The sequence below is a fragment of the Pristis pectinata genome, chromosome 11 (genome assembly GCF_009764475.1).
Source record: "Pristis pectinata isolate sPriPec2 chromosome 11, sPriPec2.1.pri, whole genome shotgun sequence".
NCBI classification, from domain to species: Eukaryota; Metazoa; Chordata; class Chondrichthyes; order Rhinopristiformes; family Pristidae; genus Pristis; species Pristis pectinata.
In genome coordinates this window covers 16,263,634-16,471,410 of record NC_067415.1, presented here as the reverse complement: position 1 = coordinate 16,471,410, position 207,777 = coordinate 16,263,634, and the positions used below count along the sequence as shown (strand labels likewise).

General features: G+C 39.7%; 1 protein-coding gene across 1 annotated transcript; it reads right to left on the bottom strand.

The window, feature by feature from the left end:
- Positions 1–461: 461 nt before the first annotated feature.
- On the bottom strand, positions 462–145,455 carry tmem131 (transmembrane protein 131). Its single transcript, XM_052026299.1, has 41 exons — positions 144,885–145,455; positions 115,075–115,136; positions 106,989–107,029; positions 78,606–78,674; positions 61,839–61,962; positions 58,025–58,141; positions 57,248–57,370; positions 53,622–53,702; positions 51,649–51,799; positions 51,502–51,558; positions 50,840–50,901; positions 50,640–50,748; positions 49,729–49,837; positions 45,993–46,146; positions 44,690–44,860; positions 42,522–42,632; positions 42,296–42,430; positions 36,560–36,664; positions 35,354–35,440; positions 34,914–35,066; positions 34,681–34,756; positions 34,454–34,571; positions 33,089–33,224; positions 32,847–32,956; positions 31,015–31,081; positions 29,873–30,024; positions 29,460–29,602; positions 26,894–27,080; positions 26,257–26,442; positions 24,077–24,235; positions 22,674–23,257; positions 12,511–12,680; positions 10,234–10,379; positions 10,037–10,155; positions 9,782–9,937; positions 9,269–9,428; positions 7,222–7,340; positions 6,990–7,095; positions 6,590–6,699; positions 2,914–3,077; positions 462–1,697 (listed from the first exon to the last, which is right to left on the bottom strand). Exons 1-41 carry the CDS (start codon positions 145,036–145,038, stop codon positions 1,407–1,409), a joined length of 5,634 nt encoding a protein of 1,877 aa, XP_051882259.1. The 5' UTR covers positions 145,039–145,455; the 3' UTR covers positions 462–1,406.
- Positions 145,456–207,777: the final 62,322 nt, after the last annotated feature.

The window sequence follows — 207,777 nt, the reverse complement described above, 5'->3', positions numbered from 1 at the left end:
AGAGGATAAACAGAAGTCTAATTCTGCTGTCCCACCACAAGGTGGTGGCAAAAACCAGCAAATGAGTTGAGACAATTTGTCAGCCCATAATCTGGGCTGACACTTCCCTGTGCAAGTCCCAGCTGTTTGCCAGTGTTTTACTGATTGTACTCCAACATCGCATTTCTCAGCACACAGGAATGCAAAGTTGTGGTGCTCATGGTAAGGAATGCACTTGACAGGCTGCATCAAGATAGACGTGGCACAGGGAGTTCATTGATTGAGTTTGAGCCTCTAAATGAGTTATTTTTTTTAAATATTCTTTTAAAAATTGTATTAAAGTGCTTCAATTTTTAAATTTTTTTTAATGTTTCTATTATAACCAACTAATCTGGGCGGGCTTTTGTATTTTTACATTGTTGTGTATGCGTCTTACTCCAGACCTCTGGCCCAGTGAATGACATCAATGAGGAATAACAACATTCAGTTTCTGAAAAACTTTATTTATCTCAAAAAGTACAACCCAGAGAATTGTGTTTCAATCAAAGAACACAAAGTGGGACCTCACTGCCTCCATAAACTTTGGGTCTGCGTGCTCCAACCAGAGTAAACAGCAATCAGCAGACATTGTGAAGCTCATTATGATGACGAAAGGAAAACCAAAGAAACTGTGATTACAGCTTTCTTTCTCATTATGCACTGTCATAATCTTGATGATTCCATTGCCCTCTTAAATACAAATGAAAGCCAAAATGCTGGATACATAATTATAACCTATCGCTTACCAACACATTCCCATTTCTAAAACATCCACTTTGCACCTTAAAAACAAAGGGTTCCATTAATTCTTGTCCTCACAAAAACAGCTGAACTTGCAACTTAATACTGGGAGAGAAACCTTTCTCCATTACCTTAAAAACACATCACAATGCTTTTTGGATGTAATACCAGGGATACGCATAAAATTCTTACGTCTCATTCCCTTTTATTCTTCAAACTGAAAATAAATTTAAGATGTAGTTCACTGAACATACAGGATGACCAGATATTTCAGTGATTTCTTTCTTAAACTTGAATATGTGAATGAACAAAGCCTTTCTGTCACAACTGTAACAGAAATCTCTCAAACCATAATTACTGTCTGGATTGAGGAATTGTTTATAGCGGATACGAATTATAATCATGTGGCAGGAAGCGAAAATAGTGATAAGTTATGGCTGAGAACTGGATCCTTATATCAGGAACACCTGCTTGCAAGTTTCTTTGTGCAACTACAACTTATTGCGTGCTGGAGTTGTGCAAGGGAACTTGAGAGAAGGGTTTCTGGACTCTAAGGCTCAGCTTCATCAACATTTCACTTTAAGCTGTGTCATACTGTGCTTGTAGTCGGGTTCTGTGCATCACCTACAACTGCAGACATCAGCACATTAGTTCTCATGAGGGAAGTTAGAATTATTCGACCAGGGATCAGAACTTCGCCTTCCAGGGGTGGGTCTCCAAATATTGTCGAGGTTCTTCCAGGGATCAAACATCCGCCCAAGGTCTTCTATTAGGTCAGGTGTTGGGTTTTCTCCTCCTATAAGATCAACGCTTGCCATTGAGTTGTTGCTTGCTGGAGTGTTGAAGGTCAGGCTGTTGTCTCGACAGGTGGACCAAATTGGGTTGCTGAAAGGAGTGGTGGACCAAAGGCTGTTGCTGGAGTTACCCAAAAGGATCGACTAAAGTGATGAGGAAACAAATACATTTTAAATCGTTATGGATACCAAATCAGACTGGTTACAGGAGCAAGGAAACGTTAATCCACAACTAAGAAAGAGTGCATGATAAAATACAAAAAAATGTGGAATATACAGACGAGCAGCTATTTATTATTCAGTCACAAGCAGCTGAGAAAATTCCAAGGCATCCCTAAGGTTCCAAGCTTAATATTCAGGCTCTGTGCTCCAACTTTCTTAAAGGAAGCTTGTGGTACTACAACCAGCACACCATTTCACCAGACCTTTTTCCCCTATATCCAAATGTCCACGTGAAGGCAGTGCTGACCCACTTTTTTTTTTGAAGTGGTAGTCAATGCAATTAAAATACACCCACTGTGCTGTTGGGTGGATAGATTTCAGGGTTTCACAGCAAAAGAGGAATTGTGATTTATTTCCAAGCCAGCAAGGTGTGTGACTTGGGAGTGGGGATCTTGTGGATGGTGACATTCCCCATGTGCTTGCTGCCTCATGGCGGTAGAAATCATGGTTTCAAGAGGTGCCAATGAAGCCCTGCGAAGCTCTACATTGCATCTTGGAGAGGGTACACACTGCAGCTACAGTTTGTCAATGGAGGAGGAAGTGAATATTTGAGGACAACGAGATGCCAATCGCATGGGTTGCTTTGACCAGGATGGTGTGGAGCTTCTCATACATGAGACTATACTCATTCAAGTGGAGAGTCATTCACCATGGTCCTGACTTGTGCCTTCAGCCAGCAGAAAAGTACTGAAGGGTCAAGATGCAAGTCACCTGCCAGAGGACACCCAACCTCCGGCTTGTTGTTGAGCTACCTACCACTGTACTTTTCTAGTCAACAGCAATCCCCAGGGGTAAAGAAAAGCCACAATATCATGAAGAGGTAAATAGAAGTCTCACTTGTTGGGCTCAATGAATGCTTGCCATATTGAGATTTAATTGCAGAGCCCATTCAGTCTTTTCTATGAACCTCAAACCCAATGCATAAATACAAAATACACATCTTGTTCCCCACTCTTTAGACATCAGAAGTCAATTCCCCCAAGCCACTTAATTACAAACCTTAAGTAATAATACAATGCAATTGCTCAAAAACTTCCCTTTCCTTCTGTAAATGACTTATCAGTGAAATCCAACTGGAGCTCTCACTAACACTAAACATATCAACACTTATTGTTACTTCTTGTATGGTATTACTTACTGGAGTTGAATGGGTTGGAGAGACAGTACTAGTTGGCCAGCTATTGCGAGCATCATTTGATGTATCCCAAATTGATGGAGATGGAGAACTGTAATCAGGCCAATTATGGGCAACTTCCTGATTGATAAAGGTTGCTCTTGAGAGTACATGTGAGCTGAAGACCTCTGGAATAGAACAACAATGCACATCAACCATCTCTATTATTATAATGCACAGGAGAATGGAATGAAATTAGCTTAATTGGGACTCAAGGGCTGTTAACACCAAATATACAAGCAGCATTAGCACTCCCTAGACAATCTATCACTCTAACCACTGAAATATTATCACCGCCCTTACAGAAGTCAATTCAGTACACTTGATACATTTTAAGTCATCCCAAACTTACTGCTAGAACCAAGCTGAATACATAATATGAAGGTCTCTCAACTCAAGATCAGAGTTATGGAAACTTACATGTAAACAACAGCGATACAAAGACTGCCTGCAGTACTCCTACATGTAAATCTTCCCTTCTGATGCACTAAGGAACCAAGAGTATGGACACAGTGACAAATGAAGTGATTTGCATGTGGCTCTCTAATTTACAAATATAATCTGCATTTTACATCTGATAGTCCACATCCCTTTCATAAACATCAAGTGCCTTAAAGTAAAACATATTAAAAATACATAAGGTATTTAACATAGAATGAACCATAGAACCATACAGCACAAAACAGGCCCTTCGGCCCACCATGTTGTGCCGTCCATCAAACCACCCTCACACTATCCAACCCTTTTCTCCCGCATATCCCTCTCTCTCACATTCCTCCATATGCCTATCCAACAAACCCTTGAACCTGTCCAACGTATCTGCCTCCACCACCACCCCAGGCAGTGCATTCCATGCTTGTGGAATTCCAATGCTTCTCATATGTATCTCTTAATCTAGATGCTGGTGTTTATGCTCTATAGAGCCTGTTTTTTTTATTCTGTAACATCTAATGTTATCAACTACCCAACTGTATTTGCTCTATGGTGCCATTAGGATTTTGGATGATGTCACCAGGAAAGATGAGTGCAGTAAAAAAGGATATTGTTGTCATACACAAGGACCTCAAAATTCACACTGATTGTGGTTAAACTTCCCCAGCTCAAAAGACTCGTCTACATTTGCCATCGTGTTTGTATTTGGGGTGTAGGATCATTTCCCCAAAGCGGCATGGGCACACTTTCTCATAACCTGACACTGTCATTGGGTAATATCTGGATTCAAGCATCTTGGCACTCTTCTGTCTATGAGGACACCAGACATTCAGTTTTATCACCTGGTCTGAGTAATTAGGTCAGCAGCAAAATGCAGTAACAGTGAGTAACTCTCTCTCACTGGAGTGAAAAGACAATTTATTTAATCGCACTCCAGAGACCAGAGCTCATAGAATGCATTTACAATAAAGGCATTTCCTTTATTTTATAGGCTAAAAAGAATATTTGTATGCCATATCCCACAGTGTGGTTTCTGTAATTATTCTAACATATCTTGGTCAATGCCTGGGTTTGCGAGATGGGGGAAACCACCGGATGAGGCTGTACTGATAATCCAATTGATGTTTATAGTAATACTTCAAGTGGTACCTGGAGATGTGTCCACCTTGGCACTAGATTAATTAGATGGGGCCTTAAATTGCAAACTTATTTGATCTATGCTCTCGCTGTACCATGCTCAACTCTCAGCCTAGAATCACATTCCAGAGTGAAGTATGACCCACAACCTTTTGATTCAAAATCACAAAGCACAATTAAAAGAAAAAGAAAAAAAATCCATCAGGAAATCCATTCATTTGAGATTATATAGCATATTACCCAATGACTAAAGGTTACTAATATATTTTAATCTCTCTGGAAATGAGAGATGAAGGGGCCAGGCTGCAGATGGCAAGTAGCTTTCCCACATTAAGGTAAAACAATTAATAAACATAGACCACTCAGACTAGAAGGCAGGCAAACTAGGGCATCTCCATCTAACATTATTAGTAGTTGCATTTACTTTGCATAATATTAATATCCCCTATGGCTACACTGATTCTGTAAACAATTTGCATCAGACTTGCATGCTCAAAAACACATTCTCAAAGAATATCCAGAGACAGCATTCAAATTATGGTAATTTGAGAGACTAAGCTCACTCCCTGCACTGTTTTTTCTATAGATCCCTAATGGTATGCACATGCCTCATGCACCTCTTCCCCAATCCCTTCCAAACATTTCAGCTGAACCGTTATTACTTTATGAAAAGTGAGAAGTGATCATTTGGGCTGCACATTTAATCTGGAGCCACATAGCCTGAAAATGCATTGGCAAGAATCTGGCAGCAGGTCAAAAATGCTTTCAAGACAGCATTATAATCAATCAGACCAGACAATAGGTTAAGTTGACCTACAAATGTGCCTGTCTCCAATGATATTTGAATACAAGTTGAAATTAGAACTCAAACGGCCAAGTCTTTGGAGCCACTGTCGGTGTGAAAGTAAAACAGCATAAAATAACAAAGCCCCCAAGGCTGACGGTCCATATTCCAGAGCACAGAGACACAGCAATGAATGGATGTTTGATCATCAAGAATTCCCTCAATTTTAATATTGGTTGCTGTGGATTGGAAATCACCAAACATAACCTGGTTTATCAAGGAGGCACACAAGAGAACAGGGAATTATAAAGCAATTAAGTTTGACATCAAGATTTGCAAAATGCTAGAATTCATTAGGAGTGAATTAACTGGACAGTTAGAAAAACTGTATAATAAGCAGAGGCAACATCATAGAAGGGAAGTATCTGAATATCCACAAATATTTTGAAGGTGTGACTATCAAGATGGATATGAGGAAACCAATGGATTTAGCAAATGTATTTTCGAAAAGCATTTGATAAAATGACAATTAAGGCTCCTGATATTGTGGGTTATATATTGGCAAGGATTGGGCATTGTTAAACAACAGATAACAGCAAGAACATTTCTATGGATGGGTGGAGGAGGGGTGGCAGTAGTGGGCAGGGAAAAGCGTGCATAGAGGATGCATTCTCTTCAGCAGTAGTTTGGGGCAAGACGGCTCAAATTTACATCTAGGGAAATGGCCATTTCAAATATCTCATCCGTGATAAGGATGGCAACGTGGGTTAGGTAGAAAAGGCATGACAAAGTACCTGATATTGCTGGCAGGGGAATGTATTATTTCGGGAAAAGCAATCACCCTAAATTCTATTCGTCTTATTACCCACGTGAATTCTGACAGCTATCTTTGAACCAGGGTTCCAGTGCATTTTCATACTAATGAGTGACTATTTTCAGGGGAAAATTCAAGCTGCTTTACATTAATATCTGCTGATGAGGTTTATAATGCTCTGGTAATCATCAAATACACACTGAACCACAAGCAAATTGAAATACTTGATATTTTGACATCACATAGCACTGCCATTCTACACTGAGAATGCTGGTGATATAGTAATGGGACGGTGACCTGCTATATCATAGACAAATCATCAAAAGTCACTAATGTGTATGTGCTCGTATTCATTGACCATTATTCAAGGTGGACAGTGGTAAAGGAAAAAAACACACATACATGCAGATCAGAAACATTTTTAGAATATATTACTAAGACAGTTCTAACAAACAAAAGTTTGACCATGTTACCTCCAGTAAGATTGAAAGAATTACTTGGTCCAAAAGCTGAAAACGAGTTGGGAGGAGAGAACTCAGAAGTGCTGCTGGCACTAATACTGCATGGACTCAGCAAGTTGGAGCTGAAAGGCAAGGAAGAAATGCTGAACACTTTTATTTTTGCACCATGTATTGAGGACTTTGATGAGGAGTGCTAAACAGTTAATGGCTGTCTCTAGTCATTATAGTAAAATCTGCTCAGAAATATTGCTTCACGAAATTTTGCTACACAACATTCTTATCAAAAAAATTCAGCAAGTTTTAATTTTAAGCTGCCATTTGATGCTGTAATTGAAAGAAAGGGAGGCCAAACACAGAAAACAATCTTTTTCCAGTTCAATGCAAACTTAATTAGATAGATCATATCCCTTACCCGGTGTCTGACTCATCACTGTCAAAGGAAGCAACAATGGGACAATAAGGAATGTTGCCACACGCTTCTGTTTTGTTCAAGGGTGCTTTCATTGGACCAGTGCTACCTGCAAATATATAAAAACACTGCAAACTGAATATTTAATACAGAGTTTGGGCATGCTTACAATGAAGAGATGGGCACGTTTGTTCCTTGTGTACAGCTCTAATGTTTGGTAACATGAGGTTAATACCTGGACTTTTGTCATAGCCCGCAGCCACAGCAGCAAAAGTAGGGTTGCCATTTTTCCCAGGGAGAGATGCTGATTTTGCAATTTTGGATTTACCACCATTTGTTGGTTTAATACAATCACTGCAAAAGAAAGATGGGGAAGAAGAAAAAACAATAAACATTCAGAAAATCAAGACGTTGAAAAATACAGAGCATTACACAGGTGTAAAATTAGCTGCACCCAGTTCATTCATAAACATATACAAAATATGTATTTGCATGCAGAGAAACATGCAAATTATATAACCAGCTTCATATTTCTCTGCAATTGCACAGAAAGCTACTTTGAACATGCCTAACATATTCATCAGCCCTCAACCATCCCTAGATACACTGTGGTCTATACGATTTAGTATTCCAGATTATGATACTTGAAGGTTGCCAAATTTGATCCATGTATTGTTAGCCATGAAAAATGGAAAAACTTGTTCATGATCAAGATTGCTAATACAAAGGAAGATATTTGGACAAAGTATCAGGGGTCTGGCTTTCAGGAGAGGAAAGGGAAGCAAAAGAAATTACTATTAGCTAAGCAGCTAACAAGTTCATGTGCACGTTTAAAAACCTTTTTTAAAATTGGTCAAGCTCAGCTACAGGATGGGCTAGTTGGTGACTCAAGAACAAAATACGCCATCAGCAAAATAGCACAAATGAGCTGTTGAGAAAGTCATGGAGAGAAGAAAATAATAAAAAAAGGGCAACTGTCAATTCAAATAAATACAAGGGAATATACCAGTCTCATTCCACAGTTAATGTCCTCTTCCAGCTGAAAGCACATCTGTATTCAATACTTTCAAAACTGGATTATCAGCAAGTCTAATTTAAATCTTTATTTCTGCCAGTTCTACAAAATACAAACACAGTTTAAACATGCAAGAAGTGGGTCAACTTCTAATCTAACAAGCATCTCTCAAATTAATTTAACCTTATTGCCAGAGGGTCAAAATGACCTTGTTCAGGTCCCGTGATGGACCATTTTTAGTATATATATGTTGTACATGATGTTTTATAAGATTATGAAAGACTGACTTGGAAAGTTGAGTAGACATGCCCAAGTAAATTGAAAATTAAGAATGGTGAACTGAAATTTGAGGGAAGATATTAGTGTAAGAATCTAATTCAGCATTAGGTGGGCACAATTGACTATAAAGAACACTACCAACTAGGAATGATGATGATAAAACAAATGAAGGCAAGAAAGGCAAGGAAAGATGATGCAATACATGAATAATTTCAAACAAGAAAATGGAACAGAATAAAATCCAAGAGCTGCTTAAATTTGCATTTACCAGAAAATTCTTTAATTGTGTAGAATATCAATTTTGCAAAATGCACGTGCATTGGTGAAACCAAACGCAGACTAGGTGACCATTTCGCAGAACACCTGCGCTCTGTCCGTAACCGCAATCTGCATCTCCCCGTTGCCAGTCATTTCAACTCCCCCTCCCACACTATCACAGATACATCAGTCCTTGGCCTTCTCCACTGCCAGGAGAATTCCAAGCGCAAACTGGAGGAACAGCACCTCATTTTGTGTCTTGGAACCCTGCAGCCTAATGGCATGAACATTGAATTCTCCCACTAAGTAATCCCCACACACCCCCCCCCCCCAAACCATGCCTCTTCTTTCCTCCCCTTTCCCAGCCTCTCTTTTTTTCTCCTTACTTTTGACCCCATCCCCCGGTGGATCTGCCTATCACTCTCTCTTCCCCACATCTGCCTATCACCACCTTGTGCCCATCCCGCCCCCCCCCCCCCCCCCCCCCCTTTTGTCCACCTATCACTGCTCTGCTTTTCCATCCTATATATTGGCCTTCCTCTTTTCCCATCTTCAGTCCTGAAGAAGGGTCTTGACCCGAAACATTGACTGCCTGCTTTTCTCCACGGATGCTGCCTGGCCTGCTGAGTTCCTCCAGCAAAGTGTTTAACTTCTTTTGCAAATATAGGCTCTAGGCATACAGACAAATAAAACACTCAATAGATGGACTGAAATTATGAACAGATGATACCTATTGTTGACAATGCTACTGTAACTGGGAGCACGGAAAATTAAATTGTGGGACGATCCAGGTGGAGGAGATGGAGGTCCAGGCATAGGTGAGCTTTGTCTCTTCAAGAAAACATCAGCATTAAGGGTCTGGATGGAGAGCTGCTGAAGACTATCTGAACCTTTTAAAAACAAACAATAAGCAAATCTGTAAACTTAAAACATTTCATTTATTCATTAATAAACCACAATCCAGTCTTGTTACAAAACTTCTCCTTTAAATTCCATCTACTATACAGTAGGTAGGTTTTCAATTCAAAATGAAGCTCCAGAGTACAAAGATGAGCAAGTCACTTGCTTGCAAACAAATTACACGCTCCGTGGTTTCCACATAACAACACCCTTTCCTGTGGGATGGTTGCAAAATCACTACATGTTGAAACTTGAAAATAGAGGGATCAAATGATATTTTGATGAATTAAATGTAAAAAAGCTGCGCTAGCAAAACATTGTACAACAATAATGATTGACTTACTGCTAATAGACTTGGGAACAGGTACAATGTCCCATTCAGGTGGTGGAGAATCTTTCTCTCCCTCTGAACTGCTGCTATTTCCCATTTCTTGGCCAGAACCACTTGACAGAAACTTGACCAGCGGCGATGGTCTTCCATCTACTAGTTTACCAGGCACTAGAGAGAAATATTTTTTGATAATCATTAGCTTTTGACTTCAAAAAGCACAACTTCCTAATATGCATTTATAATTTAACAAACATGTAAAACCCTTACCTCTTTTTGGCATGTTCCTTAGTTTGGGGCAATTTGTCAAGTTTGTTGATGCTATTTTGGATGGAAAGGTTTTGCGTTGTTTGTTCTCTAATGGAGTAGTATATGGCAACTCTAGTGAACTAAACACAAAAACATCCAATCAATATTTAAGAAAATATACAACTTTTGTAACTATTTACATGACAGATGGGCTTTACCTTGATTTAATGTCATTCTGGGTTTCCTTTTTGATATTTCCTAGGGATTTCTTTCCTTTACACTTCAACATCTGAAACACATCTGCATCATCTTTCTCTTTGATAGATGACACTGTTTTCCCTTTTTTCTTATCTGAATCTGGAGACTAAATATGAAAAAAAAATTAGCCATCTTTTGTCTGCAATCTTTAGTCATGAATTTTAGCACAATTAATCCATCCCCATCACACATCAAGTTATCCACCAGAATTTTCATCTCATCAGCTGAAACCAGCTGAAGATGCTTAATTGTTTGCATCAGATCAAGCGGTTCATCTTTGATCTGCTAAAATAAAGAGTGGCTATTCACCCTAATCTCCCCCTTACTGCTCTTTTACCTCAGGGTTGTTTTCCTGCACCAACCCATCATCCTGATTTCCTCAATAATTAAAAACCTATCAATCTGGCTAGAATATACTCAAAATTAAGCCTCCACAGTCTCTTGTGTAATGAACTGCAAAGATTTACTATCCTCTGGGTGCAGAAATTTCTTCTCATTGCTGTCCTGAATGACTGAGTCCTTATTGCAAGACTGTGACCCTTGGTTTTAGACACCCCAGCCAGGGGAAAACAACTTCACATCTACCCTTTCAAATCTCATAAAGGTTTTGTATGTTTCAAGGTTAAGGTACATTTGTGATAGTCAGCATAACAGTGGCCTATTCCATTTAGTATGTGATAAGTTTACTCATCTTTGCCTCAAAATGCCTATCCTTTCACCAGCACTCTTCAGTGTAAGCACATGGAATGCAACTACAATCCATTTACCTTATCCAATGGAACCACCCAAATCCCCAAACGTTTCCTCTCAACTAGAATATGAAATGCACTGTTCAGAAAGTGATTGCTAAAGTGAGGCCACTGAACATGAATTAGATTAACACTTTGCTGAAAACGAGCCACTTCATGAGCCCAAGGCGAACACCATTTGCTGCTTCACTTCACCAGCCAACCCTTTCATACCTGTGCCCTTTGCTTTCTACCAAGATTGCAGTTTGAATCTGATGTCATCATTTCAATCCCGTTCCGTCTACTTGTGTCTCAAAACCATTAATTTGAAATAGCTTCTAATTTCCATAATAGGATTACGTCTGAAATATTAGTTTATTTATTTCTGTTTGATTTGCTGAACATTTCCAGCATTTCCTAAATTTTGTTTGAGCTCCAGAATTTTCAGGATGGGCTAACGTTGACTGACATGGCATCACACAAAGAAGGATCGGGGCACATCTTGCGAGGTGGGATGAGAGTGTCAAGGGGATGGAATTTGGTCAAGGGCTTGAAGATGAAGAGTTTGGTCTCCCACAGTTGAATTCTCAAAAAAAAATGTTACTTGATGATTAAGCAGTCCGAGTTAAAAAGAGTGAGGAAGAGGCAGATCCGCGTTAAACTAGCAGATATGTGGAAGCTATCTAGTATTACCAAGAAGCAATATCTCAACAGGGAAGAGAAAGCTTCAGTATAGATCCCTGGGTAAAATCTGTGGGGTCAGGGAGGGTAGTGGTGGCATGGGGGAGAAGCAATGATTGTTTGGAATACAAAAGAGGCATAGCATTAATACATTGGTTGTGTACGGATGAGGAAGACTGAAATGTTTACAGACAATTACTAGATGTGAATTATATGAGTCATCCGTATAAAGTGTCTTGAAAGACAACAGACAGGAGTTAGGGTATAATGAATCATGGTTACAGTGAAAAAGGATTTAACTTGCAACTTTGCCAAGTCTGGTGCTGTGAGAAACTGGAAACTCAAGTGAAGGAATTCAAACTAGTAGGGTCAATCACAGCATCTGACAAATTGAATGATCTTAAAGAGGAAAGGGAGGTGGGAGATTCGTAACTTGAGATTGCAACAGTCAACAGTGATTGTAGGCAAGTAGAAACAGGCCTTTACATGATTAGGGTGATAACTGGAAAGGCTTACTGTTTTCTTCTTCTCAAAAACAATTTCAAAAGGAGGCAGAATTAACCCAAACAGAAAATGCTGTAAATACTTGGGTTGAGTAGCATCTGTGGTTACTGCCCAAGAGCATTCAGCAATTCTGATGAGGAGTCGTTTTTTTTGGGAGTTTTTTTTGATTCAGAATTAACTCAACACATCTAGATCAACCCATTTGAAATATGGACATTTAATCCCCTCTTCCACTATACACAGAGTTTCAGCAAAGATTGGGAAAAGTTAAGTTTTAATGCATTTAGAAATCACGGTCTTTTATTGAAAAAAAAGACAACCAACCTCCTTGAGGGGTGATTCAACGTCTGGATTGGACGTTTCAGTGGTGGTGGATGAGCTGTCATCATTATCAGCATCTTTTAATTCATCCTCCAGTGGTTTTCCTTTTACCCGTTTGTCTTTCTCTTCACGTTTTTTCTGTGCTTTAGTTTTGCGCTGCAATTTTACTTTCCCTGTAAATCATGGCAAGAAACAGTTCGCAATGTCAGTGGAAAATTCAAAGGGTGAAGCCACGATGTATTCGCTTGGATTAATGACAGACATGCATGGACAAAAAGATTGGGTACGTAGACTTCTGTTGCCATACTGCACTGTTGTTGCAATGCGATTCAATTCCTTGTTGTGAACCAATGTTAGATCAAACATGTGGTGCTTTTCTACAATGTGTGGTTGGGGAAAAAAAAACAGACCAAAGCAAATTACAAAGTACAATCATATTTTGATGCCTTTCTTACAGCAGTCTTCACAGTATAAACTGACCATCCTAGGCAAGAATGATGTGGGTAACACTAGAGGGATGGCAGATTTTCATTTACAAAATAGACTAAATGAAAGTTCTATAGAAGAGGAGCCAGTCTTAACACGACATACATGGAGAAACCCAAAAATTTCCATTAGCTATTTGAAAAAAAAAAGCCAAGGTCTTTCACCTCAAATTCTTTTTCCCACCTCACTAATCAAGATTGATTCAAGAATACAAGCATTGGGAGGTGAATAACTAGCTTCTGGTAAGAGATTGGTTAGTAAAATATCATTTGTTTTGTTTAATCTAGTCCTGGAGAGGCCGTAAAAATAACTAATAAGACCCTGGTAAGTCCCTCTTTACATTATCCCAAAATACAAAGATTCCTCAAAGGTCAAACATTATATACCACTAATGAAGCTGTTTTAGATAAAAAGCAAGGAATTCAGGCTTACCTACAGAATAACAGACAGGTGTAAATGTATTAAAGAAACAGAATCAAGAAAGTAGTCAAGAGCTTGTATTTATTTGTACACAGGATGTGGACATTCCTGGCAATCCCAGCATTTATTGCCCATCCTTAACTGCCCATGAAATGAAGCTGTCGTTAAGAATCAACCTCAATGGTGGGTCACATACAAGCCGGAAAATGCAAGGACAGCAACTCTCCTTTGTTAAAGGTCACGTATCAGGAGGGTTTTTAATGAGCTTCCAGTAGTTGGCTCGTTACCAGAGACTAGCTTTTTTTCCAAATTCCAGATTTATAGTGTTAAATTCCCCAGCTGCTACGTGTCCTTTGCTTTAATGCTCCAGAATTCTGGCTGCTGGTCCAGTAATTTAACCACAATGCTACTATGTTTCTTTTAATTACTTGTTACTTCAAATATTTGTATTGTTACAGGCCAACAATTCAATTTTCATTATTACAGTCACCCGATGTATTTCAGCAATTAGAGTCATACAGCACAGAAACAGAACCTTCAGCCCAACTGGTCCTTGCCAACCAAGATGCCTACTTGAGCTAGTGCCATTTGCTTGTGCTTGGTCCATATCCCTCTAAACCTTTCCATGTATCTGTCCAAATGTTTTTTAAATGACGTAATTGTACCTGCCTCTACCACTTCCTCTGGCAGCTCATTCCATATACCCACCACCCTCTGTGTGAAAAACTTGCTCCTCGGGCCCCCTTTAAATCTTTTCCTTCTCACCAGTCCCAGCATTTTCTGCATCCTCTCTAGCTTAATCACACTCTTCCTATAGTATGGCCACCTGAATGGCACACAATATTCCAGGTGTAGTCTTACCAATGTCTTGTACAGTTGTTACATGATGTCTCAGCTCTTGTATTCAATGCCCCAACTGATGAAGGCAAGCGTGCCTTATGCTGTCTTCACCACCCTGTTGCCTCTTTCAGGAACAAATGTATTTGCATCCCTGGGTGTCTTACAATACTCTGCAGGTCATTGACATTCACTGTGCAAGTCCTGCCCTGATTTAAGCTCCTAGAATGCACCACTTCACACGTCTAAGTTAAATTCCATCTACCATTCCTTGGCCCACTTTCCCAGTGATCTAGGTCCTGTTTTAATCTTGGATAACCTTCTTCACTGTCCACTATATCACCAATTTAGGCATCACTCAAACTTACTAATCATGCCACCTACATTCTCATCCGAATCGTTAATACCGATGACAAACAACAGGGCTGATGCCTTTGCGATATCACTAGTCACAGGCCTCCAATCTGAGAAACAACCCTCCACTGTCACCCCCTTATTCCTTCCATCAAGCCAATTTTGTATTCAATAGGCTAGCTCACCCTGGATCACGTCATCTCACCTTCCAGACTAGCCTATCATGTTGGACTTTGGCAAAGGCCTTGCTAAAGTCCATGTAGATAAGGTCTACTGCCTTGCCCTCATCAAACCTCTTCAAAAGAAAAACTCAAATTTATGAGACATGATTTCCCATGCACAAAGCCATGCTACCAGCCTTTATATACCTCCATTCCCCATCAGCAAGGTCTTAAAGCCCCCTGCTTCTTTCTACAATGAAGATCCAACCAGTTCCCTTCCACCTCATCCGGCTGGCTGAACTTGTTCTTACCCTGACCAACTTCTCTTTCAACTCCTCTCACTTTCTACATATCATGGGCACCCACATGGGCCCCAGCTACATCTGTCTTTTCGTTGGCCATATGAAACAGTCCCTATTCCAAACCTTCTCTGGTATCACTCCCCAACTCTTTCTGTTACATTGATGACCACATTAGTGCTGCTTCCTGCACCCGTGCAGGACTCATCAATTTTATCACCTTTGCCACCAACTTCCACCCTGCTCTTAAAATTCATGTGGACCATTTCTGATACTTCTCTTCCTTTTCTAGATCTGTCTCTGTCTCAGGAGACAAACTATCCACTGATACTTACTATAAACCCAGACTCCCACAGCTACTTAGACTACACCTCTTCCCACCCTTTCTCTTGTAAGGATGCCATTCTTTTCTCCCAGTTTCTCTGTCTCCGCCGCATCTGCTCTCATGATGAGGTTTTCATATTCCACAATATCTAACATGTCCTCCTTTTTCAGGAAGTGTGGCTTTCCTTCTGCTGTGGCTGATGGGAGTCCAATCTCATCTCCTCTATTTCTTGTACTTCTGCTCTCATCCCATCTTCCCCCCTCCAGTCAGGAGAGGTATTCCCCAGTGCTCACCTTTCGTCCTATGAGCCTCCGCATTCAGTACATCATCCTTTGTCATTTCTGCCAGCTGCAACGAGATCCCATCAGCAGCCACATCTTCTCCTCCCTACCCCCCTCCACAGGGACCACTCCCTCCATGACTGCCTGGTCCACTCAACCCTCCACACCCATCGCTCCTTTACCCCGGCCCTCTCAGTAGATGCAACACTTGTCCTTACACCACCTCCCTCACCACCATCCAGGGACCTAAACAGCCCTTCCAGGCGAGGCAAAACTTCACATGCACCTCCTCCAACTTTGTCTACTGCATTTGGTGCTTCTGATGTGGCCTCCTCTGCACTGGCAAGACCAAGCGCAGACTGGGGACCGTTTTGCAGGGCACCTATGCTCAGTCAGCAACGGCCATCCTGAGCTCCCAGTTGCAGACCATTTCAACTCCCCCTTCCGTTCCCTCACTGGCCTGCCATTCTTGGCCTTGCCTACTGCCAGGATAAAGCCAAATGCAAACTGGAGGAACACCACCTTTTATTCCTGGGTAGCCTACAACCCAATGGCATGAATAGTGAATTTTCCAATTTTAAGTAACCCCCTTTTTCCCCTCCCCCCACAACCCCTCCTGATCCTTCTCCAGTCCTCCCATTTTTGTCCCCTTTCCCACACCCCCCGGCCTATCTTTGTCCCCATCCTGCTTCCATCCACCCACAGGTTAGCCCACCCCATCTGGTTCCAACTGTCATTCACCTCTCCCCTAATGGTTCCCATTCTCACCTCCTTTACTTATCAAAGTCTAGTACTGGTAGCCCTTTGTGTTCCTGCTTATCTCCCTCCAGCAACTGTCTCCCATCTTCACATTCCCCCCCCCCCCACCCCCCCTGCTCCATCTGTTTTTTACCTCCTTTTTCCACCTCCATCTATCATTCACCTGCCACTGTCTTCCAACTCCACCGCCCGCACCTGCCTGTCATCTTATACCCCTCCTCAGTCCACCAATCACCTTGGAATCCTTTCTTGCCACTCCCCTCCTCCTCTTCACACTGGCCATCTTGCTTCTCCACTCTCAGTCCTGATGCCGAAACATTGACAATTCCTTTCTTCCCTCAGATGCTGCTTGACCTGCTGATTTCTTCCAGATTGTTTGTTGCTCCAGATTCCAGCATCTGCAGTCTCATGTTTCCAATTAGTTCTTGCCTTTCCAAATGCTGATAAATCCTGTCTCTCAGAATCCCCTCCAGTAACTTTTCCACCACTGATGTTAGTATCACCAGCCTATACTGCCCTGCCTTGTCCTTGCAGCCCTTCTTAAATAAAGGCACAACATTAGCTGCCCTCCAGTCTTCCAGTACCTCACCCCATAGCTAACAAAGATATAAAAATCTCTGCCAGGACCCCAGCAATTTCTTTCCTTGCATGCTGCAACATCCTAGAATACACTTAGTCAGGCCCCAGGGATTTACCAACCTCTATGCACTTCAAGATCACCAACAGCTCTTTCATAATGTTGATGTTTCAGGACATTACTGTTCTCTTTCCTCAACTCGCCAGCTTCCATGACCTTCTCCACAGTAAATTCAGACACAAAATATTAATTTAAGATCTTACCCATCTCCCATGGCTCTACACACAAGTCAACCACACTGATTATTAAATGGGACCCATTCTCTCCCTGACTATCCTTTTGCTCTTAATATACTTATAGAATCTTTTAGGATTCACTTTTACCTTATCTGCCAAAAATATCTCATATCCTCTTTTTGCCCTCCTGATTTCCATAAGTGTACTCCTCCATCCCTTATACTCAAGGGATTCGCTTGATCCCAGCTACCTATACCTGATATATGCCTCCTTTTACCTGACCAGACCCTCAATATCCTTTGTCAATCAGGGTTCCCACCAACCTAGAATATAACAGAAGTTACAATATTACAGCCAGCCTAGAATACTACAAAGCTTGGAAAAGAAAACAAGTTGTCTTATGAGGGAAGGCTGGACAGCCTAAACTTTTATCTATTGAATTCTGGGGGAATAAGTGGGTGAGAAGGCTTGATAGAAGTGTACAAAATCTTGAAGGTGGATGCAGACAGGATGTTTCCCTCCCTAGAATTAAGATCGAGGGCTGAATGTTCTGGTTAAAAATAAGTGGTGTAGGGAATGTGGGATTCCATTTAAGACAGGAAGTGGCATTTTTTTTCCCTCAGAGGGATATGAGTCTTTGGTACTCTTCCTCAAAGGGTGATGGTGGAAGTAGAGTGAGAGTCAAAGAATCATACAGCCCCTTTGACCCACCATCAGGCAACCACTTACACTAACCCTTTACTAATCCCACCTATATTCGATCCTCATTCCCATTAGACCCCACTCACATTCTATCACTCACCTAGACATACTAGGGGCAATTCAACATGACTAAATAACCTACTAACCCACACATCTTTGGAACATGGGAGGAAACCGAAGCACCTGGAATAAACTCAGAGGGAGAACTTGCAATTTCCAAACAGATAACTTTGAGGGTCAGGAATGTACCAGGGTCACTGGAGCTGTGAGGCAGCAGCTCTAACAGCTGTGTCAGAGCAGCCTTTGAATATATTTGAGGTAGATTCTTGATCTACAGTGGTGAAAAATTACTGGAGGCATATAGAAACGTTGAGTTCAGATTACAATCAGATCAGACAGGATCTTATTAAATGGTGGTTTGAGTGGTCTACTCCTGTTCCTTATTTGGAGGTAAAAGCCCTTTATTCCAAGTATAGAATGTATAGTTCTTGCAACTGCTGACGTTTAGCTCGACATCTTGCAATGATCGGTAAGCACTGAATGAAACTATTACACAGTCAGCCATTCATCCTGAATGCATTCCAAGTCCATAAATAAACAATTCTATGTAGCTCTCTGCAAATCCTTCTTGGCTTTTTCAACGGCTATTCCTGCCAAAATGAAAGCTACCTGTGCCCAAAATGCAAACTCACCAGTTAATTTTAAAACTGGACAAATTTTAAAACTCCAGTTCACCAGCTGCAAAAAATATACAAGGTAGGATGCACATGTGCATATCAAATGCCATCTTCTATACTGTTGATATTTAAACTAATTACCCTGTAAAATGGATCCAAGTGCATGGGTAGCAGTTGGGGGAACCCTTCTTTCAGAACTCTGATTGCTGATTCAGACCTACAGATAGTTGTTATAAGCCCTGCATAATCAGATCTAAAAGATCAAAGCGATCAAGGGCCAGAATTCACACTGTGAAGTTTGCTTTTGGATGATGGTGTCTTCTGCTGAGTTTGGATATAGTACAAGGTTCTGTGACTCACTTACATGAAGCAGATTGTGCTGTCATTATTAATTCCACATGTGATGGAAATCAGACAGAGTAGATTATGCATTTAAATCAGACAAAATAGCTTCCTTGAATAGGGTCCATAATAATTGGCAAAACCTTCAAATACAGCTATTAACTGGACAACTCATTTCCTACTGCATTCATTGGAGCTCAGTTGAAAAAATATTTTAAAAAAACCAAATTCCAGACCAAGTCAATGAAAGGAATTTCAGAGGCAGAGTGCTGACAGGACGAGAGAACATTTGCTGACTGTTATGGATTAGGTTACTATTGGTGAATGTCCCTTTACGACATAGCACAGTTTTGAGGGAGAGAGAGAGATTACAACAACAACAGGAGATAAGGGCGTGATGACGTTTTTGGAGACAGTCAGTCAGAAGAGAGAGAGAGAGAAGGAAGAGACACACCCAACACCCTGCCTGCTGGTCTCTGTATTGATGGATGAAAAACAATAACTGTGTCTGTCACTACAATCCACGTATGGATTTTTTGGAATAATCCAGTGGAGTCCACTTTGTCATTAACCTGTAGATGGAAACAGGTATTTGTGTGGACGGCCACGTCTCGAATGCCTTTCGGGGTGGCAGACACTTTGGAACAAAGGAATGGAGATGATCAGTGATTGAGGTGTCGTATGGGTTCCATCGTGGAACATCTGGATTTCGTAATTTCTATTTTCTGTCTACATATTCTCTTCAGTCAACGGTGGTTATGCAGAAGCCTTTGCTCACGTTTCACCTTACGGCTTGCTGAACTGAACTTTGAGAACTATTCCTGGACTTGAGTTTGGTTTTTGGGGTTAATATTTATGATCTAACATTTTTACTTTTATTATCATAAGTAGTTATTAATAAAATAGTTTTTTAACACTTATACATGACTCGGTGTGTTTCTTTTGTTGCTGGTACGTGACATGACCAAGATGACGTTCTGAACAATAGGTGTCCCCATTGACAGAAGGAAGCTCTTCAGTGCAAATAAATGTTTACCTGCACCATAATACTCATGCGTTTATATCGTAACACTCCATATTCCATCCTTCACGCATCCAGCTCATCAAGGAAAAGCCTAGATATTTCCTATTTTCATGACCTTGGGATAATCAAGTGGATTTTCAGTCACAAGCAGTAAACAGCTGACAAATATTCAAGTATTTGTTGACCTCACAACCTACTTAGGTTATTTTAATGCTCCACAATGGGATACAATCTCCACTTAACCCAGGCTGCTGCATTTATTAGGCAAATAGTGCTATTTGCCATCGTTATACAAGTATTTACAGAAACGCAGCATTAGCTGCATTACTATAAACCAAAGGCTTTTGTGAGATCATGGCCACGTTCAGTGGTTGATGCTGCTTCGTACATCTCTTGGAGTTGGTGCATAGACTCTACAAGGAGCAGATCTTTGTCCACTGGATGAGGCAGTTGAGGATTCTGGTAATTACTTCCCCAATGACTAGAGAAATCCTTCTGTAGTTGCTGTAACCTGATTTGTCTCCTTTCCTGAAGATGGGCATGATTATGGAGTCTGACACCTCCTGGCATATCCTCCTCTTCCCAGACTCGGGAGAGGAGTTCGCGACTTTGCCGAGTGTTAGAACTTCAGCAGGGATATCACTGGCCTCAGAGACCTTGTTCTCAATTGACATATGGGTTTCTTGGCCACATTGATCACAAGTGGTGGTGAAGCAGGACTGGTTAGTACCTTATGAAATGGAACCGTGGGAGCTTGTGTTAAGGAAAGAGTCACATTTGAGGAGTTCCTCCCAGCAGGCTTTAAGTTTACCTCCATTCTTGTTTTTTGTATATCTTTCTCCAATTCAGCTGCCTGCAGAAATACGTCTCTATTATGCATCTGCTCCACGATGGCAACCAAAGCATGATCTTAATCAGAAGGTCCACAACAAGCTTAATCTCAGTGCAGACTGGTGTTTCCAGCCCAACATTTCTTTGGAATCTTTCTCAGTGCAATGTTGCACCTTACCCCCAATAAGTTTCCTGCTGGACTCAAACATTCAGGCATAACACAATACGTAATAAAGTAGTCTGTTTGGTTAGCAGCCCATCCAACACCTCAAAACATTCTTTTCCTCCATTACTAGCACAACATAACTGCACTGTGCACTATCAACAAGATGCATCAAATCAGCTTACCAAAACTCCACCTACATCAATTGCCAAATGCTCAACCCAAGTGACAGGAATTAAGGGCACCTGCTACACAGAGCACATGACGCGACTTGGAAATTTATTACCCTCCATCAGCCCTTGGCCCAAATTATGAAACTTGAAAGCACTCTGGGAAACCTGGACTGTGGCAGTTTAAGAAACCTTCTAATCAAGTTTCAGTTGTAGCCTAGTTGGTATGAGTTGGGTTAGAAAACTGGATTGAAGTCCCACCTCAAGAAATTTGAGAACCAAAAACCAAGTCTGTCACTTACAGTATTGCACCACCAAATTGCATCATCTGCAATTGCCAATGAGATATTTAAACCATGACTACTTCCCTTTTGGATGACTGCAAAAACCTCACAGCACTATTCTTGAAGAGCAGAGAAATCATCCCCATTTCCCAGTCAACCTTTTTACTCTCCCCCGCCTCTTCCTCAGTCGAGGTGATGAAAATAGACCAGTTGGCCATGATGCAGTTGTCATTTGAGAGAGTTGTTCATGCATACATTGGCTGCCACATTTTCCATAATGAAACAGTGACTCTTCTTCAATAAGTACTTTGTTGGCTGTGAAGAATATTGGATGTGAAGAGACACTATATAAAAATGTGTTTCTTGAAGGGCATTTAGGGATGGATAATAAATGCTCGCCTTGGCAGCAATATGTACATATTCTAAATAAGTGAGGGGAGTTCATGGGCCTACCAAAACATCTATTCATTAACCTCTCACCACTCCCTCACTGCATTACTCTCATTAACTTTTACCAATGCACCATAGAAAGCATCCTATCTGGATGTATCACGGCTTGGTACAGCAACTGCTCTGCCCAGGACCGCAAGAAGCTGCAGAGAGTTGTGGACACAGCCCACCGCATCATGGATACCAGCCTCCCCTCCTTGGACTCTGTCTTTACCTCTCGTTGTCTTGGTGTAGCAGCCAGCATAATCAAAGACCCCACCCACCCGGGACATTCTCTCCTCTTCCATCAGGTAGAAGATACAGGTGCCTGAGGGCAAGTACCACCAGACTTAAGGACAGCTTCTACCCCACTGTGATAAGACTACTGAATGGTTCCCTTATACAATGAGATGGACTATGACCTCACAATCTACCTTGTTGTGACCTTGCACCTTATTGCACTGCACTTTCTCTGTAGCCGTGACACTTTACTCTGTACTACATCAATGCACTTCGTACTAACTCAATGTAACTGCACTGTGTAATGAATTGACCTGTACGATCGGTTTGTAAGACAAATTTTTCACTGTACCTCAGTACAAGTGACAATAATAAACCAATACCTCCGTCAACTGCCTCATCCATCCCTTCCAATAACGAAACTCCTCATCTTCATAATATCCCATCATTTAGACTGGGATTTTCCCTTATGCTTTTGTGAAGTCCCCTTAAACTTTTGTGAAGTCATTTTTCTATGCTATGGATACTCTACAAATGCAAATTATTATCTTCACATAATAATGCATTACCTTTATTTTTTGATGCTGGCGATGGAGGCTGTTCTGTAAAAACTTCTGGTGATGGGGATTCAGGTAGTTCACATTCTCTGTCCACTGTATCTCCAAGACCAGTGATATCAGAGTCCTCCGAGCTGTGCCTTGTGTTTGCATTTTCTGTACATGATACAACAGGAGGCGATGGATGTGACACAGTGTTCTCATTATGTTGCTCCTGTTGCTGAGGCACTGCTGGTAATTGTGGCAATGACTGAAGTTCTGCTTGTATCGGTGTCTGTTGCTGGTGTGTTTGGTGAAGCTGTCTTGATGTTTTTGACCGTCTGCTTGTCTGGCTATGGGGTGGATTTGCCTCGGGGGCAATGGTATTTGTTTTTGTAAGGGAAGCTGTGAGGGTAGATGTTCTACCAGTACTATTTGAGTTATTTGAAAAATTTTTCAATTTTGGACTTTCAAAGTCTAAAGAGTTTCTGTTGCTGTGCAACTGCGATGCAGCAGAGTATTGTTTGTGGTTGGCTACACTGGGTCTTGAAGAACCACCTCCTCCAAATACTCCTCTTGAAGAGCTGTGATTTGATTCTGATCCAAGTGCATTTAAACTGCAGGCAGCAAACAAAACTTAACATGAGAAATTATACACCTGCAGATAGGTTCAGGTGAGTAAAACAACATTTGAGCAAAGAGAAATTACTTAATATTTAATTGTACATGGAAATCTATGCAAAATGCTCATTTTTTAAAAAAACTAGATGAACAAAATATTGATAAAATACTGTATGATCAGTAATATTATTACTAAAGACTACTGTATACATGTTATTAATAGCAAGAAATCTTTTGGAGTTCAGAGAAGGACAATGAATTGCAAAAGAACCTAAAGCAGTTATAGGCATAAAGTTAACTTTAAGATTTAGGACAAAAAACACAATGCATTTAAACTTTTAATTAATATAAAATTGAAATACTTAACATGGATTTAGAAGTACAAGATAAGACTAATCAAAAATGGAATTGTCATGTGACCATGAAATACAATACGCTTAAATATACACCATTATTTTTATGTACCATAGCAATCCCCCTCAAATACACACTGATTGTTATAAATAAAAGTAGAGGCTAAACATTCACTTTGAATAAATTATCGAGAAAACTTACTTTGGATGTCTGATTTTAGCATTTACAAATGAATTTGACAAAACTGAATTAGGCAGTGCAAATTACTGAACTTCATAATACACAAATTGTGACATGGTATTTTACTGCCTACTTTAAGAGTAGATCAGCAAGAAAATAGAATTAAATAGCATATAAAAATGTAATATTTGAACTAGCAACCTGTAATCAATTCCAAAGCAGGAGAATACGTCAACAACGCCACCAGGGAACTAAAATCAGGTTAAGAACATTATACTTACTTTCCATCTGATGAAATACCAACTATTCTCCTGAGATCGAATGTCCTTCCCACATCGAAGGGAGGGTTGGACCCCTCTAAAGACAAACGTCTTTTGAAGGGCTCCCATATTCCTTGAGCTTCTAAATAAGCTGTTCCAATCACCAAAAGGAACAAAACACTGGGAACAAAAACAAAATATTTTAAATTAAATGGATTCAAGTCAACACAAAATTACTCTTTAATACTGTAAGAACTTTGGCTGCTGCTGAACATGTTTATACATTTGCTGCAACACACTGAGTTCTGTATTTTCTTCATCCAACTCAGTTTTGCACTAACCCTGCACTGATCTTGTATGCTGTATATACCATTTTTTGCACTATTTGTACTTGCAAAATTTTTTTGTCTGTGTTTATTGTACGTCCTCTGTTCTATGTATGTCCTCTGTTGTGAGAGTCTGGGGGAAAACAACATTTCGTTCCTCCATGTGTTTTTATAGCTTATGGGTGAATGACAATAAAGTATAACTTGACTTTAGCAAGTGGAAGAACTCAAAAGGAGTTATGGTGTTAGCTCTAATACCTTCCAACTATACTTGAGATGTGGATGAAAATGTAGGTGGGTTGATTAGTAAGTTTGCAGATGACACAAAAATTGAAGGCGTTGTGTATACTGAGGAAGGTTGTCAAAATATTCAGGAGGATATGAGCAATTGGAAATGATGGCAGAGAAATGGCAGATGTGATTTAATCCAAGTGTGAGGTGTCTCACTTTGGGAGGTAAAATGCAAGAGGAAAGTATACAGTAAATGGCAGGACCCTTAGGACCATTGATGTACGGAGGGATCTTGGGGCACAAGTCCATAGCTCCCCGAATGTGTAGATAGGGTGGTAAAGGCGGCATACAGCATACTTGTGTTCATCAGTCAGGGTGTTTAGTATAAAAGTTGGGAAGTCATGTTGCAGTCATATAAAACTTTGGTTAGGCCACATTTGAAGCATAGTGTAGTTCTGGTCACTACAATACAGGAAGGATGTGGAGGCTTTCAAGAGGGTACAGAAGAGATTCACCAAGATGTTGCCTGGATTGGAGAGTATTAGCTACAAGGAGAGGTTGGACTAACTTGGATTGTTTCCTGAGCACTGAAGGCTAAGGGGCGACCTCGTGGAAGTATAGAAAATTATGAGCGGATAGGTAGAGTATTCCACCCCGCCCACCCCCCCACCCCCCCCAGTGTGGAAACATCAAATACCAGAGTGCATTGCTTTAAGGTGAGAGGGGGAGAAGAATAAAGGAGATTTACGAGGCAAGTAGGTGCCAGGAGCACACTGCCAGGAGAAGTGGTGAAATCAGATACAATAGCAACTTTTAAGAGGCATTTAGACAGGAACATAAACAGGCAGTGAATGGAGGGACACAGACCACGTGCAGGATGATGGGATGTGAGACATCGTGGACCAAAGGGCCTGTTCCTGTGCCGTACTGTTCTATGTTCAATATTAATAGGAGAAGATGGGCTTATTTTAAAATTTGGGAGGGTGTATTTTCTTTAAGTTCATGATCTACTAGCTTCTCAGGATTATTTTACCATCACTTGCTAATAAATTTTTGGACCTCAAGCCCATGTTTGTCAATCATTCAGCAACCAACTAGAAAATATGTTCCTGCTAGAGGACAAACAAGATCTATTTGGTGTTTTGGTGTCTTCAACATGACAAAATAGGTGAAGAACTTTCAAATTAAATCAACCTTCTCAGAGTCCATAATTGGGTATGTATACCATAGCACTGATAATTGACTATTCAGGTTGGTGTCCTCATGGAAATAAGAGTGGCAAGACATTTTTTTGGGACACACAGCTCAATGAGCCAAATGGTTGTTTGTGCAAAGTAAGCAACAGTTGCACCCCTCCACATACTTGACACATTGCAAAGACTTGGTTCTATCGATCTGTACCTAATTCTTTGCCCTTCAGTAAGTGGGGTGGGTGTATTTGTCCGTACCTGCGGAGAAACAGTGTGCACCCTATACTGAACAAAATTAAATTCTACAGATGCAGAATTTTTCATTAGCTTTGTAAAGAGAATCAATCATGAAGGATTATAAATGCCAAAGAGCATGCTAACTACAAAGTAAATAATAGATTCTGAAAGTGTATTCAGCAACAGTTATTGGATAGCAGCATTTAATAGATGGTACCTCATTATTCCTGAGATGATCACGTACAGTCCTAGTTCCCAGTTGGGTCTAGGCAGGGCCTCTGCACATGTTGCCAACATATGATAAGGAAGGGATGCATTTAATACAAACACAAATTCGGAACCTCCTGCTGTAATGAGTTTTAATTCGCGGATAACTCTGGAGGCAGTGAAATCTGGTGTAAACCTGAAAATAAGGTATGTTCATCAGATCACTATCATAAAATTGTCACAAAACTAAATGTATTGAAGTACTGAAAGTTTAACTTTTAATGCTGTGATCAGCCTATTTGACTGCTACAATGATATCTAGAAAGTTAAGTAGTTTATTTTTCAAGTAATCAATTCTTTAATGTTATTTGACATTGAGCTAACAGTCCAACACAAGTACTTAGACAATTTTCTGATTTTTTTTGGATTGTTGTCCAGAACACTGCAAAGCTTGCTTAAGGGTTGTTATCATCTGTGTACGAATCACGGTTGGAAACCTGTCAACTTTCGAACCAATAACAAAAGCAGCCCTGTCAGTGTCTTTATTTTAGTTATATTTCTGAATTAATGCAAACAATGCCAAAAGTCATTGGATTGAACAGCATTCAAATCTTTTAAGACTAAAGTAGTGAAGCTTCAGGACTCACAATATAATAATTTCTTTAGAGGCATTTGGTTTTAGTGCAAACTCTTGACAGTTTACAACTTTGAAGCCATATCCTTCACAGATGTATCCACTGATCTCCATAGACTTGACAAAGACTGGAAGTAGTCCTGTATTTTCTACTTTAAAAATTCTCTTCAATGTGAAGTTTGGCTCTCTCATTTTCATTTCTGCAATTTAAAGAAGTATTTTCACAATATGCAAACATACAAGACTTCCTACAGTGTTCTCTTCCTTTGTTGAAGGCAGCGACTCTAGCGGAGATATAATTGCTTGGATGCCAGAAATCAATTTAATTATTCACCCAACTACTTGTGCAAGCCTAGATAGATTACAGACAGGAGGACGACACTGAACCCATTCTGTCCATGCCCATCAAAAGAGAGCCAACCATTCTGATCCTACTTTGCAACTCTTGGTCCATGGTCCTGTACATTAAGATTACCAATAGTTCCAAATTGAGCAGGATTTCATGGATTTAGGCGCAGGACACCAACCACATGCCCAATGGGAAGGCTGGAGGCTTCCAAGGGAGGAGGCAGCCAGGAATCTCCATAAAAGGAAGATGCAGTAATACAACCAAACATTCTTCAGCTCACTTAGAAGCACTCCACCACATGACGACCAGGATTACTTATGTGGAGCAAGGGGGACCAACTCTGGTTCCTCAATTAATATAGCCATATTGATCTGGATGGCTAGTCTCCAGGGTAATGGGGTCCTGATTGAGGGAGGCAGATGGCGAGGAGCAAACAGAATTCAGGTTTGGTCTGACGACGCCACAACATTGTTCATACCTCACAAAACATAAACGTGCCATCTGCCATTCATCAAACCTGGTGCTGCCAACAAGACTAGAACAATGGGATCTGAGGCCATCCATCAACTTGACGTATGCTGGCTCACTGAGCACTATGGAGAGCTCAGAAGTACAGTAGGGCCCCGGGCAGGTGGCGCAGATGAGCCAAAAGACAGCAGCCTCCTATATAACTGGGCTTCCCCTTTTCCTATCTTCTGTCCTGAACCAAAACATCGTCTGCCTGCTTTTCTCCACAGATGCTGCCTGGCCTGCTGAGTTCCTCCAGCATCATCTTGTTTTTCATCTGAAGTCCTTTGTTTCTCTAGCCATCCAAGTTATTTCTGGTTAGCAGATGTCACAAGTAGAAACACTGGCAGACTACTGGAAGTTCCTGCCCATGAGAAGAGATGGGTAAGGCCTCAGCAAACCCTACCCACAACCTGTTGCTCATTCCTAGGATACAACGTTGCCAATCCTGGTTTTATTACTTCAAGTGTACATCCATGTATGTTTTTAAAAATGTCATGGCAGCCTCAGCTGTTCATGTCCTACAGGCAGAGTTCCAGATCTCTCCACTCTATAGGAAAGAAAATCTTGTTCTTTTTTAATCTTACCAAAAATTATCTTAAACCTATGCCTCAGCAAGGATCAACTTTTCAGAATAGGTTGATCCTTGCCATCTACCATCTAGGACCTTAAATTTTTTCATCTCTCAAATTTCCCCCTCATGCTTCCTTTGTCCCAAAGATGACAAGTCCAGGCTAGCCAAACTCTTCTTATTCCCATTCCTTTAAATAGTCTTTCTATTGTCTAGTTCATTCTACATCTTTTACACCAATTTGATCTAAGTCTATTGTTATCTCATGATTTCTCCACTCAAACCCAAATCTCTACATGAAGAAACAGAAGTTTCTAACTTAAATCAAGTTTTTTTTTTAAATTCCATTCACTTTGCACATTTCAGCAAATATAAGAATACTTAATTCCAGTATTTCCTTACAACATAGAATGAAGCCAATTGGCCCATCAAATCCATGCTGGCTTTCTAGGTAATCCTATCAATCCCATTTCACCACTTAGTGATATAGTTGTAACCTTTTTGGTCTGTTTGACAATGTTAACAATACATTTAGCAAGCCTTCAAAAGGGTGTTGAAATATTTAATGTTGCACTGCCACTTGTAATCAATCTGCTCAATTCCTGTTAAAATTCTTAGTTTTTCCTGAAATCATTGCTGTAAAATTTCAAATTAACCCAAAGGCAAGTAATTTGTCACTGCTGTTAAAATTTGTGGTCTTACATTTGCAATAAATCAAGTGTTTTAGAAAAGGTTACTGTGGGGGGAAAACCCTTCAAGTTGAATTTCAAGTAGAATTGCAAAGCATGAACAAGATAGGAAGTGCTTTTTTTGGCGAGCAATTACACTCTCTTGGCCATTTTTTAATCATGAAACCTTGCCACTTATATGACAGCTGTAGTTGGTCTGTGTGTTGATTAATTGCCCCAATGCATACAAAGCAATAGCTACTGCATTCAAAGCAATTAATTTGTTCAAATGCTTTAGGAGATTCTGAGGATATCAAAGATGCTATTTAAATGCAAGCTCTTCAATAGGATGGGTTTCACCAAAGTCTCTCTGGCAACATCTCTTACAGTTCACATTTTAACATTATCCCAATTTTTTTTATTACTGCACTGTAACAAGAATATCAGCTTTCATAACAGTTTCAACAGGCAATAAATTACTTACTATCTGAACAGTCTTTGAGCAAAACTTCATTAATTTTAAAACGCAAAGAACTTCCTGGACCAGGATGCTTCCCTGCCAGCTTCAGGCTCTCTGTTGTTCCTTGACCTTGTACCACCACTGCATCCACAACTGTCAGATTGTTTCTGCACATGGTAAAGAATTAGTTAGTAAGGCAGTCATGAATTAATAATTTACTACTTATTACTAAGCCTCTTAATTAAAAAACTTTGCAGTTCAATGCCCTATAGCTCTGAGGTGTATAGATATGATCAAATTGAATTAACAAATTCATGTATTAATTAGTAGTTATTTAAAAAATAACAAGAACATTTTGGTATAAAGAAGCATTCTAAAACTACCCATGAGTACACAAGGAAACAAGCATTAGTAGTTCATACAACAAAAGAACTCACCTTATAATAATTAAGGACATCACTGTTCTGTTGTGAACTGGTGCAAACTTCACCGTCACAGCTCTTCTTTCACCAGGCTTTAAAATTACATTTAATACAGACTGCCGAGCAGAACCTTCCACAAATCCTGAAGAACTTTTAACAGAGCATGTCTGAAAACGAGAATTGGGAGGGAGTAAAGGAAAAAAAATTAATTTGCATCACAGAAAATTTTCCCCATCCTTCTTTTACATGCAAAGTCACCAAAGATTAAAATCCAAGCAAACCTCACATATTACAGCAACCATTGTTCACCTTTCACATAAACTCATGCACTAGCTATGTGCATTTTTGGCCTTAAGTTTCAGAATTCTTTTTTCTACACAGAATGTAGTTTCATATTTGAATTAGCAAACTTTTCTATACCCAGTTATCTACTGAACTGAATAAATATCAAATGGTGCAGAATTGTTAATTATTGGACGCTATGGAATATCACCAACTCAAAAGGTATCATATTAACAGATTTGAATGCAGAATAATAGCTTTGTTAATAATAATCCTACATTAGAACACAAGGATTATTCTTCTCCCCAATTTTCTCCCTATTTAACATAAACCAGGTATCAAATTTGGGATCTTCTCAATTTGAACAGCTTCCCTATCCACTTTGAACATTCAATAATCCAATTGGAAGGTCTGATTTTCTTAGTTTTAAGTCTCAATTTTCTTTACGGTAATATTTTCTCCAAATATCAAAATGCAATTCTCACTTAGTTTTAAGGGTATCATTATTTAACTGCACATTATTCTTTACAAAAATCTGTACAAAACAAATGAACAAATGTAATACAAAATCTAATTTTGTCCATCCTGCATCGAGAACTATGACCATGCAAAAGACAAAACAGTCTTGCTTATATACACCTTCTCAGAGAATCAATCACTGAAATTTGATCTTTAATATTCTCTATTAAGAACATACAATTCTTGAGGCTTTAATAGCAGTCATACGAATGAGAAAAAGCTGCATTTCACCCATTATTATACAGGTTCAGGATTTTATATCTATCAGTGTTCAATGAAATCCAAGGAGGCAACCCAATTTAATGGAAATCCAGAGCTTCAAATGTTCTTCTTTGATTAAAATTTTCTTTACTTACATGATTACTGACAATCTTAAATTCAAATGTTTTTGTATCCAGATTTGCTTGTTTGCCTAACTGAAGCCTGAAATTAAAAACAAAAATTTAAAGAAATCTAGATAATTTCTTTTGTTACATGCATCTTGGATAATTTTATCCGAATATAACAATGCATCTGACTTCTGTACAAGTTAGAATTAATCAACATATTAAATACCATCATTCAGAATTTGTATCATCTTTAAATCCAACTTAAACCCAATTGTAATTCATTAGTAGCAATGTTGTTGGCCTTTTGTGTACCAAGAGTTTGGAATTAACTAGTACTGATGCAAGAGCAGGGGAAGTTACTGCATGATTTTAAGGTATCAAACAAGAAACTGCATTCCTTGCATACTTCCAGCAATTGCCTCTTTACATTATGATGGTATGAAGTTAAAATGCCTCCTAGGTTGCTACTGAAATGTCAAACAAATTTTACTGAGAACTAAAGGTACCCTGAATTACTGTATTTTCACTTTAATGTATCAGCAATATTTAATGTTCTACTTCTCTGAAGTCATTGGCATATTCAACCATTCAAACCATTTTGCGGTAGCTGATGGATTTGCAAGGCAGCACTTAATTTACAGTTACATAATTTAGGTTTTCAGATGCTATCAGTATATAAAAAAATTTACAATTTCATCTCTCACATTCAGACACTTAAGGAAACCAATCAAATATTGACAGTAGAGCTCATGGCTCTCATAACAGTTGCTTAGGTTGAGGTCTGCCAGTCAATTGGGATTTACCTACTGCTATTGAGAAGTGTTTATCTTTGGACTTTTTCTTGGGGTCACTAAACGGTTGGGGTTAGAGTTAAGTTTGTTGTGCAATTTGAATTAAAACAAAAACAACCTGGGCAGTGGCTGATATGGTTACCATTCAAAACCCAACCATCTGCCAGAAATATAGACAGAAAAAGGTGGGAACACCCAGCAGGTGCAGCAACACCTGTGGAAAGAAAATAAAAGAGTTAACACCTCAGCCTGAAGACTGCTCATCAGAATTGGAAAAGAAAATAAGTTTGTTTTAAATTGCAGTGTATGGGAAAGGGATGGACATGACAAAGGGAATCTTTCTGACATGTTTATGCGTTGTTTATGAATCATCTGTTTGACAGATTAATGACAGTTAGATGGAGAGAAAACAAAGTGTATGTAAATACTGTAAAATGCAGGTCAAGCCATTATAGAGAACTGAAACCAAAAAGGAGAATGTTGGAAATGCCCAGCAGGTCAGGCAGTGTCTGTGAAGGGGAAAAAACTGAGTTATAATTTGAGGGAAGTATCTAATTGTCCTCATTAATCAACTAGATGATTTTGTACACAGTACTTCACCATGGCTACCCTGGACTTGGCCAAACAGATTCCCTTTGTCCTAACCATTCCTATCTGTAACTTAAATAACTTGTTTTCTCACTTTTGTAATTCTCCAAAACAGTCTCGACCTGTTCTCCTTTCCAGAGGCTGCCTGAACCACTGAGTGTTTCTAGCATTTTCTGTTTTTATTTCAGATTGCCAGCATCTGCAGTTTTTTGATTTTCAATGACTGCTGGAACGTCTGAACTAGTATTGAGTTACAAAGAACGGCATCAGATTTAATCCCTACCTAATCAACAGCTGACAGGTTACATTTAGACATACATATTTAAACATGAGAATTAGGGAGGTTAGAAGGAATACTGTCCAGGTTTAGAACAAATAGATCTGGAAAGAGCATGATGCATCGGGAAAGTGCAAACTTGTATTGGGTCCCACTGTTAAAGTATAAATACTGGGAAATAATGTTAAAATGTAAATGCATACCTTTCCATTAACACATCTGCAACAAATGAAGGGTTGGGATACAATGCTAAAGGAAGAAGTTGAGCAAATACAGGTACATCTGCTGGATTTTCTAAAATCAGTTCTTGTTCCTACAGAAAACAAATTTAAGAAAATAGTAATAATTATTTACCAGATTATCACATGACAATGAACATTTGTTTAAAGCTACACGCAACGTGATTTAAAAAAATTACTTTTATACACTTTTGATAAATACTTACTGATGTATTATTTGTGTTTGTGAGTGGGAAAGTTAAACATGTTGCATTGACCAATGATGGCCACACAAGCTCTGATGAGATTACAGCTTGAACATTTTTCTGAAGGTCTGTATCTACTTCAAAGACAGCATCCACCCTAAAAGGGAAATAAAAAAAGTCTAAAGAAAAAAAACTTCTCAGATAAATGCATAATCATTAAATACAAACATACATAAAGTCAAAGATCTAATTAAACAGTTGAATATCGTGCTCCTCTGTTTCACCAGGCTATCTAATTAATGCACACAGATTGGCTCCATTCTTATCGTTTTAATTTATAAGATCTATTAATTGATTTCTCTGTCCAAGATTTTTGATCACCTCTGCAGGGATCATTTACAGGCACATTCCCACATTTGCTGATAAGGCTAATTATCTAATTGACAGGGCCGTGGTCCATTGAGGTGAATGCTGTGACAGATGACACCCAATAAGCAGGATTAAACTGAAAAGAAGTTCCATTTGTCATTTCTTACCACAAATAAATTCTATTGAACTTCCAACCATTAAGGCACCAAATTTGCACAAATATGTTGCAAGCTAACTTCAGAGGCATTGGATAGGCATTGAACAGGCAGGCAATGAATGGATATAGACCACGTGCAGGCAGATGGGATTAGTTTGGATCTGCATCATGGCCAACATAGGCATCTTGAGCCGAAGTGCCTGTTTCCAAGCTATACTGTACTGTTCTATATTTCTATGTTCACTAGGAATGAGAAGGGTGGGATCTGAATGTTTAGAAAAACTATGCCCACAATATCAATTTGCAGGTAGAAAGTAAAACAAGCAAATTTATTAATATTCCAACAGTTACAAACTGCCTTGAACCCACTTCCTCCATCCACTTGCTTGCTATTGTGTGCACCACAACTTTCACAAAGCACCTGTCTTCAAACCTACTCCCAGCCACTGATCTGACCTTGGTCAGACACTTAATATGTTGTTCTATGGTATGCCAACATCAAGGAACAAAATTGCTTAAATCAGCTTTAAGATGACATTCAAAACTTTAGATACTAAATAATTTCACTAGAAATAAACAGTTTGACCTGTTATTACCTCCTCAGATTTGACTTACAGACCTTCATAAAATACACATTCACCCTGTAAATTACACGCTCCAGGGAAGTAGGATGATGGCATCTAAATTCATTTTTTAAATCAGGATACCAACGCAACGGAAGTTAACTAGTCTTAATTTGAAGTTCCAGAGGAGAAGATGAAAGGAAGGTGAGCTAACTTGATCTATTATAACATTAACCAATCATGCTCCTTATGAAATAATTGCACATTTTCATCACTAAAATGTTAAATAAAACTCACTTGTGCCCTGAGGTTTCTTTAAGTTCTGTCCATTTTTTGTATAAATTCTTATATAAATCCCAGTCTGCATCCCATGCATCATCTTGCATTGCGAGACTATGCTGCAATCTCAACTCCGCTAGGAAGAGGGAGAGAGATGGTAGAAAGAAAAAGAAATGCTGAATTCAGAAACTACCTGTGTTTTCCATGCACGTATTGGTGATATTAAAAGGTGAATAAATACTTACATTTAGATAAAAAAGGCAATCCCACATAACAATAATCCCCACATTGTAAGCCAGCATCAAAATAAATATTTGCTATCTGCAAAGAAAGATTAAAATATTAATAAAGCAGGCCAGTACAATTTGTTTTATCAAAGCAAATAAAAAAAATTGCAGATAATTAAGGATACATCTGTTGCATACATGTAAAATAGAAGATAATTCATGCAGGTTATAAAATGTAAAACATGACAAACCTTGGATTTCTTTTTTGATTCTAAATCATCCTTATTATTTTTCATTCTCTTGTAGTAGAATCGCACATCCTCTGTTAGAGAACGTATATTTTGCAGTTTCACCTTCTGTGAGAAGGAACTCATTATATTTAAACTATGATGAACTACCTTCCCCTGTAAAATAAAATGTGGGCTTACAATTGGGAAAGAGGAAATTGCAAAACACATTCAGTGTTACACTTTAGTGCACAAGTTGTACAACTTCCAAATTATATATACAATTGTGATGTGGGTCATATTTAGCTTTTCCTTTTGTTCCTTCCCATTCAAATGAATTGCCTAAAAGTCAGCAACTAAATTTCAATTTACTCACAAAATCAATTCTTTCACATTTAAAAAGCAGCATGAAACAACAGTAAAAATTTTCAAAATTAGAATAGCAGAGATGTGAATTATCTTACTGGAAATGAGCATGGAAGAACAATGTGCTTGGGTGAGCAAACCAATGAGCCCACAGCAATAAGTGCCCTTACTGGGATAGTTAAAATCTGTAAATAAAAGATAAAGGGATGTTAACCTTCAACAAGTGCAAATAGTCACTAAATGTAGCAATTTACTAAAATTAATCAGCACCCAAGTACAATAGGCATTTGTACATTAACCTTCTAAATTTCTTAGATCATGCTCTAAATACACAGAGAGACGACTTAGGGTGGTGAGGGTATGGGAAATAGAAATGGGGAAAATCTTGTGTACATGTAGAAGATAGAATGCAAGTTTCACAAGGCAATGGGAAACTTGTATATACATTCAAGTACAGTTTCTAGATTAGGTCAGTTTGTGTGCACAGATTCACTTGCAATCATCCACATATGATTGCACTTGATATATTGCCTTCACCACTAACCCTACTCCCAGCTAAATAAGTAAACTGCGGCACTCACTGCTGAGATTAGCATTTTCAGTTTAATTTGGCAATGTATTACAGCATGACTGTCACTGCACCCTGGCAAGAGTCCACATCTTTACAAAGGTCTGTGGAGGACTGATTTTAGTGGGTGGCATGTGATAGTGTATAGTCTTTTCTCAGAACATTGAACAAGATTTCTCAGAATCTTGTTTCTACTTGGTATGGGGAAATTTAAAACAAAATTACACTGATGTAGACAATGGGATCTAAACTGAGACAAGTGTTAGATACAAAACAATTAAAGTTAGTGTAAAAGGCTTACAATTACTTGGAACTAAGTAGCATTTACTCAAGCAATGAAACAGTTACATAGGAAAGGATAAGACAAGATACACAGAAGTGACAAAGATGGCAATGCTACAGGTTAGCTGCAGTGCAGCTTCTCAACTGCTTAGACATTGTATTCATAACCTTGAACAAGAGGGAAGCTTAAATACACCTTCACCAAATGTATTCCTGTTTGTACTTTTGTACATACATGATTGGTATCCCAGAAGATATCAGTTAACAAAGTTAATCACTAGCAATTTTACATTCGAATTTAAAATTAAGATTTGATTCATCTGAGTAGATCAGATTATCTACTTGGGTGACATAAGCAATCACCTTGATTGATATAATGGAGACAATTTACAACTTTAAACTCTACAGATGTAAAGTGTTTAAAGTACATTATCTTTGCTTTAATATACACTACCTCATAATCTGTTGTAATCTGTACAGCTCCATCATATGGTCCTTCAAGTTCTTTTGCAGTCAATTTCATTCTAAACACTGCATAATAACCTGAAGCTAGTATCACCTGCAGAGAATACACAAGATTATGTTATTGTGCATATTATAAGTAAAATTGATAAGATGTGTGTAATTTCGAAAGGCATAATTTCTAAAATCCTAATCCTCAGAGAATAGCAACTAAATAAACAATCAAGTAAACAAAGTCATTGATACCTTAAATTCAAGGGTGGAAACAATACAGCAAACAATCTTGACCCCTTCAACAGCAATTTGTTGCATTTGCTGATTTGACATTAGATACAATCTTCATTAATTCTACCTTCTATGTTGTCAGACTTTGAAAAGTATACATAAACAAATTCTTCAACAGCTTATCACCAAAACAACTCTCCACCCTTTACCTCATCTGCCTCCTTGTCTCACCTTCTCTATTTGAAACTAAACTGCCTTCTCACTTCTCCAGTTCTGACAAAAGACTCAACCTGAAACATCATCTCCGTTTCTACAAATGCCAGCTTGCTTGTTCAGTATTTACAGCATTTTCTATGTCAGATTTCCAGCATCTGCAATTTTTTGATTTTCAAGAAACAAATTGCCTTCTTTTGCATTTATATTAAATACATTTCAAAATCTACCTTCAATTATTCTCATTTATGGTTAAGTAGCTTAAAAGGATACACAACATTTCACAAAACATCACCGCTACACTACTGTGCCTGCCCTGACTTAAAAAAAATCCTGTACTCTAAAAATCATGTGACAATACACACCAAAAATTAAATGAGCACCATCTTGAATCAAGAGTACTAAACTCGCATGATTCATAAAGGTGGAAATTTGACGACAATCTCCTGGCTAAAAGCTATTTCCTGCCCCCAGGGAGGTGCTTCAACTATAAATTCAGCAAACTTCCAATCCAAATATTTGTATTTCTTCAAGATTCATTGTGGTTCTGACAAAGGGTCCCAGAACCAAAACTTTAACTGGGGCATAAACAAACTGCTGGAGGAACTCAGCGGGTCAGGCAGCATCTGTGGATGGAAATGGACAGCTGACATTTCAGGTTGGATCATGACCGTTCATCCGGATGGTCCAAATAAAAGAGTCACAATCTGAAACCTTAACTGTCTATTTCCCTTCACAGATGCTGCCTGGTCTGCTGAGTTCTTCCAGCAATTTGTTTCTTTGCTCCAGATTCCAGCATCTGCAGTCTCGTGTCTCCTGAATCTTTAACTGTTCTCCTTTCCACAGATGCTGCCTGACACAAGTGTTTCCAGAACTTTTTATTTCAGATTTCAAGCATTCACAGTTATTTGATTTTCAATCATAATGGCATATCTGAGATTATGTTGTGAAGAGATTTGTGTTTTGCATCTTCTTGCTCATCCCTCACCAACCTACTTCCCACACACCCAATCAAGATAACCACTAGGTTAAGAACACCTTCAGTACACATTCAGAAACTCTTTTCAATATTTTTAGGTCTTTTCACTAGTGCTCATGAGTTTTTGTTATAACAAACTCAGGAGGGGAGAAAACAAATGTTTTGCCATTAGAAAGGTTTCTTTGAAAACTGATTACAGAAAGGTATTAGAAACAGATGCAAAACAAAAAAGGCTACCTTCATTGGAAATATGATATCATGCGATTAAGTTTCCAAGAATACATTCAACCATGTTGGAAAACCTGCCGTGGATATATTCCCAGTAGTCAAGGTTGTCATAAAGGTCAATTTGTTGTAACTGAAACATGTTGCAGCTTGAAATTATGCTTGAGATGTGGATTTTATCAAATGTGCATATATCTTTATTCTGATACCATCCACATACAATATCCAATTAATCCACAAAGGCTAAGTAATACAGTACACCTGAAGAGCATTGATTTTACTCAGTGCTTTGGTGTTACTGAAATCAAATTTTGAAAAACCCACAGGTCACTGTGAAAGATCTCAATTCAAAAATCGAGGTCTGTATTATGTGAATTGAGATGAGTTCTAATTAAAGAATGATAGAAAAATACAGCACAGAAACAGGCACTTACAGCCAACCTTGTCCAATTTGACCATGATGCTAATTTACACTAATCCCACTTGCCCACATTAGGCCCATATCCCACTATTCCCTTTCTACCCAAGTACTGTCCAGATGCCTTTTACACATTGTAATAGTATCAGCCTCCACCACCTCTTCTGGCAGTTTTTCCCCATGTGGAAAAACTTATGCCCAAGATCACCTTTAAATTTCTCCCCTCTCACCTTAAATCCATGCCCTCTAATCTTAGACTTCTTTGCCTTGGGGGGAAAAAAAAAGATTCTCTCCCAGGTCACTGATAATTTTGTCAACCTCTATGAGATCATCCCTCAGCCTCCCACATTCCACTGAGAATGAACCCATCCTATCCAATCTCTCCTTATAACTACACATTCTGGTGAATCTCTTCTGTACTCTTTCTATTGCTACCACATCCTTCCTGTAGTATGGCAACCAGAACCGTATACAATAAGTGCAGTCCAACTAACATTTTGTACAATTGCAACATGACAACCCAACTGTTACGTATGAACGGAGCAAGAATGACAACAGTGTGGTAGAATAAATGTCTTTACTGATTCATAGTAATCAAAATACAGAAACAGAGCAACTTACAATTTAGATCCACAAGGCCCGCGGAGACCTAAATGCACGAGTCCCCGAAGTCCCGCACCAAAAGTGAAGTTGCGTGTGCCAGAGGGCATTAGTGCTCTGACAAGCGATTGGCCAGCCAGTGTGCACATGTATAGGCGCGCGCATGCGTACTGCCACATTCACACCATCGATCTGCTGCACGATTGACCAGTGCGTGCATGCACATTCACTGCGTTTTCCGTACGGTTCATCTCTCCCCCCCTATAGGAGGGAACTACAGGGAAAGAAAATAGGTTATGTGAACAGAGGAAGTGTTGAGGAGATTTTTCCACCACTATTCTGCCTGGCATCAGTCGACCGGCCTATGCACCCTCATGGACCATCGCTGGGGGTGGGGTGGAGGGGACGATGACGACTTCTCTCTCGGTGTCTTCCTGATTAGCTGATGCCGAGGTTGGTGGGCTGTGAAGGTCCTCCCCACTTGACCAAGCGTCCACTCAAATGGTTGGATACCTCGTGTGTCCCCCATTAAGCCTAGCAGAGGCTTATGATCTGCGTGGATTTCAAGAGGCCGTCCAAATATGTATAAATACAAGTACTTGATGCCCAACATAATAGCTAGAGCTTCTCGGTCAAGCTGTGAATAACTCACCTCTGCCTGAGACATTGTCCTTGAAGTGAAAGCAATAGGCATCTCTGTTTCGCAAGGCATTCAATGTAGGAGCGTGGCCCCAATTCCATACGGTGAGACATCACATTTCATGGCTATAGGCTTTTCAGGATCATAATGCACCAACATGGACGAAGAACTGAGGCAGTTTTTATTTGTTCAAATGCCTGTTGCTCAATTCTTGACTATTCCCAGTGTTTGTCCTTCTGGAGTAGTTGATAAAGGCTTTAACACTGTAGCTGACTGATTTAAAAACCAGTTGTAATGTGTGACTAGTCCCAGGAATGAGCATAACTGCATCACGTTTCGTGGATGTGGAGCCTCTTTTAAGACTTTGATTTTGGGTTCCTGTGGATGGAGACCTACTTTGTCGAATTTGAAGGTAATCGGTTGAGTTGGCCAAAAACATTCATTTCTCTTTCTTTAGAGTAAAGCTGGCTTCCTCTAACCAGAAAAGTACTGTCTAGTGTCTGAAGATGATGGGACTCTGATGTACAAGTTACTAAAATATCATCAAGATAAGCACAGACGTGAGGCATATCCTTCGCTAAATGATCAATAAGCCTTTGGAATACCCCAGGTGCAGAACTCACTCCAAATGGCAGGCGCTTGTACCGAAACAGGCCTGTGTATTGATTGTCATAACGTCCCTAGAATCTTCGTCAAGGGTGACCTGATTGTTGGCCTCCCAACAGGCATGCATACAAGCCCTTGATACATCGCAGCAGATACACATTCAGTCTTGTCGCAGGGTTTGCAGTCAGTTTGTAGTCACTGCAGATGCGCACTGATCCATCGGACTTGAGGATGGATACGATCAGAGCTGCCCACTCTGAGTACTACACCGGCTCTATCACCTCCGCTTTCTGTAAGCGGTCTATTTCTTATTCTAACTTTGGGCCCACAGCATATGACACCAAGCGGGCTTTGTAAAACTTCAGCTGGCAGTTCTCCTTAAATTTGAACTTAGCCACCAGACCGCAGTATTGACCTGAAGCCTCAGCTTGGAATACACACTGGTGCTTTCATAGTAGAACATTCAATGCAGGGTTTCACCCGATATGAGTGATGTAGGATAGCACTGATGGAATGTTTTAAATCCAGCTTCTGCCCAGCAAATTAGGCTGTTAGCCTCCCCTGACAACATGCACCGGTAAGAAGAACAGGTCTCTGTGGTGGACCACTTCTACCGTGAATACGCCCGTACGTCGATGCCATCTCCAGTGCAGCTGTGAAACACAGAGCTTGGAGGTTGTAGTTTTGGAATCCGGTGTAAAAATGATTCGCATACCAAGGTGACGGCTGACCCGGTATCCAGCTCAAATTTCATGGGCTGGTTGTCCACTGTAAGTGTAACCAAGTACAGAGGCTGGTTCTAGTTGCCCAGTTCATGGGTTTGGAAGATAGTGTCCACTTCTTCACAGTGGCCGTCTCCTTACGTGGAGCTGATGATCGAATTCTGTCGCTTTCCTGTGGCACGCTGCTTTGCGAAGCACACCTTCGAGGTGCCCTACCTTCTGACAGAACCAGCAGACAGTCTTTTGATGCTTGCAGTCGGACCACTGGACATGACTTTCACCACAGTGATGGCATCTCTGTGGAGGCGGGTGTGATTTTGACTGGAAGCTGCAGGTCTGCAAATGCTGGCAAATATTGACGTTTACAGGAGGGGGCTCATGAGACACACGAGACCTCCTGTCCGAAAAGCATGACTTGTCCTGGGACAAAGCATACTCCACAGCTCATCACAAGGCGGTATTCACCGCGTTCTCCATATGGTTTGCCACCCATACAGTTCACCAACCATTATATTCAATGCCTCAGCCTTCGAAGGCAAGCATATCAAGTGCCTTTTTCACTACCTTACCACTAATACAAGACTAATCTAGGTTAATTAGGATAAATTAGGTTAATATAATCTAATATTATTAAACTGGACTGTGGGAAAGGAATAAGGTTGTGCCAAAATAATTTGTTTACAACGTGACAATCTCAGATACACTAGATTTCCAGGGTCTGTTTACAAGAAATCCACCTTATTTGAACTGGGGTGACTGTTGAAGTTAAGGCTAAAATACCTAATAGATGCAAGTTTTCAGCTATAGTATATCTAATTTTTGTGCCAGTACTGGATGCTATGATCAAAAAAGTACCACTGCAGATGATACAGAGATCAGAATCCTTTGGATGGGCAGGCATTAACAGTTCATCTTTTATAAATATTTAGAAAAGTGTATAACATCAAACCCCTCTGGGATTATCACTTGGGAAACAAAAATTTAACTGAAATCTCAAGTAATCCTATTGGAATTATACATATACATGAAGAAGAAAGTTAGCCAGGATAAACCATTAGCATTTAAGAAATTGGTATGTAGGATCAAAAATAAAGACTTACAGAAGACTGTTCTGTCGAAGATAACTTTTCTAAATCAGCAAGGCTGGAAACTATTGTGGTTTTGTTGCCCTTCTCTACAATCAGCAGCTCAATGCTAAGGCCATCACCCACTACATACCAGGCTTTCACTGCCAGCTAAGCAGAAAAAAAAACATCAATTAGTATCATGAAATATTGCATCAGGGGTTTTACACAATTAAGTAATGTTCTAAAGAGCGCACATTACCTCAATCGGATTGCTGTTCATTATGATAAAAATAACATTCCCCTCTTCTGTGGCACTCAGAACACCGAAGTCTATGATGCGCTCCTCTAAACTTGGAGGAAGTACAAAGTACTGCAAAATTAACAAAAGAATACCATTAGAGTTACAACATGCAATTTAAAACAAATAAATCAAGGCAAATTGCATTCTATTTCAAATCAAGATTCATAAATTATATATTCCTTTAAAAAAAACTTGTTTTGCTGAACTAAACAATTCATTTAAAATTCTTAAAACACCATTGAACAAGTGGATTCTGAAGCACATTTCAAAACAATCGTCACTCCTGCTGCACAGCAATACAATAATGATAATTACAATTGCCCCCAAAGTATGTAAAGAAAGTTTCAAAGGAAGGCCAAACTAGTGTAGTCACAGGTTCACTGCGGATGTGTTTAAATGCAACTTAACTTTACACAACTAATATGATTTGAGGTACTGAATTTATAGAGTTATATAGCGTAGGAAAAAAGGCTCTTTGGCCCACCATGCTCACATTGGCCACCAAGTACTTGTCTATACTACTACTATTTCCCAGCACTTGTTCCTGCAGCTTTCTATGGCATGACATTTCAAGTGCTCATTTAATTACTTCGTAAATCTTGACAGTACCTACCTCTACCGCTCCCTTAAACCAATACCTTCAGGTTATAGACACCTATGCTAAGGGGAAAAGTTTCTCACTATCTAACCAAGTCCCGAATTTTAAATACGTCATTCTGATCATCCCTCAGCCTTCATCGCTCCAAAGAAACCAAATCCAGTCTATTACGTCTGTCCTCACAGCTAAAACATCCATCACAGCAACATACTGGCAAATCTTGGTAGCAACCCCTCCCCGCGTAATTGTATCTTTCCTACTGTGTGGCAACCAGAACTACACACAGTACTCCAGCTGTGGCTTATAGAACAATTTCTATAGTTTTACCGTAACCTACTTCTCTTATATTCTATGCTCCATTACGAAGGCAAACATCCCATTTGCATTCTCAACCCCTCTGATTAATCCCTGCCTCTCCACATGCAGATTAATTTTATTCCTTGAATTTTTTTTTCCAAGAATTTCCCTAATACTGATTTTTGACTCAAAGGCCTGGAATGACCTGGCTTATCCTTGCTGCTCTTCTTGAATAAAGGTACCACACTGATGTTCCTTCAGTCATCTGAAACCTCTTCTGTGGCCAAAGACGGTATGAAAATCTGTGTTAGAGTCCCATGTAGAGTCCTCCCTTGCCTTCCGCAGTAGCCCCAGCACACATCTCATCAGGTCCTGGGGCTTTATTTGCCTTCAAGCCTGCTAGGAAATTTAACAACTTTTTGATGGTAATTTGTTTTAGAATCCCACTGGCCCCCTCCTAAATGTTCCAACTACAATGCCCTTCTCCAAAGTGAACACATGCAAGTAGTATTCATTTAAGACCTCACTATATCCTCTAAGCATACTTTGGCCCCCTACCAGGCCTTGCTCTTTCCCTGGTTACCCTCTTACTCTCTCTATACTGAAATGTTTTGGGATTTTCCTTAATCTTGCCCTCCAGTGCCATTTCATGCCTCTTCACTCTTCTAATTACTTTAGGTACCCTCCACAATCTCGGCCCTTGTGGGGCCTCACCCATTTTCAGTTCTCCAAACCTGCCTTTTTATTTCCCTTTATCCAACTCTTGATGCTCCTTGAATTCCTTAGACTTGTTAGCCAGTTTACAACATCCGTATATGCTCAAAACAAGTGCAATACATAGAGTATACAGGAGGCATAACAATAGAGAAAGCAAAAGGAACACTGCAAAAACAGCAAAATATGTTGAAAATGTAAAACTATTATCTATTAGCTTGCGAAAGCTCACCCTAAAACTCCTTAAACATCTTTTGAACAAAACTAAATAGAAACAGAATACAAAATTAAACCTCAACTTTCAGAGTTCCATAAAAGTGTGCAAAAGTATTTTTGAAACTAATTTTCAGTTTGAATATGGCTCTTAAATTGTGCAGAACAAAAAAAAACTTAATGCAACTTAAAACCCATTTAGTGGTACATAAATGGACTCTTGCTCCTGTTTTCTGTTAACTGAACTTCATTAGAAAAATCACCATTCACGTTTTCACACTAAAATTTTCACTTGTGTACTTACATCTAAAAACCCCGTATAGGCTCGTACAGGCAGATGGAACTTTGACGCATTTGTAATGAGCAGGATGTTGCTGTCTATATGAATGGAGGAAGTGGTTGCCGTGAAAAGGAGAGAGAATATATAGAGTCCTTTGTGTGGCGGAACAGTAACTGGTGTGCTGAAGTTTATAATCTGCAACAAAAAAAGGAAAATAGGTCAGATCTTAATCATTGTATAAAATAAATGTCTTTGAATTAGACTTCATTGGCAAGGTTTCCACTATTGGTTATCCCTAATTCTCATGAAGGAGGTGCTGGTCCAAAGCCACCATCTATCACTGCAGTGCAGAAACTGAAGCAATTGTTTTGAGTTCCAAGATTATGATCAACGATAATGAACAAACACTGATACGTACCCATAGGAGGGCGAGTGACTTGGAGGAGGAATTGGAATTGATGTTCCACTTGCCTGCTACTGCATCCCTTTAGGTTGTACAGATATCAAACCTGACTGGTGCTTTTGAATAAACTTTGGCAAATTTCTGCACTGCATTCTGTAGGTGTAAAAGGTGCAGAAGGGGTGTGCTATTTTGTGAGCTATTTTGGCTGTCAAGCTTCTTGAATACTATTGGAACTGCCGTCATCCAACTTTTGTCTTGTAGATTGTAGGAAGGTGTTCTTCAGTAACTAGATAAATTACTCAATAGAGAATACCTATCCTCTGACCAGCTCACGTAGGTACAGTATTTATGCAGCTGATCCAGTTCAGTAGAGGGATTCAGTAATAGAAGTGCAATGAAAATTGAAGGGTGATGATTAGACTTTCTAATTGGAGAAAGTCATTGTCTGCATTTGTGTGGCATTAATGTTTCATGCCACCGAGTTTCAGAACATCACCCATGCACGTGTTACATGTGGTATGGATGTTCAGTATTTGAAGTTACTGTGCAATCAACAACATATGTTCATTTCCGACATAAAGGGTCATTGAAGCAGCAGCTGAAGATAGCAGATCACATCCAGCAAAAAGTCCCAAGGAACTCCTGTAGCAACCATCTGATGCTCTGATGACTGTCAAACAACCAACTTCCTTTACGCTGGTTACAAGTACTGCTCTCCTCCAACTTACTACAGCTCTTTAAAACCACATTATCACATGCTATTTGGGCATCAAGTACTATTGCTCTCTCCTCACTTAAGTTCTTTTAATTATGTCTGGATCAAGACTAATTAGGTCCAGAATTCAACAATTCACTGCTTAAAAAGAAACAGGTAACAAAACACATTCAAACACTTGATTGAATAATTAAGATAGTCATAGTTACCTTGAACATTGTCTTTGCATCCTCCGGCAAGGAAACATTGTGTATAATAATTGGAAAACTGAATGTATTTGTTAGATATATTGGCCTCTCCACTGGATCTGTAGGACTGTCCCTGATATGAAAGAGGGTTGCTGCATGGTCATATCCTAAGTACCTGTGAATCACATAAGTTTTTTTTTGTCAGCAGAATCTTGGAAGGGATTCTCAATTTATTAGGAAGTGCCCAAAACAAAAAAAAATCATCTATAGTTTAGCATTGAGTACCATAACAGTTGACAATCTGGTGCCAGATTTTTACTAAATTGTGGTTGCCATTGCCATTGCAATTTCAAGGTTTGCTACAATGATTTGGAGAGGGCAGGTGATAGCACGAAAGGAAGGAGGAGGGGTAAAGTAGCAAGTAGTGCACAGTGGGAACTCTCTTCTTCACATCAGTGTTAAGCCTCCAAGAAGAAACCTTGAAATAAGAGCTGTTTCTGTTATAAGTGATGAAGATATCGAATTGTTGCAAAGGGTTCATTCATATCTTTTAGCTCTTACTGGTTTGGACTCATTTAAGGGCCTCAGTGTATCAGGGTACAGAAACACAAACCACTTTTCGAATAATGAATTAATTTTAAAGTGCAGTCACTATTGTTATGCTAACAAAAGCACCAGTCAAATTACACACAAATTTCCACAATCAGCTTCTTTTATTCTTGGCAGCACTGGTTCAGCCATGGTTGTACAATGTTTCCGTATCCCACCCTTCTTTTAGTGTCAAAAAATTACCTGAACAGAAAAAAGGAGTTGCCATTTTAACATCCAACAATCTAGCATCCACTTCGTACTAACAAACAAGTGACAGCCCAGATTCTGTATTCAGATCCTGGAGTGGGCCATTACACATGACCAGCTGACAGGCTAGTGCTGTAACTGAGCAAAGCTATTTGCAAGTATCTTGAAAATAATAGTAGAGAGATCACTATGGAGGTGCACGTTGTGCATTTCTAGTTATAACCACTGGCTGAGGGCAGACTGATGAACATTTACATGAAAAAAGGTTAAGAGTTCTTCACTCACTAATCTTGGATAAAGGACCTCACACTGCACTTAATACAAAGAACTTTCTGGGTTGTTGGATATCTGGCAGAAGGAGATAGCATTGGTGCTGCTGGATAAAGAAAACTGCTTAATTCCCATTTTCCCACCCACTGAGGATCCAAACTGGGACTTCCTGGTCTTTGAAATGAGATACTAATGAACCTTTCCTACATCATAGATAACGAAAGAGTCAAAGTTATACAACACAGAAAGGGGCCCATCAGCCCAATTTAAGCATGTCAACTGTGATGCCTATCCACATTAATCCCATTTGCCCACATTAGGCCTGTATCCCTCTATTCCTTTCCTATTCAAGTACCTGTCCAAATGCACTTTAGATGTTGTAAATTTATTGAATAGCTGTGAACAGTTCAGGATAGATTTCAATACAACATTAACACTTTAATGAACTGTATTCATCTTTAAAACAAAACTTATGTCTTTCACAAAGCTTGCTGAACAAAGTGTGCCTGCTCCCCCAGTTCAAATTTACACATGCCCTCAGAAGCAGAACTGGCAAGACTTATGGAGAGAGGGGCAAGAAAGGAAGGTCAGATTGGACACGAGCTCATTGGAAGATCATTTTGGAAGTACAACAATAGCTAGTGCCAAAAGATTTTGATATAATAAAACCTCAAAGTATTTTACAGGAAGTTAATCAGACATAAATTGACACAGTTGAAAGTGATAAAAGGATGGCTGACCAAAAGCTTGTTCAAAGATGGGTGTTAAAGTGCAGCTAGGAGGAGGAGTGTTAGGTCAGAGGAAGAAGGAAGTTACACAGATCAAAGCATGGCTGGCAATGGTGTGGTGTAGGGTCTGTACAAAAGCCATTAGCTGGATGAACATTTTCTTGGAAGACAGGATGATGTAAGGCCTTTAAAAGGAAATGACCAAATGAAGAGAAGTAATATCAAGACACTAAGGTGTGGATAGGGAGTGCTGGACTAACAAGACTCAGGAATGAGGACACAGACAAAAGAGAATTCCAGAGGCAGAGTTAAGCAAGACATTCAAGGATTTCAGGATAAATGTGCCTTCTAATTTACTCGGCTTATCCCTTCTTCCCTCATTAAACAATACTATCTATTCTCTAGACCACTCCTGTAGCTAGGGTGGGATAGATATTTGAGAGTCTCCATTGTTTTTTTTTGATTATTAAGAGACAGCCTGGAATATTTCATCCGAAGCTGGTGATTTATCTGCTTTCAAAGGTTGTTTTTCTCCCAGGTACTCCAGTTTCCTCTCACATGCAGATTGGTAATTCCTTGCTATTGTAAATTGTCCCTAGTGCAGGTGGGTGGCAGATGAATTGACGTGGGGGTGGGTGGAGAGGGCAAAAAGAGTTGATGCTGATGTGAGGGGGAAAAATGGATTGATTAGTGAAGGTAGATGTTTGATGAGCTCTCCACGTCTACCATAAATCTTCTATTTTTGCCAGGGAGCAATGAGAATCTGGATTTGACAATTTCACTTTTTTTTCTTGGTGGGAAACATTTGTCTTGAACCTTTAAATCCCTCCCACAACTCTGACAGTGATTCACCAAGTAGTTTCCAGTCCACATTTGATAAATCACTACTTGGTAAAATTTGCCTTCCTGCAGTTTATATTTTTACTCAAGTTATGGAGCATGAAGGTTTGAAGGAAAGCATATGAACAGTAGAGGCTGAATGCAATAACAGTATAAATGAAGGCTTCAGTAGTAAATTTATGTGATGACAGTCAACTCCCAACTATTCTGCAGCAGTATTACTGGTCTGAAGATTGACCCATGCTGCCAGAAGCCAAACCCTCTGATTGCCCCCGAAAACTGCTAGGCAGCTGGAGCCTCATGCTGGCCGCCACTCTCCTGGCTGGTGGTGCTGGTGTGGCCTTCAGGGTTCCAGCTGCTGAGGCATTCACAGTTGATAAATCCAGTCACAGCACCCTGCCTTGTAACTTCAGAGAGATACATCATTTGTCCTTTTTACTTCTTCCCTTCCCAGCATCCAGGAACCTAAACAGTCCTTTCAGAAGCAGCAGCAGCAGCATTCAATGCTCACAATGTGGTCTACTCACATTGGAGAAACCAAATGTAGGTTGGCTGACTGCTTTGCAAACTGCCATTCAATCTGTCAGGGTGACCCTGAGCTTCCAGTAACTTTAATTCTATATCCCATTCTGACCACTTTGTCCTTGGCCTCCTACATTGTGCCAATGTTCAAAGCAAGCTCAAGGAACAGCTCCTCATCTTCCAGCAGAGTGTATTATCACGCCCACACTTAAAGTTAATTTCGTGGATGTGAATGTTCCTTTCAATTTGTTTCAATTTTCTGTTGTTTTTAACTTCCAGCTTTTAAGCAATTATCACCGTGACAAAATAATATTTTTAAAGATATTTCTTCTATCCTCCCTCTTCCTCTGCAGTTTAAAACCTGCTTGTCTACTCCCTTTTCCAGGTCTGATGACGACTGCTGCCCATTTTTCTCTGCTCAAATGATATTTGACCTGATGAGTGCTTCCAGCATTTTATTTATTTTGGATTTCCAGCATGGACAGGTTTTTTTTGCTCCAATTACTGGCAATTTCTTTTTTAAGTATGAATAATCCATTTTCATTTCCTTTTTAAGCTATATCAACAACTACTAACAAGAATGAAAGAGTCAGACTTACCCTTCTAACACCTCTGCTTGGTATGGAATTTCAAGTTTTGAGTAAGTTTTCTCTTTAGCTTTCACAGTTATTTTCCCAGCAAACTGCAACGTTCTTTTTGCTTTTGAAGCTGAAATTAAAATCAACACATTTTTGATATATCCATAGATGAGTTATTTTTGGTAGCAACCTTTCTGCATCCCATAGTTTGCAGTATATAGTAACTCTTAATTGAATTTGTACATTTCTAAAATTTGACCTATTCTACGCAAATCAACCACATTACCTTTAACTTCTTCAAATGTATTACATTTTGAATTATCTGTGATATGACTCAGTTTACAGACCTCTTCAAAAACACTTTACCTACAATTTATCTTCGGCAAAAACACGTGCGCTTGGGATTTCTCTCCTTCAAACGGAGAAGGAAAGAAGGGCATGAGGATTTGATATTTGATAGAAGTGTATTAAAGCATGCAAGGTACGATAGAGTGAATAGGGAGCACAGTTTCTACTTGCATTATGGTCAAAAGACCGTTTTATATCCTGCAAAGAAAAAAGTTGAACACAATTTATGATTTGGGACACTACCTGAAAAAGACAGAAAGGGAGTTTTCAAAGAGGAACTATATGCAAATGTGGAAAGGAAAAGGCTTTGGGGAAAGGGTAAGGAAGTTGGTTCCTTTAGAAGTGCCAAGTCTAAACACAATTAGCCAAGTGGTTATTTCCTATGCTGTATAATTCAGTCTTGGTAACATTCTGTTCTAATTAATGATATTTTAAATTAACAAATCTTTATCTGTATATATAACATATACATTACATAGAATTAGAGTATTTCACACTTCCGAGAAAAGTTATTGTGACAATATGTACTTTCCACACTTAATATCTAGATCCAGCTTAATTAAAATTTTAAAGAATTCACTTACCATCAAATATAATACTTGCAACTTTGGTATATTTTGTTTCTGATGCCTTCAGTGTAATTGGCTTAAAGTCTACTGTAACAGCTTCATTTGGTGAAGATGGTTTAATACTCTAAAAACCGAACCAATATAAATTAGTCACGAAGCAAAAATATAAATGAAGGCATAATTTTGTTCTGAAGTCATGGAAAGTAAAAGCTTACCGTTATTGGTACATCTTTTGCTCCTGAATTTAATAAATGAAGGTTTAAAACTTTTGGAAGATCTGCAGAGAAATGACATGATTAGGTACTTTACTGCTCCACATGTACTAGCTGAACACTGATTTAAAAATTCAACAAGTAAAGCAATTTTTTTTTCTCCCGGTGGAGACCATTCTGTGTTCAATGACCACCAGATAACAAAACTATTTGCAAATGCCTCATTTACTGTCCAAGAGATAAAATTAGTTAGCCAGAAACCATCCCACCCACCCCACAACATATTCATTGAGGGCCAGAACTTTCCTTAATAAAAAGGTTAAACTGAAATTACAGCATATCCAGAATGAGAATAAAGAGTCAGTAAAATAAAAGGTCATAACTGCATGTTGTAACCTGGAATAAACCAACTGACAGTAATGCTGAAAGAATACAAACGATAACACTTAACATTTCATTGCAAACTGGTCTGAGGATTATTCCTTCACAAGTATAAGATAATGGCAATGACTGATGAAAAAGGTAAAGTGCTGAGCAAAGTGTGTAAAACTTAGATTGAAGGACAAGGACAGATGGTGTCAGCACTGGAGTTAGAGGCAGGAATACAGAGCAAATCAAATGATCAATATTGAATTTTTAAATAGTTAACAAGTTTAGTAGCTCACCTTGAGATCGTAATGTACCAAAATCTAACATTTCTGTTGAGGAGTAAATTCCAGGTGCTGTAACAAGAATAATTTTTATTTAAATCCAATAGATTATATATTAGAAATTGAATAGAAAATACGGGAGGAAATATCCATTTGACTCGCCTGTTGTAACTTCCACTTCCACAGGTAAAATAAGGAACTCTGTATTGTCTGATGCATTTGTTTTTATTCTGATAAAAGCTGTGTGATTATCTGCTTCTCTTGAAGAAAAACTGGCTCGCATCACAGCTTTTGTTTCATAAGGTGGAATCTCCTATTGAGAGGAAACATTTTTAAATGGATAAGGAAAATCCATTACATACAAAGAATCAGATAGTAGAAAGCTAGAAATCATACTTCATTGAGATGACACCCCACCCTCACACCAGAGGCATAGCAATATGACCAAGACCTGTTTATGTTTTGAGCACGAGTATAAGATATGTTTTTGGGCTGTTATTAGATGGAGTATTGGTACGTTATTAGATGGAGTAAAATATTTTGTAACAACAATAACAGGAAAAGCTATGAGAACAAAAGATATAATAGGGGCATTTTTTCATGTTTTTGTTGGAAACAAAGGGAATTTCATTCATTTCGTGTGAAATAGCTCAAGGAATTTAATTAGATTTTAGTTACAGAAAGATGTTTTGATCCCCTCTATACTTTTTCAAAAGTCCCAGATGAATGGCATTTAACCACATACAGACTAACATACCAATGTAATTCAGTTTTAACCATCTGGCTGAAGTCAATAATACATTCCTTACTCCTGTCAAAATCAGTTCCAGAAATGCAAACTTGGTTCTAGCAATCCTGAGCAGAGCAAGATCAGCAAAGAAAAACCTTAGAAAGCTCCAGCTACCAATTTATCCTGATACATTAAAATAAAAAGAATTTCCATTTTGAGCTTTTTAAAATTTGCATAGGATAAATGAACACCAGCTTTAGACTGTTCAATCTTTAAAATGGGATTCAAATTCAAATGTGTTTTAAGTTCGTTTATGCACCAATATGCAAATGTGTTGGCCAAACCCCACCACTCAAGTGGTGACTCAATTTTTCACCTGTCAAGTTCAGCAGCCAACTTGTGAAAAGTGCCCGAACACCCAGAAGACCTCATTATAATTTTGTAGGTACAATTCTATAATTGTTCCTTAGATTTTCCTCCTTGACATTCACGCATCAACTCTGTTGCAGGATGGGTTTTGAAAAAGTGAATTTAATTACCTTTTCTTTTAAAAAAAAGCTGCTGCTGTGGAAAAAAAGCATCAGGCCTCCACAGAGCACTCTACTCAAATGACTTGCCTAAAGCTTACCAAATTGATCATCAGACAATATAATCACACCACTGGTAATTCAAAAACTTTTCCGCACCCTACATTTTCTCTACTTGCTAAAATTACTATAGCAAATTCAAGAACACAGATATTATTTTGGCATCCAAGTCACAATGAGGGCAATTCATTGACAAAAGCTCTATGGCTGCCTGGATTCCTATAAAACTTTTCTAACTTCTGAAAGAAACTGGTTGAAAAGTAGCTCCACTCATTTAATTTTAACATTTCAAATAGCCCAAAAGCAGATCCTGCTCAGTAGCCACTCATGCATTTACTTGAGTATTCTGCAGTTGTAGCAAAATAATGAGGTTTCGCCATTACATCATAAAATAGATATTAACTTCAGGTTTAAAACAGAAGTGTCAAGTGGCAGCTAATGATTCAGTGCTCCTCCACAGGCAATATGGTATTCTGCCTTCTCCAGCATAATCACAAAGTGATCTTAGACTCATTTATAAACTATTCTCAATGCTCAACAAATACACTAGCTTTAAAATTTTCATTTTGTGATTTGGAACTTGCTCAGATAACTGACTGTAAAAAGCCAAAAAGCTTGGAAGTTCCTATCCCAAGCCCTCAAAAAGCAATCATAGTAGTCTGTTTCAACTAAACGTCTGGTTCAATTAAACAATGTTGCATTGCAATAATGAAAAATAAAGTAAATGGCATTTATTTAATATTTACCACCCTATTCTAGAGGAATTAGGAAGTGCTAAACACATTAAACTTAGGAAGTGCTAAACACATTAAACTCACCCATAATTTTCTAGGACCTTCTGGTTGACCTGTTGGAAGTTCTAAGTGCAGATCTCCTCCACTTGAATACATTTCAACTACCTGGTAAAATAAAAGTCAAATCTTAGCCATTAGCAAAACTTTTAGAGAAAGGTTTGCTAAAATTGTTCACATTTCAATACCAATGATGTAATAGAAATCTGGACTGGGACCTGAATATAAACAGGAAGTCCCACACCATTTTAGTCTTGCATTGTATGGAATGCAATGACTAGTTCAACTCAGATTTTAAAAAATGCTCAGGGGATTCTGGATATATTAAATATACCTGCCATTAAACTCAATATTTCAGCAAGACAGGCACTAGCACTTCAATTTTAATTGCCAGGAGTAAACTGCACATACACAGGGCTCTATTTAACAGAAGAAATGGCATTCGATCTGCAGGTGCCAACCAGTGTAAATAATATATTGGTTAGCTGTTAAAACAGTTAACCAATGAATAAATGCATTGCCAGACTCAAAATCCAATTTAGGCACACCATGCTGTTTCCATTTTAGTACTTGCATTTTTGTGCCTCCAATCCTGAAGTTTGCAACCAGTGCAGAAAGGTTTTCACAGGGAGTAGCAGCCCTCCAGTGTCTCTTCTACTTTCCAGATGAATATGGATAATAAGTTGACTACTGAACAAGAGGAGATACAAGAGGCTAATCCAATTCTGTTTCTTTTTCCCCTCACCGCAAGGGTGCACCTCACTCAGGTTGATGGGGTGGTTAAGTCATTGAACCAGCTTTTCACTTCCTTAAGTGAATGATCCTTGTAGAAAATACAAACTTTTTTTGAAAAGAACAAATACACTCGGGATTTCATGGACTCCATTTGTAAATGCTGCACCATGCTGACACACAGTATGCTCACCCACTGGAAAAAACTTTCCCAAAATACTAAGTGCTGTCAAAAAGTATTCAAGTACAGTTGCCCTAATTTACATAGCAGACCCTATCCATTCATTTCGCCAACTCTGATTCATTCACATTATTAATTTTTGTAACTAGAACTTGGCAACAGCTACATAAACTATACCGAACTCCTGCTGGCAACCATCTGTGGTTACTTTGTGGAAACTGATGCCATTTTGTGTGGGATGTTAAGTTATAGGGCAACTTCATAAGTTGTATTGAATCTCATTCTATTTAAAATAAATATCCTGTTTTCACAAGAGAGAGAGGTTAAACTAATCTCACTGAAATAACCCGACTTCTCTACGAAAACATTTCAACTTAAATTTCTTCCCAAGTACTGTTTTGTTCGTACATAGAAATTTCTTTTAACTAATCACTTTCTGAATTCAAGGCCTACAACTTTTGAATTGTGAGTATTATTGTTATAGATAAATATATTGTAATATATGGGGGAAGATTTCAGGAAAATCAATGAGTTGAAAGTTTTTGAGTTCATAAAATTAGTTTCTTTGAACTCAATATCCGTCTATCTGTTGTAAAAACAGAAAATACTATTCAGTGGGTCTGCTGAGAGATAGAGTGGTTGTAAGCATAAGCATCAACAGCTTTCCTTGATGTGCTGTTGCTGCCTGTGTATTTACAGCAGGTTGTTTCCAATGTCCAAATTATATCTCAGTTGATAACATTAAAATTGAGTGCAAGCAAAAGAGAACAAAAAAAAATCGAGAACTGGACCCAAAGCTGTGACTTGTTGAAAAAAAAATGTATGTAGAATGCTGCCTTTGCCCATCAAACGTCAATTGCAATATTGGATAATGCAAAAGAGGCATCATGTTTACATGTAAATGCAAAGTTTGTGAAACAAAATAAAGAATTTTCAGTGGTTTTTTTTCAGGTATTTCCAGAAATAAAACCATCTGTTCACACCTTAACAACCAAGATAAAATAGCCAAACATTCAAAAGCAAGCAGCAATGAAAATGCTTTAAATAATTGAGAAATCTGTCACACTTTCACATAAGTCCTTGATAGGATTCTCCCAAAATAAAGCCACCTCAGTCACAATTGCAGTTGCACATTTCTACCAAACGATGGAGCATCATTCTCTCTAGATCATACCACAATTCAAGCAATCTCAAACTGCAAACATTCCTAGCCTTCCTCTTGAAAAGCATTTACTTCTAGATGTACTTATCCATATTTCAGTGGATGACTAATGAAACTTTTCATTTTGGAAGTGATACCATTTTCCCCAGAATGAACAATTTACTATCCTCAAAGAGGTTCTTACTGCATTTTCTCTCCTAAAATCCCTGCAAATATCCTAAATTTTGGGCTTTTCAAACACTTTGCCGTTGCGCAGATTTGACTTGCAAATTCTACTGCCCCAAGGTTATCATACATTTTTGTTCAGTTTCAATGCTTTATTTTGTTACTAGCACACTTCTTCTTAGTCTGTGAGCTCTGCTACTCATAAAACAGTTTTCTAAATTTTTAAAACTCAGTTCAAATTATTATATTTCCATGGTGGATTTCAAACACCCATTATGGTTTGTCTTATTAGCTAGGAGTTTAAATGCTAGGGAGTTGGTGCAACTTTGCCAGTCAATTTGGGACTGGTGGTATTTGACTTCACTTCAAAACAGTTGTGACATTTTTGATTTTCTCCAATTCAATACAAAGTCTTATGTTAAAAATGACCAGTAAGGGAAACACTTATTTTTTGTCTGGGTGTGTGGGTCATTGTAGAAAGGTCTGTGAATGATCATTAGTTTAGGACAAATTAACTAAAGCAAACCACTGGCCTGTTGAACGTTGACGTATTAGCATTGCTCAGAGTCATACAACACATATACAGGCCCTTCTGCCTATTGAGTACACACTGACCAGTAAGCACCCATTTACACTAATCCTACATTACTTCCATCTGATTCCCCCCTCATTTCTATCAACTCCTGCCAGATTCCAACACTCACCTACACACCAAGGGCAGTTTACAATGGCCAATTAACCTACCAATTCGCATGTCTTTGGGACGTGGGAGAAGACCAAAGCACCCAGAGGAAACCCATGCACTGCATAGACAGCACCAGAGATCAGGACTGAACCTGAGTCTGTGGAGCTCTGATGCAGCAGCTCTACTAGTTGCACCCCTGTGCCATCCTTATTGCTATTAAATTAAATAATTTACATAATCCTTGTTATTAAATTCCTTTAAAAAACTGACATAGTAAATATTTGTAATTTTAGACTACTTTATCAAATGTGGCCATTTACCACAGCTTCAAATAGCAAAATTTCAAGTAGCAAGCCACTTCTTTCAATTACTGCATAGATGCTGCTTTTTGATTTGTAACATTTTTAGCTTTGATTTGGGGGTGGGGGGGCAGGGTAGGATAAAAAAAATTAAATACAATGAAGGGTACTTTTAGGAACTAGGAATGGCTGCTTTAAATCAACATTAGAATTAAATCCTTTGTAGATTCTTCTCCCACCAAGTCACTGCTCCAAAAAATCTAATTCTTTGTGCTAAAGTCTTTGATTACAAGATTAAATATGAATTAAATATGGCTAATAATGCCTGGTCTTCCATGGAAGGCAACTTCAAGAATGGGTACTCAGATCTTCAGATCTGAATGTTAATGCAAGCACATGACCATCACATAATTTCAATAGACAACTTACTTGTAAAGGTTCACTGTGAGGGTTGTGTATATTTATTAAAGGTGAAAAACTGCTATTTACAGGAACTCTTGCTCCTATAAATGGGCGCAGACGGTAAGGATTAGGTATTCCAACACCAAACACCTGTAATAGAAGTTACAAAAGGATGATGATTTATAAAAATGTCAAAGATCAATAAATTAAAACAGACAGCCAATCAATAAATATCAAGATATGCAAACTTAGATGACCTAGCAAATTATCAAAAGACAAAATACCTCAACCATACTAGTATTTAAAAAAAATGACTGTGAAGTCCGCTGATATGTGAACAGAAATTGCCTACTCTTTCAACTTACTGAAGGGCACACCAGGGGGAGATAAAACTCGTATACAAGGGATGCCAGAAGTTAATAACTGAAATTGCCTAAAGGTCAAACTATTTTCGCTGTACCAGGCTGACACTCAACAAGTTTGAATAGAAATGTGCAAGGAAGATTTGAAAAGGTTGCAGGTTCTTGGAGTTTGAGAGTGGGGGTTGATGGGTTTGTGGAGAGTAATGGTTTGAAGGGACATAGAAAAAGGGAACCAGGAAAGTTGTAGGCAAGAACCATTGACATCAACAATATGCATCAGCAAATAATAATTAGAGTTGCCGCATCAATTATTCTGCCCTAAAAAGAGAGAAATTAATTTAGACAAACGTTCAAGTTTAAGCGTTTTAAAGCATTTTAAGACTTTAAATTCTACTTAAATTAATCAAACTATATTATTAATTAAAATTTAGGATTCTCTTACCTGGTATGTAAATACACCATGAAGTGATGTATTAATAAATAAAGTATTTTCTACATTTCCCACTACTCTCGCAAGAAACACTACGTCAAAAGATGTGTTTCCTCCTGGTGGGATTATCTGGGCAGCAAAGTAAAATAAAATGTGAATTAGCTTATACCCTGAGTAGCTATAACAGATTTTGTTGATTCATATACCTTGGACATATAATCAGTTTGGCATCAGACAAGACTGTGGTAGCCAAAATGCAGTTATAATTAGAATTTGCCATTTTGTCCGAGCTCTCGCATTATGTTTCAAAGAAACTGTGTCAATGCAGAGAAGAGTTTATGATTGGTTGGAAGTTTGAAGAAAATAATACTATTTTGCACCCTCGTTATTTCAAATATATCGGCATTGGTAAGACACCCTGAATAATGCCATCTCAGCCTTAACAGCCAGGTTATACATCATATTACTCTAATATTTCTAAACCAAGTACAAATGCCTAGAGTCAGGAGGAGGAACAAAATGCCTGCAACCAGTATAACTGGGCAATAAATACACTAGAAGTTTCTCAGATTGTAAACTGATGGAAATGAAAATCAAGCAGTTTCTATAATAAAAAATACTGTTACACAAATCCAGTTGTTTTCCTCCCCCACCACCACCCCCCCCAAATTTTAAGTGGATTAAGAACTTAGTGTTAACTGCACTGGAGGTACTGAATTCCTGAATTGATCTGCTAACATTTTTATCACCTTAGCATTGTAGACAATCTAGTTACCATCAAAACTTCAAAATACTCATTAACCACTTGAAGGATACGCTTAAATTCTTTTACAGTTCAAAATTATTCATTTTGAAGGTAACTACAACAAAAAATAAACACTACTGTAAAGAGCCTGAGCGCCTCAAATTCTTGCACAGTAAACTAAAATACATTTAGCATTTCCTCAATTCCAGTCAAAATATCATACGTAGCTGTTGAAGAAAAACAAAACAACCCTAAAAGAAATTAGCTATATATCATCACTGCCTTTTTTGTAAAGCATCTTCACCCATCTTCGATAGCATTAAACACTCAGTACTGAACAAGAATGTCAGCCAAGGTTACATGCTCAAGTTATGAAGTGGAGCTTGAACTCGTGAATCAAACTCGAGGCAAGACCTAGAACTGAGCCAAGGCTGCCATTTAATTTACAGCAGGTGAGGAACTGAGTTCAGTGACTGTAATAATCTCCAGTGTTCCCAACATTACTTGTTGAAACAGTGATTTCTATACATTCAAATGATTGCAGAAATGCTGAAGTTGCTAATAATAATTCAGCACTACTCTGCAGAGATCCATTTTGCAGTCTTCTACACTGTAATCAACAGGATTCACTGATTTGATGTGAATTTCAAAACATCTAATATCACTGTAGGAAATAAAGTACAATTTTTTTTAATATTTACTGCTTAGCAATCTCTCTGGCCTTAAGTTTTTGTGGCAAGCAATTCATTCATGAATACATTTCAAAATACAAATCGACTTTGAAGAAAAAAAGTTTATGGTATTCCTGTTTCTACTTTTGTCCACGCTATTTCTATTTCATCAAATGCAAAAGGTTACTGAAGATGTGCTTTTCCAGACCTTATCACACCCTTCACCCCCATTTGTCTGAAAACAAACTTTCTCAGTATAACAATAACTTTTAATACATTTTCAAATACAGGATTACAGCTCAGAAGTGGGCACTCTATCAAGCATATCCCTCACCACAGTAGCTCAAAACTAAATCACAACCACTTGCATTGTACAGTGCAATATTCCAAGGTTCACAGCAGAGCTAACTAAAGTTGACACAGAAAGGTATTACGGCAGATGGCTGAAATCTCAGTCTGAGGTAAATTTTAAAGAAGTTTTGAAGGTTTATTGAGTGAATTTCAAAGCTTAGGGACTTGCCACCTAAAAGTACAGTTGTAAATTCAGAGATTCTTAACAGGCCAGAATTAGAGAACAACATATCACTGAAGACGGTAGGGGATTACAGATGGAGTTGGTAGAGTAGGGTGAGGCCATGGAGGGATCTTAAAACAAAGGACAAGAATTTTAAAATGAAGGTGACTTAACCAAGAACAAATACAGGGTAGCATGCACCGAGATGTCTTGACTCAAGTTAGGTCATTGCAGAATGATACTGTACCCATGTCTAGATCAGTCTCTTCAAATATTTATCCGATGTTCTCATACCAAGACAAATGTACTGGCCTCTACTACTTTGTGATCAAGTATTGTTCTAAGTACAAAGCTATGTAACACAAAAAAAAACTTTAAAGTTAGCTGCATTAAGTCTCCACTTAACCACCTTTTGTCTCATGTTTTACTTATGATAGTAAAGACAGTTATTCGGTCCAGCAAGTCACATCACTCCTTAGGGGATCAATCCCATTAGCTCTATTCCCCCTCTCCATATTTTGCTATAGCCCTGCAATTTATTCTCTCACATAAAATTCTCTTAGATTCTTTTTGTTATTGACTTGCTCTAAGGGGTAAATTTACAGTAGCCAAATAAATTATCAGCATGTCTTTGGGACATTGGAGGAAAACCTTGGTGAGAGAGAATGTTCAAACTCCATACAGACATCAGGATTGTCAACGGAACTGTGGGGCAGCAGAATGACTAATCCACCCATTGCTCCAGTAGAAAGGGTTCCCTCAAGCCTTTCCTGACAATTATATTATTCATTCCTGGTGGAAGATATGATGTCTTCTATTTATGGTTATAATGTCCCTTGCAAAGTGGAACAATTGAAACTGTGAATGGCACTAAAACAGAGGCCATATTGTACAAATTTCTTTCTCTCTTAACTGCCTTTCTAGATGCCTCAAAATATCTTGTGGCCAAACCACCAACTTGCAAACAGTAGGAATATACAAATAGCCATATAATAATGGTCAAATGATTTCTTTTGATGACAGATGATAAAACTGGCCAGAGGGTTGGAAGAACTCAAAGCAATATATTCCAGATTGCGAAAATTTGAAGTTAGGAGATTCTAGAAATGCTCAGAGGGCTACACAGATCTGTGACAACAGTAGCAATGTAAACATTTCAAGTCAATGACATTTCATCAGAACTGTTATACCAGATGCAGCCCGACTTGAATATTTCCAGGAATGGACTAACCTTCTTATCTTACAAATGGCTTATTTCACATTTAATGCAACAAAATACTGGAAATACTCAGCAGGTCTGGTTGCATCTTTGGAAAGGGAAACAGGATCCAACCTAAAATGTTGATTCCATTTCCCTACCCACAGATGCAGCCTGACTTAAGTATTTCTAGCATTTTCCATTTTTGTTTTAAATTTCCAGCATCTACAGTTTTTCTTTGATTTTCACTTATATAAGCACATTGCTATGTCAAAGCTGACCCAAAATAAAACTCTAACCAATTTTAATAGTTGTGAAACATTAAAGCAAATTTGCCATATAAACTGCAACCCATCCACCACTCACTATCCCACACTTCTTCCTGACTAGGGGTAGAAATCTGTCTCCTTTGGCTCAAGATAAATGTTCAATCTAATAGTCACTACTCTTTGTGCAGAGTTTCTACAATTCAGTTCTCTGTTCTACTACATGGCACAATTAATGCTCGTGACAAAGGATAGATTTCATACCCAAAACTGTTGATTGCTGTCAATCTAACTGATTCAGATCATACTTGCTAGCTGCAGATTATCACTCCCAATCATGCAGAGAACAGAAATCTCAAATTTTCACTGATATGCATATTATTACAGTGGACACTTTGCAGCCATTTTAACAATTGCAATTCAAATTCTTACCCTATTTTGAAAAAATGATGCATGAAAGTGTGATGTTGTTGCTGATATCGATACTAATATGATTGTTTCTTCTGTACTGGGGTTGTGCAAGTATACTTTCTCCATTTTTGGCATTCCCACTGGCCTGTGAAAAAATAAATAATTAGCATGACAATTTTGCATGATTGCTTCATTAAAATATGAAGAACAGGTGCTGAAATCATGTTTACGAGAGCTGATACTGTTTTGATCAAATGATTTAATACCTTTCAACACAAAAGGCCAAAATGTACTTGATTCAGCCCACCCGAGACCAACACCACACACCTCCATGGCTCTCATAAACGTACTGACCTTTTACATATGTGTGGGCCCTACGCATCTCATTCCCAGAAATCGGGCAGTGAGATATACTAAAGGTCTCAGTGACAACTGGACCTCAGAGAGCATACTGCTGCGTCCTGCCCTGGAACACTCAAATAGGTTTTAACAGGAGGCAAGGCTGGGGTGGAGTGGCATCCCATTCAAAGTCTGAGGCTTTATAAATGATTTTACCTCTGAAACATTAAAAATACTCACTAAAAACTTTAAAAATACTGAAAAATTAAAACAAACCAACTTTTTCTTCCTACTCGAATGAGGATTCCTGTCCTGCACCAGGACTCCACACTATCACTGGAATGTATGTGGAGTGACTGCACAAGTCCAGAACATAGTTAGCTAAAAGCAGCTGAACTCTGGCAGTTAACTTTAGAACCACTGGGCACAGCCAGCTCAATTTGGCTCAAACATGTGCAAATGATTCAGTTAATCTAATGTAGGACAGCAGAATACCTCAATTACATAACAAGGACAATCAATGCTGAACCAATCCTAAACAACAATCAAAATATATTAAACATTTATACTGATATAGCAGTTAGCTTAGATGGGCATCTTGGTCCGTATGGACGAGTGGGGCCAAAGGGGCTGATTCCATGTTGTATGAGTTTGTGACTTCAAGAAATTTTTTTTTTAAGACAGTCATATAATTCTCTCTCTGTTAAGGTAATTTTTTTACATTAAACAAAGGGGAGGTAATTTATTACTTTTGAGGAAACAAACTTATCCGAGACACTTCTGCACACTTATTGACCAAAGAGCACTAAATAAAGGGGAGGTAATTTATTACCTTTGAGGAAACAAACTTATCCAAGACACTTCTGCACACTTATTGACCAAAGGCACAGGGAAAATTTGGATGGGAATTAAGTGGATAAGAAAAGATGAGCAGTCATTTTACAGAAAAAAAGGAAACCACAGAGGAAATCCACAGGAGATAGAGAGCTTAGTGGAATGGTGTTATGACAACAACCTTTCCCTCAATGTCAACAAAACAAAAGAGCTGGTCATTGACTTCAGGAAAGGGGGTAGTGTACATGCACCCGTCTACATCAATGGTGCTGAGATCAAGAGGGTTGAGAGCTTCAAGTTCCTGGGAGTGAACATCACCAACAGCCTGTCCTGATCAAATCACGTAGCTGCCACAGCCAAGAAAGCTCACCAGTGCCTCTACTTCCTCAGGAGGCTAAAGAAATTTGGTTTGTCCCTTTTGACTCTCACCAACTTTTACTGACGCACCAGAGAAAGCATCCTACCTGGATGTATCACGGCTTTGTACAACAACTGCTCTGCCCAGGACCACAAGAAGCTGCAGAGAGTTGTGGACACCAGCCTCCCCTCCTTGGACTCTGTCTTTACCTCTCGTTGTCTTGGTGTAGCAGCCAGCATGATCAAAGACCCCACCCACTCGGGACATTCTCTCTTCTATCCTCTTCCATCGGGTAGAAGATACAGGTGCCTGAGGGCACGTACCACCAGACTTAAGGACAGCTTCTACCCCACTGTGATAAGACTATTGAGCGGTTCCCTTATACCACGAGATGGACTGTGACCTCATGTCACTTGTTGTGACCTTGCACCTTATTGCACTGCACTCTCTCTGTAGCTGTTACACTTTACTCTGTACTGTTACTGTTTTTACCTGTACTACATCAATGCATTTTGTACTAACTCAATATAACTGCACTGTGTAATGAATTGACCTGTACGATTGGTTTGTAAGACAAGCTTTTCATTGTACCTCAGTACAAGTGACAATAATAAACCAATACCAATAGCAAGCATGTGTTTTTAGAACAATATGTAACCATGGTCATCCACCCCAATGAATTCCTGATGTTTATCAAGACAACGTGGAAGAGTCAAATAATATTAACTTGATCCAGTATTTTGGAAATCTTAGAACACTTCCTGATGAGGTTAAAAAAGTGAAATTAACATTTGCCTTATTAAAAATCCCAATTAAACAGAATCAACAAAAATTAAATAGTGCATCTGGGTGATAAGCACATGTAACCACTTCCTTGTAAGGGCTTCAAACTTGAGTTATCTTCCATAGTAATCATTCACTTTCTTTTACAGCATTTAATTCGGCAGTTTCTTAACCAAGTCTACAAGAGCTCGATTTCTTCTGAAAGAAGAATGTGATCAATGTAGCATTTCAAAATGAAATCTGTCACTCAAGACCTCAACTCTAACTTCAATGTGTCATTGTTTTGCTTGCAAAATAGTTACATCATGGTATCAACCCCCCCCCCCAAACACACCCACCAACGCCGTGCAGTTTAACTAAAATGTTGTTGCATATAAGAGCACACAAAAATATCAGTTTTAATTTTTTGACCAATTATTCTCCCCCATGAGAAACAATTCATTAAAATAGAATTGTAAGACAGGTCACCTTTCATCAATTAATCAGACAAATCAAAACAAAACTGAATTCAGTGCAGATATGAAATCCATTGTCATATAAACGTTGACTACTTTAAACTAGCCATTACACACCAGTCTCTAAATGGAAAGTTACATATTTTACATGAATGTTCTCCTACTTTACATTTCAGTAATCCCTGGGCTTGTCACATTTTTGGGCAAACCCTAACAACATAAATAAGGACACATTTTAGGTACAACATGGCAAGAGATTCCAATTTCAGTTCAATATTTCTTGGGGGTGGGGAAAATTGGCAGTGTAAGGGAGGCAGTACACTTGATAGGCATGGAGAACTTCCACGCTTCTATTTAAAAAACTCAAGAGGTTAAGGCAGGCTGTTCTCATCTCAGCAGCTGGCTCACAAAGCTACACTGGCAGGAGTTCCAACAGTTCTGCTTTCTGCCAAAACTTGTACTTTAATATACATTTAAAGAAATTGGAAAAGAGGAAAAAAGGAGAACGTAATACTTTAGCAGTACTTCAAACGGAGACATTTACCCAAGCAGACATTTATTCAAATTAAAAAGATACAAACAAAATTTGAATCAAATAGGAGCTGCAATGGCTAAAGGTTATTTATTAATTTTGCTCCTCAAATTTAATAATTTCAGTGCTATTCTAGAACAAGTGAATGATTTATAATATCAGTACTAGTATACCTTCCTCAAATACAATTCTGATACGTTGAAACTGGTGGTAAACTACACGGCCTGTCCTACAACATGTAGATGATTTAAATTCTTGGCTTGCACATGTATTCTAGAAGCCAGGTGGCCTACTGCAGATTGTTCTTTGGCACAGTTATAACACCAGAAATACTGCATGCCTTTTAAGTTTGAAAGAGTTATTTTTCTCCACTCATCTTTTCATTCCACTTGACAAAATGGGTGAAACAATCATTTCAGCAGGCATTAACTTGATTAGAGTTAGATAGCAAATAGACACTTACTTTCAATGTGCCCCTGGATCCTATTTTGCCATTTCGTACAGAAATTGCATTTCTTTTATATAATTAGATGAATGGATTAGAATATATCAACTTTTGACAGATTTAGAAACAGGTTTATCCCAATGATGACCAAAATCCACTGGGAAACAGCTCGCAGCTGAAATTTTGGGTTAGTTTTACCATGCTATTAATATTAGTTCTCCAATAAGAACTTAGCATTCTTGAAATTATAACACAAGGGTAATTGGTGAAAATATCTCACAACACCATTATTATATTTATTTTACGAACGAAGAAATGGTCTGATATTTTTGAACCCTGGTGTGAATTTTGCTTCCTACTACGAAATGAAAGAATTGCTTCAATCTGTTACATTGACTTCTGTCTTTGATAGCATTAAGCAGTACCACACAAGAATATCAGCCAAGGTTTTATTCTCAAGTTATGGAGTGGAGATCCAACTATACAAACTCTTGATGCAAGTCAATGATGAAGCCAAGACTACCTCCTAATTATGGCAGGTGAAGGACCAGGTTGAATGGTTGTAATAACCTCCAGTGTTTGCCAACATTATATGGCTATACAATGATATGTGTACATTCAGATGGATGCAGAAATCCTGAAGTTGCTAACAATAATTCAGCACGACTCCACAGACTGAATTGCAGTCTTATATACTGCAAAAGTAACCAGTGATTTGATATGAATTGCAGATATTTACAAACTAATCACGCTGTAGGATACTGTGAAAATGCTAAGTTCTATTAGGCATAGCAATTTTTTCTTAATTACTACTTAGTAAACTCTCTAGCCTTAAAGCAGCTAAATTTATGTGGATAGTTATTCAGATATACATTTCAAAATCAGTTCATGATATTCTGGTTTCTACCTTTGTGCATGCTTCAATCTTTATTTCACCCATATGTAAAACGTTTATCAGCTAAAATGTGCTTTTCCACATCCCTGCCAGCAATGTCTGAGAAATGTACTGAGAATTCCTGTGCAAATAGAAGCTCAGCCAACTGGATGACATCACAGCTGTTCGACACCAGGGATCCTCAAACAGACACCCAACAGCAACTGACTTTGAAAAAGTGGAAGTCCATGCCAACAACAGATTTTTGTGTGCTGTTCACCTTGGAGACCAGCACAATGGCTCTGCTGCACTGAGAAAAATATCAAAGCTAGTAAAGTGCACTTGTTCACACAAAACAATTCTTGACAGGAACTGATAACTATTTCTACAAATCTTCTGAAGACTTTTCCTCTTAAAATGCACACTATGTAGAAAGTCAATTTTACATTGAAAAATATGCTTTAGTCTTTGAACTATACTATACTCAAAATCTCAATTCAGATTAAAAATTGTTTAATTTACAATAACCTGTTCTTACACAGCACCTTTCAAAAGAAACCAAGGGCAACTAAATTTGATACCAAACTATACAAGGAGATAATAGGACAGATGAACAAAAGCTTCATTAAAAAGGTAGATTTAAGAATCTTAAAAGGGAAGAGATCTAGAAAGGGAATTCCAGAGCACAGAGTCTTGGCATGGTTTGTATGGCTGCAGAAGATTACAAGGATAAGGGTTAAGGCTGTGGAAGAATTTAAATTTTAAACTAAGCCATTTCTTAATCAGAAGTAAACCTAGGCCAATGAGCACAGAGAGTGGTGGGTGAATGGAAGATACAACAACAGAGTTTTGGTTGACTACAACAATAGAGAAGATGGACTGTGGAAAAACAGATGCGCTACAAACAGTTATCTACGATGGTATTTAAAAGCACAGACGAAGGTTTCTATAGATGAGTTGAGGCAAGATGCAGTTAGTGTCAGAGGGTGGAAGAGTAGGGTAGAGTTTGGTATCACCTGGTGTGTGGAAACTGATGCTGTCCGAGGGTGCTGTGAAAGATTAGATGAAGTCAAGACAGGACCAACACACCAGAGGCAACCTTCTGGGGACAGTAGAAGGAACTGCAAGTGCTCCAATGGGTATAATTGAATAAATAAGACACATAGTAGACAGTGTAGTCCCATACAGCAAAACAATGTAGAATGGAAAAGTTTGACCAATTACTTTTAAAGCTTCAGAGAGCACAACAATGAGACTTTATTTTTGTACGATTAACCTAATTTTCTCATCTTACTTCATCCCAATTTGAGTTATGCTCATTTTTATCTATGCAATAGCTATACTAAGATATTATGACTACCCTCTTTTTACCAGATTGATTGCAGGAATAAGGGTGTTGCCCTATATTCACTGGAGTTTAGGAGAATGAGAGACAATTTCATTGTGTCAAACAGGATCAAGGGTTTGACAGTCTAGATGCCTGGAGACTTTCGTTGAGCCAGAATCTCAGGATGTGTCCACCACTTAGAACTGAATCATTGCAATTCTCTGCCTGATATGGCTCCAGATGTTGAGTATAGTCAAGACTAACATGTATCAGTCTGTGGAATCAGAGGGAATTGGATAAGAAAGTGGAGGTGGCACTGGATTAGGCACACAGTTAATGACACAGAAGGCTTAAGAAACCATTTAGTCTGCTCCTGCTTCAACCACTAATGTTCTTTTAAGGAAAAAAGCTCCTTTGAAAGCTAGGAGCACCCTAGGTGGTCATGTGTGTTTTGGATAGCACAGAAAGCCTGAGTCATGACAATGAAACAAGTACTTGCAAACTAAAAGGTGCAAAATAAAGTTTCCATCGTCCAAGCTTCCTTTCAGTGTGAAGCAAATGAAACGTTCAGAACACACAAAAATGGTCAAGACAAAAGTGTGGCTTGAGGATTAAGTAGCTTCTATAAGCATGGGTACAAACAGGTGCTATAGCTTTGAGCAGCAAACTACTTTTAAATAATATACAATTATGAAATTCACTTAAAAATATTAACACTTCTAGCAGAGTCTTTAAGTATTATGTCATAAATCTTTGCTAGGAGTATTCTTCATACAAGCCACCAACTCTCATCCCATTTTCTCCTGGTATAATATTTCTTTTTTTAAAATCAGACTTTGTTTGAATAGTTTGTGTGATTATACATTGTAACAATCCAATTAACTGTACAATAAATTTAAGCCTTTTCATTACAAGCTTACTGACTGATGTGAATAATCACTAAACAGAAAAACTGTTCCACTTAAAACATTGTGCCAGGGAAAAATCCTCTTCATTCCCATTCTTTACAAAAGAACCTAAAAAAAAAATCATTGACCATTCTGCTCTTCCATTCTACAAAAAGATCTTTCACATCCATGACATTCTCCCATCCAGGCTCCCCCCCTCCCCAAATAACCTTCTATTCCTCTAATATCTTCATTTTGAATGAATGGCTGAGCCTCCACAAACTTTCAGGGGCAGACAATTCCAAAGATTCGCCACACTCAATGAAGGAATTCCTCACCGCAGTTCCAGATGGCCTACCCCTTATTCCAAGAGTGATCCCTACATCTAAACTCCTCAGCCAAAGAAATTATGTGCTCCACATCAACCACGTCAAGACCGCTAAGAATTTTATACTGTACACTTCAATGAAGTCATCTCTCGTTCATCTAAACTCCAGAGTAGATAGCCCAAGCCCTTATTTAATCTCTCTCCATGTGGCACACCCACCATTTCAGAAACTGGTCTGGTAGATCTTCCCTGGACTTCCTCTGCAGCAGGTCTGTTTATTTGGAAAAGGAGACCAAAACTGAACTGATACCCCATTTGTGGTCTCACTGTAGCCCCATATAATTGTACTAAGACATCTTTACTCTTATACTCAAATCCTGTAATTAAAGGCTAAATGTCCATTTGCCCATTCAACCTACATGTTAGGTTTCGGTGACATGCATTCAAGGACACCCAGGTCCCTTTGAACAAAGACATTTCACAATTTGTCACTATTTTAAAAAAACATCATTTCCCTTTATTTCACCAAATAGGATAACCTCATTTCTCCACACTGTATTCCATCTGACATGTCCTTGTCCATTCACTCAGCTTGTCTATGTCACCCTGGTCTTTTCCCATCCTCATCAATACATTCCCACTTAATTTTGTCTCATCAGGAAATCTGGAAATGTTATACTTGGTTCCTTCAGTCAAGTCATTGATATAGATTGTGAATAGTTGGAACTCCTGCAGTACCCAACTAGTCACCACCTGCCATTTACTTCTGCTGTTTTCTGTCCTCTCATCAACTCTCAATACTGTCCCAATTCCACGTGCATCAACCTTGTGCATCAACCTTGTTCACCAACCTTAAGTCTGACTTATTGAAAGACTTTCTAAAATCCAAATCCTCCTCATCTATTCTACTAAATCCATCAAATTCCAACAGACTAGTCAAAAGCGATTTCCTTTTCATAAATTTGTTGGCTCTTCACAACCAGATTTTCAACTACTAATGTGAAGCTAAAATGCCAGCAGTTTTTTTTCTTCGTCTTTATATTTGCTACCTTTGACCTGCAGGAACCATTCCAGAATCCACAGAATTTTGGAAAATGATAATCAGAGCACCCATCTTCACATTTGTCTTTTTCAAAATTCTCACATATCAGACCTTTGGGTTTTCAGTTTTTAGGCCTATTAACTTCTCCAGTTGTTTGTTTTACCAATGGCAATTTCTTTTCCTTCCTCATTTGCTAAAACCCCTTCATTCTCCAGTATTTCTAGGTGGTTTTGCAACTTCTGAGAGGATGTACACAAAATTTGCATTTAATTCCTCTGTCAGTTCTTTATTCCCTATTATAATTTCTCCCAATTCTTTATGTCTGTATCCCACATTTGCCCTTGCAAATCTCTCTCCTTTCTAGACTCCTACAGAAGTTCTTGCAGTAACTTCGTAAACAAATTGCTTAAGCTTTAAAAGTGCTGCTCTGGACCATTTTAACTGTGCGAAGCACCAGAATAGCTGTTCAAATTACATTGGTGCCTTACATAGAATAGCACAGCACAGGACAGGCCCTTCAGCCCATGATGTTGTGCTGAACTAATTAAACCAATGACTCCCAATTAATCTAATCTCTCTTCCCTGCACATTGACCATATCCCTCCCTTCTCTGCATATTCATGTGCCTAAGAGTCTCTTAAATGCTCCTATGCTATCTGCCTCTACCACCACCTCTGGCAGTGCATTCCAGGCCCCTAACATTCTGTGTAATTTAACAGATACCATTCCACAATATCCAATGAGTTGATGTGTTCTAACAGCAACAATAATCTGTAATGATCACACTTGAATTATTAATGCACTCATAGCTGTGATGAGATGGTGAGGGCTAGTTTCCATTTGTTGGGGAATCAGAACTAGAGGCACTGATTCTGAATATGGGGTTGTCCATTTAAGACAGAAGAATTTCCTCTCTCAGAGGATTGCAAATCTTTGGAATTCTCTATGCCAGAAAATTGTAGAGGCCAAGTTAATGAATACATTCAAAGATGGGACTAACAGATTTTTGGATGGTAAGGGAGCTAAGGGTCTATGGGAAACAGACAGGGAAGTGGAAATGAGGTCATTATCTTACTGAAGAGCACAGCAAGTTCTAGGGGCTAAAAGGCAAAGTTCTCCTATTTGTATTCTTTGTCTCACCCCACATTTGAAATGAATTCTTACTACATTATCCCCACTTTATTTTTTTTAAACCTTATTGTTCTATGGTATATCTACTGGCTCAGCTTCAAAACTGAAGAGATCAGTCTGCTTTGTCTATGAGCTCATCTCAGTTTCTTTCAGAGTCATTGTTTATGCAACTACACCTTAAACTTAACATTTAGATACATCTGGTAATGCAAAGATGTTAGAAGCGACATACTCAGTAGCCAGTGGACTTGTACTTTTGGAGACAGAAACAGTATCTAATTATTTCCTATTCAGAGTCCATTTGAACTGGGTTATATACATTTTTGCTGGAAAGGATTTAAGAAAACAATTTTCAAAAAGCATTTGATATAAGTGTCAAATACATTGTGAATACAAGTTCTGTGCTCCATACAAGTTAAGTTTAGGCCTGGAATTTGCAATGAGAGTAATGAGGTTATCACATTCACGGTTATAAGGCCAAGAAAGCTGGTGTGGCTGAGGGAAGAGGAGGCTGAGAATAAGGGGACAGACTGATCACACTTCTGACTCCGCATGCCTGTCTGTGTGAGTGATTGCTTCAACTGACTATTTAATGAGTAGGCCCAGCATGACACACAACACAACCTGACCCAAAAACCTACTGTTTTAGTCAAATGCACACTGATCCAACTAGACATTTAGTCAGTGCCCATCAGGGTCAAGAGGCTAGGCTCTACATCTTAGCTAGGAGGAAACAAAATTTCCCACTAATTTATCAGTAAATAATGTGACATTTTATGCAAGGAATCCTTCAGAAAAGACCTTACTAGATTCAATGAATTTCAACACTGGCACTCTAATTTGGCATGCCATGCTATTTTTTTGACCAAGTTTTAAAAGGATTGTTCACTCAATTTGATTGTACTCAATTTGCCTTCAGTTAATTGCACTGGAATGCTACAACTTAGGCCCAGTTTGCTGAATCAACAAATTTTTATCATTCTAGGAAAACCTGGAATAATGACCCCTGGCTCAATTATATTGCAAAATAGATTCTCATTGTAAGCAGCAAGCTGTATGCCACATTTAAGCCGAGGTTTCTTGCCATTATTCCTTACTGATACTGGAATTTCATGCATTAAAAATACAACAACAGGCCTTCACCTTAGTAACCCAATCTAAACTCCCTGTTTTCAAAGTTTTTCAGATTTTTCATTTTCCAAACGTCAACTGAAATGCCAAATGTCCAGTCAGTTTGATAGTTAAGACCTGCATTGCCTCAACAGTAACTAAACCAGTAACAGCATGTGCCTCTTGAAAAAGCATTAATATTTGTTGACAGAACTGATGGGTGAAAGCCAGCATTTCTGCAGCATAGCTGCTAATATGATACTCTGAATGGATCTCAAATCTTTTATAAATGTGAATTGGGTTTAACAACTGACAGCAAGCAGGTGCAAGGAAAATTGCAGGAATTAACTACTAGTTTACAGTTATAAATTGCTCTTAGTATGAAATAAATACCAAGTGATATCTTTAAGTCCACCAGTAACAGTGTAACTGACCACAAAGCATTTTGTCTTATACTCAATGCTGGTTACATTCCAACCTCTCAAAAAAAAAACCAGGAGATAAAGCAATTCAACATTTCAATTGTGTGTATTTGAATCCTTCTTGTAAGGGTAAAAGAAATCCATCATACCCATTTTTTTTTAAATACAGTAAGTACAATACTATTACCTAAGGCTCTAAGTAAACTTGAGAAATACCACTATTAAGTTGTGAAGTTCAAAGCATAAAATAACAGATCTTTGAGTTTTATTCTAGGCTCTTGGAAACAGCCACACACAGGAACTAGAACAGAATTTGTAAAATTAGATTTCTGCTTTCTCAATCTTTAAACCATTCAAGAGGAAATGAGTAGTTATCTCAACACTTTCCAAAAGCAGAACTAATACTGCCAGAACCTTTGTTAAAATTGTATACACTTCTATAAAGAAATTTCACTATGAAAATTTGGTCATTACTACAACCTAATAATATCAATAGTAAATAGCAGATAAGATAAAATAAGATAAGATATCTTTATTGGGCACATATGCATCGAAACACAGTGAAATGCATCTTTTACGTAGAACGTTCTGGGGGCAGCCCACAAGTGTCGTCACGCTTCCGGCACCAACATAGCATGCCCACAACTTCCTAACCCGTACATCTTTGGAACGTAGGAGGGAAACCGGAACACCCGGAGGAAACCCACACAGACATGAGGAGAATGTAGAGACCCCTTTCAGACAGCAGTGGGAATTGAATCCTGATCTCTGGCGCTGTAATAGTGTTACGCTAACTGCTACACTACCGTGCCGCCCTCTTCTCTGGTATGAAAATAATTGTTAGTAAATTTTGCAGAAAAGAACAAAAAGAAATGCTCACAATTGATGACTACAGAATTAATGAATACACAACTCTCTGATAATATTGGTCCACCTCTACAAGGGAAATAGATTTATATCAACTACACTTAGTTATCTCCCATTCTTCAGAAGGCAATGGTGAGCTCTCTTTTTGAATAACTGCATGGAGGACATGCGACCAGGTGTGATTGGGTAGGGAGTTCCAGACTGACTCAATCCAAAGGAATAGTGATGCACATCTAACAGTGGTGCGAGAGCTTTGGAACAGTGATCCAAACACAAGTCAGACTAAGCATTAGCAAGCAAACAAATGACAAGTGGGTAGCATATATCAGCACCACTGACAACACCTTCCATCAGAACACTATTCATGTATCAGCTGGCCAGGTTGGATTTGTCCTGATATTCTGAACAAGACATCCATGGACAACTTTCCCTTTTCCCAGCTAGTGTTCTAGCTGTAGAGGGACAGCTTGGCTAGAGGAGTGGCTTGGTCTGGAACATGTTGTCAGCACAATAACTAGAAAGTTGTTGTGGCCATACCAACTCTGTATCCAGTGCTCGATATCACATTTTATAATTGGCTAAAGAGTGGCTCACAAGCTTGTGGTGATCTTGGAAGGTTGCAGAGAAGGACCACACAATCAGCACTTTCAGTTGAACACCATAGCCAAGTAAAAACCATAGCCAAATAATGCATTTCGCTGCAGAGCTCTACTATCATTGAGGATGGGGATACACACACACACACACACACACACACAGTCACCCCCACTCATTACTCACTACCATTCGAGTTTGGGTGTTGCCAGGTTACAAAGCTTTGATCCAGTTCTCTGATTATGCATTCATTTTGCTGTCAATGCCAAATTGCTTCAGGTGTTTAGCATGTATGTAGTCCTGTTCTAGCTTCTCCAGACTGGCAACTAAGTTATGCTGATCGCTGCATTTCGTACCCTCTGAGCTAGCACTGGTCAACTAATGGTTCAAGAAGTCACAAAGAGGATGGATAAAAGGGAACCTTGACTTTTGGTGACATATTGGCAATGATTTGGTGCGGGGGGGGGGGGGGGGTCATTAACAGAGAACAGAGACAGTATAAATGGAGTTTCAGACTGGCAAACAGTAACTAGTGGGATGCAAGAGGGATCAGAGCTAAGGCCTCAACCATCTGTAACCTACATTGATAACTTGGATGAAGGGATCAGTAATACAGATGCCAAATTTGGTTGGAATACAAAGCTAGGAAATCCAGCAAGTTGTGACAAGGACACAGAATCTGCACATAGATGTTAAAATGACTGGGGAAGAAGCTGGCTGACAGTATATAGGGAAAATGAGAGATTATTTACTTGGAAGGATGTGCTTGCATTGGAGACAGAACAGACAAGGTTTGCTAGGTTGATGCCTGTGGTGAAGGGGTTCAAAGGTGGAGCCTATACTCTGAGTATGGAAAAATGAGAGGGTGAGCTTAATGAAATATGAAATTCTGAGGGGGGGTTGACAGGGTGGGTTTTGAGAGGTTGTTTCCTCTCATGGGATTATCTGGAACTAGGGTGTATAGCTTTAGAATAATAGGTTGCCCATTTCAGAAAGAGCAAGAGGAACAACTTCTCTCGGAGAGTCACGAATCTTTGGAGTTCTCCATGCCAGAGAGCCGTGGAGCTGGGGTTATTTAATATATTTAAGGTGGAATTAGACTGACATTTAAACTGCAAGGGAGTTAAGGGAAATAGTAAGAATGAGAAAGTGGTGTTAAGGCCAAGATTGGATTAACTATGAGTTTATTCCATGGCAGAGCAGACTAGAAGGGCCAACTTGCAAACTCCTGTTTTTATGCTCAATTTGATAGCACTGGTAAAGTGAGGGATTTGACAAACCTCAGATTGTGGAGGAACACAGTTCTGCTGCTGCTGACAGCCTACTGGCCTCAATGTCCACTTCTGAATTGCTAGATCTGTACTGAAACTGTCCTTAGTGTGAAAACTTGACTTAGCTGCGAAAACAAAACGACCTCTATAAGCACTGTGGCTAACATGCCTTCCAACACTGTCAAGGGTAGATACATTTGCAACAAGTAGATTAGCGAAGGTGTGGTCATGGTCACAGAATTACTCCTTTCACCCACTGCTCCAGACAACTCCATCATGATCTTTTTTTGGTTCTCTGAACCTCCTGCTACAGAAACTGAATGAGGTTATGCCCTTTCAAGAGTCAAAAAGCAACACCAACTTGCATCCAGAGTACATTCTGTACCACGGATGCCATCAGCACTTTTTCCCCCAAATGATGATCAATGTGAAGGGGTATTAATTTATCAGCAGAGGGAGAACAGTCATAATTGACTGAAGGAAAGTTTCAGAGACCCAGGCTGAATGTTGAGGAATTTGAGGGCCACCCACCTTTGACTGAACAGCATGCTGGTATTATCTTTGCTGGGTGTCTCCTGTCATTGGAACAAAATGTCCCCAGGAACAGTAATGGAGATGTCTGGAACAGTGAGCAAAAGGAATGATTCTGTGACTATGACGTAGTTGTTGTTTGACTGGTCATTGATGTTCTCATACCTTTGGCTAACAGAAAGCACTAAACAAGCATTCATTTTAATAAACATTCAGAAGGTCTTGTTTATTACGCATTCCTTGTTGACCCAATACTGTGGATCTTCTGAACCAATGATAAGCCAAGGTCAATACAAAAAGCTTTCAGTAACTAGTATTGAAGACTTAAAAACAATATTAGTTATACTTCCATGTTATTAAAATCTTCATAATTTAGATATTTATGTGCAAAAAAATTCCATTTAGCTGATAGAGGGGGTAGGAATAAGTTTGTTCACTGAGAAGCTGCAAACAGCAATTTGATTAAATGAATAAAACAAAGCTGCACTGACAAAATGATGCAAGTTATATTCCAGGAGCATCTTGTATGACCAGAAACTAGTAAACTTAAAGGGCTTATTTATACAGTTGTTGAGGTCTTGAAGAACTCTACAGTTGTCTCAAAACATACCAACAAATTCATAATTTACTTGCTCTGACCACAGCTCAAATATATTCAGACCACATATTTTCAGCAGCCCTTTGCAGTCCTGTCACAGGAGCATGTAAAAGCATCTTCTGTGGCTTAATGCGAACAGTGCTTCTAGTAGATTTTAAACATAACTTTTCCTGCAATGCATTTTTCCCAAATGTCATTTCATTAATCCTGGCAATAAAAGCAGAAAACAGAAACCAGACGAACACAAATCCAGTTATGACAACTTACTGGAAGAATCAGTGCCACTGATAAAATCATTATGAGTATAAAATGTAATGGGCATAATTAAGAAAAAAAACATTTGCTCACTTTATTGTAAATATTCTACATGATTGAGGTTTTCTTCTGTATCAGATACAGATTGCTTCTGAAACCAAGAAACGAGTTTCTAGAAGCCAAATATGCTAATCCAAACTGTATTTACTTCTAATAGACAATGTGGAAGAGCACAGAAAGAGCTACAAAAAATATCAAAGCTAAATTTGATGCATCTCTGTTCTACATTATCTGAACACCGAGCAATGCATGGGAACTGGAAATATTCACTTCTTTAGTATCCAATGCAAAGGCTACACTATAGATAATCTTATTTGCAGCGAACTAAAATGTTACCTTATGCAGAGACTAATCTGGGACAGCATGCACCGTGTTATTATGTAGTTATAATAAAGAACTACAGTTCCCAGTAGGCAATGCAAGGGGTCACATGGGGGAACAGGAAGTGGCTGTAAAAAGAGGGGGGCAAAGCATGCCTGTGTTGGTTCATAAAATGTTCAGATGTTAAACCCACGCGAACTTTGTCTCTTGATGAAGGACAAACATAACATGCACTGATGACGACAGATCTTGCTGTATGCACCAATTCCTTTTGAATGAAATGCCTGACAGGCTACATTGCAGAATTTAAAAATGAAGTCTATCACATCAACAAAACCAGTAGATTTCTAATTTAACACACTGACTTGCATTTATAAAGTACCTTTTATAACCTCCATTGGTCTCAAAGCAGCTCCTAAAATACTTTGCAGCACAGTCAATGTTGCAATGTGGGAAATGAAGTAACAACTGCACGAGTAGCAATAATTGGACAATAGGAAAAATATTGTCCGGGATGTAAGCAAAAATTACCCTGCTTCCTTCTAAAATGCATGTTTTTAAAGTTATAAATACTGTGCACAAACTGGGTATTGCATTTCCCACAATAGAAATAAGAATTTTATAAAATACATGGTTGCAATATTTTCAAAGTCATTGAGGGCTTGATATAAACACAGGCCTTTCTCAGTCCTTTAATGCAAAAGGACAATGCCAGCACTCCTTCAGTACTGCACCAACGTTTAAGCCTCAATTTATATGCTCAAATTAGGACAAAACATTAAAATCATGTATACTTGACTCCAACAATAACCCTGAAAGCACACATATCTGATGAAACACCAACAATTCAATATCTACATTTGCAACTTATCATTGCAACTCAATGTTTTGCAGATTGAGAATTATTGCTATGAGTGGCAGGTTTAGGGTCAAAACATCTGCTTCTAAATGCTGCGTCTCAAATGTAGCTCTAGTTATGATATGCACGTTTCTTTGCTAACAATTTTTTGCCTTATTAATTACTTTGCGTAGCCCCAGCATTCTTGTACTCCAATCAAGAAAATGCAAGAATCTAGTCAAGAAAGTGTATATTTTTCCCCACAAGTGTAATTAAAGCCATTTATAGTCATTACCTTTCTTGCTTTAAAGCCGTTGATAAACGTTTGAGTTTCAAGTATCTAGTTTCCTTGATACACTGTACAGTTTTGAATAGAGTTATAGATTGGCTCAGAATACACAGCAAACTAACGTATCTCTGTTCAAATGCCCTCAGTCAAATAAACTGAAATCTGTGTGGGACCTTATTTTCCAAGGGGAAAGGAAATATAGCAATTAGCTTTTCAAACAAAGCAGATTTACGAGACATGCCATCCATGCCTGATCTTAAAAACAAGACAGTGAATAATACAAAAAGGTTAACTTACTGTTCGTGGAAATCCAACATTGGTGGTTCAAATCGGATAGGTCTGCAATTACGCCGATGAATAGAGGCACTGCAAAAGAGACAAAGCTTCTGTAGTAGCAGCAACATGGTAACATACATGTCTGCACCTGTTCTCAAAATACTGCATGCATTTCCTATCCTTAATGTTTTTTTTGTATCTGATACAAATAGCACCCAGGTTACACATCAGTTATTGTTGAAGTCTTGAAGAACACGTTCAACTGGTTTGGTTCATCATGTGACTTGGACTCCAACACTATTTTCACTTGTCCTTGTCAAACAATTAAAGATGCCAATGAACATTTCTCTTCACAATGATACAATAAGCAAAACTAAATCTGCCTCACAGCTCCAAGGACCCAGGTTCAATTATAATTTTGAATGCTGCCTGTGGGGAGCTTGCATGTCCTTCTGATGGCTGCATGGGTTCTCTGATTGGTGCTTGAGTTTCCCCCCACATCCCAAAGTTGTACTGGTAGATTAATTGGCTACTGTAAATTACCCTTTTGTGTAACGAAGTGGGGGAAAAGAAATCAAAGGAGTTGATGGACCTGCGAGATGCTGGACTACAAGGGAAATAAGGGGCGGGGGGAGGGAGGTGGGACTGATGGGATTGCTCTGTTGTCAGGCAGAATGAACAAGGGGCCAAATAGCTTCATTCTACGTTATCATAGATATAAATATTAATTTAGAAAAGCAGCCCCCCCTACAGAAATGTATTGCTCTTGCATTTCCTGTTCAGAGGCACATTATTGGTGGAAGAAAAACAAAATATAGCTTAAAATAATTAAGCCATGTGATGGGAGAGCTGGAAAAGCCTGGTCAAACAGAAGGCTTGAGAAGGTTCAAGAGGCAGAGCACTCCAGAGAGGTGACTGGGTTGTCACAGCTACTAAAATAGTTGGACAAATGAAGGTGAGTTGAAGACAGAGTATTGGGTACAGGTTTGGAGGTGCCATTGTTAAGAAAAGGTGATAGAATGGTAGAGAAAGAGAATACAGTCACCACTGGTTACTGTAGTTAGTTGATAAGAATTGATGACACAACAGGATGGACTTTTAAACAAGTTTATGAACAGTAAAGTTTCAAATGCAAGGAGAGAGGGCATTAAAGCTGACATTTACATGGAGCTCTTCCAACAAAATACATAACTAAGACAATTCTGAACTTCGATCTGACAAAATAAATAATGGGACCTCTCAATAGCTTTGCCGTATAACCAATGAACAGAGGGGGTGGTGAGACATGTATTTCCATTACTGAAGCCTTGGCAGCTCATAATTGGATTATTTCCTTTCCATCAGATAATTTAAAATATTGAAACTTCCTAAATCATTCCAAAACTGCATTTAGTCTGTAAAACAAAAGATCTTAGCAGCCAAACAGCTTTGTGACCACCCCAAAGTACTAGACATTAATAGCAGCTCAAAGTAGATCATAATACATTTTTTATATACACAACTAAAGAAGCTTCTCAATCACTGATCAAATTCATAAATCAGAGTGGACAAATTTAGCAAAAGTACATTATTGATTAAATGTTTACTCAGTTTGTATGAAAATCAAAATTACTTTCAAATTACAAATCTAAATCTGGGGGGGGATGAAAGCAACTTTATAAAAAGAATCAGGATCCATTCACTAGCACCTGGAGATGACAGAAACACTGAATTAAGGTGACCACGGATGAGACATCTCAGCTATGGTGGAAGTCAACTTGACTTGAGACATAATCTCAGATGAACAGACAAGGATAGATATTTAAGAATTAGTGCATGGAGAAAGGTGATAAGGAAAACTATAGTGGCAGATACCATTGAGTGAATTTGAGAGAGAGTGGCATGGTTTCTTAAGAAAGCAGAAGTCAATGGCAAGAAAGTCCCCCGTTTTATAAACTTTAATAATAGACTAAAATAACTTTTACTCAAAGCTAAGCAATTCGACAATCATAAATAACAGCATGTGCATGCATTTAGTTTCATTAAAAAAAGGCATCGAAGCAGTAAACATTATACAATTCTAACTATAACAATGCAAAAATATGGGAACAATAATAGCATAAAATGTGTTGAGTCAGATCAAGTTTACTAACTTTGCTAGAAGAGTAAGGTACTGTAATTATTGTTAAGTTTGTGTTATATTTTTCCATGAATAAAGCAAATTCGGCATTCTCCCATTAAATGAAATAGTACAAGAGTGGTGATGTCCATGTTCAGGGATTTCATCTTCCTATAAGTAACCACTAAAGTCATTTGTTGCAGTCCATTAGTATGTGTTGATGTAAAAAGTCATGAGTATTACAAAATTAAAAGAATGCATGCAGTGGTATGCAGATAATTTCTCGTTTGAACAGCATGAAGACCTGATAATAATTGTTTGAAAAACAATCCATCCATTCTTTGTGTTTTACAGATAGTTAAAGCATTTACATTGGTGACAGAACACATTTGCTCTTCAGTCTTTGATTCTTGCAATTTACTCAAATAGCACATTGTTTATTTTCAGGACCCTACTCCACCCAACCTTAAACATCCCTCATCATCCATTCGTTTCCTATATTCTGAAAATGCATCTTCTTTTCAACTCTGAAGCTAAACAATTTACTGAATTAAACTCTAATCAGAAGATTTGATATTTATTTAACACTTCCTTACAATCAGCCTTCAAACCTATAGTAATAGGAAATATGGCAATCTAAGCTTTGCGCTGCCACAACTGTTGGTGAAAATTAAGGAAAGCAGTTCTTCAATTATTTGTGAAGGAAAATTTGATTTTACTCTACATAATGTCCTCCATTGTGCAACTTTGTCAAAAACAGTAGTTCAACCAAGGCATGAATTTGAAGATCCAGTTGATGAGACTCAATAGCTTGATGTAATTTTGGAAAAAGTGCCTTACCACATAGCATGACAAAATATTTCACAGAATTAATGTTACATTATGGAGGCAATCAGAGCAGCCATGCCATGCCACACCTGGTAGATCCAAAAGCAGCAGTAAATTGATTGACAAGTTAATCTGGATATTTAGCAGCTGCAGTAGGAAGAATGTTGACAAGGAGCCAGAGGGAAAATAAGTTATGATTAAAGGATCTTTAGCATTCAAGTAAACAGATGAATAAAACCTTGATTTAAAAGCTAGTCTGAAATTTTGATTTTAAGATAGAAATAGGAATTGGTTGTGCAGTCCATAAAATACCATTTAAGATTTAAAATAAGCTATTTCAGATTTAAAATTAACCACTGATGTGGATCAATTAAAGTTTGTTTGGAATCTCCTTTCACTTCTACCATTTCTTGAATGCAGAAATGGTTTACTCTCAAAATGTCACATCCTAATTCAGTGCTGCTGCCTTGCAGCTCCCGAGACCTGGATTCGTTCCCGACTTCAAATCTATTCCATAGTATCTCCATATATACAAGCAGTCCCCGGGTTATGCAAGGGTTCCATTCCTGAGAACCAGTCCGTAAGCCAATTTGACCATTTTCCATAGAAACCCATGTTGTATCACTCTCCATACACTTGCTATAATTCTTTCATTGAATGATCGCCTTAACACTACCCAAAATTAAACTAATGGAATATATACTGAATCCAGTCATGAATACCACGAAACATTTTCTTATTATTACTAGCTTGAAACATGCTATAAAAATATATGGGAGAATTCACAATCAGATTTCAGCAAATCAGGTCATTCGTAACCTGGGCTGTACTCTGTACACTGTAATACACTTAACTGCTTAGAGCAAAGTGTAAAGATGCAGTATAACTAGTTTGGAAGTATTAATTATATTTAACCCATTTTTTTTAAAACCATTACTTGCTTTGCGCAAGTAGAGTCACTACTAGAAAAACAAATCAGAAACAGAACTGAACTGCTATCAGGATCTACAATGAAAAGCTCTGTACTGAACCTCCAATCTCCTCCCAAAGATCTGGAAATGAACTGCCTTTTTAAATCCAAATGAAAGTGTTGTTTTTGCCTTCTATGAAAATTGGCCAACTAATGTCTGTGTGACACACAAATATCGCATTTATTATGTATAGTGGGTAGCTTGACAAAGCATAATTGTTACATTGATAAAATTTTAAGAGATCATCCAAGAGATCACAGTAAGTCTCAGCTTTAATTGCCCCAGTTAATTTGGGAAAATCTAAATGTTTCCCCAAACTGCGAAAAAAAAACACCATGCTTGTATATTGCATTAAAAGTGATAAAATATTAGCATCACTCCTGTGAAATAACAAGCAAAGAAAATTTGGCACCTCATAAGATGTAACAATCAAGCAAATTGAGTGCCAGGGATTAAAATTGAATGGTCAATAGTTAAAAGGGAATAGGGTCAAGACAGCAGGAAGTAGGCTTGTAAATAACTCTTAGCCAGATAGGAGAGGGGGAACCACAGAAAAATGGTATTTTAGGGAAAAAGGTTATTAGGGAGATCACAAGGTCAAAGGGACAAAATGTGAGACAGCTGTTTGAGTTTCTGCTGCATTTATTGAGGCAAGGATGAAGGAGATAATGGGTTTTAAGACTATGCATTCCAATTAAAATAAAGTAAATACGCATAATGGTTAATTTGTCTGCAGCAGTTACTATCTTTTGATATTAAACTAATTTCAACACATTTATCTTTACTCATGTCAAATGTCCATCTATTTCAAATGCAAAGTCTGTGCTACAACTCAATGGCTTAAAAAACTGAACTATTTTCAATACACATTTAAACTTTCACCACTTCCCAAAAAGGACATCTGCAACTTGAGTCATACCTATAAATTACAAACAAATAACTTGAAACTTTCAGTTAATTAAAAAGCAACTTTCTTTAGTTTCTATTTATCAAAATGCATAAAACAGCTGCTCTACAGGAACCTTATTTGCAGTGACTGTACAAACTAATATCAAAAAACATTTCCAAACCTAAGAATATCTTCAATAATGACCTCAAATACGTTTGGGAATTCAAGCTACTCTAATACACCAACTACTTTCCACCTTACAATATTATTCAATTTAACTAAGATGAGTTATTGGGAAAGCTTGTGCTCATTTTACAGATAAAGAAAATTTGTAACTCAGTAAAACCTACAGCACAATTTCAGCAAAATTCAGGCTCAAACACCTAAAATGATGAACAAAACACATCACTGATCCCATAGAGCCTTCTTAGCCTTTGCTTAGTGAATAGTAACTGATGCTCACCAGCTTTCTTTACACAACTAATTCAAACTGTGCCATGAGAAACCATTATTTCAAAATATTGCACTCTATCTGACATTGTTTTTACTGAAGGTCATTTTCCCCAAATTGATCCCAGTAATAACTGGGATTATCAACAAAATCCTGCTTACAAGAACTTCTCAATGAAACTGTACTTTAAGATGATAAGTCAGCATTACCCAAACTGTCATCTTAAAGCTGACATTATTTATAAATCTGACAAATGACCTGTACATAATTTACACTAATTTTAAAAATAATACTACTTTGATCATCAAACAGAATACAACACAGGTCACCATTCAGCTCATTATACCTATTGCCAATTTACTGAAAGATATTCAATTATCCCTAACATCTGTACCTATCCTGTAAAGCAGTAATTCTGTTTTTCCTTCAAGCATTGCAAGGTCAGCTTCTATCCTGCTTTTATAAGATTAAGATATCTTTATTGGTCACATGTACATCGAAACACACAATGAAATGCATCTTTTGCATACGGTGTTCTGGGGGCAGCCTGCAAATGTCGCCACATTTCCGGCACCAACATAGCATGCCCACAACTCTTTGGAATGTGGGAGGAAACCGGAGCACCTGGAGGAAACCCACGTAGACATGGAGAGAACGTACAAACTCCTTACAGACAGCGGCCGGAATTGAACCTTGCTCGCTGGTGCTGTAATAACGTTATGCTAACCGCTACACTACTGTGCCTGCAGTCTCCTGAATAAGAGTACAATAAGATGGACTCTTGACCTCACAATTTACTTCGTTGTGGCCTTGTACCTTATTATCTACCTGCACTGGATTTTCTCTGTAAACTATAACACTTCTGCATTCTGTTATTGTTTTACCTTGTACTACGTCAATGCACTGTTGTAATAAATTGATCTGTATGAACAGTATACAAGCTTTTCCACTGTACCTGAGTACATGTGACAATAATAAAGATGCTGCCTGACCTGTTGAATTCCCTCAGTATTTTGTGTGTATTGCTACCAATTAAATTGTATTGGTTGTATATCCAGATCAAACCAGTCACAACCCAAAATTTGGCTTTTCTGGAGTAATTTAAGGAGCTGAGATTCCAATATATGAAAAAAAATCACGAGACTACCCCTGACCTTATTCTGGCTTCTGCCCTCTTCCTTTCCAGTCCTGATGAAGGGTCTCAGCCAGACACATCGACTGTTTATTTACCTTCATAGATGCTGCCTCACCTGCTGAGTTCCTCCAGCATTTTGTGTGTGTTACTACTTGGGCCATATGAAAATTGCAGGAAAACAATTAAACACACAAAGAATGCTGTGGGAGATAATGGCCTAGATTTGCTGGAATTTCCCAGCACAACTGCAATTTAGGGAAGTTCGGCTTTGGTGGTGGTGGTGGTTGGGGGGAGGGAACGGAGAGAGAAAAACAGGAAACAGAAGGTACCTAGGCAGCTACGGGGGTAGAAGAAATCATCCATTACACTGGATTCAGTGTTGTCAGAATAATACAAAATTGCAAATAATGCTGTTGCGGGAAAACTCCCCATAAAAAGGGACAGTAAGTCAAGTAGCTTTAAGAATATATTTTGGTTAAAAATTGGATCAGAAAAGCAGCTCTGTAGTGTAGCAGTTAGCGTAATGCTATCACAGCAGCAGCGACCTGGGTTCAATTCCGGCCACTGTCTGTAAGGAGTTTGTACGTTCTCCCAGCGTCTGCGTGGTTTTCCTCCAGGTGCTCCAGTTTCCTCCCACATTCTAAAGACATACAGGTTAGGAGCTGTGGGCATGCTATGTTGGCGCCGGAAGAGTGGCAATACTTGCAGGACGCACCCCAGCATATACTCAGTAACGCAAACATATGCATTTCACTGCGTGTTTTGATGTACATGTGACTAATAAATAAACATCTAAATGGTCTGCAGATTGCAATGATTTTTTATAATTCCCAGTCTAACATTTGCTAGACTAGGAATTATAAAAAATTATAAAAATTATAACAATTATAAAAGAATCATTGCAATCTGCAGACCATTTAGGTGTTTCTTGGTCACATGTACATCAAAACACGCAGTGAAATGAGTCTTTTTGCGTTACTGTGTGCTGGGGTGCATACCGCAAGTATTGCCACTCTTCCAGCACCAACATAGCATGCCCACAGCTCCTAACCTGTATGTCTTAAGAATGTGGGAGGAAACTGGAGCACCCGGAGGAAAGCCACGCAGACACGGGGAGAACGTACGAACTCCTTACAGACAGTGGCTAGAATTAAGACTAGGTCGCTGCTGCTGTAATAGCATTACGCTAACCGTTACACTACTGAGCTGCTTTTCTGCTCCTTTACTTACATTGGTACAAGTGGTTCTAATGTCACATCAGCTTCAAGAAATTTGATTCAAAACTGATAATTACCTGAGGCAGACCATGATGTAACAAATCAAAACGTAACTTTACCTGGGAAATTTTGTGAGAAATCAAAGACCAACTCTGATTAGTTAAAGAATGGATGTTATCGCAGGCAAAAAAAAACTGATTTACTAAATAAAATGAAGGATGAATCACAAAAGTTTTAATTATTGCCCAGCTACCAATATTAGAGACTTGCATTTATGGTCTGCAATTTATGATCGTGAATCATGGTGTGGCTTTGATAACCCCGTACAAACAATTATAGGTTGATTAGTCATTTGAAATGCTAGACTGGTAAAAAAAAGGTAACGAAGTTAGTTAATAAACATCAGGATAAGTGATCAAGTGCTTGGCTAGAGGGGTTTTGAAGTCTTAGAGGAAAAAGATCAAAGCAGATTGAAATTTCAAAGTTAAGGGTTCTGGTGATATAATCAATGTCCATACATAATTAGTATTTCATATCAATAGCTGACTTCTTCAGGCCACATCAATGCTTGCTGACAAAATGCTGCATAGACCGCCCTTTATTTTCCCCTTCCTGTCTGCAACAGTTTCTTTCTCCAAGTCTAACTAATAGACTAGCAAGTCCCCTCAATCCTCAGCCATTTCCAAAGCATACACAGATTCCAGCTTTGGTAAACTGAGATATTAACTTTTTCAAATACATGCATTTCCACAATTTATAAAGTCCAGCTTGTGACACTAGTTCGAAGATGGTGTTCACTATATCAAAGTATTAGCCACTATATAGAAGTAGGAGATAAAACTGATTGAGAATGGGAAGAGATTAAATAAGTAGTCACAATGAAAGACAGTATGTAATAATTAATGGACATGAATGCCAAATAAAGTAGAGAAATGGATTTAAATGGATTTGTACCCAGTTTGGCATTAAAAGAGCACCATAATCACTCTACACTACTTTCACAAATAGCATAAGAGCAAGAATGGCAAATGCAATTTTCACATTGTCAGGTTTCCTTGTATAATTGCACAGTGATATTGTCAGATATTGTGCAAATTCTCAAAGTTGTTACAGTTAACAGAACAGGAGCAATCTTTTCAGTAAGTTAAGGAATAAAGCACTATAGAAGCAACAGGGAAGTGTCACCAAAGAATGAATGCTGAGGGAGGGGAAAGAGGAGAATGCACCTTAGGAGGTCAAGGGAACCTGGACAGACTACTTAAGAACAATATGTACAGGAGAAATATGCTTTATTGATTTCCTTTGAAAAACCAAGGAGGCTCTCCAGTAAAGCATTCCTAACAAGAACATAGAACACTACAGCACAGTACAGGCCCTATGGTCCACAATGTTGTGCCGACATTTTATCCTGCTCTAAGATCTACCTAACCCTTCCCTCCCACATAGTCCCCTATTTTTCTATCATTCATGTGTCTAAGAGTCTCTTAAATGTCCCTAATGTAGCTGCCCCCACAACCTCTGCAGGCAGTGCATTCCATGTACCCACCACTCTGTGTAAAAAAAATCTTACCCTGACATCCCCCTATACCTTCCTCCAATCACCTTAAAATTATGTCCCCTCATGTTAGCCATTGTTGCACTGGGGAAAAGTCTGACTGTCCACTCGATCTATGCCTCTTATCTTGTACACCTCTGTCAAGTCACCTCTCATCCTCCTCCTCTCCAAAGAGAAAAGCCCTAGCTCACTCAACCTATCCTCACAAAACATGCTCTCCAATCCAAGCAACATTCTGGTAAATCTCCTCTGCACCCTCTCCAAAGCTTCCACATCCTTTCTATAATGAGGTGACCAGAATGGAACACAATACTCCCAAGTGTGGTCTGACCAGTGTTCTATAGAGCTGCAACATCACCTCACGGCTCTTGAACTCAATACCCCGACTAATGAAGGCCAACACTCCATATGCCTTCTTAACAACCCTATCGACATGCGTGGCAACCTTGAGGGATCTATGGATGTGGACCCCAAGATCCCTCTGTTCCTCCACACTGCTAAGAGTCCTGCCATTAATCTTGTATTCTGCCTCTGAATTCGATCTCCTGAAGTGTATCACTTCACACTTATCTGGGTTGAACTCCATCTGCCACTTCTCAGCTCAGCTCTACATTCTACCAATATCCTGTTGTAATCTACAGCAACCTTCTACACTATCCACAACACCACCAACCTTTGTGTCATCAGCAAACTTACTAACCCACCCTTCCACATCCTCATCCAAGTCATTTATAAAAATCACAAAGAGAAGTGGTCCCAGAACAGATCCCTGCAGAACACCACTGGTCACTAACCTCCAGGCAAAATACTCTCCATCTACCACCACCCTCTGTCTTCTATGGGCGAGCCAAATCTGAATCCACAAAGCCAAGTTTTCCTGGATCCCATGCCTCCTGACTTTCTGAATAAGCCTTCCATGAAGAACCTTATCAAACACCTTACTAAAATCCATGTATTGGTATTGGTTTATTATTGTCACTTGTACCGAGGTACAGTGAAAAGCTTGTCTTACAAACCGATCGTACAGGTCAATTCATTACTCAGTGCACTTACATTGAGTCAGTACAGAGTGCATTGATGTAGTACAGGTAAAAACAATAACAGTACAGAGTAAAGTGTCACAGCTACAGAGAAAGTGCAGTGCAATAAGGTGCAAGGTCACAACAAGGTAGATCATGAGGTCATAGTCCATCTCATTGTATAAGTGAACTGTTCAATAGTCTTATCACAGTGGGGTAGAAGCTGTCCTTTAGTCTGGTGGTACGTGCCTTCAGGCTCCTGTATCTTCTACATGATGGAAGAGGAGAGGAGAGAGAATGTCCCGGGTGGGTGGGGTCTTTGATCATGCTGGCTGCTTCACCAAGACAACGAGAGGTAAAGGCAGAGTCCAAGGAGGGGAGGCTGGTGTCCATAATGCGTTGGGCTGTGTCCACAACTCTCTGCAGTTTCTTGTGGTACCAAGCCGTGATACATCCAGATAGGATGCTTTCTATGGTGCATCTGTAAAAGTTGGTGAGAGTCAAAGGGGACAAACCAAATTTCTTTAGCCTCCTGAGGAAGTAGAGGCACTGGTGAGCTTTCTTGGCCATGGCTTCTACATGATTTGACCAGGACACTACATTCACTGCTCTACCATCAATGTGGTTTGTCACATCCTCAAAGAATTCAATCAGGCTCGTGAGGCACGATCTACCCCCACACAAAGCCATGGTGACTGTCCCTAATCAGCCTATGCTTCTCTAAATACCCATAAATCCCATCTCTAAGAACCTTTTCCAGTAATTTGCCCACCTCTGAAGTAAGAAGTTGCCAAGGAAGTTTCCATAAGGACATGTGGAGTGTCTGAATGCCTGCAGTATGGGAAGCCTACAGGTCCACTCTGACAACTCCTGTGGGCTGAAGAGATCTCCTTTCCTCAAGTACACAGTTTGGTGAACTCCTTAATAAACCAGTGAGCAATGATATGTTGGAGATCAGAAGCAGCCTGGAATGATCCAAAGGATTAGAAACAGAGATTGACAATGATCCTGACCTCAGTAGGGAAAACATTTAAGTTCACCCAGGATTATCTTTGGGTTAACAAGTCAGATCCGTAAGGACAAAGAATTAAGTGCTTTAAATAGCACCGTTTCAGGGAAAATGGGGTTAGTAGAAGCTGGCTGTTCCAAGAACTGACATTTTTCAGAACAATATGATACAGAAAAAACATGCAGGTTGCTCTACTGTTGCTGAAATATGGGCAGGATTTATGCCAGAAAACTTAAAAATCTCACTGCTAAATGAGGTTACAAATTTCTTGACCGACCACAAGCTCCCAGAAATGTGCATAAGATTGTTCTACTCCTAGTTAATCTGATTTTCAACCACACAGCCACATTTTTACTTCTAGCCCAGCGGTTCTGAGATCTAGTTCTTTAAAATCTACAAATTGCCAGGACAGGTCTTATTTTTTTGACGCCAATAAAACCTATGCATATCACATTAAACATCATTGAAGACATTAAGCAGTCAAAAAAGCCAGGCCATTGAAAGCAGATACAGAAGTGAGCCAAATCTACAAAAAAATTCCCAAAAGCATTGTTTAGTGACATTGCCACAAACCATCCTCCTCATATTTCTCGTACACTGGTATGTGACTACTACTCAGTGAGTTCTAACACAATATATTCTAATTATTCGGCTCAGCTGCAGAAGGCATCAGAGGTCACATCAGATACCCAAAAAGGTGGTATCACCTTTGGTGCACCAGGTTCCTTCAGTTGTCTCAGAGAACCAAAGGACTGCAGATGCTGGAATATCTAGATGAAAAACACTATGATGCTGGAGGAACTCAGCAGGCCATGCAGTAATCGTGGAGAAAAGCAGGCAGTCATCATAGGTCAGGACCCTTTGAAGAGTGTTTTACATCCTTCAGTTGTCTCCATGCCCTAGGCACATCCGCCCAAATAAAAAAGACATTACTGTCAACTTCCAGAGTTTCTCCCATTTCCACATACCCCATACCATACAACTAATCCCTACAGTTGGTAAGGACCAGCTACTCAGACCTCCTAGGTAACGCCAGATACAGGAAGTCACTGGGTAATGAACAGATTCTATTTTTAGGGATATCCTTAAGTTGATTTTGCCTGCAAATTAGAAAATACACAAAAATCACTCTATACGATAAACATACCTGCACAATATTGTAATGAATAGCATCAAAAGCACACAAGACTGATTTTAAAAAGTGGAAAGAGGAAACTAGTTCTGCTGTTTGTAAGAACAGACTCATATATGTACATTAAACTTTCAAATTTAATATTATGGGAGCACGCTTCAATGTAGGGATGTTGATAAGTTGGGTGTTCGCAAGCCAGGGACAGCCTGTACAATATATTTCATAATACAGGTAACATTTATTAATAATGCTTCATCAGCTAAAATTAGGCTAACCCTATAAATTATAAACTAAACGTAACCAAAAAGTCATGGTTACAAATAACTGATAAAGTATTAATTCAGTTCTGACAAAAGATAAACCACAAGAGCAAAGCTCACAATCTAGAATGCCAACAAAACCACTTGATTAAATTATTGCCTTGTAGCATTACTACACGTCATCTATTATCATATTTTTCTTGCACTACAATTAAAACAACTGAAATATTTCCCCTTCTGTACTAAGGTGTATCCAGGTACAAGACTACAACCAAATCACACAGCTACTGAAACAGCCAATCATTATTTGCCACTTTTCAACAGTCAACAATAACTTTACCTCAGAGCAGCATGATGACTAATTCAGTAGCTGTGTGATTTGGCAAGCCGCATAAAATAGCTGTGAACCTGTTGTGAATGTTTAAAATGTGCAGGGTATTTTACAATCTTGCAATTTAAAATATTTCAAAATCTCAGATAATTCTTGATATTGTAGCGACTCACCATCCAAGCAAGCGAACCGGCTCGGCGGTCGGGTCGCGCATCATCAGAGCGGTGAGGCCCAAGAAGGCATTGGGCCTTCGTCTTCCCTGAGCGACAGGGAGAACCCGCGCGCGGGAAAGGTTTGATGACGTAGCGTATACGTCATTGCCGTTTGAAGTGGGCGGAAACAGTCTCTTAAAAGGCCCGCGCAAGGCGGGAAAACCAACCAATTCTTGTTCTGAAACCCTTCGATTAGTGTCTTGTTTTCACAACGTGGTAGCAGCCGCTACAATATTAAGAAATTGAACATAAAATTACTTCAACGCTATTTCCTTTCCATTCCCTGCTAAAAGAGCCACACTTCCCTTTAAAAAGTATTTGGACTCAATTGGAATGGCTGGTATTCCTGCATCGATTCTCAATCTTGGAAAGCATAAATGGGTGGCACAATGGCGCACACAGATCAAGTGACTCAGGTTCAATCCTGATCTTGGTTACTGTTTGTCTCTTTCTAGCAACCCCCCCACCCACCCCCCCCGGCTCAGGCTTCCTCTCACATCCCAAAAAGGTGCTGCTGATAGGTTAATTGGCCACTGTAAATTGACCCTACTGTGCAGGTAAGTAGTAGAGTCTGGGGAAAGTTGATAGAGATGTGGGGAGAATAGTTTACCAGGAAAGTACTGGAGGATTGGGATTGCTGAGAGCCAGCAAAGATTTGAAGAATCAAAATAGCCTCCTTTCCAAACATGAATTTCTATCACCTTTAGCAATATTTTTTAACAAAGTAAACTTTATTCATAATAAAGGAAACTATATACAATAATAAAACAGTTCAAACCTTTACATTTGTATACAGTTCCATTCTTAGTGTTACTTTTTTATATTAAAAAAAAGCATCAATGCCACACGTGTGGCTCCCTGGGGTGATACCCCAATCCCATATTTACAATATTTCAGGGGCTTCCTCACCTGATCCCACCCCTCCCTCTCCTGTGGCAGAAGAACCCTAAACTGTCGTCCTTCCCCACCGAGCCCTTGCGCTGGCTGCACCCAGCTTCAGTGCGTCCCTCAGCACGTACTCCTGCAGCCTGGAATGAGCCAGTCGGCAGCATTCCCCTGCGGACATCTCACAGTGCTGGGGGACCAACAATTTTCGGGCAGACCAAAGGGCGTTTTTCACCGAGTTGATGACCTTCCAGCAGCAGTTGATGTCCGTTTCTGTGTGCGTCCCCGGGAACAGCCCGTAGATCAGAGAATCCTCTGTTATGCAGCTGCTGGGGATGAAACATGACAAGCACCCCTGCATCTTTCGCCACACCTCCTTGCAAACCCACAGCCTGCAAAGAGGTGGGTGGGTGACTGTCTCGTCCCCAGCGCAGTCCTCCAGGGGGCAGCGCGCACTGGGGGTGACGCCCCAACCATGCAGGACGGATCTGACTGGGAGGGCCCCTCTCACCACCAGCCATCTTATTCAACTATGATCTCATTCTTCCTATGATAGGGAACCACCTCACACTTGTACTGAAATTCATTTGCCAAGTACACATCCAAAATTCTTAATGCTTTCTTGTATTTTTGTTACATTCTTTTGTATTAACTACAACTCAGGTGGCATCCTCAAACTTATAAACTATTTCCAAGTTTATATCATTAATGCAAATTTAGAACAACAATGACCCCACACAAATTCTTAATGCTTTCTTGTATTTTTGTTACATTCTTTTGTATTAACTATGACCCCACACAAATTCTTAATGCTTTCTTGTATTTTTGTTACATTCTTTTGTATTAACTATGACCCCACACAAATTCTTAATGCTTTCTTGTATTTTTGTTACATTCTTTTGTATTAACTATTAACTCAGGTGGCATCCTCAAACTTATAAACTATTTCCAAGTTTATATCATTAATGCAAATTTAGAACAACAATGACCCCACACAAATTCTCTGAAACAATTACAACCTGCATGTGCATCTACTATGTGGTAGACATTAGCTCAAGTAGAAAAATAAAACTCAATTGAACCTGGCCACAACCTTTGTTGCGTAACTAATCTGAACCAGCTTTTCAGAGATGCCACAGAAGTGATGTCAGGTACTTGACATCAGTGATCCAATACCATGCATTTCAGGTATTCTAATATACTGCAGACCATCATGTCAGATACTGAAATCTAGTCAGACTTGGGTGTCCATACCTGAAGGCACTTCAAGCTCAGGTCAAGTTCCTGTCATTTTCCTCCCCCACACCAGACTTATGCCACTATGTGACCATAGACTGAGGCAAACTGAAGGTCAATGAACTGGAAATTGCTCCCTAATCCCAGCAACATTCACCATCAAATCCCTGGTTGGATATCACCACCAGATTGCTGCAATAAGGGGAACTTGAAACAGACACCCAGGAATGCACAAGACAGGCCCATACAAATGCCCCACCTTCATTCCATCAACATCCCATCACCTACATAAATTTGAAATGATGCACAGAGAATGTACTACAAAGCCCAAGTATACTTGTATACTTCCCATTGGTGGATGCAATCATCTAAGAACGTCACAAAGCAAACTTATAACCAAAGCCAGAGAAACACACACCATGCCCAGCCAACATATTTCCTTGTTGGATATCACAACCCGACACTGACACAAAAATCAGCTTGAAACAAGTGGCTGCGGATAAGCTCTCCAAGCCCAACAATACTCTGTCATGTGTTTGCGTGCATGATAAGAAACAGAACTAGTCCAGGCGACCATAGACCAGTTAGCCTTCTGCCTTGCACAGGCTCCTTTCTCTACATTCCATTTCAAATTACCTCTTCTCCTTGGACTCTTAAATCTCTTTTGTAAACATCATGCCCACCTTGCAAGTTTCTCTGGTAAATACAGGCAAAAGTAGCCATGCAATAGTTATATTCTATCAATACTGTTATTTGCAACTTGTGCATCCCTTAGCTTTGCTACCCTGATTTTACTATTTTTTTTGCACGTCTTGACCTTTTTTTTGGCTTCTTTTCTACCTCCTTTGTGATCCCTTTGTTACCCTCCATGAACAATACAGGTTATTGTTCTGGGTTCCAATTTTACCCTTACCACATGCATTACTCATTATTGTCCACTGTCACAATATTCTAATCAGCCTTTATAATGTCATATGATCTCTTGATTTGCATCATTTCCAATACAACCCTGAAGACAGTTTCACTGCTACTAGTACAGGTGTGGCAACAGTAACATCAAATCAGTTGCAAAATGTTTTCCCCAGGTTATGAATGTCTGACTTATAGACAATCTGTACATAAAATAGAGCACTTGGGAGACCAACAGTGTGAATTTGACAGCTTTTGTAGGGCTGCAGGCATCTTCTGCTATGTGGGAACTCTGTTTGTGGCTCTGGTGCAAGATTGGGATCACAGTACATGTTCTATCTTCATATAGCATGAAAGAAACAAACCAGTCCTTTATTCCATACAAAGCACAGACATTACTGAGTATGGATAATAGTTTCCCTGCAACAATATCATTGCATCTTGCAGAGAAATCTAAATGGTTGGATTAAATGCCCTGGTTTAACTACACATTGCTCTTGGTTGGCCCATGTTTTTATTTATATCTAGTGCTGGGTGACCACATTTCCTACTTACAAACTGTTCGGGTTATGAAAAGTTCTCAGGAATAGAACTTTGTTGTAATCTGGGGAAGACTTGTACATTAAAATGCTAGTTGAGAAACAGATCCCAAAGTCGAATAAAGGTGCCTTCTAACAACAGTTATAATTGCATTTCCAAAAGAGCAACAGTTCAAAAAAATTATCAAAAAATAGGGGAGAGAAATTTGGGGCTAATGAAACATTTTAGGAATTTAGGAATTCTGAATAAAAGAATTCAATGTACAACAAAGCATTTTGATCCTATGTTCAGAGGCCTGAAATTCGAAAGTTTTTTTAAGAATTGCTTTGATGTACAAGAGCATATCATAAATATTTAATTACAAAACACAGGTCTATTTCCAGAGCGTGAATGCATATTTGTTCTTTTATCTGAGATTACATAGCTCAGAAAGAAACCAAAACAAAAGAAACAAATGTTCTTGTATTCAAATTTAGCAGAAATTAGAGAGAAAATTCCAAGGAGAAAATAGACTTCCTCTAGGCGATGAAGATGGAAAGAATCTCAAGGTAGTTAGTAAATCTATATATCTTACAAGTTTTGTATTTTAGGATTGGGGACTCCAAAATATTGCATGTTCAGTAACAATATTTCCATAATTTGTTCAGACTTCAACAGCACCATAAAAAGAGGACTACATCAGATGAATTGTCAGCAAATGACAAGCAGCAACCTCTGCATTATTTCATTATGGGGGATGGGTGTTGCATTTCAAAATGTCTGTTTCATGATATTCTGTAACACAAAGCCATGTCGTGTGTATCAAGAAACGAGTGTTAAAAAAAAGTTCACTTTCTTTTCTTCACATCAGTTCTGAGGGAGCAAACTTTATTCTATATCTTAAATCTGTAAGGGCGAATTTCCATTACCTGAACAGCTATGACGTGGGAATCACCTGTAGTGTCAATCAATTAACGGCACATTTTACTGACAGGCAAGAACAGAGGAGCACTTAAAGACCGAGAGAACACCCACTAGGAGTACTTTGGAGATCTTCTCAAATGAGACTCTGTTCCTGACACGAGTATCCTCAACTCTCTCCCACAGCTCACTATCCACTACAACCATAGATTATCCCCAATTGGCAAAAGATCATTCAAAAGTTGAACAACAAGACTTCTGGAGCAGATAATACCTCCGAAGCATCAAAAGGTGGCAGAGTACACTACTGGAAATTCATGCTTCATCATCAAGGAAGAAAACATGCCAGGGAATCTTACAGATACTAGTCACAAGCACCTCACCTTCAAAAGAGGTCCAAAAGTGTTAATTTTGTTGGGGGGGGGTTCTCCCTACTGTCTGCACAAGTCATCACAAGGATCCTCCTCATCCTCCACCTTTCATTGGCCTAGGAGCTAACCAGAGTTTCAATAGGAGATTCTACCCCTCAGTAAGTACAATGGACATAATCTTGACCATATAACAAATCCATAAAAAAATACAGGGGCACTACCAATCACTGTACCTTCTACATCTGTTACATAAATAACATACAAGCCATGATCTTAACCAACACATCCACCACCGACTTAATCCCAGTATAGAGTGGGGTTGACCAAAATTTTGTCAACATATCAACTCTAAATCATTCTATACTGTGCCCCACCTCTTATCTATCCTGTAGATTAGCTGCACTCCAGCAGAAAAACTTCCTGCTGGAGTGCAGCTAATCTACAGGATAGATAAGAAACTTCAACCTTCATTGTCTCCAGCCCAGAATGAAGATCCCAACTCAAAGATCAGAGTTACCATGCTAAGACATTGTATGTATATATCAACATCAAATCTGGGCTGCCAGTCAACTCTCTCTCTGACATATACAAAGGGATGGGTCTTGCTTTAAACATCTAAACGACAAAGGTATCTGCTAACCTGCCCCTGCCCCACATCCTCTCCTGACAATTAAGGTCCACGTCAAGATTCTGTAAAATATAGATCACATACCATCTCAGGAGACACCTAGGAACCAAAGCAGATATTCATGACAAAATTCACTCCTACCAGCTGACTGAGGAAAAGAATGTTTGTACAAGTCCTCAAACCCAGATCCAAGGTCATAGCTTCTCAAGTGTCCTCCTCGAGGCTTTGGAGGCTTGACCAATCTATAGGAGTCACCTCAAAGCACTGGAGAAGCACTAATACTATTGTCATAAAATCCTCCAAAATGTAGGTAGGATAGGCAAGTCAATGTTAGCATTTTCACAGAAGGACAGAAAACATTTCAAGGACCTTCTCAAATCTGTTTGGGGGGGGGTGCGGGTGGTGGGAAAAAGGCAAAATTCTTGCTGATTCATGAGATACCCTGACCCATGACTGCTCAAAATGTGGAAGCAGCATCTAGAAAGCCAACGAGCATCTCAAGTCACTGACAGAAAAACCACAAACACTTATCAAGTACCACCTTCAGAGTGTTTCCAGATCACACCTCCAACCAACTTAGAACTGGAATGGAAGCAAGTCATTCTCTACCCCAAAGGGCTGCCTAAAGTAATGGTGCCAGCTCTCATATTCCTCAGTGTGGTCAAGTGATAGAGTCAGGTATCTATGAATAGAAGCTCATAATTTCAGGCAGGGACAGCATTTGATGGGCAGAGGAGTTGGAGAAGATTGAAAACTCCTTTTGAATTTGGCTAAGTTCCTGCAATTTTAGCTTTGAACAGAACACAACTACTTAAAACAGAAATTGAGGTATGCCATTCAAAGCAGATGAAATCTTGGCTCATCTGTAACTTCTGTGTTATCCACTTAACTCTTGCACCAATAGCCTTATTTTATGAGCTGGATGGTGCAAAGGTTATAATCTCACCAAGATGGAAAATTATATGACATGAAGATAGATATAGTGATGGATCATGCTTAATTTCCTTTCTGAACAGCAGTGATCAAGGCACTTATACCTCAGTAACTGCTGGGATTGCCCAGTCTATCGTGTTATGAAACAAGTGAATCTTTGGAATTTTCTACCCAAGGCAGCTGTGCAGGCTCAGTTGCTGAGTACAGGTCCTCCTCAGGTTACAGCAGGGTTCCATTCCTGTGAACGGTTCGTAACCTGAACAGTTCACAAGTTGGAAATGCGGCCACAGAGTTCCCACATGGCAGAAGATGCATACAGTCCCACAGCAGCGGGCAAATCCATCCCATCAGTCTCCCGAATGCTCGATCGTGTGTACAGCCTGTATACAAGTCGGCAGTTTGAAAGCTGGGGAGGACCTGGATACTTAAGGCAGACCAATGGATTTTAGATTGTAAGGCAATCTGTGTAGGAAAGTGGCACCAAGGGAAAAGAGTAGCTGTGATCTTACTGAATGATAGATTGGATTTGAGTGGCTGAATGGCCTACTTTTGTTTCTTATATTACATTCGCATATCTTAATACATTTATTAAAAATCCCTCAGGTTTAAAATTAGCAAGCATCTTAGCATCAATTGGAATGATGTTCCAATTGCCAGCATGGTTCGCATTTCTAAAATATCAGAATCTAATTGTTAAACTTATACTCTTAGTCAGAGACATCCAACCAACAGAATTTCCCCAACTAGCCTCCATTTATCATCAAATCACCCTTTAATCTTTTACATTATAGGGAATATTGTTATCTGCTTTTGTACATTTAAGACAATTCAGCCAAAGCGGAACTACTACTACCTTTTACTCTGGTTCTTCGATTAAAAACCTCTTCAATTAAACTTCAATTATTTTTTGCTTCTGTTCATGACACTTAAAATGACCTGTGCCCCCTCACTATTTCCAACTTTTCACAATTATAAAGTACTCTTATTTTTTTTGGTCCAAATGTGTGATCACACGTTCTGCAAGCATTGAGTTCCATTTGCCGCAATTTTCTTTGAAAATGCCAATCTATAATTAATAATGCGATCAGCAAACTTGAACATGGGGTCTTCAACTCCATCATTAAATTTGTCAATAGAGTAAGCTAAAGTACCAATATTGAACCATGTAGGACAACACTATTTATGAATCTACAAAAATTTTTTTTTAAGAAAAAAGCTTTCGATTCCCGAACATTCTTCTGAACTTGAAGAAATGCCATTGGAGTATCCGGGACACAATAAGTTGACATTTAGAATCGAATGATTTTAGCTTAAGTGGTGGCCTAGCCCTGGCTAAGCTATGGATAAAAGATCTATGCATAACCTGCATTAGATTGTTTTGTTTTTATGAAAATAAGCTCAAACAGTAAATTTTATTTCAAGTGTTGTGCAAGTGTGAAAAGACATTTTTAGTTTATATTTGTACATAATGGCAGCACAGTTACAGGCTGATAAGTAGCAACATCCTCTGAAGATTTGGCATTTCATGTGATGAACATTCATTTGATTTATTTACATTAATACTGTTTAACCTTAAAATATAGAATCGTACAGTTATTTGAAAGGGTCAGGAGATGACAGTTCAGCAACTTACTTGAAGGTTTATGCATAGAATTCTAGTAATGTGATGTACGGTAATTTTCTGAACAATTCTCATGGAACTGACACATTCTTGCAACTAGCATCCCCCATAATGCATGGATGCTGGATGGCTGAAAGCATGTTGTGAACAAACTTATCAAACCAATAATCTGTAATTATTTAGCAAATAAACTTAAGTGCTTTTTTTTAGACAAGAGGGGAAAATGCTATCAATGTACAGGTCCTCCCCACATTTCCAACGCCCAACTTATGAACTGCCCGGACATACAAACAAGCATTGGGAGACTGGCAGGCTGGATTTGTTGACTGCTGCTGGGCTGCAGGCATCTTCTGCCGATGGGAACGGAACGAGGCATTTCTGCATGCCTCGTCTCTGCTATCAGCCGAACCTCAACAATCAGGGGCTGGGTCAAGCCGAGCAGAGCTGGGAGTGCTGAGCCGATTCACACGCTCACACACCAGCTAGCTGCAGCTCTTCCCATGCCGGCTTGTTCTCACATCACAGCTGTTTCTGTGATCCTTTCCCACAGTTTTCTTGTTCATTTCCGACATCAAACGATTCAGGTCTTAGGAAAAGAACCCTGGCGTAAGCTGGGGACTGCCTGTACCAGTAAAGAGGCAAGTGTTACACTGCCCACGCAACAACAAATTATGCCTGCTCACCACCTGCAAGGGGGACCTACAGTCCACATGGCTTCCTGCTACAGAGTTGGTGGTACTAGGATCAGCGGAGACACAGCAAGTCATGAGCAGCAGTTGGTCACAGCGCAACACAAGCTCTAGGCCAACATACATACAAACTTTTTTTTGCTTTAGAGTGTCAAAAATTGTTAATCGATGCAACGTGCACGTGTGCTGCTGTGGTAGTAAGAGGGTTTAAAAACCGTCCAAGAATGGACAATGTATTCAGTGGAGCCAACACTTGGAAGTTGTCACGTGCAAAGCTAGTTAATGGTCTGTGAACGTTAAGAAAATATAAGCAATGAGACTTACAATGACTTAACTGAAGTGAATCTTTGGTATTGAGTGATCACGGGATTTTGAATCAGGAATTGTTTAGAGAAGCCATTAAGTGGTGATTAAGACACTGAAATAACTCCAATTTGGAACTAGTCCAGCATGAGACAAGGGACAATATCCCAATATACTACCCTCTCAGCTTCAACAAGCAGCTCTCATAAACTGGGAAACTGGTTCACTTTCCTAAGGTCTCAGAGGCCTAATAAATTTGAAGCAGGACAGGCCATCTGGTTGCACTGAGAAAAGCAACAGTGGGTCCATTCTAGGAGATAACTAAAGGCCTAGATTAGAACAGGGAAATACCCAAGTGATTAAACCTAGTCATGATTCCCCTAAGGCAAATGAATTCCTTGTAATAGTCAGGAGCAATCAATTCCACGATCCTCTATACCTGATTGGCTCAGTACCAAGAAGTTGGATGCTACACAATTTAAGTGGAAGATGAAGTAACACTGTGACAGCCAATACTTCAGTTGCAACAAGACCAAAATGGATCAGACTTGGACTGAACCAATGTGGTACTATTTCACTGGAGAAAATGAATGGGAGGGAGATAAGCCTTGGAAATAAGATTCAAGTCATAACTAAACCCTGAATCAGCACAAAAAAAATGAGAAAGTAGAGAGACCCCAGGACCAAAACTCACAAGGAGAGACCCCGAGACTGAGATTCAGAACAGCAGGAAGCCACAAATCTGACTGAAACTGATTAACTTGTATTTCAACAGTAAGTATATTGTGCAAAATGTGAGTGCTTGTACACTGCCTTTGCAACTAAGAGGTTGAATAATACCAAGGATGCCTTTCACCAGTTGTCAGTAGCGCGACTCTAACACAAGTGTAAATTTGTCACAATACTGTGGGGATGCAACAGTTCAGCAGCTCAATTCGTACCACTATGTACCAGACATGGTGTTTTCTCAGCCTCATGGAAAGGGTAAAGGAGAGGGTGGCTAAGAACGGTTAGCCTGGCCATCATGTGGACTACCCACCAACGCTCACCAAGTCTGACACATCCATCTGCCACATCAGAGCGATACCACATACACCAGAACCTGCTGGCCCACTCGGCCTCTCCTCAGGTCAAAACCACCTCAAATCTCGCATAAGACTAGTGGTCTACTCCCTGTCCTCCTATACATTTCTGAGACTTGGTCTACCTAAAGCAGGCACCTCAAGGCACTGGAAAGGTACCAACAATGCTTCCTCATCAAAATCGTGTAAATTCACTGGAAGGAAAAGTGAACCAATACCACTGTCCTTTCCCAGGCCAACATCCCCAGCACCCTAGTTACTCTCAATGGGCTAGATTGAACAGCTCATACTGTTCACATAACTGCCACCAGGTCTCCAAAACTGGCATTCCATTCAGTTCTACAGGAAGAGATTACAGGCGGAAAGATTCAAGTTTGTGCTCAAAGCCTCCTTGAAGAAATGCAACATTCCCACTGACTTCTGGGAATCCCTGACCCACAGCCAAAGTAGAGAAGGAGCATTCGGAGTAGTATAGTGAACCCTGAGAACATGCTTCACGAGCCCTGCTTAAGCAGTGGAAGGAGTGCTCCTTATCAAACACTGCCCACCTATCCATCAGGCACCACCTACCCCATTTGTGAAAGAGTCTGCAGTTCTCTCCATCAGCCTAATTAACCACTTCAGAACCCACAAAATTGGAGTTCAAACCAGTTACCCTCAACTGAGCAATGATGATATTGGATAAGAGTCACAAATTTACAGTGCAAATGGACTGCATCCCTAGTGATGAGGACAGTAAAAGGTGGAAATTGAAGTTCTAACTGTAACTTTCTGCTTAGAATATGCAGAATGCCAGAGGCATATTACTCCCCTGCTCGGGGGTGGTGGGTCGTAAGGAGAAGACCAATAAAGTGGTGAGAAAGATCTTTCAGACAATAATTAGGGGCATATTTAATTGGCACATGGAGAAACGTCAGCTAAAAAATTGAAATTCAGCAGAAATTTAATCAACAAAGTGGACTGGGCAAATTCAGTTGAGTTATTTGATAGAGTAATGGAGAGATTGATATGGTTATCACCAATTATGTCATTCTTATGCACTTCCAAAATCTGTTTGACAATTATTAATATATTTGGTAAGCAAAACTTTAGCATGCAAGATTAAAAGCACAGTAACACAGTGGATATGGAATTGGCTAGGCTACATGGCAGACAGAAAAAAGATTTTTGCTGAACAGTTGTTTTCCAGCAAATGTAATGTTTACAATGTCTCCAACATGTTCATATTCAGATTGCTGTGCTTTTTGATATATTCATGACCTAGACATGCATACACTGGCCATAATCTCAAATACTGCAAATGATAAAACTCAAACACAATGAGTTTAGAAACAGATTCCAGGAAAACAGATTGACTAGTTAAGCAGGCAGATTTTAGGGAGATGAAATTTAACAAAGTGTGAAGAGTTTCCCTTTGGTAGCAAGAATGAGGCAGCAATAAAAACTAAACAACGTAATCTTAGAGTTGGTACTGGAATAGACAGACCTAGATACTTGGTAACTTGGAGAGCTGTCAAAATGCATTTGGAACTCATGTCTTTATTGGCAATAAAATAAAGGATCTACAAATGCACTGTAGTATGGTGGCAAGGCTTCTTCCACAGCAACTCCTTCCATCAGGAAGGGCAAATTGAGCCCATGAATGGGCATATCAACCACAAGCTGCTCTAAGTCACATGCTTACACCATTTTAAAAATATGAAGCCATTTTTTCATGGTTGCAAGTATAACATCCTGAAATTTGAGATGACCTCAATGTGGTAGCTCATTTTGACCTTCTCAATAGTAATTGGAGATGTACATTAAATAATGGTCAACAAGAACAATCACATCCCAAAAAAATACACTGCAATAGAAACTTTAAGTATTTATAAAACTCTGGCAAGGTCACAGCTTCTGCATTGTTTAATTCTGAGGAATTAAACTTTTAGGAAAGATGGAAAAAGCACAGAATTCCTCAGAAGGTTTAAGGATGAGGGACCAAACTGGAGGAGAGAAGTGAAACTGGAATTTTTTTTCCACCCTCAGAGCTGGGAAGATCTCAAAGATATTCAAAAACTTGAATAATCAAATTGAAATTGCTTCCAAAAGTAAAATGATCAGCAACTAGAATATCTCAGAACTGGCACTGCCATTAATTAATTATAGAATTGATGAGAACTTCTGCAAAATTACAAACAAGTTTGAGCAGAAGTAGCTCTTCTGACCAACAATGAAATGCAAACTATTTATTCGCCAGTTGGAATATTAGCTTACATCTGATATGCCCTATATTAGTGCACAATTAATTTAGCAAAATAACAATTACTCCCAAGGATAACAATCAAACCATCTAATATACTGCTTGTATTGAAACCCAGATGCATTTAAAAAAAAATTAAGGTATAAATCAAAAATCCACATTGGATATCTCCATTCCTACCCTAAAATAGCCAGAATAATTCTAATAACAATTTCTCTTGCTACTCCATAACAAAATCTTCAAAGAATCAATCCTTTTCTTCCTACTCTCATCCTTCAAAAACCTCAGACCAATTCCTGAAGTATCATGAGAAGAGAGTTTGATTTCAACTGCTACTCAGTCAATCTACTTCAATGCCATTGTACTGCTTACCAACATTCAATCTGTTACACTTCAGCTCAAAAAGGAAGACTGACATCATCACCTTTTATCCCCAATTCTTTTCTGTTCATCCCTTTTGTGCCGAAACAGACTATGTGAACATAATATTGGGGTTATCAATGTTAAACCCAGCTTTAAACCTCATGTTTTCTGCATTACAAATATTAACTTCTACAACATTATGCACCTATTCATGCATTTCTTCTCACACTGGTAGCCATCGTCAGATTCCAGTTATCTGGTCTTTTAAAAATATTTAATTAAATTAGTCAAATCCTCAGTTCCACCTAATTGCTCCACCCCAGTTCTCATAAACCTACATTGCATACTTATAGCACAACTAGTCAAGAATCCTTTAAATCTGTTAGTCACTTTCATCCAGAGCTATACTCCTCCCCAAAACAGACACTTCCCATCACCCCATCAATGGTGCAACCCCTACCCAATTAAATTCCCTTCCCAAACCTACCAAATTATTTAAAAGCCAACTCTTCCATTAAGCATCTTCATACCAATCTGCACGTATCCTCTGACCATACAAATATCTATTTGTGAAGACATAAATAAAACAGAATTTCCTATTGCATGTATATTCCTATGGGACCACACGATTGTTTCCATGGTCAGATTCTGAATAATTTGGAGATGGTCAGATGTGAAATAGGTCAGAAAAAAAGTGGGATAAAGTACCCCTCAACTCCCATAATCTCCCCCCCTCTGAATTTGCCTAGTACTGAAGTATTTCCTAATTAAAATGGAAAAGGAAAAAAAAATTACTAAAATTTTGGTGCTGGAGTTTATTTCTTCACAACAATGCAACACACATCAAATTTTAAATAGATATGTAACATTACAAAAATAAATTCTTGTGACTAAAGCAGTTTATCCCCCCAATACCTTCACAATGTGTACTATGAAGTTAGTTCTGCTATTAGGGACAAAGAGCACATATATCACGCATCATTCTGAACCCAGGTTCTTGTATCCCAGTCAAGATTTACATAGTTGCAAATCAACCCACTTCTATGACGTTGCGCTATTGTCTCAAAATATAACAATAACATTCATTTCAAGCTAGAGAATGGTAACATTTGATCTCAATTAATTATGACAAAGAACTATGGTTTAATTTTTGATATTGTCTGCTTAAGTGGCAATTTCCAATACCCAGACGTACCACAGTGTTATGAACATGAGTGGAAGAACTGAAAACAGAAAATCCCAGTAATTCTCAATAGGTCAGACATCATTTGTAAAAGCCAATGTTTCAGATTATCAGAATTAGACAATTATAGTGGCAGGGAAAGAAAGAACAAAATGAAAACAGTGGAAGATGGGAGATGTTAAATGTTGCTTAAATGGCATGATTCAAGGCAAATAGGAGTAGTGGGAGTATGGGCCAAGAACGTAGTACACATGGAAATAGCAAAATCACCTCAAGTTGCTAAGTCTGGACGGCTGCAATAGGCCCTGATCAACAGACAAGATGCTGCTCTGCAAGCTTAATTTGAGCTTTACCAAAAAGTGTAGCATGCCAAGAAGTAGTGAGGTAGGAGAATTAAAGTGATAGGGGACTAGAAGTTCAGTGTCACACTTGAAGATCAAATGGTCACCCATCGGTACTTGGTCTTCTCAAGTCCAAGGAAACAGCATTTTGAACAGTATTTCAATTGTAAAAGGGTACATGTAAATGGCCGCTTCAACAGAGTGATGGGAAGAGGTTAAAAAGGAAAAAGTACCATGTCTCATGCACCAAGGTGGCACTGGGGAAAGGAATCAAATAACAAAGGTGATTCAAGGCATTTTTCAGGGAATAATCCTTTCAGAATGCTGAAGGTTAATATTTCAATTTGGCCAGGTAGTTCTGGAGGAACTAGAAATGGTAAAGGATGACATATCTAATAGTGGGGAGAAAGGAAATGGAATGATTAAGGACCAATGAATCTCAATGGAAGGGAGTTAGTTGTAAAAAGGTAAAAGATATCAGATTAGAAAGTGGCTTTATCAGAACTGAAGCAATGGAAGAGCAGCATCTTAAAAGAACCAGGATTGGAGAAGATGTGAACTAATTGTGGGAGGAAATTTATTTTTTTTTAAATGTTTGGATATTGGTCAAAAGTCTAGTTCCAGAAATATTAAAAGGGAAGAGCGAGGGCAGACTCATATGAAGGCATCAGATGAAAAAAAAAAGGAAAAGTTGATGAAATTAAAGTGATAGAACAGATTTAGATGAATTAGGTCCATGTTTAGTATGGGTTGAGGCACAGGATGATCAACCAGCATTCAGTGGAAGAATAAATTCAGTGTGAAGGTGAAGGGGTGTGTAAATTGTGGTGGCGTTTTGGGGGTGTGCAGGGGAGTGGCAATATTTCTACTGAAGTCAGAATTAGAGCAGCCTGTGATAACGAACAGTAGGGAAGTGCAATTGGTACAGTGATTGGCAGTTTACCTGTTAAATCAGCATTTAGGAAAATCTTCCCTTGGTGATGGCCAAAGTTTTTTTAAAAATTGGAATCCAAATACAAAGTTTAAGTTTCAACTTAAGTTTTTCCAATGTCTGGCAAAAACAATACTTACATTTTCTGTTGATATGAACTGAGGCCCATGTCAGACTCCGTCTGTAAATATATAAAAATACATTCAATATATTCAATGGTTCAAGGTATAATTACAGAATGCACACCACCCCTACAACTTGAGGGTAATATTGAACAGGTCCACAATGAATGTTTAAGAAAATAACAAAATATACGGCAAATAAAATAATTCAGTGGCAGACTTCACTAAGATCTTGGTTAAGTGTGGCAAAGTCATCCTTCCTGACTAGCAATTTCTTCATCAGTCAGGTTGCTAGCAGAAATGCTAAGAGGAGAAGTGGCATTTCGCCCAGAAGGAAAGAGGTTGCTAATATTTAGCTATTGATTGCTTCTTGAAACTGTACCTACCAACTCAACAAATGGGAGCAATTAGAAACAATATTCTCACTACACACTCTTACACAAAGGCTTTTGCTATTTATTGCTATTATAACTTCATCAGGGGTTTATAATGCACTGAAATCACTCCCATGTACAACTTGGATACACATTACCTTATGATCTTGCCCTCCAGGAATCCTTTACTTCAATTTCAATATTATGTGCATAAGTGTTTTTGAAAGAAATATCCACTCTATTTTTATTAAAATTACAGTATGCAAATGACAAATATTTTCATGGCTTAAAGTGCCGAAGTCTGAGGTTTGGTATGGTTCTAGAATCCAGCTAAGAAATTGGTAGATGGAAGAGGGAATGCGGGGTATTGATCAGAGATATCAATATAGTCTCCAGAATCTTTATATATCCAAAATGGAAATAGCCAAAAGGAAAATATGTCCCCCTCTCAGGCAAAATCAAAGCAGAAATAAGGAGCTGGAGATAATAAATATTTTGTACATCCTCACTATGGAAGACTAAAATAAAAATTCCCAGAAATAATGGGGAACCAAGAGGCCAATAAGAATGATGAACTCAAGAAATTAGTGAAGAAACAGCAACGGAGGAATTAATGAGAAAGCCAACAAATAGCACAGGATCCAATAGCTTATACACCATTTTAAATGAGACGATAGACGTTTAGTATTCCAGAATTCCCTGAATTTTAAACTCCCTCCTGCTGACTGAAAGTTAGCAAACTTCATTTCACATTCAAGAGTAAACAAGGTTAATTAACCACAATAGGCAATTGGAAAAATGATAGAAAGTGATAACAGGACAGAAACAATGTAATTGGAAAAGGTTTATGAAAGGAGTTTGTTTTTTGAAAAATCAGCAAAATTTGGGAGGAGAACTTGCAGGCAAATATGGGTGATACTTTTGTGGGATTGACAAATGGTTAACAAACAGGTGCTAACTAGCACAGTACTGCAAGGATCATTATTTGGACCTCTATATATACACAACTGTCATTTGTGTGTTTCAAGTACAACATATACAAATTTGCTGGCAGTACAAAACTAGATGGGAAAGCAGGCCATAGAAGGATATACAAAGGTTAACGGGTGGGCAAAAAGTGGCTATTAGAATATAATTTGGTAAAATTTGGAAGTTTCACACTTTGCAAGGTCAAACCGACAAAACAAAATATACTTTGAAAGGAGAGAGACTGGGAAATACTGATAATCAGAGGGACCTTTATGTCCTTGAATGCAAACCACTGAAAGTTAATACGCAGATACAAAAATTGATTAGGAAAGCAAACAGTACTTTATCTGTTATATTCAAACTCCAGTTTGTTAAAGTTGTCTTGCTGCAATGATACGAGTCTTAGTAGAAACCACACCTAAAGTACTGCTGTTTGTTTCCAAGGGAAGATGTATTAACCTTAAAAATGCAGAAATACAATGGGCTGTTTTGCAAATTGAGGAAGATTATCCTAGGGAATAAGAGTATTAAAATGCTTATAATGACAGTCAACCTCATTGAAACAAAATACTTTGGGGACTGACTTGATGGGGTATATTCTTGGGCATCAAGGAGGTGGCAGTGGAGTGAGGGGGTGGGGGGTGTGGAGAAGGTAATGTTTCTCCAAGATAGTAGTCTAGACAGGAGTTTAAAGTCTCAGCCTAAGGGCCTCAGCCCTTCAGTAGCAAGAAGCTTCTTTACTCAGAGCATTGCGAATCTTTGAAATTTTCTACCCCTACAACTGACATAACTTTCTGATTATTAATTGTGGAGAATTATGCTTGAAATCCAGGAATCAATGATAAGGAGCTTAGGCAGGATAATAGAGTTTGATTAGCCATGATGTTGAGAAAACTTTAAGGGCTTGTGTGGCTACTTCCTACTTTTATTTCTTAATAGATTTGGATACGAGGAAATAAAAAGACATGAGATGAAGCAGGAAGGTAAAGTTGAAGACGACAATCAGTCATGTTAGTAAATTTTGTACTAAGCTCATAGGCCCAATTTTCTATTCCTGCTCTTATTTCCTGTGATTTTTGCAACTCTGCAAAAAAAACAACTCAATTCTCTCAGTCATGACTACTTACAAGGGCACTGGACAGAGGGTTTTGAAATTTATTTCAACTATGTAAAATATAATACAAATTCAACTGTTCTTTCTGATGTGTAACATGTAAAATGAAGCACATGGTCACATGCATGAACTGACATAAGTGGACAAAAGCTAGTCAACTCAAAACAATCCATAAATTGAACATTGAATTCTCTCACAAATCAGGCTTCTTGACCCTTTGAATCATTTTTCTTTTATCTTAACCCTCAAACAGCTTCAGCATAGTTCCTAACCATGTAAGAAGGAACTGTCAGATAACACTGCATTGAATGTACACTTGCCAACTGCCAAACTATCACATCATGCCAAGTTGATAAATTCATTGTCTGGCAATTTGTGGGTTGACATCCAAAATAAAATGAACAGAACTGTAGACTAGCCATAAACTAAATTGGTTCAGTGCCATTGAGGGAAGGGAGTCTACCACCTCTACCTGATAAACACACATACGACTTCAGTACCACACTACATGATTGGAACTCCATTGCCTCTGAAATGCCCAAGTACATCGTGAAGGTAGGAGCTTGTCAAAGATACACGAATATCTATCAGCCAACCAGGAATAAAGAGGTACTGCAGATTTGTAAAAATTTGAGATGGAAACAGTTGAGTGTGCAAAAGCAAAATACTATAGATTCTGGAACAGAATACAGAAATGCAAATACTCTACAGGTGAAGCAGCCTCTGGACAGAGAACCAGAAGACACTTCAGAATGACTGAACATCAGAACTGGTAACCCAAAATATTAATTCTGCTTCTCTAGCCACAAGTTCTGCCTTAATCAAGTATATCTATCATTATTTTCTTTCACTATTCTAACAATTCTATGTTTTAAAAATTCCCAGAATCTACAATATTTTGCTTTACCAGATTTGCCAATACCAGAGGACATCTGTTTAAGGGGAGTGGAGGACAGATTAGGGGAGATGTCAGAGGTAGTTTTTTTTAAAAACACACAGTGGTGGGTGCCTGGAATGCACATCCGGGGGTGGTGGTAGAGGCTGATACAATACGGACATTTGAAAGACTCTTAGATAGGCACACGCAAGAAAAATGGAGGGTTATAGGCTGTGTAGGAGGGAAGGTAAGATTGACTGTGGAGTAGATTTATATAGGTCGGCTAAACATCATGGGCCAAAGGGCCTGTATTGTGCTGTACTATTCTATGTTCTATAAAGGTTGTAGGCCCACTTCCCCCAATGGCACTGATCAGTTTGTTTTTTTTTCTGATCATTTACCATGCTTTCACTATAAACAGGTTCACATGTTAAGTGATCAACTTTCTAAAATTTCAGTATAGCAAACAGAGCGATGTAAATGTTTGTAGCACGGCCTATCAAACCTTTAAAATACACAGTATAAATTATGCATTCTGCTCTTGCACACACCAGCTGTATATGGGAGGGCACGTGAGGGCAAAGGCATACACATGTGGAGATAGTTAGTTATCTTATTGGTGGTCAAAGCAATTGTACGAGTCGAATTAAAATATTAACCAAGTGTAGCATTCAATATGGAAGAACACTGGCTTAAATCCATTGCTTTCATCTTATTTTAGATCCCATTTATTAAACAAATAGTAGTATTCTATCCATCATCTGCCCGTGTACTCCTGTAAGCATCAAAAATATTGTATTGTGCAATTTCTTTCTTGCAAAGGAGCCTTCATTTTGCTGCTCTTTTCATAGGAAATGACAAATGACCCAGAAATATGTCTCCATATACATTTCCTGGTTATCTGAACTTCCTCTACTTCAAAATGTTGTCGCATTAAAATAAATTTTTGCTGGCAAGCTAACTTTCCAAGTTTGCTACAGAATAATGAAACACCAGTTGCTTTCCCATTTCCTGCACAACTCCAGAAACCCAGATGCAGTTCAGGTTTGCGTGTTCTCCCAGTGACCACTTGGGTTTCTGCAGGGTGCTCTGGCTTCTTTCAACATCCCAAAGACAAGCTGGCAAGTTAATCGGCTACCGTAAATTATCCATTTGTGTGGGTAAGTGACAAAGAGAATCAAAGGGGAGTTGATGGCCATTTGAGAGAGAGCAAGTTGCAGGGTACAGGGAAATAAGGATTGATGGCATTGCTCTGCTAAGAGCTATCATGAACTCAATGGCTGCCTTTTGTGTATTCACATCAGACTGCAAAAAATTCTTAAATCCTTGTGCAAGAAATATTTCAAAACACCAGATTTTGACTTTATCAAGCAACATCACACTTCACTTTTTAATTTTTATTGAAAAGAACAAATTGTTCCTCATTGTCTCATTTTGTTGCAGAATCTATTGGACTGGACTGAATGGTTAAGAAAATGTCTGTTCTAAACACAAGCTGGTTAAAAACTGCCAAAGTATTACAGTCATGGACAACTTGAAAGAAAATCACTTTGATACGTTCAGCATTTGCAAACTTCAAACATTTTGCCTATCTGAATCTAATGCCCATTGGCCACAGAAAACTACATTCCTACGCTGCCTAGAGCCAAGGATAAACCATTCTGCAATTTTATTTAGTCAATCCCTTGATGCATTAATGTCACTTAAAGATTTTTTCTTTAAAACATGGCTCACTAAATTTCATTCGAGTTACCTTCCTAATCCTAAATACAATATCAAAATATCAGCTTTCTGAATAGAGCTTTGGGTAACCCTTACATTTCAGGCTGATTCTCTCATGGGAAATACATTGACTCAATTTGGCACCCTTAGGACCTTGGTCATGCTGGACTGTCAGATTGTCCAGATTACTGGATATTATTCCTATTAATGCAGCAACTCACTTTTAACAAGATGTTACCCAGTATTACAATAAAATTTTCAGGACTGCCAGGGAGTTTAAAGAGAGCATGGGAAACACCCAATAAGCCAGATGCTAAACTGTCAGGACTTCCAAGTAGTCAGGCAGCAGGTTATCTAAGTTTTACTGTTGCTTCTAGTTTAGTTTGTTGAACTACTTTACAAGAACTTGCTAAATTTATTGAAAAACTGGAGCATTTAACGGAATCTAGTTCTAGAAATGGGTGCCTTTACTACATTTTTCATAAAAGACATTGCAGAAAGAACATCACACATTTACCCAAAATAATTTTATTAGCATTAATATTTACCCCCCCCCCATAAAAAAATAACCTGCAAAACAACAAATGTAAATGTATCAATTCTCACAGTTCAGAGCTTTGGAACTCCACTCAGTTGCTGACTTTCAGCAGTGCAGGCATTTAAGATCAAATGTGTCTCTGGAAATACATAGAACTGCAGTGTTAAATGAGATGTTTATTTCTTTTGCCATTAAAAAGAAAAAAACATGGCAATACAACAAATAGTTAGGAGGTTAGTTGGCTGCTGTAAGTTAATTCCAGTGCACATGTCTGGTGGGAAAATCATGGGATGATAAAGGACATGTGCGAGTATAAGTTACAGGGAAATAAGTGGGGGGAAATGGGATTGAAAGGTTTGCTCTGACAGTTGGCATTGATTATGGGCTGAATGGCCTCCTATGTTGTGATAAAATATGAATATGGAAGAATCTGGATTTAGAAAACTTCAAATTTGTACTTGAAATCCAGTAATGGTATTGTTGAATGTCCTACGTGACTCATTTTTGGTTAGCAATTTTTGTTTTAAAGAAAAGTGATAAGGAAAAAGAGCAATTTTCAATAAAAGGTTGATAGGAATATCAGCAAACCAATGCAGAAAAATAAAGTGAACAAATTAACCAAAATAGCTTGCTAAGGGAGAACTACCCCTCACAGCAGGTAATGCAATACCAACATGATTAAACTTCAGAAATCACACTTTATTAAGCTTTGAGTACATACTTTGCAAGAAACCCAAGCTATATATAAAAAAAACAGAATTTATAGATAAATCTGCAAAGAAGGCTTTTTTTTTAAAAGAAAGAATGATCCTTTTGGAAAAGTAAATCCCAATTTTCAATTCATGGCTGGTATTAATAACGATGTGTTTTTTTTAATTGGGGGCACATTGCTTATTTTGTGCAGAAATATTTCCTAATCTTGAAATTTGGGTGAAACAGGGTCAAAGCACATTGATTTATACAACATAAAATGACATCTAGAAAAGTTCCCAATTTGCAGATATTGAAATAAGATCTTAAGGTGCTACATCACTGACAATTAATGAAAATTAAATACATTACAACCTTAATATAACATGGGTGTTAGGGGACAACTTTAATACTTGTTAAGATCTACTTTCATTGTAAGTGAATCTAGTGTTCTCCAACTTCCATCCTGGTGATCATGATTATACCCATAGTATATCCAAACCCGTGATAATCATAAGGAGCATCATATCAAACGTGCACAGAACCAGCATTTTCACTCATTACTGATGAGCCATGGTTACAAGAAAAGGAAACTAAGTTTATGATGTTTCTTGGCCAACAACCATATATAAAGAATGATGAATGCCTTTCCTTTTTACCATTAGATATATTTTCAAGTACTATTAAAGTACATTTTAAATCACAAAAGCTAAGAGCACCATGTAAGCACACAGAAACAACACTACCTGCAAGTTCCCCTTCATTTCACACCATTCTGACTTAAAAATAGATCACTAATCTGTTTTGGCTCCAAGTTCTGTAACTTGTTACCCAACGGTATCATGGGAGTACCTTCACCACAAGGATTGCAGCACTTCAAAAAGCTATTGCAATGGCAATTAGGAATGAGTATTAAATGCTGGTCTGTTAATGACAAGCATCTCCCTTGCATCAATGAGAAAATAATGGATGACATGATATCACTGGGCCAATGGCCAAATCATGAGGTACAGTACATTCCACCCTTGCATTTTGCTTACAATTGGGATCACAGGTCCTCCCCAGGTTATGACACCCTGTACATATAAATGAGCATTTGAGAAACTAGTGGAATAGATGGGGATGGATGTTGCAAGCATCTTCTGATGGGTAGGAATGGGGCATATCCCTGCGACTTCTCCCATTACTTCCCCACCACCCACCCCCCCCAACCAATCCGTAACAGTTGGCTGCTGGGTCGAGCTGAGCAGAGCTGGGAGTGCTGAGCAGATTCACTTAGTCAGTGAGGCTGGCTGGCAGCCACTTTTCCCAGGTCTGCTTGTTGTTTCTGTTCATTTCCGACTTACAAACCATTCAGGTTACAGAGAGTTCTCAGGAACGGAACTCTGTTGTAACCTGGGATCTGCACTATTTCTGTCACATATCAAATGATGCAAACTTTTAAAGCAATGAAAATTAAATTATCCATTACTAGATTTAATTAGAAACAGGAGCAGCCATAGATCATACAGCTCCTTGTCTTGCTTTGCCATTCATAGGTGACCATTTAACTCATTTCTTCAATTGATGTCTATAATCCCTTTAATTCTCTGTGACCAAAAGTCTATCCAATCCTAACCTTGGATATTTTACATGTCTGAGCATCTATATCCTTCGGGAATAGAGATTCACAACCTTCTAAGGATGTGGTACTCTGAAAAGAACTCTGGTTTAATTATTTTTAATTACTGGACATGACAAGAACATTTTGCAATTTATCTTACATTGATAAAATTTATACATGTTTACATGGCAAAACAATTTGACGGGTAATTACATACCTGTAATAAGCCTCCTTCACCAAAGTGTAGTATTTCAATAATGTTTTCTGATTGGATAAATGCTGGAAAGAAAAGAAAAGCTATAAATACTTTTTTCATTCTTAGTACATTTGGTGTGAAACATCACATATCAATACCAGAACAAGGTACAAATTGCTAAGATGATATCATAATAGTATAGCATCATTCCCCAAAATGGTACATAGTATGCCCATTGCTCTTTAGGACTGCCCATGCCTGAAGTCCATTACAGCTGTTACATCAAATGATGTCATAATAGATAAGGCACCATTTGACATCTCAGTAACTTAAGGGTCTCACTAAATGACATCTACAATACTCTAAGCGATACATATTCCACAAGAGTTTGTAGGAGATGGACAGCAGAGCAAAGTTAATGATCTGGTAGCAGTGAAATAAAACTACTGCGTACTTACACCAAGTTAACAAAAGTCACTCTGGCCACAGCATTGTACAATTTCTGATGTTTAAGTACTGATCATTTACATTCTGAATTGGGTGCTAGTGTAAGCAAAGACTCATTGCATCAGATTTTGTTCCTGGCACAAATCAGAATAACCTACAACCAAGGTTACTCAATTAACTTTTCAACAGCAACTATTAACTCTTGTTACAATTACATGTTCAAAGAGAGGAGTGCTTATTTTGAAAAGTATCCTGCTCACTTTACATTTGTTAATATACTAAAATACGACTTTCAATTAATACTCTATTTGGGTAATTTCTTACTGGTTAAGCCAAATTTTGAAAGGCATTTGGTTACAATTGTGGTAAATTCTAACTGTAAATTAATGGCCATTAAAAATTTTATTAGTAGTCAACTTCTCAAATTGTTTTATATACCACAGATGTTCTATTTAAAAAGTGCAATTTATAAATTTGCTTGCTCTCAAAGATTAAAGTTCTGAAAACAATTAACCTTAATAAAAGCAAAAAGCAGTACTGTGTCAAGAAAAAAAATAGCTACATTAAGGTGTTTTACCCATGCTATTGCTCCACAATGTGGCAAATTCCAACATAATTGTAAGTAGATCATTTACTACATTCACTGCGGTCCATAAGGCTTATTCTCTCCCCCCCCCCCAACCTCACCCCACCCTTTGTACTACCTCGATGTACTTATGTATGGAATGATCTGTCCGGCTGGCATGCAAACAAAAGCTTACTCTATCTAGGTACATGTAACAATAATGAACCAATTACCAATTTAAGTTTTCATCTATCAGCATCAATGTGGAAACTAAAGGAGAAATCCAAACAAAATGCATACCATTCATTCCCACTCTCCCACACCCCTCCCCCCATCCCACTCAAATGTAGGTTAAAAAATGGATTTAGTCTGGTATTAACGCACTTTTTAAATCTTGTCAATCCTTGGGTCACTTCTCAAAATTAAAACATTTTAGAAACATCAATTTAGACTGATCAGAGATAGAGACAAAATTTTGAAATAGCTTCAAATGAAACTACATTCATCCCAGAGTGGTGGTATTTGGGACAGAGCCTCTAATCCAGTTGATGTTGCATTCTCAGACAGCCGATTAAGAGTGGAGTTGGAAGTTAGAAAGGTATCAGCAAGATCTTGAGATATTCCACAGGACACAGCAGCTCAAAATGCCTGCACAAAGGAGTGGGAGAGAAAACTAGACACTGACCAAGGACTGGAAATCACCTTCCACAGCAAAATTTTCAATGCACATCCTATGGTTCAAAGCAGTAAACCATATCGCCTCTCACTATTCAATATTCTAAAAGATCATGGTCAATTTACAGTAACATCCTACTCAATCCCCAGGTCCAAGAATCTTGAATGCATTTGCTAATGAGTATACACCAAGGCTGAGACTTCAATAGACTCACAACCCTCAGTTAAAAAGTTTCTCCAGTTCAGTACCAAATGGCCTACCCCTTTTTCTCAATGCATCTAACCTAATTCTCGACTCTCCAGTCTGGGTAGAAACTGAGGTGGTTTTCCCCTATGTACAAGATTCCAAGGGGCATTTACAGGGGTGGATGTGGCGAGGATACTTCCTCCCATGGATCAATGTTTTAAAAAAAAGAGGTTGCCATTTAAGACAAATGAGGTAGATTTCTTTGCTCAGAAGGTCACAAGTCTTTGGATCTCTTTTTCAAAGGGCAGAATCAGGATTTTTGAATATTTTTAAAGCAGAACAAGAGAAAACTATAAGCGAGGAGATTAAAAGTTACCAGGAATGGGCAGGAACGTGAAGCTGAGGTTACAATCAGATCAAGGGGCTGAGTGATCTCCTACTGCTCCTACTTTCTACATTCAAATAAACACTGTCAAATTCTCTCAGTCTAATTTGATAACCTCTCATTCTTCTGCACTTCCAACAGCAGATATATTTATCAATATCCTCTCATTCAGTCATCCTGTAAATTAATCCTTCCCTCATCCCCCTCAAGTATCTGTATTACTTTTAAGTTTTTCACGCATTAGATCCCTGATTTTCCACATTTTCTGGCATGTTATTTGCATTCTTGCACATTTTGCACTATGTTGGTTAAAGTTCAACTTATTCCTTATTGCTACATTATAATTTCTACAGTTTTAGCTTCTATGAAACTCTGCTTACTTCATTTAGTGTTGTAAACTCTTACAATCTTTTAATTTCTTATTGTTTCTTCCATCATGTTTTTCCATGACCCTTTGCCTGACTATAAAACACTTCCCACTTTGAACTAATGTTTTACTTTATCACAAAAATAATTCTACTTTGTCCAGAATCTGGTTATCAAAATCCAATACAAATCCACTAGTAAAAGCCACATTCTCCAAGTAAACACCAACATGTCTGAAACCATTTTGCAGCCCCTGCCAAAAACTCTATAGCTTCTCTCATATCTGGGCTCTTTCCAGGATATTTACTGAGGAGCAAACTTAGTCATTATTTTAGTTTATGGAACACCAACTTGCAGTTTCTTATTTTTCTACACCCCCAAAGCTACATGTTACACCATCACCTATTTCCACCCTTTCCTTAACCTTGCCTTTGGATTCACCAGGTTCAGTTCTAAATTCAAATCGCCCTAGTTAAGAGTCCCTCTAACAAGAGCATCAATTCACTCATTTGTTTCCATCCTGTACCTTGAGAGGCTTCACGGCCTAACACAATGCATTCACAATCTTCACCTTGCTTTACCAACGTCTCTCTACTTCTGCAAATTCCGCCAGCTCAGCTCCATGAAGTGCACACCTTCCATTTTAATGATTCTATTGTATAGACCCCGCCTCAGTCCACTTGGTGAAGAAGTCTTCTGATATCTTGGCCCTAATGTAAAATAGTCTATTAGCAAAACCTAGCACAAAATTATACACCTTTGGTTACCCTAATGTTTTTCTTCCTCAGCATCTTCCTTTCCTCCAAATACCTCAGCATATTGGTTACAAAGCAGTTGTGAAAGTTCATGTTGTTCACACTAGATTCATTTAACTGCAGAGAGCTTCTCGTTAAGCAACTTGTTTCTAATTTTGCTTCATACATGTACTGCATTCTAATTAAACTATGCAAAACAACTGATATCACAATCACTAATTTTATTAGTTTCTTAAAGTTTTGGTCTATTGCTTACTGCCTATGTATGAAGAGTGATATTAAATTTAGTACTCCACAGTTGCTACCTTGAAATCAAAGCAGCACATAAAAATAGACAGGTCAACTCAGTTTTCACCCCAAAAGAATTCTTCAATCGTACACGTCAAAAATATCAGTCAATTGGAAAAGGGCTTGGCTATGCAAAAGAAAAAAGTCTATAAAAACTACATTTATATTGCATTAATTCAGGAACAAAAATATTGCGAGGCATTCCCCCCCCCATCACTAATAAGATTAATTTAGCTGCTACGAAGATGAAAACAGATGCCAATGGTACAACAATGAGGAACAAAACAAAAATCAGGTAGCCAGAAATATAGAAACACTGTGAAATAAGCACACTCAGGAATGCAAAAACAAGGATACAAATTTAAATACATGTACCACCCCAATAATCAACTGTCCAACCATTCAGAGATCCCATTGGTTCAGCATTTCACTCAACAGGGGCCCAGTCCCCACATTCCCTTTAAATGTATCTGGTTCACTGGAAAATGTATTATAATCTTGTGCAGCATCTAAAAATGTAAAGTGTGTTGGGGTATTACCAGAAATAATGTGCAATATCTGGAAAATCTCCTACTCTCTGACACCAAAGTCCCAAGCATGCCAGATTATCAGAGTTTTACTCTAGGTGACACTGTACAAATCCTATACATAATTCATCAATTGCAGATGCAGATATATGAGATCTAAAGCAAAGAGAGCTAGAAAAAATTAACAAACATCCATGGAAGGAACAGTACAACTGCATTTTTCATGCATGGATCTTTCTAAAACTCTTTGCATTCAGCATGCAGGAAAGTGGGGTAGGGAAGGAGGAAGAAGAGGGGAAGAGGAGAGAGAATGCTCAGTGGCTTATTTTGATACACAATTTAAAACTGGTTGATCTCTACAAAATTCAACAGTAGTAAATGACAAATTTGAGTAATACACTATTTGTTCCATAATCTGCTCTTTAATTAGGACGTCAGAAACAGGTCATTTTGAAGATCCAGTTGCATAAACAAATGGGCAATAAATAGTAAAAATGCTTGCAAATTTTTAACCATAGCAACAGCCAAATGTTAAAGGACAACTTCATCATTAAAGGTACTTGTAAGTGTATTTCTTTGGTTGCCGTGAAGTTTACAATCTAGCATTGACACCAATACTGTGTCTACAAGGAATAGCTGTGATAAGGTTTACTTGTGTTTTACCTATGCTACTGCTCCTCAACGTGGCAAATAAAAAGCGTGCTTATATACTATTCAAACTACAGCACAATATTACTTAACTGCATGCCAAATAATAACACTTGCAAGTGAGATACAGACTAAAAACTACAAAATTGACAAGAATAAAACAAGCAATTCTCATACATACCAAATTACATTACTGTTAATATCATCTACTGCATTCGGTATTCCAAGTGCGAGACCAAATGCAAACTAGGTGTCCATTTCGCAGAACACCTGTGCTCTGTCCATAACCACAATCTGCATCTCCCCATTACCAGTCACTTCAACTCCCCCTCCCACACTCACAGATACGTCAGTCCTCAACCTCCTACACTGCCAGGAGAATTCCAAGTGCAAACTGGAGGAACAGCACCTCATTTTGTGTCTTGAAACCTTGCAGCCTAACAGCATGAACATTGAATTCTCCCACTTTAAGTAATCACCACACCCACCACCATGCCTCTTCCTTTCTTCTCTTTCCTAGCCTCTCTTTCTTCTAACCCCCTTTTTTCCTCCTTACCTTTGACGCATCCCCTGGTGGATCTGCTCTCCCCTCCTCCCCCTCACCTACCCATCACTATCTCTTACCTGCATCTACCTATCACCACCTTGTGCCCACCCCGCCTCCCTTTTGTCCACTGATCACTGTTCTGCTTTTCCCTCCTATATATTGGGCTTCCCCTTTTCCTATCTTCAGTCCTGAAGGGTCCTGACCCAAAGCATTGACCGCCTGCTTTGCTCCACAGGTGCTGCCTAGCCTGCTGAGTTCCTCCAGCATCATAGTGGTTTTCATCTAGATTCCAGCATCTGCAGACCTTTGTTTCTCTCTTATATTACTGTGATTAGATCACATCAAGAAAACACTTTATAATGAATTAAGTTCTCAAAAAAAATTGACATGTATTCTATAGATGAATGCAGCTCCAAACCACAGAGGAGCAGATGGAACAAGACAGAAAACGCTTTTACTAGAATACATTCATTGAACAAAAAGAGGCTGTATCCAGTTACCTTAAACCCATGAGAAATGGTCTATTCAATGGATCAATGTCAAATTGCCAAACTGTAAATGCCCTGATTTTACAGGTTGTTAAATACAATCACACAATGAAAGTGAAACCATTAAAGCTAGAAGTACTCATTTGATAATGCCCAAATCTCAGCAACTGAATATCTGGGCAACTCCCAGATACCTATTCTCTAAAGGATCAGTTTTGAAACAGCCAGTTGTAAGGTACGGGACTAATTAGTTCCAGTCTCAAAGCAAAAAGGATTTTAAAAATGAGATCCTAATCGTTCTCATGTTAAAGGGATTAAGATGGGGATGGCAGAGGAACACTACTCCTGATCCACTGGTGTCAAGGTGCTTTGAACTTTCCAATAATTTGAATTAAACAACATAGCACAGCAAGGTGGATAATTAATGCTAGAAAACTATAAACAATGGAGTTAAATGATACATTGATTTAATAAAAAGGTTGACATTCCCATCAAGTCACACATACAAAATGTTTTCTAAAAATCTGTTTTACATGACAAAAAAAACAGAAATTCAATGATCCAACAATATCACCTTTCCAAAAACATTCAACAAAACTATTCTCTGGAATTAGGTGGTTTCTTGTTCCAAAGATAAATCTTACTGAAAATAAAGTTTTATGTTAAAAAAAATGCTTCCCATTCCCCAAACAGAAGAAATTACCCAAATGAAAACAAGATACCAGTAAGTCACACTGCTGACTTTGCTCAACATTATCTAGTTATTATCACATTATCACTGCACATACATTACCTATAGGGAAGTATTACAATTGACTTGAATGGGGCAGGCTCTTGAGAGAAGGGAGGTGGAGGGAGAAGTGGGGTGGAGGAGAAAGGGGGTGTAAGAAGCAGAAAGAAAGGTATTTGTCCCCAATGTTCTAGTATGTTTTATGCCTCGTTCAAAGCAAACCAACATCATACTGCTGCCTGAGGGAGCTTTTGCAGAAACTTCCTGTACATAAGTTAGCTACAGGAAACATTACAACAGTGACTAGACTTCAAAAGTAAAGTAGTTCGGAGAAGTTCTAAAAAGGCCATTGAATATTTTGTACAAATACTGTACTGGAGTGTCAGTCTGAATCTTCGTGCTCAGATCTTTAGATAGGACAAATCCATAGCCTCTGACTTTAGAGGGAAAAGCTGCTATCAACTGGGCCATTGCAGACACTATTCCACAATATGACAACACACTTCATGCGTCAGCCCTACACTGTATGATACCTTCATATCCTTGGAATAAATGTGACCATTCATTTTTTTGTCAACATGGAGCCTGTGAAAATAGTTCACCACACTGAAGAAGAACATTATCAATGTTAGCTGGTAGTTCTTAAGTAACATTATGGCATTCTTTCAATGACAACACAAGCTGGCACACAAAAAAAAAATCAACAGCCACATCCATTGCTTCAGGAATATTGTACAAAGCTGATGTGGAGAACTGAAGGTTGGATCACTCAGGACTGTCCACTGCTCAGTAACTAAATGGAGGGTCTGTGGCCAGAGATCAGCAGCAAGAGCACAACAGTGATGAGGCTACAGACAATGTAGTGTAGAGGTTCAATCCCTAAAATGTACCCAGCAGTGTTTGGCAGGGGCAGAGCTGGGGGTGGAGATTTCTCTTCTGTTAAAGTTGAACATTTGCAACATTTTCAATGTTTCTTACAATGAGACATGTAAAAGCTATTGAAGCAAAAGCTTAAAAGTTCTATAAAATTATAAACTTATACACTCGGAAAAAAGTGAAACATTAAACTAAAGCAAAAAATTCTTCCCTTGCCTTCCAATATACAGACCTAGAATTTCCAATGAAATCAAAATGGTTTCAGATCCTACGCCAAGTTTGTTCTGGCACAAGATCCAAGTGGCAATCCTTAGCTCAATGTTAAGGAATCCTAACAATATTGAGTACACCTAATAATCAAGTTGTAGCCTGTAGGACTTCCTCCAGTTTGAATGGTTGAGTGTCCATGGTTCGGTTTGGAACTGCCAGCACATTTTGCCCATCTTTGCAAGTTCCATATCAGCAATTGGGTAAGAACATCTGCAGTTAACAAGCAGCATCCAGCTGAAAGACGAAGCCATATTAATGTTCAAATTGTGGTATCCAACTAAACCCAGGCATTGTGCAATGTCACATGTGGTGACTTCCAGGGAAGGTGGGATCTGTTCCGAAGGGACGGTTTACACCTGAACTGAAAGGGGACTAACATACTTGCAGGTAGGTTTGCTAGTGCTGCTCCAGTGGGTTTAAACTAGATTTGCAGGGGGAGGGGAACCAGAGTGTTAGAGAAGAAAGTGAGGAGGAAAATGATCGTGCGAGGTCTGCAGGTATGGACAGAAATCAAAGGTTTGTGCACGATAGTAATGTTCTCAGGTGCATCTATTTCAATGCAAGGAGTATTGTAGGTAAGGCGGATGAGCTTAGGGCGTGGATTGGCACATGGGATTACGATGTTATTGCTATTAGTGAGACATGGTTGCAGGAGGGGCAGGACTGGCAGCTTAATGTTCCGGGGTTCCGTTGTTTCAGACGTGATAGAGGGGGAGGGATGAAAGGGGGAGTGGCATTACCAGTCAGGGAACAGATCATGGCTGTGCGTAGACAGGACAGCCCGGAGGGCTCGTCTACAGAGGCCATATGGGTGGAGTTGAGGAACAGGAAAGGTGTGGCCACACTAATAGAGTTGTATTATAGACCGCCTAATAGTCAGAGAGAATTGGAGGAACAAATCTGTAGGGAGGTAGCAGACCGATGTAAGAAACAGAAAGTTGTAATAGTTGGGGATTTTAACTTTCCACATATTGACTGGGACTCCCACACTGCGAAAGGGTAGGATGGCTTGGAATTTGTCAAATGTGTTCAGGAAAGTTTTCTAAATCAATATATAGAGGTACCAATGAGAGAGAATGCAATACTTGATCTCCTATTAGGGAACCGGGCAGGTCAGGTGACAGAAGTATGTGTGGGTGAGCATTTTGGGTCCAGTGACCATAATGCAATTAGTTTCAAGATAATTATGGATAAGGATAGGTCTGGTCCTCGAGTGGAGGTTCTAAATTGGAGAAAGGCCAATTTTGTGGAAATGAGAAAGGATCTAGGTAGGGTGGATTGGGATAAATTATTTTCTGGCAAGGATGTGCTCAGTAAATGGAAAGCCTTCAAAGATGAAATTTTGAGAGTGCAGAGTTTGTATGTTCCTGTCAGGATTAAAGGCAAGGGTAACAAGCATAGGGAACCTTGGTTTTCAAGGGATATTGGTGAGCTGGTTAAGAAAAAGAGAGAGGTGTATAGCAGGTATAGGCAACTAGGAACGGATGAGGTACTTGAAGAGTATAGGAAATGTAAGAAAATACTAAAAAAGGAAATCAGGAAGGCAAAAAGAAGACATGAGGCTGCTTTGGCAGATAATGTGAAGGTAAACCCAAAGGGTTTCTACAGGTATATTAAGAGCAAAAGGATAGTAAGAGACAGAATTGGTCCCCTAGAAGATCAGAGTGGTCGTATAAGCGTGGAGCCTCAGGAGATGGGGGATGTCTTAAACAGTTTTTTTGCATCAGTATTTACTCAGGAAACTGGCATCGCGGATATGGAAGGAAGGGAAACAAGCACTAGTGTCATGGAACATATAAAGATTAAAAAGGAGGAGGTACTTGATGCTTTACAGCAAATAAAGGTAGATAACTCCCCAGGGCCTGACAAGATATTTCCTCGGACCTTGAGGGAGACTAGTGTAGAAATTGCAGGGGCCCTAGCAGATATATTTAAAATGTCCTTAGCCACAGGTGCGGTGCCAGAGGACTGGAGGATAGCTCATGTTGTTCCATTGTTTAAGAAAGGCTCGAAGAGTAAACCAGGTAATTACAGGCCAGTGAGCCTGACATCAGTAGTGGGTAAATTATTGGACATATAAGTATTTGGACAGCCAAGGGTTGATTAAGGATAGTCAGCATGGCTTTGTGCGTGGTAGATAGTGTTTAACGAATTTTGGAGTTTTTTTTTTGAGGAGGTCACTAAGAAAGTAGATGAAGGTAAGGCTGTGGATGTTGTCTACATGGACTTTAGTAAGGCCTTTGACAAGGTCCCACATGGGAGATTAGTTCAGAAGGTTCAGTCAATGGGTATCCATGGAAAGGTTGTAAACTGGATTCGAAATTGGCTGAGTGGGAGAAGACAAGAGTGGTTGAGTGGGAGAAGACAAGAGTGGTTGTGGATGGTTGTTTCTCAGATTGGAGGCCTGTGACTAGTGGTGTGCCTCAGGGATCTGTGTTGGGGCCTTTGTTGTATATATCAATGATCTAGACGATAATGTGGTAAATTGGATTAGTAAGTTTGCGGATGACACTAAGATTGGAGGTGTAGTAGACAGTGAGGAAGGCTTTCAAAGCTTGCAGAGGGATCGGGACCAAATGGAAAAATGGTCCAGAAAATGGCAGATGGTATTTAATGCAGACAAGTGTGAGATGTTGCATTTTGGAAGGACAAATCGAGGGAGGACATACACAGTAAATGGTAGGGCACTGAGGAGTGCGGAGGAACAAAGGGATCTGGGAGTTCAGATACATAATTCCTTGAAAGTAGAGTCACAGGTAGACAGGGTTGTAAAAAAGGCTTTTGGCATCCTGGCATTTATAAATCAAAGTACTGAGTATAGGAGTTGGAATGTTTTGGTGAGGTTGTATAAGTCATTGGTGAGACCAAATTTAAAATATTGTGTGCAGTTCTGGTCACCAAACTACAGGAAGGATGTCAGTAAGATTGAAAGAGTGCAGAGGAGATTTACAAGAATGTTGCCGGGTCTTCAGGAATTGAGTTATAAGGAAAGATTAAGCATGTTAGGACTTTATTCCTTGGAACGGAGAAGAATGAGGGGAGATATGATAGAGGTTTATAAAATGATGAGGGGCATAGACAGGGTTAATGTAAAAAGGCTCTTTCCACCTAGATTAGGAAAGATAAGTATGAGGGGACATGGCTTTAGGGTGAAAGGTTTAGGGGGAACATTAGAGGGAACTTCTTCACTCAAAGGGTGGTGGGAGTGTGGAATGGGCTGCCATCTGATGTGGTAAATGCGGGCTCGCTTTTAACTTTTAAGCATAAATTGGATAGATACATGGATGAGAGAGGTCTGGGGGGGTATGGGCTGGGGGCAGGTAAATGGGACTAGCCGAATAATGTTTCGGCACAGACTAGAAGAACCGAATGGTCTGTTTTCTGTGCTGTAGTTTTTCTATGGTTCTATGGTGATGTTACCTTACCAGCGCTGCCATTCAAAAAGATCATGAGCTAAAAATCAGCCGACACCTCCTTCCTGCACCAAGCCTTTTTACTTGATTTCCTTAATATCCAAAAGTTATTAATTATTGAATTATTTAACTAAAAAATATTGAAGATACTCATCAACTGAGCCTCCTCAGTCTTCTGGGTAATCAACTCCAAAGATTCACTACCTTCTATGACGAAAGATCTCATCTGTTTTCAATCTCAAATTTAGTCCAGGTCTCCTTTCCCCTCAAAGGCTACCAATAATTCAATTACAGAATTTATAGAAACTGCAACAATTGGCAAGTTTCTACACCAACTTCATTGAATTTCATGTTCTCCTATCTTGCTTGAAAGCAATTATTCCACATGCCAATAAACCTTTCCCTGCATCTGTCCTAGGGTACACCTAGGCAATAAACAATAATGCAAAGTAGCAGGCCCAGAATAACAATGTTTATATAAGGGCCATTTTGATGAGATGTTAACCAATTCTTAAACATTTTAAAACAAGTATATAAAACCCATCTGAGCAAACTGCTTTTATGAAATTTAATGAAAATCTGAAAAATAATCAGAAGGAAAAATATATTTTGTAAAACAAAATTCCAAACTTCTGCTGTACAATGGCAAGGGTCATTGGGGCACAAAAATGTTACCATGCCAGTAAGCAATTAGAATCTTTGACCAACCCATGTTTTAAAGCAGAAGCAAGTTGGAAACTAAGCATTCTACACAGAGGGAATAAAAATATTGTAATCCCAAGGTGCTGCTATCATTCCCGGAAGTATGCTCGGAATGAAAATAGCAGCATTTGAGAGTAAATTATAGTAAAATTAAATAGTGATGAGTTGTTGGAAATCATAAATTAAATCAAAATATTCTGTCTTTCCACAAGCCACCTAAACCCGTTAGCACTTGCAGCATTTTCAATTCTGCTAAACTAGTTGCCCACCTTTACTCTGTGGCTGTGTGGAGAGAAAATAATAGCTGAAGGACTGCCCCAACTTTGTTTTATTGAGATTACAAAGAATACTTCTTTTGTTCTTCTTTCTGAAGATGTATTTACTTTGTCAAAATGGAATTGCATTTTCAAACAAGTGATTGGAAATATCCTAACATTCAAAGCAACCAGCTGGTCAATACTATTAAATGCAATTCCTTACTGTAATCAATAGCATTAGTTATGTTACAGCTTAAAATTTTTTTCCAGTATTTAAAGTGACCAAGTTGTGGACCGGTATTTATGAAGATAGATCACAAATGCAAAGTTGCATGGCTCCAAGAGAACACTGTAACAGATAAAATCTAAGTGATGAGTACTGTATAGAAAGCAGCAACAAACTAATATTAACATCAATCCTTCTTGCCTTTAAAGTATTGAATTTCATAATCAAGCTATTACAATTCTGGAAAAATCACCAAAGTATCATTTTCATGGGGTTTTCCATCTTGCACATTATGGGCACTAACATTTTCATGCCTAATACAAACAAATCTAATTGAAATCAGTAAACAAATGATTAATGGAATGTTTTACTGTTTTACATTTTTGATGCAGGTCTTACATTGCGATGTCCTCTAACCGTACAAAAAGCAAAGATACGCAAAAGGAAAAATGAAGTACAATTCACAACAAAACTAATTCTACTTTCACCATTGTTTATGGAAATTTAAATATAATTTTGCTGTCAGAATCTACCTTCATCTTCCACAGGTCTATTGATTACAACCATTTTTTTTTCCTTTTCACCCATCACTTAGTCATCAGCTGGCTTGAAAAATAGCATCACATGGAAGATGGATTGGTCCATGAAGGTGAAGATCCATTATCCCAACTATTGAAGAATGGTTGATGTGCAGAAAACCAAATTACTACTGTAATCTCTGTAGCCAGGACTTATCTAGCAATAACAATTTCTGCAAACAGCTTTTTAGAGACTAGAAAAATGACATTGAAACTGCAATCAGGTTGATCATTATGCGCAATTCTAAACTGAAAATACTCAAGAGGTTTTGATGCACGAGGAATTTATGGAGGAAAGTCAAGTTCATCAAAACCTCAATGCCCTTTGGAGAAAATGGACACAAGATTAAGTTAGTAACCTGGAGTAAAAAAGAGGAGGGAGGAATGAAGGTTCCAGAAATAGGAATTTAGATATTACTTCAGAAACAACAGAGGCTATTTGAAAGGACTGCAAGGATAGGGCTGTTGGGTTAGTAGGACATCAAAGGAAAAAAAAACACAGGATTTTGATTAGAAAAGCTCACAGTTGAGCATGTACAGCAAAAGGCCTTTTGTATCATGAAATCCAAATGTGCAAAGACATTGAAGTGCTGTCACAAATAAATTTGCTCTGTTGCCCCGTGGTTTTCTGCCAGACTATACCACGATATTGCCGAGTATAAGCATGTGGGCTGGAGAAGTTCCAATATAAACATTGAGGAACACAGCTTCAATCATGCCCTACAATCAGAATCCATGGAAACCATATTTCTGGCAGGGATAAGCAATACAAGCCAATTAAATTTTGCCTTATTGGTTATTGTTTCTATAAACTAGAGGAATGTGCTTGAACACATCCCTTAAAATTATTTGCCCAAGATTAAATATAGCCATAAAACATTGCCAACTAACTACACCGCCTAATCCTTTGAACAGGCCATAAACAAGTTGCACAACCATTCACTCAGTGCCTGTTTCCTCAAGTAAATGAATAGTCCAAAAGGCTAAACAAAACCAATAATAAATTTTTCTATAGAGTAATTCTTAGGGACAACTCTTGGGTTGTCCTGCAATCAACATTAACTCAACTCCTATTTTATCATTTATTTCTTCAATATGTTCTAACATGCATCATAATTGCCAGGAAGAGCCATTGTACCAATGAAGCCAGTTGACTTACAAATTATTCTTTCAGTTTCAACACAATCATGCTATATTTACTTATAATCCTTAGCCTTGTGCTGAAATTCTTCCAAACCCTTTCCCTACCTCCCCAATCATATTCTGGCAAAATAAAGAATTTCAAGACCCATCATGTTAAGTGACACTAGTCACATCTAGATTTTCATCAGTTATTACCAAATAAAAGTGCATCCGAAGAAAAAGCAACACCAGCTACAATTTTACGTCACAATGGTGCAATGAGAGAAAGTCAGAGCAAATGCATGTCTAAAACATTCATAAATAATGCTATATTAGGGGTTTACAACATACTCTGCTGAAATTAGATAGATGAAGTCAAATCCAAGAACAGAAATGAAAGCCCTTTTATACTATTACTACATGCCACTCCACAGCCTTATTTATTCAAGCAGAATTTATTCTACATTACCCGTAGTACAGGTATTTTGGTCTTTCCTAAACATGTACTTGAAGTGCAAAATAAGCCAAAAAGCTGATCATAACAGATCATACCTGAATAACCTATCTGACCAGAAGCCTCATCCAATAATGTAGCATTGCCTGTAAATTTTCATACTCAACATTATATATTTCAGTCAACTTTACTGTTTCCACTGATTAAGTTTACCTCAATTCTTGAACTAAATCTCTCAGTTCAACACTAATTACCAGAAGTGGTACCCAACCTGCTTGGGGTAGGTCAATTTTTATATCATCTCCTTTTCTCAAGACCTACAAGGGGATGCTGTGAATTCAATACTATTTTAAGAACACAACTTCAATCATGCTGATACCATGCATTTGTACATGATTACAAAGTTTAATTCAGTTCCACAATTCCCCACAGGCCATGCTCCTGATTATAGTTTGGCTAAGAGCCCAGCTATCTCTAGTGACACATTGACTGTTTGTACTAGGGTTTCAACAACTCCACATTAATAACATCCATTTACAGACATTTAGTAGTATGTCTTGGTATGGTACAATGGGTTCTAGAACAACTAAGCCACAGCCCTTATGGTAAAAGCAACACATTCAAGTTCACTAAAAAGCTTTCCACAGCACTTGCTAACCTATTCAAACATTCCAGAAAATCTATTGGTTATTGCCCTATCAAACAACATGTAGAAAATTAGGGCCAAAAGGTGTGGCAAGTTAACTTTTAAAATAACTTCCAAATGGTTGAAGAGGAAAAACTTACACAATTATTGGTTACAAATAGCTAAGATTCAGACATTAATGAGGCAGATGATTAAATCACAGCAGTAAAGGCATAGAGAAGCATTGAGAGCAATTAGAGAAGTAAAACAAAAATCCAGACTTGACAGAGTATTTAACAGCAGAACAAGGTGATAGGTAAACTCAAGGAGATTGCATTGACTATAATCACACATTCTCAGAAATATCAATGCACTCAACCTTATAAAATTAGTAGCTGGTACCCAGAGGAAAGTGAGAACTAACAACTTTAAGTTAAGCGTAACATTGGTATTAACACCAGATAGCCATAAAACAGCAAAATAAAAGACAAAGGGCTATTCTTCAAGCTACATTCAGATACAAATAAAGTATAGATAACCAAGGCCAGAAAGATCAGAGAATGGGTCAGAGACAAAGCAGCAAAGTTCAGGGTCATACTGATGGAGTTCTTCAACAGAATTATTACCCAATTAACACTGCCCTCCCTAACAGAGGCATAACTACACATTGCAAGAGGCAAATATACTTTATTGAATTGGAAGAAAAAGCAAGTTGCTGAACTCGACCAAGACTGTTCATAGATTGTTTTGCTGAGTTGGGGGTGGGGGAGAGGCAACTGGTGTAATTAAAAGGTAGGTTATTACATTTCCAGTGCCTGCATGGAAAGTTGCAAGAGAACGAAGAATATTGGTAAAGATAATGAAAGAATGAACTAGAGTTTTGTTGAAAATATCCCTTTAAAACCTCAAAATGAGAGGGGAAAATGTATATTTAATGGTGTTGGAGTTGGCAGAAGATTATCCATCAAATGTGAAAGCTGGGGGTGGGATGGCAAGGAGCAGGACAAATCTACCATGGTTCTGGAAGGGACAAGGGCAGAGGTGCAGATAATAGAATGGATACAGTGGAAATCTGTCTCCCAAGGAGAGACAAGGAAAATGTTTCAGATCCTCTGATTTGGAAGGTGGCATTGTCAAAGCAGCTGCAACTGAGACAGAGAAACTTGGAATACACATTAGAATCCTTATAGGAATCAAGGCAGCAGGCACAAATTGAGGTAGCTGTGGGAGATGGTGCATTTGCAGGAAGTACACGGTGGAAAAAAATTTCATAAGATGTGAAACATTAAATCCTTCTTTCCTTTCTCCACAGATGTTAACTTGCATATTTAGGCATTTCATTTTTGATGCCCATTACAGATTTCCAGATTAGCTTTCTAGTAAGGATGGATCATCTTTTCAGATTACCTCCTTTGCTTGTTATAACAAATTTGGTTAACTGCTTAACTGGATATGTATCTTTGAATGCTGACAAACTGCTTTCCCTCTTTCCTCATCCTCCTTCTTTCCCCATCTCTGAAGGCAAGTCATCCATATTCATAAACACTTACCTGAAACTTTATGCATTCAATGATTTTCAAATTTTAAAGAATTTCACTTTTAGCAAAATATATTATCCAGTAGCAATTATTAGCAACAAAACCTTGCTGCGTAGCTAATTTTTAATAAAGTGAACAGATTTAGATACATTACCAGGTGGTGTATTGATTTCTTTCTCCTTACAAGTTTACTAATATCTGAAGGCAAAGATGATTATTAAAATTGTTCCTAATAACAGAAAATACACCCTGATCCAAGACATCATACTCAGCATGACAGCACCATGTTTACATATATGCAAACCCTTTCAGTACAAACATTTGTTACAACTATGAAACATATACCTGTATAATATATCAGCATAAAATCTCTAGCTGAACTTCTCATGCTGTGCTTCATAATTACATAAGTGAGCCATACAATATTTCATTTATACTGTTAAGGGTTTTATTTCTGCTATTCAACATCCTCAGTTCAACAAATTATTATCGAGTCCCTCTTTACACTGTTTAAACTCTGGAAATGCTTTCAACAACACTTGAAAAATGTTACAAGTGATAATGACAATCCTTTAGGCCTGAGACAAGCTGGCAATGATAGGGGTCACGGGGACAAAACCAAATGCTGTGCTATACTCGATCACTACTGAAAAGTTTTCACCTACAAGCAACATGTCTACCTCCTCAAAGTCAGACAACCTGTCAACACCCTCTGTCTATGCTCAAAGAGCAACTGTAAACATGTACAGCAGGAACTTGAGTAATGTTGTAAATATTTACAAAATGTTTCAGAAAAATACTGATGTTTCAAGCAGCTGAGTACAGTTAACATCAAGAAATCAGTCTGACATTTAAAAAGTACATCCACTGACAATAGTGCTTTACAATTAAACTGTTCTTGGATAGGTCAAATTTTGCTATGATATTCCTGAACTGAAATCACTCAATTTTTCAGCACAGAAAGCCATTCAGCCCATCATGTCTGTGCTAGATAAAAAGTTATTCAATTAATCTATTTTGACCCTGTTCTGTGAATTTCCCTTTCCATATATCCAAGCTCCTATTAGAAAATAGAAGCGAATATCCCTTCACCAGCTTTAGAGGCAATGCATACCAGATAACTCTCCCCTATCCCTTATGGTTTTACCACTAAATTTAATCATCTTCTGGTGATCAACACAACAACCAGTGAAACAGTTTCATCTTGTTTATCAAAATGTTTCATAATTCCAAACACCTTTTTCCACCCATCACCTTTGTTCCAAGGAGAACAATTCCATCTTCACATGTGGAAACCCTTCTTTCCCAATGCCATTCTGGTTCATTTCCCTGCATCCTTTCCAAGAGCTTAACATAATTTCTGAAGTAAGATGGCAACAATTGAACATAATATCAGTTAGGCCTCAACAAGAGCAACATGAAAAGATTTAGCATGCAGTGCAAGAATATCAATACCATGAAACACATTTCCTTGCTCAATAAAGTCTTAACACCTGCCCTTTATACTTTCAGGAGTTATCCTTGAGATGAACTCAGAAGAAACTAATAATCATTTCCACTCTTAAAGCAGTAGCACAATTAGACAAAATATTCATCTATTGTACTTATTGCCATCCAAGTTGCAGCAGTTCTTTGGAAATGGTTTTATGCACCTTTGTGCTTACATCAAGACAAATACTCAAAACCAAATCCATGCATTCAAAAATGTAAAATGAGAGATCTGATCTGATAGCTTTTTTCATACTCACAAAAATTGAGTGTCAGAAATGTATTTTCTCTATTTTAAGCAGAAACAAGAGTACCTCAAGCATGTCAAATAGAAGTTCACTTATCCATAATATTTCAAGATGGACATAATTTTCTCAAAGCAAAAGTAATTTTAATGGGAAGCACTCAACAGTCCAGAGCATTTAAACTTGCCTTTATATAGTGCATTTTATGGTCTCTGGAATCCTAAAATGCCTTATAGCTGATTAAGCACTTTTGAAGTGTAAGAAATGCTGTAGCTAATTTATACACGGTGAGATTTCACATCACATGTAACAGTGGTAATGATTGATTGTAATGTACTGGCCAATATTAATCCTTCTGCCAACATCAGCAATAAAACATTTGCTCTTCATCAAAATCATGCCTTGTTTTTTTTTTAAAAATCCCCATTCACCTAGTAGAGATCGGGAATTCAATTTAACATCTTATCTGAAAGACAGACAGTGTAACACTCCCTCAATCCCCCACAAGAACACCAGCCTAGATTGTGCACTCAGGTCTCTTTCTGACTAAGATGAGAATATCGGCACTCTAATGCAAGTTTTCACTTTGTTTCTAAACACTCTATAATAAAACTAACAGAAACCAAAGTGAATCAGAGATCAGGTTTTATAATAGAAAATGTGGCAGCAAAAATGCATTGGGAAAGCACTGCAAGAAATGCGACAGGGTGGCTATTCTTCAACCTTAGACCTGAAGTGCAACTTGACACTTTCTAAACTAAAATTGCACACCATAAGAAAAATGCCATTCCTTGCTACATAAACAGGGAAAAATACACTGTTTTGATTTATACATTAAAAAAAAACAAACTGGAGGATAGCAAAGTAGAACAAAACTGAATTTTACTCTGTTAATATCAACAAGGGGGTGCTTGCTGCTGCCACTAGATACCTCAAGTCTTCTATTTCCACACAGCAATAATCTGCCTCAAATGCAGAAGTAGGGGTAAATCATATGCATAGTGTGTTTATTGATTGGCCATTTTGGTGCATTCCGTAAATTTTATTTTTTAATATATTTTAGGATATTTACATACTGCTGAAATGCAAAGAAATTGTGAATTTTTAAAAGGCCTTTATTACATTTTAACAACTGACTGCTCAGAAGATAGTGGATGTTTTAGAATTGCGATGTTAGACTAAATGATTAAGATAACACTTAAAAGGCATTAAAATAAGCATTTAGCAAAGAAAGCACAGGCAATCATTTATAATGATGTTAATGATAAATATCATGATTTTCCATCTGACCCAACAAAAGCATTAATGAATTATCTTCCATAAAACACAACAATCAGTACATTAAAGAATCGATAACTCTATTGAAAACAACAATCTAAATATTTTCTGTTCTCTCCCTCCTCATTGGGCAGAAGATACAAAAGCCTGAAAGCACATACTGCCAGGTTCAAGGATAGCTTCTATCCCGCTGTTATAAGACTATTGAACAGTCCCCCAGTACAATAAGATGGACTCTTGACCTCACAATCTACCTCATTGTGACCTTCCTCCTTATTATCTGCCTGCACTGCCTAACTGTAACACTTTATTCTGCATTCTGTTATTGTTTTCCCTGTACTACCTTGATGCACTATTATAATGAAATGATCTGTATGGATGGCATGCAAACCAAAGTTTTTCACTATACTCTGTACATGTGACAATAATGAACCAATTTACAAGATTCAACGAGAAACCTCACTCCTCTAAAACTGAGATTATCAATACCCACTTTAATCTAAAGATTGCTGAGATAAATTTGACACTCATCCCAAGTGCCTTTCGGTAGTTAAGAATATTAACTTTAAAATGAGAATGGCCATCTGGCCCATAAAATCTACTCTACCAAAGACCATTAAAACCTCAAAATTTATCATATGCAAAAGGCAATTTCTACAGGAAACATTTAATTCCCTTGAGATTATCAAGCAAGGCTGCAGAATCAGTCCACCTGGACCAATTAGTTCACCTTCAGACTAGGTGACAAGAACTAAGTAGTCATGATGCTAGTTTTATTTTAAATTATCTGTCTATCCCCATTTCCATCATATGGAACATCAGACCCAGATGGTCCCAATATTCTTCCTTCAAGGAGGTAACCAGCAGCCTTATTTGGTTGTTCAGGGATCTATTCCTAAATTCCATTGCATGACAATTTTTTTGGACATTAAAATCAGCGCTCATAAGGCAATTCAATTAGTCAGTTCATATCTCCATCATAATTCTTTAAAACTGACATATGGATTATGCATCCTTTCAGTGTCAAGCACTTAAAGTTCCTTTTCAAAACTTTCAAGGATTAGAATCATACTGATTCTTTCTTCAATCCACAATTTCATTTACAATACACTGTCAAATATTTTTCACAGCCTAAATATTCCAAATTAGAACACATATTTAAATAGATTAAATTAGTGGCCTGATATTATTATATTTGCTAATAGTGTATCATTCACCGAAAACTGAGAAATCAATTACACTCATTTCTTTTTTCCATTATTAAAAAGCTTTGCAGAAAACACCTTTATTAAAATTGCTCTTTGGCCAAGATTAAAACATAGAATGAAATTATGAGTTAACCTTGACAAACAGACTGGGATATGAACGAGCGGCAGAACATGAAATTAAGGTAGCATTCATTCACCATATTCAGCTTGTGAAAAGGCAGTGAACATTGACAGAAATCATTTGTGGTGGAAGACACAAAGTTTTCACCAGTAGCACAGCTATTTCATACTCATCCAACAATAGGCAAACCTAGCAACATAGAAATTAGGAGTAGGCCATTAGGCCTGCTCCACCATTCAGCACAATCATGACTGATCATGTACTTCAATACCCTGTGTTCCAATTTTCTCTCCATATCCCTTCAGCATTAAGGAATATATCTATCTCCTTCTTGAATATGTTTAATGGTCATGCCTCATGTCTTCAGTGGTGGAGAATGTCCCAAGTTACATCCTCCACTGGGTGAAGTAATTTTCCCCATTTTCAATTTTAAATGGCATACCCCATTACCCAAGTCTCTAACCCCTGGTTCTGGACTCAACAACCATCAGGAAAATCCACCTTGTATCTAGTCTGTCTAGTCTTTGTTAGAATATTATAGATTTCCCTGGGATTCTGTCTCATTCTTATGAAATCCCATTGGATTTAATTGACCCAATCTATCCTTGTATGTCAGTCCTTTCATCCCAGGAATCAGTCAAGTGAGCCCTTGTGGCATTCCCTTCACGGCAAGAACATTCGTGCTCAAAGAAATCAACACTGCACACAAAACTTTGGATGTGGCCTCACTGAGGCCCTGTATAGTTGCAGCAAAGATATCCTTGCTAATGCACTCAAATCCCTTTCCAATTAAGGTCAACATTTGCCTTCCTAACTGCTTGCTGCAGTTGAATGCTTGCTTTCAGCAATTGGTGTACAAGGACACCCAAGTCTTGCTGCACATCATATAAATAAGAAAACAAAAAGACTGCAGATGTTGAAAATGCAAAATAAAAGCAGAAAAAGCTGGAAACACTTAACAGGTTGGGTGGCATTTGTAGAAAGAGAAACAGTTAATGTTTCAGACTGAAAACCCTTCATCTTGTTGAACCTTTGCTTTTCCCCAATCACCATTCAGATAGTAGTCCATCTTTCTGACTTTAGAAAACATAGATAACCTCACATTTATCCATGTTAAACGACATCTGCCATGCATTTGCCCACTCATCCAATCTGTCTGAAGCACATTGGAAACCTCTTTGCATTCTCCTCACAGCTCATAGTTCCCCTCCTGCCAATTTATGTGTCATCTGCAAACTCAGAGATATATTTAGTTCCCTCATCCAAACCATTGATATATGTTGCAAATAGCTGGAGTCCAAGTACTGACCCCTGCAACACCTCTCGTCTCTGCCTGACACCTGAAAAAAGTCACTGGAAATGTTATATAAACAAGCTTGAAAAAAAGTGCATAGAAAAAAAGCTGTGTGTCCAGCAAGCTTATAAAGAAAGAAATTTACTAAAAATAGGAATTTTCCCAGCCTTTAGTGAAATTATGCCGAGTTGAACTGGCTACAAGAGCCACTTTGAATATTTCCCATTTCCAAAGGTCTAAAAATTTAAGCTTATTTTGGATCATTCCCAAACCTAGCCTGATGCTCTTAACTATGGTTCATTTTGTGATATCCAGAGATTCAACTGCATAAATTCCCCTTCGCTCAAATGCCCCTTCCTGCCACCTTTCAACACAAATTCATGTTCAATATTGTCCAAATCAAATCTAAATACCCTGTTGGTCCAACAATTATCTGTCCCTATTACACTACTTTCATTAAACCCTTCACTGATTACAAGGGAAAAGTGCAGATATTTCAAAAAGTCAACATTTTAATAGTTTATATACTTGTTTCAGAAAAATATAATTCCATTTTCAGTGCAGCTAGTTTCAAAATAATCCAATTTCAGTCATGGAAAAGTCAGTTATGCCATTTATATATGAAGCAGAACTTTAATAAAACAATTTCAGCAAGGTTTTTTTTCGCAAAAAAAAACAAGACTCAGCAGAACTCTCAACTTGTTAAGTGAAAATCAAGTTTAACTTTATATAAATGACAAAGGAAAGTACAAATACCACATTAACTGCCTACGCTTTTAGTTTCCACCCTGCCTAGTTTTTGAAACATACCCAAAAGGTTGACAGGAAGCCACACAAATTCTTATCAAGATTTCAGCCGGAGCTGATAACTCCTGTTTGCAAGCAAAAGGCGTCGCCACTCCAACCATTCATGCTCTCAGTTTGGCTGCTGCTCAAAATTCTGCCCAGACCCCTTCACTCACTTCCTGTGATTCAATCATGTTACCTTTCACTTCTCCTTCCTTATGAGCAGAAACCCATGTCTTATCCTGTTCTCTCACTAATGGATCTTTATCACTATTTCATTAAAGGCCAACCTCCCCATCCTGCTCTCTCAGCTCAAGAACCATCCCAGCAGATGCCCAAACATTATTCCTTTTCCTAATCAACAAACAGGGTTAATATGTAATGCAAACTATATTAACAGGGAAGTTGCCTGCGCTACTCAAAAGGAAATTCATCCCATTGTGCATTCATACTAGTCTGAAAGCACTTACAAAGTTATCACACCGCAGCACTACAATATTTATCTGCTGGATTTTTAATAAACCATAGATTTAAAAGATTCATAATATTCTAAAGTATTCCACACCAATATTATTTTCCTCTTCACCTCAGCTTCCAGTTTCTCTTTGATCAATTCCAAATCAAATACTTGTGATGGCTCTCCCCTCCCAAATTTACCTCTCCTTGCCTCACTCCCCAATCCCTAAACAAAAGCACATAATGTAATCAAACTCTTCCAGAACCCAATTCAGGGGTCTCATTTTCATGCTTTCTATCTTTTAACATATCTAAAATCTTAGACATCATTTTCTCATCTCACCTGTCACTTTCAAACATGTCTCAGTTCCTTCAAGGAACATCTGTTTGTCAGTTTTAATGATAACATTTACTTCTATATCTCCACTGCTTACTCCTAAACCCACAACCACCTGTGTTGCTAAGGCCCATTCTGAATCACTGAAAATTTCCTTCAACTATCACAAAGATTAGGTACATTAAGCTCACAGCGAGGGCTTAAAATAATGACTTGCCACACCATCTAGTCACTTAAGCCAAACAAGGTAAAATCATGGTGCACATGCTAAGCTTTAAACGCCACATCCTGTCCAGTTAAGAGTGTTTATTTTTATATCTATACACTACACGTCTGTTTTATTTCAGCCAACCACAAGTTCCTCTTCATACCTGCTACATTATAGGCAATTTCTTTTGATATCCTGACAACTTCCCTTTATTCTCCACCCTCCAAAAAACTCCTAGCTGTCTAAACCTTAGCGGCTATTGCAGAAGAAACAAAAATCAAAGACAAAATGTTTAATTAGCCTTTACCTCAAGAGGATTTGAAATCAAGACAGGAAGTAATGTTTCAATTGCACAGACTCTTGCTGAGACCCAATAGGGAGTACTGCCATCAGTTTTCGGCAGCAAGCCTCAGTAAAGATCAGCTTGGAAGTAGTACGCATTTACAAACAGGAAAGGACCAATTGGTCTACTTAAAAAGTCCCATGTAGTTATAATGCACTAGGCTTCACAGATATTCACTTGCCCAGAGTCATGGGGTCTCCATATTTCATCAAATACTAGTGTTCACTCCTGTTCCACACCCTCACTCTTCCCTAGGGAAGGATCACTTCACCGTAGCATCGAATAAATGTGACCCCTGTTCCTCCCAGATCTATCCAGTTGATGTACTGGCTTCATGAGAACACAACCCTATGATACTTTTAGGATCCTTGCTCAGATCTGACTAAGGGAAGTGAGATGATTAGAATGGATAGCAATATTGTTGGCTTTCCCAGACCATCCAATTATATGAGCAGATCAAAAATAGACAGTATAACCAGGAGTCTTGCACAATGACAAAATGGCAAGCTTTGCGTTAGCATAATTAGTGCCACAAGCACAACTAGGTGCTGTTTGCTTTGCCAAAGCTACGGTCATGAACCTTTAAAGAGTGAATTAACTTTCACCATTTCATCACTTGTCATATTTTTAAAAATACATTAGTTATTTTCATTTCCTTTTTTCAATTCCTCCAAACCAACAAATATGCCCACTTACTAGATGCAAGAACATCCACACAGCAAAAAGAATCACTATTCTCAGGAATACAAGTCAGGTTCTGGTAAAGAGTCTAAGACTGATTTGTAAATACTACTACAGCCAGGAAGGGAAAATGAATTCAAAACAGACCTAGCTTCAATTTAGCTCAACTGGGATGATAGAAAGAGGAATTGCAGCAAACCAACTATGTGCTCAGGCATTCCATTTAACTACACCAACTTATTCAAATGTGAACTACATTACAAAACAGTTAACCAAAACACATGCTTTAAAAGCTACACATGCTTTAAAGAGTTTTAATTGTATTTGTCCAAATTGATTCATGGTATAAAATGGTAAGGTCAGGGAAAATCAGATTTACTTTGAAGTCTATTGGATCTAATTCACAACGGAAAACTCACTTGGGCTCATTAATACACCCAGTAACATGGGTAGTTCTCAGACCATTGTACTTCTAAATCTTGGTTCCATCTCATTTGCATACAACTCCTTGCAAGCCTTATCGCCCCAGCATGGATCAATTTCCATGTGTACTCTAAAATCATCTAATTTATCTCCACACCATCATGTTTCCACAAATCACCTTGTCAGATTACTTAATCAACATCAATTGACAGATAGGCCTGAACTTCCTCTAGCTGAACACTGTACAAAACCAAGCCACCGGATTCCAATTCTTCAGAATCCATACCTGACTCCTCTATTTCTTGATGCTTTTAGTTGGATACCCAAGCTTCAGTTTGCTTCGTTCTTGTGATTTGCTTCAAATCTTTTTCCTGTTCCTCAGTACAACAACATAGCCCTCTAGAACATTGCTTTACCCCTACCTCATGTGCTATACCATTGAAGCACCTACACTTTTACTACATCATAACGCCATGATCATCTCCTCAAATTTCTCCCAACACTTCCAAACCTCCACTTCTTGCACTCTGCCAGCAATGGCATTCTTGTCAAGTCGTATATGAAATCCCCACTCTTAGATTTAAGTGCGTAACCATGGTTTAAAATTCAGTGCAGTAGAGTCAGAGTTGTATAGCATGGAAACGCACTTTTTGGCCAGCTGTGACTATGCCGACCATCACGTCTATTCGTACTAAACCCACCACTTGCATTAATCCTATATCCCTCTATGCCTTCTTCACTCAAATACCTGTCCAGATGCCTGTTACTGAACCTGCCTCCACCACCTCTTCCTGCAGCTCATTCCAGATACTGTATGAAAAATTTAGATCCTCCTTAAACCTCACCCCTTTCAATTTAAACCCATGCCCTCTGGTTTTAGACATCCCTACCATAGGAAACAGACTCTGGCTATATACCCTTATCATTTTACATACCTCTATCATGTCATCTGTCAGCCTCCTTCGCTCCAGGGTAAACAAACAAACCTTTCCAATCTCTCCCGATAACTCAAGCCTTCCAATCCAGGCAATATCCTTGTGAATCTTTTCAATACCCTCATCAATGTTTTATACAACTGTAACATGATGTCCCAACTCTTATACTCAATGCCTTAACCGATAACTGCAAGTGTGTCATACACCCTCATCACCACCCATCTACCTGTGTTGCCACTTTCAGGGAACTATGTACTTGTACACCAAGGTTTCTCTATTCAACAACACTCCCTAGGGCCTTTCCATTCCCTGTATCTGTCCTGCCTGGTTTAACTTCCCAAAATGCATCACTTTGCTCTTGTCAGAGTTAGACTAAGTGAATGCTTCATTGTCAAAGCTCTGTCAGTTTGTTCAGGCAAACAAATTATTCCAACTCAGCATGTGAAGAGCAAGGAAACCCTGAACACCTAGTCTCAATGTCATTCTCATTTGAGTACAAAGGTCGTGGAAATTTGGAGTATTGTATGCAGTTCTGGTTACCTAACAATAGGAAGGATATCAGTAAAATTGAAAGAGTGCAGAGGATTACTAGAATGTTGCTGGGTCTTCAGGAGTTGAGTTACAGGGAAAGATTGAACAGGTTAGGACTTTATTCCTTGGAGCGCAGAAGAATGAGAGGAGATTTGATAGAGGTTTACAAAATTATGAGGGGTATAGACAGACTTAATGCGAGTAGGCTCTTTCCACCTAGATTAGGAGAGATAACTGAGAGGACATGGCTTTAGGGTGAAAGGGGAAAGGTTTGGGGGAACTTCTTCACTCAAAGAGTGGTGGGAGTGTGGAACGGGCTGCCATCCAATGTAGTAAATGCAGGCTCACTTAAGTTTTAAGAATAAATTGGATAGATACATGGACGGGAGAGGTCTGGAGGGTTTTGGACTGGGTGCAGGTAAATGGGACTAGTGGAATAATGTTTCAGCACAGACTAGAAAGGCCGAATGGCCTGTTTTCTGTGCTGTAGTGTTCTATGGAATGAAGACCCACTCCAAAACCCTAGCTCAAAATTCCAGGTACACACACTAAAGGGAATTCTGCAGCATCAGTGATATTTCAGACAAGATATTAAACTAAAGCACTGTGTGCTCAGTTGGATGCAAAAGATCCTACAGCAGAATTGAACCACAGGAGGTTAACCCCAAGCACTGTTTCTCAAACAGATCACCATATCATTACCACACTGGTGTTTGTGAGATCTTGCTGTGCACAAACCAGTTGCCACATTTCCTGTATTACAACTGTGGTAACACTTCAAAAGTTCTTCATGGCTGGAAAGGTACAATACAAATTTCAAGCCTCTCCTTGGACATTTATCCCTCAACCACAGCAGATTTATTCATTTGTCTCACTGTTGTCAGTAGATCTGTGTACACCAAATGCCCATTTGCCTTTGTAAACATTTAATCAAAGTGTTTTTGATATCTAAAGGACATGAAAAAGCACTACCTAAAAGTGCACATTTATCCATCGGTCCCCAGATCTCCAACTTTTACTGGACTCCCAAAATTAGTGAATGCAAAACTCCTTTTACATAACATCCCACCCTCCATCTTAACACCTTAATTAACCTAAACTCTAGACCATTTTTTTTAAAACCTTTTCACACTGCTACTTTACTGATCACCTTTAGGAATGCCTTCAACACCACCTTCTCATTATTTTCTCAAACCCTACACAACTTAGACTTGTCTGCCCCAAAAATATATAATAATACTATAAAAAGATAATTATTGCTACAAGCAATGGGCAACTAACTGAGGCGTTAAGCAATGCGTAACTCTAAGGCTACTGTTAAAATTTGAAATTAACTTCCAATTTTATTGGAGGTGACTGAGTCAAAGTAGAGGGGCAGAGGCAAGGAAGACTCATTCCAGGTGTCAAACACCGAACACAATATCCAACTCTTGGATGATATTAATCTGAGTCAAACAATTTCCTGATAAAGACATTTCTACCTCTCCCCACCCGAGAGTCAATTTGTCAAACCATGCACAAGGGTAAGGCAACATATAGGTGGTGCTTTGGTACACAATACGTCTGTCTGGACAGCTGTTTTTCAGGTATCAAAAAGTATCTTAAGCTATGCTTGGAGGAAGGTCCACGTAAAATGGCCTGGCTAATTTAAAGAGAAGCCCATTACTTTAGCTGTAGACAAAATAAAATGCAGAAGTGATGTGAAAAGTTTTCAAGAACTGTAATCATGTATGAAAAATCAATGTCAAAAATTTTCAGTTTTTAAAGCATGACAAATACTTAACCAATTATCGATCATTGCGAGAGATGCTGATAAACGAGACGTTGCTATTTTTACCAGTTGATCAGGCTGCATTTACTAGAATTTACCAGGCTCACCACAGTACTCTATCTGCATATTTTAGCAAACTCCAGCACTAACTAATCCACACAAAGCAAAAGCTGAACATGAAATGGCATATTTCTATTTAACATTTTCTTCTACGTACACCATTTTTCCTTAGTGTACCAAATGTAATGAAAAACAACGTAAACTAAGTCCCTCACTGAAAAAATCATATCCAAGTGTCGCTTTAATATCCACAACAAATTAATGCAAATCATTAGAAACTCTTAAACTTGTGACAATTCCAGTGGCAAAGCTCAAATGATGTAATTCACAAGAAAAAGAGATTAAAAACTCAGTTCTTTTAAACCACTTTTATCTAAGCATCGTGTTCCTCTACTGCCTTGGTTTATTTAAGTCAGTTACACTAAAGGCCCCAACATATTTTCCCACAGAGAATGGGCAAATTAAATACTTCCGACTTCCTCGCAGACACGCTCCTATGGATCTCTCAAAGATATTTTAAAAATAAAACACCGTTCCCTGAAGGGGTTGTGAATAAAAAAAACCTCGTGTTAATGTATTCTTGTCCTGGCCCTTCCCTCTCCCTTTAGGCCGAGCGGAGCCTCGGGCTGGTGTAGATAAGTGGCGGCCGACTGCCGACCCCGGGCGGCTACGACACCTGAGCCTCGCCGGCCTCATTAATCCATTCCCCCCACACACACCACCTAAATAACGTTTTAATAAAAATCTCACCATAGAAAAACGGTTTAAAACTCCTTTAAAACAACGACAAAAGGGGGGAGGGGGCTAAATTTCGGAGCGGCTTATCAACGGGTCCGTCAGAAATAATTCACCGCCTTTTTACGGATTCCTTATAAAATTAAATTTAAATCATGGTTTGCCTCAGTGAAGGCGGCGGTGGTGGTAGGGGGAAGAGGAGGAGGAGGAGGAGGAGGAGGGGGGAGGCTTTGTTGGCAGCGATTATTTTTATTTAACTAACCTTCTGTCGTCCCCTCCGCCAGGCGCAAACAGGCCATAATAAATAGATGAAGGAGTCCCAAAAGTAGCAGTGTTGGCGGGGAGGGAGAAGTGCTGGCGCTCCACCGCGGCTGCTGTCCCGAGCTGTGCAAGCCCGCCGCCTTCCACTTCGCCATGCTGCTTTCCGACTGACTGAGAGAGAGTGGCTGCAGCCCGGGTGGGTGCTGGGAGGGGAGGGGAGGGGAGGGGAAGGCAGGCGCGACCCCTCAGCCCGCGTGTTAACACACAGCCTGACTCGCCCTGCCTGCGACTGTGCGCTGGTTACCTCCCTCCCACACCGTCCGCACACCTCCCTTCCTCCGCCCCCCCAACACACACAGCAAAACTAAAGAGGAAATGCACACAGCCGTCAACACAGCATAACAAACGCAGTTGCCTCCTATTTCCTCTCTATTTTCCACTTCTTCACTCTTTCACCTTCTGCTCTAACTCTCTGCCACATCCTCTTGCTTTCTCAAGCGCGCAATCTCCTTCTCCTGCCCCACCTCCTCTTTCTTCTACCCTCACTTTCTCCCTCTCTCCCTCCTTTCTTCTACCGACTCTCTTTTTCTCAAACACACACAATCTCCTTATCCCACGCGCCCCACCCCCTCTGCTTTCTTCTACCCTCACTATCTCTCTCCCTCCTTTCTTCTCCCTTCCTTCCTGTCTTTTTCTCTCTCTCCCTCCTCCTCCTCTCTCCTTTCCAAAAAATGCTAATGAGAAATGCCACCAATTAAGCAAGGGCCCAAATCAGACAAACTACACACTAATAATCAACACTATCACAAAGTGACATTACTCCTCGCCAACTCAAAAGGCACAGAGCTCCGCCCAATAAAAGCAGCGAACATGAAACCCATACAACACACCTATCTGATTCATAGCTTGTTTCCCTTTCAACACCAATCACAAATCCCCACCTGGCCAAAACCACTGCCAGAAATAAAGTAAGGAGATCAACAGGCTGAGATGTGGCTCCCAAGATATAGTCAATGGTTCACATGTTTCAGGACATAACCATGAACCTTCATTGTTGGAGGGCAGGTGCAATGGGGGCAGTTTGGTAGAGGACTTCCATCTTAAAGATGTTGAACGTAAAGTCCATCCTCCTGTATACTTTGGTGAAAGAGTTGAAAATGTCTTGGAGCTCAGGCTCTGAGCATACACAAACATGGTCTGCATACTCTAATTCGACTACAGAGGCACTAGTGATCTTGGTTCTGGAGTGTGATCATTCTAAGTATAACAGTTTCCATTAGTTCTGAAGATAATTGCATGTATGTCAGTGATAATAAACCTGATTCTTATTCTGATTCTCTATTCCCACAGGAAGGTCGTTGGAGGTGAGGTGAAACATTGCAGTGAGAAAGATTCAGAAAAGTCTCAGGGCAATGACACACCCTTGTTTGACACTAGTCTTCTCTGACACTGGTTCTGTTATAGCTCTGTTGGTTACTATTATGCCTTGCATGTAATTGTGAAGAAATTCAAGATGAAGATGAATTTCTGTGAGCAGCCAAATTTAAGGAAGATGTTGCAAACTCCCTACTGAATAATAGTGTCAAAGGTTTTTGTGACATGAATAGTGGCTTGTGCTGCTCCCTGCCTTTTCCTTGGAGTTGTCACTCAGTAAGTATCACACCCACTGTGCTTCTACATGGATGTAATCCACACTATGATTCAGGAAGGAGCTCTTTCGTTACCAGTAGGAGGTGGTTGAGGAGGACCCTGGCAATGCCTTTTTCCCTGGCAGACAGTAGGGAGCGTCCTCTGTAGTTACCACAGATGGACTTATTTCCTTCTGAAGATGGCCACGCTTGCAGCGTCTCTGAGGTCTCCTGATATATCCTCCTTTTCCCAGATGTGGACAATGAAATTGTGGATTTGTGACTGAAGCTCTTCACCGCCAAGTTTTAAGATTTCAACAGGTATACCATTTGTTCCCAAGACCTTGTTATTTTTGAGTTGGGATGTGGCTGCAACTTTTTGTTGGTCAGGAGTGATAGCAAGGCTGGACGAATAGGTTGCCATGGGATGAAGTTGAGGCCATTCACATCAAGAACAGAATCAAGGCTGAGGGGATCTTCAGGATGGTCCTTCTAGCATGCATTGACTGCCTTTCGGTTCCTGAGTAGTTTATCCCCATTCTTTAGTTCTCTGTGGATCCTTGGGTGTATGGCCTGTAAGTGAGTTTTATAGCACTGAAGAATGATCCATGCATGACTGTCAGTGAGTTGCTGAGCCTCCTACACTCTCTGCATCCACCAACAGTTCTTTAGGTTATGGAGTTTCTGATGGACCACTGCCTTCATGTTCAGTAGAGCTGTTTCTTTTAACTTGAATAAAGATGGAGCTTCCAATCCAGGAACACCTTACATTTGTAGTTGATTAGCCCCGTGATCTCTTTGTCATTCTGATCAAGCCGGTCCTGATTCTTGTAAACCAAGAATCTTAACATGTTCCAATTATGGAGGACTTCAGGTCAGCCAATATGCTGTGGAGACGCTGCAACTCTTGTAGGCTAGGAGCTGACAAGTTGTTTGTGTGGTCCTGTCTAAAAAAGAGCTGCCTTCGTGGAGTCCTTGAGAGCTTTGACATTAATCTTCCTTTGGCAATGATCCTGTTGACACTAATGTTTCGGAGTTACGTTGAAGTACATAATAGAGTGGATTAGGCGGTGGTCAGTCGAGCAGACATCAGTAGCTGTCATAGCACTGATGATGTGAACATCTTTACAGTTCCAAATGCAGACAATAATATATTCTAACAGATGCCAGTGTTTGGACCAGACCTGGTGCCACAACATCTTGTGCGTCTGATGTAACAGGGTATTAGTTATGATAAGGCTCTGCTCCAAGCATGTTGTCAGGAGAAGGACCTTGTTGGAGCTAGTCATCCTCCTGCTTTGCTGATCACACCTTTCTAGAGGCTTGTGCACCTTCCCACCCTGGCATTGAAGTTGCAAAGGAAGATCACTTTGTCTCCCTTTCAGGATGCAGACAAGGATTTTTTCGGGGTCAAAGTAGAAATTCTCCTTGATCTCATCTGAAGCTTCCAGGGTTGGGAATATGCACCATGCATTGGTTCCGTGTTAGAGTGAGCCAAAGGGTACTAAAGCATTTGCTCATTCCACAGTGGACGTTGCAGAGATGTTGGACCAGCTCATTCTTGATGGTGAAGCTCACTTCATGAAAGCAGTGTTCCTCCTCTGGTTTGCCCCAGAAGAAGATATACTTACTACCTTGTTTCTTAAACTGATGGATCTCCAACATTAAGCACCCTCACCACCCGGGACATGCCCTCTTCATGTTACTACCCTCCAGGAGGAGGTACAGGAGCTTGAAGACCCACATTCAATGTTTCAGGAACAGCTTCTTCCCCTCCGCTATCAGATTTCTGAACGGTCCATGAACCCACGAACACTACCTCATTATTCCTATTTTGCACTATTTATTTATTTTTTAACTTATTGTAATTTTTATGTCTTTATGTCTTGCGCTGTACTGCTGCCACAAAACAACAAATTTCACAACATATGTCAGTGATAATAAACCTGATTTTGATTCTGAATGTCAGTATCAAAGCATCTGAGTTCCTGATAAAGCATGTTTATCTACATACAACAAACACAATTGGATCATATGTTCAGTGATATAATTAAATAATGATAAAGGGAAGAAGAGAGTACTACATCTTAAAATAGTCTCAAGAGGATCTTTTATATCTATCGAAGCCTAGATGGATCTTGAATTTGATGGTTACAGTGCATATAAGCATAAGGGTTCCTTAAGAACTGTGCATACTCTGTCATATGACTTTGATACATTGTCGAACTTTTTTAGTTGAGAGTTACTTCCTTCCATAAAGCTTGTTCTGTTTATAGCTCTATATTTATTTGCTTATGCAAAAAGCAACACCCAAGCAACCTACAGACACTACCTTAGGATGTTGCTGCTTTAGGGAGTAACAAGATGGTGATCTAGCATGAAGGACATAGAGAATGTGGTTCTCTAAGTAGAGATGTGAAAATAGCAGGCAGTGGTCAGGGCTTCCTGATAATTAATACAAACAAAAGAATTTATACCTACACCATGCTACCAAATGGAGTGAGACTGGAAGATATTTCAGTCCATGATGAACAAAATGATGCATGGTGCCTGTAATCAAGACAATATCATCATTACCACAGAGACTGAACAGGAACACTTGACAGTACAGGAGTGGTGTCCAGCGGGTTACTCATGCACAATGTCTAGCTATAGTGTGAAAAACGAACATCCATACAGCCCTACTTGTCCATCTGGGATTCAGAATCTCTAAGAATGGGCAGAGCTAAAGGTGGCAGCAAGAGAGACAACTAATGTTATTGAACTTTGTTTCTTCTTCACCTGTAACAATTGGGTAGAATGCAGGCAGTAAGCCAAACTTGTGCTGCTTATTTATTTCTATAGTGAAGCAACGAAGCAACAAGCAATTCATTGGCTGGAATCATCAGATCCATGGCAGGTTGGGATGGTGGTAACGGAGGGATATTGTATTATGCTAGCTGCAACAACAGCAACTTATATTTACATTGCTCCTTTAAGGTATTAAAGAGACCCTACCATGTTCCACATGATCTTTAGCAAAAGGATTTTATACCATGCCACATTAGGATAAAAAAAAGTGTCTTAAAAGAGAAAAGAGAGGGAGGTTGGTGACATGACAGTGACAAGTCAAAGTACAATTGGCGGGGTGGTGTGATTAAATTGAGAACTGATTAGAATTGGAAAAATACATATAGCTGGGCAGGAGAAAATTAATGTTAAAATAGGAGAGTATCATGGAGGATCTGAGAACAATGTTGAAGATTTTACAATTGAGACTTTGTTCAAATGCATGTTAATGAAGGTCTGTGAATATGGGAGTTCTGGAAGAAGGGATTTTGTTCATGTTAAAACAAGATGGCAAAGTATTCAATGATCTCACATTTACAGTGGGAAGAATGACAGAGGGCAGTTACCAAAAAGGTAACAGTGATAGGTCATTGACCTGAAACATTAAGTCTGTTTCTCTCTCTACTGATGGAGTTTTTCCAGCATTTTCTGTTTTTGTCACAAACCATGAACTACAAGAATATGCTCTTCCAAAATACATATGCAATTAATTTTGTAACTGCAATTAATGAACTTTAATGGTTCACAAGAACTAACTAGACAGTTAACAAGTTTCAAAAAACTTGTTCATCTCAATTTTATGCAAGGATGAATATAAAATAATTTGTCCGGCAAGCCAGAACCTGTGGATATTGATCGCTGCTGTAATATGAGCAGAGTTTTGGTGGTGGTGTTGGGTGGGGATGGAAATCATAAGGCTAGCGTATGCAAAGAAGGGAATAAACATGACATATTGTGTTCATGACTCTGAAGACATTAGAAAAAAAATCCGTATAATGTTTCTCAACTTTTAAAAAAGTGAAAGCCAAAGCATGATTGCTGCTGCAAAGCAACACCACAGTACAGGCAGAGACAAGAAGGAAATTAGAGCTATTAATGCTAAGAGCAAGAAATGCCATATTAATCCAAGAAATATTAGCAAAATTATCATCATAGTCAAGTTGCATTGTTATTCAAACTGTATGATACCTTTATTAGGATAAAGAGATAAATATATGGTTGAATTTCAATTGCCAAATCAACTGGTCTCAATGCGCACTGCAGTTACTTATACAGGTTTATTACATGTAACCAGAGTTCAGCGCTTACATCAGGCTGGTGAAAACTGATGTTTGTTCTGGACTTTGCAATGATTAAACAGTTTCAGCTTGAGAACCTTTGTCAATTTTTATCTAATGTTTGAGTTTATTAATGCACACGTTGGGCTGAAGGCCCTGTTTTTGCACTGAATGACTCTATTACTCTATTTTTTTAATTACTTCAGTGATGTGGTTGGCCTGCCAGAGAATCTATGTGTTGTATCAAAGAGCGTTGAGAAATCTGGCACAGAGCTTTGTGCAGACTTGGAGCCCATCCTTTCCAGCATGAATGTGCTGCAAAACTTCAATGGTGTGATGCAGCATCCAATCGCCAAAATCTCAGTTTTCATTGCAGCAGCAGCTGAAGCCAGTTGTCTGCTATATATCCTCAGGCTGCTGCCATCATGGCCATAGATCTTAGTGTTCAAAGAGGTGTGTAAGGTCCTACAACAGTCCTGCTGTCTGTCCTCCAAAAGCTTACTAGGGTTGCTAAGGTGCTGGTCCAGGAGAATGGTGATGGCTCCAGAACTCAGCCCTGCTACTACATCCAAGGATGGCAGCATCCCAATTCCACCCACCGGCCAGTCCCTTGCTGTGTATTTCAACCAGCCATAAGTTCTCCCATTCATGGCGAAATTGTACAGTCCAACTCTGGGCCGTGTAAGCCTAGAGTGGCTCATGGTTGTTCTCCAAACTAACTCCTGTCTCCTCCAGTGAAAGTCAGCAGCCTTCCACTATCTACCCTTAGCCAATGGAGTAGCATTGCTTGTTTGATAGGACAGGCAAAGGCTCAAGAAGTCAGGCATTAATGCAAGGCAGAAGGATGATTGATTGACATGTCTATGCAATATGATGAGTTTTGAAATCTGCATTTGATTTGCAATGTTTATTTAGTGTTGGCTTTTAATTTTTGCTTTGGGGTCAAGCAGTATTTATGATGGGTAGCAGGAGACTGAGAGTAAGTTATGGTTCTGTTGGTGAGTGGGCCTTACTGATATTGCAGTCAAACGAGTGCTTTACAGAAAGACCTGTAAGGCAGGGTCTGCCTAGTTTGCCACCATCCTTCTTCTTCCCTTTCTTGTTCTGCTCCTTCTCACCCTTGGCTACTCACCGTACGCCTGGCAGGGAACACTATGCCTTTATGATGTTGAAGTGCAGCATTGTGTAACCACCACAAATCTTGACCTGCTCTGCTCAGGCAAGAGAGCTCCTCTAAAATGTTTTAATCAGCTGGAGCATTGTTTAAATGCACTGATGACCTGTTAGATTTGACTTCCATTGTATCCATGCTGCCTACAGCTTTCATATCAGAGTCAAGAGCCATAACTTCAGCCATGGCCCCCGTTGCCTGCTAGGGGTGGAAGGCCACTGATGAGACTTCAGACAGCCAAAAATTCCAATCTATATGTTTTTCACATCTTTGGAATGTGGCTCCTTGGGGTGAGGACAATTGCCAAGGGTATATTATTTGCTTTCCTTCCTCCTCTTTTGTTTTTCAGCTTCTTGACCAAGTTGGAGCTCTGGTTGCCCAGGAGTCCTGATGACTAAAATGCAGAAAGCATTTTGCCACAGAATGCAGACACTGTGACTGCCGCCTGGATACCAGCCATTGACCTGCACGATTCATTGCCTGTGGTCACACTAGTCAGGCACTGGAAAAGTACTCCTCCCACTGGTTCCCCTTCCCCACTACTCCCATCTGTCCTCCCCCACTTCCCTCCCTTTATTCCATTCTATTCCTTCCTCTGCTATCAGATTCCATCAGCTTCAGGCCTTTGACACTTCCACCTATTCCCCCCCCCCCCCACCTTCTGGCGCCATTCCCACTCTCCCCTCCCCCATCTGCATATCTCCCCCCCACCCCCGTCACCTGGATCCACCTATAGTCTACCAACTCTTGCTCCATCCCTTCCCTCCACCTTTTTATACTGGCTATCTCCCCTCTATCTTTCAGTCCAGATGAATGGTCGTGACCTGAAACGTCGACTGTCCATTTCCCTCCATAGATGCTGTCTGATCTACTGAGTTCCTCCAGCTTTTTTGTGTGTTGCTCCAGATTCCAGCATCTGTAGTCTCTTGTGTCTCCACTGGAAGAGTAGAATTCCTTTCATTTCTGGTATAGGGCAGAGTGGCATGCATGGTCAAAGGTACCGGGGGGGGGGGGGGGAGTGGGGGTGGGGGGTGTGTGGTGAGAAGGCACAGAACAAGAAAGGGGAGGAGAAGGGTGGTGGCAAGCTGGGCAGACCCTGCCTTACAGCATTGGCAAGCCTGCAAATGTTGTTCTGCCTGTTCTCTGGCAAGAAGCAACAAAATGTACTGAACTCTCTTTGAAACCTCCCTTATAGGAGAGTAACTGTAAAACAATGAGGAATTGCAAATGTGCATAAAAGTCACTGGAAATGCAATTGTTCTCATGCCCTGAGCCTTTCTCTCCATGCTAGCTCTCTCCTCTCCCATCTTTATGTTTCTTCTCTTAGTCATGCTGTATTCGCTGTTCACCAATGCATCCATGGGAACAACTGGTTTGTGTAGAAACAGAAGTCATGACAAAATTCACCAACACCTGCCACACCCTTCCCCACAGACATTACAACTGAAGCAACTGCTGGTAGAAATAAAACAGAGCAAATCTGTATTTGATTGATGCTCCCTTCAAACAGCCCTGATGGGGGTCTCCTTTTTGTTGTTGAGAGCGTATTCAGCTGCAGGATTAGGAAAGGGTGTTAGCTGGTGTGCTGAGGTCCAAAATGCCAGGGATTGACTCAAGTAGTGTCTCAGATATGTGACAGATGTCATTTGGAATCAAAACATTAAGTCCAGTCAAGTCAAGTTTATTGTCATGCGCACAAGGTACAGATACAATGAAAAACTTGCTTGCAGCAGCATCACAGGCATATACATTCAAACAACATACAAAACATAAATTATACAAGACAGTGAAGAGATAAAAAGACTGTGCAAGTCAAGACAATAGTGCCAAAAAAATCAGAGATAAGTCCATATTAGTACAAGAGATGATCCATAGTGTTCTGTTGCTGAGGTAGGGTTATGGTTGTGCAGGTCAGTTCAAGAACCTGATGGTTGTAGGAAAGTAGCTGTTCCTGAACCTGGTGGTGTGGGACTCCTGCCTGACAGTAGCAGTGAGAAGAGGGCATGGCCTGGATGGTGGGGATCCTTGATGATAGATGCCACTTTTCAGCACCTCCTGTAGATGCTGTCAATGATGGGGAGGGCTATGCCCATGATGGACTGGGCTGTGTCCACTACCATCTGCAGCCTCTTGCATTCCTGTGTGTTGGAATTGCCATACCACTCCATGATGCAACCAGTCAGGATACTTTCAACAGTGCATCTGCAGAAGTTAGTTGGAGTATTTGGTGACATGCCAAATCTCCTTAAGCTTCTCAGACAGTAGAAGCACAGGTGTGCCTTCTTCATGATTGCATCTATGTGCTGGGCCCAGGACAGGTCATCCGAGATGTTAACGCCCAGGAATTTGAAGCAGCTAACTCTCTCCATCTCTGACACACCACTGGCACAGGGTCTCCCAACTTCTCCTTTCTGAAGTCAATGATTAGCTCTTTCGTTTTGTTGACATTGAGTGTGAGGTGTTCTATATCACTCCTGCACACTGACTCATCACCACTCATGATTCGGCCAACAACAGTGGTGCCATCAGCGAACTTGTGGATGGTATTGGTGCTCTGCTTAGCCACACAATCATGGGTATAAAAAGAATAGAGCAGGGGGCTAAACATGCAACCTTGAAATGCACCTATGTTGATGGTCAGTGAGGCGGAGATGTTGTTACCAATCTGTACTGATTGTTGCCTAACGATGAGGAAATCAAGGATCCAGTTGCAAAGGGAGATACAGAAGCCCAGGTCTTGGAGCTTGGCGATAAGTTTGGAGAGGATGCTTGTGTTGAACACTGAGCTGTAGTTGATGAACGCAGTCTGACGTATGCATTACTCCAGATGATGTATGCATTACTTCAGTCTGGCGTATGTTGTCCAGGTGGACCAGAACAGAGTGGAGAGCCAGCAAGATAGTATCTGCTGTTGACTTGTTCTGGCAATAGACAAACTGAAGGGGGTCCAGGTCATTTCAGAGGCTGGAGTTGATTTGCGCCATAAAAAACCTCTCAAAGCACTTCAGTCCAGTGGGTGTAAGTGCTACAGGCAGTAATCATTGAGGCAGGTAGCCATGCACTTCTTGGGCACTAGTATTATAGATGCCCTTTTGACACAAGTGGGAACCTCAGACCACAGAAGTAAGAGGTTGAGGATGTCCTTGAATACACCAGCCAGTTAGTCTGCACAGGTCTTCAGCACTCAGACAGGTACACCGTCTGGGCCAAATGCTTCTCGTGGGTTCTTGAAGGATGCTGTGACATCGACCTCAGAGACTGAAATCACAGTCAGAGTCTGGAGCGGTGGGGACTTGTGTAGGAGTGCCATCATTCTCCCTTTCAAGGGGTGCATAAAAGGCATTGAGCTCATCTGAAAGTGATGCGTCGTTGCAACTTATGCTACCCGGTTTTGCCTTGTAGGAAATGCATGCAAGCCCTGCCACAGCTGTTAAGCATCTGTCTGTGACTTCAGTTTAATCCAGAATTATCTCTTCATGCTTGCAATGGCCTTCCGGAGGTCGTACCAGGACTTTTTGTATGATTCTGGATCACCCATTCCAACCTTCACAGATCTGGTCTTTAGCAGATTAAGAGTCTCCTGGTTCATCCAGGGCTTCTTGTTGGGGAAGACTCAAAATGTTTTTGAATGTTTTTGCCACAGTCATCAACAAATTCATAAAGAACTGTATGGATGTCCATACAGTTCTTTATGAAGCCGGTGACAACTGTAGCATATTTATTCAGGTCTGCTGACGAATCCTTGAACATGGCCTAATACACCGATTTGCAGCAGTCCTGTATTCGCTCCTCTGCTTCCCTTGATGAGCTCTTCATAGTCCTCTCCACTTTTCAGTCTCTGCCTGTATGCATGAAGAAGAAGCACAGCCAGGTGGTCAGATTTACCGAAGTGTGGGTGAAGGATGGAGTGGTTTGACGTTCCTGATGGTGGTATATCAGTGATCGAGTGTGATGGGTCTTCTGGTGTTGAAGGTGATATGTTGGTGGTACGGAGAAATTCTGCAGATGCTGGAATCTGGAGCAATACACAAAAAGTGCTGGAGGAACTCAGTAGGTCAGGCAGCATCTATGGAGGGAAATAAACAGTCGACGTTTCGGGCTGAGACCCTTCATCAGGACTGGCATTTCAGGACTCCTGGTGGTAGCTAGGCAGAGACTTCTTCAGGTTTGCCTACTTGAAGTCCCCAGTAATTCACACGAAAGGCTGACAGTACTGATTTGAAATTTGCATAGTTTTTTTCTGTACTACCTTGGACACTGCTTCTCAACCACCAACTAAGCCTCTGGTTTACCACTCTACAATTTGACCATTTTTTCCACCTTACTGTTTTGAATGTATACGTTTGCATCTTGGAAAAATTGGGGAGAAAATTGTTGTTGCTCACTGGAACTAAACATGTTCAAGGGAACCAGCAAGCATTTGTACTCATTTTCTGAAATTCAACTCATTTTTAAAATTTCATTTTCAGGATGTGGGCTTTGGTGGCAAGCCCAGCATTTATTGCCCAATGTTTTATCAATAAATCTGAAGGTACAGTGGTGAGTACAGCCAGCAGGCACTACTCCCAAACATCTTCAGCTCAGGCAAACAAAGCTGAATTTCTCCCTTAGTATCTTTAATCATTATTAAATAACTGAAAGAGAAATGCTTTTGGGTGGGTGGAAGAAAGAATAGATAAGCAAATATAAATAACAATATTTTAAACAAAGGCTGAAAAGGTCAGAAAAAAAATTATAAATGTTCTGGTTCAAAACAATCCCAGAGAAGCTTTGCTAGTAGGCGTTAGAATTTAGGGCTGAGACAAGCAGGCACATGCCAATAAAACATGACTCAACACAACAAACAGCGAGGCCATCATTATGGAGCTACTTGTCAATTGACTTGGCAAGAAGGAGGTATGCCACTCAAAATGTCCCTCCACATAATCACCCCACCTTTAAACAAAAAAACTGTATACATTTTATTAATGATTTAAGGATTACAGATACCTGTAATGTTTAAAAAGCATTTGGATAGGTACTTGGATAGGAAAGGGGCAGAGGTATATGGCCCTAGTGCAGACGAATGGGAATAGTGTAGATAGGCATCATGGTCAGGCTGAAAGGGCCCACTTCTGTTCTGTATGTTTCTTTGATTCTATAATTCTATGATTATTATTCAGATTTTTATAACAGAATACTGCAGAAAATTTTTGCAGGTCAATTATTTTAAAATTGTTGATGGAAATTAACGATGTCTTCACAATTTCTAATCACTTTTTTTCTCACTTATTCCCTTCTGTTCCCAGGGGAATTGATTCTTTGAGAGGGACTGATATGTGTTTTGCTCCAGGCAAGCAAGTGGATATCTAACACCTCACTCGTTTATTGGTAAGAATAGGCAGTGATGTCAATGAGATGGCTTGACCATGCAGTGTACCAGTGCCCACAGGAGCTCAAGAACAGGGTACAGACCTCTTTTCCTTCTCCAAAACCCAGGCAAAATGAGGCGAGCAGGAAAATCTGCTTCCTTAGTTGAAGTTAACAAATTGAGCCTGGTCTACATATTGTTGAATTCAGTAAAAAGTATGCAAAAGCCTATAGATAATAAGGATTTGCACGTTTGAAGAAATATAAGAAGATAAAAGACAAGAAAGCACAATGAGAGTGAGTCCACATCATTCTAACTCCCCACTTGCACCCCCCTCAGTACCCCCTAGCCCAGCCGAATAATTAACAGTTCATTTGAAACCACAGTCCTTGATTAGGACTTGACTTTTGCCTGGTATTATAAAAGGATTGTTAACATTTTGAACTATGTGTCAGCTTTTACTGTTACGCAAGAAAAGTAGTTTTCCAGTTAAATTATCTATATTACCCACAGAGATAAATTGGAAGGTATTTTTGAAGCCTGCTAGTGCAAATCAATTGGGTGTTACTTTCCCCTACTTACAGTATTATTTACTTTCACAGCTCCATTAAGGTGGCAAATAGGACAATATCATAACAATAAATAATAACCTGGCATTATCAAGCACAATATGAACATATACCTGACAATGAGTCACCAACAGAGATATTAGAACAAGTGACATAAGTTTGCTCAACGAGAAGGATTTGGTCAATGGAGTACGCTTTTTAAGACTGAGGTAAGGGGAAATTTCTTCAAATAGGAGGTGGCGAATCCTTGTAATTTTCCACCTTGGAGGACACAGTTGTTCAGTGGACAGTTGTTCAGTGGGCATGCTGTGTTGGCGCTGGAAGGGTGGCGACACTTGTGGGCTGCCCCTAGAACACTCTACGCAAAGATGCATTTCACTGTGCGTTTTGATGTATATGTGACTGATACATAAATATCTTATCTTACAGGACTACATTCATGAGGTTCCATTCTTACCTACCTATGCAAGGATTATCTGCAATGTCTTCTTTTCCTGCATTCTCACTGGTGGCCCTAGGGTTTATCCTTGGCCCCCTCCTATTTCTTATCTATGTTTAGTAGTATCAGCCAAAAATGTAGCACTGATTTCTACTGACAACACCCAGCTTTACACTCACCACTGCCTTTCTTGGAACTGTCAGTTTGGCTGATGTTCAGCAATACATAAACAGAAAGTTCCTCTAGCTACAGTTGGGAAGACTGAAGTCACAAACACTATTTCCTAACCACTGCCTCTCTTTGAGCTGCCTCGAGACTGGTCTCCACTTTGGTGTCACATCTGACTCTGCGTGAATCTTTGGATCATGTAACAGTGCCATCACTAAATCCCTCTATTAACATCTCTTTTAAACGGACTGACTCTAACTCAGCCTTAGCTCAGCTTTGGTTAAAACACTCACCAATTAATTTGTTACGACTACAATTGACTATTCCAACCTGGCCTCCCTTGTTCTACTGTCATCCAAAACTCTGTTCTACCTGTCTTTACTCGCACCTAGTTCCGTTCATCAATTCCATCTGTGCTTACAGATTTATATTGCCAATGCCTCAATTTAAAATTCTCACCATTATCTTCAAATATCTTTGTGTTGTCCTCCTTACTCTGTGATCTCCTCCAGCAATACAGCCCTCTTTAAGTATTAGCATTCCTCACTGGGCACATCCTCCCAACCCAAAGCAGCCCCAGTTATTCCTATTTTGTTTTCAGTTCATTAACCAAACCTCAATCCATGCACATATATTAGCCTCAACACCATTTGCTCTGAATTTGTTTAATAATCTCTTGAATGGCACCTTATTGAAAGTTACCTGAAGGTCCAAATACACTACATCAACTAATTTGCCCTTTTCTAAGCTGCTAGTTACAACCTCAAAGAAATGTCTTTAATCCTCAACCTTTGTGACATTTGCTGTGACAGTTGGTTACCATAGCGAACAATTGGGATTATTGATTGGAAACCATCTATCTTGTAATGGCTGATGGTCAAAACCTGGGCTTTCTATCCTTCCACATTTTTATGTTTTTTGTTAATCTTGGTACCCTCAGCACTGGTAAAACCAGTTGAAACATTTTCTGTGCCTTTCTAAGTGCCTTCAGAATTTGTGGATCTCTCTAACTTAATTTGCCATGTATGAAATCCACTGGATCAGTAGAACATCAATTTTATCCTCTTTCCAATACCAATGAAAAGTAAAATCAGACGGAGAGTTATGGTACGCAATGGTATTGATTTCCTGACACAATGGGATACATGTGCACTGCTCTGTTTTCATGGAGTCATAATTCATACAGAGTGAAATAGGCCATTTGGCCCACCACATCTTCACTGACCAGTGGGCACCCATCCATATCAATCCCACCTTCTAGCACTTGGCCCATAGCCTTCAATGCCTTGGCAATTCAAGTGATCATCTGGACACTTCTTAAATGCTGTCAGCAACTCTGCTTCCACCACTCTCTCAGGCAGCGCATTCCAGATACTCACCACTCTCTAAGTCTCTTATCCCTTCCCCTAAATCTATGTCCTCTAGTTTTATCTATCTGTGAGTGTTTTGTAACGCTCTTCTTTAATTTTATTTAAACCAGATTTCTCTTCACATTGTAGGGCTTTCTCCAAATCTAAAGAAAGGGGTATGCATAATCATGATACTGAGTTTGGAAAAGTAAATGGATTCAGTAAAAGGAAATACCTGGGAAAGTTTAATGCAATTAGCTGATTTCAGGCTAGTTCAGTACAAATGCCTCTCTAACCATTTGGGTGTAAAATCCACTAAAATCTGTAACAAGAACCAAGACACTCTTTAAAGGTTCATTCAAGAGCTGATCATAACTTGGGAGTTGAAGGAGAAAATTACCATGCATCTGCAGAAGCTGTGGGAATAACTTATACTTCTTGTCAGCTGTATTAAAAGGATGATTTGATTTAGTTTCATGATGATTCTTATTTAACCAGCATCTTAAGGGGTTTGACAGATTAAATGCAGAGATAATGTTTTAGTCCTGGCTAGCACGTCAAGAATCAAAGGTCACAATCCCAGAATGAGAGAGTGGGTGAGAAGAAATGTCTTCACGCTGAGAGCTGTGAATCTCTGAGACTTACTGTTCAAGAGGGCTGGGGAGGCACAATTACTGAATATGCTCAAGACAGAGATAGAAGGGTTTTTAGATATTAAGAACACAAGAAAGTAGAGCAGGAGTAGGCCACAGCCCCTTAAACCTGACCTGCCATTCAATATGATCTTGGCTGATCTGCCCCAGGCCTCATCTCTTCTTCTGTGCCAATTACCCATAGTTCTCAATTCCTTGATCTTTCAAAAATTTATCTACTTCTTCTTTAAATGTAGTCTCCACAACCCTCTGGGGTAGAGAGTTCCAGAGATTCACTGCCCTCTGCAAGCATTTCCTATGCAGCTCATTTTAAATGATGGCCTGCTTTGCTTGTCACTATGTCCCCATGTTTGAGACTCTCTCACTAGTAGAAACATTTCAAATGTACTCTGTCATGCCCCCTCTGGATCTTATATGTTTCAATAAGATCACCCTACATACTTCTAAACTCCAGAGAATATAGATCTAATTTCTTTAGTTACTTATGATAGGGCAATGCTCACACCCCAGGATTTAACCTATTGAATCAGGGACCAATACAGTGCAAAGTACTTCAGATGTGGCCTCATCAATACCACCAACAATTGTGACAGCACTTCCTTACTTGTAAACTTTAACTCTATCAATAAAGGCCAATGTTGCACTTGCTTTCTTAACCACTTGCTGCTGCCTGCTAACTTTTGTGATTTGTGTACAGCACTATCTACAATCTTTAGACAATTGTCTACGTTTAGATTCCTCTTAGCAAAGTGCATGACCCGACATTTTCCCATATTAAACTCTATTTGGCAAGTTTTCGCCAATCCATATCTTGTTGTTGAATCCATATGTCCTCATTGCCATATGCCCTCCCACTTACTTTCATGTTATTGGCATACTTGGATTCCTTACACTCTGCTCCTTCCTCCAGATCTTTAATGTAAATTATAAATAATTGAGGGCCAAGAACTGAATCTATGCAGCACTCCACTGGCTGAAAAAGATCTATTTATTTCGACTCTCTGTGTTCTATGCAATAACTAAACTTCAATCCACACTTACATACCTCCCCTAATAGCAAGAACTCTTATCTTGCACTGGCCTTTTAAGAAATTAAGAATAGGAGCAGGAGTCGGCCATCTGGCCCATTGAGCCTGCTCTGCCATTCAATAAGTTCATGGCTGATCTGGTCATAGACTTGGCTCCACCTACCTGTCTTTTCCCCATAACTCTTAATTCCCCTGCTATGAAGAAAATCTATCTAACTGTGTCTTAAATATATTTAATGAGGTAGTGTTCCCTGGGTAGAGAATTCCACAGATTTACTACTCTCTGGGAAAATCAGTTTCTTCTCATCTCTGTCCTAAATCTATTTTCCCGAATCTTGAGGCTATGTCCCCTGGTTCTAGTCTCACCTACCAGTGGAAACAACCTTCCTGCCTCGATCTTATCTATCCCTTTCGTAACTTTATATGTTTCTATAAGGTCCCCCCTCATTCTTCTGAATTCCAGTGAGTATAGTCCCAGTTAACTCAATATCTCCTCACAGGCTAACCCCCTCATCTCTGGAATCAACCTGATGAATCTCCTCTGCACCGCCTCCAAAGCAAGTATATCTTTCCTCAAGTAAGGAGAACAGAACTGCACGCAGTACTCCAGTTGTGGCCTCACCAGTACCCTGCACAGTTGCAGCATAACCTCTCTGCTATTAAATTCAATCCCTCTCGCAGTGAAGGCCAACATTCCATTTGCCTTCTTGATAACCTGTTGCACCTGCAAACCAACCTTTTGCGATTTATGCACAAGCACTCCCACGTCCCTCTGCACAACAGCATGCTGCAATCTTTCATCATTTAAATGACACCTTGTGTGTTTATGTGTTTTATATGGTACCTTGTCAAATGTCTCTGGAAGTCCAAATCCACCAGATCTATGGGCTCCTCTCTATCGACTCTGCATCTCTATCCACAAAGAAGTCCAGCAAATTTTTCAAGCATGATTTATCTTTCATAAAAACATGTCGACAATTTAATTACATTCAGCTTCTCTATCTTTTCTAAAGAAATCAAGGAATATAGGGTCAGAGCAGGCAAAAAGGCAGTGAAGTTAAAGATCACCATTATACTATTGAATGGCAGAGTAGGTGCAAGGAACCAAATGCTTCCCTTCCTTATGTTCTTATTGTTTTTCTTTCAAATCTTATTCTTGCACTATGCTTGAGACCCAAATTTCTGAACAACATAAAATGATGCCATTTAGCTGATCAGGTCCATGCTTGCTCCTAGGGGAGCAATCACATTAGTCCCATTCCCTTCCCTCCTTATTTCCCAGTACCCCTGCAACTTATTCCCTCACACATGCCCATCAATACTCCTCTGGTTCTCTTTTGCCACTCTGCTACACTAAGGGATAGTTTACAGTAGCTCGTTAAACTATTAGCAGTATAGTTTAACAGTAGCTCGTTAAACTATCAGAAAAATAAATAATATAAACGAGCAGAAGAGAGTTCAGAATTCTGAACTCTCTTCTGCTCGTTAATATTATTTATTTTTTTGAACTTCTAAATTCTTTTACTCTTCTCCAAATTGTGGGTCTCAAGCTTCACTTTAACTTTCCTTTCATCTCACCTGCTGTTCTATGCCACTTATATAATATGGAGACAAAATGATCTTTGAAAAGAAATTAGTGTATAAAACAATTGGCTCATTATTACTGTCTTGTGATCCCATTCAAAAGAAACTAAATCTTCAAACGCCAAACAGTTTAACACTGATATGCATTTTAGCGCAGCAACCAAAGTGTAATATAAAAACCCTTCAGGGCAAGCAGTTTGAATCTCCATAGCTATTTTTTTAGTGTTATGGAACAGGATCAGGTGTTCTTATTGACATCAGCAATAGCTTCATGAAAACCGGTGTTTGGAATTTTGTGTCATTTTCTTTGCATTGAATAATTGTTTATTTTGTGAGCTTAGAGGGACATTTTCTTAGTTATTTAATTATGTACTAACTTCAGCTTTTACTAGACAGAAACAGAACAATTTGCATTACCCATTGAAGTTCTGAATTGCTCAATTTTACCAGCTTTGTCAAGTTTTTCCTTTGACTGTGTAGAAGACCTTGTTGCTTTTTAAAAATAGTACCACAGTGGGAAAGCATTGGGTGACACATTGGTGCAGTAGTTAGTACTGTTGCCTAACAGCTCCAGTGATCTAATTTGATCCTGGTCTTGGGTGCTGTTGGGAGTTTGCATCTTCTCTCTGTGACCATATGGATTTCCCCTGGTGCTGTGGTTTCCTCCCACATCCCATAGACATGCTGATAGTTTAACGAGCTACTGTAAACTATCTCTTAGTGTAGCAGAGTGGCAAAAGAGAACCAGAGGAATATTGATGGGCATGTGTGAGGGAATAAGTTGCAGGGGTACAGGGAAATGAGAGAAGGGAATGGGACTAATGTGATTGCTCAGCTTGATCAGCTAAATGGCATCATTTTAAGTTGTTCAACAACACTGCAGAGGGCTCAATTTTAATTAAGTTGGATGAGGGTGCAGGGCTAAAGGTAAATGACACAAGTCTCAGGGAGGCTCAGGGTGAGATAAGGGCCATTTAAACACTTTTTTCTCACCAAATAAATCAGCAGAGTATCCAACCCAAAACCACTAGAAGTGATGTCAGGATTAGTCAAGATCAGAAACCGCTGGAGCTATGAGGAAACAGTCTCCAACATAAAGATGCACAGGGAGGGCAGGTTATTAGTCCACATAGTAACTTAATAACAGGGTAAAACTAGGGCTATTGAACACCTAAAGGCAGGTGATACAGTTGTTTTTATTTCAAGTCTCCAGCAGTGGCAGTATTTTGCTTTTGGTCAACTTGCAGAGCATGGGGAGCATTTGTCTCCATCCCAGCTGACCAGAACGTTGTGGGCAGTGTACACTTCGGAACTTGCCACAGCCTCAGTGCCTCAGAAACTGAGTAAAGAGTTTCAGTGTCCACTCTGAAGCTCCCAGTATAGTTCAGCTCTCAGGGATGGCTCTGCGCAGATCTCCCTAATCCTAAAGTTGAAAAGCCATTGTGAAAAAGTGGAATGGCACCCTGGAGGAGCGCAGTTGAACCTCCCAAGTCTGTTATTAGATAAGCTAAGACGATGATACAGCTCATGAAATGGGCTAAGGCAATTAAGACTGAGGTAAGGAGAAATTTCTTCACTTAGGGGATAGTGAACCTATGGAATTGTCTACCACAGTAGGCATGGAGACCATGTCACTGAATATATTTAAGAAGGAGAGAGAATGATACAAAGTCATCAAGGGGTATGGAGAAAGAGTAGGAATATGATACTGATACAGAGGATTAGCCACAATCACATTGAACAGGAGCAGTTAGAAGAATCAACGGCCTACTCCTTCTTCTATTTTTCTATGTTTCTACATTTTATGCAAATAGTACGAACCCAGCAGAATTGCACTGTGAATTCCAACCTTGCCACCTTAATCCATTCATGATGGTGTTGAATATTTGAAAATAACTGGAACTATGTTAGTGTAAAGGCATTAACTTGTAGCTGCAAAGGCATTAATGGGTGAAAAAGAGGTAAGTAAAATAGTTCCGGTATTGAAATATTTGTAGCTGGAACAATAAAGGTGGTTTTAGTGGAAGTACTTTTATGGTCAAATATACAGCATTGTGTACATTTACTGACTCTCCAGTACTTATGCTATTTGTGGTTATCTGTCATCACACCACATGCACTGATTATGGCATTGCTTGAGTAATTGACTCATGCTCCAAATAAAACTGGGAACTTAGTCATTGTTTGTTTCCTAATACATTGTTCATTTATCAGAAAAAAACATAAGAATTTATAGATCTTTATATAAATTATAAGAGAAAAGAAGCATTCTTTCCTCTATTTTAAGTTAAAGCTGTATTTTGTCAGGCTAAATAATCTGTAACGTTAAAATGTCATTGCTACACACATTTAAAAATTTCCTTTAATGTATTTGGTTAGCTTAACGTCCATGATCCGAAAGCTCAAGCATATTTACTCAAAGGTATAATAGGGAAACAGCTAGAAACAGAAAATATAAGCGAACGTTTGGGCAGATTTCAAAAGGCAAGATCATGCTTGAGAAAACTTACTGAATTCTTTGAAGCAATAACAAAAAGCATAGAGTAATATATTTGAATATTCAAAGTATATCTGAATATATTTGGATTTTCAAAAGGGATTTGATAAGATATTGCACAATAGACTCATGGCCAAAGTCAATAATTTGTGAGTCACAGAACAAGTGGCAAAATGGGTAGCGATGTTAGAGCTGGCAGCTCAGACTGACAAATAGAGAGAACGAGGATAAATGCTGGGACTACTGTAACTCACAATTTGCATAAGCAATTTGGATTTGGGCACTCATCTGTAGGTTTCAGTCCACTGAATAAGAAATAAGTATGCAGCTGTACTCTTTACAGGACATAATGCTTTATTAAAATAACAAGACTTTGCATTAATTATTTCAGCAACATTGCAAGACATTTTCAGTATGAAGACCTGGGCTTTCCTCCCGTTTGCCTTCTATTCCATATCTGTACCTGATAAAAGTTCCATGACAACTTTTCTCCTTCTGATAGGCAACACAACTTATATGACGCCAGGCTCCCCAAAGTACATCACAGTCAATGAAGTGCTTCTTGAAGCATAATCATGTTTGCCATATAGCAACAATCTACACTCAACTAGCTCAGGAAGCTTGTGGTAATGGCTGTGGAATTAGTAATGTTGATTGAGGGATATATATTGACCAGAACATCACAGATAACTCCTCTATTCTTCATCAACATCTTTTTATTAATATCTCATCCAAAATTCTATTCAGTCCCTGCGGGTCAAGGATAACTTGCTTCTGCTCCACTTCTCTGGGTTCCAAGGTAGCTGATGAAGCCAATCTGGGACCTGCAGACTCTGTCACAGATGGGATAGGAGCTGGTTGACAGGGTAGATAGCAAAAGAGCACACCATCTCACAGGTGGGTAATCTGGGAGATGAGTATGCTCCATGTGCTATTTACCTTGGGCTTCTGTATGCTCCCGACAAAGGGACAAAGTTCTCAGTTCCACTCCTAATGCTCTTTTTCCATTTTTAGAAGTTATGGGCCAAGATATCCCATGGGTCAGTGGGGATGTTACAATTTTTCAAGGAAGTTTTTAGAACATCCTTGAATCGTTTCCCCTATCCACCTGCTAACTTGTTGCCATGACAGACCTTGGAGTAGAGTGCCTATGTAGGGACTCTAGTGTTGGGTATGTCATGGAGTCATACTGCAAGGAAACAGGACCTTTAGCCCAACTGGTCCATGCTGACCAAGATGCCCATCCAAGCTCATCCCATCTGTCCGCATTTGGCCCATATCCTTCTGAACCCATATCCTTCTAAACCCGTTTGGCCCATATTCTTCTGTGAATGACATGGTCTGTTGATTTCATCCAACTGAGTGTAATTCACACCTCAATGCTGGGGATAGGGCACTGACATTTGTTGACTGATTCTGAGTGGATTTTGAGGATTTTGTAGAGAAAGTGTTGGTGACACCTCTCCAGTGCTATAGGCAGTGTACTGGGGAGTGTGGTACCCAGAAATGATCTCATTTCTTCAGATGTGGCCCTTTTTTAATGTCATAGCCCTGCCCAGTGTTGGTGATGGTTGGGGTTTGGTTACTGCTGTCCAGTAGACAATCAGCTTTATACAAGGTTTGAGGACTTGATCTTCATCCAAAATATGGCACCAATAGCATTGCAACATGCCCTCAATACTGCAATGTAGAGTCAGCCTAAATTTTTGTGCTCAAGACTCTGGAGTGGGACTTGAACCCACAACCAGCTGGCTCAGATGTGAGAATGATACCATCAGAGGCATACCTGGCTCGATTTTCTGGGCAACTTTCTAAAATGTTCTATGTCAGAGATCCACAGAGGATGAATCCAGATGACAAAGGTGGGATTGCCTTAGACTTCTCCACTTGGAGAAAACAGTTCAGTACATCGACCCTTTCAATTTCTTTCAAAGGCTAAATCAACCATAATCTCTGTTCTATGGCTTGCTGAGTGGTTGTAAACTGTTCTCGTGTTTCAAGCCCAGAGCACTGATAAATCTACACTGCTCTCTTTCTAAAGCCAATTTATCTTTGTGCTTTTGGTGCTCAGAAGGGATCTCAGTCTCCAGGTGTGGCCCTATGTTGTAGCCCTCTAGATATAAAGATGAGCATTAAATGAGTCTTTCTGATTATTTATTATATATCTGACTATTTCATTTTTTCTATGGACTTTGAACGTGCAATAATTCTAACAATGTATCATTCAAAAACATTTGCAATCTGCTCATTCTTGGTCCAAAGTAGATGAACAATGAAATGGTCTGAATTCTATCAGCCACAATTTTTGCCTACTTATTTATCTATTAACACGGAGTTATAGAGCACAGAAACAGGCCCTTCAGCCCACCATGTCCATGCTGAACACTAAGTACCCATTCCCATTTTCCAGCACTTGGTCCATAGTCTACAGTACCTTGGCAATTCAAGTGCTCATCCAGATGCTTCTTAAATATTGTTAGAGTACCTACTTTCACCATCCTCAGGCAGATTCCAACCACCCTCTAGGTGAAAACATTCTTCAGATCACCTCTAAACTTCTTACACTAAATCCATGCCCTCTGGTTATAGACATCACTGCTATGGGGAATGTCCCTCATAGTTTTGTATATAAAACACATTAAGGGTCCCAGCACCGATCCCTGGGCACTGGTTTCCAATCACAATAGGAACCCTCCACCGTCACCCTCTGTCTCCTATTAACAAGTCAACTTTGTATCCAATTTGCCAACTTGTCTTGGATCCCATGGGCTTTAAAATGTTGTGTCAGAGGTCCACAGAGGAAGAATCAAGATGACAAAGGTGGAAAGGAAGGATGGGATAGGCAGATGAAAAGCATTGGTTTGATTGTTAGTTTAATTCTGCAGTGATTTCCACCTTCTTGATCATCCCCTCTCGACCAAAGCCTGTCAGGGGCTTTCCAATAGTTTCACACATGTGTAAGCATGTCTTATGCAAAAGCAATTACATTCCTTTCTAATCATTTTCAACCCTTCTTAATAAACAATTGTATTTAGAATGCCTTCACAAAATGCTAAACATTTTGACTTCCTTAAGTATTTAGCATATTGAATTTGATTCAGGTGGGTGCTAATTTAGCACATTTAAACTGTAACTGGAATGTTGTTTGGAAACATTGACAAACTGCAGCATAAGTGTTAATCTATAATCCAAAATCAATTGTCAAGACTACCACCCTATTCAGAGCAATTAGGGGCTGGCACAAATTATAGTCTTCCCAGCGAGGCTGACATCCTGTGAATAAATAATAAAATACAGTCTGGTATTATACACTGATAGTCTTAGTTAAAGCATTGCATTATTTAACGAGACCAAAGGAAATAAAAATGGGGAAACATTGGGGTCTATATAGCATCTAAAAATAATCAAAGATGGAAGTTTGGTCTTCCAAAACAAACTGCCCCATTTATTGCGGAACATTTTAATGCACAGTGCCTAACTTTACAGAGCCATAGAGCCTATGGCAGGCATTCCCTCATAGCAGGGAAACAGGCCCTTCAGCCCAATGTCCATTTTTCTCAACCAGTTTCAAGATTCGTACATAATTACTCTATAAGCAAAAAATAAATAAGGCAAAATTTGCTGTGAAAAGAATAGTGAGGTTAATGGCCATTGCAAGAGTTTGAATGGTATGAAGTTGCTTCATTTGTATGGTAGGCATGAAATAAATTCTCAACTAATAGTTCTCCACTTCCGTCCATTTAACATGATAAATGTTAACACCTGGCAATAAACCATCAAACACTGTAAACAATTGTAAGTTTGAAGTCTTATTTCTGTTTTTTTTGGGTTGGAGATTTTAAAAATGAAACATGTAACTTTTTATTTAACATTCTTTTCTCTTAATCCATCATTCCTTTTGCTCTCTTTATTTCTTTCAGTGCTTGATTTGATGTACAATTCAACCATTCAGATTTAAACGCTGCCCAGTTGTTGCACTGTTAACTTCATTATCCTTTGATCTGATGGGTTAAGATGATATGCTGCTACAAGCCTTGTTCAAATCAGATCCCAGGTGGCTGGGTTTCCTTTGCTGTACTGTTATCTACACGTACATTCAGCATCCTAATTGCAAAGCTTTTACAAACTTAAATGTAGAGAGGTGAGGCTAGCTAATGGCAAGTGCTTGATGTGGTCTTCTGAGGCAAATTATGGGCCAATGTGCACAGGACTGCTTCCTTTTCCTCCACTCCGATCAATCTCAGGCCGTCAGACAAGACTAAAAACAAAAAGGAGAGGCAATATTTAGCATTTTGTGGTAAGCCTTACTAAAGCATGAATGACTTCTAATTAACAGGTGACTACTTCTTATTACGCTACTGATTATTCTTTCCGTCTTACAATAGTTTGAAGTTCTGCCCATTGTTTTGACTTGTTTGGATGTGCTTCTCCATATTAACCTATTCCAGATGGATTAATATTGGGCATACTTCTAAAAGTTGGACATTCCACCATCTTCTTCAGAAAATGACTCAGCTTTCCCTCATAGTCCAGCTTTCTCATGCTGGGAATCAGTCTCGTGGCACTACCCTGTTATGCTTCCGGAGGCTGAATGTTTTCCTTGTTTCTTGCAAGAAGCTGGTTCTACAGACCAACTGCACCCACTGTTCCTATTGGATAAATAGTAAGTAATACCCTACACTAATAAAAATATACACTGTATGTACCAAGGGTGCCCATCGTATAAATAGCAAGTATAACCACACTTGAAGAAAAATATACAGATTTTGTGCCAGGGGTTCCAAATTAGATTCAGACAAGGCCAACTTACCTCATTCACCTAACATAAAAATATTTGGACAAAATTTTACCTCAATCCTGTTTTTAAGAGGGCAATAGAATCTTGGGAGGTAATGTTAAGTAAAGCTGCTTGACAGGAAACTGACTGGATGAAGCTGACTACCCATTTTACACCCTGTATGTTTTTTTGCTTTCCTTTCACCTCAGTGGAAAGTAAAGTTGAGCAAGTGTAAAGTGCTGGTCAATTCTGTCAATAGGCTGTTGGGGGAGGGGAAGACTATTTGCTTACTTCCCGCCACTCTCTCACTTTCTTTCTTTGCCTCTGTTGAAAATTGTTGCCTGAAAACAAAAAAATGCCTGTGTAAATCAGAGGATGTGTCTATCGTGGCACTGGAATTGCAGGCAGCAGTATCCAGACCAATTTCAACTTCAGTCCAGAAACCCTGTTCTAAGTTCCAGGAATAGTGTCTTTTGCAATATCTGGAGAAGTACAGTACTGGTGATGGCCACATGCGGTTAATTGGTTGTAGCAGCACCACTGTGCATCTTGATGATAGAGGGAGGCTCTGCAGAAACATCTCCTCTTCTCCCAATGAAACAAGCCAGGTAATTAATCCTTCTGCCTTCGTTTAAGGCCTTTTACAGGTCACAGTGAGACTTATTAAAGCTTTTGGTTCCCCAGAGTTTGTATTGAGGACAGGAACTCTCCCTTCCATCTCTTATTGACAAGGTGGGTGGTGGAGTCAGCTGGGGGACTGGATGAAACACCTATCGATTCTTCCTGTAGAATGAGATGAATGGAAAATGTGAGACAGAATCCCGCTGGAACTTTTCTGATGGCTCAAGTCAAAGTGTCATTAAAATTCCAACAAGTGAGTAATTTGTAGTTTAGGCTGAGTGTATCTTTAAGGAAGTTTTTCTTAAAATGTCTGCCAAGGATTCTTGCTCAATTCCATCCATGTAAATGGCAACAAATACCTAAACATGAAGTGACTTGTTTAAGATGTAGGTACTTTCCTTTCTGGATCACAAAATTGTAACACATCTTAGCAAGACAACAAAGAACACAGAGCAGGACAGCACAGGAACAGGCCCTTCAGCCCACCATGTCTGCACCGACCATGATGCCAATCTAAACTAATCCCATCTGCCTGCACATGGTGGGTATCCCTCTATTCCCTGCCCGCATGTGTGTCTGTCTAAATGCTTCTTACAGGCTGCTTTTGTATCTACTTCTACCACCTCCCCTGGCAGCACGTTCCAGGCACCTACTGCTCTGTATGTAAAAGAAAATTTGCCATGCAAATCTCCTTTCCCCCTCTCACTTAAACCTATGCCCTCTAGTATTTTGCATTTTTAACCTGGGAAGTAGACTCTGACTATCTACCCTATCTATGCTTCTCATAATTTTAAAAACTTGTATCAGGTTGCTCCCTCATCATCCAACTCTCAAGATAAAACAATCCAAGTTTGTCCAACCTCTCCTTATAGCTAATACACTCCAATCCAGGCAATATTCAGATGAACCTCTTCTGCACCCTGTCCAAAGCCTCCACATCCTTGCTGTAGTGTGGAGATCAGAACTACACACAATACTCCAAATGTGGCTTAACCAAAGTTTTATACAGCTGAAGCATGACTTCCCAACTTTGATACCCAGTACCCCAACCGATGAAGGCAAGCATGCCGTATGGCTCCTTTACCACCCTATCCACTCACTTTGCCATTTTCAGGAAGCTATGGACTTGCATCCTAAGTTCCCTCTGTACATCATTGCATTAGTGCTCCTCAGGGTCCTGTCATTTACTGTACACTTGCATTTGAATACCCAAAACACATCAACCTACTAATCAACCCACCTGCAATTTCATCCAAATCATTTATAATTTATTATCAAAGGGGTTGGTAGCACAGTGGTTAAACCATTGGATTAGCAGCTGGAGCCAGGGGCATAAGTTCAAATACCACCATGGGAGCTGAGGATTTAACAAAAATAATAAATATCAACATTTTAACAAAAAAGCTAGTCTCAGAGACGGTTGTTATTGGGGCAGCATGGTAATGTAGCTGTTAGTGTAACGCTATAACAGCGCCAGTGATCGGGGTTCAATTCCTGCCACTGTCTGTAAGGAATTTGTACGTTCCCCCCATGACTGCGTGGGTTTCCTCCGAGTGCTCCGGTTTCCTCCCACATTCCAAAGACATATGGGTTGGGAGGTTAACGTAGGTGTAATTGGGCGGCAAGTGCTCGTTGGGTGGGAAGGGCCTGTTACTGGGTTGTATAAATAAATGATAGAAGTATACAAGATATTAAGAGGAATAGATAGAGTGGACAGTCAGCGCCTCTTTCCCAGGGCACCAATGCTCAATACAAGAGGGCATGGCTTTAAGGTAATGGGTGGGAAGTTCAAGGGAGATGTCAGAGGGAGGTTTTTCACCCAGAGAGTGGTTGGTGCATGGAATGCACTGCCTGGGGTGGTGGTGGAGGCTGATATGTTGGTCAAGTTCAAGAGATTGTTAGATAAGCATATGGAGGAATTTAAGATAGAGGGATATATGGGAGGAAGAGGTTAGATAGTCTTAGGAGTGGTTTGAAGGTCGGCACAACATGGTGGGCCGAAGGGCCTGTATTGTTCCTTGGTTCTATGGTTCTATGGTTGTGTTGTAATTAGCCTTCCCCCAGCTTAATGCTTTCACCCAAGAACCAACCTTATCATAATCTATAACTATCTTAAAACTTACAGAATTATGATTGCTGTTCCCAAAAAGCTCCCCCCACCGAAATTTTGATCACCTGGCCAGACTCATTCCTGAGTACTTGTATGGCCCCTTCCCTATTTGGACTATTTACATTTTGTTTCAAGAAACTGTTCTGGATGCACCTAACAAATTTTGCCCCATCTAAGCCCCTGGCGCCAAGGGAGTCCCAGTCAACAATGGGGAAGTTAAAGTCACCCATTACAACAATTCTGTTGTTTTTACATATTTCCACGATCTGCCTACATATCTGTTCCTCTCTCTCCTACCAGTTATTGAGAAGCCTATGATATAATCCCATCATAATGATTGCACCTTTCTTATCCCTGAGTTCTACCCATATGGTCTCACTGGATGAGTACTCCAAGATGTCCTCTCTAAGTGCAGCTGTGACATTCTCCCTAATCAGCAATGGAACTCCCCCACCTCTTTTACATCTCTCCCTGTCATGGCTGAAATATCTAAACCCTGGAACGTTGAGCTTCAAGTCCTGCCCTTCTCCCAATCAAGTTTCTGTAATGTCTACAACATTGCACTAATCCAGGCTCTAAGATCATCCGCCTTACCCGTTACACTCCTTGCATTAAAATAAATATACTTCAGATAGTCAGTCCCTCTGTTTTCACTAACCAGGCTTTGCCTGTTCTTCCTATTAGACTTACTTTACCTTCTCATCAATCTTTCCACCTGCTGACCTACTGCTCTGGTTCCCACCTCTCTGCCACACTAGTTTAAACCCTCCTGAGTAGCACCATCAGGAATATTGGTGCCCCTCCAGTAAAGGTGCAACTAGACCTTCTTGTACCTGCCCACCTGCCCTGGAAGAGGGCCCAATGATCCGGGTATCTGAAGCTCTCCTTCCCACACCAGCTCATTAGCCATGCATTAAACTGTACTATCTTCCTTTAATGGCTCACTAGCATAGGGAGTAATGCAAGATTACAACCCTAGAGGTCCAGCTTTGTAACTTTCTACTTAACTCCCTAACTTCCCTTTGCAGAACCTTATCGTCTTCCTCCTCATTAGTACCAAAGCGAAGCATGACCTCTGGCTGCTCAGCCTCCCCTTTCAAAATGTCCTGTGGCTGCTCAGAGACTTCTTTGACCCTGGTGCCAGGGAGGCAACTCACCATCCTGGAGTCTCACTCGCTGCCACAGAAACGCCTATATGTGCCCCTGATTATAGAGTCTCCTATCACTACTGCTCGCCTAGTCTTTGACTACCCTGCTGTACCACAGAGCCTATCATGATGCCACTGATCTGGCTGCTGCTATTGCTTTCCCCTGAGAGGCATCTCCCCTGATAGTATCCAAAACAATATACTTGTTAGTGAGGGGGACAGCCACAGGAGACTATTGCACTATCTGCCTGCCCCTGCTGGCGGTCACCCATCCATCTGACTGAACCTTTGTTGCGACTACTCAACTGAAACTCCTGTCTATAACTTTCTGAGGAGCATACAGGAGGCACTTTCTGCCTCCTGTATGCTCCTCAGGGAGTCCAGCTGCCACTCCAACCAATCCATGCAGTCTGAGAGGAGCTGCAGCTAGACACACTTCCAGTACGCAGGGACACTTGACCTCCCACGTCAATCCTTGATCTCCCACGTCTCCCAGGAGGAGTATATCACTCCACTGACTGCCATTACTACCAGTCTAGTAACTATTGGATTAAAAGAAAAGAAAAAAACATTAGCTTGCATTACCTAACCTTAAAGAAATCTATATATTGTGCTCTGTGTTTAATGTTCCTGCAAATTACGTCCATTTGTGATTAGCTAATTTTGTTAAAAATCTTGTTTAAATATGGAAAACAGTAGTATAGGGCTGCCATTTATGCTAAACAGTAGAAGCAGCATGACATAGACAGAGTTAAGTGACTTTGCAACTAATAGATCAGACCAATGCTCTGTAGTCTTGGCTCATTCCAGTGATGAATGATGAAGAACAATTAAGTAATTAATAGGAGGAGTAGGCTCTGTCAACATCCCCGTCTCTATGAAGGTGGACCCCGGCATGTTAGCGCAAAAGGAAAAACTGAAGCAGTTCCAACCAGAAGTGCAACTCTGGGTGTCCTCCTGAAGTTCCCACTATCACAAGTGCCAGTCTTTAGACAATGAGATTTACTTATGTGACATCAAGAAACAATTGAACACACAGGATGTGGCAAAAGCTCCAACAACATCCTGATTACATTGATGAAGACATGTGCTTCTCCATTATCCCTGCATCCAGTCAATCTGTTCCTGAAGAGCTACAACAGGGGTATCTTCCTGACTAAGTGGAGAGTTATCCAGGAATATTTTCTCCACATATCCTATCCTTCCAATTAATCCCCACCACTCTCCTCTCAGTGATTATTAAAGTATTGTAAACATTATGAACCCATTCTTAACCTTCAGTTTGGTTTCTGCCAAGCCTACTCAGCTCTAGAACTTATAATAGCCTTTGTATGAACATGGACTAAGTGTCTGAATTCCAAAGATAAAATGAAAGTAAGACTGCCCTTCAATTATGGCAACATTTGACCAAAGGTGGCATCAAGTAAGTGAAAGTAAATACAAATTAGTTGGGAAACTTTCCAATGGCTGGAGCCATATCTGGTATATCAGAAGGTGTCTGTGCTTAATGGGGGGTCATTTCCCTCAATCCTTGCACATTGTAGCAAGAGTTTCTTAGGTAGGTGTTCTGGGATCTGCAACTTTTCTGATGCTTAAGCCAGAGTGTCATCAAGATTCCAACTAGTTGATGATTTGTAATTTAATCTGAGTATATCTTAAAATGTCTGCCAAGAGCTCTTGCTCAATTCCAACCATGTAAATGGTGACAACAATGCCTAAACCTGGCATTCTTTGATAATGATCTTCTCTGCAATTATATCAGATGCTCATTGTTCATTGGACAATGTTCAGTTCTAGTTGGAACTGTTCTGATAATGAAGCAGCCTTTGCCCAAGTGAAAGACCTGGATAATGTTCAAAAGAGCCAGTAAGTGACTATGTCCAAATAAAGTATTTAACTATCTCTCCTTGACTTTCAAAAGGGTTGTCTTTGTCAACTCTCTGGAGCTCTGCACTGATCAGAAACTTAATTATATCAGCTACATCAATACTTTGGTGACAGAGCAAGCCAAAGGCTTGTTGAACCATCAAAGTTTGTGTGGTGAATATCCTCTCATAATGCTATTATGTATAACAAGGTAACTTTCACTATGCAAACTGCTGTGAGTGATCCACCTCCAGACACACTAAAGCCTTTCCACAGCACAATATTCTCCATGAGCCTTGTTGAGCTCCAACAGTACGTTAGAAATCCAACACTATCTAGTTTGATTGGCATTGTATCCACCACTGATGCACGTTGGCTGAAGTGTTTACCATCTACAACCATCAGCATGCCAAGATTATTTGACAAAACCTTCAAAATCTGCTACCTCTACCATCCAGAAAAAGCAAGGTCAGCAGATACTTAGGAACACCATCGAGATCCTCTTCAAGTCAACCATGATTCAGTTGGTAATATCTTGTAACTCAATGTGAAGGCTGTGGGTTCAGGGTCATTCTCAGAAGCCTGAATACAAATGTTTACAGCAGTATTCTAGTGCATCATTGTGAAAGTGCTACATTGGCAAAGGTGCTATCTCTCAGGTAAAGGTTTAAACTGAGACCCTGACTGGCTTCTTGGATGGATATTAAAGGTTCCACGGCACTATTTTAAATAGCCGGACTATCTATAGATGTCCGGGAATTATACATCCATTATTAAAATTACAACAGTCAATTATTTAGTCATTGCTATTTCTGGGAGATTGCTGTGCACAAACTGGCTACCTCTGTTTCAATTGAAAATTACAGTGAAAACACTACTGAAAGTGTTTTATTAGCTGTAAATCGCTTTGAGTGATCTTAGGGTCATGAAATGTGAGACATAAATGTAAGTCTTTTATTTCAAATCGCACACTATTTTGACTTGTAAATATTTTGTCAATTCTATCATTGTCCAAGGGATTTGAGAACCTGGAAATCCCCTTTATGACAGCATTACGAGAGTACTCTCACCACACACTGCGGTCGCATCATGGTCTGGTACGGCAACTCAAATTCACATGAGCGTAAAAAGCTGCAGCGAGGAGTATACTCAGTCTAATACCTCATGGGCGCATCCTTCCACACCATTGAAAGTATCTGCATGAGGCGCTGTCTCAAGATGGCAACATCTATCATCAAAGATTCCCCGCATCCAGGCCATGCCATCTTCTCACAGCTATCATTGGGCAGGAGGTACAGAAGCCTGAAGTCCCACACCACCAAGTTTGAGAACAACTACTTCCCTTCAATCATTTGGTTCTCGAACTAATGGGCACAATGCTAATCACTACCTCAGTAAAGCAACACTATGACCACTTTGCACGACAATGAACCTTTTTTTTGTTTTCTAATTGTGTTCTTTCTTGTATAATTTTGCATAATTTATGTTTAATTCATGTTTTTCTGGTGAATGTTGTGTCTCTACTGCTATGTGCCTGTGATGCTGCTGCAAGTAAGTTTTTCATTGCACCTGTGCAGACATGTACTTGTGCACATAACAATAAACCCCACTTTGAATTTGGTTCAAATGGACAGCTCATCAGGACTATCTCAAGGCCTATTATGGCTGGGCAATGAAACCTGCCCTTGCACCACTACTTTAATCATTCACTTGTTTCATCCCTAGTGTACCATGTCCACTGACAGCATCTGCTGATCAAGGTTTCAACAGCATTCAACATCTTGAACATGAGCTCCACCACCTTCAATGACAAAGGCAACAAGAAACAGGAACATAACCGCAATTGCCATTTCCCTGAAAGGCAATTGTGGCTCATTTGGTAGCACTCTTACCTTGAAATCTAAAATATCAACCAAACATGGAAATTTACCATTTGGGTGCATCTTCGTATTGCTTGTACAGAGGCACTGAATTTTCTAGAATAACTAAATTACCCATTGCCAAAGGCTTCTCTCAAATTAACGGTGATAACCTTACTGATATTTAATGCCCATTTGAAGACTATATTGCATTTTAGTGCATCACTAACAGCTATGCTATGTCTCAGAAAAAAAGCTTAAACTGAGCTCCTGTCTGACTTCTTGGATGAATGTAAAAGGTCACGAGGCACTATTTTAAAGACAGTTTGAGAAGAAAAGATTTGCGTGGAACATATCTGAATTTTAAATATCTTATAAGTTGTGCTATGGTGGTGGAAAATGGCTGATAATCTGGTATTTGCATGACCATAGAAGTTAATAAATTAGTAACTTGGTAAATTGGTTTATTATTGTCACATGTACCGAGGTACAGTGAAAAACTTGTCTTGCGTACTGTTCATAAAGATCAATTCATTACACAGTGCCTTGAGGTATAAGGTAAAAAAAAGAGTGCAGAATAAAGTGTTACAGTTACAAAGAAAGTACAGAGCAGGTGGACAATAAGGTCCAAGGTCATAACGAGGTAGATTGTGAGGTTAAGAGTCCATCTTATCATACTAGGGAACTGTTCAATGGTCATATAACAGCAGGATAGAAGCTATTCTTCAGCCTGGTGGTACATGCTTTCAGGCTTTTGTACCTTCTGCCCGATGGAAGGGGGGAGAAGAGAGAATGTCTGGGGTGAGTGGGATCTTTCATTATGTTGGCTGCTTTACTGGGGCTGCAAGAAGTATAGACAGAATCCATGGAGGGGAGGCTGGTTTCTGTGATGTGCTGAGCTGTGTCCACAACTCTCTGCAGTTTCTTGCAGTGATGGGCAGAGCAGTTGTCATACCAAGCCATGATACATCCAGAAAGGATGATTTCTATGGTCCGTCGATAAAAACTGGTGAGGGTCAATGGAGACATGCCAAATTTCTTTAGTCTCCTGAGGAAGTAGAGTCACTGGTGAGATTTCTTGGCCGTGGTGTCAACGTGGTTGGACCAGGACAGGCTATTGGTGATGTTCACTCCTAGGAACTTGAAACACTCAACCCTCTCGATCTCAGCACCGTTGATGTAGATAGGAGCACTGCCCCTCTTGTCATGACACCATTGGTAGATTGAAATGTGGAAGGACTGAAAATGGGACATAAAAGAGTGGTTGCTGCAGGAAATAGCAAAAAAATTGTTTACAATTTGATTAACCCATAACTTTGAATTTCAGACATTTTTTTTGGATTCTTCAGCAAATAGCTAGGGATTTCCTATAAGGCTTGTTGACTGTATGTTCCATTATTGTAAAAAATACTTATTAGGTAATACTTAAAAAAATTTCTACCTGTATTCATTATTTAGAGAAATATATATGTTACAACATCAGGACATGTCCTGATATCAGTATGTCATGTGATATCACATGTTCCGATAGCTCTTATCAGAAAATATCCTGATATCAGTACTACATGTACTTTTGGAATTGAACTGTGATCTCCTGCCTAACTCTTGAAATTTAAGGTAATATTCCATATCTTGTGCTGTTGGGTATCTCATACAGTTGAATAAGATCTCCCCCTTACTTTTCAACCCAAAAGTCTTATTTCATTAGCTTGCATCAAAATGTGAGACTCTGTGGACCGGACACTGAAGGTGACGGGTATTTTATGTGAGGGTGGAGTTTAGCAGGTTAACTTAGTGAATGACACCTGCTCCCTGACAAATAAACAGTGCACTGAGGACCGTTCTTTATGCTTCATGAATATACTTTACTCATAGGGTTTGTAAATATACAATTCAATGTCACCATTCATAGTACAAGAATTGTCATTCCATATGCTTACAAGATTTACACCAGATCGACACAACATTAATTAATTTTTTACATGCATTCCTTGACCAATAGGACTAAGGGGATTTTTTTAGACTGATTTCACACTATCAGCGTGCAGTGGTGGGAAGGCATTAACTGGTGGCCTTTCCCCAAAGAACCTTTGCAATGATTGCACCAACTTCAGGATCTTAGAAAGTAACAATCAGCAACATTCGGAGGTGAACAGCTCTCTGCGCAGGAAGGCCAGCAAGTTTCGGGAAGAACAGAGGGCATCTTTCACTGATGATAGTCTTCCGGCAGCATTTGATAATTGTTTCAGCATGTGACCTTGGGAATGACCCATCGAGGACAGAGTCCCATGTGACATAGCTGATTGAGTGAAATTCAACAAAGATCACCATCTCTCTAGAGCTACAAAGACAGTTGGTTTCTCCTTGATTCTGTTCTTGCCTCTGTTGAGCTGTTAGGATGGCCGACACCCAGGCAGCCAGAACTCTACCTATGAGAGAGGATGTATGTGAGTCTCCCTCCCTTATTGTAACATTTGAATCATTAATCTGGCTCCTGGGAACACATTAGCCACACAACCTAACCTGCCTCATTTTTTGAGCATGATTCACCCCAATGGACTAATCTGTGGCTATTTGCTGGACTTTTTCCAGCACTTGAAGGTCTCCCTTGTATGTTGAGCTCTTCAACCACAGGAATTTCCCATTAATGTGCTGGGAACTGAAGCAAGAAAAAAAGAGGTAGTTTGATGCCTCATATTGAAAGCACAACTTGCGCAATCCTTTCAGAGCATCTCCCTGATCAATGTAGACTGGTGCCTTTTGTCAACATCTGTCTGGAGACTAACTAAATATTAAGTGCATTTATTTAAGTTTAGCTATGCTACTTTGAAACTCAGTTTTTTTAAAAATAAAAATGGACATCCTGATTTTGAGATGCCGAGTTAATTGATGATGCCTTTTCTTTATCTGCATTATATTTAATTTTCAACTTCACGTGCTACAATTATTCAGCTGCCACTTCAGTAAAATTGTATTGCTATAAATACATCAAAGAATTGTTCTCCACCTTGACTTCCTCTCTTTATACTTTGAAGATGTCATCAGAAAAGGGCACCTATCAACCATGGAAAATCAATTGAAAGCATTGTTACAGCAATGATGTACCAGGGGAAGGTGCTGACAGGGAGCAAGGCATTATCCTGTAGAAAGAGAGGGGAAAAAAAGCAGAAGATCTCCTTGACAATGCCCTACAAGCCAGCTCAAGATCACTATTGACAGATATGCAACATTTGGCTACAGAAGTTATCCATCTGACTGCCAAATGGAATTAATGAGATACAGGAGCCTGAGAGCACATACCACCAGGTTCAAGGACAGCTTCTATCCCGCTGTTATAAGACTATTGAACGGTTCCCTTATATGATGAGGTGGACTCTTGACCTCACAATCTACCTCGTTATGACCTTGCACCTTATTGTCTACCTGCACTGTACTTCCTCTGTAGCTGTAACGCTTTACTCTGTATTCTGTTATTGTTTTTACCCTGTACTACCTCAATGCACTGTGTAATGAATTGATCTGTACGATCGGTATGCAAGACAAGTTTTTCACTGTATCTTGGTACAAGTGACAATAATAGACCAATACCAATACCAATAATGCATAAGAGAATCTGAAAAAGTATGAAAAATGAAAACAGTAATACCACTATGTTAACTGTAGCATTATTAACCTCCACATTGTTGTATTTTTAAGAATAAAAATAAAGTAAGCAGTTTCATGTGCTGATAAAGTAATGGAGAACAATGAGACATATTTGCAATGCAAATGATCTTGATACAGTTCAGATGACATCATTGTGTTTTGTGTTCACACGTTAAGGAGAAAAACATCAGCGAGAAATTTAAGTAGAGCAACTATCCAGGCTGCATTAAAAATGGAAAGTTCAGAAGTGCTTTTTTGTGTCGAAGGTGTGACGGACAATTGTTTTTAATGGTTTCGCTACGATGTTTGTGAACTTCTGTCTGCAATTGAAAGAGTGAGACTGTCTGGGTGGTAGTTCCTTCCAGGATCTTCTTTGATATTGCAAACCAGAAATGTAACTGTCAGTGGGATGTGTTGTATCTAATACAGGTCCTCCCCAGTTTACAAATGCCCGACATGCGAACTGTTTGAGGTAGGAACAGGTTACAGGAACAGAACCCTGTTGTAACCTGGGGAGGCCCTGGTAAGAAGTACCCTCCAATATGTTGACCTTTTATCTTCAGTGTTAACAAGGGGGGTAATGGTAATATGGAAAATCAGGTATTTACCTCCACAAGTGGAAACAACCCACAGCCCTCCAGTGATGTGTACTCCTGAAATTCTGGACTGTTATGTATTAAGATTTTCATTGTTCCAGCACTGGCCTTTGTTTCTTCAGCTTCCAAGATCCTATTCCATGGAATTTCCTCCCTAAGCCCACCAAACCCTCTTCTCCTTTAAAGCCTATGTCTCTGGGCAAGGTTCCGGTCAATTGTTATAATATTTTATTAGACTGTTGTTTGATAATTGAATTGAACACCTAAGACAGCAAATAGGAAGGAGTTAACAAGGATTTAAACAGAGCAGGTTCTGGCTGACCATCTTTCTTAATGTTTCTGAGGAAGTGCAACCCAAGTAGTCTTTGAGAAGTTCTGATACACTGTATTTCCAAACTTTTGTAAACATTTGATGATAGCATTTTAAAAAATGTTTGACAGTGAAGAAAGCACCCTAGATACAACCTGGAGGTGGGAAAACCATTGACTGAAAGTGAGGGCAATGCAGGTATTGGTGAGGAGACTGATGATGGAAGGGGGAACTGTACCGCAGAGAACGTTGAATCCCACATTGTTCTTGATCTGTCTGACTCGAACGCAGAAACATTGGCCTGATAGGAAGGAAGAAATGTCTGAAAAGGAAGCCAAAATATTACAAAATAACCTGGAAAATATTTTGTAAATTAAAAAAAATATAAAGCAGATGAAATTCAATACAGGTCACTCTCTCATAGGCATTCCATTAGGGTTGAGGATAACTTGCTTCCATTTTGGTTCTGACTGTGGAAGATGTCTGTGCAGGAATTCTTTTAATGTGGGATAGTCGTTGGATAATACAGGCTACCACATGGATTTGTCGTGGTTTAATGGTAAGATGAATGTATACATACACACCCACCCACCCACACACTCACACAATACTCACACTCCCCACACACACACATCCCCCCCCCACTCAAACACACGCACAAACACAAAATAAATAGTGTTGAATTAGTTAGGGAAGGCACCACTCAAGGAATATTGTGCAAGTGACTGTGCACATTGACTGTAGGGAAACAATTATCTAAGTAAACAGAATCCTGAGTTATGCTGCCAAATCAGTTGAGTCTGAGTCACAGACCGTGTTTCTAAAGCTGCACTGCATGGAGCGAGCTCAGGCTGCACCTTACATATTGCATCATCCAAGCCCTGAAAACTTTTCAGTTAAAGGCAGTGTGGCTGATTCTCCGTATCCAGCAGTTGAGTTAGTAAGAAAATCTGGGGATGAATTTTGGCTTTATTGGCTGTATATGAACTAAATATGTGCAGCTAATTGAGAATCCAGATGTGCCCACTTGCCCTTTTCATGTGTAAATAGCAAAGACCTCAGTATTAGAAACTGCTGGTCATGTGATCCCCTTGATCACATTTGTGTGATTTATGCTTTTATATTTTAATCATTTTGTGCATTTTGGTAACATGATGAAAAAACAAACTGAGACAAGTGTGTTTTGATTGTTATGTGTTCTTCACTTCCTCAGTTACAGCTTCATGGGAAACTGAGTGTAACATTGGTAAAAATCACACACTGCAGCTTTAGGAAAACCCCAGCAACACTGAATGAAGCCGAGTCTCATCAGCAGAGTCAGGAAAACTAATCAATGAGCGGAGAAGAGCAAATCCAAACAAATAGCAGAGCATGTGCAGAGAAACGGTGAAGCAGCATTCAAGTGTCTGAAAGGAGAGCACAGGGGATCGTGGTGGAGGGTAGAGTCAAGTTGAGAGCAGGGGACGGTCTGGATGGAGAATGGGAGATGCTTTGGAAAAGGAATGGGCAGAGTTGGGTGGAAAGATGGAGGTATCTGAATGGGAAGTTAGGGTAGGTTTGGACGGGCAGTGGGAGGGTTTGGATGAGAAGTGGGGGGTGTTTGGATGGGGGGGATTGGATGGGGAGTTGGGGGAGGGGTTTGGATGGGGAGGGGGATTAGATGGGCAGGTTGGAGGGGGTTGGGAAGATTTGGATGGGGAGGGGTGATTGGATGGGGAGTTGGGTGTGTTTGAAAGGGGAGGGGGGGTTAGATGGGGAGTTGGGGTTGCATGAAGTGTGGGGGGTTTGGCGGGGGGGGTGGAAATTGGGTAAAATGTTGCAGTGACTTTGGCTGGAAAGCAGGTCAGTCCAGTTGTCCCTCACTGGTGGATCGAATGGACAGTGGGGATGTGGATCCAGGTGGAGAGTAGAGGTGGGTCTGGATGGAGAGCTGTTGGTTGGAGAACTGGTGCCTGTTTGGATAGGGAGCAGGGAGGACCAGGGTAACAGTGGGTTAGAGGATGTGTCCAGTCTCATAGAAAAGCAGAGGCTCATATGGATATATTCAGTGTTGGATCTGCCTGGAGTGTGGGGCAGACAGTGGGGGGAGTTGGGACTAGGTAGACTCCTTGAGGGAGATCCCGGCTGATGATTGGTGCTCTTCTAATTACCATCTCTTGGGCAATCATTCAATGCTGCAAAAACAAGTTTTTCTTTTTTTCTTCGTCTCTGCAGTTTCTAATTAGTACATTTGGATGGGTGAAGAGTTCACTTCCTGTAGAGGCCTCATTTCCTCTTGAAGTCAATGCCTCACTTCCTACTTGTTGACTCAGTGAACAATAACTATTGATCCACTATGATTTTTTTCTCTCTAAAGATTATTAATAGTAACACATGGCAACAAAAGAGAATCAATGAATCTTTTGTGCTTTTAGATTCTTTGCATTGTTAAAAAATACTCAGACTCCAAAACAGATAGCATCCAGAAACTTGCCCACTGATCGCTAAGGTAAGAGGTAGTGTGACTGTATTGTATGCACCACAAATAAGACTACAACACAGTATGTGTTTTTCAAAAGATTTTCCCCGCAGCTTTGCAAAAAAATTCCATCATCAATGGTAAAGTCCAGATTATGGCCTAAGCCCCTTCGCTGAAGAATGACAGTGCCATCTGCTGTATCGGAAAGTCTATTATTGATGGTGGTGTCACCCCTGACATGGGTATACTTTTGTAAACTGGGCTCTTGATTGTAGTAAATATAATTTTCTTAAGGAAGGATTAAACTGAACAAAAAAAAGTTTAAATGAAGTAGGTTCTTGCATCAGCCTCTGTCACTATTTCCACTCTTCGTTTCTCCGTCTACCTATCACCCCTCCTCACCTGGATCCACCAAATGCTTGCCAGCTTTTGCTCCACCCCTTCCCCTCACCTCTTTATGCTGGTGATCTCCTCTCCATCTTTCAGTCCAGATGAAGGGTCTTGACCTAAAACATCAACTGTCATAGAACATAGAACAGTACAGCACAGGAACAGGCCCTTCGGCTCACAATGTTATGCTGAACTAATTAAGTAATGACACCTAATTCAACTAATTCCTTCTTCCTGCACATGGCCCATATCCCTCCACTCTCTGCATATTCATGTGCCTATCTAAGAGCCTCTATCATATATTCCTCCTCCACCACCACCCCTGATAGCACATTCCAGGCACTTACCACTGTGTAAAAATCTTGCCCCACATATTTCCTTTGAACATTCCCCCACTGATCTTAAATGCATGCCCTCTAGTATTAGACATTTCGACCCCGGGAAAAAGATACTGGCTGTCTACTCTATTTATGCCTCTCATAATTTTATAAACTTCCGTCAGACTGTCCATTTCCCTCCATAGATGCTGCCTGACCCACTGAGTTCCTCCAGCTTCTTGTTATGTGGGCATATTCCTGGAATGGAGCATTTCTCCCACGAGGAGAGGTTAAGCATACTGGGCCTAAGCGCTCTCCAGATTTCACTGAAATGTACAAAACCTTAGTGACGTTTGGCAGAGTAGATGCAAGATTGTTGTTTTCTGGCTGGGGTTTTTAATACCACGATCTCAACTATTTGGGACTGTGATGAGAAGCTATCGCTTCAGCCAGAATCCTTGAAATTCTCTACCTAAAAGTAGGTTCAGCCACTGAGTATAATCAAGATAGTGATTCAAAGTCAAGGTTGAGTTTATTGTCATATGCACAGTACATGTATGCACAAGTGCAATGAAAAGCTTACTTGCAGCAGCATCACAGGCACATAGCATCAGATAAGCAGCGTTCACACAAAAAACATAAGTTAATCATATATTATCTGCAATTTTTTTTTACAAGAAAGAACACAATTAGAACCAAAAAAAGGTAAAGAAAGGAACCAAAGTTCATTGCAGTGCAAAATGATCAAAGTGGTCATAGTGTTGCTATACTGAGTTAGTGATTAGGCTTGTTCCCGTTGGTTCAAGAAGTGAATGGTTGAAGGGAAGTCGCTGTTCTTGGACCTGGCGGTGTGGGACTTCTGATTTCTGCACCTCCTGCCCTATGGTAGCTCTGAGAAGACGGCATGGCCTGGATGGTGGGGATCTTTGATGATAGATGTTGCCATCTTGAGGCAGTGCCTCGTGTAGATACTATCGATGGTGGGGAGGGATGTGCCCGTGATGTATTGGGCTGAGTCCACTACTCTCTGCAGCTTCTTAGGTTTTTGTGCATTCGAATTGCCGTACCAGACCATGATGCAACCAGTCAGGATACTTTCAACAGTACATCTGTAGAATTAATATTTTTATAGATATTAGGGTAATCAAGGGTCATAGAGTTAATGCAGGAAAGTGGCACTGAGATATAAAATCAAGCATAAACTTGTTGAATGGCAGAGCAGGAATTAGAGGTCAAGTGGCCTAGTTTTGCTTCTATTTCTTACATTCTTATGAGGAGATATGAATTCTGAAGTAGCTGGAACATCATTCGTTGCACTGCTAATGCACTGATCAACATTGTACACAGTTGTTAACATGAGGTAAATATTGGACAATGGTACAATGACTTTGCTGAAGGAATAACAGCTTGTTTATTAAGGTGCAAATTGAGCAACAGTATGTGGTGAGAGAGGGATACAACACGAAATTACACTCACTATAAATTGCTGACCAATTTGTTTCATCCCACCCTTAGCTTTGCAAAAATGGCATGTGTGTTTAACTACCCAAAGAGTTTGATGAAATTGTTGTACATACACAGTGATGGCCCATTAAACTCATGATCTTAAGCTCTGTAATTAATACCATAAATACTCTATTTATGACATGATACTTGTTAATAACCGCCAATGAATATCTCTGCTCCAGAATGTGAACAATTAGAACTCTGGTTAGAGCTAACACCCTCTAAATCAGGCAACATCCCGGTAAACCTTTTTTGCACACTTTTCAAAGTCTCCACATAATTCCTGTAACAGGGCGACCAGAACTGCACATAAAACTCCAAATGTGGCCTAACAGCTTTATACAGCTGCAACATGACTTCCCTACCTTTATACTCAATGCCCTTATCAATGAAGGCAGGTGCACTGTACACTTTCTTAACTATCCTATCCACTTGTGTTGTCACTTTCAGGGAGCTATGGACTTGCAACCCGAGATCCCTCTGTACATCAATGTTCCCAAGGCTCCAAAGGATTGGATCAAAAACTTTGATGCTGGAAATCTGTAACAAAAACAGAGAATGTTGGAGACACTTAACAGGTCAGGCAGCATCGGTGGGGAAAGAAACAGAGAAAATGCTTCTGATGAAGGGCCCTTGACCCAAAAGGTTGACTCTATTTCTCTCCACACTGATACTGTCTGACTTGCTGAGTATTTCCAGCATTCTCTGTCTTTGTCTGATGTGGTATGAAGTCTCTTTTTCAGGTGGTGAATTCTAGAAGCTTTTATAATCATCAGACTTTAAAAAAAAATTACTCGGGTCAGGTAGCATCAGTGGTGCAAGAGAAAATCTTAAGGTTTCAGATTGATTACCTTTCATGAGAACTTAAAAAAAATGGGTTTTCTTTCCTTGTCTGTCACATATCCTCTCCTGTAAGTTAATCTTTCTTTCCTCTTCTTTATTTCTCTGTTTCTGGTTTAACATTGAATTCACCAATTGTAATTCACCTTCCTTCTTCATCCTATCTTTGTGTAAATTTAATTGGATAAGGAGATCGACAAGTCATCCTGTCATTCACTATACTTCCTGATTACCTGAAATAAAAAAAACAGAAAACATGCAGGAATGTACTCAGCATGTCAGGAAGCTGCTGAAACAAAGATGGCATTTAATTTGATACAGCTTCATTAGAACTGGGAAAAGTTAGAAATGAAATAAGGGCTGTAATGTGTTAAACTGGAAGGTGAGGTTCTGTTCCTCCAACTTCCGTTGAGCCTTGTTGGAACAGTGTAACTGAGAGATTAGCATTTGAGTGGGATGGAGAATTAAAGTGACTGGAAGCTCAGGGTCACCCTCACTGACTGAATGGAGGTGTTCTGCAATGTTTGACTCTCTGTCGCAGAGGAGGCCATCCTGTGCATATTAAATGGAGTTTGTTAAACTGGAAGAAGTGCAAGGGAGTTATTGCTTCACCTGGAAGGAGTGTTTGGATAATGGGAAGGTAGGAGGGGAAAGGGGAGGTATTGTATCTCTTGTGGTTACATTGGAAGGTGCTGGGAGAAGGGGAGTGGATGTTGGTGGAGGTAGAAGAGGGGCCAGAATATCTTGGAAATGCTGAAAGGGGAGGGAAGGGAAAGATCAATGAGAAAGCAACAGTGACATTCATTCTCACAACATTTAAGTAGTATTTTGATGATCACTTGAAGTACTGTGGCATAGAAGGCTACAGGGTAAATGCTGGAAAATAAATTAGTATTGTTAAGTACTTGATGGACATGGTGGTCTATCAAACCTGTTTCCATGTGGCATAACAATGACTGTGTCTGGCATCATATTGGATATGGTGGCAATAACAGAGGTCCTGGTTAGCTGTTGCCCTGCTAACAGTTATGTGCTCATACTTGCAGCTTCTGAACAGGGCAAATTATTTGAGCTGATGTACTTGAGCAAGAGTCCACCCAACTGATCAAAACGTAACCTGCCTTGCTCCAGAAAATTCCACTTCATTATCACTGTAGATAGTTTCAATTACCTGTTAACTTGAAGAGGAATATTCATAAACATGGTTTTCAATGAACTGGCATTAAAAGCACCCTTTTTAAAAGAAAGCAATACTAGTACTTCAAAGCAGGTCAGGTATACTTGATGAGGTAGTTCTTCACAATGGAGGAGAATGGACTAATTGGTAGTCTGGTTCAGCTTCATCTATCTGCATTCTCTGTCACGTCACTTTCCTGTTGTGCTTTCCCACTGTTGCCTGGCTATGTGCGTTGTGAGAAAAGGTTCTTTGAGGTCCTAGAAGTAGAGGACTCCGGACACAGTCTTTGGAATTTTAAAAATGATTTATTCACAAAGACAAACACAGGAACAGAATCACACGTACTCACACACACGGGTGATCGCAAAATATGGTGGAAATCACAACAGGGTGAGAGGCGCATGTACACACACACATAAACTGGGTACAAACAAATTGAGGAAGAAACAATACAACCCCTGCCACTCTCCTTGACTCAGTGCAAGCATTGGCTCTTTGGTCCCAGGGATCCTTAACTAATTACCCTTAAGTGGTGCACAGCTTACCTCAACATCCTCAGAGACAAAAAGGCAGCAAGCCAACATGCAGCACTTTTTATACTGCTGGAGGGCTGGGGGTGGAGCCAGCCCAGGTGATTCACAAGCCAATTGCTCAAGGCCAGGTGCAAAGGTGTTTTACAAAAACCAATGGTTAGCTGTGCCCGGAGGGGCAGGAGTGGAGCCAAACCCTGAGTGACAGTGGTATCACTTCCGACCTGATGAGCAATGCTGTCATCTGACCAGAGGGATCGGTGTTGTCACCGTCACATGACAGCCATGACCTTTCACACTACAATGTGGGAATGCATTCCCTGCCCCCAATACTCCCAGTTAGGCAAAGACTCAATTTTAAAATTCCCATCCTTGCCTTTGAACCTCTCCATAGCTTTTCTCCTTCCTACCTCTATAATTTCATCCAGCACTATAACCCTCTATGCTACCTCCAATGCTGCCCTCTTGATAATTTGTGAATTTAATTATCGGGGGCATGCCTTTTTATTACCAAAGCCTTAAACTGTCTAACTGCATCCAGCAATCCCTCCCTCCCCACCCCATTATCTCCATCTCTATTTCCTCTTTTAAAATGCTCCTTAAAATCAACCTTTTGACCATCTGACGTTAATATCTACTTACATGGGCTGGTGTGAAATTTTGTCTGATATTTCCATTTTTCCTCACAACATAGAACTCCTCTAGCCATTCCCCTACTTTTTCCTATAACCTACAGTATATTCCCGATATTCTCATCAACTCCCACAGATTCTACCACCATCTAAATTAGGGATAATTTACAATGCCCAATTAAATTATCAACCCTCACACCTTTGGGATGTAGGAGAAAACTGGAGCGCCTGGAGGAAACCCAAGCAATCACAGGGACATTTGCAAACTCCACGTAGACAGCACTGGAGGTCAGGACTGAACCCAGGTCTTTGAGACAGCAGCTCCACTATCTGCACCACTGTGCCACCCTATCACCTTCCTGAAGTGACTTGAGAGATGATTTTCTGCATTAAAGGTACAGTACAGACAGAATTTGTTTTTGTTGGCAGTTTGAGCCTGTGAGCTCTGTAAAATTACTTAAGGAAGTGAGCCTGCAAATAAACCAAGGAATGTTATTGCAGGAACATTTACAACACATTTCAAATTTCCTCTTTAAATGGGTTAATTGTTCCATTAAAACAGCAGAGAGGGGAATCTGAGGTAAACATATTAAACATTGACATGATTAAACCACCTACATTAATTTCCCAGTTTATATTTGCAATTAAGCAACCATTAATTATTTCAAACACCACTGATTAAATACAATGACAGCTGCCTAAGCTTCTGTTGTGTGACTGAGCACTGACAGATGTGTGCAAGTGACATTTTTCTTCTGTTACCTTGATGGGACTGTCATACCTTTACATATTGCCTCTCATATATTCAGTGACTCAATGTGTCAAAATTGCAAATTCACCAGTGCTGATAGCATTTTGAACACTTTTTCCTGTCCTATACTTGACAGATTCAGGTCAAATTTATAAGTTTCTCCAGTGATCGATCACTGAAAATGCAGACACATAAATACCAGGGCTATGAAAGCAGGTCAGATGCTGGGAAACCTGCAGTGAATGACCCACCTCCTGACACCCCAAAGCATTCCATCATCTATAAGACACCAATTGAGAGCCTGATGCCTTGATGACTGCAAAGCAAACAACTCTCAAGAATCTCGGCACTATCCAGAACAAAGCAACCTCTGCTTGTTTGACACCCCAACATTCATCCTAAACATTTACTCTCTCCACTTAGTCATAGAGTTATACGACACAGAAACAGGCCCTTTGGCCCAACTTGGTCTGTGCTGACCAAGTTGTCAAACTGAGTCAGTCCCATTTGCCTGTGTTTGGCCCATATCCCTCTAAACCTCTCCTATCCACGTAACTGTCCAAATGCATTTTAAATGTTGTAATTGTACTGGCCTCTACAGCTTCCTCTGGCAGCTCGTTCCATATACTCACCACTCTCTGTGTGAAAAGGTTGCCCCTTTAGATCCCCTTTAAATCTTTCCCCTCTCACTTTAAACCTATGCCCTCTAGTTTTGGACTCCCCTACTCAGGGGAAAAGACTTTGGCTGTTCACCTCATCTATGCCCCTCATGATTTTATAAACCTCTATAAGGTCACCCCTTAACCTCCTACTTTCCAGGCAAAAATGTCTCAGCCTATCCAGCTTCTACTTATAACCAAAGCCCTCCAGTCTCGGTAACATCCACATCAATCTTTTTCGCACCCTCTCCAGTTTAATGACATCCTTCCTATAGCAGAGCAACCAGAACTGTACGCAGTACTCCAAACTTGGCCTTATTGTTATTGGTATTAGTTTATTATTGTCACTTGTACCGAGAACTTGTCTTGCATACTGATCGTACAGGTCAATTCATTACACAGTGCAGTTACATTGAGTTAGTACAGAGTGGATTGAGGTAATGCAGGTAAAAACAATAATCTTGTACAGCAGTAACATGATGTCCCAACTCCCATACTCAATATTCTGACCGATGAAGGCAAGCGTGCCAAACTCCTTCTTCACCACCCTGTCTACTTGTATTGCCACCTTCAAGGAACTATGCCTGGAAATATATCACTGGTCCTTCATTACTGCTGGGTCCAAATCTTGGAATTCCTTGCCCAACAGCACTGAGGGGAAACCTTCCCCAGAAGGAATGCATTGGTTCAAGAAGGTGGCTCATCACCATCTTCTGAAGTGCGTTTAGAGATGGGCTTGCCAACGATGTTCGGATCCCAAGAAAGAATATAAAAACAACATTCTGCAATTAGGAATGAACATAAATAGGCAGATCAGGATTTTCTGGTCTTTCTTTTGGTGGATGACCAGAAGAATTAGAAGCATTTTAAATATGCGGTTTGTGAAGAATTGAACAGATATTAATTTTGTTACCATATTTCTCTCATAGTCTATCTCCAAATTGGCAACATTGCCAGAAGCAAATTATCTGATCATTCTTTGATAATTGTGGGGTGTTGCTTTGTATGAAACTAATTGTCCTATCTGACTACATAACAAAAGGAGCTGCATTCACAAGTAATTTATTGTCTGTAAAATGCTTTGGATATTTTGATGATATGATAAAATACAATACAGAATCATAGAATAATTACATAGAACACAGAACAGTACAGGGCCTTTAGCCCATGATGTTGTGCCGACCTATGTAAACCTACTCCACGATCAATACAACCCTTTCCTCCTACACAGCCCATAACCCTCCATTTTTCTTACATCCATGTGCCTATCTAAGAGTCTTTCATATGTCCCTATTGTATCAGCCTCTATCACTGATACAGTGCATTCCAGGCACCCACCACTCTGAAAAACCTACCTCTGACATCTCGCCTAAACCTTTCTCCATTCACCTTAAATGGATATCCTCTGGCACTGGCCTGGGAAAAAGATGCTGGCTGTCCACTCTATCTATGCCTCTCATAATCTTATACACCTCTATCAAGTTGCCTCTCATCCGCCATTGCTCCAAAGAGAAAGACCCCAGCTTCCTCAACTTTCCTCATAAGACGTTCTCTAATCCAGGCAGCATCCCGGTAAATCTCCTTTGCACCCTCCCTAAAGCTTCCACATCCTTCCTATAAAGAGGTGACCAGAACTGAACACAATACTCCAAGTGTGGTCTAATCAGAGTTCTATAGAGCTGCAACATTACCTTGCTTGTGTGGCAACTTTGAGGGATCTATGGATTTGGACGCCAAGATCCCTCTGTTCTTCCACACTGCTGAGAATCCAGACATTAACCTTGTTCTCCACCTTCAAGTTTGATCTTCCAAAGTGTATCACTTCACACTTTTCCAGATTGAACTCCATCTGCCACTTCTCAGCCCAGCTCTGCATCCTGTCTATATCCCATTGTAACCTACAACAACCTTCTACACTATCCACAACACCTCCAACCTTTGTGTCACCTGCAAACTTACTAACCCATCCCTCCACATCCTCATCCAAGTCATTTATAAAAATCACAAAGAGCAGGGGTCCCAGAATAGATCCCTGCAGAACACCACTGGTCACCGACCTCTAGGCAGAATATGCTCTATCTACTAGCACCCTCTGCTTTCTGTGGGTGAGCCTATTCTGAATCCACACAGCCAAGTCTCCATGGATCCCATGCCTCATGACTTTCTGGATCAGCCTACCATGGGGAACATTGTCAAATGCCCTACTAAAATCCATATACACCACATCCACCGCTCTACCTTCATCAATTTGTTTTGTCACCTCCTCGAAAAACTCAATTAGGCTTATGAGGCAGGACCTGCCCCTCACAGAGCCATGCTGACTATCGCTAATAAGACTATGCTTCTCCAAATGTTTGTAAATCCTGTCCCTAAGAATCCTCTCCAATAGTATGCCCACCACTGATGTAAGACTCACTGGTCTATAAATCCCAGGATTATCCTTATTAACTTTCTTCAACAAGGGAAGAACATGTGCCATCCTTCAATCCTCTGGTACCACTCCTGTGGCCAGGGAGCACACAAAGATCAACGTCAACGCTCCAGCAATCTCTTCCCTTGCTTTCCATAGTAACCTGGGGTATATTCTGTCCGGCCCCAGGGACCTATCTATTCTAATATTTTTCAGAAGCTCCAAAACTACCTCTTTCTTAACCTCAACATACTCCAGCATATTAGTCTGTTCTATACTGACCTCACTTTCATCAAAGTCCCTCTCCCTGGTGAACACTGAAACAAAGTATTCATTAAGGAACTCTCATACCTCCTCCGCCTCCAGGCACATATTTCCCCCTTTATCCCTGAGCATTCCTGAACTCACTCTGGTCATTCTCCTGTTCTTCACGTGCTTGTAGAATGCCTTGGGATTTTTCCTTAATCCTACTTGCCAAGGCCTTCTCATGTCCCTTTCTAGCTCTCCCAAATCCCTTCTTAAACTCCTTCCTGGCTACCTTATAATTCTCAAGAGCCCTGCCTGATTTTTGCTTCCTAAACCTTAAGTATGCTTCCTTCTTCCTCTTTACTAAATGTCCCACCTCTCTTGTCAACCATGGTTCCTTCACCCTACCATCCTTTCCCTGCCTCAGTGGGACAAACCTATCCAGAACCCCATGCAAGTGGTCCCTAAACAACCTCCACGTTTCTGCTGTGAATTTCCCAGAGAACATCTGTTCCCAATTTATGCTCCCAAGTTCCTGCCTAATACTATTGTAATTAGCCCTCCCCCAATTAAATACTTTACCATATTGTCTGCTCCTATCCTTGTCCATGGCTATGCTAAAGGTCAGGGAGTTGTGATCACTATCTCCAAAATGCTCGCCCACCAAGAGGTCTGTCACCTGACCAGGTTCATTGCCTAGTAGTAGATCCAGTATGGCCTCTCCTCGAGTTGACCTGCCCATATACTGTGTCAGGAATCCTTCCTGGATGCACCTAACAAATTCTGCACCACCTAAACCTTTTGCACCTAGGAGGTGCCAATCAAAATTAGGGAAATTGAAGTCACCCATGACAACAACACTGTTATTTTTGCGCCTTTCCAAAATCTGCCTACTTATCTGCTCCTCAGAGTCCCATTTGCTAATGGGGGCCTATAGAATACTGCCAATAGAGTGATCGCTCCCTTCCTGTTTCTGACTTCCACCCACACTGACTCAGTCGACGATCCCTCCAAGACGTCCTCCTTTCCTGTAGCTGTGATACTATCCCTGATTATCAATGCCACTCCCCGCCCCTTTTACCTCCCTTCCTATCCCTTTTGAAACATCTAAACCCCAGAACCTCAAGCAGCCACTTCTGCCCTTGCCAAAGCCAAGTCTCTGTAACAGTCACAACATTGTAATTCCATGTACTGATCCATGCTCCAAGTTCATCACCCTTATTCTTAATACTTCTCGCATTAAAGTAAACACATTTCAACCCATCCAACTGACTGCATTTATGCCCTACCCACTGCCTATTCCTTCCTCACAGTCTCTCTGCACATTGCATATACCTTTACACCAACTGCTTGATCATCTGACCTAACACTCTGGTTCTCATCCCCCTGCCAACCTAGTTTAAACTCTCCCCAACAGCTTGAGCAAACCTGCCCGCAAGGACATTGGTCCCCCTCCAGTTCAGGTGTAACCCGTCCCTTTTGTACAGGTCATAGCTTTCCCAGAAGAGATCCCAATGGTCCACAAATCTGAAACCCTGCCCCTTGCACCAACTCTGCATTCGTGTACCATATCTTCCTATTCTTACTCTCACTGGTGCAAGATACAGGCAGCAATCCAGAGATTACTACCCTCGAGGTTCTGCTTTTTAGCTGCCTTCCTAACTCCCTATATTCACTCTTCAAGACCTCATCCCATTTCCTATCTATGTCATTGGTACCAACGTGTACCACGACTTCTGGCTGCTCACCCTCCCCCTTAAGAATGCTGTGGACTTGAACCGAGATGTCTCTGACCTTGGCACTTGGGAGGCAATACCAGCTGGGAGTTTTGTTCTTGTCCCCACAATTTCCTGTCTGTTCCCCTAACCGACGAATCCCCTATCACTATCACTCTCCTCTTCTCCCCCCTTCCCTTCTGAGCCACAGAGCCAGACTCAGTGCCACAGACCTGGCCGCTGTGGCTTTCCCCTGGTAGGTCATTTCCCCCCCCAAAAGTATCCAAAGTGGTATACTAATAACAGTACATAATGGGCCATTTAGCCAAATACATCCATGCCAGCTTTTAATTTGACTATCCATTCATTTCCATTCCCCGTGGTTTCTGCGTCACCCTCAAGTGTCTATCCAGTTCTGTTTGAAAGCACGAATCAACTCCATTTCCACTGATCTTACAGGTGGTGAGTTCCAATTCATTATCCCTCTCCGTGAAAAAAAGCTATTCCTCACATCCTCCCAATGCTTTTGCTGAGCACATTGAATCAGTGTCCTTGAATTGACAACGAATGAGAATAGCTTCCCTTTATTTACCACATCCAAACAAGTTAATATCTTCTTTATCAAATCTCCTCATCCTCCTTTGCTCAAAGGAGAACAACCCCAACTTCTCCAGACTAGCTTTAAAGCTGAAAGTCAGTTTACAAGAAGTTAGGAGAATTAAAAGGTGCCATGAAATGTCCATGGCAAGTAGGATTAAGGAGAATCCCAAGGCATTTCACATCTATATGAGGAGCAAGAGGATAGATTGGGTAAAGGTAGGTCCACTCAGGGACAAAGGAAGAGATTTATGTGTCGAACCAGAGGATGTGGGTGAGGACTTTGGATGAATACTTTGCATTGGTATTCATCAAGCAGAAAGACATGGATAATGGTGAGGTCAAGGATTCTGATATTCCAGGACATGTCAATATTAAGAAGGAGGAAAAACAAGAAGGTGGAGAAGTCTGCAGGGGCTGATGGAATCTATCCCAGGATACTGAGGGAAGCAAGGGAGGAGTTTGCTGGGGCCTTGATGGAGATCTTAGTATTCTCTTTAGCCATGGCTGAGGTGTCAGAAGACTGGAGAATAACCAATGTTGTTCAACAAACAATCTGCTGGAGGAACTCAGCGGGTCGAGCAGCATCTGTGGGTGGAAAGGAATTGTTGACGTTCCGGATTGAATCCCTGCAAGGTCAACAATTCCTTCCCCTCCACACCACCTCCCCCCCCCCTCACAGATCCTGCAGGACCTGCTGAGCTCTTCGAGGAGATTGTTTATTGCTCCAGATTCCAGCATCTGCAGTCTCCTGTGTCAGCCAATGTTGTTCCTTTGTTTAAGAAGGGAAATAGGAACAAACCAGGAAAATTATAGGCTGGTGAACCTTACAACCGTGGTAGGTAAATAGTTGGAGTAGATTCTTAGGGGCAGGATTTACTTGCATTTGGACAAGCACAGATTATTAGGGAAAGTTGGCATGCTTTGTGTGGGGGAGGTCCTGTCTCACAAATTTGATAAAGTTTTTTGAGGAGATGACAAAGAATTCAATTGGTATTGGTTTATTATTGTCACTTTTTCTGAGGTACAGTGTCTTTCATACCGTTCGTACAGACCAATTCATTACACAGTGCAGATACATTGAGTTAGTACAGAGTGCATTGAGGTAGTATAGGATAAAAACAATAACAGAATACAGAGTAAAGTGTCACAACTACAGGGAAGTGCATTGCAGGTCGGCAATAAGGTGCAAGGTCATACAAGGTGGATTGTGAGGTCAAGAGTTCACCTCATCATATAAGGGAACCATTCAGTAGTCTTATCACCATGGGATAGAAGCTTTCCTTGAGCCTGGTGGTGTGTGCCCTCAGGCTCCTGTATCTTCTGCCTGATGGGAGAGGGGAGAAGAGAGGGGACCACCCGTGTGTGTGGTCTTTGATTATGCTGGCTGCTTCACCAAGGCAGCGAGAGGTATAGACAGAGTTCACGGAGGGGAGGCTGGTCTCCGTGATGCGCTGGGCTGTGTCCGCAACTCTCTGCAGTTGAATTGAATGAATTGGTTTATTATTGTCACATGTACTGAGATATTGTGAAAAGCTTTTGTTTGCATGCTATTCAGACAAATCACCCCATATATAAAGTACATTGAGGTAGTACAAAAGGGAAAAAAACAGAATGCAGAATATAGGGTTACAGTTACAGAGAAAGTGCAGTGCAGGTAGACAATTAGAGTGCAAGGGCCATGACAAGGTAGATTGAGAGATTAAGAGTTCATCTTTATTGTATAAGAGATCCATTCAGCAGTCTGATAACAGCAGGAGAGAAGCTGTCCTTAAGCCTGATGGTACATGTTCTCAAGCTTTTGTATCTTCTGCCCGATGGCAAGGGGGAGAAGGATAATGACCAGGGTGGGAAGGGTCTTTGACTATGTTGGCTGCTTTCTTGAGGTGGTGAGAAGTGTAGACAGAGCCAAAGGAGGGGGGCGCGGGTGTGTGCGGTTTTCATGATGGACTGGGCTGCGTTCACAACTCTCTGCAATTTCATGCAGTTTTAGGCAGAGCAGTTGCCATACCAAACTGTGATGCATCCAGATAGGTTTGATTGTTTGAAGTGGATGTTGCATACGTGGACTTTAGTAAAGCATTTGACAAGGTCCCTCATGGTAGGCAGCTCCAGAAGGCTTAAGTCACATGGAGATTTTGTAAATTGCATCCAAAATTGGCTTGGCTATGGAAGACAGAGGATAGTGGTGAATGGGTGTGACTGGTGGTGTTCTGCAAGGATCAGTGCTGGGATTTCTGTTGGTTGCAATGATTATGAATGATCTGGATGAAAATGTAGGTGATCTAATAAGCAAATTTGCAGAAAACTTACAAATTGGTGGAGTTGCAGATAGTGAGGAAGGTTTTCAAAAGATACAGCAGGATCTAGATCAGTTGGAAATTTGGGTGGAGAAATGGCAGAAGGAATTTAACCCAGTCAAGTGCCAGGTGATGCATTTTGGGAGGTCAAATGCAAGAGAAAAGTATATAGTAAATGGCAGGACTCTTAGGAGCATTGATGTACAGAGGGATCTCAGGGTACAAGTTCATAGCTCCTGTAAAGTGGCAACACCAGTGGATCAGGTGGTAAAGAAGGCGTACAAAATGCTTGCCTTCATTGATTGGGGCACTGAGTTGGGAACACAAGTATAAAAGTTGGGAAGTCATGTTGCAGTTGTAAAAAATTTGGTCAGGCCACATTTGTAGTATTGTGTGCAGTTCTGATCGCTGCATTATAATAGCAATGATTTAGAGGCTTTGGAGAGGGTGCGGAAGAGGTTCACAGGAAGTTGCCTGGATCAGAGTGTATTAACTGCAAGGAGAGGTTGGATAAATTTGGATTGTTTTGTCTGGAGCATCGGAGGCTGAGGGGCGACCTTATTGAAGTACATTAAAGCATAATCAGAGCCAATTTTCCAGAGTGGAAATATCAAAAACTAGAGACCATGGGTTTAAAGTGAGAGGGGGAGTGTTTAAAGGACATTCATGAGATAAGTTTTTTTTTACTCAGAGTGGCAGGTGCCTGGAACATGCTGCCAGGGGAGGTGGTGGAACTGGATACGACAGCAACATTTAAGAAGCATTTATACAGACACTTGAACAGACAGAGAATAGAGGGATACGGACCACGTGCAGGCAGATGGGATTAGGTTAGATTGGCATCATGGTCATGGAGATATAGTGGGCCAAAGAGTCTGTTCCTGTGCTGTACTGTTCTATGTTCTGACTTCAATGTACCATTCCACGGGCGGTACAGTAGCTCAGCTGGTTTGCATGTTTCCCCTGTGACCATGTGGGCTTCCTCCAGGTGCTCTGGTTTTATCCCACATCCCAAACATGTGTTTTCATCGAATCTTACAGCAGAGGAAGAGACCTTTCAGCCCTATCATTTATGCCAGCCCTTTGGTAGAACTATCCAATTAATCACACTCCCCTGCAAATATTTTCCTCTTGAAGTATGTAAGTATTTATCCAAAAAATCTTTAATACAACAACTGAATCTGTATTACCACAGGCAATATATTTCACATCCTAACAACCCACTATGTAGCAAAGTGTTTCCTTGTGCGGAGTCTGGTGTTTTGACTGTCATCTTGGTGCTATGAAGTTTGGCCAACATTGTTCTGCCACTGGAAACACTTTCTGTTTATCTACTCTATCAAAAGCTTTCTTGGTTGTGAACATCTCAATCAGATCATAAAAAGATGGCGAAGGCCTGTACTGCTAAAACTGCCCCAATGGGACCAGATCACAACTACATTAATATTAATTGGAAGATTTACTCTTAACATTGCAATATTGACAACCGGAATAGAGGATGTAAGCTGATCTTTGGTTCGCTTCATCCATTTTGTCCTGAAATACTGGATTGAATGTTCAGTATTTCAGGACATAATGGATGAAACAATTGTTTTTAATTGTTTGACATCAGCTAGGACAAAGCAACCTATTTGATTATATACCCTGTCCATGATCACAAACATTCACTTTATCACTTGCTGGTTCCTCTTCAAGTTGAACACTCTCTTGACTTAGAAATATATTGCCATTCCTTCATCATATCATTGGGGGAGTACAGTTACCTGAAAGACTGCAGTGGTTCAAGAAAATGTCTAATGAACTGCCCTCAGGCTCCTGCATCTTCTACCTGACGGAAGAGGAGAGAAGAGAGAATGACCCAGGTGGGTGGGGTCTTTGGTTATGCTGGCTGCTTCACCAAGACAGCGAGAGGTAAAGACAGAGTCCAAGGAGGGGAGGCTGGTGTCAGTGATGCGCTGAGCTGTGTCCACAACTCTCTGCAGTTTCTTGCGGTCCTGAGCAGAGCAGTTGCCGTACCAAGCCGTGATACATCCAGATAGGATGCTTCCTATGGGACATTGGTAAAAGATAAGTGCATGGAAGTCCTAACTTCACAGGCATATTGCTGCTGGTAGAATCAAGTGCTTGAAAAGAACTCAAAGGATGAACAGGAATAGAAAATTATGTAAACGTCAGTGGGTCAAGTAACATCCTAAGAGAAAAGAGGCAGGGTGCCATTTCAAATATTAATGCTTTTCACACTGGGAACTACAGCATTTGAAAAGCAACAGAACAAAGAAAAAGAGAAGAAAACATACCCGCTCTCAGGATGGTTGGCTTTATTTCAGGTCAGCACAAAATAAAAAGGAGCAGGTTAAGCCAGTGGAGTGCCTTTCTTTAATTATAAAATATTCTGGCTATGTAGAGGTGGGAGCCCTTCTGTAGGTAATAAATATAGCTCACAAAGTGAGATCATATTTGCAAACAATGCATTAAACTGCACTGTCATATCATTAAGATGGATTTGGAGTGTGAAGAAAGTATGCAATCCTCATGTAGGGGACCTGAATAATAACTGGGATGTAAAATACATGTAATTTTCCATTAACATAAGTCTGACAGACCAAGGATTTGAAATTTAATTGAGCATCATTTTAGTGTTCACAGTGAATTTCTAGGTGTGTGCTATAATAAGAAATTCCTTAGCTCCATTATTTTAACACACCCTAACCAGTGCTTTATGAATAGCAATCTTTACAATTGTAATCTCTGCTGGTTCTGAATTACCAGTTGCTGCAAAGGTTGCATTTTACTCCCAATCTCCTCTATACTGAGAACGTTAGCCTTCATGGACATTGGCTGTCCTTTAGTGCACTGGCTATTTGTCATTGCTCATCTCATGTACAAGTCACTAACATAATAAATGATGGACTGATGTATTACTTGTGTAATAAGTGAAAAGCTACAGCTTAAACAACACTCTGCTTGTTTCATCTTTGAAAGAGTAATTATTAAAAGTCTTCTTGCAATATAGTGACCAATAAGTTCAGGAGCACTCACTTTAGGATGATGGGAACTTTTAGGATGATTAGAACTTTTTTATTTATTCAGTTTTGGGCATTGCTGGCGATACCAGCACTTATTGTTCATCCCTAATTGCTCATAAGAAGGTAATGGTGAGATGCCTTCTCGAACCACTGCAGTTGTCTGGTGTATGTATTTCTGCAATGCTACGATGATGGTGTGGCAATATATTTGTAAATCAGGTAAATGTGTGATGGAGGGGAACCAGCAAGTGGTGGTGTTCCCATGAGCCTGCTCTGCTTTTTCTTCCTGATACTAAAGATTATAGGTATGGGAGGCATATTTTGTAGATGTTAAATACAATAGTTATTGTAGATGGTGGAAAGGCTTCGGAGTAACAGAAGATATGTAGCTTATTGCAAGACACTTGCTCACTTAGCTCTGTATTTAAGTGGCTTGTCCAGTTGAATTTCTGGTGAATGACAGCCTCCAAGATATTGATGGTGGGGTCTTGGTGACGAAAATATCATTGAGGGGTAGGTAGTTAGACCCTCTTTTGTTAGAAATGGTCATTGCTTAGCAATTTTGTGGCACGAATGTTACTTGGCACTCGTCTAGGTCTTGCTGCTTGCAGGCAAAGATTGATTCATTTTTGAAGAGTTGTGAGTGAAATTGAACATATTTCAATCATCAGAGAACATCCCCACTTCTGACCTTATGATGGAAGGAAGGTCGTTGATGAAGTAACTGAAGATGATTGGGCTGAGGACGCTATACTGAAGAACTCCTGTAGTGCTGTCCAGGACCAAGATGACTGACCTCCACAGCCACAACCATCTTCTTTTGTGAGTCCAGCTGTTGGAGTGCTTTCCACTTGATGCTCATTTGACTTCATTTTTTTTTTACCAAGACTCTTTAATGCACAAATGGCCAATTGTTGCCTTTATGTCAAGTGTGGTCACTCTCATCTCACCTCTGGAATTCACCTTATTGGTCCTGTCTCCAAATTAAGGACCTAGACCATGCATAGGTGAGCAGCAGATTATTGGAGATTAAGTTCTGCTTGACGGCACTTGGTGATTCCTTCCATCACTTTGGTTATTGAGAGTAGACTTACTGGGCAATAATCAGTTGGATTGGATTGTCCTTTTTTGGGAAGTTGGGCAATCTTCCACACTCTTAGTGCCAGTGGACCAGCTTAGCTGATGGCACAGCCAGTTAGTCCTGGAGCACAGGCATCAATAATGCCGATGGAATGTTGTCTTATTTCACAGCCTTATGGTATTCTGTGCCCTCAACTGTTTCTTGAAATCACATGGAGCAAATCAAATTTTCTGAAGATGGGCTTCTGTGATAATGGGGTTCTCTGTAGGAAATGGAGATATGTTACCCACTTGGTAGTTCTAGCTAAATAGTTGCTTTGACCTTGCCTTTAGCACTCATATGCTGGACTCCACAAATGTTGAGGCAGGGCTGCAGAACATTGAGCTGTTGTGTTGACAATGAGATTGCTTAGTTCTGTCTATTGCCTGCTGTTTTAGGTATTTAGCTTGCACGTAGTCCTGTGTCACAGCTTCATCAGGCTGACATTTCAATTTTAGGTATCACTGTGCTGTTCTTGACAAAGCCAAGGTTGATCCCCTGCCTTAATTTTAATGTTAGAGCCAATGTATATGCTGGGCCATGAGGTTACGTAATGTGGTACACTTTCTGGTGGATGCAGCAGATTTATTCTGAGTCTTTCCCGTTTAGCACAACTGTAGTGCCACACACCATGATGGTGAGTATTGGTAGTGTGAAGACAGAACTATACTTCTGTAAGGACTATGCACTGGTCACTCCTACTAAGATAGCAAATGCATCTGCAATAGGTACACAAGCAGGGGTGGGATTATGTGGATTTATCCCTCAAGTTAGTTCACTAGTTGCTGCTGATCCAGTCTGATATTTATGTCCTTCAGGACTCAGACAGCTCTGTTAATATTGCTGCTACCAAGCCACTTGGTGATGGCCATTTATGTTTCCCACTAGGGCACACTCTGGCTGGCGAGGTCCTAACTGCCCAAGATATTGGGCCATTGAATTTCATTGTCACAGAGCTGGTGTGACACAATAATCTGCCTCTGAAAATTGGATGTAATATGAATTAAAAGGAGAGACTAAGTGGGTTGGCCTAAATAAATGAAAGAATTTACAATTATGTAGTGCTTTTCACAGCTATTGGGTCCCAAGTGACTTTACAGCAAACCAAGTGCTTCTGAACTGCAGTTAATTTTGTAATGAAGGATATGTGGGAGTCAATTTGCATACACTAAATAAGGTAATGACTAATTAATCTACCTTTAGTGATATTAACAATTGACCGGGACATCAGGTGAAATTCTCCCTGAGAGGGCAGTTGGTGCCACAGTTTAATTGATTTGCCTGATTTGATCCCAGCACTACAATTTTGAAGGTCAATGCTCCAACTGTCTTGAACAAGCATGAACTGTACGTGTTCAGCAGAAGGAAAGACTCTGTATTAGTGCTATTTAAATGAATCATCTGCTGTTTACAGGTTAGCATGGCGCAGTGCAGTTGCCTTGCAGCTCCAGAGACCCAGGTTCAATCCTGACTTTGATGGGTGTATACTTGAACATTCTCCCTGTCTCCATATCTCCCTGTCATCACATCAGTTTTCAAGGTTGCTTCGGTGTCCAAAGATGCCAAAGATGTGCTGGTTGGTTGGTTGAATGGTTAATGTAAATTGCTGCTGGTATAAGCGGGTAGCAGAAGAACTGAGAGGGGGAAGTTCAGGGGATGCAAGAGAGAAAACACAATTAGTGTAGTTGGCTTGGGTGCCGCGGATTGAAGGGCCTGTTTCCATGCTGTTTGACTGGTTGATCAGCACTGGATATTGCTGCAGCTCTACAATTGTCCATTTAGGTAAAATTATGCTGAAATCGGGTTTTGCATAAACCAGTTGCTCCTAGACATTGGTGAACAAATAACAACCCCCCCCCCCCTTAAATTGCAATGTGATTTGCATAATGGACAGAGGGCCACAGAGAAGGGCAAGTTGGAATGAGAAAGAGGAGAAGGTTTCTTCTGTGCAAAGGTCTCATTCACACATCTCTTCAAATCTCCAACCTGAACAATATGCAAGATGTTTGTGCTTCCAGAGGAAAAGGTGAGGTGACTGTAATGGTTAAATACTTGGCAATATGTGCAAACTGGGAAATGAAGGTATGAAGTTTTCAGCAATGCTAATTGTTTGAGGGTGCGGTGAAGTATGTGAATGTTAGGTATGAGTCCTGATTTATAGAGATTACTGGCAGTTTTGAAGTGAGGGTGTGGTGCATAAAATCATATTAAAGGAGGATTGTGGTATAATCACTTGAAGTCTTTGAATTTGTTGTAGCACTGCATTCAGGACATTTCCCTCTTTTTTGTCTTAGGCATCCCTAAAGGAACTTGTTTCTGCTCCAGTTCTGTGGGTTCTGACATGGCTGAAGAGATCCATCTGCCAATTGTGGGGCAGGTAGTGAGGGGGTAGTTTGGGATGTTGTTAGGTGCCTTCCCAGGTACTCCTTCTCTATGTTGAGTGCTCCCATGCTAAAGATTCCTGAGAGTCAATGAGGACATTACATTTTATTGGAGACATTCAGAAGATCTTTGAAGTTCTGGCTCTGTCCTGCTGATTGGGAGTGATCAAAGCCTAGTGACTTGGGAGAGCACACTGACGTCAGTTCACCGTCTTGATAACTGATTTGGAGGATCTTATGGTTGTGATATTGGTGGTATTTCCCCAATGCTTTGATGTGCTTGGTCTCCAAGTGCGCACATGATCTTGAACGGAGACAATGAAGATTGAACAGTTTCCTGTTTGTCCTATGGATAACCTACAGTCCAGTCAGGAACTTGGTGGTGAAGTGCAGGATTGCAGCAACAAACATTGATTAAGATTAAGATATCTTTATTAGTCACATGTACATCGAAACACACAGTGAAATGCATCTTTTGTCTAGAGTGTTCTGGGGGGCAGCCCGCAAGTGTCGCCACACTTCCGGCGCCAACATAGCATGCCCACAACTTCCTAAGCCATACGTCTTTGGAATGTGGGAGGAAACCGGAGCACCCGGAGGAAACCCACGCAGACATGGGGAGAACGTACAAACTCCTTACAGACAGTGGTGGGAATTGAACCCAGGTCGCTGGTGCTGTAATAGTGTTACGCTAACCACTACACTACCGTGCCTACCGTGAGGTTTGGTGCAACGACACATCCTTGCTGAACCTCATTCTGCACTAAGGTCCTGTGTCTGGTGGACCTCACTGGTGAGGATCACAACTTGCATGTTATTGATATAGCAGATAGAGAATGGTAATGAATTTCTGAGGATCGTCAACTTTGAGAATGTCTCTCAGAGGATGTGATTTGCAGTGGTTGGTGCAGCTTTTACACAATGAATGCCATGTCCATTGAAAATGTTGATGGGTGGAATCTGCTTTCCAACTTTGGCCACCAGTTGGAAGAGACAGAAGAGAATCTTTGTGACGACATTGCCTGTGCCAGACAGCAGGGAGCTTGTGTAATTACTGTAAGCAATGTCTCCTTTCTTTAAGGTGTTTATGGTCTCCATAGATCCCCTGGAGTGTTCTCCTCTTCCCAGATAAGGGATATGAGATCATAAATCTGCACCTGAAATTTGTCTCTTTCATCGTTTAATATTTCAGCTGGGATTATATTCGCTCTAGAAACATTGGGGTTTTCCAACCTCTTGTTGGCTGATTAGACTGAATGGTGAGCTGTGGATTAGAATCAAGGACACTTACATCAAAAGTGGTGTCTTGGTTGAGGAAATCTTTGAAGTGCTCTTTCTAGAAGCACTGACTAGTACTCTGTCCTTGATAAGTCTACCAAGTTCTTGACAGGCCTGAGAATCCACATCTATTATGGTTATCAGTGTTGCTCGATCTCCTGGCCACCACCTGTTTTGAGGTCACAGGTTTTTATTTAAAACCCAGTCTTGAAAAGCCTGCAGGAGATGTTTTGCCATTATTTGAGTCATGATGGTGGCTCCAGTCCAAGAGTCCTTGTATTTAAGATTAATTAAATCTTGAATCTTCTGGTTATTCTCATCAAACCAGTCTCAGCATTTTATTGGATTTACTTGTCACACAGTACCCTTCCCTCAAGAGGTTCATGCCAGATTTAAGCAACGCGGAGGGGCTTGAGAAAGTCTCGGCATTTTTTTGGTAAAGAAGCCAAGGGTCTCTTCACAGATGCTAATTAGAGTCATGGAGTTATACCTCATGGAAACAGGCCCTTCTGCCCAACTTGTCCATGCTGATCAAGATGTCTTTTTAAGCTAGTCCCATTTGCCTGCATTTGGCCCAGAAAACTCTAAACCTCTTCTAACCATGTACCTCTCCAAATGACTTTTAAACATTGTAATTGTACCCGCCTCCACCACTTCCTCTGGCAGCTTGTTCCATATAACCCACCACCCTCTGGGTGAAAAAATTTCCCCCTTGAGTTCCTTTTAAATCTTTCCCCCCTCACCTTAAATATATGTCCTCTAGTTTTAGACTCCCCTACCCAGGGAAAGGACGGCCATGTCCTTAGCATTGACTCACTGTCTCCTGAGGGAGTGTCTGCCCATTTTCCTGACCCCCAACAGAAAGCAGGACAGGCGTCCTCCACCAAGGCCGCCAGTGCAGAGTTGGTGAACCTTGTAGCCGCGTTGCCTGCTGCATCACAGCTTTTCAGGTCATACTCAGTAATGGAATGCCTGCCAGAGTTACTTCACACACGGGACCTCTCCCTCAAAAGGTGCACGCCAGCGTTATGCAATGCAAAGCGCCTTCAGTGGGTGCTGACCATGTTGACCATCCACTGAGAATGAA

Bases quoted from the DNA above. Each gene is read 5' to 3' on its own strand.
- tmem131 (XM_052026299.1), bottom strand. From the start codon at position 145,038: ATGGCGAAGTGGAAGGCGGCGGGCTTGCACAGCTCGGGACAGCAGCCG. The intron at 51,800-53,621 runs GTGAGTTTAATG...TCCTCTCAATAG, and splicing joins AAGGTCCTAGAAAATTATGG to GAGATTCCACCTTATGAAAC. The intron at 26,443-26,893 runs GTGAGTCCTGAA...CCTTATTTTCAG, and splicing joins TCTAAAGAAATTATTATATT to GTTTACACCAGATTTCACTG.